At 36.9% G+C, this 288,358-nt stretch overlaps 1 protein-coding gene across 1 annotated transcript; it reads right to left on the bottom strand.

The window, feature by feature from the left end:
- Window positions 1-118,467: 118,467 nt before the first annotated feature.
- On the bottom strand, window positions 118,468-225,142 carry LOC131044029 (guanosine deaminase). Its single transcript, XM_057977297.2, has 6 exons — window positions 224,692-225,142; window positions 224,495-224,555; window positions 202,158-202,217; window positions 201,619-201,809; window positions 119,032-119,136; window positions 118,468-118,895 (listed from the first exon to the last, which is right to left on the bottom strand). Exons 2-6 carry the CDS (start codon window positions 224,508-224,510, stop codon window positions 118,707-118,709), a joined length of 561 nt encoding a protein of 186 aa, XP_057833280.1. The 5' UTR covers window positions 224,511-224,555; window positions 224,692-225,142; the 3' UTR covers window positions 118,468-118,706.
- Window positions 225,143-288,358: the final 63,216 nt, after the last annotated feature.

Genomic DNA, 288,358 nt, shown 5'->3' with positions numbered 1-288,358 from the left:
CTAAATCATTCAAAGAGGCACATAAGGATGAAGACTGGATCAAGGCAATGGAAGAGAAACTTGACCAGATAGAGAAAAATGGTACATGGTCTTTGGTACCCAGACCAGAACACAAAAATGTCATTGGTACTAAATGGGTTTTCTGAAATAAGTTGAATGAGGATGGCATAGTGATTAGGAACAAAGCCAGATTATTGTGCAAAGGATATGCTCAAGAAGAAGGAGAAGACTATGGAGAAACCTTTATTCCTGTAGCTAGATTGGAAGGAGTCTGTATGCTTCTTGCATATGCATCTTTTAAAGTTTTCAAAGTATATCAAATGGATGTAAAATCTGTATTCCTAAATGGTGTACTTGAAGAGGAGGTGTATATTCAGCAACCAGATGAGTTTGTCCTATCTAAAGATAGTGACATGGTATGTAGGCTACATAAAGCCTTATATGGACTAAAGAAGGCACCTAGAGCATGGTATGAACGTCTGTATTCCCATCTTGTGAAGATTGGATTTGAGAGAACAAGTGAAGATAGTAATATCTACTTGAAGTCTGAAGGAGATCAGATCCTGATCTGTGAGGTATTTGTTGATGACATTATCTTTGGTGGAGATGACAAGATGAGTCATGAGTTTGCAAATGAGATCAAGAAAGAGTTTGAAATTTCACTCATAGGGGAGATTAAATTCTTCATTAGACTGCAGATCTACCAGATGAAGGATGGAATCTTTATCACTCAGTCCAAGTATGTCAAAGAGGTGTTGAAGACCTTTGGCATGGAAGATAGCAAACCGGTTGGTACTCCGATGGTGACCGGTTGTAAACTATCTAAAGAAGATGACTTAGAATTGGTTGATGAGAAGGAATACCGATCAATGATTGGTAAGTTGCATTATGTAGTGCATAGCAGACCAGATATTGCACATGCAATTGGCATTACTACAAGATTCCGGAAAAGCCCAAGAGAATCTCACTTGGTTGCAGTCAAGCGGATTCTTAGGTATCTGAAGGGAACTGTTGACTATGGATTGTGGTCTCCTTATAGCAAGGATTTCAACTTGAAAGTATACATAGATGCTGATTGGGCAGGCAATATAGATGACCGAAAAAGCACAACCGGTGGTGCATTCTTTCTTGTTGGTAGACTGGTCTCATTGATGAGTAAGAAGCAAAGTTGTATCTCTCAGTCTATAGCGGAAGCAGAGTATGTTGCAACTTTCATGAACTGCACTCAGACAATTTGGATGAAGCATGTATTAAATGGCTTCAAAGTTCTTGTATCTGAACCGGTAAGTATATTTTATGACAATACTAGTGCAATTAATATCTCCAAGAATCCGGTTTTACATTCTAGAACCAAGACTTTGAGCTTAAGTATCATTTCTTGAGGGAAAAGGTTTAGAACAAAGAGATTGCATTGGAACATGTTTCTAGTTAGGAGCAATTAGCAGGCATATTCACCAAGCCTCTCCCAAAGGCTACATTTATGTACTTAAGAGGTGAATTAGGGGTGTTGCCCCTTCAGGAGGTAAACTAAAGGTATATGCTCCACATCAGTCAGGTATTGCAAAGTCAATTTTTTCTTCAAGATTGATGTGTTGAAGGATGCTACTCCTCAGGGGGAGCAACATAATGGAACAGGGAAGCTTGTGCCTCCACTTTGGCATTGTTGTCAAAGGAGGAGAAGATGTGAAGCGGAGAAGATATCTACAGAAATTGGGGGAGAAGATGTGAAGCGGAGAGATATCTTTGTATATTGCCATCAATGCCAAAGGGGGAGATTGTTGGCATTATGTGAACTGGTATGAGGACATAATGACATTGTATGTTGTCATTGATGTTAATATGCTAAAGAAGTGAGAACCGACATATGAGAGAACCGGTAGAACAATGTGAACCGGTATTTTTGTCAAAGTGAAGCGGTGTGTTTGTCCATGATGAACTGGCATATAGTTATGGGAACTGCCACATGGAAGTATTGTATGACTACCGATTGGTAGTCTCAACTTCAAGGTTTCTGGTTTAAGTGTGTCAAGCCTGTGTGGCTCAATCGGTGACTTTGTGTGATGAGTTGGCATGGTAACAAAGAATAGATCATGTCACCACATAAGCCTTGTGCTCGTGAAGGATCTTGCATGAAGGAGATTGTTCCTATCTACCTCGGGAATGTGAGAAGTCTGTAAAATGGTGATAACGTGTGATGGGTTATCAACCACCATAAAATCGATGGAAATGGATGATGAATGTCTTGAGATTGGATCAAGAACTGCTGCATTTAATGCAGTGTGCTCAATGGTCAGGATTGAACCATTTGAATTCCTTAACCTAACAGGTTTAGGGTTTAGGGTTTATGCTACCGACCTATCTATTTTCCTATAAGGTTGATATTGTGTCTCTTTCTGAGGTTGTTGGCAAAAGTTGTGTGTGTGTATCCAAGAGAAGGGATACATGATTCTTGCCAGACCAAAAGGAGAGAAGTGATACCTACAGAGTGTAAGTGCAAAAGGTGAAGAGGAGCTTGAGCGGATCTGCATTGGCACTGAGTGTTGTTACCAGATCATTGTAATACCTGTTGATCTCTAACCACCTCAACAGTTGGAAAATCCCTTAATAGGGTAGCCTTAACCGGCTTGCTGTAAATCCTTTAATAGGGTAATTCAAAGCTATTGAGTTCAAAATCCTTTAGCTATTGAGTTCTTGAAATCCTCTAACAAGGTAACCTTTAACAGGGTTTAACCCTTAATCGGGTATTCTAGCCATCCCTTAACTGGGTGATCCCTAACAAGATTGGTTCCTAGCAGAACCTATTGTAATGTCTCTAACAGGACAAGGCTCCTAACAGAGTGGACTTCTAAAGAGTTCAAAAATAGCTTGTGGGTATTCATCCCCATCGTGGTTTTTCCTAGTTGAGTTTCCACGTGAAAAATATGTGTGTCATGTGTGTTTCTTTTATCTTGTGATGCTTTGCTATTGTCTGTCAAGTATATAATGGTTATGTGTTTTATGCCTGTCAATAAAACATGTTAAACTAGCTGTTATTATGATCTGATGATAGATTACCTGTTTATGCATAAGGGTGAAATGGTAGTGTAGTCTTGAGTTGAGTGAAAAGCTAAGTGATTAACCAGTTAATGCTTGTCTCAGTCATTCTTAGCTTTAGTGGTTGCACTCTGTTTCAAACCGGTGTCACTGTTTGCCAGTCATTTGAAGTGTCTGCTGTCAAACTAGTTTAGAACTATATTTTTGTCTGCACTGATTCACCCCCCCTCTCAGTACCGGGTTAGTACTATCCATTCATCATTGAGTTATTAGTGTTGCATTGCATTGCAGAGATTGTTTGACATGTTTGGAAAATGTGGAAGTATAGATAAAGGGCATGAACTGTTTGGTCAAATGCCTCAAAGAAATGTGGTCTAATGAAATGCTATGATTGTAGGATATGCACAAACAATGTTTGTTGAAATGGATTTACAAAATTCCAACGAAGTCTGATCGATGGGTATAAAGTTGGACCCTACAACAGCTAGCAACCTTTACCCTCTACAACCTTTGCCAGCATTCTTCCAGTCTGTGCAAAAATGAGAGCTTGACAGCATTCTTTCACTTTCAGCTAGCTAAATTTTTCAAGAATTTTATCTCTAGATTTAATATTTCTTTTCTTGCATGTATCTATTAATTTTGAGATAACACATCTTGCCTTCATGAATTGATCCTAGTTTATCCCTTTAACCCTGATTAATTTATTTAGAGTGTTTAGTTCCATTTTAATCCTTTCTTTTACAATTAAATATTATTAAAAATTTGTATTATTGTTCCAAATTTTGTGGATATTTAGGACTACAAAATTTTTACTAGAGCACGCATCTTGGTACTTCTTACTTTTAGAATCTCACTCCTCTAATGTTTGATAAGATAGATATGAATGATTGACCTTAAACTACATGTTTTTAAAGATGAAGGTGCATTCGAGGTTTAGATGATCTTCCATGACAAATATTATCCACAACATATCGAAAAGACAAATACCACACTTACTGTGTCATCAACCAAAAATAATTTACTTTTCAAAGAGTTCAATAATGGAGAAACATCCATACGATGCTCTACACATGTCCTCGAAGGTTCAAGAAATATTTATCCTCTATTGGTCCAAACTTTAAATCACTTTCCATGCATGAAAATAATTGCAACCATACACAATTTCCCACCCAATAGATTCTCTCAAACTAGTTTACTATCTTAACATAGGGTCAAGGAAAAGTGGGCCAAAATAGGAATCCAAGTGTCTTAAAAGCCTTCAAGACTATAGTGGTGAGGATTGAATTTATTTCTTTAGTGGTATCTTTCTCTAGATTAATTAGTTGGGGATTATATTAGGACCTTTTCCTAATTAAAAAATAATAATATAAAGATTATATCCCTAAATATTGCATTCATAATAGAATAAATTTCTGCAATATTGAGACTAAATTCATAATAGATTTATAGTGATGAATAAAGAAATATTTAAGATTCTCAAAAATTTGATGTTTTCTTTCTCCCAACCGTCATTGAATATTGGGTGATCTTTGAGGCATTATGTCAAACAGTTCATGTGCTTTATCTAAGCTTACACATTTTGCATGCAAGTGTACCTGGGCAGTTGCACTACAACATCTATACTCACTAATCACATTTGGTTGGAAGTTTCTAAATCCATTTCAAACACATTTTGTGCATCTCCTGCAATCATAGCATTCCATTAGATCATGTTTCTTTGATGCATCTCACCAAATAGTTCATGTGCTTTCATGTCTATACTTCCACATTTTCCAAACATGTCAAACAGAGCATTTCCAACTGTAAGCATCTGATATTAATTGCCCTTACCTTCTGCTTTGATGGAAGCCCATGACAGCTGTGAGGTAGATGAGAGTTTCTTATGCCATTTGCTTTGTTCTATGCAGTCAAATGCAAGAACACTATTTGAATTCAAATGCTAATGGTGATTGTCTTTTTAATGGAAACGGACGGGAAGGGACGTCAAGGGAAGGAATGGGCCCACAACACACCTAAGCAGTCAAAGCTTAGTGTGTGTTGTTTAAGGATGCCCCCTTAAGACATCATAATTTATTGGCTCTTCACTCCTAAGACCTTCAAAAGTATTTAATGGCTTCATTGAGTCTTTTGGTCTTCCAAATGCACCTGCACCAACTTGAATTCTCCTTCAATGCTTGATTTCCTATTCACTTGAAATTGAATTGTTTTTATAATTAAGAGATCACTTGAATTGTAGGTAGACCCCTTCAAATGACAGGGTAGGCTTCCTTTTATACCTAATATATGTCTTGAAAGCATTTTATCCTGATGGCTTTAAATTAAAGTACTTTCTCTTCTATTTGGTATTGGTGGAGCAGAGGTTGCATTGCATCATCCTAAGATACATATTTCCATAGATACAACACAAGTTAAATGTATCCCAGGTCGATGCAAAGCAACCTCTGCTCCAAAGATCACTAGAAAATAGAGAAAGAACTTTAATTTAATGCCATCAGGATAAAAGTCTTTAATCAAGATAGATAAATGGTATGCAACTAGATCTATTTGGAATGCATTACCCAAACACCGCAATCGATCAATCACCTTTGAAAAGAAAGTGGTATGATGAAATATTTAGGCATAAAATAGATGAAATGCACTCCATACTACTGTTGCACAATATTTTGGTCGATGATATTTTTAAAATAGTAAAGGAAAGTGTATGGAACAACCAAATTCTTATCATTATAAACAATGAATATTTTAAGATCCTTTTATGATGTGTAAGTTGAGAATATTTTATGAAAGGTCCCTAAATGAATACACTTTAAACTGATTTTAGCAATGACTATCGGATGTAGACAAAATGAATGCTTTTTGGATTAGGATGGTACACATAATCTACTATCAAAAGGTTTCTTTGGAAAGTATATGATTCAAAACTAAGGAAATGCAATTATTTACAAGTTTTAACCTTCTTAGATGCAAAATCCCTTATTAAATTGAAGTACTTTTTCTTCTATCTGGTATTGGTGGAGCAGAGGTTGCATTGCATCGACCTATGATACATATTTCCGTAGATACAACACAAGTTAAATGTATCGCAGGCTGATGCAAAGCAACCTCTGCTCCAAAGATCACCAGAAAATAGAGAAAGAACTTTAATTTAATGTTGTCGGGATAAAAGTCTTTCAAGACAGATAAAATTTGAGTTTGATTGTCATCATTTACTTTGCCAAATTCTTCACACGTAACTCCTGAATCAATTTCCTACTCACAAGAATTTTATTAAGTCTCAAATATAGGGAAACGAGAGGCTTCAAATAGAAAACTTGTACATGCAACTAAATCCATTTGACTAATCAGAAGAACAAAATTAAGAAACGGTTTGATCATCTGAGAGATGTTGTAGACTTGCAACTCACCAGCTACTTAGTTTTTGCGGGTAAGAATTTTTTTTGTTTTGGTTATGGTTGTGGTGTTTGTAGGGAGACATTTACAAATTTATATCTATTTTCACTATTTAATGGTTTATGGGTTTGTAATGGTAATTTAATGTTCTTTCATATTTTTGTATATATTCTTTATAATAGCCTATTATATTGATTTGTTCTATTATGGATAATGGTGTGGGTCAGGCGGCTTTGTTGTCGGTGCATGAAAGCATTGAACAAGTTCTACTTTTAAAAATTACATGAAACATTTTTCATTTATTTGATTCAGTGTTATTTGCAAAAAATGATTATCAATGATGTTTCCTTTCTCCAAGAATTGTCTAGGATCTTTCTATCAGATAATATGTAACATCGAATGACTAAATCTTTTCATTACAAATGCTTTTTTTATTTAATTATTATCTAAGCATGAATTAAAATGTATATCTGTACGGAAGTAGAACATACAAGCTGAAGAGTCATGTGCAAGAAAATTTTGTAAAAGAAAGCAAGCAGGCATTATCTTGAATGCCATGGAAACAAGCTCATCAGCTACTTAGAAGAGAGAAATTGGAGAAAAGTAGAGGAAAGTGTTAAAGGGTGATAAATAGATAGAGAGTATGCAATACAAACAAACAATGTCTAGAGTGTGTGATGTGACGTCTCTAATTTATGTCCGGAGGGACTAACTGGTTTTGGAGTTCCTGCAAAACCTATTGGGCCACGCTTGGAGGAAATCAATGTGTTCGTGCAAGGAGAACCTTTTTTCTATTATGAGAATGATGCTTTTGCACCGAATGATATTTGGAAGTCAATATCCAAAAATTTCTATAGTGTGGAACCAGAGTTAGTGGACTCGAAGTAATTTTCAGCTTTTAGAAGACCAAGAGTTTATGTACACAATCTCCCAATAGAAGGGTGATTTCAAGCATTACCTCTCCCCCCCATGATTATTTAGGAAACACTTCCTCAGACAAAGGACTATTGGCCTCCATGGGATCAAATAAAAAATTGAAGCATAGACTCTAGATGATGTGGTGGTGTCCTTTGTGAAAAACTCTACACTATAATTGAAAATTCATGAGGGAAACAGCAAGATAGTGAAGAGAAATACAATCTTGAAAAGTGGGAAGAATGGATCTTGGTTTGGGTGGGGCCAAGTCAGGTGGCTCCTCTAGAGGTTGACGAGATAGAAATCATATTAGGATTTGAAAAAGATCACACTTGTGGAACTTCGTGTGCGAGTGATCGATTACGGTGTTTGGGTAATGCATTCCAAATAGATACAGTTGCATTTCAAATGGGTAATATCTTCATTAAAGACTTTTATCCTGATGGCATGAAACTATATCTATTTGGAATGCATTACCCAAACACCACAATCGATCACTCGCACACAAAGTTCCACGAGTGTGATCTTTTTCAAATCCTAATATGATTTCTATCTTGTCAACCTCTAGAGGAGCCACCTGACTTGGCCCCACCCAAACCAAGATCCATTCTTCCCACTTTTCAAGATTGTATTTCTCTTTACTATCTTGCAGTTTCCCTCATGAATTTTCAATTATAGTGCAGAGTTCTTCACGAAGGACACCACCACATCGTCTAGAGTCTATGCTTCAATTTTTTTCTTTGATCCCATGGAGGCCAATAGTCCTTTGTTTGAGGAAGTGCTTCCTGAATAGTCATGGGGGGGAGAGGTAATTCTTGAAATCTCCCTTCTATTGGGAGATTGTGTACATAACCTCTTGGTCTTCTGAAAGCTGAAAATTACTTCGAGTCCGCCAACTCTGGTTCCACACTATAGAATTTTTTGGATATTGACTTCCAAATATCCTTCGGTGCAAAAGAATCATTCTCATAATAGAAAAAAGGTGCTCCTTACATGAACACATTGATTTCCTCCAAAGCATGGCCCAATAGGTTTCGCAGGAACTCCAAATTTAATTAGTCCCTCCGAACATAAATTAGAGACGTCACATCAGACACTCCAAACATTGTTTGTGTGTATTGCATACTCTCTATCTATTTATTACCCTTTAACACTTTCCTCTACTTTTCTCCAATTGCTCTCTTCTAGGCAGCTGATGAGCTTGTTTCCATGTCATTCAAGATAATGTCTGCTTGCTTTCTTTTACAAAATTTGCTTGCACATGACTCTTCAGCTTGTATGTTCTTCTTCCATACAGATATAAATTTTAACTCATGCTCAGATAATAATTAAATAAAATAAGCATTTGTAAAGAAAATATTTAGTCATTTGATGTTACTTATTGTCTGATGGAAAGATCCTAGACAATTCTTGGAGAAAGGAAACATCATTGATAATCATTTTTTGCAAATAATACTGAATCAAATAAATAATAAATGTTTAATGCAATTTTTAAAAATAGAACTCGTTCAATGCTTTCATTCACCGATGGCAAAGCCATTTGACCCACATCATCTCTCGCCATCGGAATTCTGACAACAACTAATGAAACGTCCGACAAGGATGTTGTATATTTTACGTCACTTCCATGTCGGATGGTCATCGAGGAGCAATCAAAACATCTGTGGGAAATCTATCGATATTTGTGGTGAGGGGTGCAAATATAGCCACCGTCGGAGGAGTTCACAACATCGTCAGACTACCGACGCCAATGGCATCGTCAGGAAGCTCGACAATGATTTTTTGACGGTAAAGTTGGTTGGAAGTCCGACGTTTGGTCATTGAAAATCTAACAATTAGCCATCAGAAATTAGGCCCAAATGTACTAGTGTAAGATGGGGGGTGAATCGGTAGATAGAAAATTAACTAAACTTTTACCAAACTTATTTCCAACTCAAAAACAACTCACAAAGTTTACCAGTTTAGACACTTTAAAAAATCTACAGCAACACTGCTAAAACCTACCGGTTGACCAAATACTTCAGTGATACAATGCAACAGATCTGAAACTTCAATATCCTTTGACCAAAACCTTAAACCACTTCACTAATACCAATAATAATATTTTTTTTCAGATCATTTTCAATCATGTAAATATATCTATGCAGATTTACCAATCATTCATATCAACCATACCTGAAACACATCCACAAAATCATTCACCACTTGACACAATTATTTTTCACATGGAAACCCAAATGGGAAAAACCACAGTGGGGATGAATACCCACAAGTATTTTGAACTCTTTTGAAGTTCGCCTTGTTAGGAGCCAAGCCCAATAAGAAGCTTATACAATAATTTCATGTTAGGAACAGATCCGGTTAAGGACCACCCAGTTAAGGGATTGACTATAAATACCCTATTAAAGGTAATACTCTGTTAAAGGTAACCTTAGTGGTGGATTTCAAATCCAAGCTAACGGATCACTTGGTTAGAGGATTTCAAAAACAAGCCTGTTAAAGCTTACCCGGTTAAGGGATTGTACTATTGTAATGGTTAGAGAACAACAAGTTCTTTGACTGATCTAGAAATAGCACTTCCTTATGGAATCAAATCCTTTACTGCTCTTATCTTCCTTCACATCATTCTGTAGACACACCTCTTGGTTTGGCAACAATAACTTTCACGCTTAACCAAATTTGACAGCACATTTTCAAACAATCCATCGACCTTAAAAACAAATACATTAGGTCGGTAACACAACACAAACCCTAAAAATCTCATAGAGTACAAAAGCATTGGTTTAATCTTGACCATTAGATTACATGCAATCAACTCTACATTCTTCTAGGCATCTACAACCACTCCTGGATCACTGCAATTTGAATCTTGTAACACATCACTCATTTTTCACTTCATACTATGCATTTGATCATTCCCAAGATAAAGGGTGATCTTTACATGCCAAAACCTTTTAAAAACTCATCACGTGCAACATGCTTACATGGCATCTTCATCATCAATCATCATTCGGTCATAGATCATCACAACTAGCCTCCAAGCTTCATCAGTCAAGGTTCTGCTTCTCAATTGGTTAGGGTTACTGGTTGCTTTATTGATTCATTGCCGATTGCATTACTGCTTCATTGCCGGTTGCAATTTACATCAATGACAACACTATACTTCTTCAATGCAATATTCATGCAATTCCAATAAACATCTATCAAAAAATATCTTAGCTCTCATTCCTCAATAGACACCCACACCACGTTCCATTATCCTCATTTTGGCTTAGGTGGGGAGAATATTGGCGAACATTGTGGAATTTTTCTTTACACCTTTCGATTGCATTTTTTACAAAGTTTATGAGGATTTTCAACAAATCCACCTTGCACATATTGCATTAAGCTTTGATGCATATCCATGTCACATTCCAAGGCTCCCATTATATCACAGATATATCGGATGCTAGGAAATAATTTAGCTTTATGCCTATAGACTGCATTTTCCATGGGTTTATCCATTTTGTACATTTCCTGCAATCATGTTACTCCATGACACTACAGCCTCGTGCCTTATCTGTTCTTTTGTATTCCATATACAAATTTAACAAGGAACCTTCATTTATCTATAAACCCTAATAACTTCCTTCACCAAGGATACCCTTATTATCGGTGTGAAAATTTTGTTCTCTTGTCCATAACTTATGTCACACATTGATGAGACATTTCTTATCAGTGAAATAACTTTCTAGTCTTATCGATCATTATTGAATAATTCCTCCATTTCTAGTTTGTTACTATTTACTAAGTTGTCATTAGTTTTATGTCCAAAATCATCTTATATACTCTAGTCGATTAATACTACTGAAATACTCAGTCGGTAACCACTAAAGCAGTCGGTTATAGAAGAAAGAAGTCACAGAGTTCAGTATACATCGAGCTGTCTATTGAGTAACGCTCTATGTCTACCAAGCAGCAAAGATGGTATACAGAGTTAATATGAACCGAGTGAAACGTTTTACTAGATTCATTGAACTTGGACACATATGTGGAAATGTGTTACAAGATCGAGGAACAGGGAACCGTTATCACATAGGAAATTGCACCTTAAGATTTTGTATGATTTTGACGACATCTATCCAATGAAATAATTTGTATGGTTATTCATTCGATGAATCATGTTTGTAAGATCGAAGCATGAACAGATCACCATCATATGAGATCTATTTATACAGCATGAAATGAGGATCAAAATGTATGAAGCAAGACATATGTGATAGATAAGCTGAAAGGAAAAATCATGAGAAAGCACAATGTGTTGTGATTGTTACGACTGACAGAGATATTCAGAGGTCACTGAGAAAGATTTTAGAGAACAGTTAAGGAACAAAGTTGATTTATCAATTACCAAGGTATGCTATGAGCAAGGTAATTTCATATTGAGCACATAGAATCTGCTATAACATTTTAGATGTGAAGTTGCAGATATTTTGTAAAGATTTTGATTGTATTATTTTGAATTGTAAGAGAAACCTTTAACAGGGTAAAAGACTAACAAATTCTATAAATTGTAAAGTCTTTAACCAGGTACAACATTTAGTATAAGTGTTGTAAAATCCTTTAGCAAGGTAGATCTAAAGATCTTGATACTCCTAAAAGGGTAAGCTATCAGAAATAGCTAAACATGTAGCTCTAACCGAGCAACCTTTATTATTGCAGTAGTGAAGTTGTGGGTGTCATCCCCACCGCAATTTTTCTCTCTAACAAAGAGTTTCTGCTTAACCAAAATATATGTTTTATGGAGTGAAACATGTATGAATGTTATTTATATGTTTTAGCTTTATATTATGTTTCAGCAATATTCAATTTATGCTTAACAGTAAAGTTTCTGTTGAAGAAAAAGTTTTGAAGTACTGATTCACCTCTCCCCTCTCAGTACATTAGCTTTCCATATTGGACCTAACAATTGGTATCAGAGCTTCAATCTTGGAAAAGGGTTTAACTGCCTAAAGAGAAAGATCTTATCAATGGAAGGCTACAAACAATCTCGGAGAATTATGAAACTTCAAAATGAATTGGATCATGCTAATCAAGTGATTGCAAACATGCAAAAACAAATGCAAAGATCACTGAAAGTTAGAAGAAGATTGTCTGATGATTTGCAGGACTCACAAGAGCTGGTGCAACAAATTGAGACACCATCTGAGAACAATATATTTGAAGAGACTGAAGAAATGATTGGAGAACTGAAAGAAAAGAACAAAACACTGAATGAACAACTAAAAGCAATGAAAAGAGATCATAAGTACTTCAGCACACAGATGACTGAAAATCTTGATGCATTGAGAATAGCTGAGGATAACATAAGAGATATGGAAAGGGAAAAACAACAGCTAGAAGCATTGGTGTCTGAAAAAAATGATGAAATCACAAGGATGACTGGAATTCTATGAGGCCCTACCTCGACTCATCTTAGCATTTCAGTATTTTTCATGTCGAGACTATTATGGATGCCTTATTTTTATGCATTATGGACTTAGAACTTATATAATTTCATGATTTGGATAACATTGATATATATTGATGCTTCATTTCTATGCATTATAGATATAGAGCTCTATATGATTCTAGAATAGGATTACTTTGTGATGATGTATGTCATTATTGGAATTGTAAGACTTTACTATGATGATAGAAATAGGATGCATGTTTTATGTATGGATCAAAATTATGAGTATTATGATAATTTCTTATGTGGATTTATTTTGATACAAGATATATTGATTTTGTTTAATATCAATTGTATGCAGAGTGTTTGACGTGTATTCTTCTTCATGTGTTTAAATATTATATGAGGTTATTTGGAAGTACTAATGTGTAGCTGAGATGCATAGGAAAATTATCCATGTGACCATGGAAATATTATGGAGAACCAAACCTAGACCTACGTACGTTCGTAAAACCAGGGGTTGTCTATTTGGAGAGACAACACCTTGTATGAATCATATTTTATTTGTGAAAGTAAATGATGCATGTGTGTTAAATTGAAATTATTAATTTGTGTAAATACAACAAGAGACAAATTTCATGTGTAATTTTGTAATGTATTTTATTGTGTCACTTGACACATGTGTTGATTTATGTCTTGATTTTTGACTTGTCTCTTGGAGAGAGTTGTTTCAACCATATCTTTTTCAAACATTTGAATGTGGTTCTAAAATTTCCTTGGGTAGAGAGTCTTTGGAGTGGTCAACTCAGGTTTCACCCGAAAGTTAACTTCAAATGGGTTTATAAGGGGTCAAATGAACTCCTAGGGGTAGTTTAAAGGTCTTTCCTAAAGTCCATAAGGTATACCTATGGGTTAGGAGTATTTTTAGGCATGTGTCTACTCCCATGTGACTGTTTAGTCACCTCAAAAAGTGAGTTTTCTAAGATGTGCGAAAATTCAAAATTAGAAGGTGCCATCTAGGTTAGATAACCTTCCCTTTTGATAAGAGATCTTTTTTGATCTTTTCTTACTTTTTCCTTTTTCAATTTTACAAACCAGTGAGAACTCTCATTGAGGTCTTCTTAAGCAAGAATGAGAGATTTTGTGGGTAATCACCCACTCTCCATTTTTGGAGACTATGCATTTTGAAAAGTTGTTTTTTTTTCTGGATTCGAAATTTGGCTAAGTGTGGAAAGGGAGGATTGTGGATTTGGCATGCTCATCCTCAAACTAGTTCTAGCATACCTTTGGGCAAATTGAAGGTTGGTTCATCTCTTTGTTTTTATGTTGCATGTTTATGTTGAAAAGATTGCTTGTATGTAGAGGTTGGTTTCTTGTATTTTCCTTTGTGAAATTTATTTTGTATTCTATCTTTTATTTCTTGTATGCATTTTTCTGTGTCTTGGGAGTAACTAAGGCCTTCTACTCTTGGGAGAGTAGGATGGTCTTGCGGGTGGTAGAAGTTTGATAGCCCTCAAGTGAGATACTCTCTTTACGAGAGCGAACTCAAGGGGTGTATTTGTGACCCTTGTTGCATGGCCTGGTTTGTGCATTTGGGGGTCATAAGGGGAGAAAGTGTGGCATAGATGCCTTGGGGGGCATAAGGAATATGGGGTTAATGATCTTATGAAATAAATTTGTTTTCCATGAAGTGGCATTGTGTTCTACCATTCTTGCAGTCTCCTCAAGGTATTTGGTCCACTAACACCCATGTAAAAATCATCACATTTTGTGATGGAGTGTAGCCTTGGTTGGGGAAAGTGTTTGCTATATGTTTTTCCCTTCCTGGTTGTGTTTGCATGTCTGTAACTTGTCTAGGGCCTGGTTCTCCAAGCTCGGGGGTGGCTTCTAGTAAGCCTAGGCTAGGAGGTGAGCACTCCATGGTCATAGCCTATGATTTATTTGCAGGTTGTTTTGAAGAAAAGAAAAGGACAAGTAGAAGTTGCTGGATTTATTTGTTTGCAGAAAAAGATTTGGGAATGGAATATTTTATATTTTAAGTTGCAGCAATGTAAAGGGAAACTAAATGTTGTATCTATTTTATTTAAAGTCCTCATTTAATAGAAATGAGGGACTAGTTTGGGTTTCTCGCCCTCTTGTAATGTTGACTATATTGTACTTTAAAAATGCCTTAAATAAATGCATTATTTCGGTTAAATTATTATTGCATAAATGAAATATTTATGTTGGGCTTTAGCTATGAAATGTTCTTAAAATATTAATGGTTGTATGCATGTTACTTTAGAAAGCAAGAAGTTCATTTTACCCCCTTAAGCATTTGAATTATTGGAAAAGAATGAAATAGGAAAGCTTGCATGTTAGTGAAAGAAAAAAAAATTAAGCATCTAGTCCTAACCATTTATTCTCCAGTACAAATCATGGTTTAAAGAATTTACATCCATGTCTCTAAGGTTAAATTCAAATGATTCTAGATTAATATAGCTACTGTTTAAGTTTATTTAATTCTATCATTTACTTATTTGCAGAAATTAAAATATAAAGTTAAATAGTCTATCTAATTTAAATAAAAACATATTTATATAGTTGTTGTATAAATTTATTGAATTCTGTCAATTATTTATTTGCAGGAAATAAATCTAAGGTTATATAGTTTATCTCAGATTTTAGCAACATGGAATTTAAAATAAAATAAAAATACACTAGTTTAAAACAGAATATTTTAATTAATCTGTCAAAAATTTCAAAACAAATAATATATACTGCATAGCAAAGTTAGCTCTAGTTTTCATATGCATCAAAATATATATATATATATTTATATTTATATTTAAAATACATTTATATATATAATATATTTATATATATATTATAGTGTTTTTAAATAAAATTAAAAAAATAAAGAAATTTTTTTTTTTTTTTTAAATGAATTTGGGTTTCGGGGAGCTCAGCCCCCCCCACACAGTGGGCGGCGACCCCCAACCGCGGCTGCAGCCGCCACTGTGGGCCGCAACCCACAATTGGGGAGGCTTCGGCCTCCCTCTGTGGGTGGCACCCCACAGTGGTGGCGTTGTCGGGCTGCGGGCCGCATCCCACAGCGGCGACCAAGGCCGCCTCTATGGGCTATTACCCGTAGGCTCGGCAGTGGTCGTCCCTACGGGGAGCCCTCCCCCATGAAACTCCCAAACCCTTCATCGCTTCTCCTCCATGGCCGCCGCTCCCCCTACGTGAAAACCTCCTCCCTGCAATCAAAAGAAAATTCATGGAACCCTAGCCCAATTGGGGTTAGGGTGAATTTAATAATATAAAAGGAATAAAAGAGGGCTTAAGGTAAAATCATTTATTTATAGGTTTTTTTAAATTTTAGGGTTCCTAATTAGGTTTAATGTTTATGAAACTCTAAAATAAAATATGCTATATATATATTAATATGTGTGTGTGTGTGTGCATATATATATATATATATATATATGAGCATGTACAATAATGTTGTATTTATTGTTTTACGTTCATATTATATATGTTTATAAAACATATAGGCATATGGATATAGGAATATGAGTTTTAAAATTATATTTCTTCGGAGATAAATTCTTATTTTTAAATTCTAAAAAATGACTTTTGGTAAAGTTATTTCTTTTACTATAAGGGAATTATATAGTCCACCTAAATTTAGGCTATTCCCGATTAAATTTTATACGTCAATTTACATTAGGGATTTAATTGACCCTTTTAGTCGAATTAGATTAAACCCATTTTAATTATTGTTGAAATAAAATATAGGCATTAATAATCTAAGTGCTAGGACTAATTTATTTACTTCTTAAAAGAAATTAATGATTATTGGAGATAATTATCATCCTTGTCAATTAATTTAGAGATTTTTTGATTTAATTTAATCTATTGATTTAAATTGATGAGGTAATAAATAATTATTTTAGTATTTTATATTTAATTTAAATATTATTTTGCTTACTTGAGTTAGTGGTTACAGTTAACCCAAACATAGTTAAAAGAAACTTGTTAGTGTGTTTCGTATTAGCAAATTTAATGTTATTAGGTTGTTATTTAAAAAAAAAAATTATCCCATTCATGCCCAAAAGTTTGGGCATGACATTTTGGTATCAGAGCACGGTTTCCAACACTAGGAACCTTTCTCCATTACGTTTCGCTTTAACTATTTAATTTATTATATTAAATTAAATTTCTATGATATTTAATTTTAACTAATTAAATATTTCTACGAAAAACTATTTATTTATTTTATTTTATTTTTCATTAGGATGCCTCCAACTACACGACAAGCTCGCAAATGTGGTAGAGGTCCTAGGCGTGAAAGCATGGCACGTGAAGAGGTCGATAGGGAGGAATCAGTTCCAGAAAGGAACCCAGAGGCCCCTCCCGAACGGTCGGTTGACCCAAACCGAGACATTTTAGAAGCACTCCAGAACCTAATAGGGATAGTCCAGGAAAGGCTTCCACCAAAGGTTCATCGTGTTGAAAATTGGAACTCAGGGAGCCATAGATTGGCAGATAGGGAACGGAGTAGGATTCCACCTCTGAATCCCATAGAGAGTCAGGATGGGCATGAGCCCGAGTCTGTTCACCTACCAGGACCACCTCTAGTGGCAGAGCCAGTGTATTTTGAGAGATCACATTGAGATCTAGAGGATCTAATCAGAGAGGTTATGCACCTCCAGCCACAATATTTTGGGGGATCTACTGACGGGGTAGAAGCTGAGGCTTGGCTTTTGAGCCTAGATAGGTGCTTTGCATTGCGCTCTTATGAGAGCAATCTAAAGGCACATGTAGCAGTCCACCTATTGAGAGCAACAGCCTCCACATGGTGGAGACAGGAGGAATAAAAATGTGGTTTAGTTGCTGATACTCTCACATGGGAGATTTTTATAGAGAGGTTCAGGGAGAGGTACTTGTCAGAACATTACAGATAGTGTAGGATAGACGATTTCCATGACCACTAGTAGAAGGGTCTCTCAGTGACCCAGTATGAGAGCAAGTTCTTCGAGCTCTTTCCCTACGTGGACTACCTAAAAGATGAGAAGCTTCTCGTCAACTGATTCATCAGAGGGCCAAATGTCGGCATAGTAGGACCAGTGAGGATGTCCACTCCAGAGAGCCTTCGGGTTGTCATGGAGAAGGTTTTGATAGCAGAGGAGATTCAGGTTAGGCCATATGATACAAGGGATTGGTTCCAGAACCAAAACCCTATACCCCAGACATAAGGGTTTCAGAAACCCCATTGGAAAGGTAATAATAGACACACACCGGGGTTTTCCAAACCCCCTCCTCCGCAACAGTCACAGCAGAGCTAGAGGCAGAGGCCTCCACAGAGTCAGCAGGGCATAAAGCCCAAGTAGTGGCAGTCTTAGGGTCAGAGGCGAGATCAGTGATCTTAGGTTCCTTACACACCTCTGGCGAGGACTCAGCAGTCCTCCAGGGGTGGGTACAGTGGTTCTAGCAGGACAGGGGGACAGTCTTTCTCTAGGCCTTGGGGCATTCACTTTTAGGCACGTGATGCTTGTTTCACATGTGGAGCCATGGGGCACATAGTGAGAGAGTGTCCTTAGGGTCAGATGGTAGGGAATTAGAGGATGGTAGCACCAGAGCCTATAGTTGGAGATATGGGCAGGTCCCATAGAGTCTTCGCAGTGGTTGACAACCGTCAGGCAGAGCACCAGACCACGATCATTGAGGTTGCAGGTATGATCAAAGGTAACAGTGTATCTATATTATTTGATTCAGGAGCTACTGACTCCTTTATATCTCCTTTGGTTGTGGAGAATTGCGGGCTAGTGGCAACTAGACAAGGTGTCAGTTAGGAAGTGGAGTTAGCTTCAGGGGCTAGAGTGTCAATGGAATCAGAGGTTAGGGCATGTCAGCTTCAAATTAGAAATACCACCACCTTAGTAGACCTTAGAGTTACACCACTTGGATCATATGGCATCATACTTGGCATGGATTGGCTTTATGCCCATAGAGCCAAGATGGATTGCCACCAGAAAGAGATCAAGTGTGAGGATGATCAGGGTTCGCCCATAGTAATCACCGAGATTCAGAGGCTCGTGTCTCTTCGTATGATTTCCACAATGCAGCTTAAGCAGAGCATGCGAAAGGGATGTCAATTGTTTGCCATAACCATCAGTGATAGAGAAGAAGAGGATGAAAAGGAAACATCGATTGATGACCATCCTATCCTTAAGGGATATTCAGATGCGTTTCCTTCAGAGCTACCTAGAATACCGCCCCGTAGAGAGATTGAATTTCATATAGACCTTGTACCAGGAGCTGAGCCAGTTTCAAAAGCACCTTATAGGATGACCACAAATGAGCTTAATAAGCTCAAGATGCAGCTTGAGGAACTCCTAGAGAAGGGTCACATACATCCTAGCGTATCCCCATGGGATGCACCAGTCATCTTCGTGAAGAAGAAGGACAGATCTCTTCAGTTATGCATGGATTATTGTCAGTTGAACAAAGTAACCATCAAGAACCGATATCCCTTACCCAGGATCGATGATTTATTCAACCAACTTCAAGGTGCCAAAGTATTTTCCAAAATTGATCTGAAGTCAGGATACCATCAGTTGAGAATAGTGGAAAGTGATATCCATAAGACCGCATTTTGTACTAGATATGGCCACTATGAGTTCGTCGTGGTTCCATTCGGTCTTATGAATGCTTCAGTTGTTTTCATGAGCCTCATGAATGGGGTATTCCGCACATTTCTTGACCATTTTGTGATTGTGTTCCTCGATGACATATTGATATATTCTTAGAATGAGAAGGAGCATGAGGAGCATATGAGACAGGTTTTGCAGTGTTTGAGGGACAATCAGTTATATGGCAGTTTGTCGAAGTGTGCTTTCTTTCATTCAGAGGTCAAGTACCTTGGGAATGTTATTTCCGGTGATGGGATCTTTGTTGACCCATCAAAGATTAGAACTATTATGGATTGGCCAGCGCCAACCAGTGTGACAAAGGTCAAGAGCTTCATGGGCTTAGCAAGTTATTACCGACACTTTGTTGAGGGATTCTCTAGAGTCGCGCATCACATTACTTCTCTTTAGCGTAAAGGGAAGAAATTTAAGTGGACAGAGAAGTGCGAGAGGGCCTTTCAAGAACTCAAAAAGGCACTTACTAGCGCACCAATCCTTGTAGTGCCAGATCCCTCAGCTGACTTCATGGTTTGCATAGATGCTTCCCTAGAGGGTTTAGAAGTAGTCCTTATGCAGGATGGTAGGGCTATTGCTTTTGAGTATAGGAAACTTAAGACTCATGAGCTTAACTACCCTACTCATGACCTTGAGCTTGCAATAGTAGTGCATGCACTTGTGAGGTGGAGACACTTCCTTTTGGGTCATCATTTTGAGCTTCATTCAGACCATCAGAGTCTTCAGTACATATTCACTCAGCCAAACCTTAATGAACGTCAGAGGAGATGGATGGAGTTCTTGTGCAAGTATGATTTTTACGTTCACTACATCAAAGGGAAAGAAAATGTAGTTGCAGATGCTTTGAGTAGGAGACGTCACGAGGTATACACCATATCTATGGGCACAGATCTAAGAGATCATATATTGCAGTAGTTGCCAGAGGATGGATGGTATTTAGAGGTTTTTCAGGTAATACGATCATAGGAAACTCTAGAAGGGAAATATGTGGATTATTCTTTAGAGTCTGATGGGCTATTACACCATAGAGGGTGCATCTATGTACCTTCTTCTGGGGTTTGTGAGAGTTCATTGTCACGGAGGCTCATAGAGCTCCTTATGCAGCACATCCTAGAGTTAAGAAGATGCATGCTGACTTGAGATAGTTATATCATTGGCCAGGAATGCGGCAGCTCATTGCTGAGTTAGTAGCCTGATGCCTTGAGTGTCAGAGAGTCAAGGTGGAGCACCGCCATCCAGGTGGGTTGCTCCATTCTCATGCTATACCAGAGTGGAAGTGGGATACTATATCCATGGATTTCATCATTGGTCTCCCTATGTCATCTCATCGCCATGATGCCATCTTGGTGACAGTTGACAAGTTGACCAAAGTGGCCCACTTTTCACCAATTTGGACAACCTTCACAGCACCAGCAGTAGCACAGGTGTTCTTGCGAGACATTGTTAGACTTCATGGCGTTCCATGCAAGATTATTTCTGACAGGGATTCCCTCTTCACTTCTTCCTTTTGGAAGGCATTACAGGCAGCTATGGGCACTAAGCTCAACTTCAGTACAGCCTATCATCCGAAAATGGATGGTCAGACAAAGAGGGTTAACCAGGTGTTAGAGGATATGCTTCACATGTACATCATGGATCATCAGACCAGATGGGAAGATTACCTTCCCTTAGTGGAGTTTGCCTATAATAATGGGCATCACACTTCGTTGGGAATGCCACCCTATCAGGCATTATATGGTAGGCCTTGTACCATTGAGTTGGGACCGCATAGAGGACAGAGTTGCTATTGGTCCTGAGATAGTTCAGGATATGGAACAGCAGGTGGATTTGATTAGGCAGCGTCTTAGAGAGGCACAGGATAGACAGAAGAATTATGTTGATGTGAAGAGGATAGATCGTAGCTACTTGGTTGGAGACAGAGTCTTTTTTAGAGTGTGACTGCATAAGAGTCCAATCCATTATGGAAAGGGTTCTAAGCTCGCACCTCGCTTTGTAGGACCATTTGAGATCCTTGAGAGCATAGGACTAGTTGCCTACCGTATAGCATTGCCACCTAGCCTGTCACGCATCCACGATGTGTTTCATGTATCAGTTTTGAGGAAGTATATATATGATGAGTCTTATATTTTAGATTAGGATGCCTTGCATGTGGAGTCAGACAGGGAGCTAGCTTTGGATCCAATTCATTTTGGCACACCGAACGCTAGCCCTTCAAGTTCGAGAGCTGGACCAGGTTAGGGTCCAGTGGGATTGCTATGATGAGGTTACGACTTCATGGGATGATGCAACATGTATGAGATCACAGTACACCCATCCTTTTGATGAACTCTAGGAGGAAGTTCATGCCTAGAGGAGAAGGGTGTGAGGCCCTACCCCAACTCATCCTAGCATTTTAGTATTTTTCATGTTGAGACTATTATGGATACCTTATTTTTATGCATTATGGACTTAGAACTTATATGATTTCATGATTTGGATAACATTGAAATATATTGATGCTTCATTTCTATGCATTATAGATATAGAACTCTATATGATTCTAGAATAGGATTACTTTGTGATGATGTATGTCATTATTGGAAATGCAAGACTTTACTATGATGATAGAAATAGGATGCATGTTTTATGTATGGATCAAAATTATGAGGATTATGATAATTGCTTACGTGGATTTATTTTGATACAAGATATATTGATTTTGTTTAATATCAATTGTATGCAGAGTGTTTGACGTGTATTCTTATTCATATGTTTAAATATTATATGAGGTTATTTGGAAGTACTAATGTGTAGTTGAGATGAGAAGGAAAATTATCCATGTGACCATGGAAATATTATGGAGAACCAAACCTAGACCTATGTACGTTCGTAAAACCAGGGGTTGTCTATTTGGAGAGACAACACCCCGTATGTATGGTATTTTATTTGTGAAAGTAAATGATGCATGTGTGTTAAATTGAAATTATTAATTTGTGTAAATCCAACAAGAGACAAATTTCATGTGTAATTTTGTAATGTATTTTATTGTGTCACTTGACACATGTGTTGATTTATGTCTTGATTTTTGACTTGTCTCTTGGAGGGAGTTGTTTCCCCATTAGCTTTTTCAAACATTTAAATGTGGTTCTAAAATTTCTTTGGGTAGAGAGTCTTTGGAGTGGTCAACTCAGGTTTGACCCGAAAGTTAAATTCAAATGGGTTTATAAGGGGTCAAATGGACTCCTAGGGGTAGTTTAAAGGTGTTTCCTAAAGTCCGTAAGGTATAACTATAGGTTAGGAGTATTTTTAGGCATGTGTCTACTCCCATGTGACTGTTTAGTCACCTCAAAAAGTGAGTTTTCTAAGATGTGCGAAAATTCAAAATTAGAAGGTGCCATCTAGGTTAGATAACCTTCCCTTTTGATGAGAGATCCTTTTTGATCTTTTCTTACTTTTTCCTTTTTCAATTTTAGAAACCTATGAGAACTCTCACTAAGGTCTTCTTAGGCAAGAATGAGAGATTTTGTGGGTAATCACCCACTCTCCATTTTTGGAGACTATGCATTTTGAAAAGTTTTTTTTTTTTTTGATTCAAAATTTGGCTAAGTGTGGAAAGGGAGGATTGTGGATTTGGGCTGCTCATCCTCAAACTAGTTCTAGCATACCTTTGGGCAAATTGAAGGTTGGTTCATCTCTTTGTTTTTACGTTGCATGTTTATGTTGAAAAGATTGCTTGTATGTAGAGGTTGGTTTCTTGTATTTTCCTTTGTGAAAATTATTTTTTGTTCTATCTTTTATTTCTTGTATGCATTTTTTTGTGTCTTGGGAGTAACCAAGGCCTTCTACTCTTGGGAGAGTAGGATGGTCTTGTGAGTGGTAGAAGTTTGACAGCCCTAGAGTGAGAGACTCTCTTTATGAAAGCGAACTCAAGTGGTGTATTTGTGACCCTTGTTGCATGGCCTGGTTTGTGCATTTGGCGGTCATAAGGGGAGAAAGTGTGGCATAGATGCCTTGGGGGGCATAAGGAATGTGGGGTTAATGATCTTATGAAATAACTTTGTTTGCCATGAGGTGGCATTGTGTTCTACCATTCTTGCAGTCTCCTCAGGGTATTTGGTCCACTACCACCCATGTAAAAATCATCACATATTGTGATGGAGTGTAGCCTTGGTTGGGGACAGTGTTTGCTATATGTTTTTCCCTTGCTTGTTGTGTTTGCATGTCTGTAACCTATCTAGGGCCTGGTTCTCCAAGCTCGGGGGTGGCTTCTAGTAAGCCTAGGCTAGGAGGTGAGCACTCCATGGTCATAGCCTATGATTTATTTGCAGGTTGTTTTGAAGAAAAGAAAAGGACAAGTAGAAGTTGTTGGATTTATTTGTTTGTAGAAAAAGATTTGGGAATGGAATATTTTATATTTTAAGTTGCAACAATGTAAAGGGAAACTAAATGTTGTATCTATTTTATTTAAAGTCCTCATTTAATAGAAATGAGGGACTAGTTTGGGTTTCTCACCCTCTTGTAATGTTGACTATATTGTACTTTAAAAATGCCTTAAATAAATGCATTATTTTGGTTAAATTATTATTGCATAAATGAAATATTTATGTTGGGCTTTAGCTATGAAATGTTCTTAAAATATTAATGGTTGTATGCATGTTACTTTAGAAAGCAAGAAGTTCATTTTACCCCCTTAAGCATTTTGATTATTGGAAAAGAATGAAATAGGAAAGCTTGCATGTTAGTGAAAGAAAAAAAAATTAAGCATCTAGTCCTAACCATTTATTCTCCAGTACAAATCATGGTTTAAAGAATTTACATGCATATCTCTAAGGTTAAATTCAAATGATTCTAGATTAGTATAGTTGTTGTTTAAGTTTATTTAATTCTGTCATTTATTTATTTGCAGAAATTAAAATATAAAGTTAAATAGTCTATCTAATTTAAATAAAAACATATTTATATAGTTGTTGTATAAATTTATTGAATTCTGTCAATTATTTATTTGCAGGAAATAAATCTAAGGTTATATAGTTTATCTCAGATTTTAGCAACATGGAATTTAAAATAAAATAAAAATACACTGGTTTAAAACAGAATATTTTAATTAATCTGTCAAAAAGTTCAAAAAAAATAATATTTACTGCATAGTAAAGTTAGCTCCAGTTTTCATATGCATCAAAATATATATATATATATATATATATATATATATATATATATATATATATATATATATTTATATATTTATATTTATATTTATATTTAAAATACAATTATATATATAATATATATATATATATATATATTATAGTGTTTTTAAATAAAATTGAAAAAATAAAGAAATTAATTTGTTTTTTTTTAAAACGAATTTGGGTTTCGGGGAGCTCAGCCCCCCCCCACAAAGTGGGCGGCGACCCCCAGTGGCGGCTGCAGCCGCCACTATGGGCCGCAACCCACAATTGGGGAGGCTTCAGCCTCCCTCTGTGGGTAGTACCCCACAGCGGTGGCGTTGTCGGCCTGCGGGCCGCATCCCACAGCAGCGACCAAGGCCGCCTCTGTGGGTCGTTACCTGCAGGCTCGACAGTGGTCGTCCCTACAGAGAGCCCTCCCCCATGAAACTCCCAAACCCTTCATCGCTTCTCCTCCATGGCCGCCGCTCCCCCTACGTGAAAACCTCCTCTCTGCAATCAAAAGAAAATTCATGGAACCCTAGCCCAATTGGGGTTAGGGTGAATTTAATAATATAAAAGGAATAAAAGAGGGCTTAAGGTAAAATCATTTATTTATAGGTTTTTTTAAATTTTAGGGTTCCTAATTAGGTTTAATGTTTATGAAACTCTAAAATAAAATATGCTATATATATATTAATGTGTGTGTGTGTGTGTGTGTGTGTGTGTGTGTGTGTGTGTGTGTTAGTTTTATATATATATATATGAACGTGTACAATAATGTTGTATTTATTATTGTATGTTCATATTATATATGTTTATAAAACATATAGGCATATGGATATAGGATTATGAGTTTTAAAATTATATTTCTTTGGAGATAAATTCTTATTTTTAAATTCTAAAAAATGACTTTTGGTAAAGTTATTTCTTTTACTATAAGGGAATTATATAGTCCGCCTAAATTTAGGCTATTCCTGATTAAATTTTATAGGTCAATTTACATTAGGGATTTAATTGACCCTTTTAGTCGAATTAGATTAAACCCATTTTAATTATTGTTGAAATAAAATATTGGCATTAATAATCTAAGTGCTAGGACTAATTTATTTACTTCTTAAAAGAAATTAATGATTATTGGAGATAATTATCATCCTTGTCAATTAATTTAGAGATTTTTTTATTTAATTTAATCTATTGATTTAAATTGATGAGGTAATAAATAGTTAATTTAGTATTCCGCATTTAATTTAAATATTATTTTGCTTACTTGAGTTAGTGGTTAGAGTTAACCCAAACATAGTTAAGACAAACTTGTTAGTGCGTTTTGTATTAGCAAATTTAATGTTATTAGGTTGTTATTTAAAAAAAAAAAAATTATCCCATTCGTGCCCAAAAGTTTGGGCATGACAAATTCAAAGTAATTTGTCTGATCAATTGGGTTATGCACATCATGAAGCAAATCTAAAGGAAAATGAGAATCAAGCATTGAAACTTGAACTATCAAGATTGACCGATGAACTTGAAGCAAAAAAGAAGTCAAAAGAAACACTAAAGAAAAGTTATGAAGCATCAAGGATGTTGGATGAGCAACTAACTACAAGAAGACCCAACAAAGATGCAGGGCTTGGTTACAAAGGAAAAGACTCTACCGAGAAAGGAATCCATATCACTGAGAGAGGAGAATCATCAAAACAAGCTGGAAACAAGAAGAACATCAAAGGAAAGAAGCCTATTTGCAACTACTATGGAAAACAAGGACATACTGCCAACATGTGCCAAATCAGAAAAGGTAAGCAACTAGGTCTAATGGTTATTGTTACAATTGCAATAAGTATGGTCACACATCTAATCGATGTAGGACAAAGTCTGTTAACAATTATCAGAAGGCAAAATTCAAGGGGTTTTGTAAAACCTGCAATAGATATGGACATAGTACCAAGAAGTGTTGGTTTAAGTAGAAGAACTATATGTGGTCTACACACCGAGCAAATACTAGAAGCTATCGAACTTACACAAATCCTAACTGACAGTATATTGTAGTACCATGGGATTACAATACAAGGATATGGTGTGAATGTTGTGGAAGATATGGACATATAAATGTCAGCTGCTTTATAAGGTTTGGAATGAACAACCGAAGATCATGGAGAAATCCTGGTATGGCATGTTTTCATTGTCACAAAGTTGGACACTTGGCCAGAGATTGCAGAGATCAACCTAGAGGAGATACTAGAGAAATAAGAAGCAAATTACAGATGATTTGGAAAAAGAAGGAAAATGTGTCAACTAATGAAGAAAGCACCTTACCTACCAAGTTAGGTGCATCTATTTCAAATTAATCGGTAAAGGTATGAAGGGATTGCATTCTCTCAAGGTTATATCTTAACAGTTCCTATTTTATCATGTACTTAATTCCAAAATCTTCATAGCTAAGATGCAATAGCAAGTTTGAAATTTTATCTAGTCTTTTGGAGTACCAAAGAAGTCGGTAAATGCAGGAAGCTTGTCTAGTCAGTAAAAGAATAAAAAGGAAGGTAATCAGTTTAAAGGAACCAAGTGCATTTAATGTTTTCTAACCTAACTACATTGAGCCCGATAAGGTAAAATGTGTACTGAAAGCCTTTTGCACGGTCATTTTACACTTACCAAGTTTTCAAAAAGCAGAGCTAAGCGATTCAAAGGCAATCAAACTCCTCCCGAGAAAATTTTAAGGTATTTATTCATCAATCTCAACGCATTTTTCAAGTAAGTCAACCGATCATATTAGTTGAGAATGCCTACTTTATATTTACTAAGTGGAAAGTGTTTGTTGGTTAAGTTTCAAACCCTAAGCTTTTTTCGTTAGCAATTATCCAAAGTTTGAAATGGCTCCAAAGATTTAGAAACCTATTGTTGTTGTTGAAACCATTGAGAAGCCCTCACTGAAATATTCCTTACCTCCCAAAGCAGCATCCGAACCCGACGATAAAACAACATTTTCTCTCATTCCAGATAGGGTTCTATTGGTTGAGGATGTCAGATTCTACACTAAGTGTCGTGTTGAGGAACTAGGTCATATTGAGATCAAGGACACGTATGATGAATTATGCACCGATGGAAGTCTGGAAAGAAAATATGAGCATATCAAAGTCAAGGGATTGACCGAAGCCCTAACCTACCCGCGAGTCTTCAAACCCCAATGGGTTAAATTTGTTTTGAGTAGAGTTCATGATGAAATCATCCACTTAATCATCGGATACCCTATATTCGACCATGCCCGAGCTCAAAAAATGATTTCATAGAAAGAATTGATCACTTTAACCGGAGTTGAATCTGATTGTAGAGGTCTGAAATTGAATAATGTTACAGATGCAGAGCTAAAGTTTGCAATTAGAGTCATAGGTTATTATTTCTTTCAGTCGGCAAGGGAAAACAGTGTACCATGTGCAGCTGTTGATTTAGCATACAAAATTGTGAAAAAGGGTATGAAGATTGACCTATGCAAAGTGTTGTTGAAAAATCTTTTTGAAAATCTCAACACCATAAGGAAGCCAAAGAAGAACAACTCGGAAAACACACTAAAGTTTGGGTCACTCTTAGTATGCATGTTTTTCTATTTTCAGAAATTCTTTCCATCAGTCGGTAACGTAGTTTGGGAGCTACACCGACCAATCACCCATCAAATAAATGACTTCATCAATCAGCTAGGTGATAACTTTAATAAGATAATGGATGATTACTTTAGCAAATTTTAGGAAAAGATGCATAACAGGCACAGAATACCACCCTAGTTAGTGGAGAAATACAAGGATAATATATGTTTTGAAGTGGACACCGACTACTATTATGTCAATGCAGTAGAACCAAGAACTCAATCCTTGTCACCTATAGGTTATGAGATTGATTCTGATATTACGCAGCAGTAGATAGATGCCTTTCTTGCACTTCCAAGGCATGCTACCGAGATCAGGTACGGTACCAATGAAGAGGTCAAAGAAAAAGTTAAGATGAGCATTGTAGTTCCTAAGGCTACAAGGAAAGCAACCAAAATGATCAAAGTATTAATAGAGAAATCTGGAGAAGGGTCTTCCTCCACTCCTATCAAAAGTGATCAAGTCATCACTGAGAAGGAATCAGAAGCCCAAGAAGCAGCAATTACATTGAGCACCGAGTTGCCAAAAGGCAAAATTTTGGAAAGGAAGAAACAGGATACATCATAGGTATCACCTACTCCTCCAGTGAAGTGCCCCAATACTAGATCATCTGCAGTGTCATCGAGTTAGAAGCAGAAAAATGTTACAATGCCTAAGGTAACAAAAACTTATAAGAAGTCTACTCGGAGACTCATTTTGAATAAAGAGTCAAGTGACACCGAATCTGAAGACATAAGTAAATTTCATATTGTTAAGAGCACAAATAAATATGTACATAGTGTTGATAATTTTTGTGCAAATCTGAAACAATATGGTGGATTTGGACCATTCAGATATGTTAAATATGAATCCAGAACTGATGCAGAAAAGAGGCAAATTGAAGAAGCTATAATTTGCACACTTCTTAAATTCTGATTAGTCCCATTTGAAGTAACTAATTCTCTTCCAAAAGCATTGTACTTACACATTGATAACAGGTGGAAATATGTTATGGACTCAGAAAAGTAGATGAGAGAAAGAAGTTTGGTACATCTCTTTCCAGACATGTCAGTAGATGAGATAAGTGAACATTTGAAAAACTACCAAACAAACTTCCTAGTCAAGCAAAGAGCCTTGAAACTGATGAATGGCCTTTATCTTGAAGTAGAGAAAGAGACAAAAGAAAAATGGCAAGAAATTTTTCAAATCAAGACTGCTGATGAGAAAGGTGAAGTTGAAATAGTTGATATCACCGAGCAAGATCCTGCTAGTACTATACAACTTGATGAGGATATCATGGACACTGAGGTACAGGAATAGGAGATGATAGAAGGGAATGCCTATGCCAAACTAGTATCAAGTGAATCAGTTTTGGAACAAGTCAAGTCCTATCCTCTGGTAACTCAGTATGTTTCAACCGAGACACCTCTGGACACTAAACAAGGCAAAGAGGGTCAATAGTCTACCAAAGGAGAAGCTACTTCTTAGACCACTGGGGAACAGACTTCTCAAGCCCCAACAAGCACTGAAACTATTGCCACCGAGACCCCAAGCAAGGAATCACCAAAGGCTACATCTGAGGCTAAAGAAACCAACAAAAGTGTTGCCTCTACCGAGCAACCTACTAAGGGTGAACAAGCCTCCCAAGCCATTGTACTGGTTCAACCGATGAAAGCCTCATCATCTAAAGAGAAGAAAATGAAGAAGCATAGTTTCAAGCTACATCTGTCAAAGCCGATTGTGTTGCCAAATGTTGACATTTCAAAACTGAAAGGGTAAGCACTCATTGAATTTGGGGAACTATGCAAATCCAAAGCAGAACAAGAGAGACAAATGGCTATACAGAAGAAAAATAGAGTACTTCAGAAGGTTAAAGCATTATTAACAAAGATGCTACTTGAAGCTACCATGACAAAAGATACAACCATCCATATTCAACTGGATGAACTCCTCACTAAAATAGAAGCATCTGGAGTAGACGCATCTGAATACCTGAGCAAATTGAAGGACAAAGAGCTCACTTCCAAAATGATTGAAGAGGTACAGAAAGCCATTGCTATCGGTAAAGTTAAGCTAGCTGGACTCATTGTTGAGTTGTCCCCTCAACTCAAACATATTCTTTATTTATTTCAAAAGCTTTGTACATTTTCTTTATTCATTAAAGATATCAAGCATAAAACCGAAGTTGTTGAAAAAGATATCACCGATCTCTCAAATAAATTGACCACCGAGCCCAATTCTATTCAGAATTTCTATACCAAGTTACAATCTCTCATTGCTCAACAGTTGGAACTTCAGAATGAAGAGCACAAAATAATAATGGATGTCATGACTCTTCAAACCTTATTCATTCCACACTTGTCCTCCGTCCAAGAGAAGATTAACCGAGCTACCTATTTATCCACTCAACAAGAGGGAAGCACTTTAGATGGTATGATTTCACTGTTAGCTGATATTACAGCTCAGAATTCCCTAATGGACAGTGTCAAGAGTGCCCTTACCAATGCTCTCACTGATGCTCGAACTAAGTACAAATCTATTTTTGATCAGTTGCCTCCACCGAATGGTAACTAGTTTTGATGTTTGTCAAAAAGGGGGAGTATAGTGTATACAAGAGGAAGTATGCCAAGCAGATCAGAGTATCTGAATGTACAGGTAATTTTGATAGGGGGAGCAATGAACACCGAGCAGTGAATATAGAATAGTAAAGTTGCATGCAAAATCAGAGTTATGTACAGTATATTGACAAGGGGAGTATATCTGAGTATACTATTTATTAACAATTGTATATACTCTCAGTTTAGTCAAATTTTGTAAGTATATAGATTTTTGAGTTATGACTTTGAAAAGAGTTTTGTCAAACATACCAAACTAATATCAAAAAGGGAGATTGTTACTATTTACTAAGTTGTCATTAATTTTATGTCCAAAGTCATCCTATATACTCTAGTCGATTAATACTACCGAAATACTCAGTCGGTAAGCACTAAAGCAGTTGGTTATAGAAGAAAGAAGTCACAGAGTTTAGTATACACCGAGCTGTCTACTGAGTAATGCTCTATGTCTACCAAGCAGCAAAGATGGTATACCGAGTTAATATGAACCGAGTGAAACATGTTACCAGATTCATTGAACCTGGACACATATGTGGAAACGTGTTACAAGATCAAGGAACAGGGAACCATTATCACATAGGAAATTGCACCTTAAGATTTTGTATGATTTTGAGGACATCTATCCAATGAAATAATTTGTATGGTTATTCATTTGATGAATCATGTTTGTAAGATCAAAGCATGAACAGATCACCGTCATAAGAGATCTATTTATACAGCATGAAATGAGGATCAAAATGTATGAAGCAAGACATGTGTGATAGATAATCTGAAAGGCAAAATCATGAGAAAGCACAATGTGTTGTGACTGTTATGACTGACAAAGATATTCAGAGGTCACCGAGAAATATTTCAAAGAACAATTAAGGAATAGAGTAAACAAAGGGTTTATCGAGTTGATTTATCAATTACCAATGTATGCTATGAGCAAGGTAATTTCATATTGAGCACATAGAATCTGCTATAACATTTGAGATGCGAAGTTGTAGATATTTTGTAAAGATTTTGATTATATTATTTTGATGTAAGAGAAACCTTTAACAGGGTAAAAGACTCTAACAAAGTCTATAAATTGTAAATCCTTTAACCAGGTACAACATTTAGTATAAGTATTGTAAAATCCTTTAGCAAGGTAGATCTAAAGATCTTGATACTCCTAACAGGGTAAGCTATCAGAAATAGCTAAATATGTAGCTCTAACCGAGTAACCTTTATTATTGCAATAGTGAAGTTGTGGGTGCCATCCCCATCGCAGTTTTTCTCTCTAACAAAGAGTTTCTACATAGCCAAAATATATGTGTTATGGAGTGAAACATGTATGAAAGTTATTTATATGTTTTATCTTTATATTATGTTCTAGCAATATTCAGTTTATGCTTAACAGTAAAGTTTTTGTTGAAGAAAAGGTTTTGATGTACTGATTCACCCCTCCCCTCTGAGTACATTAGCTTTCTATATTGGACCTAACACAGTCAACGGAAGAAAGAGCGGGAAGGGACCATCATTGAGCATGTTTTTTGTATTTTAAAATCCACCTTCAAATAAAGATGATTTAGATTTCATCGATGAGACACTGTCATGACGGGTGGATTTTTCAATTATCTTGCCAAATATTTTTGTCATATTGAATCTAATTCGGGACCCACAATTTTGATCTTCTCTAAACTATTTTGGAACAATGCTTTAATTTAATTATTTCCTCACCTAAAGGGTCCTATCATAATATAAGCTTTCCTTCAGATTGCTAATATATTTTTTAAATCATTTAAGAATGATTAAAAGTATTTTTTTTATTTTCGCCCCTTAACATTAAAATAATATTGGGTCTCCTTGTGGGTTCAGCCTAAAAAAAAATTGTTTGGAAACAATTGAATCTGAAATATTTTTGCATTTAAATCACATCTATTCTGAATAAATATATAACTAAAATAATGAAGTGGGTCATCATAAAAAACTGATTTTTGGTGTTTTGCACAATGCTTAAAATAGCCCTAATAGCCTCTATAATTGCCTCCAAAAACTAACCAAAATGTACCATAAGATGACATGAACTCATAGAATTTTGTTGGCAATATGTTGGATTTGATTAAATGTTGTCATTGATATCAACACTGTATCCCGGTTGGAGACTATCCCGATTGGACCTATCCCGGTCAGTCTTAGTGATCATCTTGGTTTTGGCTATGATTCTGATCTGAAATGATTAGATCTCTAGAATCGATTTTGGATTCTTACTTTGGATGGTTATTTGTTTTCCATATTCTGTTGGTTCATGTTTTGGTGCTCCAATAACTATCTCTTATGTTCCCGATTGGTATTTCTTGGTATCGGTTAGCTTTATCGATATGTGATATTTGGTGTTTTGGACAGACAATTTTGGTCCGGCTTATGATATCAGTTTCTATCATGTTTAAGATGCTTCTTGATCATATTTAGATTATTTGGTGACTTTTCATTGGCTAGCATGTTGTTATGGTGGTCCTATTTGGATCCGGTTAGACTTTATGTGTTTCTTCACTAAGGGTTTCTACCGATTGGTGAAGCGTGTTGGATTTTGGTCTTAGCAGAATTTACGATGGATGGAATTGTTTGGTTACTTGATTTAGGTCCACGCTATGTGATGTAAATCATAATATTGGTCTAGTCATACCGTGGAATGTAATTTTTGTTAGTATGGGTTTATGGGTTTAGGGTTTAGCCGACCTTGTCAATAAGGTTGATGATCTGTATTTATAGGTGACTTATTCATGTAATTTTTATATCAATACATGGATGGGATCAATGGTTATGTATGCATTATCAGAGGAAGTTTTATGTGCAAACAAATGATATATCATTCGGTGAAGGTTTTTATATTGTAGGGTAGATATCTATGCTTAACCAAAACTGTATCAAGCATTAGGAGATGCTACTTTCACAGTTCATTCTTTCTAGATTGTAGTCCAATGTTTTATAAGTTAGTGAGCTCTAGGTGGTTGGCTTGATTGCAAGTACAATCCCCATTGTAATTTCATAGACTATTACAGAAGTATTATCTGATTGTGGGTAGGGTTTCCCATCGTGGTTTTTCCCTTTACCAGGTTTTCCACGTCAAAATATTGGTGTTGTGTGTATTGTGCTTTCATGTTCTATCCTACATTGTGTTGGTTTCTTTATGCTCTGGTTTAATGGTTTTTATATGCATTAGTTCTGATTTCTGATGGTAAACGGATTCACCCCCTCCCCCTCTCAGTTTACTCTCGGTATTAGATATGTCTAACACTTGGTATCAAAGAAAGGTCCTCTTTGTAGAAGCTTAACCACTTGAGGAGATCCGATGGCAACTGCATCTAGTTCTACATTCAATCCCTATCGAAAGGAGAGTCCCATATTTGATGGTACAAATTACAAAATATGGAAGGAGTGAATGAAGATTCATCTCAGATGTCTTGGAGCTGAAGTTTGGAAGATAGTGGAGAAAGGGTATATACCTCATGATCCTAATTTTGGAACACCGACACCTACTGATATAACAGAAGAAGGCTGAAAATGATGTCAGAGCTAAAGAAGCATTGTTAAGCGCCCTATCTGATGAAAAGCTATTAAATTTCATAAAGTTGGAGAATGCAAAGTTGATCTCGACAAAGCTTGAAACTCTTTAAGAAGGCAACCAAGCTATGAAAATTATAAAACTTGAAGGTTTTCGGGTAAGGTATGAAACTTTGAAGATGGAAGAAGATGAGAAGATAAGTTCTTTCAAGGATAGAGTAAATGAGATTGTTACGAGAATCAAATGTTGTGGCGGATCGGTTAGTGAGGATGAGATAGTGTCTAAGGTTCTGAGAGTTATACCTCTAGCTTATAAGATGAAGGCTACTGCAATCAATGAACTCCAGACAATGTCAAGTACCCCGGTAATTGGAGATACACTGCTAGGGAAATTGACTACTTTTGAGCTTGAGGAACTTGGAGATCAAAGTGTTACTAAAACTAAGACTACATTTAAAGCATCTGCCTTTGGTAAGAAAAAGATAGATTGGAAGGAGATGTATGCTAAAGATATGGAGGATATTTAAAGAGAAGAAAGAGAACCTAGAGAGATGGAAGCCCTGATTGCTAGAAGAATTCCTAAAGGACCAACTGGAAGTAAGTATGAAGGAATAGTCCCTTTTAAATGTTTTTCATGCAATAAGATTGGTCATTTTTCTTCTAGATGCCCTGAAAGAGTTGTTAGGAATCATGAAATATTTGTGAAGAGTTATAAGCCTAATCTGGAATATCATAATAGACCTAGATTCAGAAGGAATAAGGATAAATCATGCTATTATAGTGGTGATGATGATTTTTGTATTACTGATGATGATGATGATGATGATGATGATGATGATGATGAAACTGTGAGTGGAATCGGTAATGGAGCTTCCTTCAGTAAGGAATGGGTTTTTATTGCTAGCAAGGATGATTCTTTGGAACCTGTCATTGAATCAACTCATACTGAGGAAAAGGCTTTAGCTGCTAAAATTGTAGAAAAGGATGAATGGTTATAGATAGTGGATGCTCATATCACATGATTGGTGACAAGAGAAATTTCTATCACTACAAGAATTTTATGGCGAATTAGTCAGATTTGAAGACAAAAAGGCATGTAGGATCAAAGGCAAGTGAACAATATCATTGGATGGTAAGACTAACACTGATAATGTTTATTATGTTGAAGGCTTAAAGCATAATCTTTTAAGTGTAGGTTAGATGGTGGATAAAGGATTTAATTTAGAATTAAAGGATGGAAAATGTAAGATCATCAATAGATCTGGATTGGAAATTGCTTCCAGAACTCAGACCAATGGAAACATCTTTCATTTGAACTTTGGTGAGAAAGATTGCTTGATTTCTCAAATTGATGAAAGTTGGTTATGGCATAAGAGGATGTGTCATGTAAATTTTGATTGCATAGTGAAGATCAATTCAAATCAAGTTGTATGTGATTTGCCCAAAATTGTCAAATCTCATAATCCGATATGTAAAGAATGTCAAATGGGTAGGCAAGTTAGAACTTCTTTTAGAAGCATACATGATAAATCTAATTAAATTCTTGATCTTATTCATACTGATATGTGTGGATCGGCTAGGACTAAAAGTTTTCAAGGTGATAGATACTTTATGTTACTTATTGATGATTATTATAAAATGATGTGGGTAGTATTTTTGAAAGAAAAATTAGAAGCTTTTGAGAAATTCAAAATCTTTAAATCTATGGTTGAGACTGAGACAACATTGAAGATAAAGTGTTTGAGATCAAATCAAGGCGGTGAGTTTACATCCAGTGAATTCAACAACTTTTGTCAAAAGATTGGAATCAGAAGACAACTTTCTGCACCTAGGACTCCACAGTAGAATAGATTAGTGGAAAGGAAGAACATAACCATATTGGATGTGGCAAGGACTATGATGATAGAATCTAAATTGTCTGATATTTACTAGAGGGAAGTTGTCAATACAATTGTATACACTTTCAATAGAGTACACATAAAAGGTGATACCAGTAAGACTCCTTATGAATTACGGTTTGGTCATACTCCTATTGTCAGATATTTCAAAAAATTTGGAAGTAAATGTTACATTAGAAGAGATGATGCATTGGGAAAATTTGATACTAGAAGTGATGAAGGAATATTTTTGGGTTATTCTACTAAGAGAAAAGCATATAGATGTTATAACAAAATATTGAATAGGATAATAGAGAGAATAAATGTCAAGGTGGATGAACATGGCAGTAATTAGATCATATCATATGACTGTGGACCAGAAGAAGAATTTTTCAGACCTGAGCCAGTAATGCATGAAGCTACTTAGAACAGTGAACCTATCACTCTGATAACATTAGAAAACTCAATAGTGATAGAGGAATAGCAGAAAGAGTCTATAAATCAAGAAAATTCCAACACTCCTAGGTATGTGAAACTAAATCATTCTTAAGATCAGATCATTGGGGATTGTTGCAAGGTGTGCACCCTTGGTTTCCTTGTGTTGTGCATCGTAGTGCTCAGGTTTGTATCATGGCTTAACCACCTCCTATGGATTATGTTGGTTTCATGGCTTAGCAAGATACAATCATGTACTTCATTATCTACTGCTGAAGTGAAATATGTAGTTGTTGCTACCAACTGTACTCAGATTTTATGGATAAAACAAATGTTAAAAGATATAAGGGTAAGTTATGATGAGCCTATTGTTATTCACTGTGATAATATGGTTGCTATTTATATGTCAAAGAATCTAGTATTTCATTCCAAATCAAAACATATTTCTATAAGGTACAATTTCTTGAAGGAAAAGGTTGAGGCAAAGGAAGTCAGACTAGTTTATGTGCCTACTAAGGAGCATGTTGCAGATATTCTCACTAAACCATTGCCTAAAGATACTTTTGAATATCTCAGAGATCAGTTGGGGGTTACCAACCCTCCAAAAGAGACTTGGAGATGCAGGAATGCATCAATCCGGTAAGCTTATTAGATGTTTTCTTTGATTCAGGTTGATGAGATGATGCTACTATGCAGGGGGAGTAGTCAACTATTTGGTTCAAAATTTATCTTGGTATCCATCCTTTGTCATTGATGGCAAAGGGGGAGAGGTGGTATTCATGTGAAAATCAGTCATATCTTTGAGGGAGATTGTTGGCATTCCTTGGCATTTGGATGTTTTTCACATTCAGTGTTGCCATCAATGCCAAAGGGGGAGATTGTTGACAATATGTTGCATTTGGCTAAGTGTTGTCATTGATGTAAACATTGTATCCCAATTGGACCTATCTCGGTTAGTCTCGGTGATCATCTTGGTTTTGCCTATGATTCTAATCCGGTATGATCAGATCTCTGGAATGGATTTTAGATGCTTACTCTGGATGGTTATTTGTTTTCCATATTTTGTTGGTTCATATTTGGGTGCTCCAGTAACTATCGCTTATGTTCCTAGTTGGTATTTCTCGATACCAGTTATCTTTACTGATGTGATATTTGGTGTTTTAGTCAGACAATTTTGGTCTAGCTTAGGAAATCGATTTATATCATGCTGAAGGTGCTTCTTGATCATATTCTGAGTGTTTGGTGACTTTTTATTGGTTGGCATGTGTTGGACACAAGATGTCACTAAGAGGGGGGGTTAATCAGTGGTTTCCACTTTCTACCCTTTTAACTCTAAGAATGATTATCAGTTAATAATTTAAAGCTGAGTTAACCTACCGGTAGGATAAAGAGAGATTACAAAATAAAACCACACAAAAGGGGCACATCACATAACACTGGTTATACGAGGAAAACCCAAGATGGGAAAAACCTCGGTGAGAAACGTTGTTGGAGTCTACTGCTCCAATCCAGCCTCACAATGAAAATCTGATTACAATGTTTAGGGCACCAACCCTTACACTGAGCACCAACTTAGTGATCTACAATGAACATTATCAAATACAATAGTAGTAGTCTGGTTACAAGTGATTCTTGCAACCACTAAAAATAATCTCTCTATCGATTTTCTCTTCTCTACCGATTACCCTCTACTCTGCTTTATGTCAATTTTCAATCCTCTCCTCTCTTCTTCTCACTTTCTCTCTCTCTAATTTCCTTCACCTTCTCCTACTTACACACTAGTTCTAACTCTACTTTTTGGATCAGCTGTCAGACCAAACTCTTTTTGCCAGTTCCTCTTCTTGTCAGTTTATCTTTGCTCTATTTCCTGCCTATCAGATCTCTTCAAACATTCACTCTTCACCACTTCACTCTCAATTGCCTCCTTGTCGGTTCTACCACTACCAGTTGTCTTCACTGATGCACTCTTTCAGTTTACCATTTGCTCTAGCCTTATCGGTTAAACCTCTACTAAACCATTTCACTGGTTTCCTCACTCTCACCGATTGAACTCTTCAATGTGATTCTCTCTCTCGCACACTCAGTCTCTCTTCTCTGATCAATGTTGAGCACTTGACTAAATGATTCTCTTCACTTATTCACTCTCTCATGCAGCAGTAGTCCCTTTTATCAATTTTGACTTGCATATTTATAAACAAGTCTTCCCACCAAAAAACAATTCAAACTTCAGACGGTTAGGCTTTCTTCATTGACCTCAAGGAAAACCAAAATCCAATCAGATCTCATCAGATCTTATCTCCTTGATTGATGATTTGTAACTTATCAATCAGCATCACCATTGTCATTCCTTCTATAACACACATTCTATATTTAGCAATATGCATTTAATCTATTGGTTAACCTCTTGGTCAATCACCAAGATTGGTGGTTTCCTTCACCTACCTTGATCTTCTCAATCAGTCTATCTTGGATCTCTATTGTCTATTTGACCTTGAGCCTCAAACCTCTACTACACATCCCATGACTCACGTAGTCGACATTAATGTTGACCTGCCACCATCTACCTTGCCAACAGACACTTTATCGACACACCATGCCGACCTTTGCATGCATGCTTGCCACTTCAACTCCACATGGCATCTTTGTTGGCATCCACCTTTGCTAGGTCATCCATGTCAGTCTGGATAGGATCACCAACCAACCCCATAACCTTTTTGTTGGAAACCAATAACACTGAGAGGGGGGGTGAATCAGTGTTATACCAGAATAGTAAATTTTAGCCTTATTAAAACATGCATACACCAACCGGTATACCAGTACATGCAGAATTGAAAGAAGTAAAGAAACTAATAAGACAATCACATAAATGAGAAACATAACACACAAATTTATACGTGGAAAACCTCAAAGAGGAAAAACCACGGTGGGATTTGTGACCCACAATATCAATCCACTGGCCATATGAAGATATATTACAAAATATGAGGGGCATGCACTTGCAAGAAGGCTTACAACCTAGAGCACACTTCTCAATCACAATAGGAGCCTCACTAACTACATAAAATTCTAGACTAAAATCCGGAGAAGTGAGAACTACTAAGATAGCATCTTCTATGCTAGAATATAGTTCCAGTTTAAGCTCTATCTGTTCTGGTCTGAATCCCTAAACCCTTTATCGGAATAACCCTTACAATAATTTCCTCACATACATGATCTCTCTGATATATTCTGTATCATATTACATTCACATATCCATAATCTCCTATCATATGTCTCTTGTATATCTATATCAAAATGATCTATCAAACTGTCTTATATACACTATACAAATTTTACATGTCTTATGTCGGCTTACAAAGATATATTACAATATCAAATTACATGTCAGCTAGATAACATAAATGCATAAACATTAAAATCAATTTCCGATGTTGGATCCAAGATATGTCGGCCTTCAATACATATAACCTTTACTAAATCATGTCAGTCTGCATTGTCGATGATCAAAGAAATCCTTTTGTCTTGTTGGTACTGGTGTCGGTGTAGTATCTGTGAAGTGCCTGCTAGTACACCATAGAATCAAAACATGAAGCTGAAACACAATTCCATGTTGCAGTCAATGACAACATAGTGAAACTAACCAATTGAGTGTCAATTGCCAACAATCTCCCCCTTTGGCATTGATGGCAACACTCATGTGAAAAATGGTCAAGGTTTCATCTATCGTTTTCATCCTACCTTGCTCCTCCTGAGCTAAATATGCAAAATAATCCATATCTCTAAAGCTCCAAGACTCCATAACTCCCCCTAATGTATGAAACTCTTTTTATTCTTTTCCACATCTATACTACTCCCCCTTTGACATCAATACCATAAAAGGAATATCCCCAAAAATGTCTTACCAAAGTTTGACCAACTTCAAAATTCTGGATAAGCCTTCTCCAGTAACTCCACATAAGTATCCTAGCCGGTTTTGAATGCGTCGAAAATAGATACAAGTCCACTCAATAAATGTGCAAAAGACTCTTTTGCATTTGTCTTTGTCGGTGTAGGTTTTCCCACCATATACATACATTCTTTCTTGTGTACACAAAGTGAATCCAATTGTGGACTCACCAAACCTCTCAGACTTCTAGCTCTTCTAATTATTTTGTCTCTTTCCTTCTCAAGAACAAAAATTTAGCTCTCTAAAATCAAAACTTGACCATCAATTGATGTAGTCAATGAAATCAATCCGTCAAAAGACTTAGCTATACTTGCAATTTTCTCTTGAATCTCCTTTATCTTTTTATCCACATTAGTTGTAAGTATTTCAATGTTACAGCACACCCTATATATATTTGTACATTGTTTCAAAGAGTTTTCTATTAGAATCAGCTTCTCCTTAATCTTTTTCTTCTCAGTTTCAATTACTTGGTCAAATGCAGCTCTCTTAGCCTGAGTAAATCTTTCTAGTGCTTGTCAGATGGGCTCGGTTCATTTTCAATCTTACACTCTGGGACCTGCCTGTGTAGAACAGTGATTGATTGATCTATAATCCCTTTATCTATGGATCCCTCCTTCATTATTTTTTCTATTGCAATCATCATCAGTTCAATGTGACGCATCTTTGTGATGTTTTTCTTTTCTACTTGAGAAGTGTCAATTGACAATAATGATGGACCAACAACTGCTTCCCTGTCAGATTCCCCTGTTTTCTCTTCTGAAGTTTTATCCTTTATAACCCCCTCACTTGCACCGGTGGCTTTGCCACTTGGTGCAGTCTGTGTTACTGTCGGTTCCTCTGTAGGAATAGTAATCTCAACTTGTACATTTGTATCTGGGGGACAATTGTCCTCAATATAAGCATCCTATACAATATTAGTTGGTTCACTCTCTATATTAACCGATATCTCAGTATTTGTCTATACATCAGTATTTACTAGGGGCTCAATTTATACTATCTTAATAGTTTTCAAAACTGAGAGTGAAGTACCCATAATCCCCTTGCCTTTTCCTTCAATCGGGGTATCTACAGTGTTTGTCTTGGTTTCCAGTGAAGTAAAGAATCCTCTATTTTCTCCAAGAAATTTAACCCATGCTATTTGAGTCTCCTTTATTATTTCATTTACTCTTCCTAGCATTAGACTACTTATCTTATGTTTGCTATTGAATTTTTTTTTGGCTGCCACCTCAAGTGTCTTTTCCATTTCATCTGGAGCTATAGTAACAAATAGATAATAGTTCTTGAATTTTAATGTGTTTATCTTCTTGCATAGCTGACAATCTTCTAGCATCTAACATGTTATACAAATCAGCCGGTATTTGATTTTCTATCTCTATTAAGGCTTTCTTATAAATATCCAAGTATAATAGGAAATCTTCCTCTACCTCTCTTTGTTCATCATCCTCTAAGTTTTCATAATAAAATTGAACATTCTTTAGCATACCATCTTTAGTGATTTCATCTACTAATTTTGTACAAGTTTTAGGTGGAACCTTACCAGAATCAGTGCCATCCTTCCTCTTCCTCTTTACAGTACCAGATGCAGTTGCAGTTGTAGCTTCAGGTGCTTGCTTCTATGTCAGCGTTTTGATTGTAACCTTCCCAACCAATTGCTTCTTAGCTTCTGCCTTTGTCTCCTCTAGTTTCTTCCTAACAACCCTCTTAAATTCTAATGGTGTGTCATCCTCTCATTCTAATTCTGCAGTAACAGACTCAATATGAACTTCAGGATCCTTCCTTTTTCTACCTTTCTCCGGGACAGCATCAATTAGTGCTTTCATGTTCTTTGAGACCTTTTGCACAATTTTTCTTGCTTTTCCTTCCTATTTCTCTATTTTCTTCCGATTGAACTCTATTTCAACCTCTTGAGTTTTCTATTGTGCAGTACCACAAGGATTCTCTGCCTCATCAATTAGTGCATCAATCAGCATTTTTGTATAGGCATAAAAAATCTGTCCATCCACCTCATAGCCCATTTCCTCAATCCAGATCTTCTGGGGCTTAACTGCTTCCATGAGTGTCTCATCCTTCTTTACCATAAAACATATGTCGGTAGAATATTTTTCTACAATATGCTCAGGTAACCTTACCCTAGACCTCATATATTTTTGGAATGCCTTAAAATACCCCCAAACCTTATCATCTCTTTGACTTCCTAAAGCAGCAATTGATTGTTTCAATTGTCTCCCTATCGGGATGTCAAAAGCACATTGCCTCTTACCAGAATTGGGTGTATCATTCATGAAATACAACATCAGGAAAACTAACAAGTTGCCATACCGGAATGTACCCTTCTTTTCACCCTTAATATTCCCTAAGTTTATCAACAACTCATCAAGCATCCAACCACATAGATATAATTTCACATTCTCTCTCATCATTTTGTATGCAGCCAAAATGCATGAACTGGAAACAAAATTCATTCAATTTCATTGAGTTGCCTTATACCCGATGATCATGTTACCAAATTTGATGTCTGTGTCGACGATAGTGCTCACTTTCATGGCTTTTGTCAGATGTAGGCTAGTGATCTTCCTCATGAAATCATTTCAAACCTTCTTGTTTGGATGTTGCCCAACCGATGGCAAACCAGTGATTGCTCAAATGGCTTCCTTGGTGATTTTGTAAGGTTAGTTCAGCCATATAAATTCCCCATGTACTCTACCCAAGACATATCTGATTATCTCATCCTCAAACTCTGAAATATCCAAAATGTCTGTAAACCCTAGTTCTTCAATATGTTTGTATGTCGGTATGATCTTTCCAGATTCTCCCATCAGCTGACTCAAATACATTCCCTTAATTTCTGAAGTTCCCAAGTCCTCGATATGATAGTGAATATATGCCCTAACATCCTCTACATAGACGACTCCCTCCAGAATGCAATAAAATGATCCAATTGAATCTTCCAAGGTAGCCACTGATGAATACTAAGAGGGGGGGTGAATTAGTATGCCAAAAATCTATGTACTTAAACACTTTGCTAGACTAACAGTAAACTGGTAAAATAGTTTAGCAGACAAACCGGTTAGCACACATGCAAACCAAATAGCAAATAATGCATTCACCCACAAAAGCACAAACACTATAACACAAGATATTTTGATATGGAAACCCAAATGGGAAAAACCATGGTGAGATGGAACTCACAAGTAACTATCTGCAAAATAGGAACCAGATCGGTTAAGGTCATACAATGTTCTTTACCAGAACAAATCCTGTTAGGAATCTCAATCTCTGTTAGGAGATAAGTCTGGTTAAAGACTACCTTGCTAGAGGATTTTAGATCCATAGATGTGAACCACCTTGTTAGAGGATTTACAAAAGGCTTTTGGGCCTACCTGGTTAAGGGCTTCAGACTTGTCAAAGATGTGAGTAATCAACAAGTGAGTGATCTAGCTAATAGCACAGATTGCTTGGTTAGATCCTTGATAGCTCGTTACTAATGCATTCCAGCATTACTTCAGTCTTCTACACATTCATACTCTCTCTAACTCATCAACCACCTTAAACCCTAGCAACAACCTAAAACCCTAGACATGATGTCCTTTTAAAGGAATTTGATTTCATGTCGGTCCAATAGGATTACAATACAATTTCCTAGGTTCAATGCATCTAGACATATTCTGTAACATGACACAAAAAGCACCGTTGAAGTGTCAACACCGTCAAACAATCGGTGGATGGTAACTCATCACAAAATGTCCATTGGTAACTCATCATAGAGTATTACCAGTTCATACAAAATACCAGTTGCTGGTTTGACAAAAATGAAGATTGGGAAATATGTGTTCTACCACTTTGATTCTTCGTACCACTTGGGATCCTCAAACCACTTGGGGTCAACATACCACTTCAGATCGGTAAACACTTTCTGCAAAACACCAATAGTCTAAGGACTATAATGCATCATACCGGTTGGAACAAATACCGGTTGAGCTTTAACTTATTCATATAAAAGTGATCTCAATGCAAGTGTGTGTCCATCAATGATAATCACAACATAATCATCAAAAATTCCAACAATCTCCCCCTTTGGCATTGATGGCAACACTTAGGAAAATTTGACATCTAAGTGTTTTACAACAAAAAATATGCCATAATCAAAATTACTCCCCCTAAGCATATACACTATCCCTTTTACAGAAAATACAATGTATACTACTTCTTAACATAAATAACATGAAAGTATACATCAAAACATTCAAAATCTATACTTCTCCCCCTTTGCCAACAATGACAACAAAATATTACAGACCAACACTTGTGTCATTAGTATTAAAAGAATAACAGTTTATGACAATAAAGAATAAAACTTGTCAAAAATTGATTTGAAGTCCTGCAAAAATTGATTCATAGATAAGGACCAGGACTCAAGTAGGGAGGTAGCTACTTCTTTCTCTATCTGCATCTGGGAGACCTGCTCTTCCATGGCGTCAATTATGCTCATCTCATGAGTCACTATTAAGGCATCCAGATTGAGATAACATTTCTAAAGTATCTACAGGCGTGGGAGTAGAACCAGTTGGAGTTCCTGCAAATCTCGAGTCTGGTTGCTGATTTCCAACTCTATTTTAGCAGACTGGATATGAAACTGGTGAATAGTTTGCCCATAAGCAGTAAAAGAGTCATACGGCAGCTTGAAGGTGCTCATATATAATTGCAAGTCAGTTTGTAGCTTTTGCTTCTGTACAAGCACATCATCACAAAAGAGATGGGGTTGGCAAATCTTACTCAGTAGTAGGTTCCCCTCATCCAGAGCATTCCTTATGTCTTTTTGAGCTTTTTGCAAATCGGACCGGAGCTCATTTAGCTTCTTCACCAGGGCAATGTTGAGAGATTTTTTATGCTCTTTCTTGGCATTTTCCTCTACTACCTCTTCTAGGCTCTGCACCTGATCATCCACTATGGTGCATAGGAGCTTCAATTGTGCCAATGATGAATCGATATCAGGTAGGTTTGTGTCGGGTAACAAACCGGTAAGAGTGTCTACCGCAGCTTGGATCACATCTTGCTCCTTCTTCCTCGTTAACACTTCAAGGTGTTCTTGAGCAACCTTAATGCTCTATAGCAGCTCCATTTCATTTGCAGACTAGAGGTCAATAGGAGTGGTGAGGTTAGCCGGTTTGGCTTGACTACCGGTTGTCTTTGGAGTCTCCATCTAAGTGTTTTTTGTCGCTTCTTCTTTCTCTGTAGCTCTTAACTTTTCCTTTTCTATCTTTTTATTTTCCTCTTCTTTTGTTTTCCTTTTCTCTTCTTTCCTCTGCTTCTCTTCTTCTTCATTCTTTTTCTTTTGCTCCTCTTCCTGATGCTTCTTCTCCTCTTCCTTTTTCTTTTCTTCATCTTTATCCTTCTTCTTCTTCTCCTCTTCCTTTTTCTTCTTCTCCTCTTCATCCTTCTTCTTCTTCTCCTCTTCCTTTTTCTTCTTCTCCTCTTCATTTTTCTTCTTCTTCTCCTCTTCCTTTTTCTTCTTCTCCTCTTCATTTTTCCTCTTCTCCTCTTCATCCTTCTTTTTCTCCTTCTCCACTTCCTTTCTCTTCTCCTCTTCTTTATCCTCCTCTTCTTTCTTCTTTTCCGCTTCCTTCTTTGCTTCCTCCTTTTTGTCCTCTGCTTCCTTTTGCTTTTCTACCTGTTCTGCCTACTTCTCCTATTCTATTGCTTCTGATGGTGTATCCTAAGTAACATCCTCTACATCCAGAGCATCGACATCAATAGTGTCTATGGGTTCAATAACCGAGTTTCCTTCATTATCAAACACTTCGTCCAGTTTTGTTATTGCCGGTTCTTACTTAGCCTTCTTGTTGGCTTTAGCCACTTGATGCATCTTAAGAGCTTCTAGAGCAAGAGTATGTGTATTCTTAATCACTTCTGGACCCTTTCCTTCCAGTAATAGGAGTCTTCTTCTTCTCATGAAGAAGAAGCCTTTGTATTTATTCATAACTTCAAAAAGTTCTAAATTTGATGAATCAGGAAAATGTTGAGCAAAAATTTTCTCTCTCATTTCCTGTTCCTTTTCTATGGCAATGCGCCATTTATTATCTAAAGAATTATACAAAGAATTTGGTGTCTTAGATCTAATTTCTGAAGGCGACCGGTCATCAACACATAAATACTTAATGATTTCTTGTTCAATTGCTTCCTTTTCATCATCATTGAAATCATCAAAACAATCAATCAAATCATTCAACACTTTTCTCCTAATATTTTTGATAGTTCCTTGACAATGTGTCAAAGGTTTGTAGGAAGAAATGTCAATATTAACCGGTGTTGATGATGCTAGTTCATTCTTTGTCTTTTTCTTTGCTTGTCTTGTCTTCTTGGGTTTTTCCTCAGACACAGTTTCTTCTGAGTCCGGTGAGTTATTCCTTGTCTTCCTCTTCCTCTCGAAGACTTTGGCAGGTGCCGCTTCTAGTTTCTTCTTTGCAGGTGACCGCTTGGTCACTTTGGGACTGGCTGCAGTAACTGGTGCCGATGTCAAAGGCACTGCCTTTCGTTTCTTTTCAGGAGGTTCTACAACCAGTGCAACCCTTTCCAGATAGGTGTCGGTTCTCTTTACCTTGGGATCAAGGGGTGAGACGATTATGGTAGAAGCATACCCGTCCAGCATATCATACATCACCTCATAGCCCATAGGCTCTACTTCTTCCTATCTAGGCTCAACAGCCTCCATTATGCATTCATCCACTTTGATGATAAAGCAGATATCCTCTTCATATTTCTTGACAATGTCACTGGATATCCTCATCCTTAGGCTCATCTTTCTTCTGAACTCATTAAAGTACTTGTTCAGAACATCAAGGTAACCAGTTCCAACTGCTTGCAGGCTCTCTTCGATCTGCTTGGTAACTGATTGGTCGGCAGACCATTGAATATCTCCAACTCCTGAGAAATAACCTTGGAAGTAGAAGAATAACCCTACCAGTAGTTGTCCAAACTTGAATCTTAGTGCATTATCCTATTTGATTGACTTAAGATTCAACATGGGTTATCTTTGCATACAGGTGCACAGATCAAACGATGCATCTTCTTTGATCATCCAATAAGTGGCATTTACTGTTGCAGCAAATATAGAGTTAATTCTGCTAGCAGAGAACGTCCGGTAGCCTATCACCATGCAATCATACTTGACCAGATCATCCTTGATTGAGTTGATGGTCATGCCACGTGAGTCACTCACTGAACCGATGATCTTGGACATTTCAGTCTTGCTGACATTCCTTGGGGTTGGCACTTCCCTTGTATTGCAGAAACTAGTGATGGCCTGAATAGCTTACGGTGTGATATCATGAGTTCTCTCATGATACAACTTGTCACCATGAACTCTGCTCAGAATGATCTGAATGTGGTCATCTGTGAAATCCTCTAGGAAGTAAACCACATTGTGAATCTTTTTCTTCTCCAAAATGCTATACTCAAGTTTGATCTTTTTATCCTTCCCACAGAATAGACCTAGCTAAGAATGGATCACAAGAGACCCTAGTTCTTTGATCTTGCAGTCTATGTAATCAGAAATCCCTTCTTCTACTATAACACCAGTCGATACTTGAGACAAGGCATTATATTTTGATTTTCTTTGAATGAAATCCATAGAATCGATAGTTGCACTAGAACTATCATGAGATGCGGAAGCCATGACAAAACAAAAAACTTGAGAAATACCTTTCAGAAATCGAGAATTTAGGGCTTGCAAATTCCACTTCGCCTTCCACTTCATCGGTTGCTAAATCACCGCTTTGAGTTGTTCTTTTGACCGTTTGAAATTTGCTTCTGAATCTTCTTCAGGGTTTCGAGATTTCTTTGAATCGCAACACAAATCACTTTTTCTTCACTTTGCACTTGAAAAACTTCTTCTCTCAAAAAATGATAGTGAGAAATGATTTGAAAATTCCTTTTAAACATATTCCTCACCTACCGTAATAAATGCTCCACCATTAGGGCGTAAACCCTAATTTGCCTGTTACCATTTCTGGTCTTCTGCCAAATGACAGGTATCACATACTGGTTAAGGTCTTTTACTAGTGTAAACCGGGGGTTCGTAGTGCTTCACCGTTTTCTCCCCCTAAGCTTTTCTGATGCTTAGTTTACCAGTTCTGATATTTCCACACTAGGTGCAAAAATTGGTTCTTCTTGCAATACTATTGGTTTCTTCTTCCAGGTTTTGTTCATATCCACTTGAATAGTGTCAATGTCAATCTTTCCTTCCGGAGTGACCGACATGTCATCCGATATGTTTTTTCTTGATCTGCAAAATTTGGCAATGTGACCCGATTTGTTGCAATGATAGCAGACCATTCCAGGAGCTCTCCAAGGCCCATTATTCATGTTACCATTCTTCCTCCTGCATGTTGCAGTAGTGTGACCATGATCATGACAGATCAAATAGTTTTCTCTCCATCCATTTGCCGCTTGATAGCCACCACTTCTTGACTGATGATTGAAGGCATTAAACCGGCTGTGATTTCAGTTCACAAAAGGTTCAGGACCAACTCCTTGAGTCCTCTGAGGATATCTTCCAGTGTTGTTCATAACATACCTACATTCAGATGCTCTATGCCCAAACTTGTTTCATGCATAACAGTTACCATTGAATCTATAGGATCTAGGCTTATCATTTAGAAAATAAGGAAAATTATTGTAATCCTTACTCCTACACACATTGGCAGTGTGTCCTTCTTTAAGACAATTAAAGAAAACAAGTTTAAACTTTTGCTTACCTTTATCCTTTGATTCTGGTTGTTTCTTTGATGCTCAAACATTTGTACCAGAGGTCTCACCTTCCTCATGATCAAAATAACCAAGTCCATCAGTATTCTTGACAGGTTTGGCAGATTCAAGCTTTTGCTCTAGCTTAACAGTACTCTTGTTGAACTTAGCAAGTATTTCCTTTGACTCAGAGAGTTCTTTGGAAATAGAAGCATTTGTTTCCATTAGGTTTTCATTCTTAGAGATGGTAATGTTCAGTTTTCCTTGCATGTCTTCCTTTTCCACTTTGCTCGCATAGAGTTGAGTAGTTAGGGCATTGATCTCTTGCTTCAGCTTGGATTTTACATGATTTTTATCTTTGACTAGATCTTCAGCTTTCCTCCAGTTCTCAAGCTCTTGACACATTCGAATAGTCAGTTGGAATTGGATTCATTCAGCTTTTCTACTTCTTGAATCAAGGCTTCCATGTCCGCTTCATCAAAGGAACTATTTTCAGATAGCTCCATTAGTTTTTCAGCATGTTCTCTCCTTTTTGCATGAGATGCCTTATATTTGACCATAAGATCATCATAGGCTTGCTCAAACTGAGTGAGTCGATGAGTAAATTCCCTCAATGTGTATTCCCCCATATCTCTTTCCAAGTGGTTAAACTTATAGAAAGGTTGGCTCTAATACCAATTGATGAATACTAAGAGGGGGGAGTGAATTAGTATGCCAAAAATATATGTACTTAAACACTTTGCTAGACTAACAGTAAACCGGTAAAATAGTTTAGCAGACAAACCGGTTAGCACACATGCAAACCAAATAGCAAATAATGCATTCACCCACAAAAGCACAAACACTATAACATAAGAGATTTTGATGTGGAAACCCAAATGGGAAAAACCACGGTGAGATGGAACTCACAAGTAACTATCTGCAGAATAGGAACCAGACTGGTTAAGGTCAGATCGGTTAAGGTCATACAATGTTCTTTACTAGAACAAATCCTGTTAGGAATCTCAATCTCTGTTAGGAGATAAGTCTGATTAAAGACTACCTTGCTAGAGGATTTTAGATCCGCAAATGTGAACCACCTTGTTAGAGGATTTACAAAAGGCTTTTGGGCCTACCCGGTTAAGGGCTTCAGACTTGTCGAAGATGTGAGTAATCAACAAGTGAGTGAACTAGCTAATAGCACAGATTGCTTGGTTAGATCCTTGATAGCTCATTCCTAATGCATTCCAGCATTACTTTAGTCTTCTACACATTCATACTCTCTCTAACTCATCAACCACCTTAAACCCTAGCAACAGCCTAAAACCCTAGATATGATGTCCTTTTAAAGGAATCTGATTTCATGTCGGTCCAATAGGATTACAATACAATTTCCTAGGTTCAATGCATCTAGACATATTCTGTAACATGACACAAAAAGCACCTTTGAAGTGTCAGCACCGTCAAACAATCGGTGGATGGTAACTCATCACAAAATTTCGATTGGTAACTCATCACAGAGTATTACCAGTTCATATAAAATATCGGTTGCTAGTTTGACAAAAATGAAGACTGAGAAATATGTGTTCTGCCACTTTGATCCTTCATACCACTTGAGATCCTTGAACCTCTTGGGGTCAACATACCGCTTCAGATTGGTAAAGACTTTTTGCAAAACACCAATAGTCTAAGGACTACAATGCATCATACCAGTTGGAACAAATACCGGTTGAGCTTTAACTTATTCATACAAAAGTGATCTCAATGCAAGTGTGTGTCCATCAATGACAATCACAATCATCAAAAATGCCAACAACCACATGTGGATATCATTTGAAAATTGGCCTGGGGTGGTCCTTGACCTCTACTACAATTGGGTTTGCAACAAAAATAGGAATAGATGATGATCCCACTTCCATGTTTAAAATAAGTACCTTTTGATCATTCTCGGTGAAAACCTCCAACAATTTCTTCTAGATGTCGGTGAAATCGCTCAATAAGAAATTTGATTGCTCTGAATTTCCTTTGATCACACTTAGTCGCTCTGAATCACTTCTGAAATTACTCTGAATGCAAGGTGATTAACAATGAAGTGTGTTCGACCTTTTAACCTTTGAGAAAAACCCTAATCTTCCATTGACATAAATGACTGTCGGTGAAAGATACCGGATCTCTCTTAGAACATATCCATGCCTGATAATCTTCTCCAATATTTGGAACATTTTCTACAGCCTCTTCCCGGGGCATATGCAACATCTTCATGAATTTTGCCTACCCCTAAGGCATCTGCCTTATTTTTTGGATGAGCTCCTTGCCGATGCAGGAGCAGCCTCTTCTGCTGGATAAGTAACCAGGACATTCCCATCTAATGATTGTTCTTCAACCTTCCTAACCCATCTCTGAGTATGATCTTGATAGATTTTATTAACCTTCTCTTTTCCTTTCTCATTTGATCCTCCATTACTAACCGATGGAAATCTTCTTTTATAGAACTTAGTAATATGTCCAACCTCATTACATGCATAACATGTAACATTGTTCCTTTGAATTACTTGACCTACACTGATTAGCCATATGTCCAAATTTTCCAAAGCAGAGCATTTAACATTCATTCTACAATCTTTTGTCTTATCACTAAACTTATTGCATTTAGAACATTTACTGAGAGCAGAATCAGGGTTTTGATTTTCTCTATTTCAACATTGCCTAGCCATGTGACCAAATCTATTACAAACAAAACATATACCATTAAATTTATAAGCATTAAAATGTCTTGCTGATGCCTTATGGTTTTGATCTTCATTAGCAATACGGGAACTCTATCCTTGCTCAAATCCAAGTCCACTGGAATCTCCAATCTGCCTTTGTCTTTTCAATAACTCGTCAAGTTGTGTTGAGTTGATCTTGAATTTTTCTTTATACTCACTTGAAGTGGTTAAATCTTCTCTCAGTATGATCATTTGTCTCTCAAGCTCTTGTTCATTACTCTGGGATTGTACCAAATCAGTTCTCAACATATCATTTTCATGAACCAACCTGCCACATTCTTCAAATTTGTTCTTCAGGGATACAGCAAGGTTTTCTTCCTTCTTCTTTCTATCATCAATCTCCTTAGACATCCTCATAGTTATAACTTGCATTTCATTCTTCATAACCAAGTTCTCTTGACTCAATTTTTGACATTGTTCCTTAAGTGCATCTTTCTCTTCATCATCCTGATTTTGCAAAATTTCCTTCCTCCTAGCTTGAACAGATGATAGCATCTCTTGTAGGACAAGAATGAAATCCTTAGAAGAATTAAATTCATCTTGTAGCTTTAATTTCTTCAACCTTTCAGCATCATAACCTTCAAGTTCCATCTCAAGTTGCTTCTCCAAAGCCATATTCATGGATTCCAGTTTCAGGATCTTCCTCAAGCTGTTAAGCTTCCTCCGAGGTACAAGGCTCTGATACCAATTGTTGGAAACCAATAACACTGAGAGGGGGGTGAATTAGTGTTATACCAGAATAGTAAATTTTAGCCTTATTAAAACATGCATACACCAACCGGTATAATGGTACATACATAATTGAAATAAGTAAAGAAACTAATAAGAAAATCACATAAATGAGAAACATAACACACAGATTTATACGTAGAAAACCTCAAAGAGGAAAAACCACAGTGGGATTTGTGGCCCACAATATCAATCCACTGGCCATATGAAGAGATGTTACAAAATATGAGGGGCCTGCACTTGGAGGAAGGCTTATAGCCTAGAGCACACTTCTCAATCACAATAGGAGCCTCACTGACTACATAAAATTATAGACTACGATTCAGAGAAGTGAGAACTGCTAAGATAGCATCTTCTATGCTAGAATACAGTTTTGGTTTAAGCTCTGTTTGTTCCAGTCTGAATCCCTAAACCCTTTATCAGAATAACCCTTGCAATAATTTCCTCACATACATGATCTCTCTGATATATTTCACATCATATTACATTCACATATCCATAATCTCCTATCATATGTCTCTTGTATATATATATATATAAATGATCTATCAAACTGTCATATATACCCTATACAAATTTTACATACCTTATGTCGGCTTACAAAGATATATACAATATCAAATTACATGTCGGCCAGATAACATAAATGCATAAACATTAAAATAAATTATCGATTTCGGATCCAAGATATGTCAGCCTTCAATATCGATAAGCTTTACTAAACCATGTCGGCCTGCATTATCGGTGACCAAAGAAATCCTTATGTCCTCTCGATGCCGGTGTAGTATTTGTGAAGTGTATGTCGGTACACCATAGAATCAAAACATGAAGTCGGAACACAATGCCATGTTTCCATCAATGAAAACATAGTGAAACCAGCCAATTGAGTGTCAATCTCCAACACGGATTCATCTACCGGTTCACAAACCATGTCGGTTATACCCTAACCGGTCAACCTTCAAGTCTACACTTTGTTGCTCTATGAGTGGAACATCTTAACTGATCACCAGACACACCAATCCACATCATGCTCATCTTCATCAGACAAGAGCTCTTCACTTGTCACTTCGTCAGCTTTACCATTGAACATACTTATCAGTAACCACCTTGATTACACCATGTCATCAACCTTCAACTATTTCCATCTGAGGCATCTACATATCGGTTGCACTCTCTATCTTTAGTTTCTCAACCTTGCCTTATTCTTCATTAGACCAGACACCATCTCAATCGGTTTGTCAAGGTGACAAATATATCCTTCGATCTCTATACTGGTAACTCATCATGTCTGCCCCTGCAGATCCGGTACACATCCCTGATATCATGCACCTAGGACAACTTAGTGTTTCACTAGTTAAATCGGTGTGAGCCTTCAATCACATGCCTTCTACTCTTATGTCCTATCTTAGAGAAATATGATGCATCTCATGCATAATAGGAGATAAGCTCCACTTACCAGTGGGAGAGGATCCTTGTCATCTTCTTCTGACATTGCATCAATATGGATTCCCTGTTTAAGAAGCATATCTTCAAATAGGCACATGTGATCTGGTTTGGGCACACTTACTATCAGTCTTCTCTTCATCTGGTGGGACACCTACAGATTGGCATCCAATAGAATATCGATAAACTGCACATACTTCTCCTTCGATGTTGATGTGATTCTTGATAACATTCCCCCTCTTCATCACAATCAAAAGCCCAACATCTTGCCCACTTACAGATGTCATCATTTACCGGTTGCTATATCATATCGGTCTCTTGTCCATATATTTAACACAATTCAAACACTAACCTATGTACCGGTGACTCCAATGGTCATTATGCTAGGTGGCATTCTCTCCTTTACCAGTGACCTGCTAAGCTAGGTGGCATCAAAGACATTACATCCGGTATGCATCAATGACAATACTGCACATACATCTCCCATACAAGTTGCCATCCTATACCAGTTGACATCAATGCCAACAGTGTGATGTTATGGTGGTCCTCTTTGGATCCGGTTAGACTTTATGTGTTTCTTCAGTAAGGGTTTCTACTAGTTGGTGAAGCGTGTTGCATTTTGGTCTTAGCGGAATTTACGATGGATGGAATTGTTTGGTTACTTGATTTAGGTCCACGCTATGTAATGTAAATCATAATATTGGTCTGGTGATACCGTGTAATGTAATTTTTGTTATTATGGGTTTATGGGTTTAGGGTTTACTCAACCTTGTCAATAAGGTTGATGGTCTATATTTATAGGTGACTTATTCATGTAATTTGTATATCGATACATGGATGCGATCAATGGTTATGTCTGCATTATCAGAGGAAGTTTTATGTGCAAACAAGTGATATATCATTCGGTGAAGTTTTTTGTATTGTAGGGCAAATATTTGTGCTTAACTGAAACTATGTCAAGCATTAGGAGATGCTACTTTCATAGTTCATTCTTTCCAGATTGTAGTCCAATGTTTTTAAAGTCAGTGAGACTTCTTTTTGTGATGATCAGTCAGCTCCAAGTAGTTGACCTGATTGCAAGTGCAATCCCCATTGTAATTTCATATACTGTTGTAGAAGTATTATCTGATTGTGGGTAGGCTTTCCCACCGTGGTTTTTCCCTTTACCAGGTTTTCCATGTCAAAATATTGGTGTTGTGTGTACTGTGCTTTCATGTTCTATCCTTCATTATGTTGCTTTCTTTATGCTCCGGTTTAATGGTTTTGATATGTATTAGTTCTGATTTCTAATGGTAAATTGATTCACCTCCCCCCCTCTCAGTTTACTCCCAATATCAGATGTGTCTAACAGAGTTATGACCCAAGAATCCATAGCAGTAAACGGTCCTAAAAATTTCATCTTAAGATGCGAGATATTCATTACCAAAGTAGGCTTCCTGATGTTTTATGAAAATGCAATGCGAAAACCCTTTCAAACTATTTATGGTTTCAGTTCTAAAAAAGTATCAAAGTGGATCATGAAGTTATGCAATCTTCCATAGGGGTAAATGGACATATAGAGAATTGCAAGGATCAATATATTTGATTTAAAAGTCATCCAATTGTGAATTTAATTTCCAAAGTGGGCCATCTGACTAATTTTAACATTGGACAGAGGACAAACTTGAATAAATTATGTTTGGTTTGGACTTTGGAAAAATATTAACGAGGTGATAGGGTCCTAAAAAAATTCACAAAAGTTCCTTGTAGTATAGAAAATTGCAGGAACCAACTGGTTTGACAGGAAATATTTTAGGCACTGAGATATTAACCTTCAAATGTGGCCACTTATGGATATCAGTTAGTGTGTAAAGCAATAATTCTTCTTAGGGCATAGAAATTGACTGTCTTAAATACTGATCATAGGAGTCTGCAACTTGGAACATATATTCTTTTATGACACATAAATGTTCCTACCAAGCCACTTGTCATGATGATCACCTGATTTTAAAATATAATCTTCCAAAATTGGTCACCGTACATGGGTATTGTGTGTGTTATAATCATCCATTTTTATTAATGGAACTTTAAATTTTGCAAAAATTTGAAGCTCCAACAGTGCCTCTTTTTGGGGATGTATACCCCTTGTGGGAATAGTAAGATTATAAATCTCTATGAAAGAAAACTATGTGCCTACTTCATTGAACTCCCAAAACACAGCTTGTTCTTCTCTAATAATCAAATCATAACTTTGTCTGGTGGCCCTGGGCTACCAAAAAGGAAAACCAACTCTTTCCTCTATCATATATCCAATTTTTATCATGTAATAATATCACACATCTAAAAACATCATTGGCAAGTGTCTAACAGCTCATATTACTGCTACCACTTTTCACCATTGTCCTAATCTTATCGTTGTCAACATGTTTGTCAATCCACATTTCATAAGCAAGTACAAGCTTACTATTTGATTGCAAACCTAATTCATCTCTCCAATAATTTCCCACATTCATATAAAAAAATTTGAAAAGGAACTTAAACCAATCCAAGAACATCCTATTCTTGTAGTAGTCCTCTTGATCATGACCACCATTGTTTTGAGCTTCACTATTGTTCTTAATGTCATCATTAAAATCTGAACTTACTGCACTTTTAAATTCATCATGGTAATCATTACAAAATTGAAATGGCTTCATATCCTCAAAAGCACTATCACTCACCCTTATGCATCATCATGCCTTGTGTCAACCATAGGATAATGATCATCATAATTATTGTTTTTCCCTAAATATACTACACCAATATGTGTGTCTTCCATTTCTATCATATCCATTTTTCCTGAGGTAGCCTAGTCAACTTCAATTGATGGTGATGTCGTAAAATTCTTACATGATGCATGTGACTCCATCTCAATATCATATAGTGGATTTCAAAATATATAAAAATCATTTCCAGGTACACTTTGGCAAGGGGTTGTGTGATTTTCTTCTGTGGTTGTATTATACATAGGATTTGAAAAAAAATTAAATTATTTTCAAATATACATACTTCCTCCATCCGCTTCTTACAATGGATACCATCATTAGATGCAACGTCCTCCTACAAAATACTCGTTTCTTTTGTTTTCATTGTGTTGTTGTTTCTCCTATCTTCATTGTTGAAATCAATGTGTGTAGGACATGTGAATTATGAATTTTTCCCATAAGCATACGTCTACCATTATATGGCTAGTAAATCTGAAATCAATTCACTACTGAGTGAACATACTTCCATTGTAGTGCCCACTCTTGAGAAAACTCTTGTTTCATTTTGGATTGACTTGATCGGACCTTTATTTTGTGCGATGGATATGATTTGATTTATGTGATGCATGGATATTGATTATGACTATTTACGTTCTCATATGATTATTTTGATGATAGACATTACATGACCTGATACTATTGATGTTATTGACTACGCTCATGACTAGTTATGATTCCTAGATGGTTAGTAATGGCATTTTTGTTATCATGTGCTTTGATAGATTTTATGCATGCTTCATTTCGAATGGACATACTAACCCTAGTTTGATTTACTTATGATGCGATGTTTCATGAGTTATATGTTCACTATATGGATACTGTTTGACTATTTTTGTGGGGGGATCAACGTCACATCACTAATTGCGAGTGAGATGTGTCATTGTGATATCCCTCCACCTTCCTGTCTTGTATATATATACATATATATGTATATATGCATATATGTATATATATACATATATGCATATATGCATATATGTATATGTATGTATGTATGTATGTATGTATATATGTATGTATGTATGTATGTATGTATATATGTATGTATGTATGTATATATGTATGTATGTATATGTGCACATTTATCTTTGTTGTGGTTGTAAGGTTGCAGGTACTAATACATTCATTCCTCCCGGGCAACCGAGTGCAAGCTCCCCTGAATTTACAAGTACAAGCGTGTATCTTCCTGATGGCAAATATGTGGTTCAGAGGTGTCACTGGTTCCCTACCCACACTCTAGGTCTTGGTTGTCGTTCAGTACTTGTCGTCAGTCTTGGCAAATTTTGCCATGTCATGTTGGTCGTCATGATTTGTGATTATGTGCCATGGTGAGTTTGATTATTTAGTTATTTAATTTATTAAAAAAATGGTTTATTGACTATAGTGATAGATTAATTATTTAATCTATTTAAGTGTGATTTATTATTTTAGTGAAGGATTGATTATGTAATTTATTTAATTGCCGATAAAAGATTTATTTCGATTGAGTAATTATTTAATAATAATGTATGATTTTATTAGTGGTAGTGTTATTTTAATTTATTACGATTTAACGAATTTTGATTATTTAATTATTCTCGCGATTGAATTTAAATTAATATTTAATTAAGATTATATTTAATAATTAATGTCTTTAGTGATTTGATTTATTGAATTATTTTATTATTTTGCTTTATTGATTTTATTTATTTTTTGGTGATTTTAACCTTTATTTAATTATTTATTTGTTTGACCCGTTCATGGGTTTCCTATGGTTAATCCTGTTATTGACTATTTGGATAGAGAGACGGTAAAGTGGTCAAAACCAGAGAAGGGGTGGGTGAAAATAATTTTTGATGGAGCTTCAAAAGGCAATCCAGGGATCTCAAGAGCAGGATGTGTGTCTTGTGATGATGAAGGAAAGATCTTGTGTAAGGGGGCTAGAAAGCTTCAAGATGGCACTAATAATGAGGCGGAAGTTTAGGCGACTTTACTTGTAGTTGCTTTAGCATCAAATATGAAGGTGACAAAGTTACATCTAAGAGTGATTCCCAAATTTTTGTCCAGGCTTTGGTTAAAGGACATACTCTATGTTGGAAATTGAACAAATATGTAAATATTATAAGTGAAAAACTGAAAGTGTTCAATAATTATTGCATCTCACATGTGAAAAGAGAGGGAAATACTATTGCAGATGGGCTGTCAAATGGAGCATGTGGTCTCGAGCCAAGGGAGTTGAGGTGGCAAAATGACAGAAATGAAATCATTAAATGGAACTAAGATGCTTTGCCAAGTTGGTATGACATTTATTTTAAATTCCTTGTCAGAAGCTGGCTTTTTTCCTACGCAAGTGTGAGTTAATGAGCAGTTATTGTGACATGCTCTGAATTGGTGGCGATGGTGGAGATCCATGCATTAAATGCCAATTTCGTAATGCCCGCACTGGTAATGAATAGACCTGGAAAGTTGGTGAAATCAAATTCAAATCTGGCTTTATCGAAAAACTCTGCAACTCTTCAGAAATCTCAGAAATGGAAGCCAATTTTACTTTGGAATCTTCCAAACTGATATCAGCCTTTCGAGGTCCTGTTCTTCCAAAGAAGCTCGAGAAGATGTTTCTTGCTAAAGACCCTCTACTCTTGAAAGCAATTCAGTTGGTTTTAGGAGAAGAGGTGGTTGTCATTGGTCACCGTTATAGGTGCAGAGTAGACATCTACTCACTCCTCATGGCATGGGGTCTAGAGCTGGGACACAAGGTTGAAGAGGTGAGGAAAGTATTGCAGAGACTAATTCCAAGAGAATACCTTTTAAATTTGGAATCCCTTCTGGAGTGGGCGGTGTCGGGATGGGGCTTTAATCTTGCAGAAGGTATCATGTATGAAAATGAGGAGATGAGGGTGCGTCACTCGCGCATTCAGTTTCTTTGACGTCGTGAAGAAGTTAAAATGCGCTTCAAGGATGATGCGAAGAGAGGCTGACAAGGGCTGCTAATTTTTGTCTAGATCATGGACATTGAAGATGTGATTAGGCAGGAGGGTGGAGGGAGAGTGGTGGAGAATTTGAGCCCTAGGAGGTCAATTACGAGGAGATTATCTGTAGAATTGGAAAAACATGCGGGGGATGATGCAGAGGGTGGTTGTGGTGGCGAGGCGGTTTATCCAGGCTCACGAGGGGCAGCAGGTAAGGATACAAAAGGAATAAGGGGACGTCCACATGCTGGAAGAGGAGGCTCTCACCATTGTAGGATGGCTGGTGAATCGAGTGCCTCAGCTGCAAGAAGCGTGAAGGAAGAGTTATGAATAGGTCATAACAGGCATGGTACCCATAGGTGCCATCTTTCTCTACTTTTCTGTTTCAATTAATTTTTCAGATGAAACCTTAAACTTTCTGGACTCTGTTTAGTTCATTTCAAGTTGAAATGCCTGATTTTTTACTGGCAAGATGTAATATATTTTTTTGTACTCATAGTATGGGGGTGTGGCTTGTGTGGGCATTGTTTACTGGTTTTGAATTCTAGTTTTTTGGGAGGGTGGTTTGGACCATTTTGTGGATGTTCTTTTGGAAACTTCTTGATAGTTCATTATCTTGTTGAAGTTGTAATGTTTAAATTTTAAATAAATAAAATACAAATATTACCGATAAAAAAAAAATTATTTATTTGTTTATTTATGTTGAAATTTAATTTTTATTTAATTATCATGGGTTGATTATTAGATAATTTTATTAATAGCGATCTTTGAGCAATTAAAAATAATAATAATAATAATAATGATAAGGGTAAATAATAAATAATTACCCTACTTATTATCTCATAATGTTTTAATAATGCTTTGATTATTTTGATATATATATAAGTTTATTATATTGCTTAGTGAAGAGGGAAATATATTTTAAATGAAATATTCCTATTGGCTAATGGGAAGGCTATGGTTTCATTATTTCTCTTTGGCTTTTATATGCTTGTCATGAAACATGTTGCCTTCTTCTGCACTCATCATTTTGGCTAGCATTTTTGGCAATTTGGGGGCTTTGTCTGCAAACTTGGTTTTGGATTTGGTGGAGGTTACTGCTGGAAGGAGTGAGCAGGATTCTTCCATCAAAGGTTCTCTTCCATCACTCAAGGAAGAGGTTGGTTTTTATTTTTCCCCTTCTTCCCTTATGTTTCAGATTTAAAACTTGTCTGCATTCTTTGTGTTGGCTCTATTTTGAAGGGAATGTAAAATTTAATTCCTGTAATGTGATTTGAAATTTAATAGGGGTTTGGGGGAATTTTGTTTTAGCTGTGTGTTTCTTGTTATTTCAATGCAAGTAGAGTGGGAAAAATGTTTTGTGAATTTGTGAATTGTTCGTTGTAATTATGTTATTTCTCTATATATTTGGGGGCATTTTGTATGCAACACCCATTCTTTGGTTGGGGTTGTTGGCTGGTGTTGTCGCCCCCATACCTTATTTCTTTTTTTTAGTATTCATGTATTATACTGTCGCCCCCCCCCCCGTCTCCCCCTCCCCCCTAATCTTTTTGTTTGTTGTTGTAATTTCTTTTTTTACCCACATTGTGGGCTTGGTGCATAGCACGACCCATGACATGGTGGATGTTGTTGCACCACCCATGTCATGGTGGTTGCATAGCTCCCCCCCACAGCATGGAGGGTGTAACAGCACCACCCATGTCATGGAGGTGCCTAGCACCACCCACGACATGGTGGGTACCGCAACACCTCCCATGTCGTGGGGGGTGAAAAGCACCACCCACGGCATGGTGGGTGCAGCCGCACCACCATGACGTGGTGGGTGCAGTACCACCACCACAACGTCCTAGGAGCTCAGCACCACGTTATATATGTTGTAGCCTGCAACATTTAACACCCACATTGTTGGGATGACCTTGCCCTCAGCGTGGGGTATCATTGGTAAAATCCCATTCGATGGGCCTGCTCACGTCCCTGAACCAAAAAACCCATTTTGATGGGTCTATAACTAATCTATACATTTTAGTCGATGTTGTAAATATAGTGTTTTTATCTGGTATTAGTATGAGTTTTCATATTTGCCTTAATGTGAGTCCCTGTCACTAGGCGATAGGAAAGTTATGTATATGCAAAGTTGTAGCTCATTGGTAAATTTCATTTTATTGTGTGAGTCTATGTATCGTGTTGTGCATGCGTTTTAGATGTTTCAATGTAAGTCCAGTTGTGGTTTTTGAATGAATCTCGCGCGTTATAGCGCGGGCCAATCGTAATGTAAATGCTGCCCCAACTTAATTTATTGTCTTCCTTTGTGGATGTCATTGTATGTTGTGTTTTGGTACCAGAGGTTGTCTTGCGTGTGTTGTGTTTCAGATTTATTTTAATTTCAGTTTTGACATCATTGCTTGGATGCAAGACTTGTATTGTTCTTTGGATATGTCTCATGATGTTTTTCCATGGGAGTTAGTTTACTTATGCTACTAATTTTAAGGACAGCAAGTGTGAAGACCTTGTTGGGTTTATATTTATTTGGTTGTAGTTGTATTATGATTTGATTTACGTATTTCATTGGTTAAGAGGCTCATTTCTCTTGTATACTGATGTTCAACTTTCATGAGTATGTGTCTATGCATGATTTGGCATTGTATGATGTTTTATTTAAGATTTACTTATTTAGCATAGAGCCTCTTGTAATATTGATTTTGGGTCCATGTAAGGGAGTGGGCTCCTTTGCGACATTTGGGGTCACGAGAGATGAACTATCATGAGGTTCCTTGTAAGGATGCACAAATTTCAGACCTCTTGGGCATAAGGAAGTTTACCTTGTTCTAATGAAGTGATAATTAATAAATGAATGGGAATGGGTAGTTAGTCAATTAAAAATATAATAATAGATAATGCCTCATGACTCAGTCCTAGGGAGGATGTTTTAGGCTGAGTATGAGAAGACTGTGGAGACGGTAAGCCAATCATCCTTGTTCTCTCAAAGGTTGAGATGGCTCCACATGCCCTTAGGCTAGAGCCTTGTTTAGGTATGACATGTGATGACACTCCCTTGTACGTGTGATTCCCTTGTGTTGTACATTTGCACTTATGTTTTGATATTTAGTCAGCCTCTGGGAGTTATCTTGGTTGTTGATTTCATTGGTGTTTGGTTCATGTGTGTGGAAGTCTCTCTTGGAGTTAGTCTTTGGGTTTAAGCGTCAACCTAGGTGTAGTGTGTGTGTGTGTGTGTTGGGACCTAGCGACATCTCCTAGCTCAACAGGTGGTTCCTTGTAGGTTCCACATTGGTCGAGTGGTTGGAGATTTTTTCCATTGGAGATTTTCCCTTCTTGATTTTGTTCTTCTTGTACGTGGACTTGGATCTTCCTTCGTGATGGCTATGGATTCTATAGAGCAGATTCATGTACTAAAACTTCATGTCATATGAGATGTACTTGTTATGTAATAATGTAGGAACCATTTGAAGATTGAGCAATCTTAGAATCATATGGATTTAGTAGCATGTAGTATATCCATGATTATACACTAGACTTAGGCATTCAATGGAGTTCATCTTTTGGTTTGTGATATAATGGTTCATGTGTACCATTGATTTAGGAATTGTTATGCCACTTTTTGGGCAGAATTGTAATTATCTAAAAGAGTATAGACTCTTGGTTGTTTCACCTTTTGAACAACATTGTAAACATGTGTAAAGACTTAAACACTTGTGTTGTAATTGCCATATGTTGTAATGTACTTAGCAAGTTGTATCTTATGTGTTCATTATGGAAATAGCCTTGGAGCAGCAAAATAACATTTATGTGGAATTATCATGACATGTAATGGATATATACATATAGTTAGATCCATGTTGTAATATAGAAAAGATGTAATTGTTTACTTTCATCATACTATGCTCAAAACTAAGAAATGAACCTTTGTATAGGAACGAGGCATTTTCATGTAAATGTGGATGAAATACAAGTAGACCTTAGGTGTTGTTTATAAGCCCCTTAGACTTATATAGTGACTATTATCAAAGACCTTGTCAAACCATAAATGTTAGAGCAATGAAACATGGCATACACAATAGTATCATTAGCTAGCATCATCTTTGAAACTAAATCAGCCATGAGGTTGTAATCTATAATAAAACTTAGAAGCCGGAAAATGTTTAGACATAATTGATTATGAACTCATTAGTAACATGGCTGGAAATAAACATTTTATGCATGGATGATGCAATAATCAGTAAAGAGCATAAGTGGTTATTTATGCATTAGTAAGGTAGAATAAATTAAGCAAACGATATGTTAACAATCCCAATGTTCAGTAAGAAGTATAAATAAGTAGTGTGTGTGCATTATAGGGCAGCACAAGCTAGAATGGCTTATAGGTAATGCATTATGTGTATGGGCAGCAATAGCATAGTTGTCATCATGGTAGCACTAGGTTGTATGTCATTTAATTGATGCATTTTGCTTGAAGGCAACGATAGGAATATTATGATAATGGTAGTAGGAGCTCTTCCTTAGCATGTTAAGGTACAAGTATCTTGTAGCATACATGTTCTGGGACGAGGGTGTATGGTTATGCATTACATTGTGTGATAGATCATCTAGTTGGATGCATTATAATAATGTAGGCATAAGATGTGTAATCATAAGTTTTGTGCATATGATAGAATCTTCTCATTTGAAGTCATGCACTTGAAAGAGTATGAAGTACCAAGGCATTAGGTAGGCTAAAGCATGTATATTTTTAGGATTGAATGGTTTGGTCTCCTAAAAGGAGCTAGTGTATAGAGAGGTTATTTCACATTTAGTTATGTAGTTGCTAAGCATTATGGATAGTAGGATGCATTAGAGATTATAGGGTAGCCTATATAGTATACCTTTGTGTGGAGACATTATTATAGCTAGATCATTAAGTGCATGTGTGCATTGTCTTGTAAGTTGCAAATTTAATGCGTGGATTGAGAATCATAAAGTTGGTAGGTAATTTATGTAGTAACGTCAATTTGCCCTAGGGAGCTATATGAGACTATGTAATCATGTTTCCGCTTATGTCAAGAACATAATTAGACAATCAATGTTTAAGATTCATCACTAAGATAAGATTAAGTGAACTAATTTCTTAATCACATAGCCTAGATAATGTTAAATGGAAACTCAATTAGTAAACAAAAAAAAATTACTCCATTTTTAGGTATTTAGTGTAAGTTCCTTGGGGTTTGTTGGTGGGTGCTACATCCATTTTTTCCACTACTTCATTTCGATCTCCATAGGCACTACAAGAACCAACATCCTCGGTATTGTTAATATCATTATTGAAACTTGAGGATTCTATAGATTCATGATAGCATACACTGGTCATATTATGCGAACCTGAATCTCCAACAACATCCATTATCTGATCTTGTGAAGAACTTTGAATCATATGTTGAAGTGCTATTTGTCCTTCATTTTTATTTACTCCATTTGCAGGCTTATCACCATTTGGACCATATTGAACAATGATGCTATCATTATGAAACTTCACGTTGAATGTATTTTCATACTTATTCACTTAAATAAAATCAACCAACTCAACTAATCCACTTAGGCCAGCTAGCTTCGGATTTTCATACCAAGAATTTGGGCTTGATCTACAAGCATTCATGAACACATCAATCTAAAGAGACTCATGCAATTTGAAGCCGTTTACAATGTCTCTATAAGAAGCTATAATTCTTGTCAACAATGTATAGCATGATTCACCTTCATCTTTTCTAACATCAAACAAGGTTGAATAAAAATTGTGGGATCGACATTGATTGCAACTAGCTAACAATGAATTGATGGTTGATCATAGTGTGCAAGGTATTAAGATGCATAAACTGGGACAACGAAGATATTTGTACTTTTGAAATCATTGCCAACCTCTAATGTGTATTGCTCATTTGCATATTTTGCATTATTTGTTGGAGTATATGTTGGAATCAAGGAATACTGAGAAGGGGGGGTGAATCAGTGTTCTACAATCTTTAATATTATTAATTTGATTCTTCAATCATCTAATCCAAATGAACAAAAGAAAGATGCAAACACATAAAGCAAATATCCACAACACCATAACACCAGATTTATACGTGGAAAACTCGGTTAAGGGAAAAACCATGGTAGGATTGAGACCTACAATATTAGTATACTATTAGAAGTATAGAAATATTACATAAGGGAAATTCATATACATTCAAGCACACTGCCTAGAGCTCACTGCTCAATTTACAATAAGGGCTACAACCTTGGAAGGCTCACTGCCTTACAAAATGATTACAAAAGATTACAAGAAGGTTTGAACTATTGAATAGCATCAACAAATGCTTAAGTATAGTTTCGGTTAAGTACAAAACACATAAACTTAATCTTCTCTTCTACACTACTTTGTTCTGTTGTTCTAGAATTATATCGGAGCACAAATCCTTTACATGCGCACATCAAACTGTGCTTAATTGCTCACAACCACTTTTCACACAACCACTAATATCAAAAATAATCATATCAATCGCTCTTATATATCCGCAACATCAAATTGGATCTTTTACATGTCAGCACAAAAACGCATAACACCCAAATGAAATGTGTATACCAAGTCGGCACAATCCAAACTCAAATGTATATACGGACCAAAACAAATTGTCCACACGCTTCCCACATGTTGGCTAAACATCCTCAAACACACAAATGATCACCAAAATCGATCCACAAGATCCGCACAATGAATATCCACATGTTACTACTGATGAATGCTATTCTAAACAAAAACCTATACACCGGACCTTCCAACTTACTCAAGAATCACCACCGGAGCCCACAAACCTGGAATAAGATAGATTACACATCCATAATTTTTTCCAAAGATCCGCAACACCAAATATCCAACCAAAATGAAATGCCAAGCAAAATATTGTACACTATCGGATACATTGTTCTATCTCACTAGACCTTACCAAAACTAAATCACACTTCCGATATGAACAAATTATGAACTGATTATGAACTGTGGATGGAATATTTGACATCAATGACAACATCTGATCATTTATGAAGTGTCTCTTTCCAACAGTATACAGAGACTTAACATCTTGTCCATAATCTTTACCCATGGCATCAAACTGCCTCGATCAGAATCCACTTGGAATCTCATAAGGATATGTATACAGATACATTTTTGTTACCTTAGATTGTTACAACTACTTCTTATCTTGTTCATTAAGTTCTTTTTACAGATTCACCACCTCTTTCAAAGAGGTAAGAATAATATTCTAATTTGGGTCTCATCCAACAGCAGAGTCACTTTTACAACTTTCAAATAAGCTGCAATATTCAAACTGCAAAACTCTTCGACTCGTCCCAATAGTGTTCTTCTATTTTTCTCCCCACTAGAGTCGTCAAGTTGTTGGTTCCCAAAACCCCATTTTTTATCAAACTCTAAGAGTATGTCGGGTTCTATTATCAGGCTTAACAATTGATTTTGGCCAACGAATGGAATGAACCAATATGATTGCAATTCTTTGCTCTTTAAGCTCTACTTTGCCTAGGTAGGTGTACTCTTTTGATAACTAGGCAGATTATAATGCCTTTTGAAGTTTTCAATTAAATCATATGTTTACATCAAATTCAATTCGGTGTGAAAATAATAACTACAATGCATACCTTTCCAATATTTACTTCATGCCTCAAATTAAGTTACAAAAGATCTTGATGCACCATAGTGATATTCTTCTTTTTTAAAACGAAATTCACCTCTAGGTGAAAAAAAGATGACTGCATCTACATAATTCTTGAGAGAGTAATATTTTTCCCTAAGCATGTCCAACTATAATATTTGAGAAAAAATTCCCCCATCATCATATTTAGATGGATGTTTATAACCTGTTGAAAGCTTCAATTTTGCGCGGATGAGGAAGACGGTAACATTATTGTAGAGTTTGAGCCTCAGAAATTGCAATTTCAATACATTTCATGTATATCCAGTAAACAAGGAAGGCAAGCTTTTGTTTGAGAAGTAATGATTTTTCCCTTCCTTCCACGATAGTAAATAAATGTCTACTCTACCTTGGTAATTTGTGAACATGATTTCTGTAACATTCCATAGATCTCCTACACAATAAAATATTCAATCCAATTACATCCATCTATCTTTTAATTCCTCTCTGCACACCTACTCACTGCTGCATCCAAAATGTAGCTTAAGATGACAGGAACTTACAGGCAACAAACGGTTCTAAAAATTTCATCCCTTGCAACGACCAATTGGTTTGACAGGAGCACTGAGATATTCACCTTCAAATGTGCAACGCAATAATTCTTCTTAGGGTACAAAAACTCTCCACAACTTGGCACATATATTCTTTTATGACACATAAATGTTCCTACCAACCCACTTGTCATCATGATCACGTGATTTTTAAATATACTCCTCCAAAATTGATCGCCTAACATAGGTACTATGCGTGTTATAATCATCCATTTTTATCAATGGAATTTCAAATTTCACATTTGAAAAAATGATATAATTTGATTAGCTAGTTAATGAATTCTTTAAATGTGAAACCATTTATTAATTTTGAATTCATGGATTTCAAATTATTATAGACTAAAAATAGCCTATTAGTGGGCAAAGTGGATAGGTAGTTGTGCCAATACTCTCACATACACATTACAAAAGGCCACTTATTTAACCAAAATCTTCGCATTCCTAAAGGAGATATTTTTGCATGGAGGAGGAGGCATTGTGAAATGGCTCATGCTCATGCATGACATCACCTCTTGTTTTGCATCTTTAAAATCGAGAAGGAGGTTTTGCATGTAGGGTGGAGTAGTGCCTGAAAATAGAAGAAGAGAAAGGAACTTTTATGGTGGTCTATATGGCTTAATAGATGATAGCATGAAGGCACATAAGAGAGGAGATGATCATTGCAGAATAAGATCAACTTCAACAACCATCTTGCACATTTTTGTTTGATAAGATGATCTGAGATTGTGGAATCTCAATCATTCTAATAAAATTTGGCACAATGCTTTTACTACAGTTTGGGCCAGTAGTGTTATGTCCGAGAAGAAATGTTTCAAATGGCAACTACTCATGTAGAGGCTTCATATTAAGAAAAGTGAACCAGGCCCAGATGTCTACAACATTGTAGGGTCTTTGATTCAATTGCTCACATCTTTTTTGCTTGTATTGTGGCTAAAGAGGTTTGAAAATTGTTTGGTATCAATCTCTTTAATAATATGTATATTCATGACATTGTTTATGGTTATTTAAAAGGGCTTAAGAAAGATTGTAATCTATTTTGGTTCATTTTATCTTGTGAGATCTTATGGAAAATATGGAATCTTAGAAATGAGGATAAATATCAAGGTAAAGGTAGGTTGATTTCTATGTCTTTACGAAGACTCGTACTTTTTAATGTTGAATCACAACTGATCATTGTCAAGAGGCTAGCCAAGAAAAAGTTTGAAAGATTTGTGCAAGATTAATGTACACCCTGAAGTACATGGTCTCGATATAAGGAAGAGAGGACTCCATTCATTAAAACACTTGAAACCTTCATGTAAGAATGGTGCAAGAGCACCTTGTCAACTTGATGCATCTTCAAGGTTTTCATGATTTTTTGTGTTTTTGTGTCTTTGATGATCTAATAAGGTCCTAAGGACCATTTTTAAACATTTCAAACTAATTTGTAAGCCAATGGATTTCATTTAAATCATATAGACCTATAAGGTCTTGGTTGGGTCACTATAAGGTCTCAGTTGGGTCAAAGGTAGTCAAACCACTCAAAATGTGTTCAAAGTGAGTGGAAATGTTGTAATTAATCTAATATGGCCTATATTTGTCATGTATTGTGGGTGGAAACCAAGATTTGAATCAGTTGGGTTATTAAAGCAAAAGATGTAAGAGTTGCAAATTTTGCATTGACAACTTTTGTAACCCTCTAATGCAAAATTTAAATCCCAAAGGTCACACATTCAAAAAATAAGTTGGGAACCATTGGGAGAGGTCTAAATTATGTTAAATATAATCATTTTGGGTTGAGGTGGGTCGTTGATGGTGGACGTACCGAAGAAAGAAGAAATCAATAAAATCTGGAGCTTGTTCTTTGCAATTTCCTATGATAGTGTTGCAAAACCGATCAATACTTTCTTGTATGGCTGAATGAGAACTTGAAACTAATTTCGTTTTGTAACCCTATGAATTACCTTTCCATTGATACCAAGTTTGTGCAATTCCATTGGGTTTTGAGTATTTTGTGAGCACTTTTCTAAAAATTGTTCTGAAACCTCAGTTTCAAGGGTTTCTGCAAAGAAATGTATAAATCATGTCATTCCATTGAGATCATAACACCAAATTTACTCAAATGGTAGAATTAAATGTCCTCCAAATGGGTTTTCTATCATTTTTGCAGGGCTCAAGTTCTGAGCCACATGTGAAGAATTGAATGCCTAACATCTTCATGTGTTAAGTCAAGGAAGCACAAGTAAGGTGAAGGGTTTGGAGTATGGTGTCCTAATGAAGCAAAGTGGTGCTAAAAATTGTGAAATATATCTATTTGTGACATTCCCTTTCCAGTGGAAGTGGAATTTTTTAAGTGGAGGTTCTTTTTAAGCCACTTGTTGTGTAAAGTGGCCTAATTGGAGGTCTAAAACATGTGACAGTCATAAGTTTGATCCAAATAGTCTGAAGTAACCCATAGAAGTTCTTACATATGTTGTGTATAATTGAAAAGGGTGTCAAAAAATTCCTTTTGTTTATGCCCATGGTTAGGAGTTGAGGAGTTAAGGACCAAAACCCGTCTGGATTCTCCTAATAGGCCTAGTAGCCCTAGGTGAATGAAGTATCCTTGATGGTGACCCAAAGTCAATGCCTAGTGCTTGGAGGGTTTTTTTTAATTTTTCCAATGATCATAATGATCTGAGAACAATGAGTTCTATAAGTGGAATGTTACATACTACATTAGGCCTTGAAGCCTACTTGGGATGTTCTCATGTTGCCTTGTGGTTTGACCATGAAAGACCATTTCACTTATGAACCATTGATCCACATTGAATTGTGTTCTCTCTAATTGTGCATCCATTCTAAGGTCCTCTGCATCATAGTGGTATCAAAGCCACGTTGTGATTTCTAAGGGAAAGAGATTGGTGTGTGAAGAAGAGTAGTTGACCTTGTGAAGAACAAAATGCCTCCAAAAGGTGGGGCAGTGATGGCCAGGAGATTGAAGGCCCTAGAATATGAGACTACAGCAATGAAAGCCAGAGAGAGAAGAAGAGAAAGGGGTGAAGAAGTTGATAGTGACACCAAAGAAGAAGAAGAAGAAGAAGAGGGGTGAAGAGGGAGACCCTCAAGAGAATCCTCAAGGAGAGGAGATGGTCCTTGAGGAAAGAAGGCTTATCAATGCTTTGAAGTCGGTAAGAGGAGACATCTTTGATGTAAAAATGGACCTTCCCATGCATGGAGGAAAGATGGATGTTGAAGAATTGATAGAGTGGGTGGATGCTCTAAACAACTACTTTGAGTACAAAGAGATATCAGAGGAAAAGAAGGTCAAGTTTGCCAAGACCAAGGTGAAGAGATCTGCCTTGACATGGTGGAATTACACCCAAGGAGAAAGGGTAAAGCAAAATAAGTCCATGACAAGTTCATGGGAGAGGATGGTGATGTTGGACATTGGTTGATGTGTTGTCATTGATGTCTATTCTTCTGTGTATTCCAGTGTTGTAGTTTGGTTGGATGAGTTGGTCTTGCAGATGAGCTAATGCAATTTAATGGGTTTTGAGATATGTATGTCTAGTTGATTCATTAGAAGTTTCACAGGTCCGCATATTAATGTGATCGAGTTATGAGATCTAGTATTAAGTATGTTATTCAGTTGTTTGTGTTATTTGGTATTCTGGTTTGTGCTTTGTATTACTCTAGAATTGTAATATCCTTAGTTATGGATGTGTGGAATGTATTATGGGCATTGATGTGTGTTCTCAGTTCGATTGGTTTATGATTTGGAAATAGACAAGAGAATCTTTCAGGTTGATAGTCAGTTATGATGGTGTTCTTGAGCTCCGGTACAAAGATGATGATGATGATGATCCGAGTTCTTGCAGTTGTTGTGGTGCAATTCACATTGCTTGTGAATATCTCTGGATCATGTTCTATGCATATTGGTGGTCCGCATTGATTATTGTGTGTGTTATTGAATATTTTATTTGTCTGGTGATGCTCTTCATATTATGCAACATTCTTGGTGGCTGTAACATGTTATGGATGATCGAGGCATAATTGTTGGAGGTGTTGCGTGTTTGCGGTATTGATTTGGGTCCAAACTATGTCTTAGCCAATATTGTTTTGGTTTGCATGCATTGCTCTAGCGTGTGAGGTTATTATTTTGTAATTTGTATTAAGGGTTTGGTCGACCTTGAAATACAGGTTGATGACTTGTATAAATGAAAGTAATAATCATCGAAAGATATGATGCTATTTGTGAATATTGTATCAATCATTCAGTGGCAAGGAAGTGCAAAGTGTGCAAAGAAGTGTGTTGCAGAGAAGATTTGACAGTGAGCTTAATTGAAACTTTACTCAGGCATATGGAAATGTTATTTTCATAGTTCATGTAAATCTGGATTGTTGTCTAAATGCTTTTGTAAGTCAGTGAGAATTTTTGTAAGGTAGTGAGCCTTCCCTAAAGGTTGTAGACTTTCTGGGTTTCTTATTTGAGTAATGAGTTCTAGGCAATGTTCCTGAATGCATGTGTATTCCCCATTGTAATATTTCATTTACTCCTAACAGGGTATTATCTCATTGTGGGTAGGTTCCCGCCATGGTTTTTCTCTTAACTCGTAATTCCACGTAAAAATTCTTGGTGTTATGTGTGATATTGATGTGGTGTTGTTTCATACTTTAACTATTAATTTTCAGATCTGGTTTGTGGTTTAAGTTGCAGTAAGTTTTTGTGCAAATTGATTCACTCCCCCCCCCCCTCTCAGTTTTTTGCATTGTTACCAACAATTGGTATCAGAGCCAAATCCTCCAAAAGAAGCTTGACCGCTTGAGGAGATCTGAGATGGCAACTTTTTCTTTCAAGAAGGATAGTCTGAGATTTGATGGAAAGAACTACAATCTCTAGAAAAGTCGAATGCAATGTCATTTGAGATGCATTGGAGAAGAGTACTGGAAGGTTACTAAAAATGTATATAATGTTCCTTAGAATGCACCCACTACTCTAAATGAGATAAAGGAAGAAAAATTCAATATTAGAGCTAAGGAAGCATTGTTGAGTGCCTTGTTAGATTCTGAAATGACTAATGTTATGGACTTAGAGACTACTCATGAGATCTAGATAAAATTGGAGACCTTGCATGAAGGTGGTATTCATGTCAAGATTTCTAAGTTGAAAAGCTTGAAGGGTAAATATGAGAACTTGAAGATGAGTGAAGATGAGAACATTACTTCTTTTATGTAGAAAGTGAATGAGCTTGTCTGTGGAATCATATGTGTCTGTGGAGTACTAGAAGAACCTAATATTGTAGTTAAAGTATTGAGATCCTTTCCTCCATCTTACAAACATAAAGTCGTTGTTGTTGATGAGATTTGGACTGTGACAAGAGACATGTTAATTGGTAAACTTGTTGCTTTTGAGCTGAGTGAGTTTGGAGACTCTCTTCCTAAGACTGAATCTGCATTCAAAGCTAGTGTTTCCGAGAAGCAGAGATATGATCTGGGAGAAAGTTCTACAAGAGTATCCAGATATGAAAAAGAGATGGAAGATGAAGAAAGAGAGATTGAGGATCTTGAAGCACTTATTGCCAGAATATTGCGTAAAGGTGTCGGTAGGTATGAAGGAAAGTTACCTCTTAAATGCTTTATATGTAATAAGATAGGACATTTTGCATCAAGGTGTCCGGAAAGAGAGAGAAATCCTAAAAAAACCATTTAAGCCATATAAGCCTAAATATGAGAAGAAGTGTTATTATGCTACTAATGAAGGTGTGACAAATGATGGGTCGGATAAGGGGAATTTAGGGGATGAATTTGTGTTCATTGCTATCAAGGAAGATGATCCTGTAACTAGAGATTCTACAAGCTGCATAAATGAGGAGAAAGCTTTGGTAGCTAAAATTGAGGAGAGAGATGAATGGGTAATTGATAGTGGTTGCTCTCATCATATGATAGGTGATAAGAGTAAATTTGTAAATCTGAAAAAGTATGATGGTGGTATAGTAAGATTTGGTGATGACAAATCTTGTGTAATTTGTGGTAGAGGTTCTATTTCTCTTGATGGTAAGCACAATATTGATGATGTGTTGTATGTTGAAGGTTTAAAGCATAATATTTTGAGTGTTGGTCAGATGGTTGATAAGGGATATAGCTTGAAATTCAAGAATGGAAAATGTGAGATCTTGAGTAGCTCCAGAATTGAGATTGGATCAAGTACAAAGACTAAAGGTAATATCTTTCACTTGAATGTTGGTGGTAATAGTTTTTTGATTGCTCAGATTGATGAAAGTTGGTTATAGCATAAAAGAATGTGTCATGTAAATTTTGATTGCATGGTTAAGTTAAGTTCCACTCAAGCAGTCAGAGATCTATCAAAGTTAATAAAGCCTTCTAATCCAATATGTAACGATTGTCAATTAGTGAAGCAGACACAAGCAACTTATAAGAGCAAACAGTATAATTCTAAAGGATTGTTGGATCTTGTGCATACTGATCTATGAGGTCCTTCTAGAGTAATAAGATTGCAAGGTGATAGGTATTTCATGTTGTTTATTGATGATTATTCAAGAATGATGTGGGTTACCTTCTTAAGGGAGAAGTCTAAAGCATTGGAGAAGTTCAAAATTTTCAAAGCTAAAGTTGCAACTGAGACTAGATTGAAGTGGAAGTGTCTGAGATCTGACAGAGGTGGAGAATTCACTTCTGATGAGTTTAATGCATATTGTGAAGAGCGTGGAGTTAAGAGACAGTTATCTGCTCCTAGGACACCATGATAGAATGGTGTTGTAGAGAGAAAGAATAGAACAGTTCAAGAAGCTTCTTGAACCATGATGATTGAACAAAATGTTCCGCATGTGTATTGGAGATAAGCTACGCGTACTGCAATATACACTCTTAACTAAGTAAATATAAAAGGTGATACTAGTAAGACTCCTTATGAGTTATGGTTTAGTCATGCTCCCACTGTTATATATTTCAGAATTTTTGGAAGTAAATGCTATATCAAAAGAGATGAAGATCTTGGAAAGTTTGATTCTAGATGTGATGAAGGAATCTTTCTTGGTTATTCTACTAGAAGTAAGGCCTACTGGTGTTATAATAAAAGATTGAGGAAGATTGTTGAAGGTGCTAATGTGAAGGTTGATGAAGGTAATGTAAAACATATTAGATCTTGTGGATATGATTCTGATGATCAGGATGCCAGTTCAAATAAAGGAAAGCAAGTGCAGATCCAAAGTCATGTTCAGATTGCTCTGGAAAAGCTTGAGAATAAAGGTGTAGATGCTTGTGTAGAAGAAGGAGTTCAAGAGCCTAAAATTCAAGAAAAATCATAAAACTCCCAAGTATGTAAGGTTGAATCATTCAAAAAATCAGATTATTGGTGACAAGAATAAAGGTGTGATGACTAGGAGAAGACTTGCTGAAGAAATTTGTTTGATTTCTAAGATTGAGCCTAAAAATGTTGATGAAGCATGCAAAGATGAAAATTGGATTAAAGTTATGGAAGAAGAATTGAATCAGATTGAGAAAAATGATACATGGATTCTTGTTCCTAGACCTAAGAATAAAAATGTAATTGGAACTAAATGGGTATTTCAGAATAAGTTGGTGAACAGGGTGAAGTTGTTCGAAATAAAGCTAGACTTGTTTGTAAAGGATATTCACAGATGGAAGGAATTAATTATGATGAGAATTTTTCTCTGGTAGCTAGAATTGAAGTTGTTAGATTATATCTAGCCTATGGTGCTAACAAAGATTTCTAGGTTTATCAGATGGATGTCAAATTAACCTTTCCTAATGGTGAGTTGGAAGAAGAAGTCTACAATGATCAACCAGATGGATTTCAGCTAACAGGTGAAAAGGACATGGTTTGTCGATTCAAGAAAGCATTGTATGGATTGAAGCAAACCCCTAGAGCCTAGTATACCAGATTGGATAAGTATTTGATGAAGCTTGGATTCAATAAAGGTACTGCTGACAGTGATTTTTATTTCAATATTGATCAAAATAACATTTTCATTGTTGAAGTTTTTGTTGATGACATTATCTTTGGAGGAAATATTTGCCTATGTAAGAAATTTGCTGAAGAGATGCAGATTGAGTTTGAGATGTCTATGATTGGGAAAATAATTTATTATGGGATTGCAAATTACTCCAATTGGATAAAGGTATTTTCATATCTCGGTCCAAGAATGTGAAGGAATTGTTGAAGAAATTTGGTTTTGAGGACTCTAAACTAATTTGTAAACCTATGGTGACCAGATGTAAGCTAACAAAGGATGATAATTCTCCACAAGCTAATCAGACCAGATATAGATAGGTATGATTGGTGGATTTCACTCAGACTAGACCTGATATAATGAATTCTATGTGTCATGTTGATAGATTTCAAGTTGATCCTAAAATATCTCATGTTACTATTATAAAAAGGATATTAAGATATTTGAAGGGGATAGATGATTTTTTTTGTGGTATCCTAAGAATGATGACTTTACCTTGATTTCTTTTATAAATGATGATTGGGCAGGTGATGTTAATGACCCGAAGAGTACTACAGGTGGTGCATTCTTTTTGAGTAAGAAGTTGGTCCCTTGGACAAGTAAGAAGTAGATTGGTATTTCTTTATCTATTGCAGAAGTTGGATACATTGTTGCTACTAGCAATTGTACTTAGGTAATTTGGATGAAGCAAATGTTAAAGGATATAGGAGTTATTTATGATGAGCCTATTGCTCTATACAGTGATAATTCAAGTTATATCAATATTTCAAAGAATCTAGTGTTTCATTGCAAAACAAAGCATATATCAATCAAGTTTCATTTCTTGAGAGAGAAGGTGAATGAGAAAGAAGTCACATTGGAGTATGTACCTACAAAGGAACAGATTGCAGATATATTTATTAGGCCTTTGCCTAAAGATACTTTTGAATATCTCAGAGAGAAGTTAGGGCTACTTGCACATCCGAATGAGAACTAAGATGCATGGATTTGCATCAATCTGGTGAACTTCAGAGAGATATTTTGTGATCCGGATTGATGAGTGAGGCTACTACTCAGGAGGAGTAGTCAGTATTGGGTTAGATGTACAGATTTGTGGGGAGATAATCTTGATTCTTGAGCCTTTGTAATTGATGTCAAAGGGGGAGATAAGCATGTGAAAAACTCTATGGGAGAGAAGAGCATTTTGAGATTTGAGTTGTTTGTCTAAGGGGAAGTTGGTACTTGTGATTTTGAGGGAGATTGTTGTGAGTTGATTTCTTTATTTGCATTGATTTTTTTTCACATTTATATGTGCCATGAATTCCAACGGGGGAGATTGTTGGACATTGGTTGATGTGTTGTCATTGATGTCAACATATTCTTCTATGTATTCCAGTGTTGCAGTTTGGTATGAGGAGTTGGCTTTGCAGATGAGCTGGTGTAGTTTAATGGGTTTTGAGATATGTATGTCCAGTTTATTCATCAAAAAATTTAGAGGTCTGCATATTGATGTGATCGAGTTATTAGATCCGGTATTAAGGATGTTATTTAGTTGTTCGTGTTATTCGGTATTCTAGTTTGTGCTTTGTATTGCTCTGGAATTGTAATATCCTTAGTTGTGGATGTGTGGAATGTATTTTGGATATTTATGTGTGTCCTCAGTTTTTTTTGTTCATGATTTGGAAATCCATAAGCGAATCTTTCAGGTTGACAGTTATTTATGATGGTGTTCTTGAGCTCCGTTACAAAGATGATGATGATTTGAGCTATTGTGGTTGTTGTGGTACAATTCACATTACTCGTGAATATCTCTAGATCGTGTTCTATGTGTATTAGTGGTCCGCATTGATTATTGTGCATATTATAAAAGATTTTTTTTGTCTGGTGATGTTCTTCGTGTTATGCGACACTCTTGGTGGTTGTAGTGTGTTGCAGATGATCAAGGCATAAAATTTGGAGGTGTTGCATGTTTGTGGTATTGAAACTATGTCTTAGTCGACATTGTTTTGGTCTGCATGCATTTTTGTAGCGTGTGAGGTTATTATTTTGTAATTTGTATTAAGGGTTTGGCCGACCTTGAAATACAAGTTGATGACTTTTATAAATGAATGTAATAATCATTGAAAGATATGTTGCTATGTGCAAATATGGTATCAATCATTCAGTAGCAAGGAATTTGTGTGAAGTGTGTGAAGATGTGTGTTGTGGAGAAGATTTGATAGTGAGCTTAACCAGAAATGTACTCAGGCATATGGAGATGTTATTTTCATAGCTCATGTAATCCAAATTGTTGTCTAAATGCATAAGTTAGTGAACCTTCTCTAAAGGTTGTAGCCTTTCTAGGTTTCTTATTTGAGCAGTGAGCTCTAGGCCTTGTACCTGAATGCATGTGCATTCCCCATTGTAATATTTCATTTACTCCTAACAGGGTATTATCTTATTGTGGGTAGATTCCCACCATGGTTTTTCCCTAAACCGGGTTTTCCACGTCAAAAATATTGGTGTTATGTGTGATATTGATGTGATGTTGTTTCATGCTTTAACTATTAATTTTTAGATCTGATTGTGGTTTAAGTTGTAGTAAGTTTTTGTGCAAACTGATTCCACCCCCCCCCCCCTCTATGTTTGTTGCATTGTTGCCAACAGGTGAGAAAGTTGAAGGCACAATTCCTATCAATAGATTATGAAGTGAAAGTGTTAAAAAGGTTGCAAAATTTAAAGCAAAGAGACATGGATATGGAAACCTATACCAAGGAGTTCCATAAGCTCAATATTAGGTTTGGTCATGTGGAGAATGAGAAGGAGAAAGTGGCCAGGTATTTGAATGGCCTAAGGTTCAATATTCAAGATGAGTTGATCCTAGTTACCCCTAAGACAGTGGAGGAATGCTTCCAAGTGGCAAGTAGGGCAAAGGAGAAGTTGAAAAGAAAACAAGAACAAGGTAGAGGAAGAGGAAGAAAATTAAGAGGTAGGAGCATTTTTGGTGCAAGGGGACAATCTCAAAAGCAACAAGGTGAATCTAGTGGACACAATGAGAAAGGTGGAGAGACAAGAAATAGAGGAGGCTTTAGAGGTAGGAGGCCCAATGGTAGAGGAAGGTTTAATGGACTAAGAAGAAGTTCTAACACCTTCTTTGGTGAAGTTACAATTGTAACCAGTTTGGGACCCCAACCTTCAAGTGCCTAGAGAAATAAACCTCAAGCTCCCATGGTGGGGAAACAAGAAGCAATTGGTACAAGAAGAAGATGGCCAAAGTTTGAACTACCCTTCTAGGCCTGCTGACCCTGAGTTTGGAAAAATTTTGATGATGAGAAGGACACTTCTCAAGGTACCAAACACTAAGGAGCCACCGCAAAGGAAATCTTTGTTCTGCAACTCATGCAAATCACATGGGAAGGTATGCAAAGTAATTGTAGATTTAGGTTCCACTAATAACTTAGTGTCCTTAGAGATGGTTGAGAAACTAAATCTGAAAAGAACCCCTTATCCCACACCATATAGGGTACCATGGTTAAACAAAGGTCAACAGGTTATTGTCAATGAACAATCTTGGGTAGAGTTTCATATTGGGGGCTATAAGGATAAAATCCTTTGTGATGTTATTCTCATGGATGCTTGCCACCTACTTCTAGGCCGACCTTGGAAATATGACAAAAAAGAACATCATGATGGTTAGAAAAACACTTATACCATAGACAAAGATGGAGTATCATTCACCTTGAACCCCTTACCGGATGAAGGATCAGATAGACAACTTGGGTCAAGTGTCATTGTAGTAGGGGAGAAGGATTTTTTTAGGACCTTGAAGGAAGAGGGAGGTCAAGGGTTTTCTCTAATTATTAAGCCAAAGTATGGATCATTTTTGTCTACAAACAAGGGAGAAACCATTCCTAGTGAAGTCCAAACCTTCTTGGAGAAGTATAAGGGTATTGTGGTGGATGAGTTGCCTAATTCCTTGCCTCCAATCAGATATTTTAGTAATCATATAGACATGATTCCAAGAGCCACATTTCCTTATAAGGCCGCTTACAAGATGACCCCTACCTAAAATGAAGAAATAGCAAGACAAGTTCAAGAGCTATTGGATAAGGGCCTAGTGAGGGAGAGTCTAAGCCCTTGTGCAGCACCTACTATCTTGGATCCCAAGAAGTTTGGTAAATGGAGGCTATGCACTAATTCATGAGCCATAAATAGGATAACCATCAGATATAGGTTTCCTGTCCCAATAATGGAGGATCTTATGGATTGTCTAGAAGGGGCCAACTATTTTACAAAGATTGACGTGAAGAGTGGGTACCATCAAATTAGAATCAGAGAGGGGGATGAATTGGAGATAACTTTCAAGACTAATGAAGGCCTCTATGAGTCGCTGGTGATGCCCTTTGGGCTCTCCACTGCACCTAGTACATTCATGAGACTAATGAATGAAGTATTGAAACCATTTATAGGAAAATTTATTGTATATTTGGATGATATTATTGTGTTTAGCATGTCCAAGGAGGAGCATTTGAAGCACCTTGACATGGTTCTAAGGAGGCTACATGAAGAGCAATTGATGGTCAATCTTCAAAAATGTGAGTTCATGAAAGAAGAGTTGGTGTATCTTGGCTTTGTCATCTCAAAGGGCAGTTTGAAAATGGATCCATCAAAGGTTGATGCTATTCTCCATTGGCTAACCCCTAAATCAGTGGGGGATGTTAGGAGTTTTCATGGCCTTGCAAGCTTCTACCAAAAATTCATAAGGAACGCCACAGTTTTGCACCAATCATACATACAATCAAAGGAGACAAAAAGGGTAAGTTCATATGGACCAATGAATCCAATGAAGGGTTTGAATGTTAGAAAAGAAGGGTATCTGAGCAACCTATCCTTAATCTTCCTAATTTTAATAAAGTGTTTACTATAGAATGTGATGCTAGTGGTCAAGCAATACATGCAGTTCTAAGCCAAGAAGGGAGGCCAGTTGCATTTTTTAAAGAAAAACTAAATGAGGCTAAGAGGAAATATTTTTCATATGATATAGAACTTTATGCTATGGTCCAAGCCCTCAACAAGTGGACGCATTACTTGTTACCAAAGGAGTTTATTGTGTTTATTAACAACCATACACTTAGTTTCTTGAATGGATAGGATAAATTGAATCACAGGCACATGAAGTGGGTTGAATACTTGCAAGCATACACCTTCTCCATAAAGCACAAGAAAGGACAAGCAAATAAATTTTTTGATGCTCTTAGTAGAAGAGTCATGTTGGTATAGGAAATACAATTGCAAAGTGTGGGTATAGAAGCCCTTGAAGGTATGTATAAGGAAGATGAGGACTTCAAGGATGCCTTTGATACTTGTTCCCAATTTTCAGATGCTTTTGATAGTGAGTATGTTGATTATGTTTTCAAAGATGATTTATTGTTTAAAGGGGCTCAATTGTGCATACCTAAATGCTCTATGAGATAGAATTTGATAAGAGGGAAGCATTGTGGGACTCTTGGAGGTCATTTTGGGATGACAAAACACTAGAGCAGGTAAGGAGATTTTATTTTTGGCCTAGGATGCATGTGGATGTCAGGAAATTTATGGAGACTTGTACTATTTGTTAAAGGGCCAAGGGTTCTTCATCTAATGTAGGCTTGTATCAACCCCTGCCTATTCCAAATAGGCCTTGGGAGAGTTTGAGCATGGATTTTATACTTGGTCTTCCAAGAAAACAAAGAGGATATAGCAGTGTGTTTGTGGTGGTAGATAGGTTTAGAAAGATGGGTCACTTTATACCTTTCAAATGCACAAATGATGCCTCTCACATTGCAGGTCTTTTCTTCAAAGAGGTGGTATGGATTCATGGTCTTCCTCTAAGCATAGTATCTGATAGAGATGCTAAGTTTATAAGTCACTTCTGGAGAACCTTGTGGAAGAATTTGGGCACAAATATGTCCTATAGTTCTACATACCATCCTCAAACGGATGGACAAACAGAGGTTGTAAATAGGTCATTGGGAAACTTGCTGAGGTGCCTCACTAAGGAACATGATTAGTCATGGGATCTCATATTGCCTCAAGCATAATATGCCTATAATGACTCTATCAACTGAAGTACAAGAAGAAGTCCTTTTGAAGTTTCATATGGCATCAACCCCAAGGGGTGTTTATAAGTTGAGGAATCTACAAGGGATGGAAAAGAGGAGTGCACAAGGAGAGGATTTTACAGTTGCAATGAGAGACATCCATCAACAAGTAAAGGAGATTCTTCAAAAGAATGTGGAAAAGTATAAGGAGAAGGAAAATTTGAGGAATAAGGATGTTCAATTCAAACTTGGTGACTTGGTGCTTTCCTACCTCAGAAAAAAGAAAGGTTGCCTAAGGGAAAATACACAAAGTTGATAATGAAAAAGATTGGACCTTGTAAGGTGGTCCATAAATTTGGGCACAATGCATATGAAATAGAGTTACCCCTCAGGGTAGCCATATCACCTATTTTTAATGTATGTGATCTTTATACTTTTAAAGGTATTATGGATGCAGGTAAAGACACAAGTACGACAGGAATTGCAGTTGAAGAATGGATCAGAGACTTACCCCCAAGTCATCCCGTGAAACTAGAGGGCATCTTGGACACAAAGGAGGTAAAGAGGACAAGAAATAATGTCTACAACAAGTATTTGGTCAAATGGCATGGTCTACCTGATGACGATGCCACATGGATGTTAGATGATGACATAAAACAACATGGGACCACAATTCAGGACCTCATCTCAAAAGGGACTTGATATCTCTTTTCCCTCGAGTGTATAATGTAGGAGCACATCGTCAACTTGATGCATCTTCAATTCTTTCATGGTGTTTTGTGTTTAGTCCTTTTTTGTGTATCTTTGATTATCTAATAAGGTCCTAAGGACAATTTGTAAACATTTCAAACTAATTTGTAAGGCAATCAATGCCATTTAAATCGTATAGACCTATAAGGTCTTGGTTGGGTCACTATAATGTCTCAGTTGGGTCAAAAGTAGTCAAACCACTCAAAATGTGTCCAAAGTGAGTGAAAATGTTGTAATTAGTCTAATATGGCCTATTTTTTTATGTATTGTGGGTGGACACCAATATTTTAATCGTCCGGGTTAGTAGAGTAAAAGATGTAAAAGTTGCAAAAAATGCATTGACAACTTTTGTAACCCTCTAATGCAAAATTTGAAACCCAATGGTCACCCATTCAAAAAATAAGTTGGAGACCATTGGGAGAGGTTTGAATGATGTTAAATAGCATCATTTTGAGTTGAGCTGAGTTGTTGATGGTGGATGTACTGAAGAAAGAAGAAATCAATAAAAATATGGAATGTGTTCTCTGCAATTTCTTGTGACAGTGTTGCAAAACTGATCAGTACTTACTTATATGGTCAAATAAGGACTTGAAACCAATTTATTTTTGTAACCTTATGAATCATCTTTCCATTGATATAAAGTTTGTGGAATTCCATTTGGGTTTGATTATTTTGTGAGCACTTTTCTTAAAATTGGTATGAAACCCTAGTTTCAAGGATTTTTGCAAAGAAATGTAGAAATCCCACCATTCCATTGAGATCATAAAACCAAATTTCCTAGAATGGTAGAATTAAATGTCCTCCAAATGGGTTTTCTTTCATTTTTGAAGGGATCAAGTTCTGAGGCACATTTGAAGAATTGAATGCCTAACATCTTCATGTGTTAAGTCGAGGAAGCACAAGTAAGGTGAAGGGTTTGGAGTATGGTGTCCTAATGAAGCAGACTAGTGCTAAAACTTGTGAAATCTCTTTGTTTGTGACATTTCCCTACTAGTGGAAGTAGAATTTTGAATGTGGGAGTTCTTCTTAAGCCACTTGCTGTGTAAAGTGGCCTAATTGGAGGTCTAAAACCTTTGACAGTCATAAATCTGATCCAAATAGTCTGAAGTAACCCATATAAGCTCTTACATATGTTGTTTATCATTAAAAAGGGTGTCAAAAATACCCTTTTTTATGCCCATGGTCAAAGGTTGAGGAGTTAAGGACCAAAACCCATCTGGATTACCCTAATAGGCCTAGTAACCCTTGGTGAATGAAGTATCCTTGATGGTGACCCAAATTCAATGCCTAGTGCTTGGAGGGTTTTTTGATGTTTTTCAATGATCATAATTCCCTGAGAATAGTGAGTTCTATGAGTGGAATTTTAGATACTACATTAGGCCTTGAAGCCTAGTTGAGATGTTCTCATGTTGCCTAGTGTTTTGACCATGAAAGACCATTGCACTTATGAACCATTGATCCACATTGAACTATGTTCTCTTTGATTGTGCATCCATTCTAAGGTCCTTTGCATCAAAGAAGACCCCAACCAGTACCTAATCCAAATATATGGAACACATCCATTATATGGATGGAAGGACCATTGGGATGGACTACCTAGGTCAAGAACCTACCAAACTGTGACTAGGATAGTTTTAGTTATGATTTTTTTGTAATCTATATATGATGTAGCTTGTTGATATAGTCTCTTATCTACACAATTTTTTTGTTACTGTCCAAAGCAACCTACATTCCTTGTAATTTTTTGTAACTTTCTGAAGAACTACCTTGCTAAGGCCTAAAGGTGTGATGTAAATCAATTTACCATTATACTTAATATATAAAAAATAGAGACAAAGAAATGTACGATGACCTCGCATTCCATAAAGTAAATAATTTTGAAATCATTGAACCAAACATTCTAAACACAAAGTTGTTGTAGTCTGTTGGATTTGGTTGTTGGACTTGGATATGTTGTTGTCATTGATGTCAACATATTCCTATGAGTTCTTCTGGTGAGGTTATGAATATTTTCTGATCCGGTTTGTTGTTCTTTGGTTACCGCTTCCTAGTGTTTCCAGTTGGTGTTCCTGTCGATTTTCCCTCCGGTATATTCTGGTATGATCAGATATTGTGCTGACACTTTTGTATATTGCTTGGGATGATCTTGTGTATATTCATTTCGGATGGTTCATGATTTGGTGACCCGCAAGTTATCTTTCTTCATGACAGTTGTTGTTTGGTTGTGTTCTTGAGCTTTGAGACGTTGATCGATGAAGATTTGATTTGAGGTGTTGGTGAAACTATTCTGGATGATTCTAACATGTTTTCTAATGTCTCCTAATCATTTCCTATTTGTCTTGGCGATCCACATTGATCGTTGTGCAAGTTTTGGTGATTTCTATCAATCGGTGATGATTTGAGTATTTCTGGTGGTGTAACTTGTTGCGTTTGATCTTGGCATGATTTTTGGTGGATGTGATCATTTGCGAATTTGAATTAGGTCCATGCTATGTAATGTAAATCATAATATTGGTCCAGTATTTAGTCTTTGTATCGTGTAATACGTAATTTTTGTATTTATGAGCTGAGGGTTGAGGGTTTAACCGACCTTTCTATCAAGGTTGATGATTTGTATATATAGGTGATATACTTATGTAATTTAGGAGTTGTTGTCATGTCTGCATTATCAGAGAGATTTGTATATTCAAAAAAGAGATATATCATTCGATGAAGTATTGTGGTGAGATCCATGTTGCAGGGCAAACAACTATGCTTAACTGGAACTGTTATCAAGCATATATAGATGCTACTATTGTAGTTCACTTCTTCCAGATTTTTGTCTGATTTATTTTGTAAGTCACTTCCTTGAGGGTTGGAGTCTTCTGGGCATAAATATTTTTGGCAGTGTGCCTGAATGCATGTGCATTCCCCATTGTAATGTTTTCACATACTACTACAGAGTATCATCTTATTGTGGGTAGGTTCCCACCGTAGTTTTTCCCTTGATCAAGTTTTCCACGTCAAAAATCTTGGTGTTGTATGTTGTGTTGTTCATTTTCTAATCTTTGGCTGCTACATTTTATCAGTTTATGCTTTGGTGTTTGATTATCTGATTTACAGTGAAGACCGATTCACCCCCTCCCCCTCTTTGTCTTCCTTCTTGATTTCTGCTAACAATTGGTATCAAAGCTAGATCCTCTAGTAAAATCTTATCGCTTGAGGAGATCCGAGATGACAGCTCAAGGTATTCTTCTCAAGAAGGACAGACTGAGGTTTGATGGAAGCAACTATATTGTGTGGAAGAATTGGATGGAGGTGCACTTGAAATGTCTTGGAGAAGATTACTGGAAGATTACTAAGAATGCCTATGTTGTTCCTCACAATGAATTATCCACTCTTGATGAAGTTAAGGAAGTTGAATATAATATCAGAGCGAAGGAATCATTACTCAGTGCCCTGACTAATTCTGAAATGACAAATATAATGGAACTTCAAACCGCACATGAGATCTGGGTGAAGATTGAGATCCTATATAAAGGTGATAGTCAAGTGAAAGTTGCTAAGTTGCAAAGCTTGAAAGGAAAGTATGAGACATTGAATATGGGAGATGATGAGAACATACATTCATGCATGTCTAAGGTGAATGAACTTGTGCTTGGTATCAGGAATGTCAGTGGGAAGATTGAGGAAGGAGATTATTGCTAAGGTGTTGAGATATCTACCTCCTGCTTACAAACATAAGGTTGTTGCTATAGATGAGATCCGGAGTCTAACTACAGTAACAAGAGATGCGTTGGTTGGAAAACTTGTTGCATTTGAACTGAGTGAATTTGGAGAATCACGTGGAAAATCTGAGACAACATTTAAAGCATATGTCTTCGGTAAGAAGAAGTGTGATCCCGATGAGTGCAGAATATCTAAGTATGAAAGAGAAAGAAGAGAGATTGTAGAGAAAGAGAGAGAGAGAGCTTGATGAGCTTGAAGCATTGATTGCCCGGAGATTGCCTAAAAGTGTCAGTAAGTATGATGGAAAGTTGCCTTTGAAATGTTTTACTTGCAATAAGATAGGACATTTTTCTTCTAGATGTCCAGAGATAATGGCTAAGTATGATAGACATGATAAGTATGATAGGAATGTTAGATATGAGAAGGATGAGAAGTATGATAAGCCTTATAAGTCTAACCAGAAGTTTAGGAACCAAAAGAACTATTATTATGGTGTAGATGAAGGTGTTAAATATGAAGAATCAAAAGGAGATGAAGTTGTGTTTATTGTCAATAAGGAAGATGGACCTATTCCTATTGATTCCACTAGTTGTTCTATTGAAAAAAAAGCTTTGGCTGCTAAAGTTGAAGAAAAGAGTGTATGGGTGATTGACAGCGGTTGTTCACATCATATGACCGGCAATAAAAGCAAAATTGTAAGTATGGAAAAGTATGATGGTGGAATAGTCAGATTTGGAGATGACAAAGCATGTGTAATCCGTGGGAGAGGTTCTATTTCTTTTGATGGTAAGCATAACACTCATGATGTTTGTTATGTTGAAGGTTTGAAGCATAATCTTTTGAGTGTTGGACAGATGGTTGACAAGGGTTATGATCTGCAATTCAAGGATGGTAAATGCAAAATCTTGAATGCCTCTGGTATAGAGATTGCATTTGGGACTAAGACTGAAGGTAACATTTTTTATTTGAATGAAAGTGATAAAAGTTGTTTGATTGCTAAGATAGATGAGAGTTGGTTATGGCATAGAAGGAAATCTCATGTAAACTTTGATTCACTGATCAAGATTAGTTCTACACGTGTTGTTAGAAATTTGCCTAAGATTGTTAAACCTGTTAATCTGATATCTAAAGAATGTCAGTGGGGTAAGCAAACGATAATTTATTTCAAGAACAAACGATATACATCAAATGAATTACTGGATCTTGTGCATACTGACCTATGTGGACCTACAAATGTTCGAAGTGTGCAGGGTGATAGTTACTTTATCCTGCTAACTAATTATTATTCCAGGATGATGTGGGTTGTCTTTTTGAAGGAGAAATCAGAAGCATTTGAGAAATTCAAGATATTCAAAGGTAAAGTTGAAATAGAGTCCTGATTGAAGCTGAAGTGTCTAAGATCTGATAGAGGTGGAGAATTTTGTTCTTGTGAGTTCAATTCTTTCTGTGAGATGCATGGAATCAGAAGACGGATTTTTGCTCCTAGAACCCCATAGCAGAATGGAGTTGTTGAAAGGAAGAACTGTACTATTTTGGATGCTGCAAGGACTATGTTGATTGAAGAAAATGTTTCGAAGATCTATTGGAGAGAAGCCATTAGCACTGCAGTCTACATATTTAACAGAGTTCATATCAAAGGTGATACCGGTAAGACCCCTTATGAGCTTTGGTTTGGTCATGTTCCCACTGTGAAATATTTCAAAGTTTTTGGTAGAAAATGTTATATCAAGAGAGATGGGGATATTGGAAAGTTTGATGCTAGAAATGATGAAGGTATCTTTTTGGATTATTCCACAAAGAGTAAAGCCTATCGGTGCTATAACAAGAGATTGAGAAAGATTGTTGAGAGTGCATGTGTGAAGGTGGATGAGAACCTTGGAAAAAAGATCAGAGTTTATGATGAAGGTCAACATGTTGGTTTAGCTCCTATTCAGCCTGAAGGACCTAAGAAAAATAATCTGGTAGAGACAGAGACTGTTAATCCGGATGTTGTTGTTGTTGATGATGTGCAAGAATCTAAGAATCAGAAGACTCTGAGGTATATTAGATTAAATCACTCTGAGAATCAGATCATTGGTGATAAGAATAAAGGTGTGATGACTAGAAGAAGGTTAGTTGCAAAAGATGTATGTTTGATATCCAAAGTTGAACCTAAAGATGTTGGTGAAGCTTGTAAAGATGATAATTGGATAATGGCCATGGAAGAAGAATTAGATCAGATTGAGAAGAATAATACATGGGAACTTGTGCCTAGACCTAAGGATAAAAAATGTTATTGCTACTAAGTGGGTTTTTAGAAACAAACTGAATGAAGTTGGTGAAGTAGTTAGAAATAAAGCTAGACTGGTCTGCAAAGGGTATTCACAGTAAGAAGGAATTGATTATGAAGAAACTTTTGCTCTGATTGCCAAAATTGAAGCTGTTAGGTTGTTACTTTCTTATGCTGCTTATAAAGATTTCAAGGTATATCAGATGGATGTCAAATCTATATTTTTGAATGGTGATCTAGAAGAAGAAGTCTACATTGAACACCCTAATGGATTTTCACTATCGGATGATTGTGATATTGTATGCAAGTTGAAGAAAGTACTTTATGGATTAAAACAAGCTCCTAGAGCTTGGTATGCTAGATTGGATAAATACTTGTTGAAATTAGGATTCACTAAAGGTGTTGTTGATAGTAATTTGTACTTTAAAATTGAAAATTATAACATTTTGATTGTTGAAGTCTTTGTTGATGACATTATTTTTTGTGGTGATGATGATATGAGTATGAAGTTTGTCGGTGATATGCAAAAGGAATTTGAAATGTCTATGATTGGTGAGATGAAATTTTTCATAGGTTTGCAAATTGCACAGACAGAGAAAGGTATCTTTATATCTCAAACTAAGTATGTGAAGGAATTGTTGAAGAAGTTTGGACTAGATGATTCCAAACTGGTTGGAACTCCTATGGTGACTGGTTGTAAATTGTCTAAAAATGATGAATCTCCTAAAGCTAATCAGAGTTTGTACAAATCTATGGTTGGTGGAATATTATATCTTACTCAGACTAGGCCTGATATTATGCATGTTGTATGTATGGCTACTAGATATCAAGATGATTTGAAGGAGAGTCATGTTATTGTTGTTAAACGAATATACACATATCTAAAGAGAACAGTGGATTATGGTGTATGGTATTCTAAGAAAGATGATTTCATGTTATATGCTTACACTAATGCAAATTGGGCATGTGATGTAGATGACCGGAAGAGTACTATCGGTGGAGAAAAAAGTTGGTTTCATGGGCTAGCAAGAAACAAGACTCAGTATCTCTATCTACTACTGAAGCTGAATACATTGTTGCTGCTAGTAATTGCACTCAAATAGTTTGGATGAAACAAATGTTGAAAGATATTAGAATTATTTATGATGAGACTACTGTCATATACTGTGATAATTCCAGTGCTATAAACATGTCAAAGAATCTGGTACAACATTCAAAGACTAAGCGTATATCAATTAAATACAATTACTTGAAGGAGCAGGTCAGTGAACAGAAGGTGAAGCTAGAATATGTATCTACAAAGGAACAATTTGCTGATATTTTTACTAAGCCTTTTCCTGCATATACATTTTTCTATTTGAGAGATAAGCTAGGGGTAACCACCCCTCCTGATGAGAACTAGATGCATTGAGTTGCATCGATCTAGTGGATTTCAAAGCCTTATTCTTCTTATCTAGATTGATGTGTTATTACTGCTCCTTTGCTGGAGTAGTTTGTTGATTTGGTTGTGAGAGATTCATGTTTCTGTGGTAGGAGATATGTGTTTGATTTTCTGTTTTTGGAAGTTTTGGCATTGTTATCAAAGGGGGAGAGATCATGTGAAAAAATGCATTATCTATCCTGATCTTAGGGGGAGTTTGTTGGTGATATCTTCTTTCTTTGCATTGATCGTTTTTCACATTCATATGTTGTCATCAATGCCAAAGGGGGAGATTGTTGTAGTCTGTTGGATTTGGTTGTTGGACTTGGATATGTTGTTGTCATTGATGTCAACATATTCCTGTGAGTTTCCCTGGTGAGCTTGTGAAGATTTTCTGATCCAGTTTGTTGTTCTTTGGTTACCAGTTCCTAGTGTTTCTTGTTGGTGTTCCTATCGGTATTCCCTCTAGTATATTCCGGTATGATCAGATATTGTGATAAGACTTTGGGATGTTTCTTGGGATGATCTTGTGTATCTTCATTTCAGATGGTTCGTAATTTTTTGACCTGCAAGTTATTTTTCTTCATGACAGTTGTTGTTTGGTTGTGGTTTTGATCTTTGAGACATTGACCGATAAAGATTTGATTTGAGGTGTTTGTGCAATTGTTATAGATGATTCTAACATGTTTTCTGGTGTCTCCTAATCATGTCCTATTTGTCTTGGCGATCCGTATTGATCATTATGCGAGTTTTGGTGATTTCTATCAACCGGTGATGATTTGAGTATTTTTGGTGGTGTAACATGTTGCAATTGATCTTGGCATGATTTCCGGTGGATGTGATTGTTTGGGAATTTGAATTAGGTCCATGCTATGTAATGTAAATCATAATATTGGTCTGGTGGTCGATCTTTGTATCGTGTAATGTAATTTTTTTATTTATGAGCTGAGGGTTGAGGGTTTAGCCGACCTTGCTATCAAGTTTGATGATTTGTATATATAGGTGATATACATATGTAATTTAGGAGTTGTTGTGATGTCTGCATTATCAAAGAGATTTGTAGATGCGAAAAAGAGATATTATTCGGTGAAGTATTGTGATGAGATCTGTGTTGCAGGGAAGACAACTATACTTAACCGGAACTGTTATCGAGCATATCTAGATGCTACTATTGTAGTTCTATTCTTCCGGATTGTAATCCGATTCATTTTGTAAGTCAGTGAGACTTCCCTGAGGGTTGGAGCCTTCCAGGCATAAATCTTTTTGGCAGTGAGCCTAGGTAGTGTGCCTGAATGCATGTGCATTCCCCATTGTAATATTTTCACATACTACTGCAGAGTATCATCTTATTGTGGGTAGGTTCCCACTATGGTTTTTCCCTTGATCGGGTTTTCCACGTCAAAAAACTTGGTGTTGTGTGTTGTGTTGTTCATTTGCTTATCTTTGGTTGCTGCAGTTTATCAGTTTATGCTTTGGTGTTTGATTATCTGATTTTTGGTGAAGACTGATTCACCTCCCCCCCCCCCCACTCTCATTCTTCCTTCTTGATTGCTGCTAACAAAAGTGTCTTTGGAGATTATGATAATCACAAAGACCCAAAATAAACTAGACCTATAGTAAATGAATCTAGAGAAACAAAGACAAAGCAATGTATGACAACCTCACCTTCCATTTATAGTCATACAAAGGACTAAAGTGAAGAAGTATTTTATTTCAAAACTAAGATTGAATGACACAAAACATAAATTAAAGATAGATCATCGCCTTAGTGAGCTGTAATAATCTCACCTTCAAATGCAATCTCATTTCCTTCATCTTGACACCTAGAAACCCATTGAAAGCCATTGTGGAAAGAAATCAAAAGTGAACATTTTTTTTTGCAAAACCAAATTGTTTCACAAAAAAAGAGGGTCAATAGTGAAGTTGTAATCGAATATTAATGTTGTAGTACGCAACATTGAAGACTCCATGGTATCAAATCCTTACACAATCCAAAAAATCAAAACAAACTAAGCCTAAAATAGTTGAATAACAAAAACATTGAATCCAAAACAACATAGATGAAGTAACGTATGATATCTTGCCTTCAATTTACAACCATACAAAAGGATGAAGTGATAAAATGCCTTAAACATTAAATTGAATATTCTATGAACAGATAGGATGTGTTTGAAAATTATAATAATCACAAAGAATGATAGTTGAATAAATAAAAGACACAAGTCAAAAAATAGAAGTGAAGCAGTGAATGATGACCTCATCCTCCATTTACAACCAAACAAAGGACTAAAGATGAATAACAAATATATGTAACCTAAAAAACAAAGACAAAGTGATGTTTTACATCCTTGCCTTAGAGGATTAAAGTGAACAAATGCCTTTTCGAAAACAAAAAGCAAGCATACAAAATCTGAAAAAAGAGTTGATCGATTGCCTTATGAGGTTTAATTAACTCACCTCCAAACGTAGATGCATTCCCTTCACTCCTACGTTCAGAAATCCCTTGGAAGCTATGGCCAAAGGTGAGTGCAAGTGAATAGAGCCTTGATCAACCCACAGTGACGTGTTCCATTTTTTTGGCTTAAATTCGATTTTGAAATCAATATTTTTAATTAGATTTCCACTTTCTATCGCTCATAACAACTAAACCATTTAAAATTTAAAGATAATGTGAACAAGAGTTTTTGGAAATTTTCTATTTAAATTGTAAATATATTTTTTTATTATTAAAAGATGATTTGTGAGATGTTTGCCTAAACTCTAATAACTTAATTTTTGTAGTTAACATTATTTTTTTAAAGTGACATTTATTCAATATCACATAATGTTTTTACGATAAAGTACAAAATAATAAGTTCTTAAACATAAATTGGTAACATAAATTCCTAGTGTACAGACATATTTTCATAATTTTTTGTCGAATATATTTTTAATTTTTTTAAAGTGAATTTTTTTTATTTTTTTTTAAAACAAGGTGGCAGTGCCACTTAATATATTTTATTATATAAAGTTGATTCAAAGAGCTTCCGGAGAAAAGAACCAGTAAGAAAAACTCTGATCCTTGCTCTACAATACATAGAAAGGTTGTAAGATGTAAATCTCAAATATACCAAAGAATACAATATCTTATAGTGTCCAGAATATCGAGTGTCATAAAACATCCCCCGGTATTGAATGTTTTCTGGAATGTATTGAACAAGATGCAGTCTAAACCAAAATATCACGAGGGCTGTGCATATTTACATAGCAGTCCACAATCTGTCTCACTTATGAATTTATCCAACTTACCATCCAGCGTACTTCTCAAATCGATATCCCTTCACAATATACAGACACATACCAATTTATATCATTATGAAAAAGACCACTCTATAGCTATATGTAATATTATCCTATACCCATATCCTCCAAAAATTTTGCCTTAAGAATTGGATAAGAATCAAAATCACAATTCGGACCCATCATATTAAATTCCTCCTTGGAACTTCCCATATTTGCCAAATGATCTGCAACCCGGTTCCCTTCTCTATACACATGTGAAATGGTGAAGTTTGTAAATGTATCAATTAGTGTCCATGCTTGTTCAAGTAAATATCTTATCTGCCAATTATCCATATTTCTCTTTATGCAAGCGTTGTAATAATAGTTGAATCGCCTTCAATGTGTATATATGAGATGTTTAGTTTTTTTACTAGTAGAATACCTTCAAGTAAAGCATATGCCTCTGCAAAGTTGTTAGTACCTGGCAGAATAAAAGTAGCTTTCAAAGCTAAAACACATCCTGTGTGATCCCTCATGTATGCTCCTATCCCTACATCACCTGGGTTCCCTTTGGAGGAGCCATCAAATTTTAGTTTGAAATGCATTGAGTCCAGAGGACACCATTTCACTTTATTTCTATCAATTTTACTAGTTCTCACTCTCGAAAGACAAGGTGATACAGGAATAGAGATGCCCTTCCAGCGGTTAATAACTTGACTATCCCAAGAAGTAAATTCCCTATTTGAATTGAACTGATTTGAAACTTGAGCATTAACAAGTTCTGATACTGATTTTTCAATATAATTGAAAACTTTAGAAAGAGGAGATGTTTGCTTTCTAAAAATACGCTTATTTCTTTCCCACCAAAGTGACCATACTACTATGGATGGGATCACTTTCCAAATACATGCAAAAAGAGAGGATGAGTATAAGACTGGCCATGACTGGAACAAATCCCATATATTATCTGGAAGAGGGGTGCTAAAGGAAAGCTTATCAAGCACGAACATCCAACAATAGTGAGCAAAATCACATTGGAGGAGGAGATGATCTAACGTTTCACTGTGCTCACCACAAAGTACACAAGCAAATGGACGTGCAATATTCAATTTAACAAGTCTCTCACTGGTGAGTATTCTCTTATGTAGAGCAAGCCAAGCAAACATCCCTGCCTTGGGAAGAACACTATTATTCCAACAAAAATTGTAGGCTCTTTGTGAATAGGATTGAACAGACATTTGATGAATTGCCTTATACCCTTCCTTGATAGAGTATTTTCCATTCTTCGCAGGGCACCATATCAATTTGTCCAAACCATTAGAGATAAAGATATTTTACCTTTTGACCCAGGGAGATTGGGAGTAGAACTGGCTTTTTCCAAATGACACGATTTGAAGGCTTCTCAAGATCATCTATGTAATCATAAAGGTGTGAACCCCAATGAGCAATAAATATGGGGATCACATCTACTAGGGAGTCCTCCAGATTAAGAGGGGGGAGACCACTCCATGAATCATGCCAAAAGTTGACTTCTTTGCCATTATGTACTTGCCACGATAGGTATCTAGTAATCACATTCCTAGAGTCCATCATGAAGTTCCAAACTGCAGATCCTGATGGAGGATCAAGGATAGTAAATATACGTGAAGGGGTAGAAGTATCTAAATACTTTTCTTGCATAATTTGACACCACAAAGCATGTGGTTTTTCATACATATTCCAAACTAGCTTTCCCCCAAAGGCCTTATTCCTTTTTGAAAGATCGTGTAGACCCACCCCGCCCGTAGATTTGCTTGGAGTCATTTTGTTGAGAGACACAAGCGGGATCTTCTTCTCTTCTGAAAGATTACCTTTCCAAATAAAATTCCGAATAATTTTCTTGATATGAGAGACAATAGATTTCGAGGCTTGAAGGACTGAAATGTAGTAGTTTGGAATTGTAGCCAAAAACAGTTTTGACAAGAAGGATTCTGCCTAACAGAGATAACCATCTAGCTTTCCACACATAAATTTTTCTTTTTAATATATCAATCACAGAATTCCAAAAAGAAGGTTTCCCTACTCCCATAAAGAAAGGGATACCCAAGTACGATGATGGAAGAGAATCCACTAGAAAGCCCAATGTCTGGATAATATTGTTAGACACCATTTCAGAAGTATTGAATATGAATAGTTTAGATTTTTGCGCACTGATTTTCTATCCAGATCCAGAAGTATATATGTCCAATATTTTCTTAATATGCCTTGCTTCTTGTATATTGGAACAGCCAAATAAAAGTGTATCATCTGCAAATAAGGTGTGGGTGATAGAAATTGAGGTATTAGGGATACATACCCCCTTCCAGAAACCCAGACTCAACTGCTTATTGACCAATCTACTAAAAGCTTCTGCCATGATAATGAATAGAAAAGGTGATAGCGGGTCACCTTGTCTAACCCCTTGGGTGGCTCCAAAAAAACCAAAAGGATTACCATTAACAATAAATGAAAAATGTGCCCCAGAGAGGCAATTTTTGATCCATTTGCACCACTTATCCGAAAAGCCAAACTTTTTAAGCACTCTCAAAAGAAAGGACCAACATACTTTATCATATGCTTTCAACATGTCTAATTTAGCTATAAAAGCAAGGGACTGTGAAGAGTTAATTGAGTGCAGAACTTCATGGGCCACAAGCGCACCTTTTGATGTTTCCCTATTAGGAACAAAACCTCCTTGTTGAAGAGATATTACTTTAGTTATCAAGGATTTTAACCGAAGATAGATAGCTTTTGTGAAAATCTTGTACACTAAATTACATAAGGAGATAGGCCTAAAATCTGCAAAAGATTGAGGGTTATTGGGTTTGGGGATAAGTGCAAAATGGGTTAAACTGAAGTTCTTGAGAATAAAAGCTTTTTGTCTTGACTCCTCCAAAGCCATTAAAAGATCAAAGCCTAAAACGTCCCAGCACTTTTGAAAGAATAGCATGGTGAAACCATCAGGGCCTGGAGACTTGTCCGGAGCCATCAAAAATACCACCTCTTGTAATTCAGGAAGAGAGAAAGGTAGCATCAAATAATCATTATCACGTTGTGAAATTGGACAAGGAATGGAGTCTAACAATATGTCGACACTGGACTCCTCAGAAACAAAAGGAGGGGAGGGAGCAAGAAGATTTTTATAGAAGAGTTCACCCTCTTCCCTAATTTCTTGTTCTTTAGTTAATTTTTCCCCCAAAGAAGAGGCATTTCTAGAAAAGATAGTAGATGTAGGTTGCTTAATCTTTGCAGAAGCCTGGAAGAATTTAGTATTTTTATCTCCTTCTTTTAGCCATAATTCCCTTGATTTTTGTCTCCAGTATTCCTCCTCTCTAGAGCACAATTCTTCCCAATAGCTTTGTAAATGCTTCTGCTTTAAGAAAATTTCTGGATTAATCCCAGTAGAAAAGATAAGTTCATTGACGTCCTTTAATTCCTTCTCTACCTTTGTTTTTTCTGCAAATATATTTTTGAATACTTTCCTATTCCAGACTTTGATATTTGCTTTTACAAACTGCATTTTCATATAAAGTTGAAACATTTTGTTCCCCCTACATAAGGGGGCACTCACCCACCATTGACGAAGTAGAGCATGAAAATGTGGGTGTCGAAACCACATTCTTTCAAACTTAAAAGAAGATCTATGATGAGAAACTTCATGTTTATCTAGACATAATTCAATAGGAAAATGGTCAGACCCGGAGAACGATAGAATTTTAGAGCTGAAAGTATATTTCTGAAGGTTCCATTCATATGAAGTGAAAAACCTGTCCAATCTACTTGCAATTTGAAGGGAAGTTCTTCGGTTTGTCCATGTAAATTGAACATTAGAAGGTGAAATGTTAGAAAGGGCGTTATCAGACACGAAAGATCTTAAGTCTTCAATCACCTTAGGTGTTGTAGGATTGCCTCCCTGTTTCTCATCCTGAGACAAGATGGCATTGAAATCACCTCCTAAGGTGGTTTTTTGAACTCCCTGCTGTTGGATCTAACAAGTTATAGTATTCCAAAGAGCATGTTTCTCTTGAGGAGCTATTGGGCCATATATATTGAAGAGAACAAAGGATAAATCAAAATTTTCAATAAGAATAAGATGCCAATTTGTCCCTTGACTCAAAATTTTTGCTTTGGTTGTCCTGGTATTCCACAAGGTCAAAATACCACCGGAAGCCCCTACTGCAGGAATATGTATGAAATCCCATAAAGTCCATTTTTTAAAAATCTTTTGAGAGGCTTCATCTGAAAGCTTTGTTTCTTGTAGTAAAATGATGTTTGCTTGGGAGGAATCCAATTGCTTCTTGATCCGCCCCCTCTTGTCAGAGGCATTCAAACCTCTGACATTCCAAGATAAGATCCTCATTGCATCCGAGAAGAACAACATGTTCTTCTTGGTCTTGTGTGGGGTGAAAACTTATCTACAATAGTGGTCTGGATACCTGTTGCAATCTCTTCTTAGGTTTTAATAATCTTTGGCTTCCGACCTCTTTTTTTTGGTGTTTTATATAACAGAGGAGATGAAGAAACTGTTTGAACAAGAGAGAGATGTTGAGCAAAATCAAAGTCAAGTTGTGTGGAAGACTAAAAGGGCTGATATGAATTATCTTCAACCACAAGGTGTTCATCATGACTAGATTCTAACAAGGATGAGGGAATGGGTGGTGAAGCATTGAGAGCAAGAGGCATAGCATCAACAATAGGGACACCCTAAATTTCTAGAAATTCCTCAAGAGCAATTTCATCTATCAAGTTCGATGCAACAGAGATAAGGATATCATGTGCCATTAATTGAATATTTGGATAATCCGATGAGGATCCAACAATGGGAGGACTGTGTTGAATCACATGGAAAGGTTGGGAATTAAACATCAAGTTGTGAATTAGGTTGACCTTTGCATTCTGTGATATATAGAGTTCCTGGAGTTGAGTATTTGAGTTTCCCATAGAAGTTAAACTCAAAAAAGAAGAAGTGGACTGCCTAAAGAAAGATGAAGCAAATATTTTCTTGTACAACCAATCAACCAAGATTGAAGAGCAATGGATCTTAAAAGATACTTTCTTGTATCTCCCCCCAAATTTTTGCAGAGAACTTAAACTAGAAATAGCAACCTGATAGTGATGAGATTTCTTCAAATTGGAGGGCTTTGTTCTTTTTTCTGCTGGAAGTAAAGTGTCTGTCATAGAGCCCAAAAAGGATTAAGAGGGAATCAGAGAGAGAGGAGAAACATCTTGTAACAACTGAGCACCTTGGAAAGGACTTGCAATATTATCAACATTGTTTAGAGGTACGAAGCTCTCTGTTGAATTAATTACACTTGTTGTCCCATTTGATGTAGAAGGAGGAGATGGAGCAAATTGATAAAAGGAGCATTTATGGTAATCAGTCACAAAGTCCTTGTAGACCCTAACAACATCAATGCCTAAACCTTGACACTGCGAATTAAAATGACCCAATTTATCTATACGGTCATCAATATCTCTAGTACCCTATAAGCAATTGTCTTGATTCCATTTCCCTATGGAAGAAGTCATTATGATGGACTTGGGAAGTGGTTTTGTGAGGTTTAGCAGCAAGCATACCCTGACACTTAAATGGGCCAGTTCATATGGGATAAGATCATGCTTGATAAAAATACCCATTTGGTTAGCCACAATTTCCATAATATTTGGATCACGATATTCAAGCGGGAGCCCCGAGAGAGTAATCCAAAAAGGCATGAAAAGGGGGGGAACTGACTCCATGCTAAAATTTGGAACCCACGCCAAAGTGATAATACCAATACCCTTACAGAACCATCCCTTATATTTATGAACACAATTTCTATATTCTTTAGAATAAAAAATGGCAATAAAAAAGAGAGACTGCTTATCCATCAAAAAAATATCCTTCAAGCCCAACCAATTCTGTTTAGCCCAAAATGAAAGTTGCATAAAGGAAATAGTAGAATGAAGTTTACCAATGAGGGTTGTGGCACATAGAAGATCTATTTGAGGCTGAATAAGGTGGTCCGGTAAACCAATCTTATACACACCTTCAGATTTGCCTGATTTTCCAGTGTTAGCAGTAATCTTGTTCTTTGGTGAGACTGGAGCCCAGCTACCCTCTTTAGCTGTTTCATTTAGACATTGCCCATTACCTTCTACATCCGAGTTAAGTGCTTGTGTATCGGGAAGTAATGTGGAAGAGGTTTTCTTTCTCTAGCTCTATGTAATATGTTTTGGTTTGAAGGGTGCTCCTTGACACAAGTTATTTATTGGGAGATTGTTTGGGGTTGAAAGAAAATTGGGGTTTATGGACTGGGTATTGTTTGGCCAAGTCACATATGATGGAACATTAGCAGGATTAGCCTGTGATTTAGATAGAGAACGATGTGATAATGGTGGTATCCCCTCACAAATGTCAAACAAGGGTTGTGGTGTTCAATCTAGTCGGCATGCAAACCGATGTCGCAGGAATCTTCTTTCTCTCCCCTTATCCTGATGCCTGCCTGGAAACCGTTAGAATCCATCAAAAGATTGTCTATTCTTTGATATATCATCATGTAGCTATCACGTAACCCACCTACCTCCCACAGGTCCAAGTCCTAGTAACCCTGGTTGCATGTTTTGTTGCATCACTCTGAGTTACTCAATGCTCAACTTCCTCTCACCATGCACGATCATGAAGAAGAATGCATGGTAATACTTCCAACAACAATACTAGGCATGAAGCACTTGATGACTGTCGCCTCACATCCTCCTGTGATGGCCACCTACAGCCCCACCGTCGATCCTCGCAGCCTCTCGGCTTAGGGTTTGAGAGGATTGTGTTTGCAGAGGATCACGTTCACAGAACAAAGAAACCCGTAATAAATGTTGATTTCCTATTTCTTCCCCAATTTATTCAGCTAAATGTCACCAAAAAAATCTTTATGAACTGTTGTCGCATGATGCTTCCATGTTGCAACGACACCCCCTAATCACTACCATTGTGGATATCCTAGTCCAGTTAATCCCTGCAAATTCGAGCACGCAGTCACAATGTAAGCCCAAGGTCACAGATAGGGGCGAGCTTCATTGTCCCAATAATGGCGGTGGCTAGGGTTTGTAGAGAGGAAAAAATCCTCCCTCAATGATGGAGACCATGACTCGACCAGCACAGGTGGCAGATAGGGTTCACAGAGCTGGTTCGCGCAGTCCTGCAATAAGCAGTCCTCCCTCAATGGTGGTGGCTAGAGGTCGCAGAGACCACGATCCGGCCAGCACAGGCGGCGGCTAGGGTTCACAGAGCCGACAACATGTTCACAGAGCTTTCATACACAGGTGGTGGCTAGTCTCTCAACCAGAAAGATACCATAAGGAATGTTGATTGATGAAGATATTAGTTTTGAATCCATTCCCATTCTAAATGAGACACAGTTTGATAGCTTCCTAGGTAGGCTAGATGCACTTCATGACAAAGGCGCCTTGAAATATGTTATCTCCCTCAATGGCAGTGGCTAGAGGTCGCAGAGACCACGACCCGGCTAGCATAGGCAGCAGCTAGGGTTCGCAGAGCCGACAGCATGTTCACAGAGCTTAGATGCCCACTTTTTTCCATTTTAAAGTGAAATTTATTAAAAATTGTACATATGATTATTTCCAAATTAAATTTGTATATATCCAAATTAATTTTTTTCTTTGTTAAGATAAGTATATCTGTTGGTGTAAATAATTATTCATCATGGATATTATTACACCTTACTTAAGTTTACTTAGGAAATGCATTTCATAGTAGTTTGGGTATGAGACACTTGGGTGTTTGTGCCACATTGGGATAGTGTGTGTAGGAGAATTTCCACCTTTTATGGTGTGATCTTGTTGTTACACTCCACATTCAGTGGGTGATCCACCTCATGTGGAATATTATATTGTTTCTCCTACCTACCCACACCTATTTCCTACCTACCCTTGTTTCTTATTGAGCCACATGTCATGTTTGTGTGCTCACATATCCATATAGCCTTGCCTATATAAGCAGGCTCATATTCATTGTATGTATCAATTGATGATCCAATTGATCAGTATTTTCATCTTGATAGAATACAGTTTATTTCTATCATCTATTTTGTTCTCTCTTATTTGTGCTTTCCATTGCCTCTTGATCTTAGCAAAATCTCACATGGTATCAGAGCTGGTCCATGTCTCACATGGTATCAGAGCCATCAGAGTGTCATTGGTTTGCTAATTGAGAGAAATTTGATGCTATTTGGGGTTGTGTATTTTGGAGTTTTCTATTGCAAGTTATTATTGAAGCTTGATGGGTTAAATCTGAGGTTACCATTAGATTGAGGAGGTCCAAGAAAGTTAGTTTTGCCTTTTGTTTCATCAAAATCGGACTTCAGAGGCCAAATCTAGAGGCATTTGAAGTTTGACGCTGTGGCGGAAATTTTCCAGAAATTATAATTTTGCAGGCAATTTTCAAATAGCGATATCTCACTCATCCGGACTCATTTTTTCGAGCAATTTTTTTTTGTTTTGGGGGTAGAATTTTGTGATCTATACAGTGGTGCAAGATTTTTCTAATTTTTGGATACAGGTTTTTCGGAAATCGTGAAATCTCGATTTTTACAACTTTGGGGGCTTCGTTTGGGCTCATATGGACTCCTTTTCAGGTGCCATTTTTTTTTTAAGTGCATATTTTTTCATCTACTTTCATAATCTGCCATCTGTTTGCAGTGATTTTAAGTAGAAATTGTACTTTCAGTATTTGGCCATTTTTGGTATATTTGGTACTTGCTTTTTGCTTGGATCTCAGTTTAGATCACTAGCAGTATTTGTTGAAGTCTCTTAGATCTCATTTTGAGAAGTTGTAAATTGAAATCACAAGTCCACTTTGCCTTGTTTTGAAAGTGGCCCATTATATACGCACTAAGTATAAAGTGCCAAAATCACCATTTTAGGGGGATTTCTTGATTGAGTATTTTGGGGGGGTGTCTTGTGTGATTGTGCCTCTCTCTATCTTGTGTTTTTTCATTTTGGTGCTATGGGTTCTCCTAAATTTCCACTTTTAACTCCTCATAATTATGCATCATGGAAAATTAAGGCATGGAGTAAACTAATGGAAAAAGGACTCATTCATTATGTAAATGAAACTATTACAGCACCACCTAATCCTAAGGCTGATCCTAATGCTCAAATTGAATGGCTTACTAAGAATGCTATGGCACTTGGAACACTTAGAAAGTATGTATCAGATGACCTTATTTTTCACATTGATAAGTGTACAACAATTAAAGAGGCTTGGGATATTTTTAAGAAATTGTATGGTCAAGTTGATGAGATTAAGGGCTACAAGCTTGATAGTGAACTCACAACTTTGGATCCCAAGGATTTTGATACAATCCAAGATTATGTCACAAAAGCAACTGAGTTAAGAGAAAAGCTAAAGGATTGTGGAATTGACAAAAAGGATGCTCAATTGGTTTATAACTTGTTGGACAAGCTTCCTTCAGAGTATGCAGCCTTTGTATCTAGCTTTCACACCCATAGGTTAGCTCAAGATTCCTCATACACTTCTCCCTCATTTGATTCATTCACGGAGATGTTAATACTTGAGCAATCTAAGTTGACCATGTTACTACTTATCAAATTGCCATTAGTTTTATATACAAAGTCATTCTATATACTCTAGTCGGTTACCACTACCGAAATATTTAGTCGGTATGAACAGTCTAGTCGGTTACAGAAGGAAAACAGTCACAGAGCCCAGTATACACCGAGTTGTCTACCGAGTGTTATTTCATGTCTACCGAGCAGTAAAGATAATACACCGAGTTGATATACACCGAGTGAAACGTGTTACTAGATTCATTGAACTTGGACACACATATGAAAACGTGTTACAAGATCGAGGCACATAGAACCGTTATCACATTGGAAATTGCACATATAGATTTTGTATAATTTTGAGGTCATCCAACCAATGAAATATTTTGCATGGTTATTTATTCGAGAAATCATGTTTGTAAGATCGAAGCAATGACTCAGATCACCGACATAAGAAATCTATTTATACAGCATGAATTTAGGGTTAGATATATGTGAATGAGAGAAATGTGTGTGCATATGTGTATGAAGCAAGACTTATGTGAGACATGAGTAATCACAGAGTATTATGACTGTTACAGAGACACAAAGGTCACCGAGAAGGTTATCAGAGAACAGTCAAAGAACAGAGTAAACAGAAGGGTTTACCGAGTTACTTTATGAGTTACCGAGGTATGCTATAGGCAAGGTAATCTTATTTTGAGCACATAGAATCTGCTACAGCATTTTAGATGTAAAGTTGCAGATATTTGTAAAATCTTATTGTAATATTTTGAAGTTGTAAGAGAAACCTTTAACAGGGTAAAAGACTCTAATCAAGTCTATAAATTGTAAATCCTCTAACTAGGTGCAACATTTATATAAAGTGTTGTAAAATCCTTTGGCAAGGTAGATCTAACAGATCTTGTTACTCCTAATAGGGTATGCTATCAGAAATAGCTAAATATGTAGCTCTAACCGAGCACTCTTTATTATTGCAGTAGTGAAGTTGTGGGTGTCATCCCCATGGCAGTTTTTCTCTCTAACCAAGAGTTTCTGCGTAACCAAAATATATGTGTTATGGAGTGAATCATGTATGATTGTTACTCATTTGTTTTAGCTTTATGTTATGTTACAACAGTTTTTGGTTTATGCATAACAGTAAAGATATTGTTGATAAAAGGATTTGAAGTACTGATTCACCCCTCCCCTCTCAGTATATTAGCTTTCCATATTGGGCCTAACAGACCACGATGGGGATTCTCAAATCTTCAAAGTTACAAGCTTTGGTGGCTAACAAAGGGAATCAAAGTAATCAAAGAAAAGGCAAGAATCAAAAGCAACCTAAGTCTAAACCACAACAAGATGGAGCACAATCTTCCTCTCCACAACAAGGTGATTCACCATTCTCACCTAAGAGGAAATCATATAAGGACAATTTGTTTTGTGGATATTGCAAGAAGTCGGGAGATGATGAACATCATTGTTATAAGAAGGATATTGATGAGTTGAAGAATCTTCTTGAGAAGAACAGAATCAACCTACCTTCTAGAATGTCTACATCGGCTTCTTCTTCCAAGGATAAAGGAAAGGATCACTCTTTTGGGACAGATAAAGGAAAGAAATAAGCTCTTTGTGCTACTACAAGTCATGATTTAGGGAGATGGCTTCTAGATTCAGGGGATTCTCATCATATGGCATCTTCACAGTCTATGTTTTCTACATTTGAGCCTTGCCACATGCCGCAGATTCTGATGGGCAATCATACATACATGGATGTGATTGGGAAAGGATCTATTGCCATTGGGGATAACTCCTTCAATGATGTGTTGTGTGTACCCCACTTGACAAATAATCTTCTTTCCATCTATCAAATCACACATGGGGCAACTAGGAAAACTGTGGAGTTCACACCTTATTCAGTTATCATTAGAGACTGGAGAGTGGAGCTATCATTGCGACTGGGGTGGTTGATCATGCATCTCGATTGTACTCTTTTTCAGATTTTGGTCCTATTGATAAGGTTGGTTCTTCCTATGTTGATGATTTAGATTTTGAGGAGAACTTTGGGGATTTGAATTTGGGGATTCTCACATGTGAACCCGTTCTTGAGCCTTGCATTTCATCTCCTTCTATTGATATCACACCACCTATTGCACCTGATGATACAGCTAGTGCGACAGTTTTGCCTTCTTATGATTTAGTGCAGTAGGATATTTCATGTCTTCCAGTTTCGGTTGATTGGGATGCCTACTTGACAGACATTGCAGATTTGGGAGACACCATTGATGACATTCATCTTCTCTTTGATGAAGATGATCCTTCTTTTATTGTTGTGAGGGATCACTCTGACCCTCTTGTGCATTCTCTACATGATCAATCTTTAGAGGTTGACATGATTGTGGATACTTTTGTACAACACTTGGAGGAGGTCTCTTTATCTTTTGAGGAGACATATGAGTCTTTGGATATTGTTCTACATTCATGTCCACTAGATCTTAGAGTGCTTTTTTCAGCAGTGTGGCACAGTTTACCACCTTTGGAGAGGGTACCTTTCAGCATCGACATGGGGACACTTGAGCAGTTTTCAGAGATTCCTTTCATCATTAGTATTTTTGCTTCATCTTCCCTTCATGGTTGGGGAGACTTCATGTATACACCTTTGGTTTTGTTTCTTCCTAAGTGGAGGAATGTGGTTTGACGTTCATGGAGCAGTTTCTTCATTCATCTTCGAGCTTCTATCATTGGTGCAGATTCCACATTGAGGGGGGGCTTCCTAGTCTCTCTCTTCTTCTTCTTCTTCTTCTTCTTCTTCTTCTTCTTTTTCTTCTTCTTCTCTCATATGGGGGGGACTTTTTCCTCGCATGGGGTTTTGTCCTTCACATACTTCTATGAGAGTTCTTTGTATCTAGTTTTCATCTCTCTTTTGGGGGAGGGTTTTTTCCCATTGGGTTTTTCTCTCTTTCCCCGCTTTGTGAGAGATTTCCTTGCATTGGTTTTCATGCATTTGCATTTGTACATGGGTACCTAACATGGCCTCGTAGTCGGGACCCATCTTGCATTTCTTAGTTGCATTGTAGACTTTAGTGCATTCCCCTAAGTTGCACTTAAAGGGGGGTGTTGGTGTAAATAATTATTCATCATGGATATTATTACACCTTACTTAAGTTTACTTAGGAAATGCATTTCATAGTAGTTTGGGTATGAGACACTTGGGTGTTTGTGCCACATTGGGATAGTGTGTGTAGGAGAATTTCCACCTTTTATGGTGTGATCTTGTTATTACACTCCACATTCAGTGGGTGATCCACCTCATGTGGAATATTATATTGTTTCTCCTACCTACCCACACCTATTTCCTACCTACCCTTGTTTCTTATTGAGCCACATGTCATGTTTGTGTGCTTACATATCCATATAGCCTTGCCTATATAAGCAGGCTCATATTCATTGTATGTATCGATTGATGATCCAGTTGATCAGTATTTTCATCTTGATAGAATACAGTTTATTTCTATCATCTATTTTGTTCTCTCTTATTTGTTCTTTCCATTGCCTCTTGATCTTGGCAAAATCTCACAATATCATTATCTAGTGTACAAATTTTGTTTTAATTTGTTTTCTCTATTTCCCTATTTTTCTATGTGAAACAAAGATCTTGATGTTCAATGATAAACCTACATTAACAGGAAATAAAAAATGCATATAATAATGAAATAAAAGGTATTAAAAATATACGTTTTAAAAATTATAATAAAGACTACATACTTACAAAATATAATTTATAAAAAGTAGTTTTATTTGTCAACATTTTGATATGTAGAGAAGAGACTTCGTTGTGAATATGATTTAAGACTAAAAAGGTTATATCCAGTAGGGTTTGATTTAAAAGATGTATAATCTAATCCTCTTCATTTAAAACCCTTTAGATGGAACTTTCAAGACTTACCCCATGTTCCCATGTGGTTGCTTAACTCTATTTTCTGCTTAAATTTAAGCAGTTAAGTGTTCCCATGCAACTTTAAAATTGTGAAAAAAGGGATAATTTAGAATCTTTCCCTATTTTGGTGGAGCAGCTATTGTTTAGGAATTAAAAATAAGTTACGGAAGAAAAGGGGGGGCTGGAAATTGTAATACCCTAAAAATGGTCATCTAAACCATGGGTCCCTAATCTTGTTGAGTGTAAGTCATATGATGTTTTAAAAGATAAGGCCAAAACCATATTCAAGACACTTGTCCCGCTCTCCCACTCTGCAAGTTCAAAATTCAAACCTTTGTCGTTCATGGTGGTGTCTGTTGGTGGGGATCTCCCCCCACCACCTACAGACCCTGTTTTGGACTCTGCGATGCTGACACTGTCTGTCACATCCTCCCCTGGTCCCATGGCGGTTCCTCCCTCTGGTTCGGTGGTGCCTCAGATTGACAGTTCTTCTTCGAAGTGCTCTCTGGCCACGCCCATGGTTTCTGATTCTGATCCTATTCCTGATGTGTCGGTTGTTCTAATCACTGAGCCTCCAGTTGTTAACACGAATCTCAAAGGTTGGAAAAATGTGTTGGTTGGAAATACTGAGACTGTGGACCCCAACATCGTCCCCATCTACTCACAAACTAAGGAGGGAACGTCTTTAGAGCTTCTTGACCTTGTTTTGGACCGTATTTTACAGAACATGGCCAATACTCTGGTGGGAAAGTTCTTCTTCCTGCGCCCCACGGTGGAGATGGTCAGAAAAAGGGTCAAGGACAAATAGAAACTGAAAGGGAGTGTTTTTGTTAGTGTCATGCCTGGCGCTCTTTTCCTCTTCAAATTCACTGTTGAGGAGGATGTCGCCCTTGTCCTCTCTGGATGTTGGTCCTATGGTCGAAACAACCTTTCTCTCTATCGTTGGAAGGCTGGTTTCGACCCTACGGCTGACTTGCAGAAAACTACTATGGTATGGGTTCGGCTCCTGGAGCTTCCCCTTGAATACTGGGATGAGTTCATCTTTAAATGGATTGGGAACTCCTTTGGTCATTTTGTTGGTGTTGATGATATCACCAAAACCAAATTGCGTCTGGTCTATGCTTGTTTTTGTATTCAAGCTACTGTGAGCATGAATCTCCCCAACTTCATAACCCTCAAATCCAGGCTTGGTAGCTAGACTCAATCCCTAGTTTATGAAAATGCCACCCTCTTCAGCCAAAAATGTCACAAATCTGGGCATGTTATTTCCTAATGCAAGGCTTTGGCCCCCCTACCTCTCAAGCTTAAGGGCCCGGCCCTGGTGGAAGATCATGTGCCAATTGCTCCTATTATTTATCAAGACGTGGTTGTGGGGCTTGTTGTGACTCCTACTCCTGGCCCGAACATGCCTCCCTCAACAGTCGAGGACCTGGTTATGGAAGAATACCCCTTTTCTTAGAGTATTAACAACCTTCTCAAATCTCCTGCAAAGAATGTGGAGGAAGCCTCTAATTCGGCCCAGAAGGAACAGTGCATCTCCCGGACGGTCAGCTGAGTTTCACTGGTTGATCAACTAGAAGATGGTGTGATTGTGAGGGGCCCCTCTCTCACCCTAGAGATAGCTCACTCCCCGTTGATGTTTCCCACCCCGAACCAGGGTATCCTCTCACTTGGTGCTCCTAGTGTGTTATCTAGTGGTTGCATGACTCTTTTTGATGAGGGATGGATTACTCAAAGACGCAAGACCAGGAATGCAAAGCCCAATGTGGAGACGAACCTCAAAGCAGGTCGGCCATCGCAGAGACTATCAAGACAAAAGGAAGTAGCAAGGGATATTGCCAATGACAGGAAGTGGACCTTGGAGATGTCCATTAAAGGTAATAAATGAAGGTCCTCTCCTGGAACATGAGGGGCCTTAACAACCCCCAAAAGCAATATGCTCTTAAGAAGTGTATTTTTGAAAAAAAAATTATGGTCCTTCTTTTCTAATAAGTTAAGATGTCTATGTCTTCCTTTTCCCTTGTTGTTGGGAAAATTTGGCCTGGTGCTAAGCTTGTTATTAGTGATTCTATTGGAGCCTCTGGTGGCTTGGTCACCATGTAGGACCCCTCCCATTTTTCTGGCAGTCTTCTCTCCTCCTCGGCCAACCTTTTGGTCTCTGAACTCTCTTCCCCGATGGACTCTTGCATTCTTGTTAATGTTTATGCCCCCAATGTTAGATCAGGTAGACTAAATCTCTAGAATGACATAACTACTCTAATACAAAATAATGTCAATGCTCACTGGTTGATTACGAGTGATTTCAACTCTCCTTTGATACCCTCTGAGAAGTTGGGAGGACTTCCAGAGTACTCTGACACCATGACTGATCTTGCCAACTTCATTGGTAGGAACGAGTTGATGGATGTGGATTTACTGGAGCAAAAATTCACTTGGTCCAATCTTAGGAAGGGAAAGGATCTTATTCAGGTCAGACTTGATAGATTTCTCATCTAGGTCAATTGGAGAATTGGTCCCTCCTTGAAGCTCACTTCCCTACCCAGAACGTTCTCTGACCACAACCTCATGCTCCTTTGGAATACCACAAATGGGGAAATGAAGAATCATCCTTTTCGATATGATATTATGTGGAACTCTCATCTGGAGTTCAAGGATTGCATTAAAAGATGGTGGAGCACCAACATACCTAGTACTCCTATGTTTAGGATTGCCTAGAAGCTTGACTTGGTCAAAAGAAATGTCTAGGGCTGGAACAAATACACCTTCGGGGATATCTTCAAGCAAAAAAAAGAGCTCAATAGTAAACTGACTGTTATCCAAGAGCGTATTGATCAAGGTGACTCCCTTGAAGCCACACATATGGAGGAGGTTGGCCTCCATAGAAAATGAAAGGAAAACTCCCACAAAGAGGAACTCAAAGAGGAACTCTAGTGGAAACAGAAATCCAGGGTTCAATGGCTCAAAGAGGGTGATAAGAATACAACTTTCTTCCACATATATGCTATTATCCACAAGCGTAGAAACCACATATCCTCCCTCATTGACGACAACAATCAGGTGGTCTATGATGTTGATAGTTTTAGCAGACTAACTACCAACTATTTTGCCACTTTATTTAGGGATGATGGTGACCTGGGGGCCCCTGTTGGGGAGGATCTTCTCAACTGCCTCCCACCACCCCTCTCGGTGGAAGATAACAACCTTATTTTGGCCCCTATTTCTGAGGAGGAAGTCAAGTCTGTTGATTTTTCTATGGGCCCCTTCAAAGTCCCGGGTCCTGATGGTTCCCCCCCAGCTTTTTTTCAAGATTTTTGGGATGTGGTGGGCCCTGATGTTGTTCTAGTTACTAGAGATTTTTTCGAATCGGGAAGGCTCCTTAACAAACTCAATCACACCTTCATTGCTCATAATTCAAATATTGGGAATATCCCTTTGATCCCTTCTGATGTGGTGGTGACTCGTTCGGCCAGGTTGGCGATGACGCACGTGTTGTTGTGTTAGAAATTCCTTGGGCTTGCAAAGTCATGATGAGGTACGATTGGATTGGAAACGTGTTGGTTGCCACCGGTATTTGTTGGCTCTTAATGGCTCGTAACCAGGAAATCATTTCTAAAAGTGACTTCATTTTTTCCCATGCGCCCAATTTCATTTCTCATTTATTGATGTCGGGCTTGCACACTTCCCTTTATCTCTTCTTGGCTTGCTTCTCGAAGGGTCTCTACAACTTTCTCTATGCTAATTTTTTCATGACTAAAGAAGCTCTGTTGGCGGAGGATATGGGGGGCGACAGAGTTAGATATAAACCAGATAATCTGAATGATTTTAAAAATGACCCCCAATTCTGGAATTTTTGTGTTGAAGGTGGGGTTGCCAATTTTCTGGATTGCCTGAAGAGCCATAATGAGTAGCTCTCGGCTGCTTTTGCCTCCTCCTGGTCTAAGAGGCGGGTCTTGGTTGGCAACATTTCCTTTGATGTCTCTAAGGAGACTATTTCCCAAGCTACGAAGCTGACCCTTGATGGCCACCGCTGGAAGCATACTAGCCATGTTGCAAACAGTGAAGGTTTGAAATGGTTATTCCGTAACCGCGAAGAACCCGTCAAGTTGCAAGGTGGATTTGCTTGGGAGGAGCTCAAGCACCCATGGAACATGAACTGCCTCATGATCATGAAGTACTTCACTCTCGAAGGCAGGCATAAGGTATTCTACTACTATCATTTGCCCCTCCTCAATCACTTCCGCAACAACGATTTGCTTTGTCTGTCATTTTATCTACTGCACTCTATAGAGATTTCTGTTAAAGACACCATGGACCCCAAGCATGGGGATAATCCACCCTACCTCCTCCACTAGGGGCTCATTTACAAGTTATATAAATTCCATGAGGCCCTCTGCCCCCCCCCCAAAAAAATCTTTCACTCTTTTAGCCCTCCATGCCAACTCCTCAGTAGCTTGTGGCCCTATCTATGGCTTTCCCTAGATTCTTCCAATATCCCCATGAGGGCTTTACTACGGCCACCATGTCTTTGCATGCTTACGCTTCAGTTGTTTCCTTATCGGCTGTCTCCCCTAGTTTAACTCTATCTGCCTCTCCCAATGCTTCTCGCTCCCTGTCCAAGGGCAAAGGCAAAACCCTTGCTAAACACAAACACATTGTCTTTGATGACGATTCTTCCTCTGAGGATGTTGAGAATGACAATCCTTCCCCTGATTCCGAGGTTAAAAGGAGATCCTCCATACTTGCTTCCAAAAGCCGCAAAAAGAAGACCCTGGTGATTGCGAATTTGGACTCTGAGGAGGACCCCATTGGGGACAAGGAGGAAGAGGGCCCTAATACCACTATGGGGGGCCCTGATGGGGATGCTATGGATATGGATGTGACTGGGGATCCCCATGGTTACGACCACTATTGGTGCCGCTAACATGAGTATCTCTGAAATGCAAACTCAGGACCCCATTGATGTTAAGGATATGACCCCTATGAACACGGGCACTGAGGGTCTTATGGGCATGAAAATCTCTGATAGCAAATCCCTAGAATCTGGTAATTTGGACCCAGAATTAAAAATGGTTGAACAGGTGATGCATTCTATCCCTCTGATGGGCCTGGTTAATGATAGTGATAACTCCCTTGTTGGTGGTGTGCCTAAAGAGACCGAAGAGACTACAAATGGCATGGTTGCTGAGAACCCCCAGGATGTCCCTACTCTCCAACAAATGGAAAAGCTGAGCACGGATGTGTTGGACATCACACAGAGAATTGAAAACCTTGGCCCTATGCTTGATCTGCAGACTATCAAGGAGGATGTCAATCGGCTCAAGAACAAGATGGAGGCTTGGGAAGCCCAAATGGTGGGTCTTAACAAATTTCATGTGCAGGTTTAACATAGCTCCGCGCTCACCCTCTCTCTGTTGAGGGAATGTTCTGCGGACACTGAGGAGGACAAGCAGGAGGCTAGGGACCTCTACAAGTTCATGTCCAATGAATGGAACTGTGCTATGGATGCCACTTGGGTGTGCAAGGCAACCCTATAGTTTGTTTTTTGTTTTCTGTTGTTGTTTTTTATTTCTAAAGACTTGGTTATTTTTTGCTGATAGTTGTTAATTTTTGTTATAGTGTTGTTTTTGCACTATATTTTTAATAGTTTTGTTATGTAAAGGGTCATTCCTCTTGTTCTCACTACTTTATTAATCAAAAACATCACCAAGGTCCTAACCAAAGGCATTAAATCAACCTTGAGCACCTGATTAATTAATTGTTCAATCATTAATGTTACATGGCAAATTAATCACTCTATATTAATTAAATATTTATTAATCATTTCAAGTAAATCATTTTTGATCAATTATCCTATTTATTTAAATAAATATCCTAGCATATTTAATTAATAAATAAATTTGCCATTTAATCATTAAAAAAAGGAATTAATTTACAAGCAGAGATTTATCACAAAAAGAGGAATTAATCTGCAAAAGAAAGAGTTAAATTGAAAAACAAAATAAAAGAATTAAATTGAAAGAAGAAATCAAACTTAAGATATATTTTTTTCTAAAATTGAGACAACTTGAGAAATAATAAAAGCAATTAAATTGAATTAATCATTTTCTCTAAAAATAAAACTTAAAGCTTTTCTTGAGGAAAGAGGTTCAGTTATATTGAAAAACCTTTTTCTAAATAAAAATCTTGAGAAAATTAAAGAAAAGTGCATGGAATCACCTAATTTTATCTCAAGTGCATGGAATCAACTAAATTTATCTCTAATGCAAACTTAGACTTATAATCTGAATGCATTCAATCAAGCTATAATTGGAATCTATCTCAAGATTAACTTAATTTGATATCTCAATTATTTTAATTAACCAAGATTGTGCTATTTTTTTAGGAATCTCAACCGCTCATTGCTAATCGATCTTGACCGTTGGTCTCTCTTTTGAGTCTCTATAAATTCAACCTTCATCTCTCATTCAAAACACCGTGGAGATTTATTGTTATTGTGCAATTTTTGCTTTAGAAGCATTGAAAATATTGTACTTTGAGATTATTGCATCTTAGTTTAGCTTTTTGCATATTTAGTTTAATCATGATTGTTTGAATTCATCTAGCTTATTATTCATTCATTTAGCTTAATATTCATTCATCTAGCTTAATCTTGCATCCATTTAGCTTATTCTTGTGCTCATATAGATTAAATCCTTCGTCTTGATGTAGTCTAGTCACTGGTATTTCTTAGACAAATCTGAGAGCAAGTCTATACTCACATCTTTTAGAAGGCAATAGGTCAATTTGTTATGGTTTTTTATATTCATGATTATATTTATCTAACCATGCATGCAATGACTTAATTGAAGTGTTGTGTCTTACAGCTCGCAGACTTTACTCACTTTTCACACACACGGAAATAAACAGCGAGTGCTTATTAACAAAAATGTCATGTGATTCCACAATTTGTTTTCCTTCTTTTTTCAAGATTTTTTTTTTTTTTTTCAAATTTTAAGTTGCACAAATTAGTATTAATACTATTAATACAATGTTAAGATGTTTTATTTTAAAATAAATGACAAATATCAATATTAATGGGATCAGCTGCTCCACAAACAATTCCTAAAAATATTGAGCAACAGCTGCTAGCCAAAATAAGCTAAGCAACCGCATGGGAACATGCACTTAACCATTTTTTTTTTAAAAGAAGTGATTTCAAACGAAATCAAGATATCTTAAAGTGGGACAAACTATTGTGGCAAGACCAAACCAAATGTACTTTGACGAAGCAGGTCAATGTTGAAGTGATAATGGAAGTTCAATGTTGTAGTATACAACATTGAAAGCTCTATTGTATAGAGACCTAGCACTAGTCGAAACACCAAAATCCAAACAAGTATGAACTTAATATGAGCTAGCAATGGAGTGTGAGATAAATGTTAACACATAGGAATGATTGATCTGATTTTAGAAGTTTACAAAATAATTGCACTTAACTCCTAATTATAGACTATTTTCCCTGATCCAACATAATTATGTGGTTATGTATTTTAATCATTGAAATTATGGAAAATAGAATTCAGTTGTTCTTTATCCAAATTAATGAAACATAAACTAATTACTTATATTTTGAAATTAGAAAACTCAAAGAATCTGATACTAAAAGAGAATTATAAGACAAAAGAGAAGAATAGAGATCACGAGCTTGATAACGGAGTGCGCTCAATTTGAGTTGCGTCTCTGGGTTCGCTTCTCAATGAGGAACCGCTTTATTAATGATGCCAAGCAATTACGGCTTCTATACATCACCCAAACTTTAGTCTTGCACCAAAATCTCTCACATTGTCTATTTTGCACCTAAAGTCACCTTCTTACTCTCATGGCTAGGTTAGGCTTTAATTCTGCCTCATAACCCAATTACAAAAGAAAATATTACAAAATGACAATGTCTTTGTGGTTCGAAAAATCCTCCCAATTGACTAATTCTCTTTAAGAGAATTTCTTGTCAAAAATCACTTTAATGAAAAATCAAACACCTTCACCCCCTTTTATACATAAAAATATGCCTTAATAAGGCCTAACCATCAAAACAACAATATAACCCCCTTACAACCAATTTCCCTTATTTTACAAATAAAACAATAGCAATCCCCATTAAAAACCATTTTAATTTGTTTTTTAAGCCCTTATCATTTTCCATTCACGGGCTATATTGGTTTTGGGAGTGTTTTTTTATTCATTAGATTTTTGTCTTTTATTTAATAACCATTCAAAAGTTATTTTAGTTATAAATTGTTTTAAATGGGTTGATTATTGTTTCGTTAATTTTTAGGAGATTTGCCTTTAAATACCATAAAATCTTGGGATCCCACAAAATCCGCTTAGAATCCAAAAAAAAAATGAATTTTGTGAAATAAAATAAACCACCACTACTTTATTTCTCAAAAATAAAGCATGGTGTAGTGGTACATGAATTTAGGGGGATTCACATTTTTGCCACATCACCTACACTTGCCACATCAACATCCAGTCAACTGCCAAGTGTCAAGCTACGTCATCATTTTGATTAAGTTTGACCAAAACTTTGACCGGTCATAACTTCCACATACGGACTCGGATTTGATCCGTTCAAACTGTGTCGGACAACTCTTGTCGAGCTCTACATGATGGAACTGGTAGAGAAATGTTCTATGATGATCAATTTTCCGTTTGACCATCTTTGACCACGTGTTGACCAAATTTTGACCGAGCATAACTCTTGCATACGACCTCCTTTTGATGTGGTTCAAGTTGCACCACGGTCATGTCAGCGAGCTCTTTCCAACGATGCAGGTTCCATTGGATTTTGAGACTGATTTTTTTTAGGTTTTTTGGATCCTCCTGAATCAATGATACATTTCCATCCATACACGTGTGAGGTATATTGGGAATCACCTTTGAGGATCTATGTGCTCCCCCTTGGATCAACATTTGAATGGTAAGAAATTCTATTATCGTCATCTTCCACGTGACAGCTAACTTGGACACCCCTGAGAAAGAATTTTTTTAAGGTGGCCACCTCACTGCATGCATGGCCTATAATTTTTTTAAGGTGGCCACCTCACTGCATGCATGGCCTATAAAATAGTTTTGGTCTACCTTTCTTAAAAACTCATCCTCACCAATCTGTAAGTGATTTATGATTTTGAAATATTTACGAGTCTGTGGATGTGGATATCATAATTATTTTGCATGATGCTATTTGGTATTCTATTGTTATTTCAATATTGCAGAAAATAACAAAAATATCAAGATTAAATTATAGAAAAATAAAGCAGGTTATTTCAATTCACAGTAATGGCTCACAAGTTTCTTAAATGTTTAGTTCCACTTTAACATGTAAAGAGTACATAGGTTTTGTATATGAGAATAATTCTCTCATCTTTGGTCTAATTAAATCTATACCAAATGCATCCAAGATTATATATAACCAAAGTATACTAATGGAAATAACATCACCTCACCATATACGTAGTGCAAACAATTCAAACATACTAGTCATAAGCAATTACAAAACATTCATCCATTCCTATATAGTAACATTTATCTCATATAGAACATGTCCATCTATTGTATGATCATCTTGAGGTTCCAATCACTTGATTGTCAATAGGCCATATAGATCTCATCTTGGTTGGCATTCTTTATCTCTTCTTAGAAAGATATGGAGTATTTTTCCAAAACCCATACACAATCAACTAGCTTTAGTGTACTATCTAGAGTAAATGCCACACCATACATGTCATATAGAGGATGTGAGAACAAAATATGAGTATATGCCTACCAAACAAAGAGTTGGCCATCTTTCTAATCAAATCGGAGAGGCAAAATATCACTATATAATTAGTACGACTCTACACTGAACCAAAAATGATGCCTTGCGGAACCATTCTTTTGGCACGGAAATGTTTGGATACCAGTAGGTTTTCATAATAATTGAATTTCTTGCTTGGTTAAAAGCCACAAACATTGTGGAAAACAATAGATGAACATAGAAATTGTAAAATGATATTAAATTATAGTGACAGTAATCTACTATATGTCAAAAGTAGGTAAAGGCCTGTAAATCCATAATGTTCAAAGCACAATATTTCTATAATAAAATGATATTAAATTATAGTGAGAGTAATCTACTACATGTCAAAAGTAGGGCAAGACCTGTAAATCCATAATGTTCAAAGCACAATATTTCTATATATAGATATTTCAAGCCTAATGACGAAAATTATGGTATATATCTAGAACGAATGTAGTGGGGAATGGAATGGTACTGCGCACATTACGATGAGATTTTAAAAAATTGCTTTTCTGGTTACAGAACAAACTTTAACCAATTTGGCACAAAACCTCTAACAGGGCATTTATGTCCTCGTAATGATAAACAGAATTAAGCTTATTGTGTTAAACTCAATATTTGGTACTCTCGAGTATGGACTCAAAACTAAAGGGCTCAGGTGAGAAAGATGAAAAAGTAAGCAAGGGATGGACTCCCCATTGCTTGTAGAATTATTTGTTTCAGCCCATCCTCTAGGGTTCTGGACAATATTGTCTTATTAATTACAACATAAATGGGTTTGTAATATGTTACTGGTTTCCAAAAGGCTTTGCTCATTATCTGCTACATTAGCAGGCTTTTCTTATTCTAAGTTGTTAAAACCCTATAGGTGGAACCACTCCAAATTGTGTGAACGTCATCAAAAATCATTGGAAAGTAAAACCCAACTCGCTGGGATGTGTATTGTGTGTATTTTTTATGAAATTGCATTTCTAAAGAACTGGATAGTTGCAAAAAAGTCTAGTTTAGCTAGCATTTTTGCTTTTCCTACATTTGAAATTTTGAGGATTCCAAGGTCATTCTAAACATAACGTGTTACACTTATTGTAAATGAGAGGACAGAAGGTCCCTTGCATAACATTCTTTTCATTTATAACATAAATCTGTCCAAGAGTGTTCTTGTGAATTGCCGTTGGCTTTGACAAACAACATGTGCTGTTGATTCAAAAATAAAATAATTACAATACAGTTGTAAGAGCTTCTTTCTTTAGATGAGATTGCTATCAGAATACAATCATTTCTAAGAATCGGTTTTTCCAGCTCAACATAAAGAAGAATAACTTACAAAAAGGTGAAAGCTCAAACAATAATTTGAATTGGTTAGATACGTGCAAAACATGATAAGTACCACTAGTGCCTGCAGCTTGCTTATACTTTTTAAATTGTAAAATATTTCAAACTATGCCAGTGATTCTTGAATTGCAAAGACAGATTCTGCTTTCAATAATATATTCATGCAAAAGAAAATCACAATTCCTTTCAACTGATGGATTAAGGATATACGGAGCAAAGATTATTCCACATTCAAATGACATTTGAAACCTTTCCTTTAAATTTTGGAAATTTTATTCAAATGAATTTCATTAAAATTCTAAAACCATGACAAAATAATTAAAATTAATTGACTTTTGTCAAGGCGGATCAATGTGTGCAGCAGGTCAATACATTTTGAACTTTTCCTTTGTATTTTGGAAAACTTGTTCAGCAACTGCAGCAACACTCCCATCAGCTTGTTTTATCTCCATATTAGCTTTTTGGTAAAAAGCCGTACCCCTTAGTGCATCTGCAATGAAATCGTCAAATCCAATTGCAATTGCTGCTTCTGCTTTTGCTCCATAGACCAACCGCTGGACACGAACCATACAAAATTATGAAAGGACACACCAAATCAAATGCAAGAATCCAAAACTTATATCAATGCAATGTTCATGCAATTTGTTGTCAATAATGAAAAGAAACAAACAAATCTGCATCACAATATACCTTGATTCTTGACAGGTGAATGGCTCCAAAACACATTGGGCAAGGTTCACACGAGGCAAATATTTCACAATCTGAAAGCTCAATGCGACCAAGTTTATTGCATGCCTGAACCACGTGGTAATCAACTTGTTAGTAAAAGCCCTATATGTCTGGTTCTCTTCATCTGATATCAAGCAACACAGAATATAAATGGATACATGCTGTGTGGTATTAAACATGTGGCATATGAGATTGATAACAAGAAAAAAGTTATGTGAAATTTCTATGATGGGAATGGCAGTAAATAAGGGGATGCATTACCGAGATGATAGGAGATGGGCGACCTTTTCTAAGGGTACAGCAGGAGGTGACAACTAAAAATTAGGGAAAATTTTAAAGATATAGAAAATTTCAATTATTTACATATATGGCATCATCGTGTACAATATAGAGACATAACATGAAACATTAGATCTGAATTGAGAATTCATATCAGTGGACAATCAATATACAAATTAGCAAGCTTTTAATGTCTAAATCATTTCACCTTGAGTTTCCATTACCAATGGGCATGCACATAATACATCAAAATGAAAAGGCATAGCAGACTGTGTAAAGTATAAGAGCATAGCAAACCCTTAGATCTTGTTTCAGCCTCCATAAACTATCTATTAACCTCTGCCTTCTTAGCCATGCTTATGTCTGGACAAATCTTAACCCTTTGTCTTCTAATGCCCAAGTAGTGATTATATACATTGGTGTAGCTCCCTCTAAGATCTATCTTGTAAATACAACAAAACCAAACTCTACTGCCCCCCCAAATTTGGCTTTCCCGGGGCTGAAGATCTTATTTGTTCCATGCCAACTATTTCATGTTCACTTTCAGTACTAATGCTAATGTTGTTTAGTGATTAAAAAAATGAAGTTCAAACTGAAAATGCCAAAGAAAGGAAAATAAGATAATTTAACCTTCAAGTCAGATTTTTTTAAAATCAGAAATAAACATGCACACGCTGTAATAACCCTTGCTGCAATTTTATATCAGATTGAAACATAAACTTTGAACCAACTCATATTTGCAAATTACAAATACCAGTGAAATTGGGTATACCGAAAAATTGCACCAAAAGTATCACTTAACATTCTGAATCTCAATGGAAACACAAATAGATGATTTTAATACAATTTTGGCAATATATTCCTCACAAATTACTGCTGATAACAGTCCACAGATCTGCCACAAAAAACATTACAAATAGACTCCACATCCGGAGCTCAATTACACCAAATACTCACTGAAATCCTCACACAAACTCTCCGAATCACAAACATGTTCACAACAGAAATACATATGAAATATAGCTTGTCACAACAGCAAACACATTATGATATATGCTGCTGACAACAGAAAACAATCTGGAACTAAACTGAATACAAAACCACACTGAAACTCATACAAACACCTAAAACAACACAGAATAATGAAGCTCTTGAAGCACAACTGTGACCCCTAGTTGAGATTGCAATTGGAGACCTTTAGACACCCTGACTGCAAGCCACAAATCTCCCTGGTTTATCAGCCTGGAAGATCACACCTTCATTGATTTATCAACCTCAAAAGGAAAACAGCAGAACCCTGTTAAAATAACAAAATAGAATTGTTGACTTATTTTAGTATTAAGACCAAAATAGTCACACAAATGTCTTTCAAGTGTTTGATAGTTCATGTTTTCTCTTGAAAGATTAGTCATCAAAATAAATTTTATCTTCGAATGCCCACATGCACCAAAAGGAAAGGGAAGTTGTCAAAATTTGAAAAAGGTCTTAGTGTCAAAATCCTATGTAGGTTTAGGGTTCTTCTGGCATAAGGCAGATTTTATTGTTTGAGCTAACTTTGGCAGGTGTCCCAGTTCATGGAGGATGCATGCATAACAGGTGTCTCTGTCTTGCCAAGACATGGGAATGATAAAAGATTTTGATCCCAGGTCATTTCCAAAACAAGGAAGCCAAGAAAGTGTATGAACATCATTTATGGTTTAAAGAGTGAAGTGAAGTCCAGGTATGAATAATGCCATGGCGTAGTATTAATGAAAGCTTGCTGTTTGTCCAGAAATTCCATATGCAAATTCAAACAGGGATCTTTTAATCGATGCTTGAATATTTCACATCGATAGCACAAGCATTGGGATTTCAGGTTTCTGTAAAAAGTTTTACTTGATATGTTCGGTACTCTTGAGGAATCTCATATAGTAGGGTCGACAAGGGCAGAGTAAGGAATGCAAACTCTACTTAAAAGTTGTGTTGGAGATTTCCAGAACTTAAAAAGAAATTCTTGAAAAAATGAAAGAGTTTTGTCACAAAGAAGATGTTTGGAGATGGCATAAGGGTGCAGATATTGGAAGACTGTCCGGGTAGAAATAGTAAAGAAATTTGTCTATTTTTTTACCAAATTGAGAGTGTGCGACTTCTTTACCAAGTATTGGACAGCGCTCTTGGTTATCAGTTTTAAAGCAGCACAACATTTAGTTCATTAGAGGTATACTCAAAGTACTGATTGTTGGCTGGTATTTTCATTGTGGTAATGGAACACAAAATATGTTTAGGACTGATCCACAGGTTGTGTACTTTTTTGTTCATAAGTTTGATTCAGGAACTTTCTATCTGGGTGGAGGTGATGGCAATTATAAAAGCATTCAAAGAGAACATGGAATGGGTTACAATATTAATGTTTCCTTGAAAACAACGCAAATGATGTGGAACAAGAGAGCACATGAAGTGTTTGACAGAATTTCACAAACAAGATTTGGTTATATAGAATCTAATGATAGCTGGATATGTTCAAAACATGCATGGTAGAGGCCAAAAGAGGTTGGAAATTGCACAGCCATATATGAGCAAAATGAGGACGACTTTCTTATTTCCAGAGGCATGGGCATCCACCAAAACACGTGTTGTTGAGTAGTTGCAAGAATACTATTGCAGTTCGCCACAAGAGAAGCACCTACAATAATAGAGGCAGGCTTGTATGCAGATTGTGGAGCCAAAGAAAAAACAAAGAATGTAAAATGTTTGACAAAATGGCCCACCAAGATTTGGTTTTGTGGAGTGCAATGACAGCTGGATATTTTCAAAATGGGCATAGCAAATGAAAACATGCTCCATTTTATTACAAGTGATCATCTAGTTTTCAATTATGAGACACAGAACATCTGCTTTTATTGATCAGAGAAATACTTCAAGACTCTAGTTTTCACTCAAGAGCGCATCCTCACAAGATAATGACACAGGTTCTCAAAGGACTTCAAGAGCCAGATGTATGGAAGAAAGTTTTGGTGGCATTCCTTGATAAAAATACATAAAAATTGTAACCACAATAGACTGAGGAAGATCAGATACCTCTCAAAAGGGAGTTCACAGGAGATCAAGGAGCAGTGATGCTATATATTATAGTTAGAAATTGTGCAGCCAACATGAATGTGAAATGTGGAATCATATACAAGGCACGACAACTGTTTCACAAAATGACCGAAAGAAATATTTTCTAAAAGCAGAGGGGCTTTGGAATTTGTAAGAAAATGTATTTGGGAAAGCATCAAGCCAGCTATGTGCCTGAAACTGCAGTTCGAAGAAGAAACGAAGGACAGCGACTTTGATATTGCAGCAAAAACTCACCAGTGCATTTGTGATAGTAAAGCATGTCTGCATGAGAATATACATTCGCAAACATTGCTTCTCTTGGTTTCAGTTTTTGTTTACAGTATTGATCTTCTGTGTTGCTTTATTTTTTATTCTAACATAAACACTGGAAGAAAACCTTGTAACATCTCCATGAGACACTATGATACATGATTATTGACACCATTGGCATATGTATTACGTGGGGTCTAAAGTTTGATCGGCCTTAACAGTTTTTCTTTTAAAGAGGTCAAATAATGTGAAAATTGGACGCAGCAAGGATTGCAATGCACGAGCTTGTGAGGGTTATTTTTTCTCATCTACTAGAGCTTGATCATGCAGTGGCTGCTAAAAAACCCAATGAAGGTAGATGAGCTTGTAAAAGAATGCAGAGTTGATGACAGTGTTGGTGTACATTTTATCATTCACTGAACATTAGAATAAAATATCCAAGGATACTCTATCCTCTCTTGAACAAAATCACTACTTGTGCCAAGATTGCGAGAAAGACCACAAGGCGACTCCAAGGTCTATATGTGCGAACGGGCGACTTTGTGTTGGATAGCTACCTTGGTTATGTATGCTGAAACACAAGGAGGACTTACACTTGGCTCGTTCAATTCACAATGGAGATTTATCGTTTGAGTTTCGGATCATGGATTTCAAGAAACTGAAAAGGAGATAAGGGTTTAGAAATTCTAATCTATTCTTAAGAATTCAAGAGACGGTAAAGACTGGGTGAAACTATTAACAACACTTTGTTTAGGAACACTTAGGACAACTACGCAAAGCATGTGCAACCTGTTGTGACCATTTCACACATCGCCCCATCAAAATGGAGACCCCCTCTCTTTTTTGGGTCTTGCTTTCTCTTTGCTTGGCTTTTCTCTGCTTGTTGGGTGTTTTGAGTGAGTTAGTGGTGGCCTAGGTTTGGTAAGTTAGGGTTTCCATCGTAGAAGCTTGCCTAGGGTTTCTTTTAGGGCCAAATTTGACCTAAGCTTGGGGAAGTCATTTTTGTTTTTCTGCTTAGAACCCTGGTGTAATTTTAGCAAGATCTTGCCTTAGAAAGATGGAGAATGTATATTTTGCAAAAAGGTTTTTAAGAGTTTGAGTTAGGATCAGTCAAGGCTGTGAGTTGATAGGCCAGAGTCTTGTCTTCTATTGAGTCAGAGTCAATTAGATGAAGCAAGTGATCGAAGTGTGTAGGCACGAAGGACGAATGCTAGCATGAGCAAGCTTGGAAGGCTGTAATTATAAGGAATTGGCTTGAAAATTTGAGAAAAGGTTAAGGGTATGAGCTCAAAGATGAATTTTGTTCCTAAGAGTCCAAGGCGAATTCTCCTAAGAACCTCCCTTGGTCCTAACTTGGGCTATATTTTGGCTCCCAGGCTTTGATTGGATGAAGAAGGATTGATCTATGTCATTGGAATGAGTTGCAACCATATTGGAGAAGGAAATTGAGTCTAAACATCAAATTCACTCCTGACCCTTCCAAAGGGTCCAGAGCGAAATCCTTGGAAAGACCTAATTTGTCATCAAAAGCATTGAATTGACATCACCTTGTAGGCAAATGGACTTCATTAAGATGAAGGACCTAAAAAAACCAATTCTGAGAGCAAAGTTGAGGGGAAAATGAGAAAATTGAGCCTAAAACCTCAATTTCACTATGGAGCCTTCCAAAGGGTCCAGAGCGAATTTCCTAATATCTCTCTTCCTGGTCCTAATTTGCATAGAAAACCTTGTCCTTAGGGCAGTATGAAGAGAGCATTGATGTTTGCAACAATGAAAAGTGATGAAAAGTGAGGAATTTGAACATAATTGCAAATTTCGCTCTTGACCCTTCCAAAGGGTCCAGAGCAAAAAATTTCCAAGCTCCTGACCCTTCCAAAGGGTCCAGAGCGAAATCCTCCTAATAGCTTATTTCTTCACTAGGAACATTGAATAATGGTTATGCATGGTAGGGAAAAGGATCAAGGATCAAATCTAAAGCAAAGATGAGTGAAAAAGGATGAGAATTGAGCCAAAAAGACCAATTTCGCTCCTGACCCTTCCAAAGGGTCTAGAGCGAATTTCTCCATGAAGTACTATCCCTTGCTCCAACCTTTGAATTAATCCATTCCTAAGCATTCTTGAAGGCAAATCACTTGTTTTGATGAGGAAAAGTTGAAAATGAAGTCAATGATGGAAAATTGAGCCTAAACATCAATTTCGCTCCTGACCCTTCCAAAGGGTCCAGAGCGAAATTCTTGGGAAACCTTATTTCCCCACTAAAACCTTGAAATGAACACCACTTTGAGAGCCAGTTGACTTGATGGTGATAGAAGGAGGTTTGACAAGTCAAATTCAAGGCAAAGAAAGGAGAAAAGAAGTGTGAAATAAGCTTAAAGACAAATTTTGCTCCTGACCCTTCCAAAGGGTCCAGAGCAAAATTTCTTATAAACACTATTTTCCTCCTTGTTCAAACCAAGAACCTTATCCCTATGGTGTAGTAGAGGAATGATTGATGCATATTTGCCTTACAAGGAGAATTGAAGCAAAGGAAATGATGGAATTAAGACTAAATTGCAAATTTCACTCCTGACCCTTCCAAAGGGTCCAGAGCGAAATTTTTTCAAGCTCCTGACCCTTCCAAAGGGTCCAAAGCGAAATTTCCTATAACCCCTATTTGCTCCTTGTTGAGACCAAGATCTTGATTTCTAAGGCATGGTTGGGAAAGAATTGATATGTACTTGCCTTTGAAAGGTGATTTAAGGCAATGAAGTGATGAAAATTGACCTAAAATGCAAATTTCACTCCTGACCCTTCCAAAGGGTCCAGAGCAAAATCCTTAACTAGACTCTCTATTTTTGCCTAATGCACTAAAAGGTCATTGTTTTGAGCTAAATAGATGGCGAATTGACTTGATTATGGTAAGAAGAGATTGGACAAGTCAAGTTTGAGGTAAGTTGAGAGGAAAAGAAGTGTGAATTGAGCCCAAGGAAGAATTTCGCCCCTAACCCTTCCAAAGGGTCCAGAGCGAAATTCCTAAAAACTCTATTTTGCTCATGTTTGAGATCAAGATCTTGATTCCTAAGGCATTGTTGGGAGAGAATTGTTAAGTTTTGCCTTGAGAAGTGATTTGGAGCGAAGAAAATGAAAGAATTGAGGCTAAATCACAAATTTCGCTCCTGACCTTCCAAAGGGTCTAGAGCGAAATCCTAAGATAGCCTAATTTCTTGCCAAAACACTTTGAATTAGACATCACTTTGAGGGTAGATGAGCTAGATTGAGATGGGGAGAGGACCTAAAAGCCAAGCTTAAAAGTAAAGTTGAAGGAAATGGTGAAGCTTTGAGTGCAAATAACTTTTTCGCTCCTGACCCTCCCAAAGGGTCTAGAGCAAAATTCCCAATAGGTCCTGTCCTTCCAAGGGTACACAAGCGAGTTTGCTCATAGTTGCCTTTGAACATCAAGATTTGTGCAAGGAGATCTCCAAGATGTCTTCCTAGCAAGCCTCAAGGGTGAAACAACATGGATGAAGGTGATATAGAGTGTTTTAATGCTTGCCCAAGCCTAATACCCCTAGTTCGCTCTTGTCCCTTTCAAAGAAACAAGAGCGAATTTCTTCAAAATAACTTATTCCTCACCTAAATCGCTCATCAAAACGTATTTTGAGTAACTAGGGAAAATTCGCCTAATTCAAGCACTTGTTAAATTCAAAACTTCATAAAATTCACCCTTTGGCGCCAAAACAATTTTTTTATTTTATTTAAGCAAAGTCGGCCAGCTCAAGAAGGAATTAACAAATTTTTTATTAAAGTCGGCCTTTTAGAGGAGGGGTGAAAGCGCTTATAAAGGAAGGTAAATCTTAAAATCATTAGTCATTCGATCAAACATTCTTCCTTGGAGCGAATTTGAAGAGCAGGCTTGGGGAAGCGAATTCCAGCAGATAGAGGGCGAATTTCAGGTTTGAGAAGACGAAAGACATATCATATAAAGGCAGATCAAGGCAGATTTAACCTTCTTAATCTCAGACCTGATCCTCTCAAGGACAATTTAGAAGATCAGCAATCCTTTGAAGGTGAATTTAAGGTGCAGACCTGAAGCTTTAGCAGAACAAACTTCTTTGAACAGCATTTAAGGAGGTAAATTCAATATCAAGGCATTATTTATCCCTCTTTTCAGGTTCATTCCTTTCAAAGCTCAAAAATAAAGATTGAGGTATGTTCAATGTCTAAATTTGAATGAGGATCTGATTTAGTTCAATAAAGATTATTTTGTAAAGTTAGGTCTTAATGATTTAGCTTAATTCATATGTGATATCAATTTGAAAATTCATAATTTTAAAGGGTTCATCATTTTCATTTTCAAATTGAAGTTCAATTGTTTTTTTTAAGGTCTTCAATTGCCTATCTTTGTGACCATACCTAAAACCTAACTTAACCCCTTTTTATAGGTAACAAATGGTGGCCCCCAAGGCAAGTGGATCCTCTACCCGATAAGCCCTCATTAAAGAAGATCAAAAGAATGACGACTTGGAGACGAGGATCATATCCAAATGGAGCAATATTGGAGACACCAACTTAGGAAACTTCAATGTGAAGAAGTTTCGAGAAGCACCCTACATCGGCAAGCTAGCACCCATAGCCAAGAAGATAATTGAGAGTGGGATCGTCAAAGCCACAAGATTCCCTCCCGCAGTCAGATGTCATGAGCTAATGATTGAATGCGCCAGGCACTATGATTCGCATTCAAGGACAATTGTAGCCAAAGATGGGACTATCCTCGCATCTCTCAGAACGAGCTATAAGTGAAGCTTTTCATCTTCAAGAACATAGAGATATGATCTACAAGAGCCTAAAAGGAGCCAAGTCTATCTATGAAGATGATCCTGATACCTGTCTAAATTTCATCAATAAGAATTGGTTACTCAAGAGTAGGCATCACCTAAATAAGATACCCAATACACCTCACAGAATTGATTTCCAAGAAGAATTCAGAGACTTGATAACCATGCTTAATCGAATTGTAGGTGCCTCTCAAGCCTTTTTTTTCGACAGATAGATGTTCTTCTTTATACAAGTGATCGTTCAAGGGAAAGGAATGTTCAACTGGGCCAGGATTATCAATAACAACCTAGATGTGCAGTTGAGGAGGCTAGTCCCTACTAAGTCATTCCACATGAGTTCATATGTTATATATTCTTTAGCCAGATGCTTTGAATATGCAGGACTACCACACAGAGGAGTTGTTGATAGAGGACCCAGAGAGATAAGAGTATGTGATTCTTATGCTCAATTGCATCATCCGCCTAAGAATTACTACAAGCTAGTCAACGATACTTTCACAATGCATATCACCAAGACACTACAAGGAGGAATTCACCAAAGATTGTCTCTAGAAGCACAAGAGCTCGTGAAGAAACATGGTGCGTGGTTCATTCAATTTCCTAAATTCACCTACATCAAGATACATGGATATCCTTCACCTCCTTATATGTTGCCAAGGTATCCAACGGATAGGATAGTACTACTTGAGGTGACTAGACAGTTGGCAGCTTGTGCTAAGGCATCAAGACATAAGCATGGGAATGGTATCCCTATACCTATTTCACTTGGAAATTCAATTGAAGTATGTCCTAATTCTCAAGCAGCTGAAGATGCAGAAAATGAGCTATCTCTCTACTCATTCACATCTTTTGCCTCAAGAGAAAATTTTGATCCTAATGGGCATATGGAAGAAACAGTTGGGAAGAAGTACAAGCATGTATTTCAAGTAGAGGACTTCTGGATGAATGTTCAGGATGATGTAGAGGTAAAAAGAAAGATGCACTCTCGATTGCCCTTAGATCTTATCAGGAAATGCAAAGTTTATAGAGTAGCTAATCAAGCACAAGACGATGGCAAATATCTTCAATCTTCCTATGAGAAAGAAGACAAAGAAATGAAGATTGATTGGGATGAGCAAGAGGTCGCAAACTTAAGAGCATTGATGGAACCAGTCTTGAGTTGTACTCGCAGATGGGTGGATGTCCAACATCAAAAGTTGAAGGAATAAAACATAGCTATGGCATTCAGCTTAGAAACAAGAACAGAAGGAGAGGCGAGTGCAAGTGAGAACACTTCTCATTCTAAGGGGTCGAAGAGAAAGGAGGGATCTGAAAAGAGAGAATCATCCAAGAAGAGACAAAAGGTGAATCCTGATCATCCCTCAAGTGCTTCTTCTAGACATGAAAAGGAGATAAGTCAAGAAGAGGATCGAAGAGAGGTGTATGAGATAGATGAGTCTATGGAATCCACAGTACAAAATGACAAACAAGACAAAGGAAGGACACCTCAGCACTCATCAAGTCAGTCTCCTCCTCTCCAAGTTGATCTTAATGAGCAACAAAGAGAAAGAAATGATGATGAGGCAACATCTCCTTTTAGAAGCGAAAAGCCATTGCCTGAGGAAGTGCAAGTAAGAGAAGGAAAGTCTTCCATTCCAGATTGGCTTAGAGAAAGACTGACGAAGGTAGTTGTGGTTGAAGATGAGGAGCAAGTATTTGATTTGGAAAGCCTTCTAGGCAATTCTCAAGAGGAGATTGAGAAGAAGAAAGCTACAAAGATGTCAAAGGTAATCAGAGATGATACAGGATCCAGAAAGATACAGATAGCTACACCAACAGTGGACAAGTACGATGATGAGATCATGGCAGAAGAATATGATTTAGAGACATTTGATCTTGGCCCACTTACCTCCGAGCAAGCCATGGAAGATGCGACTAATTCAATGAGGGCAGTTAATGATAAACTAAAAGAAGAAATAGAAAAGAATAAAAGGTTGGAAAAGGAGATTAATGCTTGGAGGAATTATTTTAGCCACCTTAATCAGCCATTAAGGCAACAGGATCCAGTAGTCTCACCCATGCAGGCACTCCCTCTTGAGTCAATAAATCAAGCAAAAAAGATAAAAAACTTAGCCCAACTCATGGATACATAGATTGATAGATCCTACATGGTAGCTAAGGAATTTGTCGAAGAATGATGAAAACAGTCCACAGGGCCATCCAAGTCCTTGAGATCATTCATAATCTAGTGGTAATTGTCAATGCATTCACTCACACTAGAGACATTGTCATCCCAATATTGCAAGTGGTAAGAAGGACATCAAGACAGGTTTTAGCACAAGAAAGGATAATTGATGGAGGAACTCATAATCTCCTACAATGGTCAACTTTGCTCCAAATGAAGGAGGTTCTATTCAAGGACATAAGTAGTAGGTGTAGCCAAGTTGAGGACACTATCCATCCTATTCAAGATAAGGTGTTTGATGTATTGTGTACAATCCTTGATAGAAGGATAGAGATTGAAACAGATGTGGACGTCCAAGAATTGGAGGATGGGATCAAGGTCATCTTTTGTAGAGAGGAAGACATGATCACAAAAAAGCAGCGAGATCAGATGTTTACTACTATGTTCCTGATTGAGAAAACAAAAGAGTTGGAGTACAGATGGGAGATGACTCTTCTTGCGGCCTTTGATGAGGTCCTTCACTTGGAAGAGCAAATGAAGAACAAGAAGGTTGAAGGTATTATGTCCAGATTTATTGAATATGCCAGAAAAGAACAAGGAAAAGGGAACAAAATTATAGATGAGAAGTGGTTATGAAATGATGTGGCGATTCAATCCCTAATGGACGATGCTTCCTCGTTATTTGTGCCAATTTCTATTGGCTATGTTATGATAATGTTTATCTAATTAGGGTTATTTTTGTAACAAACCCTAATTAGGGTTTAGGTGTCAAGATCTCAGCGCTCGATCTTCTTTAAATCTGGGCCATTCATTGTATTTGAGAATGCTATATACGCTCTCACTCATTTCATTTGTGAGGTTAAGGTTAAGAGGAATAAGTTTATTAGCAGTAGAGAAGAGGAGTAGTTATACAAATTTGGTGAAGAGAGAAAGTTGAACAATTGTTGTTATATTTTGCTATGAGATCAATAAAATATTGAAGTTATGGTGTTTTATTGCAATCTTTGTGGCCTTTTACATGGTTGTTCATCTTCTTGAAATCACTCTTATTGAAGATAGTATTTAGATGTTAGAGTTAGATTGAGTGATAAATGTTGTGTTTGATCTTTTAGTGAAGCTCATAGTCCAAACCACTAGCCTCTTACTGATTGTAAGTGTGCCTTGTGTGGTCAACTGGAGATATTGAAATTGTTAGGGTTCAATCATTATTTGAATACTGATATGTATCCTATTGATAGCATCTATGTTCATTAATGATTCGAAAATCTTTGAATTCCCTTAGAAGATCGCACCAATTCCAGTAGAGTTGTTCTATGGCAATACTGAGATTGATAGAGTTTCACTAAGATCGCCCTCCATTTAGTCATTCTTAGGCTTAGTTTAGCATAGGCCTCTCAAATCCCTTATCTTTTGCCTTTTTTGAAACATCGGTTAATATTAGGAAAATCCAGTTCCTCATTGGTAAAGTAGTCGCAAGAACCAGCTTTCATAGAAAGTACGTAAGGCCCCTTGATGAAACAACAAACACAACAAACATTGGTACTTATCCACAAGTAGAGAACCTACATATTAGAACCTTGGAGTTGCCTCGATTGATCCTTAGGCGAAATCTTCAGCATTCAAGGAAGCTTTGTTCAAGAGAGGATAAGGTACCTTTGGGTATTTTATTCTGTGTTTGATCGTGTATAAAAGACACATCAACACAACCTTCTAAGGTTGTGCTCAAGATTTACACACTTAAGAATAATACCAACAATTGAACAATATTACTCAAAGTAGAAGTTAAGCATCCACATCAAAGCTCAGGCTAACTTTACACATTGAATGAAAATCATCCATCCAAAGAAAGTATGAGCAAAGTTTCACCAATCTAAACTATCAAATCCCTCATTCATCTAACAACTTGAAATATAATCTAAACTATGATGAAGGATAAGAACCATGCAAACTCCAAAATAAGGGAAGTAATCACCATCAATTCAAACAATGTATTACTTATTACTTTGGCAATCATAAGCAACAATTACTTATCTCAACATGTTTTGCAACATGCTCCCATGATTTCCAAATGAGGGGCGAGCTCAATTTATAGGCTCCCCAATTACAATTCAATGGCTAGGATTGATTTTCAATCAACGGTTGAGATTACAAAATAAAACCCTAATTAGGGTTTGTTACAACTAACTACCCTTTGACCAATGAGAAAATTGTATTTGAGGCCACTTGTCCTTCTTGCTAAATATAAACCAATAATAAAATAGAAGGTTGTTACATTGTGAAGTGTTCTTTCTAGAAGCTTCTGAATAAGTCAGGTTCATTGAACCTAAACATGTTGACTTGGAACAATCTGATTGTTGAATGTCCTTGAATTCTCCAATTTGTGCCGAAAAATTGCGTAAGTATGGAAATTTGTTTGGAATAGTCTTCTTGCCACTATCTAATCTTGATTGGGAGCTTGTCTTTGACTCTTCAGAAGATGAAATCCTTCAAGAGAAATTGCCCTAATTGCTTCAATAGGTCTGGGATTGTAAATAAAATCCTCCAAGAAGTCTAGAATTTCTTTCTATATTTTTTTGCCAAGTCTGAAAACTTTTCTTTCTTGATGCCTAGAAACTCTTTCAAGTACCTAGGATTTTGGAGAAGAATTCCCCTATGCGTTCGCTACAATGAAGGAAAGTGGAACTTTTTCTGTGAAGTATTTCCCATACTTAGCCAAATTTTGGCTAGTCAAATTTTATTTGGTGACACCTTCATGTGGATCCTCCAACACCTAGCCAAGATTTTGACCATTTCTATGCTCGAACACACTTTGCATGTGGATTTGCCTTCAATTCTAGATCTGGCTTGTGGTGAGTAGAACAAACTTCGCCCTTGGACAAGGATTTTATTCATCTTCTCCTTACTTTTCCTCTTTATTCTTCTTCTTTCTTCTTGTTTATTCTCCAAAACTTTGTCAAAATCTGATTTTTTTTTTGTTGTGGAAAATTCCAAACTAGCAATTTTTCATGTGTCAAACTTTATTTTCCAACCCATTCGTTTGGTTGACCCTTGATTTCATGTGCTTATTTTGTCAAATTTGTTTTTCCTCTAGCCATTTTCTTCCTTTGCCATGGCACGTTGATCATCTTCATGTCTTATCCTTGAGCCATAGGCGAATTTTTTTATGTCTTGCTTAGGCATCTTCACATATTCCATTTATGCCTAAGCAAACTTAGAATGTCTGTGTCTATCCATCTTGGCAAACTTTGTGTAATATGTCTTGCCAACTTGTGTTTGATCAATTTACCTTGGGAAATTTCATCTTTTCTTTGGACTTTGGATAGACACATGTTTGGACGTGTAATGCCCACTCTTGAGCAGACTCTTGTTTCATTTTGGATTGACTTGATCAGACTTTTATTTTGTACGATGGATATGATTTGACTTAATAGGCATTGATTATAACTACTTACGTTTTCAGTTGATGATTTTGATGATAGACATTACATGACCTTATACTATCGATATTATTGATTGTGTTCATGACTAGTTATGATTTCTAGATGGTTGGTACTCGTATCTTGGTTATCATGTGCTTTGATAGATTTCTTAGATCATGCCTCATTTTGAAATGGATATACTAATCGTATTTTGATTTACTTATGATGCGATGTTTCATGATTTGTATGTTCATTGCATGGATACTGTTTGACTGTCTTTGTGGGGGATCAATGCCACATCACTCATTGCGAGTGGGATGTGTCATTGCGATATCCTTCCACTTGCCTGTTTTGTATGTGTATATATATATACATATCTTCGTAGTGGTTGCAGGGTTGTCGGTACCTAGACATTCATTCTTCCCGGGCAACCGAGTGCGAGCTCTCCTGGCTTTATAGGTGCGAGTGTGTCTTTCCTGATGGCAAATATGTGGTTCGGAGATGTTGTTGGTTCCCTACCCACACTCTAGGTCCAGGTTGTCGTAAGTCCTTGTCGTCAGTCTTGGCAAAGTTCGCCATGTCGAATCGGTTGTCGTAAGTTGTGAGTATGTGGCATGGTGAGTTTGATGGTTTAGTTTATTTAATTTATTTAAATTTGTGATTTATTGACTATAGTAATAGATTAATTATTTAATCTATTTAATCGCAATTTTATTTAGTGATGGATTGATTATTTAATTTATTTAAATATTGACGATAAATGATTTACCGCAATTCAATGATTATTTAATAATAAATTATGACTTTTTCTAGTGGCAGTATTATCTTAATTTATTATAATTTAGTGATTTTTGTTTATTTAATTATTTTCACTATTGAATTTAAATTAATGTTTTATTGAGATCTTATTTATGACTTTTTCTAGTGGCAGTATTATCTTAATTTATTATAATTTAGCGATTTTTGTTTATTTAAATATTTTCGCTATTGATTTAAATTGATGTTTTATTGAGATCTTATTTAATATTTAATGTTTTCAGTTGATTTAAATTATTACATTTATTTATTTATTTATTTCTCTTTAATTACTTTATTTATTTAAATATTGATTTTTTTTTTTGATTTATCTATTATGAGTTGATTATTTAATGTTTAAGTAATATTTTGATTTGAATAAGATGGATTTTTTAAATGGATTTTTGAAATCCCATAAAAAGAAATGGTAAGTATAGTTATTATATTATATAGTTGAAAGAGGGAAGAATATTTCAAAATGAAATATTTCTATTGTTCGAATAGAAGGCTAGGGTTTTCAATTTCTCTTTTGGATTTTTATATGTTGTCATGAATTTCATTTTGGGGGTTTTCCTCTTCTCTTCTTCTTCTTCTGGTTCTTCTGGTTTTTTCTTCTTCTTTCTCCTCTTCTGCAATTTTCTTGCTGAGAGCATTTTTGGAGGATTTGGATTTTGAGGATTGAAGGGTTTGTGCTGTAGCTGGGAGCAGTGGTCAAGATTCTTCATCAGAGGCTCTCTTCCATAACACGGGAGAGAGGTTGGCCTCTTGTTTGCTTTTTTTTTCCTTTGTATTGTTTTCTGATCTTGTGTTGAGTGTCTTCATTGTAATTGAAATTTTGTATTATTATTGTGAAATCTGAAAGATTAGAAAAAATGCTTGATGTTTGATATCCATGTTTTATTTATCATTCTTTCTTTGTTAAAACCCTCTTTATGTATTATGAGTTTACAATGGGATGTATTGCTTGCTGTTATCACAGTATTCTCTTTTATTTTGGGGCAAAATTATTTACAGCACCCTTATTTAGATGGGTTGTTGGCTATGTGCTACCCCGTGTTTTATTTGTTTCTTCCTGCAGCCGCTTGCCCTGTCGCCCCCTTTCTTTTCATTTGTTGGGTTGTTGTTGTTTTGGTTTAACCCACCCGTGGGTTTGGTGCTTAGCACCACCCACGACGTGGTGGTGTGTTGTTGTACCACCACCATGTCGTGGTAGGTGCTTTGCACCCCCTCATGGCATGGAAGGTGCAGCAGCACCAACCATGTCGTGGTGGTGCTTAGCACCACTCACGGCAGGGTGAGTGTTCTGTTACCTCCCATGTCGTGGAGGGTGCAAGCACCACTCCACGACATGGTGAGTGCAGCTGCACCACCATGTCGTGGTGGGTGCAACAGCACCACCATGTCGTGGTGGGTGCTCTGCACCATATATTGTGTGTTGTGTTGCCGTGGTATGCTTGCTGCTGGGTGAAATGCATGCCCAGACAGCAATGAGCTTTATTTATTTTATTTTATTGCTGTTCTATTTTATTTGTATTCACTAGTCAAAGGGAAACCATGAAAGATGGGTTTACCCATTCGACATGCTGATTATTAAACTGTTGTTTATTTTATTTCCATTTGATTTCAGAATTGTTGAACCGAATATCAATTTGATGGGTCTGGAAATGACTTTGCACATTCAGTTTATGCTATCAATTCAGCGTTTTATTGTGTTATAGTATATTTTCAGATTTGTCTTGGGCAATAGAAGGTGTTGTGATTTGAGTTCTGTAGTTATTTGGTGGTTTATTTTACTGTGTGAATTTATGGATTTTGTTGTTCATTTGTTGTTCATGAGTTCTTGATGATCAATATTAAGTCCAGTTGTGATTTCGTTGAACCCTGTGAGTTATAGTGCGGGCTAAGTGTATTGCAAACGCTGCCCCGTTTTATGTATTGTTTCCTTTGTGAGGGCCATATTGTGTAATGTGTCACGTTGTATTTTAAATACCAGAGGTTGTCTTGCATATGTGGTTATTTAGATTGATTTTTATATTCAGATTTTGATGTCATTGTTTGGATGTAAGATTTGATTGAGTATTTGAATCTGTATCATGATGTTTTGCCATGGGAGTTATTTTGTGATGCTGCTGATTTTAAGGACAGCAGGTGTGAAGACCTTGCTAGATTTTTGTTGATTTGGTTGCAGCGATTTTATGACTTGGTTTATGTATCTTTTGGTCAAGAGGCTCAACTCTTTTGTATATTGATGTCCATTTTCATGAGTAAGTGTTTATACATGATTTGGCGCTTTTTGATGTTGCATTTCAGATTTAATTGTGTATCTTAGAGCCTCTTGTGGTGTTGATTGTGGGTCCATGTAAAGGAGTGGGCTCCTTTGCGACACCCGGGGTCATGAGAGATGGACTATCATGAGGTTCCTTGTAAGGATGCATGAAGTCCAAACCTCTTGGGCGTAAAGGAGTTTACCTTGACTAATTAAGTGGCAACTAATTAATGAATGGGCTTGGGTAGTTAGATAATTAAAAATAATAATAAATGATGGTGCCTCATGACTCAGTCCTAGGGAGGATGTTTTAGGTTGAGCGTGAGAAGACTATGGAGACGGTAAGCTAATCTCCCTTAGTCTCTCATAGGTTGAGATGGCTCTGCATGCCCTTAGGCTAGAGCCTTGTTTTTGGTACGGCATGTGATGACACTCCCTTGTACATGAGTTCCCTTGTGTTTTTACATTTGCACTTATGCCTTGATGTTTGGTCGGCCTCTGGGAATTTTCTTGTTGTTATAGCGTTGGTGTTGGTCCATGTGTTTGGAAGTCTTTCTTGGTGTTGATCCCTTTGGTAGAAGCATCAACCTAGGCTAGTGTGTGTGTTGGGACCTAGCGACATCTCCTAGCTCAAGGGGTGGTTCCTTATAGGTTTCACATTGGTTGGGAGGTTGGAACTTTTTGCCATTGGGGTTTTTCCCTTCTCATTGCTATTCTTCTTGTGCGTGGATTTGGATCTTCTTTGTGATGGCTATGGATTCCTTGGAGCAGATTTATGTCCTAAATTTCTTGTCATATGGGCTGTAATAATTTGTAATAGTGTAGGAATCATTTGTAAGGCTAAGTAAGCCTCATGTATATATATGATTATGTAATAGTAGCATGTAGGTTCATATTTATCATTAGCTGGAAATTGTAATGCCATCTTTTGGGCAGCATTGTAACTATGTGAAAGAGTATAGAATTTTGGATGTTTCATTATTAGATCACCATATTAAGTATGTATAAAGAATCAACACTTATGCTGTAAATTGCCATGTGTTGTATTGTATTCAGCAAGTTGTATATATGAATTCATTATGGAAATAGATTTGGGCAGCAAGTTAAATATTTATGTGGTATAACACTTGTATATGTAGCTAGATCTATGTTGTAATGTAGAAAGATGTAATGGTGTACTTTCATGTATATGTGAATGCAATGTAGTTAGTTGTAGAATTCTGAAAAGTATAGACCACACTTAATTAAGAGCTCATTAGTATCATGGCTGTAACAAACAATTGATGCATGGTTGGTACTATAATCATTAAAGAGTATAAGTGGATTTATTATGCATTATGTGTTTGGGCAGCAATAGAAACATTATATTTGTGGTAGTATTAGTTCATCTCTAGCATGTAAGAGCAGGTTTCCTGCAGCATGTAAGCATGTAGATTGTAGGATTGTTCATTGTGAATCTAATGTATAGATTAAGGTTCGTGAAGTTAGTAAGTGGTGGCGTCAATATACCCTAGGGAACTATTTGAGACTTTGTAAGCATGTTTCCGCTTGTGTCAGAACATAGTTAGACCTTAAATGTAAGATTTAACTAAGATGATTTAAGTGTATTAACTTGTGCTCTCATTGCTTAGATAAGGTTAATGGAAACTTATTAAACAAAAAAAAAATCTACTCCATTTCTAGATTGTTAGTGTGAGTTTCCTGGGGTTGGTGGCGGGCGCATCACAGGACGTACATCTTAACTTCTTTCCATGTGTATTGCTTTTCTTCTTTGCAACCTTGTCTTCATGGCGGACTTGGAGTCTTTTTTGCCAAGTCGGACTTGGCCAATGTTTTGCCAACTTCAATTTCTCCTAGGCGAACTCTTGACTTCCTTGGATGTGCTTTACCTCTTGTCTTCATGGCGGACCTTGATATGGACAAGACATGGCGGACTTGGAGAGTCTCATGCCATCTTCCATCTAGCATGGTGGATTTTATGGATATTAAGACAATTCCCTTCTTGTCATCCTTTTATGCCTTGTCTTGGACAATTTTAATTATGCTTTTGTCTTTGCCAATGTCCTCTTGCTTTTGGCGGACTTCATCTTGCATATGCCTTGCACTTGGGTGTGCTTTATCATTTATCTCTTTCAAGGCAGACTTTGCTTGGTCTTAGCCTTATCTCATCTTGCTAGGGCGGAGTTTGAAGGTGTCTTAACATGTCAAGAAGAGGGCGGAGTTTGTAGAAGTTTGGACATGCTTTATATGTCATGTCTTAGGCGGACTTGGAAGAAGCTTGGGCATGCTTTATATGTCATGTCTTAGGCGGACTTGGAAGAAGCTTGGACATGCTTCCAAGTTGATCAAACCATCTTTGTTTAGGAAGGAGGAGTTTGAGCTTGATGTGCCATGTTGCTTTATGCCATGCTTTCTAAGTGCCTTGGCGGACTTGGAAGACTATTGGACAAGTCTCTTATGCATGCTTGTCTTGCTTTTCCAAGGGCGGGACTTGGACAGCCTTGTGCCAACTTTGTCTACTTGAATATTATTTTGTTTCTTCCTTAACCATGAGTAAGGGTTAGCTTAGAGTTTGATGTTTGCTTGCAAATTTTATTTGTGCATGGGCGGAGTTTGGAGAAGTTTGGCAAACCATCCACACCTTGGGCGGACTTTGTCAATGTCCTACCATATTCTCCTTTGCTTGAGCGGACTTGAGGATGTTTTGACATGACCGGACTTGGATGTATCCTTGCCAAGGCGGACTTGGCATATGCTTGGCCATGTTTCTCTTTGCTTGATTGAACCTCTTACTCCATGTCTTCCAATTTGAACCAATTTTTCATCTGGACAGCCATGTGCCTACTTCCTTTATATTTGATCAGCCATGTCCATGCCATGTTTATTTGGAACAAAACCCTAATTAGGGTTTTCACCTTGCTTTTTGTACTTGAAGACATAATTTTTCAATTTTGAAGACATGGGCACTGATCATATGGCTTGAGAAATGATCTTTTGGAACAAAACCCTAATTCTACTTTCAAAAAAGCAGAAAAAACGCAAAAAGCAAGCCAAAAAAAGTTGTTTCCCGGAATGTGCCCAAAGTGCCAAAAACAAAACTTTCTAAATTTAGAAAAAAGCAAAAAAGCAAAAACCATTCTAAGAATAGAAAGCTGTCAAAAATGACCCAAACCAATTGCAATCCTTGTCCTTCAGACCTTCTAAATGTTGTTTATTTTAACTTCGGTAAAAAAAATAATAAGTTAATCGGATTCCAATTTCCTTAAAGGCAACATTGGAATCCGATAACAAGGTTGGGCCCTTCTCTCCCCTTACACGCCAAGCACAAAAGAAACGTATGCTTCCATTATAGGGCCGACCCTATATTGTAATGTGTGAAGTTAAGCCCTATGTGGGCGGCATTGTACACTCCAAATGTGTGGACCTATCCACAACATTGTAATATGCAAAAATCAATATGTAGCATGCAAAATGGTTTTGGCACCCAAGGTTAAATGGGCCGACTTAGAGATAAGTCCAAAAGATGAACCCCATATATATACAAGCCACTTCCAAGGCTTAAACATACAATTATATCATGCGAATTAGTCTGATTTGAGAAGTGTGAAATATCTCTGCTCCTTATAGTGTGAATTCTTCCTCCAAAGGTCAGCAAGGTCTCCTTCATATCAGCAAAGACAAATAATGATGATCAGCGAATACCTCTGCTCTGCAAAGTGCAATTCTGATTGTTGAATTGCAAGGAAGGTGTGTGAATTCATTCTAAAGTGTTCAAGTTCTCATTGATGTGTGAAATCACTGTTGTGGACAGCGAACATACATTGTTGGGTTAGTGAATCATATTGATTGTACTGTGAATCCATTGAGGTCCTCTTGCTCACAAAGTTCTGAGATAAGTATGACATTCACTATGATGATTTCTGCCTTAGCTGGCTAACTTTGTAACTGTAAAACTGCCCTAATATAATCAGAACTTGAGTTCCTTTGTTGCTGGGTTTTTCCTCCAAAAGGGAGGTTTTCCCAAGGTAAATAGTGTTGTGTGCTTCTTCATTTTGTGCATTTAATTTCCTTCTACTGTGCCTGCTAATTTTGTTCAATTATATCAAATCTGACCACTGAACTAAGTCAGTATAATTTTGTTAAGCATTCAATTTATGTTTTCTGTCCTATACTGCTAATCTGAGCACTAAAATCAACACTAAACACTTTGACAACGTTCAAACATTGATCAGACCATGAATTCTCTATTTGGGTTGGGATGATTTCTCAAAAACTCTAACTCCTCATTGTAAAAAGACTGGTGATTAGCAGTTGCGACGCCAAAGCAAAACCCTAAAAAGCAAAAAAAAAACAGGGGAGGCCCATTTGCAATGGGGCAATGTGTGAAAAAGGTCACAACAGGCAGGCAGTTTGGCAATGGAAATGTGGACTATGATTCTACTGACATGTTAATATCTGGTGTATTGGTATCACATAGTCCTTTTATAATCAATTCTTCCATACCCATGATATGTAGCATTGTTCTTAATTTATATCATCACCTACGTACAAAATTGAAATTGCAACCGGAAGCATTCTTCTCCTGTGTTATAATCAGGCTTGCACAAAGCAAGTATGGTGCTTCTTATCAACAGCAAGAAGTTGCATTGGAAGCATTGGTAGATTTTTGCACACAGCCAACATTTATGTCAGAGATGTATGTGAAATTGGATTGTGACATTACTTGTGGTAACATATTTGAGGATCTTGGAAACCTACTGTCAAAGAGGCATTTCCATTAAATTGTCCTTTGTCTGCCATGCACATTTTGGCATTGGATGGGCTTCTTGCTGTCATTCACAGTATGGTAGATAGGATGACTGCTGCATCACCACTCCCTGAGCCTGTACCAGTGGAAGATGATGTGAAGAGATGAGCAGGATGAAAGGGTTGAAGCAAGCCCTCTTGAGAATTTTGGTAATGATGACAGTCACATGCAAAATTGGCCTTCTTTAGCAGAGGACACAGTTATTTATGATGAAGTCTAGAATTAACAAATTGCAGAAGATGACAGTGAGCAGATTTATGGGTCCAAGATACATAAGGATTGAAGGTCTTGAAATAGCATAGTGAGAGGACATGACAGTGGTAAGTTTAAGTAGAACAGAGAATCAGGACTGTGTAGCTTTGAAACCTACAAATTCTACAAGGATCATATATATAAGCAGGCATTAAAATCAAAAGCCATAGATGAAATTTCAAGTGCAATAAAGAATATTTTCCCGCACATCCTGATAGTCAGGGCAGTTTAGCAAAGATAGGAGAAACATGTTCTATAGATATGCAAGAGCAATTCAAACAGGAATCATTGCTAGGGAAGGCAGTTACAACAGCTGGCTACCATCATTGATTCATGCATAATGGGAAAGCAATGTGGAGTCCGGGGAACATATTCAGTTTATCTCAAGTTGAAGGATAAAATAGCCAGCACTCCTATGCCTAGTTGGAAAGTTTGTAGAAAGATTTGAAAGAGAGAATGAAGGAAAATGTTTCCCTGGCAATGAAAAAAGAGTTCGACCTGGCCACAAGTCATGGAAAGCATTAATTTCCCACTCAGCCACGGTTTTTTAGGGAGCTCTCTTGTTGTAATTAGGGAGGAATTTCATGAGGAAATGGGGGGTTATTTCTTTTCAAAAAACTATGCATTGTAATTGGAGAAGTCAATTCTTTCTGGTTTTGGAACAGCATTGTAACTCAGAAATTTATGAAATAGACTTGTATGCAGGTGTAGAAAAATATCTTATAATCAATAAACAAGCTTATTAGATTTCTCAGATTCTTCATGTTGTGTAAACTTTTGAGAATGATAGATGCATACTGTGATATTGGAGGTGTCCTTTATTTAATGTCTCATTTTCCGTTTACCTTCGTGTAGAAATACATATGAGTGTAGGTCATTGTTTATGTTGTCAGCTATGAATCTTTTAGTTGCAAAGAATATCTGATTTTCCTTCTAAAATCTTCAGAAACTTCAACTTTACTATGAAACACTTATCCACAAATATGTTAAAGTTGAGTTGTGCTTAGTCTAGTTTGTTCATTGAGCATATTGTATATGTCAAGCAATGCTACATGTCACACAAAGTTGCCGTATCACCCATTAGATTTTAGCTTTCGTTTTAAGTCTTTTCTCTCCCTTTTCTTGGTGAAGGTAGTAGTTTAGGTGAGGTACCCAAATAGATGACCAGCTCTATATCTGGAGGTATGGTCTCAACCATTGGAGCCCACACTCCATGGGGCCATTCCAATGTTTCACTGAATGGTTGAACCAGGTTCAACAAGGGTGCACATTTTAGTGATAACAAGAATACCTCCAAAGTAAGCCAAAAATCCCAATAAAAGGAAAAACATTCAAACTTCATTTTGGGCGCCCAAATCCATGCCGAGGGAAAGAATCTTGTAGTTCAAGATAGAAACATCTACTTGCCCTTTGCCAACCAACTCCAAACACTCTATTCCTGAACTGCTGATTTTCTCTCCTTATAATAACTTCTATTTCCACTTCACAAGCCACAGTTGCTAATTCAAAACTCACACCCTCTTTGGGAATTAGCTATTTTTCAAATAATATTTAATAGTTGGCCATTAATTTTGACTTAATTAATTCATCTTGGTAATTAGACTTTCCAGGTTAATCTGCAGGTCCTGAATTACTATTTATAGATAACCGTACTTACTATAAATAGTAAGTGATAAAAATAGAAAGGGGACATGACACACGCAGCACTTACCTTCTCCTCAATGCTGCCTTCACCCTGCTGTTGTGTCGGTTAAAAAGATTCAACTAATGGACTGTTTTAGAATTGGATAGTTGCTGCTGTATGGTCCTTTTTTCTTTCTCTTACTTGTTAGGATGATAAGGACGATGCCATAGGCCAATGAAATGAATAATTGAGGTGTTTAGGGTTGACATTACAATGTGTGGTCCACCTAAACTAAACAGATTTAATATTATTTGAACTGGCAACTCCCTCCTTTGTACCTCACTCTCTATGTATATTGCTCTGCATTTGTAAAATTGGATTGTGCTCTCCATTCCTCCCCTCTAATTTTCCCTCTGTGTCTTCCCATAGGTGCTGGAAGTCCCTAATAGTGTATTGAAAGGTCTTCTTCCCAGAATTGAAGGGACAAAGTTGATTTGGTCATTGCATCTTCTAATACACTGAATCAGGGCAAAACCACCCTTATCATCAAACCAGCAATTTCATAACCGCCATGGAGGTTTTGAGTTATACCTTACAATGCTTACATAACCAGTGGTTTCAAAACCATCCCACAAGGAAACTACCTATCTTCCTTACTGTTGGTTTGCATACTGCTAGTTCCTCTGGGATATTTTATCTTCTGAAAGCTACAACTCTTCAATATGGGATTGAAATGAGTTGTCTTTTTGTTGAAAGTGAATAGGTTTTTGAGCAGAACCTGACTATGTAAAATATTCAACTTTCGATGCAACCAAAGTGCTGTTTTTGACACTGCAAGACAGCTGTATTTATGAGGTCAAATCCATGTCCATTCACTAAAAAACAGTCACTGAACTTGGACGACTAAGCTTGCTGATGAATCACACACTCCAATTTGAAGGCTTCTGGTCCCACAAAAGCTTACTATTGTAATATAGAATTATTTCTTCCTCCATATCTATAAGTTTTGTGTCCTTATGTCTACAACAAGACTCCTTCACATCTCCCTGTCCAATCTCCAAGGTGATGCTCAGCACTAAAGTGCCTCAATATAGAAGGTAGTGGTGCTCTATCACTGTGAAACCTTCAACTATAAAAGGATTTGACATTTCCTTGAGTCCTTCCCATGATCATCCTAATGGTGGTCACTGCCTCTAGAAGTTTATACCATCAGCTAACACTCCTCATGCTCTAAAGTGCGTGATGCACAAGACATAATACAATGGTTGCCGTGGATTAGAGACTGCACCTCAACAATTGATACGATGGCATCTCTACAACTTGCCAGTTCATAAAACTTTCTACCATGGATGGTTTTGTTTTCTACTAAAACATATATTGCAATAAAGGTTCATACATTATTATAATGTTTACAATCAAGTTTGAAAGTACTAATAATAATGCTACAGCAACTAACATCATATGGATACTACAACCATACACGTGCTACAGTTGTGATGACATTTTGTGCAAAATATAATAATGGTAACTGTGATGCTCTTTTTCCTTTGCTACAAGTGGATTCCCAACATCATGCTATCTGAAGCTTGGAGTGCTCAGCTTCTTCCCCCTTACTTTATACACACAATTGTGAAGCATTCTATTGCTCCTACTTGCATTCTCAAGCAGATGAATTCAGTTCCCATACTCATCCCCGATAGCAGTCTCTCCCTTACTTGCCCATACAAGCAGTGTTAATTTCCCTTCCTTTCTATACCATACAATAAATGCAATAAATAACATCCCTCTTTGAGGGAGATGTCCTAGGGATGTCCCTTGTCTATTAGCAGTGATGGCAACACAAAAAGGGACACTTCCACCAAATTCTCATGTCCCAAGGACATACCTGTCCCTAAAATGGAAGAATTTGGGGTGGGGAACATCTCCATGCAATACTGGGTAATTCCCAGGTGCTCCATGTTGGTGCAGTAATTACCTTTCACACACATCTTACACAATCAAAGATGCTAATCATAGTCCACCTATCAACCCCCTATTAAATGACTTTAAAATGTTAATAGACTAATGATACATGGCAGAGACTGCCAGCTTTGGAATCCAAGTGTGGTGCCGTTTTCGATGTGGATACATCATTTATGATATTACAAAATAATAAGATATTGCAACTAGACCTAGGACTTGCAAGGTGTACAACAACCGGCCCTAACAATGTTAAGGCTGAAATTGATGTATTACATCACACATTTTTCTTTTGTTTTGTCACATTTTATCCTCCAAGTGTATGTGCTCTTTATACTCACTCATGGGGACTGAATAATCCCCTGTTTACTCATGAAATTAACATATTAAACATAACTAGATTCATAAAAAATTATTGGAGTGCTAGTCATATGTCAATACAAATTAAAGCAAATTGCCCTATTTTCCTTTGTAAATCAACTGAATGCTCTATCCAACTATCAAATGGCAACCCCTTAAAATGGAAATGACACTTTATGTGAGAATTGTTCTCTCCTTGACCCTAGCATTTTGGTAAGCTTTCCCTCCCCTTTCCTAGTGGCTGCTCATTCTTTCCTTTGCCATGTTTTGGGGAAAGCTCTAGATGGAATCTCCTACGCTTGTAATCTCAATGCCCTTCAATCTTGCAATAAGAGAAATAGTTATGAAATTTGCAAATACACAAATAAATCAGCTCTTTAATCTTTTGAATGTGGCCTAATCTCCTTCACTTGTATAAAGTGGCTTCTTCTTGTTTGATCCTTGCTATTAGACATAAGTTCCTTAGCAATGTTTGTCTTGCACATTATCTTCCTATGGTTGCTTGTCCTACAACTAGTGCACAGAATAAGATACCTACAATCTTGTGCAACATGTCCTTGCAATTGAAACAAAAGATGCATTATTTACCTTTGGCATACCTTCTTGATTACGCACATGCGGGCTTGCCTCCTTCTAAGCTGGCTAGTGGAGAGTAGATGAATTATAATCTCTCTATTTCTTCTTTGCATTTTGTATGAGCTACTTTTCTAGTCAATGGCTTGGCCTTCTTATCTTGGCAATCTTCTCTTACACATTTTGTTTTGGAGGATTCTCCAACCACTTGTACACCACCAAAATATCCCAAACCAACATATTGAGGTCTTCCCTTAACCTCTATGTCATTGGCCATGTGGATTCAAAAGTACCAAAAGATTCTTAATAAGAAAAAAGGAGAATATGGTGGAGCAACCAGTTGTGACCATTTCACAACATAACCCCATCAAAATGGGGACCCCCTCTTTTCTTCAAGTCCTAGTGTCTTTTAGCATAATATCCCTCTTGCAAGTTTGAGTGAGTGGGGTAAGAGTTGTCATCAACCAGATTGATCAGAGCCTATGGTGGTAAGACGTTGAATAGGAAATGTCAAGTTGAGCATAGATAGAAGGAAGTTTGATGGAGGAGTCTCTTAGATCAAGCCTAGTTAACTATGCAAGGTCTCCTTCATCATCCAGATGATCTGATCATACTTTAGTGAGAGGTAAGTTACAGGAGCAAAATTTGACTAAGTGTGCAAAAAATTCCTTTGCTCCCCTTTAGGAGCGAAATCCTCTTCCTTTGCTCCATTCTTGGAGCGAATTTTGCTTCCTCTGCTCCCTCTCAAGAGTGAAAATCCTCTCCAAGCCTTCTAAGACATGCGAAATTCCCTCTAGTTATGATATGATATCTTAGCTTGAGTAATGAATGCAATCCTCAATCAACAATCTTGAATTTGTCTAAGTATAGGGGTCATTTCCTTTGCTCCCCTTTAGGAGCGAAATCTACTTCCTTTGCTCCCTCTCAGGAGCAAAATCTTCTTCCTTCGCCCTCATCTTGGAGCGATTTGGACTTCCTTTGCATATTTGAGGGTGATGAGAAAGTTTAGTGCCTTTAACATCATTTTGATCATTGAAAGAGGTAAATGCATCATGGTTTTGACAAAAGAAAGGAAGGAAGATGAAGAAATGAATTGAATTCCTTTGCTCCCTTTTAGGAGCAAAAATTACTTCCATTGCTCCGCATCTGGAGCAAATTTCCCTTCCTTTGCTCTTGGTTAGGAGCGAAGTTGCTTCTAAGGCCTTCCTTGAGGTTAATTTGACACATTCACATGCATGGATGGTAAAACACCTAGAAATGAGTTGATCAAACCAAGCTAGAGGGTGAATTTGAGGTCACTTCCATTGCCTGAGTCTTGGAGCGAAAAAACAGTTCCTTTGCTCCTTAGGAGCAAAATCACCTTCCTTTGCTCTTTCATGAGAGCGAAATTCCTTCCTAGGCAATTTTGATGATCACTTGAAGCATCTCACATAAGAAAGGTGATAAACTTAAGTCATAAGAGGGTAAAATTGAGGAAATCTAGCTAAGTGAGTCGAGTTTAAAGTCACTTCCATTGCTCATGAGTTGAAGCGAACCTTACTTCCATTGCCCTTATCTTGGAGCGAAATTGACTTCCATTGCCCTTATCTTGGAGCAAATTCCTATTCCATTGCTCCCTTCTAGGAGCGAAAATCAGTTCCTTTGCTCCCCTTTAGGAGCGAATTGCTCAAATACAACGCCTAGCAATGCAACACAAACACATTTTGGCGCCAATGTATAAATTTGAATGAAAATGTTTAAAATCAGTCAGGTCGGCCTGTGAACAATAATGATTTTTGTGCAAATAACTAACCTAGCCGGCCTAATAGCTAAGAGACACATTTCTTCCCTAAGCGCCTATAAAGAGGCATTCATTTAGTCATTTTGATCATCAAATCAAAGCGAATTTCTTCTCTACACAAGCAGAGCAGCGATTTTCATCAGCATAGCAGTGAATTTGATCATAAGGGAAGGCGAATTTGCCAGTAAGAACATTGAATTCAATCATAGTTGCAGTGCACTGGAAATTTTGTTCATCCATCTTCAGCACCAGCAAGCTTCTTCAGCATAATTAGTCATATCTCTTGATTAGAGGCATCAATTCAAAGTTAAAATCATTAAAAATCAGAGGAATGTATAAAATGTATTAGGTACAGGTCTGATTTATGTTAAATTTAGATCATTTTGATGAGATAGACCTCTTCCATGCTGCAAATTCATTATAAAGTTTAGATGAGCATACTGAAAATAGGTAATTAGTGATGTTCAATCTTTCATTTTCAGATTTGCTTAGATCTTAGAGGCATTAATCATTATTTATAGGCTTGAAATCAATAGTTTAAAGATTAAACCTAAGTCACTAGGTTCGGCCGAATTTCAACCTTGAAGTTCGAAATTCGCTGAACTTGAAACATTTTATAAAAACCCTAAAAAATTCGATTAAATTAAATTTAGGGATGACGTGTTTGCCGAAAAGCGTTTTTTCCCTTGTGCATTTTAGGGTTTCGTCGAGTTTTGTTAATAAATACAGGCCACGGACGGCGGCAAACAAGCAAAGTTTATGTTGAGTTGCAGTCACGCACTAGTTCCAGTCACCCCTTCGACTACAAACCGACGTTGCCGACCACCAAAGCTTGGTTGTTGCTACCCGACGTCGCCCACGGCCATTGCTACCCGACGTCGCCCACCAAACCGCCACCATTGCAAACGGACGCCGCTTGCCTCTCCCGAGTCTCGACCTACACAACCTCTCCCGAGTCCCGACCTGCACAAGTAGGCTTCGGCTTCTCCTGTTATTTTTTTTTTTTAAATTAGGTTTAATAATTAAATAATATTAAACAACATTATAATTAATTTTTTTTAGGTTTATTATTATTATATTATATAATATTACATAATACACATTTATTTATTTATAATATTTATTTATAATGTTTATAATGTTGTTGAATATTATTATTACATAATTTATAATTTTATATTAATAGTTTTTAATTTTATATTATATATTTTTATATTTTTTTAGGTTTAATAATATATTAATATTATTATTATATTATACAATATAATATTACAAAATACACATAATACACATTTATTTATAATGTTTATAAATTTATAATGTTTAATAGTTTATACTTTATAATGTTTATTTATAAATTTATAATGTTTATATTTTATAATGTTGTTTAATATTATTATTATATAATTTATAATTTTATATTAATAGTTTTTTATTATATTGTTTAATATTAATATTATATATTTTTAAGAGGTCATTTGTGAAATTGTTAAAACTTAAAAGTATTTCTATTTTGAAAGGTTGAAATAAATGTAGTGTTTATTTTGTTTTTTAATTTTTCTTTCCAAACATGCAGATTTTCATTTAATAGCTCCTCCTAAATCAACTTCTGAGGCATGGAAGCATGTGACCCAAAATGGAACTCACATCAAATGTAACCTATGTGAGGGAACTATAATCGGAACTTTAACAAGGCTTAGGGACCACTTCCTTGCTAATACAGGGGGTCCAGGTGGAGGTGTTCAAGCATGTATAGGTGCAACTCCAGAACTTAAAGCTATTCTAGAGAAAGAGTTGGTTGCTTCAACGGTAGGCAAAATGAAGAAGGCACAAAAGAAACAGAGAATTGAAGGAGATATATCTAGATTCACATCTATCATGTCTTCCTCTTCTGTGCAATCCAAACCAGTGAGTGTATCAAAACAGAGTGGAACACTGAACAACTTTTGGAAACCAGTAGAGAAACAACAGGTGGATGATGCAGTTGCTGATTTGTTTTACACAAGTGCTATTCCATTCAATGTTGCGAGAAATCCACATTTCCATAATGCAGTTCAGAAAATTGCAGAGTTTGGCAAAGGGTACACACCCCCAGGTTCAGAGGCTATCAGGACAACTCTTTTGCAGAGGTCAAAAGATAGAGTGACTGAAAAATTAGCTGATGTCAAAGCCACTTGGAAAGAAACAGGTTGCACTAAATTGAGTGATGGATGGTCAGATATGTGTCAAAGGCCATTAATTAATGTTTTGGTGTCTTGTCCTAAAGGTGTTGTGTTTTTGAAAGTCATTGACACCATGAACCACAAGAAAACTTCAGAGTATATTTTTCAAATATTAGAGGAAGCCATTATTGAAGTAGGGGTGGAAAATGTGGTTCAAGTGGTAACTGATAGTGCAGCAAATTGTGTGGGAGCTGGGAGGCTGATTGTAGAGAAGTACCCACAGATATATTGGAGCCCACGTGCCAGTGCAACCCATTGTCTCAATTTGTTGCTTCATGACTTGGCTAAATTCCCATGGGTAAATGAAGCTATTCATAGAGGGAGAGCAATTGCAAATTTCATATGGAATCATCGTCTCACATTGAGTATTTATAGGCAACATGCATCAAAGGAATTGTTGAGGCCTTGTGAAACAAGATTTGCTTCATATTATCACTTTGAAAAGAGTGGTTGAAAAAAAAGCAGCTTTGAGATCTGTTATTTGTTCCAATCAGTGGGAAAGTTTAGTGCTTTCTAAAGGCCCTAAGGGGAAGAACATAGAGCAAATCATCCTAAACAGCAATTTCTGGGAAAGTGCAGCAAAAGTTTTGCTTGTATGTGAACCAATTGTTGATGTGCTTCGTATGGTTGATGGTGACACTCCTTGCTTTGGCATGCTTTATGAAAGCATGGACCGGTGTAAGGAATCTATTCAAAAAGCACTAAATAATGAAGAAGCAGAATATATGACAGTTGATTGCAAATGGAAAATGATGCACACACCTTTACATGCGGCAGCTTGCTTTTTGGAGCCTAAGTTGTTTTCTATTGATAGAAGGGGTGATAATGAAATCATGGCAGGGCTTTACCAAGCCATTAGCAGGTATGCACCATATCCAGAAATTGCAGCACTAATCAAAGATCAAAGTTGGCAATACAAGAGAGGAGAAGGGATGTTTGGAGGGGCAGAAGCCAAATATGACTCGCCACGTATGCCTAGATATAGATGGTGGATCGCTTATGGATCATCAGCTCCTGAACTGCAAGAGTTTGCTATTCGAATTTTGAGTCAGGGAGCAAGTTCATCAGCTTGTGAGAGGAACTGGAGTTGCTTTGACCACATCCATTCCAAAAAGAGGAACAAATTGTTGACTGGAAAGTTGGGAGATCTTGTCTATGTTCACAGCAATTTGAAATTGCTGATGAACAAATCAGCAAAGACTACTTTAGAACAAACTCTTGAAGGCACAGCAATGCAAGATGCATATGAGCCTGACTTTGCAGATGATGAACTGAGTAGTGATATCGATAATGATGATTTGGCATCCCAGCCAAGTGCTCTTGATGACTAGAGTTATTTTAAAGTTCTGAAGTCTTTGATTGTTATAGTAAAGCATATGTTTCCTATGGTTTAATGTGTCATCTTTTTGTAATGATTTCAAATCTATTTATCAATGTTAAACTATTTAGGTAATTTTATAGATATATTACATATATTTATTAAAAATTTAAAAAAATTACATATGGCGAATTTAATTCGAATTTTATACATTTCGAATTTTTTCCTCATCGAACTTCATTCGAATTTCAAAGCTGTCGAACTTCCAATTCGAATTCGAACCTGGTGACTTAGCCCACAGCGCACCCGAACGCGAACTCGAGGCGAATGCATAGAGAAACCTGCATAGTCACTTAAAAAAGTGACTTTTTTAGTAAAAAACATTTTTTACCTCTTTTTGCATGCTAAACCCTAATCTGACCCCTAAAGCACCATTTCACTCTCTCTTTTTCTCATTTTGGCATTTTGAAGGGCAGCTAGTTATTTTCAAAGGGAATCAATCATGGAGTGCCTAAGGACAATAGCTTGCACAAAGGAGATTCAATCATCTAAGGTAAGCATTTAACCCTTTTCTCGTCTTTTAACAAAAAAAATTGAGATTTCAATGAATTTTTTCTTCTTTTTTTAACTTTTAGTTTAGAAAAAGAGAAACAAGTTCTACTATTTGTTATAATGTTTTTTTATCTTCGTTTTAGTCTTTCATTAGCTTGTAAATAGTGTAAGCTTGCATTTATTTATTTATTTCTAATTTAAAATTGTGTAATTTCTTATAATAGTGAAATTAGATTGCAAGAATGGCAACTAGTTCAAGTTCAATGGGTCAGGGTCCTTTTGTGACCTAATTCACATATCGCCACGTCGCAGATGGGGACCCCCTGTTTTCGTTTTTTTTATAGTTTTGTCTTGAGCTCTGCATTTTCATAAATCTTCATTTTGAGAGAGTTTAAGAATTAGAGTTTTGTGGTCATCCCGAGTCAAATTGAGAAATCTTGCTCAGAATTGCATTTTAGTGTTGCCAAAGTGCTCAGAAGGTCTGAAGGACGAGGATCACAATTGCTTTGGGTCATTCCTGACAACTTGCTATTTTTAGAAATTTCTGCTTTTTTTGTTTTTTATACTTTTTCTGCCTTTTTGAAAGTGGCATATGGTTTTTGTTCCTCAAGTGATTTTATTACTACCCATTTTGTCAGAATTCGAAAATCTTGTCTCTAAATATAAAAAGCAAGGCTTTGAAATTTTAGTCCTGCCCATGTCTTTAAATCTGAGAAATTTTGCCTCTAAAAATAAAAAGCGAGGGTTTGAATTTTTTGCTTCTTTTTGGAATCAAGGTTTTGATCCCCATGTCAAATTATTACTACCCATGTTCTTAGATTTTGAAAATTATGTCTTTAAGGGCAAAAAGCAAAATGCAAACCCTAATTAGGGTTTTGTTCCAAAAGATCGGCCATAATATCAGTACCCATGTTCTCAGATTTCGAAAATGAGATCTCCAAGTGCAAAAAGCAAAATGGAAATCTAGATTAGGGTTTCGTTCTAGATAAACCAGCAAGATATGAACATGGCATGAATACTGTTGATCAAATATAAAGGAAGGGATGGGAAATGGCAAACTGAAAATTTTGCCTAAGTTGAAGAAGTAAAAATGGCAGATGCTTAGACAAGTTCAACAAGGCTCAAGGTTGGGCAAGTGGAATGGTAGATGATCACTCAAATTCGTCTAAGGATGTCAAGCATGGAGGACGTTTAAGTAGGATCGGTGTCTGCCAAGGCATAGGAGAGTTATCCAAGTAAAATTGTCCGACAAATGTTAAACTCCTGCCAAGGGTCAACTAACTCATAGCGAAAGTTAAGCAAACTCCTACATGTGGTCAAGCTCAAGCTAGAAAGACATGCCTAATACTCTACCAAGTCTGCCTGAAAGTGTGCATATGTCAAAGAACCTCCAAGTCCACCTTCATAAAGCATGGCACAAGGAATATAAAGTTTGCCTAGAAGACATGTCAAGGAATTTAAAGTCCGCCTTCATCAAGTTGGCATCAAGCATTCTTTAAAGTACGCCTAGTCCTAAGGTTGACAAAGTCTGCCAAGAGAGAATGTCTAAGGCGATGTAGGGCCCACTTAGGCAAAATTGAAGATGGCATAAAATAAAGATGATATGAATTGCCAAGTTGGCAATAAAATGGCGACATGGCACTCCAAAGAGAGAAAGATAGCAAGTATGATGACTTGGCATTTGAAAACAATTAAGTCAATAAAACATGTGACATGTCAAGAACCTTCCTCAAGTTCACATTTTAGAAGGAGAATAAAGCAAATAAAACTTTCTAACTTTGCAAATATGAAAGAGAATCTTCCAAACTCCCTTCTAGAAGAAAGCAAAGGAGTTTGAACTACTTAAAGGAAGAATAAAGCAATAAAACTTTCCTAAAATTACTTTCTTATGTGCCAAGCAAGAGGTTCGCACTTCTAGAAGATAGAATAAAGTTTCTAGAAGCCGTCTAAGAAGCTGCAAAAGAAGGTTTTATATCATTGACACTTCTTTCTTCCAAGCAAAGTTCGAATTCTTCCTAAAATTCGCCAAAGAACCAGCTCCAAAGTCTGACCAGATTATCAAACTTTCAGAAGAATTCGCCAAAGAGATAAAAGATAAAGTGAGTCCAAGGGTTTGAAAGAAGTAATCAAGAAGTTCAACATATTCTCCAAGTTCGCCATTGACAGCAAATTGAAGGTTTGCTGATTAAACAATGGAGTATCTTATCATATTCTGAATTCACCATTGATCATCTTTAAATCCGCCTTGGGAGAGAGAGATTATTCAAATCTGCACATAGTCTCCTTAGTGATCTTTCAAATCTACACTTCACTTGTGATGAACCCTTGCTGGTTCAACTCTTCAACCTGCTGTAATTTGTAGATCTTCTTTGTAATTTTTGATTATTAAGATGGTCTTTCAGAAATAGACAGAAGTTGCAGACGAGGGTTTCTTTAATTTGCAACACATATTGAAATAATACGTGAATTTAATCAACTGAAACAATGAATTGGAGAATTTAGAAGCATACCCGTAAGTCCTTAGCCAATTTATTGAAAAGAAAGAATAAATCAGCAACTTACAAAGTTCTGATTTTTATTCTGAAACAATTCAAATCTGCTCTTATTTAATACTAAGACACCCAAACAGTGGAAGATGGCACCAATAAATGAGCAAGCTGTGTGTTTGGGAAAAGAAGCCTCCAAACCACAAAAGAATTAACAACAAAACTAAATAGGGAAACCTACAACAAATCTGCCTTGTAAGAAGCCAAATCTGCCCCAATTCAATTCAATTCGACTTCTGAATGAAGCCAACCAAACTACAACAATTCGATTGATCTTTCACAATCTCAAAGCTACTGAATCCAAAGAATGCACGCTCTCCAAAACAGGTCCAAACCCTAGCAGCCATAGCCAAGCACTCAAAAGAAAATGTCAAATGCTCAATATCAATGAATGAGGTTTAATTTCCATCTTGGCTACCTAAATACCCAAAAGGTGCGATTTTTGGCAATTAGGGATTTAAAAATTATAACTTGCTTTTAGGGTTTCCAACTTAACCCTAAAAGCAACGCCTAGCTTAGGAGATAATAAATTTTCACTTAAATAAATTTAAGTGATGCACTTTATGATTTTATATTAATATTTCATTAAAATATTCATTGCATGTGGGAACCACTTAAAAATTCATCTCTCTCATTATTGCTCAGAAACTGAATCTGTCAAAAGCTAGGGCCACAGTTCGCCATGCCAATGAAAATAGAACCATGTCTATTTTTAGAAATTTTTCCCTAAAAAATAGGAAATCCTCAAAGTGTCAGAAACTAATGAAACGAAGACCAAAACTGAACTCAACACTGAACTAGAACAAATAGACAGACCACTTCTCAAAATACTGCATTACAGACCCCTTCATCCATACCCTGTTAGCCTACAAGGGTCCAAAAATAGGCTAACTCCTCAAACCAAGTCCCTGACTAGGATGGGGACATTACATCACCCTGTCCAAAAGGCTATCAAGTCCACCCTTGATGAGAAAGCATGATAAATTTGGAAGAAGATACATGTCCAAGACTCAGTCTAGGTTGAAGAAGGAGAATTAAAGCCAAGCTTTCCAAGGAAAATACAAAGCATACAACCTTCAATCATGCACGAACTCAGTTAGGAAGTGTAGAAGACATCACTTGTACATTCCAAAAAATTAAAGGAAGCACCCAATAAATTCGACATGTCCAAGACTCATCCAAGATCATCATAGACAGCAAATTAAGATATATCAGATTGGAAGATTGAAAAGCATAAAGAAACATGTCATAAACATATTCCAATTTTGCCTTCTAAGTTCACCTTGAAAAGAAGAGACTAATTAAGTCTGTCATAAAAAAGAATGTTCCAAGCCTAAGGAAAACATGAAATTTGCCAAGATGACATGACAAAGAGCAAACATAAATCGATATGAAGCATGCCAAGGCATCAAGACAAACAAATTTGTTCTAAAATTCAAACCCTAAGGCATGAAGAAATTGTCCAAACCCTTGCCAGATTGATCAAACCCTTGACACAAATTGATTGTTCAGGGCATAAATGGAATATGTGAAGATGCCTAATCAGCCACCTAAATGCGATCCATTAAGCGGAAAGACAATCAAGCTAGCACGCCATAAGGAAAGACAAAATTTATTCACATGGAATCAAGCACACAAGTTGGAAAATAAATATCACATGAAAAATTAAAATTATTTTCCAAAATAAAGTTATTTTCATGAAATTATTTTCAACACTTAGAGAATTTTCAAAATCCAAGATTTCTAGAAAGTTCTAGAAGATTCTTTCCAAAATCCAAGATTTCTAGAAAGTTCTAGAAGATTCTTTGATGAGAGAAATTTTGAGAGAAATAAACTTTCCATTTTTTGGAAAAACTTAAAACAAAAAAACAAAAAAACAAAAATAAAAACTTCTAAAATTAAGAGCCCTAGACTATATATTTTCAACCAATTCTCTTTCACAACTCATTAATCAGGTTGAGAATTTTGGAGAGCATTGAAGAGAAGTTTTCTCTCAAGTTCTGTGAATTTTGGATTTTGCAGAAGAATTGTCCAAAAGAAGATTCTTCTAAGTGTTAAAGGTCTAGAAATTAAGCACTTTTCTCTGATTTTAAGACAGATTTTCAAAATCAGAGGTAAATTTCAATCATAAAGAGGATCCAAAAACTCAATTTGACTGAATTTCCTCACCTTTTTGTCTTAATTTTTATCAATTTCTTGACCAAACCCTTCACTTCAATCCGCTTTTTCACAAAATTTTAATCTTTTGACAAATTTAAAGTGACATTTTCAGAAAAGAGAATTAAAAATCAGAATTAAATTCTGAAAATAACGCTAAGTTTTCATATATTTTCGCACATAGCAATGAAGTTCGCCAGCAAGGGAGCGTAGCTAAAGTCCAAAATCAAATCCAAATGGAAGAACATCACTAACACAAACCTCGAGCATGTTGATTTAGAGAAATTCAAGAAAAGAATGTATGGACATGGTGGACACATTCCCACACCAATTGCTTGCAAGATGATGCAGAATGGAATTGTCCACGCGACCGGGTTTCCACCAGCCAAGGAGTGTACTGAGCTAATAGTCGAATGTGCTTTGCATTATAAAGCGCAGTCGAGAGAAATTATTGCGCCAAATGGAAGAGTCCTGGCTAATCTTTCAAAATTGTCCATGCAGGAGACATTTGGTATACCAAAGCACAGTAAAACCACCTATAAGACTAAGGAGCAGGCCCAGAGAGTCTATGACAATCAGTCGGAACTTTGTGTTGCGAATGTAAACAAGTCTTGGTTAGAGAAGAAAAGACCTCAAGGAAAAGTGTCTAAGTATTTGTTGCGTCCATACTTCAAGGAAGAGTATGGTGATATCATCCTACTGCTGAATCGAATAATGGGCACCCTTGACATGGATGTATTGTTTTATAGATGAGATCACCTCAGAAACCAAGTTGTTCAACTGGTCCCGCATAATCAGCAACAACTTTCATGAGTAGTTGATGAACTTGGAGAGGACAAAGACATTCCACATGAGTTCTTACATAATCTATCTACTGGTTGCAACCTATAGATATTCAAGACTGATTTGTAAGGGCATGGTAGGAGGTGGCGAGAATGAGTTCCAGTCATATGATTGTTATCCTCAGCTGCAGCTTAAGGAGAAGAGTTACCGGGGCCATGACACGATGTACGTCACAAGAACATTGCAAGGAGGTACTGTTGTGACCTTTTTCACACATCGCCCCATTGCAAATGGGGACCCTCCCTTTTTTCTTGCTTTCTAGGGTTTTCGTTAGTGTCCCGTGGCCTTCCACTTCAGTTCTACTCAGTTTTGTCAAGTTTTGAACGGTTTGAGTCCTAAAGATTGAAAGTCAATTTGTGCAAGCCAAGTGATAACAGAGTCCAAACACCGTCAAAGTGCCTATAAAGGCCGAAGGACGAAGAACGCAGTTGATTTGAATGAATTTGGACAACTTTCTTTTTTTATAAAGTTTGCTTTTTTGCTTTTTCCTATTTTTTAGGAGGTTTTGTTTTGGCATTTTTGGCCCAATCCCTGGTATGGCTATTTTTAGAAAGTTTTTCCTATTTTTTAGGGATGTCTACTTTTTGCTTTTTCGAAGTGGGGACCTAGGGTTTGCACTAGTACCATCGACCTGCATCGATCGCAATCAAAGATTTCCAAGTTTTGACCCAAAAAGCTAAGTTCCTACATTTTAGGGGTCATGGCACCTCGGATGGGTTACATGAGTATGGATTTCAAATATCATGTTAATCCGGTTAAAATTGAAGGAGTTATCAAATTTTGAAGCTTTCAAGTATTTCTCTAAGTTTGGCTAATCAATGTTTGTTGGTGAATGAATGTCAGGAACTTCAGAGGTCCGCCCTCATGGAAAGGAAGCATGATCACAAGCTTCCAAAACTCCACCCAAGGTGAAGGTGCATAAGCTTCCAAAAGTCCGCCCAAGTGGAGACTCTAAAAAGTCCGCCCTATGGAGAGTAAGAGAAAAAGTCCGCCCTACTCTTGATTGCCTTGGAGATGAACAAGTAAAAAGTCCACCTGGGTTGTAAGTGAATAGTGCTCAAGAAGGAAAAGGTCCGCCCAAGCAAAGTGGTGTGCATGAAAAAGTCTGCCCAAAGTGATGGAGAGGGAGTCCAAAGAAGTTCGCCTTGTCAAAGTAAGGAAGCAAAAGTCTGCCCTCCTAAGATCATAGCCAACTCAAAGTCCGCCTTGCAATGAGTGATCAAGTCATCCAAAGTCCGCCCAAGGAGAGGTGTAAGTGGTGTCTAAGACTCAAAGTCTGCCCAAGCAAATGTTATGGTCTCCAAAAAGTCCACCCAAGGAGATGGTGAATGGTAAGTGGTCATGAGAAAGTTTGCCCTCCCACTTGAAAAGGTGAACTCCAAAAGTTCGCCCTCCAAAGGATCAAGCTCTATAAACTCCGCCCTATGGATGATGGAGAAGGTCATGAACATGAAAAAGTCCGCCATGGAGGAGAGAAAAGTCCAAGGTGAAGAAGCACAAGTCTCACAAAAGTCTGCCCTAGATGGAAAGGTTTTGAGGTGCATGCAATTAACAAAGTCCGCCTTGGAGGTATTAAGAAGAAAGGTCCAATGCAAGGTAAAGTCCGCCATAGTCATGAAGAGAGCAATGTTCGCCCCATGCTGCAGATGAAAAGTTCCAAGGTTTTGGGTGATGGTTGAACGTGATGAATGTCTGAACAGCGGAACTTTCGATCATATCAATTCATATTTGTGAGGAATTGCCCAAAGCTTTTAACCCTCCTCCCACACGCAACATAAATTGGCAGCTGAAGGCAGGATCATCGCAAAAAACACAAATGGAGTTTCAAGCCAAATTCAGACAAATCTACAAGCAACGTTCGTCCAAGCATAAAGATGGCCAAAATTTGGCAAAGTATGGGAAGAGCTCTTATGACACTTGAAAGAATCTCAAGGCATCAAGAAAGAAAAGTTCTCAGACTTGGTGAAGGTATGGAAAAGTTAAATAAATTTCCAACTTCTTGAAGGATTTCATCTCCTGAAAGATTAAAGACAATCTCCCAATCAGAATTAGATGGTGACAAGAAGAAACAAATTTCCATACTTAGACGATTTCTTCACACAAATTGGAGAATTCGGGAGGATATCCAACACGCTGAGGTGGCGCCTCATCATTTTCCAACCAATCAGATTGTTCCAAGTCAGCATGTCCAGGTTCAATGAACCTGGCTTATCCAGAAGCTTCTAGAACACAACACTTCACAATGCAACAACCTTCTATTTTCATTGTTGGTTCATATGTAGTAAGAAGGACAAGTGTCCCCAAATGTAATTTTCTCATTGGTCGAGGGGTAGTTAGTTTTGGAAAACCCTAATTAGGGTTTTATCTTTCAATCTGGGCCCTTGATCATTGTTTGATCTCGACCATTCATTATTTTCTGAGAAACTATATAAGGCTACGTCCTCTCATTAGGAGAGTGTGTGAGGTTTTTGACATATTGTTGTGTGAAGGTCATTTTTTCAAATAATACATTGCATGTGCGCTTTCTCTTAAGGCTTTGTAATCTCTGTTATTTGAGTGATTAGCATGGTTTCAATTTTCTCAACACATTAATTAGAAGTTAATTTAGATTTGCTTTCATGTTGCTAGAATTGAATGAAGGATTTGATAAGTATTAATTAACAGTGTATCTCTACTCATACTTTTGGTGAATGGATGATTTCCATTTCACTGTGCAAAGTTAGTCTGAGCCTATCCCCTGTGTATGCCAACGTTTCGATCATAAGCACAACCCGTTGAGAATTGCACCCGCTTTGTGTAGTTGTGCTCAATGTGGCGAAGCAAAATGTAGTTTCCCGAGAACACCTGGTTAATACCGTCTTCACAATTCATAGGTTTAGATCAGCTTTCTTAACCCTATCTCCCTTTTTCCCCTTTTTGAAAGTCTAAATCCCAGAAAATCCAAAAAAAGAGAGAGAGCCTGAAATTGATAAATTCATCTAAGTCCAGAAGCTTGAAAGACATTTGTAAACGTAAGTCCCCCTTGAGATTTTCAGCATACACTACCCAAGTAGCTATCCCACTAAAGTCGCTTGTTCGCACATATAGACCTTGGAATCAGTAGTGATTTTTCAGGAGAGGATAGAATACCTTTAGGTATCTTATTTAATGTTTGGCATGATAAAACAGACACCAACAGGTACCCACAACAGACTTTCTCAAGAATCAAAAATTCTAATCAGCAAGTACGGATCCTAATTTATCCATCCAGTTTCCAAAGTTTACATATATCAGAATCCAAGGTTTCACTAGTCGTCCTTACCGATTGCCAATCTACCCAACCAATAGGTTTTTCCTATTGGAAGTTCTCAAACTGTTAGAAACATATTAGAGCTTCAAAAAAACAAGGCAGAAGGCGGTTGTATCATTTCCATTCTTTATTGGAAATATGGAGGAATCTTGTTCAACAGCACAAATAGATGAAAGTGCCAAGCTAGAAATGCAGTGGTACCCTTTCACGTTCTACCAATCCAGAACCAATTATGATCCTCACAACATCAGATCAACGAAAAAGGAAAGATTAAGGCATATAGTGGATATAGAAGAATATTGGGCAAATGCTACTGATAGCTTTGACATAAAGAAAAGATTGTATTCCCATCTGCCAGTTAGTTTCATCAGGATGACTAAACCTTTCCTCGTACCTAATCAGTTGGAAGACAATGCAGAGTATACCCAGCCTAACTTTGATGAGCATGCACCTCTTCCTCCTATCAAATAGTCAGATCTAGAGCATGCAGACTTGACCGCTTTGATGCGGCCAGTCATGACATATATGTCAAGACATGGACCAGCTAGGACTCGAACCTAGGACCTTCCATACACTGCTGGAGTGCTCTACCACTGAGCTACTGGCCCCTCTTGGACCAGTCCATCGTCGGTCCGGGTGTGGCTTATTTCCAACACCAACACCTCCCCTTAAGCCACACCTCTCGTGTGCTTGGGGCTCCTAGCCTGGACCTGGCTCTAATACCATGTTGAGACATGGACCAGCTAGGACTCGAACCTAGGACCTTCCATACGCTGCTGGAGTGCTCCACCACTGAGCTACTGGCCCCTCTTGGACCAGTCCATCGTCGGTCCGGGTGTGGCTTATTTCCAACACCAACAATATACCAGGTGGTGGGTTGAACAACAATACCTTAGACTAAAACAGAGAAATACAAACTTCACCTATGGTCTGAAGGGAGAAGCAAAAGGATATTCCTCAAATGAAGAAGCAACTCAAAGTGTTAGTGCTAAAAGAAAGGGGAAAGCAGTTGGAAATGAAGAGCCTACTCAAAAGAAGCAAAGGGTAGAACGCTCTCGCTTTGCCACATCAAGGAATGAAAAATATATATTAACTGTTGATGAGTCATTGGCTGAAATAAAAATTCCTTTTCCAGTTCATGAGGAGAATGCTGAATCAGTCCACCAAGAATATGAACAACCACCATCTCCTACTGGCACAGGAATCCTAGAATCCGAGAATGATACAGATATTGAAGAAGAAGAAGAAGGAGAGTTTCAAGAAGGAATGATTTCCACTCTCCGGAGAATTGCACATGACCATGAAACAAATTGAGCAGCCCACTGTTCCTGATTGGTTGAGGGAGAGATTGAAAATGAACACACAAGAAGTAGAAGAGCTAGAGGAGGACGACATGGCTGATTTCTCAGCCAGCTTAGAACAAACTGCTGTGAAGAAGTCGGTCAAAAGATTTTCTACCATCCAGAGCGATGAGGCAGGCAACCGTACAGTACAGATAGCCGTGCCAAAGGTAAACAAGGCAAAGGGAGACATTGCTCCTCATAAGTATGAGATCACTACCTTTGACTTGGGACCAAGCACAAAGGCCCAAGTAAAAGAGGACTTAGACAATTCAATTGTTTCCATGAAGGCAAAGCTAAATGAGGAGACAGAAAAGAAGAATGAGCATAGGAGAGAAGTAGAACGCTTAAAAGAATATATTCGACATTTGACTACTAAACCACTTGATCAAGCAAATCCAGAGGTTCTCCCACTTTTGGATTCACAGCAGGAAGTCAAAAGTTTTGAGGAAGATACAGTAACAGCCAAAGAAACTAGAGATTGGATAGAAAGTATAAGAGAAGAAGCAGCCAAGTTTATAGAAGGAATCTCATTAGCATATGATCAAACTTCTTCTTTGCTTTCCAGGATTGAGAACATGGCAGAATTGTGGGCTGACTTCCAGGATGTCCAGGATAGAATCATTACATGCCTTAGAGAGCTGAAAGGAATCTAGCCCCAAGAGTTGGTTGATCAGAAGATAATTGAAGCTGGGGCTGCCTATGATTTCAACAGTTGGCACTGGACACTAGTTGCACAAAATGAAGTCTTGGAAAAACTGAAAGTTGATGCCGATAGAATAGAAGGATAGATAAGGGCAATTCAGGACAAGATTTTCCTTGTAATTACAGAGATGCTTGGGAAGGAGACTATCCGGGAAAGTGAAATGCAATTGGAGAATTTGAAGGTCAAAATTGAGGACATCTTCTTTGCCATCACAAGACCAGTCTTGAAGAATAATTTAGCTAAGGCGTCAAACCTCATGTCCATCAGAGATGCCTTTCAGAAGTAGGAATTAGACTAGGAGATCACCTTTGCTCTGTGTGCAGATGACTTGGAAGGATTAGAGTTCAGGATCAACATGCTGCAACATGTCACAATGGAGGAGGTTGACCAGATTGTGTCCAGGTTCATCGAATATCAGAAGAAGGGGGTGCAATCCTAAAAAATAGCATCTTGTGACACTTGGCTCATTTGCAGTTGATCTTGTATCTTGTTTTAGGAAACTTTATCTAGGGTTAGGTTGTCTTAATCTTGACCGTTGATCTTAGATCGATCTCGGCCTTTCATTCTATTTCAAAACTCTATATAAACCCACTCTCTCATTTCATTATTTGTGGAAAGATTTATAAAATTGTTGCGTAGACCTATTTGAGTAATAAAAAGTTCATTATCAGTATTGTTTTGAAGTCTTTTTTATTGCTATATGGTTGCATGGTTGCATATTCCCTTCAACGCTTAGATTAAATTTGCTTTCAGTAATTTGCTTTGAAGTTGTTAGATGAATAAAGAATTGATAGTTTAGATTGGTGAAATTTCGCTCATACTTTTGTTGGATGGATGATTTTCATTCAATGTGTAAAGTTAGCCTGAGCTTTTAAATGTGGATGCTTAACTTCTGCTTTGAGTAATATTGTTCAATTGTTGGTATTATTCACGAGTGTGAAAATCTTAAGCACAACCCTAGAAGATTGCACCAGCTTTGCGTAGTTGTTCGAGTGTGACGAAACAAAGCGTCGTTACCAGTTTCACCCAGTCTTTGCCGTCTCTTAAGTTCATAGGAATAGCTTAGAAGTAGTATAGAATTCCTAAACCCTCATCCTTTTATCTTTTTTTTTAAGTCCTAAACCAGAAAATCCAAAAACATAGAGCATAAATTGTTAAATCTACCTAAGTTCAACTTGAATGATATCAGTTGATAAGCATAAGTCCCCCTTGAGATTTTTCGCATACACTACCCAAGAAGCTATCCCACTAAAGTCGCTTGTTCGCACATATAGACCTTGGAGTCGCCTTGTGGTCTTTCTCGCAATCTTGGCACAAGTAGTGATTTTGTTCAAGAGAGGATAGAGTATCCTTGTGGTATTTTATTCTAGTGTTCGGTAGATGATAAAACATACACCAACACATCCAAACCAAAAATTTAAAATTGATAAAGGATCTCCTTTATGGAGACATACTACAATGCTTGAGCAACTTTCAGGAGGTGGGAAATACATTTGGAATTATAATTATTGTAAAACCAATTATAGGAGCTCGTATTATCAAGTGAAACTTCACTTTTGTGGCCCTCCTGGAAAAGGGATTAAAATGTGTGAAGGGACAGATAAGAAGGGGTTGCCTGCCACACAAATAGCGACACTCATTAGAGAACAAGAAGCAGTTGATGATATGCCAGAAAGAGAAAAACTAAGATCTCATCTTTCCGCAAAGAAAAAAAACAATGAACTTACCCATAGATTGTCAACCAATAATGACCTCCCAACATCCTTTTTTGCAAATACCCTCTGTTGTGAGGTATTCACACATCGCCCCATTGCAAATGGGGACCCCCACTTTTTGCTTTTTATGTTGTCTTAGGGTCTTTGTTGTTAATCTTTGCATTGAAGGGATAGAGTTTCTCAAGTATCTAGAGGGTCACCATGTCAGGTTGGTCTCCTGAGTGGAGTGAAAAAAGTCATCAAATGTTGCAAGAATGATTTATGGGTGAAAGCCTTGAGGATTGAACAAATTGAGCAAAGTCGGGTGAAAGGACTAAGTCAACTGTCTTTCCTAAGGATGCGTACCTTGCTCCCTCCCTAGAGAAAAAATTTGCCTAAGTACCTTGACCCCGTACCTTGCTAAGGACATAGACTCCCGTACCTTCCGAAGGATCCAAAGTGAAATTGCCATGTACCTTCCAAAGGTCCTAGAACGAATTTTGCTTCAAGTCATGTACCTTGCTAAGTTCCTAGGGCGAATGTCCTTGTCAAGGACCAAAGGCGAATTTTGAGTCATGTCCTTGTTAAGGACCTAGAGTGAACTTGTTCCTTGTCCTTGCTAAGGACAGAGGGCGAACTTTCTCACCTTGCCCTTGTCCTTGGAAAGGACATGGAGCGAATTTCTCCAAATCATGTACCTTGCCTCAAACTTGGAGCGAATTTTCATCTTAAGACAATGTACCTTGGCCACCACATAAAGCGAATTATATTTTAGGTCTTATCCTTGCCAAGGTCAGAGAGCGAAATTCTTTCACCAAGGTCATGTAACTCCCTAAGGAACAAGAGAAAAAAATTTCATCATGAGCATACCTTGCCAAGGTACAAGGGCGAAATTTTGACCAAGGTGATGTACCTTGCAAAGGTACAAGAGCGAACTTCATCATTTGAGTGTACCTTAGAAAGGTCTTAGAGCGAAATTTTGATCAAGGTAATGTACCTCACCAAGGTCCTAGAGCGAACTTGTTCCCTGTCCTTCCAAAGGACATAGAGCGAAATTCTTTGGAAAGGTCCTAAGGCAAAGTTGAATTGATGTCCTTGGAGAGGACATAGAGCGAAAATCTTTACCAAGGTCTCGTCCTCCCAAAGGACATGGAGCGAAATCTTTACCAAGGTCCTATCCTCCCAAAGGACATGGAGCGAAATTTTTACTTAGGTCCTATCCTCCCAAAGGACATGAAATGAAATTCTCATTTAGACCCTATCCTTGGAAAGGATATGGACCGAATCTTGTCATGAAGGCATGTCCGTCCAAAGGACATAGAGTGAATGTCCTCCCAAAGGTCCCAGAGCGATTTTCTTGTCCTTGCTAAGGATAGAGAACAAATTTTATTTTAGGTCTTGTCCTTGCCAAGGTCAGAGAGCGAAATTTCTTATCAAGAGCCTTGTCCTTCCAAAGAACCTAGAGCGAACTTGACCTTGTCCTTGCTAAGGACATAGAGAGAACTTTTCATCTTGACCCTGTCCTTCCAAAGGTCCTAGAGCGAAAATTTTCTAAGTCACGTCCTTCCAAAACGCCTAGACTGAATTTATCAAAAACAAGAAGGAGAACTCTAATGTGTTAAGTCGGCCAGCATGAGGAAGATAATTTGTTGTTTTAATTTTGCTAGATTAAGTCGGCCTTACACTCCAAAAGACACCTCTTTTATCCTAAGCACCTATAAAAGAAGGATCAAGATATTCATTTTAACCATCAATTCAAGCATTTTCTTCTTTTCAAGTGCAAATTTGAGAGCAGGTTGAGTGAACTTCTCCAGCAAGGAAGCAAATTTTATCTATTCATGAGCAAATTTCATCAGAATATAGATGAGTTACTGCAGCACAAAGGGCGAAATTAGACATTGAAGGTCCGGACCTGATGATCAAGGAAGACAAATTCGAGCATTGAAGATGTGGATCTGATGTTTAGGGGGACGAATTCATCATAGAGCATCAGAATTAAACAAAGGAGGAGCAAATTTGTCAAAAGGGAAGCAAATTTCACTATCGAACAGTCCAAATTCATCTTAAGAGCAGCAAATTCATCTTCCACAAGGCGAAATCCCTTCAGCTACAACGAGTTCCTTGATTATTATCAATCCTCTTTTGATCAGATTTAGAGAACATCACATAAAATCAGAATGAGGGATTAAGTCAAAATGGTAGTATGTAAAGGTTATATATCATGTATGTTTGATGCCCAATTGTTTATTTTGCAGGAGGTAAGAAAAGAGATCAAATGGGCCAGGTTGAAGGAAGATCAGAACAAGGATCTCAAGGAGAAAATTTCAGCATCAAGAACAAGATACAAGGAAGATGCCTTCAAGAAGCTTCATCAGCAAATACAAGAACATCAAGGAGGAGAAGATCTCAAGATATTCAAAGATTCTCACCACACCTTGGAGACATGAGGAGATCAAAGGAGTGTTAAGGAGAAGTCATACAATCACTCCAAGGCAAGCAAGCAAGGATGGAAGAAGGACTCAGCTACATCAATAATTCCCATCACCACTACTTTGAGCAAGCTAAATAATGTTGAGTATCAAGAGATAGATATCTCTTCATGATGATAAATCAAATCAAGTCTACAAAGTGCAAAATTGAGGTGGCATCCCAATCGCTACTCCACCAATCAGAAGTTCCACATCAGCTCGTTTTGATTCAATGTACCAAGCTCACCCATGGATGCACAAATTCCGATGTACCTACCCTTGATATTTATTGGTCCACACTCATTGTTGTAATTATTTCATTGGCCGAATTAAGTTTGTTATAACAAACCCTAATTAGGGTTTGTTTGTAGAATCTTGGCCATTGATGAAGAATCAATCCTGGCCGTTCATTGTAAATGAGCTCTCTATATATCAGCTCAAACTCTTCATTTGTAAAGGTTAATAGTGAATAGAGAAATAGCGAGTAGTTAGCTAATAGTGATTAGAATAGAATAACAATTCGAATAGAAGTTAGATTAAGAGAAGGCAAAGATTGTTGCCAAACCTTGTTGTAAAGAACAATTGATTTCATTAAAGTTATGGTGAATTTGATTCGTTATTTCAACAACTCACATGGTCTTTGCTTCTCGATTCACTTTCATGTTTATTAGATTGAGTGGAGGAATATGTTGAATGTATTCAGGTGGAATCCATTTTATCCATACCACTAGCCTCTTGTTGATTGTAAGCATGCCCTATGTGGTCAACTGGAATGATATGAGCTTAACTTCGAATCATTCTACACTCATTGCTTATGCATTAACTTGAATGGTGATCAATGTTTGATGGTATTGATTTGAATATCTTTGAAATATCCTTAGAAGATTGCATTGAGCTTGTGTCAAATTGTTCAAGTTGATGGTGAGACCTCGCTTGGTAGGATTCCATATAGTTATTCATCCATGTTCTTACATTCTTAGGATTAGAATAGACTCTCTCAAACTCCAGCTAGTTTAGGATCAAAAGCATCACCATATTGTAACATCAAATGATCTAAGTTCCAGCAAATCAAGCATTCAAGCATTCGAATGTAAGTCCCCTTGTGATTCCAGCATAATCACATCAAACCAATGAGCTTATCCACACGTAGTGACCCTACATTCATGAACCTTGGAGTCTTCTCGAGTGATCCTTAAGCTAATCTTCAGCATCCGAGAGATTTTGTTCAAGAGAGGATAAGATACTTATGGCATTTTATTATGTGTTCGCATGTGCCTAAAAAACACATCAACACCCTCTATGCAAGCTGAAGTAGAAAATCCCAAACTTTCCCGCAAAAGAGGCCCATTGGACAAGGCACTTAAAATGGAAGCAAGAGATGTTGCAGAGCAAAAACAATGCACATTGCATCTATGGCAATGATCTTCCTTTCAACTTGGTGAGATCACCATATTGGCAGGAAATGGTAGCGGCAATCAATAGTGCACCTCCTAGTTTCACAAGTCATGGGTATGAAAAGGTGTGCACCCCCTTATTGGGAAGAGAGAAGAATTTTGTAGAGACTAAAGAGCACACAGCAAATACTGAGGGCGAGGGGGGCATGAATCAGTATTTGAAGAAATTAAAAATTTTAAAATCAATATATAGTCAAAATGAATTCAGAGAGCAACCACTAGAAGCACAACACGAGTTTCTCGTGGAAAACCCTTTCGGGTAAAAAACCACGGCATCAAAGAATTATATTCACTTAAAAATAATGGGCTACAACCCAGATTACATAAGTGAGCCACAACTCACTGAAATCACTCACTTTCCAAGAGCACCAACTCTTCACAGGAGAGGCACCAACCTCTGTAAGAGCACCAACTCTGAATTAAAAAGACAACAACCTCTATAAGAGGACCAACTCTCATATACTGAGAATTATATGTATTTTTCAGATTACACACAGCACTCAAAACAGATAAAAAGCACCCCTTCAAACTATATCAAATCACTGTCCAACAAAGCTTTTAAAAAAATGTCATATCCACCCTTCAAGTACAGCAAAAGTAAAAACCAAGCCACAACTACATGCCCCATCTCACTCCATAAATGTTCAACATATCTATCAAGACTTTTTCAACTTACAAAATGCCCCAATAAAAGTTCTTCACCACCACTCTCAAGTCAACACTGCCAAAACAAAAAAGGACAACTTGCACAGTCAAACCATTCACGGCACCCAAACAATCAATTCCTTCGATTTTTCTTCCTTACAACGCCACACTAAAATACTTGTTTTGAAAGATTTAGCACCTCCAAAAAATTTACAGTAGCTCTTTCTAAAAGATTGAACACAGCTTGCACCATTTTAAAAAATAACATCGCACACCCTTTCTTCAAAAATACATTCCCACTTTCTCAAAACTAATAGTGACCGGCAAGGAAAAAAAAAACTTACGCATCCAAATTACATCCAAAAACATATTTTTTAACTTCAATTTAGAAAAAGAGTGAAATTCACAACAGAACCGAGAAGAAAGAAAAAACATTTATGCTCCTGTCAGCTCTTCAAAACGCCTTCCACCCACAATATTTGTCATCTCATAATTACCATTCCATGCACTCCTATATTAATCACACCAGACGTATCAAGAGAAAAAAAACACAACCATCATTCACAACGTCTTCTAGATTATACGCACTCAACCAAATAAAAAGGCACAACTTCAACCTATCAATAGCCGACAAAAATTTAAACCTCTACAGGTGGAGAGTAATTTGCCGACCAATTAAACATACACCGCTCTGAAAATCTTTCTCGTAATATTTGCGACTACAGATGCTAAGGATGCCGCCCCACTCAGATTCAACGAAAGCGAATAAAGTAGTCACCCGAAAGAATAGTCATTTCGGCCATAAAGAGATAACGCTCAACTTGCTATCGTTTATCAAAAACACAAAAAAAAAAATCGTACCACTACACTATTCAATAATTGTGGCTGCAATAATAAATTCCAGCCATAACTCTTCCACAAATTGTGTTTATTAAAAAGAACGACCTCTGCACCATTACATAACTCACGACAACACTAGCACGACTTCATCCTGAAAACGCACGGCAAAAAAATAATATTCTTCACTACAAGAAAAACACAAATCTGACACAAGCCATCAACCAAAAATAGTGAAAGAACCTTTTTTAAAATAAACTTCAAAGGTTAATTCGAAGTCAACCTCCTTTTCGGAATCCAATCATGACATAGCAAATAAGCTGACAAGGCTATTGACATGAGATAAGGAGGCACATTGGATGCTGATGCAAACACACACACTGCTCAAACAAGCAACTAGGCAGCTCCAGCAGGCATACAAGCACCTCAAGTAGGCAAGCAAGTAGCTCAAGCTACTCAACCAAGCACACAAGCAGCTCAACCAAAAAGCAACCAACTCAAATTGACTATGATGCATAATCAGCATCTTTACAAGCTCAGACAAACCTATGACATCAATGACAAAAATTCCAACAAACTCCCCCTTTGTCATTGATGGCAACTCCATCTCCTTTTGCAATCTCTAAAGCCAAGAAAATAACACTTCTCCCCCTGAAAACTTGCTCCCCCTTTGACATCAATGACTGATGCAAAGCCGCAATTAACCAGAAACTGATACAAATCTAGAATCAAACTGGCAAACATTAAGAAGGGGCATAAAATAATGCAATAGATACTCCCCCTGAGCAATACAATTCTTGAATGATGGAGACTCCTAACTTTTGTCTCAGCTTTTCAAAAGCATCTCTTGGCAAGGGCTTAGTAAACACGTCTGCAATCTGATCTTTAGTAGAGATATATTCAAGTTTAACCTGTTGATTACTAACTTGGTCATGCAAGAAGTGATACATGATAGGAATATGCTTGTTCTCGAGTGCAAAACAGGAATTTTAGAGATGCTAATGGCACTCGTATTATCACAAAAAATAGAACTAGGATGACTAAAATACACCTTAATGTGTTTCAATGTCTACTTCATCCAAAGAACCTGTGTGCAACAAGACACTGCTGCAATGTATTCCTCTTCAGTTGTTGAGAGAGAAACAAACGCTTGTTTTTTACTATGCCATGAAACCAAACACTTACCAAGGAAGAAAGCACCTCCACTTGTGCTCTTCCTATCATCAACTGAGCCACCCCAATCTACATCTGTCTAGGTTGTGAGTAGTCGTTTCCACTAGGCTACCAAAGCCCATACTCCATAGTACCTTTGAGGTATTTGAAAATTCTTTTAAGTACATGAACATGTGTTTCCTTAGGGGCAGCCTGGAATCTAACAACATATCGTACAGCCTGCATAATATCAGGTCTAGTGGTTGTAACATACAACAAACTTCCTATCATAGACTTGTAAAGAGTTTGATTAGCATCTGAAGACTCATCATCTTTACTAAGTTTGCAACCAGTCACCATAGGAGTACTTACAAGAGTACAATCTTCCATTTTAAATCTCTTCAACATCTCTCTAATGTATTTAGTTTGGGAAGTAAAGATACCTTACTTAGATTGATGAATTTGCAGCCCTAGGAAGAAAGATAACTCTCCCAACATTAACATTTCAAACTCCATCTTCATGTTGGTAGCAAAAACTTCACACATTTGTTCACAATCACTGCCGAAAATTAGATCATCAACATAAACAATTATGATCAGCATATGTTTACCTTCTTCTTTAACATACAAGTTGTTGTCCGCTATGCCTCTTTTGAATCCCTTCTGCTGCAAATACCAATCCAGCCTGTCATACCAAGCACGTGGTGCTTGTTTGAGGCCATAAAGAGCCTTCTTTAGCTTGCATACATAATCTTGATTTGTTGATAACACAAATCCCTCAGGCTGTTCTACATTAACTTATTCATTCAAATTTCCATTCAAAAAGGCAGATTTAACATTTAAAAAACTTTAAAACCTTTAAAGGAGGCAAAAGCTAAAAACATTCTAATTGCCTCTAAGCGAGCAATAGGTGCAAAGGTTTCATCGAAATCAATACCTTCAACCTAGGCATATCCCTTACACACTAACCTTGCCTTGTTTCTCACCACTTAGCCATCCTCATTCAACTTGTTCCTGAAGACTCACTTTGTGCCAATCACATTCTTGTCCTTAGGCCTTGGGACAAGTTCCCAAGTTTCATTATTTTGGATCTGATTTAACTCTTTTTTCATAGCTGCTACCCAAGATTTGTCTTCAACTGCTTCCTCAAAAGTTTTAGGATCACTCATGGAAAGCAAAAAAATATCATCATCTTCATAATAGTTTACTTTTCTTCTTGTTGCTCTAGGTTTGTCCTCTTGTAAGATTTGATTGATAGGATATGATAGGATGGTTCTTTTCAACAAATCTTGATTAAGTCTTAAGAGAAGTTCTGGTTGTAGATCTATTTCCATCATGTGGAGGTATAGGGCCAACTGATGCATTTGTTGTACTAAACTGATTGTCTGTTGTTCCACCCTCAAAATGTGTACCAGCACCTTCATTTTGATTGTTTTCAAGGGTATTTCCAGCATTGTTACTTGCCGTCCCAACTTGCACACTAGTAGAAGTTGATTGATCAGCACTTTCAGCCTCTCCATTCTGTAAATCATCATCACAATCTATTGAATTTTCACATTAGTAATTTCAACTATCTTATGCAATCACTTGTTAAAACATTTATAGGCTTTGCTTTTTGAAGAATATCCTAGAAAAATACCCTCATCAGCTCTAGGATCAAATTTGCTTAAGTTGTCCTCATCTCTCTTAATATAACCAAGGCTACCAAAAACTTTAAAATGCTTAACAAATGTTGTCTTACCATTCCATAGTTCATATGGTGACTTCTTGTGCTTAGCTCTAATCAAGCCTCTATTTTGAATGTAAACCGTTGTATGGACTGTCTCCTTCCAAAAACAATCACTCGCCTTTGATTCATTCATCATGCTTCTTGCTATCTCTTGAACTGATATGTTCTTTCTCTCAACCACCCCATTTTTTAGAGGTGTCCTAGCAACTAAATATTGTCTCTTGATACTGTTGTGAGGTATTCACACATCGCCCCATCCCAAATGGGGGCCCCCATTTTTTCGCTTTCTAGGTTAGTTGTCTTAGTTTAGTTGTTAGTTGTTGTCGAGTCTTTGCTATTAACCTTTTGTTTGTTGTTGCTCGGGAGCTGATCAAGTCCCCCCTTTTAAGAATGAAGTGAGGTTCAACACTCCCTTTGCCCAGGCAAGGCATAATCCCTTCCACTTCTCCCAGTCTTGTCAGTGGGTGCCCAAACTCGATCACTCCCATTTCCATTTCTCATCATCGCCATCACCATTTCATCATTCCATTTCCATCTCCCCTACCACACTTCACTTCCATTTACCATATCCTCTACCCACCTTCCTTTCTATCCTCTATCTACCCTTTCTTCATCCATTCCCATATCCTAACCTACTTCACCAGCATGACCTACCTTACATTTCCTCCCTTCCATCCCACATCCTTAACCTACCCCTACCACTACCTTTACCTTTACCTCCATCACCCCTTCCATCTCATTCACCTCCCACCTTCTAACCTATACCTTTACCTAACTAACCCTCTTCCCATCCTAGCATACTCATCCCCTACCCTTCACCTACATATACCTTCATTTTTACCTACACCTTCCTTCCCCTAGCCTAAACCCCATCCCATTATAACCTCACCCCCTTACCCTTTTTATAACCCCTTATACCTCCCATTACATTTTACTCCCCAACCTCCCCTAACTCCATCCACTACCCCTTATACCTCCTAACCCCACGTATCTCCTACTTCCATCATTTATATCCCTTATGTCCCCCTTTCCTCCAACATCCCATTCCCCCTCTTTCTCCACGTAGCAGCTACCCTTAACATTTCCTACCACTCCCCACTCTTATTTCTCTCCACCGGATCACATTATATGCTGGGCCCCACACACTCCAAAATGGAGAATTAAATAGATTTGTCTTAAGGACTCTTGCTGGGACCCACTAACCACTGGCTAAGAATGAAAAATGTTTTTTTTTTTGTCTTTGATATTGCATGGCCCCACCAAAAATTTTGAATGAAAGAAAATATTTTTTTAGGAATTTTAAAAAATAAAATATCCACCTCATCAGTCCTTGCAAGGTGTGGCAACAAAAAAATAAGGAGCTGGCCTCTGAATGAAGATGTGTCACTTTAATGAAGATAGAGTAAAACAGACCCTTTAACATCCACCGTCTATATAAGAAGACATCCATCCTCATTCCAAGGCATTAATCAGAGCAATTGATATAATCTGCTCTGCAATCTAAAGACAGCGAATTGCAATAGACAGAGAGGCAGAGCTACAAATTTGAGGATCAAAATTCAGATCAGAACTGATTTCAAGGACTAATTCCATCAGTAGATTGTTATTTCCCAGATTTGAATTGATCTTTGAAAGCAATTAATGATGCATTAGGGGTGTGAAGGATTGTTTTATTTGCATGATTCTTGATTCATTGTGCATCTTTCAGGTTTTGATAAGAGGACCGAAAGCTGATAAAGAGATGATTTCATTAGGAAGTTCAAATATCACCCCAAAGGCAATCTGATTCACTCACTGATATATAATCAAGGAGATTTTGTTTTGAACTCAGCTGAGCTTTAAGGACCACGATATTGAGTTTTGATACTTCAACAGTGATTGAAAGGGCAGTGAATTTGTCACTCTTCAGCATGTTTGACCTCCAAGGTGGCAATATAAAGTTCAGATCTGAGATTTGAATCGTTTCAGTGGTTATCCAAGTCTAATCAAGGTGGCTTCATTGGAAATGATTTTGTGCCTTTGAAAGTGTGACATACCAGGCCAGCTAGTTGACAAAGCTTTGAAGGTTTTCAATTTCACCGATCATGTTTTGGTTTGCAAAGGTCCCCTAATCTGGCCTATCATGTTTGCAAAGCTGCCTGAGTTAGCCGATCAAATGGGGAGATGCAAAGACATTCAAATTAGCTGATCAAAGTGTCAAGTTGCAACGGAGGGCATTAAAGTTGCTCATATCATCAACTACAAAGCAACATCAAATGGCCGCTCAAGTCAGAGAATGCAAAGAGACTTCAAAGACCACCAAGCATCCCTGAAATGCAAACGAAGTTTAAAAATTTGCCTAATGTAATCAAAAAATCTGACTAAGTGTTTGAAGGGCAAACAAGAAGTTTACTTCATGTTCAGGCCTATGAGAGTGCACTTCACGAACTGAAACAGAAGAGCGCACTTCACAAATTAGAGGATATGAGCACACTTCAGCACTTCATGACTTGCCACATTGGAGTGAATTTCCTACTTTATGAGTCAACAATTTAGAGCGAGCTTCATGTTTAGGAAGTTTGGAGCGAACTTCACAAGTCAAGAAAATGGAGCGAGCTTCATACTTCATGAATCAAGCAAATGAAGCGAGGTTCATACTTCATGAATCAACAAATTGGAGCGAATTTCATGTAAAGGTGAACTTCACGAGTTTAAAAATTGAAGTGACTTCATGAGTTGATGATCAAGAGCGACTTCATGAGTTGATGATCAGGAGCGAATTTCAAGTGTAAAGACTATGAAATGAACTCTAATTCATGTGCTCCTAATCGAGAGCAAATTTCCAAGATTGATTACATGATTACTACCTTGAGTCAATTTGATGTTTGGAAGGAGTGATTTTGAAGATGAAAGGTGAAATTTGAAAGTGACTTCATGACTTAGAAATTTGGAGCGACTTCACGAGTTGGAGATTTGGAGCGACTTCATGACTTGCATACTTGAAGCAAACTTCATGAGTTCAGCATTTGGAGCGAAATCTCTTACTTCATGACTTTGCATTTTGGAGCAAAATTTCATACTAAATGAGTTGCGCAATTGGAGCGAATTTCATACTTCATGAGTTGCAAGTTTGGAGCGAACTTCATGACTTTGCATTTTGGAGCAAACTTCATGACTTTGCATTTTGGAGCGAATTTCATACTTCATGAGTTGCAAGTTTGGAGCGAACTTCATGACTTTGCATTTTGAAGAGAATTTCATATTTCATGGGTTGCAAGTTTGGAGCGAACTTCATGACTTTGCATTTTGGAGCGAATTTCCTACTTCATGACTTAGCATCTTGGAGCGAACTTCACAACTTCACCTTTTGGAGCGAACTTTACAAAATGAACTTCATGAATCAATGAAATGGAGCGAATTCCCTACAAAGGTGAGCTTCATGAATTGTGAATTTGGAGCGAGCTTCATGAGTTGTGAGTTTGGAGCGAAATTCATGATTAAAAGGAGATGAGCGAATGCAACCAAGACAAGATACAAGGCAGCTAAATAGATGCATTTTCCTTAAAGCTAATTTGATGCCTAAGAGGGGATGATTTTGATTGAGTAGGGCAAATAGAGCGAACTTCATAAATCCACATAGATGAGCGAATTTCATGAATTCACCTAGGGCAGCGAATTCAAGATTCATGATACAACAGCGAACTTCAAACTTCACCTTCGAACCTTCATGAGCAAAATGGAACTAAAGGAATGAAGGAAATTCGAAAGCACTTACTTCATGTTCAAACACTCAAGATAAGCGACTTCATGACTTAAGGATTTGGAGCAACTTCATGTTTTAGAGATTTGGAGTGAACTTCATGAGTTGAGCTTTTGCAGAGAACTTCATGAGTTCAACATTTGGAGCGACTTTTAACTTCATGAGTTGAGAAATTGGAGCGAATTTCATGAATAAGCCCACATGAGCGAATATCAACTTCATGAATCAAGCTACATGAGCGAATATCAACTTCATGAATCAAGCTACATGAGCGAATTTTAACTTCATGTTTGAGATAAGTGAACTTCATGTAGGAGGCTTCAAGGGCAAATTCCAACTTTACAAACCAAGGGATACGAATGAACTTCAAGAATTAAGACATTAGCGAACTTCACAATTTGAAGGATATGAGCGAATTCCACAAATTAAGCTTCAAGAACGAATTTCAAATGAGTGAACTCTACTCCATGTATTCTTAATAGAAGGAGAAGTTGCAAGATTTGGAAGAGCCATTTTGAGTTGAGGGAAAATGAAGGAGAACAAGTTCAAAAGACAAGGGCAACTCAAAAAACAAGGGCAACTTAATGAACATCAAGAGTGGAGTAAACTTCAAGACCCCCTTTTACGAGCGAAAAACAACTTCAAGTGTTGCTTCATGAGGGCGAATTCCCTTTTTATGCTCTTATTAAACCTATATATCAAGTGTATTTGATACTTGTTTGTTCGTTTTGCAGAAGATGAAGCAAGATACAAGGAGAACCTCTTCAAGAAGCTTCGTCAGTAAACACAAGAACATCAAGGAAGAGATGATCTCAAAGTGTTTAAAGACTCTCACCACCTCAATTGCATAGCTGCAAGCAATAGAGCGGGATATCTTCAAGGTTCTCATTCTATCACATTGATATGGAAAGATCAGGAGTGCAAAGGAGAAATCATCCAACTACCTCAAGGCACTAGAGCATCAAGGAAGGATAACCTACATGATGGAAGGATGTTTTACAATCTTGAGTTCCCTTCGGGAATCCAAGAATCGAAGTCAGTACGATGAAGAGCTACATTCAACCAGTTGCATCATTCATCAAGTATGTCGAACACAAAGGAAGATCAACCAAAGTCATCGCAAGACCTAAATTGAGCATGTCGAGGGAGCAGACAGTTTCAAAAGAGTAAATCAAAGTTTGCTTCTCATCATGATCATCATCACTTTAAGCAAACTGGATAATGTTGAATATCAAGAGATATCTCTCAACATCCCTTCATGATGATGAATCAAATCAAGTCTATAAAGTGCAAGTTGGAAGTCGCGTCCCAATCATCGTCCCAGTCACTATCTTTGCCAATCAAGGAAAGTCTACCTCAGCATGCTTGATTCAATGTACCTAACTCACCAATGATGGCACAAACTACGAGGCACCTACCCTTGTTATCTATTGGTCATCCTAAAGTGTTATAATCATTTCATTAGCCAAATTGAGATTGTTGTAACAAACCCTAATTAGGGTTTCATTGTAAAATCTTGGCCATTGATACAGATTCAATCCTAGCCGTTCATTGTAAATGAGCTCTCTATATAAAGCTCAAGCTCTTCATTTTTAAAGGTTAATAGCAATAGTGAATAGTTAGCTAATAGTTAATAGCAATAGAAGAATAGAAAAACAATTAGAGTAGAGTAGGAGAAGGCAAAAATTGTTGCCTAAATTGTAAATGAACTCCATTTGCATTGAAGTTATGGTGAAGTGTGTTGTTTCTTTACAATGTGCATGGTTTCTTGTGGGATCTTCATGTTTGATGATAAATAAATTAGATTGAATGGAGGAATTTGTTGAATGTATTCATGCAAAATCCGCCTAGTCCATACCACTAGCCTCTTACTGATTGTAAGTGTGCCTTGTGTGGTCAACTGGAATACTATGCACTTAATTTCAAATCGCTATACATCCATTGTTTATGCATTAACTTGAATGGTGAGCAGTGTTCGATGGTAATGATTTGAACATCTTTGAAATGTCCTTAGAAGATTGCACTGAGCTTGTGTCAAATTGTTCAAGTTGATGGTGAGACCTCGCCTAGTAGGATTCTCGCTAATCATTCAACTATCTTCTTACATTCTAGACCTTAATATACACTCTCTCAATCCTTTACCTTTTGTCATTTTTTCAAACTCAGGTTAGTTTAGGAAACAAAGGATCACCATATTGAAATATCAGATGATCAAGTTCCAGCAAATCAAGCATTCAGGCATTCAAATGTAAGTCCCCTTGTGATTCTAGCATAATCACATCAACCAACAAAGCTTATCCACACGTAGTGACCCTACATTTATGAACCTTGGAGTCTTCTCAAGTGATCCTTAAGCTAATCTTCAGTATTTGAGAGATTTTGTTCAAGAAAGAATAAGATACTTTTGGGTATTTTATTTTGTGTTTGATAGTTGTTGTGACGTTTTCACACATCGCCCCATTGCAAATGGGGACCCATGTTTTTTGCTCGTTTTCGCTTTGCTTTTTAGGGTTTTGATTTGAATCCAGTCGGTTTTGGGAGCTTTTTGAATTTCCTTTTCTAGAATGCAAATTTTGAATGAAATGAATTCGCCAGAATGGTCTATTTTCAATTGGAATTTTGAATGCAGAGCTTAAATTTGTCTAAGTGTTGAAGATGAAATGTGATTTTTTGTCCAATTGAATATTTTTGACCAAATTTTGACTTTTTTGAATTTTGATCCTAGGCATTTCAAATGATTTGTTTTCGCCTTGTGAAGTGATAAAATGTGTAAAATCATGATATTTTGGCTTGTAGGAGCAAAATCGCTCCTGTCCCTCAGTGAAGGACGGGAGCTCGTTTTCAAATATCTTACTATTCCTGCAGGGTCAAGATGAATTACGAATTGGAAGTGATGGAGAAAGGCGAGATCTTTCCATTGAATATAAATTGAAGATTTTCATGAGCACAGAAATGCCTCCAGGAGCAAAATCGCTCCTGTCCCTCAGTGAAGGACCGGAGCTTAAAATCAAATATTGCTTTGTCCTTGCAGGATTTTAACGTCTTGACGATGTGAAAAGGTCCAAAGAGGTACATTTTATCAAATGAATATAACTTGAAGTGTTGTCGGGGAGATCACATGGATAACCAAGTCCGGCTTGAGTGAGGTCCTGATCCTGAAATTTGGCTAAGTCTGGAATGTCCTGACCCTGAAATTTGACTAAGTCTGGAAACTGAAAAAACCTCCAAAAACTAGATTTTGCAATATAACTCCTGGAGGTCTGAAACCACTCTCAAACATCCTGAAAGTATATATGGAATATAACTTAAAGTATAAGTGACATTTCCTTCTATGTTTCTTCTTTCTTATAACTTAAAGTATATATGGAATATAACTTAAAGTATAAGAAAGAAGAAACATAGAAGGAAATGTCACTTATACTTAAATGTTATATTCCATTAAAATTGTCCTGATCGAGAGTGCGAAAAGTCAAATTTCGCTCGTGTCCTTCTCCAAGGGTCCAGAGCGAAATGCGCTCCTGTCCCTCTCCAAGGGACCAAGGCGAATCGCTCGTGTCCCTCACCGAAGGACCAGAGCGATATCTACAGAATGGCATAAATTTCAAAGGACAAACAAGTTTCGAGCAACCAAGAGGGTCGAAAGGACATCATTTCACGTAATGAAGATGATTGCAAGTTGGTAAAAACAAGAACAAGCACATAATGATGAACTTCGCTCCTATCCCTCAGGAAGGGACCAGAGCGATATTAGGTATATTGATCAACTCATGCAAGAATCACGTAAGGTCAAGATTTTGCAAGGTCTTAGAGGGTCCATGGAGTCTTTTGAAGGTGATACACGAAGATTTCAAACGTAAAATGATCATCAAGTTGAACATAGAGACCATATCGCTCCTGTCCCTCTCCAAGGGACAAGGGCGATGATCCCTTTAAACGTCCAAACACCTCATACAAACAAATGGAACAAGCGCAAAAGGAACGAACAAGGATGTTACTCACTTTACAATGAAAGAATGAGGTCGAAGATGCATAGTGAACGTGAAAATATGAAGATCGCTCCTGTCCTTTGGACAAGGACCAGGGCGATGAACACTCAAAGGCACTTAAGCACACATGCAAAGCAATCAAATTCGAAGAGCCTAACAAAATGATCAATTTTTGAACGTGGAGATGAAGGAGTGGAACGTTGAAGTTGCAAGAATTATGACAAAATCATGGATCGCTCCTGTCCCTCTCCAAGGGACCAGGGCGATGAGGTACGTCCACTTCATTTTCATATTTTTGGTGCCAAATAAACATTTCAAATTTTCCTTAAATGCCAAAATCGATAAATTTTGAAAATCCTATTAAATTAGCATTTAATATAGCATTGATCATTTATTAATTATTTTGCCTTTATTAAAAATCGAAATTTTACAAATTAAAAAACATTGGCAAATAATTAATTAAGTTTTTTAATAAAAATTGAGTGGAGCGCTTGATATTTATTTGTTTATTTTACCAAAAGTCGGCCTTTTACTTTATTTTAAATTCGCTTTTAATTACAAAGTCGGCCTAGTAGTAATTAAGGTGTGAGCGCTATAAAGGGAGGGTGAAAGATTTCATTTTTACATCACCTTTTTATCATTCAAATGCGATCAAAGGGAGAAGTGCGAAGTTGTATTCAAAGGGGCGAATTTTATTTCAAAGCAAGGTGGTGCGAACTTGAAGTTTCCATTTGAGTGAAGTTGCCTAGGACGTCAAAGACATATCAAAGATGGCGAAATTGCTAACTTGAAGAGGAGATCACGTCCAAGACTTGAAGGGTGGCGAAGTTGATAAGAGGAACGTTCTTTTGAAGATCACATCAAGACCATCTTATTTCAAATTTTGCCTAGGCAATTTTATTTATTTTGCATTCTAGAGTTAGCTCTCTTATGAGGTATGGCGATTTGATTTTATTGTTTTATTAGTTGATCGTCATAGCTTAGATTTTGAATTTTGAATTTTGAATTCCTAGCTCAAGAGTCGTTTTTAGGAAATGATTAATTCAAGGACTAATCATGAAGTTTCCTAAAATTAATTTAATCTATGCAAAATCATGGTACTAATTTTGAAATGTCTTGTAGGCATCAAATGGAGATCTCATCAAAGAAAAAATCAAGCCGGATCAAGGACGGTCTTCGCCGGGACAATCAAGCCAGGACATGGGCGACCTCTTTCAATCCAGCGTTCCAAGGCGAGGTACATCATCTTCCTGCACATCAAGGACGCAAGGAGTTAGAACAAGGGCTTGTTGAAGAAGCAAAATAGATCCAGAGGAATTAATTAAAGCAAGTTTCTCAACAACATCAAGATGAATATCTACCAAGTTACAAGTGTTAGATGAGGTGGCGTCCTAGTCATCATTTCTCCAGTCAGTGTGTTCCACCTCAGCATGACCAGATTCAATGTACTTAACTCATGGAAGGTGGCACAAACTCCGATGTACCTACCCTGGCTATCCATTGGTCAATTTTTCTAAAAGGGACATGTGTCCAAGCAATACAATTTTATCATTGGTCAAACATTAAATGTTATGTAATGGTTGTAACAAACCCTAATTAGGGTTTTTCATTGTTGAATCTTGGCCATTGATCTTGAATTGATCTAAGCCATCAAATTGTATTGTGGGCACTATATAAGCCCAAACATTTCATTTGTAAAAGATAATTTAGAATTAGAGAGAGATAGTATAGAAATAGTTGAAAGTAGTTAGTAGATAGAGAGTAGAATAGGAGGACAAGGCAAGAAATTGTTGCCATTGATTGTAAACAAACTCCATTTTCATTGAAGTAATGGTGAAATATGTCGTTTTCTTGCAATTTGCATGGTTTCTTGTTGAGTCTTCAATCTTAGATGGTAGATAATTAGATGAATGGAGGAAATGTGCTTGATTGATGGTGAAATTCGTATATCCATACTACTAGCAGTTTGTTGATTGCAGACTTGCCTTGCGTAGTCAACTGGAATCGTTCAGCCTAAGCTCAATTTCGATTTGTCGCCTCTTCATTGATATGCATCAACTTGGATGGTATCTATGTCTGCGGTGATGATTTGAACATCATAAAGCTTCCCATAGAAGATCGCACTAGTCTTGTGTAGATGTTCCATTGATGTCAAAACAAGACCTAGTTAGAGTTTCATCAAAAATCAATCATTGCTCCTACATTCTTAGTATTAGGATTAGATCCTCTCTTCGCCCTTATCCTTTTTCCATTTTTTTAATCTAAGTTAGTAAGAGCCTGTGTCCAGCAAAGCAGATCGGAAGTTCAATGTAAGTCCCCTTGTGATTCCAGCAAATCACATCATACCACTGGAGCTTGTCCACACGTAGAGACCCTACATCAAAGAACCTTGGAGTCTACCTAACTGATCCTTTACGCGAATCTTCAGCAGTTAGAGACTATTTTCTCAAGAGAGGATAAGATGCCTATTGGTATTTTATTCTGTGTATGATTGTGTACAAAATACACGTCAACAATAGTGCATAAAAAACACATCAACAGATACCAAACTTTTCACAAAACCTCAAAAAATCATTTGAAGAAAATTCACCTCCATTGTCTAATCGTAGGCACTTAATTTTCAAATCCTTCTCATTTTCAACCAAAGCTTTAAAATATTTGAACTTCTCTAATGCTTCTGATTTTTCCTTCAAAAAGGTCACCCAAGTCATATGTGAGTAGTCAACAATTAAAAGCATAAAGTATCTCTCACCTTGCATACTTGTTGTTCTTGTAGGACCACATAAATCAGTGCATATCAGCTCTAAAGGCATCGTGCTTGAGTACTCCTTTGATTTAAAACTCCTATGAGTTTGTTTGCCCAATTGACAATCCTTGCATACAGTGTCAAATGGTTTAGTAAGTATAGGCAAATCTCTAACAACTCCCTTCTTGCTGATCTGAATAAGATTATCAAAATTTATATGTCCAAATCTTTTGTGCCACAACCAAGATTCATCAAGTAAGCTCAAACAACAAGTTTCACTCTTAACATCATCTAGAATATATATATTGTTTGTTGCCCTACTTGCATCAGCAATATGAACACCATCTTTACTAATTTTGCAACAATCAAAACTGAAAGTTAAGCTATGTCCACGATCACACAACTAACAAACACTGAGCAAATTGTGTTTTAAGCCTTCTCAAAATAGCACATTCTCAACTTTAGTCTTTCCATCATTCAACATAAGAGTACCTTTTCCAGCCACCCTTGCAGATGAATTTCCACCAAACCTTATCTTTCCACCATTTGATTTTTTGAGAGTCAAGAACTTGCTCTCATCTTTGGTCATGTGTCTGGAGCAGCTACCATCCACATACCAAATATCTCTCATTCTGTGCAAGAAGAGTTGTTTGCACAATTAGAGACTTTGTTTCAACCTCTTTCTCTTTCTTCCTCCATACTTTGGTTTCCTTAGCATTGTTCCTAACATCTTTCTTTAAGAAATCTGCCCTCCCATTCTTACAAAACCTTGCACTGTGCCCAATATTATTGCATTTGTAACAAATATAACTATAACTCCTCAAAGGAGCAAAGGAGTTTTGATTCATAAATTTGAAATCATTTTTAAAAGATATTTTACAATTCATTGTGTCCAAAGTAGTTACAAGCATAACAATAACCATGAAAGAAAGAATGATTAAACCTAGTTAAAAGTGCTTGTCTAGTACTAGTGGGCTGCTTGAAACCATTACTTATGGTTTTTGTAGAAGAAATCTTTGAGCTATCACCATTAAGAGTCTATTGTTCTTCTTTTGAAGACTTGGAGCTTCGACCTTCTTCAAGGCCAACTCCACATTTATCCAAAGACTGTTTTTGAGAGGCTATAAGATCATCCAAAGATAGTGAACTTTTTTGACTTATCTTTTCTTGGTTCAACAATGTTGATTTGTCTAATTTCCAAAGAGAGACAATTTCAGCCTCCAATCTATCACAGTTTTCTTCCTTCTACTTAATCTGATTTTTCAGATCTCCTTGCACCCTCTTAGCTTCTTCAATCAATATTTTCAGGCATCTATGAGCTTGTTAGGATCATCAAGGGCCTGTGATTTCCTGATTTTTTCTTCACTTTCTTCTTTGAGCAGCAGCTTCAAATTTAGATTTTTCTTCTTAAGACTTTTAATCTCACTGAGAGCACTCAACTATTCTTGTTCAAGATCCACTTCTCCATCTTCTTGATTTTTAGCATGAGTTTCTTCAAGAGCCATAAACGAAATCTCATCACTCTGAGATTCTTCATCACTTCCTTCAGCCGAATCACTTTCATCTTTCGAATATAGACTCTTTTTGGATTTCCATGTCTTCTTATCCTTCCCTCTGAATTTTGTTTTGTCAAACTTAGGCTTCTTTTCATAACTGTTGTCTTCATTATTCTCATATGGACATTTGGCTGCAAAATGTCCAGCCTTTCCACAGTTAAAACATTTATTAGGCATCTTCTTCTTTTGTTTGCTGAATTCCTTCTTCAACTTTTTCATAAACAAAGCTTCTTTTGAGTCTGAATCATCATCCAAACTGTCACTTGAAACTTGTTCCTTTTGTTTCCCTTTCTTTGAAGCTTTGAAAGCGGTCTCCCTTTTTGAACACTCTGTGTTTGTCCTCATCTCATATGCAGTCAATATACCATGGAGCTTGTCAATGGACAATTTATCAAGGTCAACCATCTCCTCTATGGCTAAGATCTTTGCATCAAATCTTAAAGGTGAAGACCTTAATATTTTTTAAATAACTAAACTATCATCAACCTTCTCACCAAGACCCTTAAGAGAATTCACTACTTCATCTACTCTTAGAAAATAGGCTGCAACATTCTCATTTTCTTTCATTTTTAGATTTTCAAATTGCATCCAGTGAGTCTGAAGCTTGGCTTTCTTCACCTTTTCATCTCCTTCATACGCATTCTTAAGTTTATCCCACATGGCTTAAGCAATCACAGTGCATCACTTTAACAAATTCAGATTCTAACAATCCACATAGTATTGCATTCATAGCCTTAGCATTGCTTTCAAAAGCTTTCTTTTCATCAGCAATGGATGGAGGATTTTGAGGAACTATATAGCTTGTCACCATGCAATTCCAGACATCAAATCCAAGAGACATCAAGTATGCTCGCATTCTGACACACCAAAAGGTGTAGTTAGAGCCATCAAACAAAGAATCCCTATTCATTGCAAGACCTTCGAAAGCATTCATCTTAGTGTGCTAACAGGATCAACCCTCAAGCTTTTAAGCTTTAACAGAAAGCACCTTCTCTGATACCAATTGAAGAGCACACAACAAATACAGAGAAAGTGGGGGGATGAATCAGTATTTGAAGAAATTAAAAACTTTAAATCAATATGTAGTCAAAACGAATTCAAAGAACAACCAGTAGAAGGACAACACAAGAGTTTCTCGTGAAAAACACTTTCAGGTAAAAAACCACGGCATCAAAGAATTCTATTCACTTCAAAATAATGGGCTACAACCCAAATTACGTAAGTGAGCCACAACTCACTAAGATCACTCACTTTCCAAGAGCACCAACTCTTCACAGTAGAGGCACCAACCTCTATAAGAGCACCAACTCTAAATTAAAAAGACACCAACCTCTACAAGAGCAACAACTCTCATATACTGAGAATTATATGTATTTTTCAGATTACACACAACACTCAGAACAGATAAAAAGCACCCCTTCAAACTATATCAAATCACTGTCGAACAAAGCTTTTAAAAAAATGTCGTATCCACCCTTCAGGCACAGCAAAACTAAAAACCAAGCCACAACTACATGCCCCGTCTCACTCCATAAATGCTCCCAATATCTATCAAGACTTTTTCAACTTACAAAATGGCCCAATAAAAGTTCTTCACCACCACTCTCAGGTCAGCATTGCCAAAACAGAAAAACGATAGCTTGCATAGTCAAACCATTCAGGGCACCCACACAATTAGTTCCTTCGATTTTTCTTCCTTACAACACCACACTAATACTTGTTTTGAAAGATTCAGCACCTCCAAAAAATTTATGGCAGCTCTTTTTAAAAGATTGAACACAGCTCGCACCATGATCATTAAAAAAATAACATCGCATACCCTTTCTTCAAAATTACATTCCAACTTTCTCAAAACTGACAGCGACAAGCAAGGAAATAAAAAAACTTACACATCCAACTTACATCCAAAAACATATTTTTAAATTTAGAAAAACAATGAAATTCACAATAGAACCGAGAAGAAAGAAAAAAAAATTAATGCTCCTGCCAACTCTTCAAAACACCTTCCACCAACGATATTTGTCATCTCATAATTACCGTTCCACACACTCCTATATTAATCACACCAAAAGTATCGATAGAAAAAAAAACGCAACCATCATTCATGTCTTCTAAATAATACGCACTCAACCAAATAAAAAGGCACGACTTCAACCCATCCATAGCCGACAAAAATTCAAATCTCTGTAGTTGGAGAGTAATTTGCCAACCAATTAAACATACACCATTCTGAAAATCATTCCCGTAATATTTGTGACTACAATTGCTAAGGATGCCGCCCCACTCAAATTCAATGGAGGCGAATAAAGTAGTCACCCGAAAGAATAGAGTCATTTCGGCCATTAAGAGATAATGCCTAGCTTGATGTTGTTTATTAAAAAACACAAAAAAAATTCGAACCACTACACTATTCAATAATCGTGGCTGCGATAATAAATTCCAGTCATAACTCTTCCACAAACTGTGTTTATTAAAAAGAACGACCTCTGCACCATTATAAAACTCACAATGGCACTAGCACGATTTCATGCTGAAAATGCACAACAAAAAAATAAGATTCTTCGCTTCTAGAAAAACACGATTCTGACACAAGCCATCAACCAAAAATAGAGTGAAAGAACCTTTTTTTAAATAAACTTCAAAGGTTAATTCGAAGTCAACCTCCTTTTCAGAATCCAAGTGATAACATGGCAAATAAACTGACTAGGTTGCTGACATGTGACAAGGAGGCACATAGGATGTTAATGCAGACACACACACAGCTCAACCAAGCAACTAGGCAGCTCCAGCAAGCATACAAGCACCTCAAGAAGGCAAGCAAGCAGCTCAAGCTACTAAACCAGGCACACAAGCAGCTCAACCAAAAAGCAACCAGCTCAAATTGACTATGATGCATAATCAGCATCTTTACAAGCTCAGACAAACCTATGACATCAATGACAAAAATTCCAACAGAGACATCACTCAAACCAATTAGAGATTCTTGGGTTGAATCGGGACTTTCTATTGTTTATGATGGATGGAAAGATTGCAAAAACCATCCATTAATAAATGCTATTGCAGTGTCCCCCAAAGGGACAATGTTTTCGAGGGCGGTTGATTGTGAGGGTGTAATGTCCCCATTTCCAGTGAAGTAGTTTTTGCCCTAAAATCACAATCCCAAGTAAGGAATGAAATAGAGATATCATTTACCAATTAGATCTTGATTGAGACCCCTCAATCATGTTAGATGTAAAATCGATCTTTCCTACTAGGATTAGGAACATTATCTTAGTCATCATTGTAAATTACATAATGTGGATGTAGATTCCCTTAAGGCATTTCCCAACAACCCATCCGCATTATGAAGCACCATGGGAGATAATACAAGGCACTTCGAGTCGTTCCATCAAGCCCAAGAGAACAAAATGACACCCACCATTCTACCTTCTAGCCCCAATCAGGGTTACTCAACTCAAATGGACCCTTATGCTACTTGCATTCCTTGTATGTAAATTCTCCCCTCCATAATGGGGCAGCGGATTGGCTATCAGCTTTAAAGGAATCTTCATCATCATTATGTGTGTGTGCGCGTGTGTGCGTGAGCGTGTGCGAGTGCGCGTGCACACGCATGTGTGTGAGTGATAGAAGTAATAGATTGTCTGCATACATTCCTACTTCCTATCCATTGGAAGACAAATAGCAAATCTGCCAAATCGTATTGCACTACATTATACTTCACACCACGATATTTGATATGTATATAAACTGCTATTTAATAGAAGTAATAGATTATGTGCATACATTCCTACTTCCTATCCAGTGGAAGACAAATAGCAAATCTGCCAAATCATATTGCAATACATTATACTTCACGCCACAATATTTGATAAGTATATAAACTGCTATTTAATATATTGATTTTGAGTTTGCAAACTCTTCTTTTATCAGATGCTGATTTTTTTTCTACCATCATGGTCCTTTACCTTTCTATCTTTGTGTCTCTTGAAGAGAGATAACTCTTGGTGGTTGTTGCCCCAACAAGAGGGTCGCACCCTTTAATAAAAACCCTTCATAACTTGGACTAATCACTGCTTTAGTGCCTTTAATTGTTAATCATCGATCACTATTAATCAATGCTACTTCCTAAAAGGGAATCGCTATCATTATACAATTTCTTCTATCAATCACTATGTTGATCTAAGGAGTGACTTCTGCTCATTCGTGTGTGTGGAGATATTAACCATTTGCTACCTTGAGAAGTTCTTTCTTTATTCACAACTGATCGCTGCCTTTCTAATCATAAACAGATCGGTGTTGTGTATAGAGGAGCAGTTTGGAGACACTTTAGTTACATGAGAGACCAAAATAGGTGCTTGGGAGGCAAGAGATCCACTTAAGTGACATCAATGGCCAAAACAATCACCTACCTAGTGTTCAAGTGACATTTGGAGCCTAAAAGCTGTAGGAGAAGAATATAATTTTTTTGTAATGCCTCCCATGTTTGCATTCTACTAGCATTATTTTGATCCTCTATCAATACTGCATATGGTGTTATTGGATTGTGCGTAATATTATTCTTTTGTATTGGCAATCCACGTGGTGCATCCTTGGTACAATTATATTCTTTTGATCGTGTGGATATTGCATGCTTATCATTGCAGTGACTTATACATGTAGATTCAGGGATGAATACAAATATGATGTTATGGCATGATGTTTATATGATGGTATTTCAATTACATCGATGATGTTGTGTTCACATTGTGATCTATTGATTTTATATGATGATTCGATGAGGTATTATGTTACTAACCATGATATTATGTGACCCTGATTGGGGAATGATTATATATATGCTTCTGCTCTAATATACATGTACATGTATATTGTGGTGTTTGTTGAATGATGCAAGTGTCGGGTATCGACTCCACTTGGCTCCACAAGTCTGAGCACACCCTCCCCAACAACGGTTAACAAGAGATGTCACATTAGCCAACATTCCACCTTACCTTACCTATCATACTCAATATGAGTATGACTCCCCAATGTGTTCCTCGTAATAAACCCTAAATACCACACTTGATAATATGTTGAAAACCCATCCCTTATGTGAAAGACCAGTAAAGAGTGTCTAGATGTCCATGGTTAAATATTATATTGTTGTAAAATTTATATGTGAAATTGATTTCATGATTTTATAATGTGAATGAATGTTTTAAATTAAAATTGTGATTTTGAAGGTATTATCAATTAAATGTTTACAAAATTTAAAAAGTGATATATGTGCTTTAGAAATTAAAGGAAATTATTTTAATTGCATTATTTTCAAAAAAAGTATAAAGGGGTTTAGGTAAATAGGAGAAAAGAGTTCATTTTGGCATTATGTTATTTTGGGAGAGCAAAATGGAGAAGAGGAGAGACCCTAAAGCTGCAATTTTATTTTGTTGATTGTGGGAGCTAGGGTGAGGGGGTTTTCATGAGATTTGTTGCATTAGTTTAGGAATTCGAAGGTGCTTTGACTGCTGCAACCAATTGTCTCATTGTGTGTGATAAAAGAACTTGGCATTTGAAAATTCAGCTGACATAGGGTAAAAACGTCGCATACACTTCCAAATTCGTGTGTTTATTGTTGCTACATTTTTTAAGAATGTTAAGGGGGTTAAGGCAAACATATTTCATGAATCAAACCTTGCATTAAGTAGTTTATATATTTAGTTAAATAAATTTGATGATTGTTTGCCAAAAAATGGCCTCATGCTGCCCAATCCGCCCTACGATTTGAGATGCATATTTTATGTTTAAAGAGAGATGTTGGGTGCATTTAGATCAAAAGGGTATTCTTAGAATTTTGTTTTCTTGACTTTAAATTAGAGAAACGGAAATCACCCAAAATCGCCGAGTTTGGGCGATTCTCCAGTCGAGTTGCCCTCCCCAAGTTTGCCAGGCTCGAACTCGGACTCAGATGAATCCAGAGGGTCAAACTCGCCAAAATCGCCCAAAACCGCGAGTCCCGACGGCTGGACTCGGCCAGCATTGGGCATAATGAAAGTAAGAAAAAACACAATTTAAAAGGTTTTTTTATGATGTTTTTTTTGGTTTATTATGCTATGCCCCTAAAAGTGAACTTCATTTCATTCATTTGGCAAAATAGGAGAAAAGTGAGTTGTGAAGAGAAACAAGGGTTCATTGAAGAAAAACAAGCAAGGAGGAAGCTCAGGATTTCATCCATTCATCACATTGGGGCTGCATTGTACTTTGAGTTGGTCGACCAGGCAGATGCAGAGGCTGAGGCTGTAGCCATGGCAGAGGAGGAGCAGAGAGCGCGAGCAAAGAGAGGCACAGCAGAGCCAGAGGCAGACAGTGACACAGATATTCCTAATGTTGGTGAGGGTGGCATGGTGTCACGAGGAGAAGCTATGGTTGTCAAGTCATCCAAGACCTACCTTAGACACCTTCGTAGGGGGTCAGGGCTTGGGGATGCAGGCTCCTCTGAGCCATAGGCTTGTAGTTGTTTTTACTTTTGGTATTTGTATGGAACATTTTGATTTGATCATATGATGACATGGATTTTTTATTCCATGAGTTTTGTAATATTGTATACATTTGACAATATTTATATATCTATGTTTGTTATTTCTTTCAGCTACAATTTGCATTTATGCTTATGTGATTGATGTATACTTGTGTATGCAATCAAATTAGCTTCTATTTGATGATGTTATTGTGTCTTTAAAGTGTATTTAATAAAGGGTGCATGAAACAAGCTTTAAATCCTTAAAAATCTCTAAATTTCTTGAGTTTTTCACTTTGTCGAGTCTAGTCGAGTCTATGCCGAGTTTCGACTCCGAGTCCCAAGCCCCGAGACGAGTAGGCCTCGCCGAGTCGGGTCTGAGTCCCGAGTCTCGTTTCTTTGCTTTAAATTTGATAAATTCTGGAACCATTTTAATGGTAGAGCCGAAAATGACTAGTTTTTATGAGAATTGTGGAATGTTAAAAATTTGTATAATTGTTGCATTTTATGCTTATTTATTATGTGGAGGTATGTATATACCTTGTAAAAAGAATGAGTAGATTTGTTTGGATCATGTGCCATGATGTGGGTCAAATTGAGGAATTTGAATGTATGAGAAAAGTGAAATCAGCACTGTGTGCATTTTATTCCACATCCATATGGGTACGTGATGAGCCTCAAATTTAGGTACTACAAAGGGTTATGAGAGTAGTTTCCAATGTGACCCCAACCCAAAGTGGTTGTGCATGGTTATCGCATGTAGAGGTTGCTTAATCAAGCAATAACTAATAAAACACATCGGTCATTAACTAGTCAAGATAATGGCTGCCCTGCACCTGCCTTGAGTGCTAGTAAAGGCTAAGAATGTGATTGGGAATACAAGTCCGCTCTAAGAGCTGTGATACTTGTATGATCGAACGTCCTCGTCCGTATGAGAGGTTCTTTGATTCCACATGGTAGCTAAGATTGTGCTCCATGATGACCCTCCCTAACTAGCTCTCTACCATCTAGCATTGGAGTAGTGAGTAGAACCCAACAAATGTATCTTATGTTGTGATGTTATTCTTTGCTTTATTTAGGTGGTGTGTATTCTCCATGTTTGGTGTGAGTCTAAGCCTTCTCCCCCATGTGCTTATGATTGTGAGTGTATGGGCCATGTCACTATTTCCTAGCACGGTGGGGTGGACCTACAGGTTCCACATGGTCTAGTGGCGTGCAACCACCGTTGGGACAAGAGGCTATGGACAAGATGCTGCACCAAATACCAGCTTCTACCATTGCCTCATGTAATCTTTTAGTTCCATTCTCGAGAACATGTAATTTAGGAGATTTGAGTCCTATGCCATGTAATTGTAATTATGACCATTGGACCTCTCATGAAGAGGAATATGTAATATGATGTAATTGGTATTAGCTTGGTCTCAGTTACATGCCTTGGTGTTGGTACTAAGCACAAAGAATCATATGTAATTTCCTTCGTTATGCATGCTTCTGTTGGGATAAAATGAACATAAGAATCTTTAATTTGGTTTAAAAAGAACAATCTAATGTTAGATCAGTCTTTACTTTCTGCTATCTCTCAATCAAAAAGTCAATAAATGACTGTGTTTTGGGCATCATAGTTTGGGCTTGTGCCTCACAAAATTACTGTGTGCGAAAAAGCATGTTGATGTGTTTTTTATGCACTTCATATACAAAATAAAATACCAAGGTATCTTATCCTCTCTTGAACAAAATCCTTTCTAGTGCTGAACTAAGTGATCACTTGAGGTGACTCCAAGGTTCCAAATGTCAAGTTTTGACGTGTGCATAAGCTCAATGGCTTGATATGATATTGTTGGAATCACAAGGGGACTTACGTTGATACTTGAACTCTTGCTTGAATGTTGGAACATGGAAATTCACTTGATTTGAAAAAGATAAAAAGCATGAGGGTTTAGAAAGCTAATCTAATCCTAAGAATGTAAGAGACTATGAATGATTTAGTGAAACTCTACTAGACTTTGCTTTGCCATGTAAAGAACAACTCCACAAAGCTAGTGCGATCTTCTAAGGTAATCTTATGATGTTCAAATTACCACCAACAACATAGACACCATAAATGTTATGCATATCAATGGGTGAGTAGCAATCGAAGTTAAGCTTGAATAAAGAGTTCAATTGACCACGCAAAGTATTTAGCAATCAACAAAATACTAGTATGAACATGTGAGTTTCACCATCAATCATCCACAATAACTTCCATCTATCTAATCAACATGAAAATAAATGAGAAGTAGAGACCATGCAAATGTTGAATCAACACATGAAATTCACCATATCTTCAATGAAAATAATATGCTTCTTGCAACAAAGTCTTGGCAACAATTTCCTTTTCTCCTACTCTACTCTACCTGCTATCTAACTATTGTCTGCTATTGAACTATTAACCTTTACAAATCAAATGAGGAAGTGGAGCCTTATATAGTGCTATCAATATAATTGAATGGCCAGGATCAAATCCACATCAATGGCCAAGATTGAAAGATAGAAACCTCGATTAGGGTTTGTTACACCCATTACATAACATTTAATGTTTGACCAATGATTGAATTACATTACATAGGACACGTCCATCCTTGAATTTCGACCAATGAATGATGAGGTTAGGTACATCGAAGTTTGTGCCTCCACATGTGGTAGTTACCCATCTCATTGGATGAGTTAAGTGCATTGAATCTGGATAGCTTGACTTGGAATGATGTGATTGGGTTGGAGATGACCAAGCGCCACCTCAACTTCTTACCCCTTGTAACTCATCACAAGTGTTTGTGATTTGGGCAATATCTCTTGATACTCAACATTTCCAAGCATTTGATGTGATGATGGTGGGAGATATTCCCAAATTGTATCATCCTTGGAGATCAAGCCTTCTAACTTTGATTAACTCTTCTGGAACTATCTCCTTGATCATTCTCTTTCTCTTGCGTGGAAACTTTCCTTATGATGTCTTGAACTTGTCCTTGCATTGTTCTCCATCTTGAATCTCCTCCTTGGATTGCCTCCTTATCCTAACAAGTTTTCTAGATTTCCGAAGGAAATTCGAGATAGTCATATGTTCCTTCCTTGATGTTGATATCTACACTTGCCTTGTTGGAGCGTTCCTTGTCTCTTCTCATGTCATGAAGTTCCTTAATTGAATGTTGTTGACGAATCATCCATAATGCTGATTCTTCCCTCAAGTGATGAAGCTTTCCTCTTTTGTTGCAATGTTTTTTGAGATGCTTGCAGCCTACTCACTTACCTTCTTCCTTAGTTGCCTGCAAAACAAACAAGGGAAGCATCAAACACCTATGACCATAGACAGATTTCACACATTTTTCAAACTTTTTGATCTGATATGCATTCCTAATGGGGTGAAATGATGTTCTGATTTCTGATCTCATGTCTGATTTTTATGTTTCAGATCTAATTTTAGGATCCTACAATCCTGATTTCTGAGTTCGTAGGTTCTTTGCAAGTGAAGGACAAGTGTCAAGACTATCGTGGGCTTAAGCATGCAAAGGATGTAGAACACAAGATATCACTGAGAAGGGGGTGAATCAGTGATTATAAACAATTTAACAATGTGTGCTACCGGTAGGATAATGAAAACACTAACAAGCAACCACATACAAGAGCACATCACATAGCACCGGATATAAGAGGAAAACCCAATGTGGGAAAAACCTCGGTGAGAAATGTTGCTGGAGATCTACTACTCCAATCCAGCCTCACAATGAAATAACAGGTTTACAAAGTTTAGGGCACCAACCCCTAGCAATTTATGGGCACCTACCCAAAGGAGCACCAACCCCTATTCTATTCTAAGCACCAACTCAAGGAGCACCAACCCCTGCACCAAGCACCCACTCAATGAAATACAATGAGATATAAAACAATACAATGATAAACACTTGTTACAAATGAGTTTTGTAACCCCTGCAAACAATTCTCTTGCCGATTAAACTCTTTTCTTTCACTCTGCTTCTCTTCTCTACCGGTTCTCTCTTCACTCTCTCTGAATCTTTTTAACTTAGTTTCTACTTTGCCGGATCTCCTCTCACACTCTGTCTGCTCTCCTTCACTCTCTGCTGCTATATTACCGGTTCAGACACTGTCGGTTAGATGAACCGTTACACTCTGTAACTGTCTACCAGTTACCTTAAACCTTGCTGGTTAAACCCTTCTTACCGGTTCTTCGACTAACACTCAGTCACTTCAATATTTTGCTATCAACACTCAAACTGATCAACTCTCACCTAGCAGAATCACACTTTCTCATCAATCATCCAACATCCTCTCTTTCTCACAGAGCTTAAGTCTTAGACCTGCATATTTATATACATGCTTTCCCGCCAAAACAAAAACTCAAACTTTACGCGCCTAGGGTTTTCTTCACCGACCACGATCCATATCAAATCGGATCTCATCTTCTTGAATCAACAACCTGCAACAGTTCAACAAAAAGCTCTATCCTTTTTTATTCTTCCTATAAACGTTTACTATATTTAGCAAACTGGACTCTGTTCATCAGTCTTGACTTTGTCGATCACAATAAATGATCTGACTGTTTCTTTATCCAGATCAACAGGACGATCAGATACCCTGCTTCGATCATAATGTCAAAGAATAAAATCTTTGCCCTTCGATCTGATTTGAGCCACAATCCTCTGCAATTGATCTGTGATTTTCCTAGTCTTCATTTAATACCAACCTAGTCGGCAACTACCTCGTCGATGCACCATTCACCTACCATTGCATGTTCGCCACCTGGAGTCCACGTGACATCTCTGTCAGCATCCAGCTCACTTGATTGTGTCGGTTCAAACTCAGACACCGACCGAACATGCTACCGGTATACACTAACCGATTAACCTTCATATCGTGCACTTTTCTATTTTGTTGGTTAGGTCATGTTATCTCGGACCGCACTTACCAGGTTTGCTTGCTTACCGGTTGACAAACTTATTGGTTGACATCAACATGCCAACAATCTGCATACCGGTAACGTCAATTTGCATACCAGTTGACATCCCATACCGGTTGACATCCCATATCGGTTGACATTCTTACCAATTGACATCAATGACAATACAATGCCAACAAAGGAGAGATCATCCTTTGGCTAGGGTTTTGGGCATGCAAGGGAAGAAATGTCATCATGGCCAAGGTTTTGGAGTGGTGAGGGAATTTCCTCTCCTTGGTCGAGCTTTTTGTGGGGGGTAAGGAAAGATGTAGAGAATGGCCAAGCTTTTGGAGGTGCAAGGACATAAGATGAAAAATGGCTAAGGTTTTTGGAGGGTGCAGACATGATGTGGTCGGGGATTTGGATGGGTGAGGAATGAGATGAAACATGGTTGGGTTTTTTGGAGGGTGTGGACATGATGTGGTTGGGGATTTGGATGGGTGAGGAATGTAGCTAGCCGGGGTTTTTTGAGGTGCAAGGAAAGAATGTGGCCGGGGCTTTTAGGAGGTGAGGATAGAATGCTAAGGATGGCCAGACTTTTTATGGTGTGAGGACAAAATGTGTAAGTCATATTCTTTACCTTTAGCATCAAAATTTCTTAACTTACTTTCAAAACGTTTTCATCCTCATTCACCAAGGCAATCTCAAAATTCTTCAGGCACTTGATCTCCATAAGGCATGGATCCTAGCAATTCAAGGAGGAAAATCGTCATCCACCTTCCTAGTCGTGGATTGGAGGTAGTGAGGGAAGTATTCCTCTCTTCAAGTACTTAACCGTTCACTTTACCCTTTTCCTTGATTGTTCCTAGCTTCTAAGTTCTAATCTAAGGGCATGCACTTGCCTGACATACTAACCTGACCTGAAGGCTACACCCTATGAGGCATCACTTAATGACTATTTTCGATTTCCATTCATCACTTGGTTTGCACCTATCACTTGAGCACCTAGAGCTGAGAAGACCTTAAACTAGTCTAGAGAAAAACTTGACTGCTGCTAGACTACCTGACTTGATCACTTCTTGGCAATTGAAGGCACTACATTCCTTCACAAGCAAGAGGTTAATAACCAAAGAAACTATTGCCAAGCTAGATGACTAAGCTAAGACAACTATGCCGCCAAGCAAAAAGTGGGGGTCCCAATTTGCAATGGGGCGATGTGTGAAAACATCACAACAAAGCCTAGTGCAACCCCAACCACCCAACCCCCGAAAATCTTCTTCCTAAGCCAAAATTTGTCTAAGTATTTATCGAGGTTTCGAGATTTGGGGATGAGCCTCAAGAAGTCTAGTTTTGATCATAGTGTATCCTCGACCCCCAAAAACCTTGTCTTTGCCTTTGAGTCTTCTTGATCTATTGTGTTTCAAGGATTGGGCTTTTGCACTTCAAAGTTCTTGTGCGGAAAACTTATCAGGGAAACCTCGACCCTCGATCCCTAGAAGGGTAAATTTTCGAACTTGCAACCCCAAGAGTTTTCAAGCTTACAACTCCGATAGTTTTCAAATATCGAGCATCGGGCTTCCAAGGTTTGAGTTTCGAACTTGGTAGGTCAGAACCCCAACCCTTGATCCTTGATGAGAGCTTTTGGATGTTAAACATTAAAGGTCCCAAGTTTTCAGACTTTGAGCATTGTGCCTCCAGGGTTCCCAATTGGACTTCGATATGTTGAACCCCAAACCCTCGAAAATCCTTAGTGTCAGGCTTCGGGATTTCAAGGATGGAGTTCCCTTGACTGTCAACAAGGTAAGGTGTATCCCCGACCCCCAAACCCCAAACCCCAACATAAAGGTTTATGTTATCTAATCGGGTACTGAATTTTACCCTATATTTGGAAGGTCATATCTCTTAGCCAGGTGATCGAAAATTGATCTTCCATACATCGTTGGAAAGAGATCGAAGAGTCAGTCTCTTTGAACCTTGACTTCGACAACAGTTCTAAGAGACTGATGAAAGTTTGGACCTCAAATTCCACTCCAGAGACCTCCAAAAATGCATTTTTTGTGGTATAGAAAATACCTAGAAAATTATACCCTAGTATTCTACATCTCAATGTTAAGGAACTCTGCTTGAGATGACCCCAAGAGTTCTAGGGTGCTCAATATGCCCTCTCGTGCTCCCTTAAGGTTGAGCTGGTTCCAATAAAGAAATAGTCTTCTGCTGATGCCACCTTCTATATGCAACAATGAGGCATGCTAGTGAACCTAATCATGATTGGTGCTATATCTTGGTGTATATATTTGTGTGACTTTTCCTTGCAATTAAATTATTGCCCTTTTATCTTCTATGAGATGTTATGTTAATGTAAATTTTCAAAAAACATTTGTTAGACTGGTTTTTTCGCCTCGGTCCTTCAGATGGGGCATTACATTCTTTCAATGGCAAGAGTAGGTAAAAGGGCGCCCGAGCCACTTAGGAGGTTGAAAAGTAACAAATACATGGGTAAAACACACCAAACATGCATATCAACAGTTTCAAGTGACATAGGAAACAAAACAAGTGCCTACATGATGTATAAGAGGTAGGAAACCAGGAAAAGAGAACCTGCGATAATCAAGGACAGACTTAAATGTACTATGCTGCCCTGCCTGCTATTAAATTTTTATTTTTTTTTGCACTTTTACCTTAGAAATAATTTTGTCAAACAGTTTGCATACAGTTATTGACAAAGTACATTAACTTGTTGATTCATGAAATCTATTTTGTTTCATTCATTCATAGCAGATACATGTCTTTAGAAAAGCAACATTAACATCATCTAAAACTGAAATGCATGAACCATACAAACTGCTATTCACAAAATCAAGATGTTTTGACATTCAACTTGGATATTACAATCAAATCTGCACTTAGCAAATAGACTAAGCATGAGTACCTTCAAGAATATGTCTCCTCTTGCTGCTAAAGGTCTCTGCCATGATATATATTCAGTCATATCACAATCCACAAACCAACAAACCAAGCCTTTAATACTCAAAAAATGTATCTGAAAGTCCGCTCCAGCAAGTAAATGCAAGGAAAGCACAAAGGCAATTCACATAACAAATTCTAGTCACCTCTTTTACCCTCCAAACTGATCCAAATCTGTTAGGAACCGTTAGATGCCTCCAAAAGATGATTTTGCAGCCTTCAAACACATAAAAGTACCTCATAAATTCTCACATGCCAATACCCAAGTTGGGCACTACCTACAAGGGGTGACTTGAGCTAGAAAAATAAATGCCAAACCAAAGCCCACATATTATTTATGCATCCTCATCACCTAGCCATAAGAAAACCTTTGAGACAATACTGAGAATAATATAAATCTTATTTTTGGAGATATGAGAAAAATGCGAATCTCAGGGTAGTTGGAATGGTACGGTCAGCATTGGAAAATGTCTCTGAAAACTCTTGAAACTCTAACAACACTCAAAAAACCAAACTAGAAATGCATTGTGAAACACCTGTAAGATATCTCCAACAAATACCAGCCAATGAAGATCTTTCATTACCGTAGCTAGTCTTCTTCAAAAGGACTTTTGTCCTCGGGAAGGATGAGATGGACCAAGTCCAAATCTCCAGAGCCACGCAAGGTTTACTCAAAAGTAAAATATCGAAAATAATAAATTCCACATACCAAATGAGCTCTCAAATCCCCTTTTTATAAGACTTTTAAAGAACTTTCTAGAAAATCCCTTTTAAAATCACTTTATTAATTATTAAGTCTTTTAACTCCAAAAAGTGATTTAATTTATTTTTAAAATATTTCTAGCACTTAAACTCAATTTTAAGCATACAATCGTTTAAAAGTTCACTCTTTCCAATGAGCTATAACACTAAGGTGCCTGATAAATATATTTAATTCAAAAGGCAACCTTAGTGAAAATAATTAGCAAGTTTTAGTGGAAGATGATGGACAGTTTCAGTACAAAATCTCCTCTTTTTTGCAAAGTACTCTGCTAGGATTTAGTTAGTGTAAAGATTCATGTTCTAAGACTAAAACAAACTCTTAGTGTGTTATGTGGATTGCTGATTTGTGGTCTGTGTCAATGATTTGGAGCAAGTTTCAGCTATTGTCAGAAGAAAATAGCATGTGTTGTGGGATTCGTTCTTTATTGCAGCATTTTATGGCAGCTTCCACATCTTTGTAGACAGTTTTCATCATGTTGCAAATTCAAAGGTTTGTGAGATCTTCATTCTAGGGTTTCAACTTCAAGTTCTTAGTCTTTCCAGTTTGCTGATCAGAACATATAGTTTGGGTTTTAATGTTTTTAAAACCCTAGAAGTATCAAATTTGAGTCAACTAATTGGATTGGTGAAGTTATCAGCAGATTGATGGTTAGAGTTTCATTATCCATCAGAGGATCCATAAAGTTACTTCAGAATCACAAGGGATGTTCATGCATCAAATTGTTAATTTTAGCAATAGCTATTTCTGGTAATTGTTGTTTTCGTAGGTTCTATTTCTGATCATAGAGAGGAAGGCCTGTTTTAGGTTGCTTTAGTTAATTGTTATTTTATTTCTTTAGATTAATTTTGCTTTAGAGTATCTTTCTTTCCTGCTTTTCAGAAGCTTTAAGCATTTGCTCTTTAAAACTTTGATTTTTTGGGATAAAAAAGTAATTATCTTAAATCCCAAAATTTGGGTATCTTGTAATCTTACAAATAAGCTTTGAGAACATAACTCTTAAGGGTAGTCGATGTTATGTTTATACTGTTGAAATTGTTATTCAAGCTGGTTAATTATGTTTGTGATTTCATTGATTAAACTGAAACTAAACAATATAACAGACCTTGTACTAAAATTATTTATTTGCCTAAGTGGTAGCTTTGTATATTACTTAGCTGTATGGTTTATAGAATCACGTGCCATCTTGTGCTGAAGTAGTTGTTATTCCTTTAAAATCTCGTTTGCAAGTAATTGTCAATATGTATTTGAGCCCATATGAAGTCGCTAAATTTGTGCATTTAGAAAAGTTGCTTTCATTCCTAATATCTGATTTTTTTTATTATGAGACGAGTTATTACTTGTCTTGTACTCATAACCCAAGGCAAAAAGACAATCAGATAGTTAATTGTTTCATTTATGCCAAAAAAAAAAAAAACCAAAGAGAATATTGTATAGTGTTTGCTTATAATTCCATATTTTATCTTTATCTTAGTGAATAGGTTGGTTTTACAACTCAGAGAGCTTCCCCTTATAATTTGACAAGAGCCTTTGCCTCATATACTATTCCAGTTTGAATTGTCTTGAAAGATACAAATTAAAACGCTATCATAGTCAAACATAAATCACAACATTATTGAATAGGTCACTCATGATATCCATGATTGTCCCATCATTGCAATACAATTTAAACCTTGACTATAAAGGCCGCATCAAATTAGATTGTGATGCAGACAAAAACAATTTGTGAATTCAAATAAAAGACTAAAACTGATATAATCCTAGCAGGAGAAGGACAAAAATGACGAAAAAACTTAATTGCAAACTAAAAAATGTATTTGAGAAAGGCCAGAGCAAATATTAAATGAAATCAATTTTTTTCAACATGTATACATACAAGCAACAAGAACAAGCATTTGGTTGGGGCCACATTCAGTGCATACAAACAAAGCTTGTTTGAAGAGAAGCCGCAATTTAATTGGCATATGCCAATTCATGCCACTGACCTCTCTTACAGCTGTAACCTCAGCATGTGCAGTTGGATCCATATACTTCAAAACCATGTTATGACAGCTTGCAACAACTTCATCATCACAAACCACAACAGCACCAAAAGGCCCACCATGGCCACAATTAACTCCATTATATGCTTCTTCAACAGCCTTAGACAAAAATTTCAGGTCTCTGTCTTGAACAGCTGAACAAGATAACAATGGAAAACACAAAATTATAGAAAAATACAAATAAATTTCAAATAAATGTATAATATCTGACAAATATCGCATGTTAGGTACGGAAACAAGCAGAAAACCATTCCAAGATCTACAACAGAACGCGACCCTATAATACTTTTCCATCCAAAATTGTGGAGCCTTTATTACCTTAGTACGCTGAGATAAAATTTGTTAAAATATTTGTAAAACCTTTAACTCAAATAATTGTATGAACTATTAATTGCACCTACCTAGCCAATATAGAAAATAAATAGAAAGAAAGTGAAAACCATTGTCCTAAAATTTTAAACACAAAAACATGATGACCTCACCTTCTTGATGCCCTGGAAATGCAGATGCGACAGCAATTGTTCCATCATTGGACTCCACAACTGTGTCGATGAAAATATGGCACAAATTGTCAAAACAATTCATAACACATGTCAATGGATTTTAGAGAGAAAATATATATATATAATACCTCAACCTTGTCTATATAAGCCAAGCCCCATATCTACATTATGTAATCAATTGTAATTAATTGTATCATCATAATCATGTTGTGTGTGTATATATATATATAATCATTTTGTGTGTGTGTATATATATATATATATCAAAATTGTGCTAAGAGAAATATAATATAACATATTCTTCAGGAATAAATCTATACATGTGATATCCATTCACCAAAGGAGATAGAAACCATGCTCATGTAAACAACGGCAAATAAAATCAAGCATCAAAGTATATAATGATTAAACTATCAATCATCATAGTCTATTATGCAGTGTTGGGAATGTGAAGTCCAACGGTCACGTGTGTTGCAAATTTTGTCATTGATGTCAATTGTTGAGCCTCAAGAAAATGTTTCGGATTGTAGTCTCAGTTGAGCTACCTGGTTGAGTGCTTGAGCTCCCTACTTGTCTGTTTGAGCTGGTTGTCTACTTGCTTGAGCTGCCTGCTTAAAAGGTTAAGGTGATTGGTTGGTTGGTTCAGCCGCTTGCTTGGTTGCTTGAGCTGTGTGGATGTCTACTTGAGCTGCTTGTCTGTATGCTTCAGCTACCTGGCTGTATGCTTAAGCTGCTAGTCTGTTTACTTCTTGCCATGTCATCTGTTTGTTGAGTTGTTTAGCTTAAACTGTTCGTCACATCATCTCTTGACTTTTTATAAGTATGTGGCACTCAACTACCAGCCTGTTACTTTGAAAGGTCTTCATGCTATGTTGCTACGTTGATATTCTTTCTGAAAGTTTTGGACACTAAAACATGACAAGTGTCGCATTTCTGAAAGGATGTTTGCAGAGGTTTTACGATAGAAGCCATTTCTTATTCCTTTCTAACCGGAACTTTTTGAGTGTCGTGGCAAAGTTTTTGTTACCCGTGGTGAAGAGGATATCGAGCATAATAAAAAATGATTCTCTCCATGGAAAATGCTTGTATGGTGAAGTGGTTGGTATGTTCGGCAAAAGGCACAGGTCGTGGTTGTTAAAAACGTTTAAAGTGTGCCCATGTTGTAATGTGTTCGAAGAATTAAGAAGTGTTGGGTTGGAATATTTTTTGGCGATAATTGCAGGGAAACCGTCTTCTTCAACTACGTCTGAAGCTGTTTTAGATGGATATGTAGAGAGGGATATGATTCTGGGAAAGCTGTTCTTAAAAGAACTCACAGCGATTATCATTGGTGTTTTGGCGTTCCATGTTTCAATCAGCAAAGATAGATTAAAACAGGTTAAGTGCCCAAGGTTTGAAGTGTGACGAGTGGCGTGATGAATGTGAGAATATCGTGTTTTGAGAGTTGATATGCTGTGTGATTCTCTGTTAAAAAACAACGAGTTCCTAAGTTAAAAATTCCCGTGTTGAGTGTTTTTGTTTTCAGGATGATCTAGAGGAATGGTTGATTGTTGTGGTGTGCAGTAGGTTTTTTTATAAAAAAATACATCTGAACCGTTTCAACAAAGGGGGAAGTAATTAAGCTGTGTCGTGATTATCTTCTTTTAGAAGAGTGGTCTATTGATGAGGATATAGCTCTTGTAAGTTGATGGTATAACTGTATCGAATATCATGAAGGTAAATAGGTTCCTGAAAAGAAGAGATGTGCAGAACGATGTGTTGGGGCGACAAGTATGAGATTATTGAAGTGGTGTAGGTGCTGTGAAGAAAGTATATTTTGAACAAGAGTTTGCATTTACTGTCATGCCCTCCTAATTCTGTTGAGCATGGGAGAAGGATGAAAAAGTCCTTAAAATTACTCCCTCAACACGAATTGATAGAATCTGGATATCAGTTGTTCAGGCGTTCATTGCGATCATGCCCTCCTTCTAGCGCCAATTCTAGATGTTGTGAGGTATTCACACATCGCAAATGGGGACCCCCACTTTTTTCTTGCTTCCTAGGTTGTGTTTGAGTCTTTTGCTATTAGCCTTTGCATTAGAGAAGCATAGGCGCTTAAAAAGGCCAGGAGTCAGGTGAATAGCCTTGTGTGAAATGTGAAGTGAGTAAAGTTATAGGGTTTGCATGTCATGCCGGTTAATCAGGAGTCTAGCTAAAGAGTTGAATAAAATTGCTAATAGCGTCAATCCAAGAGTTCAAGGTTGAAGGTAAGCTCCAATTGTTTTAATTTTCCCTTGAGTCTTTTGCTTAAGAATTGGTGTAAGTATGAGTTTGAGCAATTGAATGAATTATTCCAAGGATTGAAATCTTGTGCAATAAAGTGATTTATAAGCTCATTTGTAATCCGCCTCATCTCTAAGTCTTCTCTAGATTTTAACTTCATGACTCACACTTTTGGAGCGAACTTCATGTTTGAAGGATATGGAGCGAATTTCATGCTTGAGAGGATTAGAGCGAGCTTCTTCATGTTGGAAGTGGAAGAATGAAGGAAATTGCCTACTTCATGATCAAACACTCAAGAGCAAGCTTCATGAGTTCACCATTTGAATCAAAATTCCTACTTCATGACTTGCCTCCTTGGAGCGAAATCCTTACTTCAGGACTTCATGTAGAGGAGCAAGTTCATATTTCATGACTTCATGTAGAGGAGCGAAATTCATACTTCATGACTTGAGCAAGTGGAGCGAAATTCACACTTCATGACTTCACCTTTTGGAGCGAATTCCTAACTTCATGAGTAGATAATCTCAAGCGAACTTCATGAGTTGGGGTATTGGAGCGAATTTTACCTTCAAGGCTTCATAAACGAGATGGAAGATAAGGAGATGAAGGAAATTTAGAATCACTCACTTCATGTTCAAGCATTCACAAGCAAACTTCATGAGTTAGCATCTTGGAGCGAACTTCATGACTTGCCTTCTTGGAGCAAACTTCATGACTTGCCTCCTTGGAGCAAATTTCATCAATAAGCATGCACAAGCAAGCCTACATGACCGAAGTTGAATGAGAAAAGAATGATCGCCTTGAATGAATTCAATGCCAAGCGAGCTTCATGTTTTGGAGCGAACTTCATGATTTCACCCCCTAGAGCAAACTTGAACTTCATGAGTTGGACTTTAGGAGCGAAATTTATGAATAAGGAGGTTGGAGCTAGTTACATCTTCAAGTTTTCATGAGTAAAGTTGGGAATAAAAGGAATGAAGCAAATTTAAGAACATCAACTTCATGGATCCAACTTTTGGCGCGAATTTCACAACTTCATGAGTTGCAAGAGTGGAGCGAAATTCACAACTTCATGAGTCGCAAAAGTGGAGCAAAATCCTTACTTCATGAGTTGCTAAGTTGGAGTGAAATTCGTACTTCATGATCTCATAGTTTGAAGCGAACTTCAGGTTTGAGACTTTTGGAGCGGATTTCATGTTTGAAGCAACTTCATGAGTTGGAGTGATGGAGTGAACTTCAGGTTGGAGAGTTTTGGAGCGGATTTCATGTTTGAAGCAACTTCATGAGTTGAAGTGATGGAGCAAACTTCAGGTTTGAGAGTTTTGGAGCGGATTTCATGTTTGGAAGAAACAAGCAAGCAAGCAATATGATTGAAATAATACATCATGTGCACACCCCTTGGGATGAAATTTACAACTTCATGAGTTGCCTTCCTAGAGCGAATTTTGCAACTTCATGAGTTGCCATTTTGGAGCGAATTTTGCAACTTCATGAGTTGCCTTCTTGGAGCGAATTTCATGTTTGGGACATTTGGAGCAAAGTTTATACAAGTCTACTTCATGAATTAGCAAGTATGAGCGAATTTCATATTGAACTTCACAAACTCAACATGCAAGAGTGAACTTCATGAATGGACAGAGGGAAGCGAACTTCATGTTCTGAGCTGCAAAAGTGAATTTCAAGAAAGTAAATTCAAAGACAAGACGAGGGAGACTTAATGAACATCAAGGATGAAATAAACTTCAAGAACTCCTCTCCATGAGCAAAAAGCAACTTCAAGTGTTGCTTCATGATGACGAATCCTCTTTATATGCTTTAATTAAACCTATATATCAAGTGTATTTAATACTTGCTTGTTTGTTTTGCAGGAAATAAAGAAAGAAATAAGGAAATCACACAAGAAACGTTCCACGACATGGAGTCACAAGAGAAGGAATTTCGAAGGAGAAAGACAATGGTGACATCAGAAGTACATAATTCAAAACTAAGGTCTACACCTTGCACATCTATGATTGAAGCCTTCAAAAGAAGATAGTTTCAAAAGAGTTAATCAAAGTTAAAAGATCATCGTCATCATCACTAAAGCTAGATAATGTTGAGTATCAAGAGATATTCCTTCATGATGAATCAAAACAAGTCTACGAAGTGCAAGTTGGAAGTCACGTCCCAGTCATCATCCCAGTCACTATCTCTACCAATCAAGGAACGTCTACCTCAGCATGTCTTGATTCAGTGAACCAAGCTCACCCAATGATGGCACAAACTCAGAGGCACCTACCCTTGTTATCTATTGGTCATGCCAAAATATTGTAATCATTTCATTGGCCAGAACTGAGTTTGTTGTAACAAACCCTAATTAGGGTTTCATTGTAAAATCCTGGCCATTTATGGAGATTCAATCTGGGTCGTTCATTGTAAATGAGCTTTCTATACAAAGCTCAAACTCTTCATTTGTAAAGGTTAATAGCGAGTAGAATGGCTAATAATTAATAGATAGTTAGTGAATAGAATAGCATAGAATAGAAATTAGATTAGGAGAAGGCAAAGATTATAGCCAAACCTTGTTGTAGAGAACAGTTGATTTCATTGAAGTTATGGTGAATTTGATTTGTTATTTCAACTACTCGCATGGTCTTTGCTTCTCAATTTGCTTTCATGTTGATTAAATTGAGTGGAGGAATTTATTGAATGTATTTGTGTGGAATCCACCTCGCCCATACCACTACCCTCTTACTGATCGTAAGCGTGCCTTGTGTGGTCAACTGGATTGATATGAGCTTAACTTCAAATCGTTCAACACTCACTGCTTATGCATTAACTTGAATGGTGATCGATGTTTGATGGTATTGATTCGAACATCCTTGAAATGTCTTTAGAAGATTGCACTGAGCTTGCGTCAAATTGTTCCGTTTGATGGTGAGACCTCGCTCAGTAGGATTCCATCTAATCATTCACTCATCTTCCTACATTCTTAGGATTAGAATAGACTCTCTCAACCCCTCATCTTTTGCCATTTTTTTTAAAACTCTAGTTAGTTTAGGATCAATAGCATCACCATATTGTAACATCAGATAATCTAAGTTCCAGCAAATCAAGCATTCAGGCATTCAAATGTAAGTCCCCTTGTGATTCCAGCATAATCACATCAACCAACGGAGCTTATCCACACGTAGTGACCCTACATTCATGAACCTTGGAGTCTTCTCAAGTGATCCTTATGCTAATCTTCAGCATCCGAGAGATTTTGTTCAAGAGAGGATAAGATACTTTAGGTATTTTATTCTGTGTTCGCATGTGCGTAAAAAACACATCAACAAGTGGGTCCACCATGGCTACTCCCATGGATTGAAAACAAATAAACACAAATGCCCATCATGGAATCGTGAAGTCGTCATCTCAACATGACGTTCACCATAGCTACTCCCAGAGGGTGAATAAACCAAGTGCTAGGTCATGGAATTTCTCCCGTGACATCCACCATGGCTACTCCCAAAGGGTGGATCCACCATACCTACTCGCAGAGGGTGGAACAAGGGCTTTCACCTCAAACTTCTCTCGCAGAGAAGAATGCATTAAAATACATCTCAAGAAATCACTGATGCTAAGGCTCTCTCTCAGCTAGAGCTTCACTCTCCACAACTCCAAGGCTGTCTCGAAAGTACACAAACTTTACTTGGGCAAGAGGCTTACTGAGAATATCGGCCGTCTGATCATTAGTGCTGATGTACCTCAACTGAATCGCATTTTGTTGCACCATATCTCTAATATAGTGATATTTGATTTCCACATGCTTTGATCTGTCATGAAACGCAGGATTGACAGAAAGCTTCACACAGCTCTGGTTATCACTATGAATAACTATAGGCTCCAATGATTGTCCAAACAATCCTGCAAGGAGCTTCCGAAGCCACACTGTTTCACGAGCTGCCACACATGCTGCAATATATTTTGCCTCTGCGGTGCTCAGTGCTACCGAAGACTGTTTCCTATTACACCAAGAAATCATAGCGGATCCCAAACTGAAGCAAACTTCAGAGGTGCTCTTTCGAATAGTAACACTCCTTGCCCAATCGGGGTCAAAAGAACCTTGCAAGTTCAGGTCTACACTAGAAGAATACTTCAAGCCATATCCAACTGTGCCACGCAAGTATCTCAAGATATGCTTGGCTGCAACTAGATGAATCTGTCTAGGCTCACACATGAACTGACTGAGAGCACTCACTGCATCGCAAATATCAGGTCTAGTGTTAACTAGATACATCAAGGACCCAATCAACTACCTATACATAGTAGGATCCACAAGATCTGAACTAGCTGCAGATTCACTTAACTTCTTCAAGTTAGTTTCCATTGGTGTAGACATAGATTTGCAATCCAACATTCCAAACCTCTTCAAGATATCAATGGTGTACTTTCCTTGACTCAAAATAATCTCATTATAATCTCATTAGGCCTTTGCCATACTTCTAAGCCTAGAAAGAAATGCATGAGCCCTAGATCTTTCATTTCAAATTCTGAAGTCAACTCTTTCTTGCATCTAAGGATGAGATGATCTTCCCCAGTAAGAAATAAATCATCAACATATAAAACCAAGATCAAAATTTAACCATTGAATACCTTGAAGTAAAGATTTGAATCAGCATCATTCTTACAGAAACCCAAGCTCATCAAGTAGCTGTCAATTCTTTCATACCATGCACAAGGAGCCTACTTTAGACCGTACAATGCTTTCTTCAATTTGCACACATGAGACTCCTTCCCATGAATCACAAAACCTTCAGGTTGCTCAATGTAGACCTCTTCTTCAATTACACCATTGAGGCTGCCACAATGGCAATGATGGTCCCGATGGAAGTGTATCGAGCAACAGGAGCAAAGGTTTCCTCATAGTCTATTCCTTCTTTCTGAGAGAAGCCACGAGCCACAAATATAGCCTTGTATTTCTCAATGCTTCCATCAGCTACATGCATAATCTTGAATAGCCACTTCGAAGATACAACTGACTTTCCCTTGGGTCTAGGCACAATGTCCCAAACATCATTCTTGATAATGGATTGATATTCTTCATTCATAGCATCTTTCCATACTTGTTGATTCGTGGCTTCCTCAACACTGGAAGGTTCAGACTCAATAATGTTACACATCAATGCAACATAGTTAGAGAACTTTTGTGGTCTTCTGCTTTCTCTAAATGTGCCTCTAGGTGCTACGAACTTTTCTACCTCCTACACAGTGTTCCTTACTGTTGTGACTATTTCACACATCGCCCCATTAGAATGGGGACCCCCTCTTTTTTGCTTTTGTTTTGCTTGTTCTTCTCTCTGCTTTTAGGATTTTGAGTGAGTGAGTGGTTTGTCTGGGCTAGGGCTAAGCCTTAAGGGGTTTCTTCTGATGTTAGTCAAGCAGAGTCCAGTCAAATTTTGAAAGTTATTAAGTGTCCTCCCGAAGAGTTGAGATTGTTGAAATAAGGTAAGTCTTCCAGGGGAGTTAAATAGGTCTCAGGTTAGGTCTAATCAGGGTTTTTGGAGGTAAAAATCCAAATTTTGTCTAAGTGTTAGCGTTTTGAAGGTGAGATTGTGTGTTCTTGCTTAGGTAAGTTTTGATCAAATTTTGGAGATAAGATGGTGACTGAAACACAAAATTCGCTCCTGACCCTCTCTCAGGGTCCAGGGCGAAATTCATCCTAAGTGCAATTTCTTGTTTTTGATAGACTTGCTAACTAGTTCCTGGCCTTGAGAATAACCTAACTCTGCCTTGTGAAGTGATTGGAGACTTAAAATTTTGGATGGATTAGCCAGAAAGGATAAGTTCGCTCCTGTCCCTTGCTGAGGGTCCAGGGCGAAAATGTTATTGAAGGCATATTTGTCACTGACTTTTCTAATTTGTTTTGTGCAGGGTCTCCAGGAGGGATGATTGGACGTGGTTTGATGCTTTTGAAGACTTGAGGGCATGAAGAATGATCAATTTTGAAGGGGAAGGGAAAAATCGCTCCTGTCCCTTGCTGAAGGCCTAGGGCGAAATTTTGATTTCCCTCATCTTGCAGTGAAGAAGGACCAAGTGGTGAACATGAATAGAAAACGAATGACTTTCTCCACTTGCCCGAAGGAGTTTTAACTCGAAATGATGGAGGATCTTGTTGGTATCATCAAATTCGCTTCTGACCCTCTCTGAAGGACCAAAGCGATTTCCTTTATATGCACCATCTTGTGACCTTTCTTGGACATGAGAATTTATTCATAGCATGAAGCAAGATAACATCTTCCTTAGCAAAGAAATTTCGAGATGAAAAATGAAGCAGTTTGATCAAGGTAGCAAAAATCGCTCCTGACCCTCACTGAAGGTCCGGAGCTAGATTTTCAAATTCGCATTATTCTTGCAAGATCAAAGTGATTTTATGGTTGGAAGGGATCAAGGAAAGCGTGTTCTACCCATTGAATATAATTTGGATGATCATCAAAAGAGGAAACCAACCCAGAAAATAGGAGCCGCTTCTGACCCTCACTAAAGGTCCAAGGCGTTTTTTCAAGATTCTCCTCTTTGTTTGAAATTTTGAGGCAAAACCTGACTTGGATAGGAGGAAGAGAAGATGTTTCGTACCTTAGATGCAATTGGGAGTCTAAAGAACAAGGAAATATACCAAGAAGCAAAAAGGGCGCTCCTGACCCTCACTGAAGGTCCAGAGCGATTTTCTTAAAAGCACATTATTTTATCACTTGTTGGACATGAAGGTATATTCATAGCATGAAACAAGGAAAGTTCTTCCCTATCAAGGTGAGTTCAAAAGGAAAGGTGAGAGAAAATTGTTCAAATTTGCAAAAGCGCTCCTGACCTTCACTGAAGGTCCGAAGCTAGATTCTAAAAGTGCAATTTTCTTGCAAGGACAAAACAAGCTTTGTGATTGAAATGAATGGAAGAAGGTGTGTTTTGCCCGTTGAAGATAATTTGGAGGGCTAATGAAAGATGGATAAACTTGAAATTGCAAAATCGCTCCTGACCCTCTCTGAGGGACCAGGGCGAAAAACCTAAGATCCAATCTTTTTCTTCAAAATTGGGCGAAGCTAAGCCTAGGCACAAGTTCGAAGCGATGTTTGAAATGCCTTGAAGTGGAATTGAGATGCAAGGAATGCAAATTTTGATGACAATTGGGAAAATCGCTCCTGACCCTCTCTCAGGGTCCAGGGCAAAATTTCCAAGTATGCCCATTTTCCTTGCATTTCAAGATGATATTTTGGTTTCCAACACTCAAAAGGGAGTGAAGTATGATGTTCTACGCCTTGAGGGTACTTTGAGATTGAAGTGATTAGGAGTTTGTGCAAAAAGACAAAACGCGCTCCTGACCCTCTCTCAGGGTCCAGGGCGAAACTTACAAAATCAACAACTTCCCTCCAAGATCACGCTAAGGCAAGGTTGTGCAAAGATGGAAAAGGTCTTCTAAAGCGTGGAGAACAAGGATTTGACTTCAAAACTTGATAATCCTAGGCTAAAATACAAAAGTCGCTCCTGACCCTCACTGGAGGCCCAAGGCGAAAATCTTTGAAGTCCTTATTTTGCATTGCAAAAACAAATTAAACATGTATGGAGCAAGTGAAAGAGATCATTGCTTACCCCACAGCGAGAATTGACAAATGAAAGATGAAGGATTAAGAGCAAAATTGAAGAAATCGCTCCTGACCCTCTCTAAGGGTCCAGGGCGAAAAAGTCCTAAAGGCACTTTCCTCCTAGAGATCAAATGAAATCAAACTCACAACTCCAGTTAAAATTGCCATTTAAACGCCTAGATGAAGTTTTGGACAAGAAAAATGAGGAATGCAAGGCCTAAATTGAAAGTTCGCTCCTGACCCTTGCCAAGGGTCCAGGGCGAAGTTAGTAGCATCCTTTATTTTTACCATATTTGAGCGTTAATATCCTCCAAATTGCATTAGATGTCAAAATTGCTAATTTTGAAATATTTGAAAAAATTAAATTAAATTAGCATTTAATAAAAGACATATTGGCATTTAATATATTAATTTTGAGCCTTGGAAAATCGAATTTTTATTGTAAAGGCATTTAAAATTAATTTTTTATTAAATTAAAATTGAAAATGGAGTGCTTGAGATATTATTTTTATTTATTTTGCCAAGTCGGCCTCTCCTTTTTGCAATTTTATTTATTTTTTTAGCCTATTTTGCCAAGTCGGCCTATGGGGAAGTAAAGTGGTGAGCGCCCTATATAATAGGGGTGCTTTGATCAAGTTTAATCAATCATTTACTCATTACTTCAAGTGCGAATTGGGAAAACAAGAAGGAAGTGCGAAATCTGCGAATTTATTTCAAGTGGTGGAGGCTAGAAGGAGGTGGAATTGATTCTTGTGAGGGCTAAAGGAGGCGCATTCTATTCAAGGAAGAGCTTTGATCTACATTTTGCTTAGCGAATTTCACCTATTTTTGCATCATTTCTTAGAGTTAGTACTCAAGAGGAGGTATGGCGAGATCATCCTATTCCATTGTTGAAGCTTTGAATTTTGAACTTTGTTTTGAAAATTCCAAGTTCGATGTAGTTAATTAGGAAATGATAACTCAAGACTTATCATGAAGTTTCCTAAATTAATATCTTTTATCTTCCTTTTGGAGTCTTAATTTCTATGCTTCAAGATATATTACTCATTGTGAAATGTTGTGTAGGTGTCAAGATGGCGACTCCAAAGGCGGGAGCATCTACTAGTCGTCCAGCTCTCATGAAGGAAGATCAGAAGAATGAAGAATTGGAGACTAGGATCGTGTCCAAATGGAGCAATATCGGAGATACCAACTTGGGAAACTTCAGTGTGAAGAAGTTTCGAGAGGTCCCCTACATTGGCAAGCCATCACCTATCGCGAAGAGAATAATTGAAAGTGGCATCATCAAGGCGGCCGGTTTCCCTCCAGCAGTCCAATGTCATGCGCTGATGATCGAGTGTGCCCCCCATTACGACTCACAATCGAGATCGATCGTATCCAAGGAAGGGAACACTTTGGCTTACCTTTCAGAGGAGGCTATAAGTGAAGCTCTCCATCTTCCAGAGCATAAAGATATGATTTATAAAAGTCTAGAAGGAGCCAAGTCAATGTATGAGGATGATCCTGACACTTGCCTGAATCTCATCAATAAGAATTGGTTGCTCAAAAGTCGTCCTCGCCTGAGCAAGATTCCCAATACACCACATAGGATCGACTTCCAGGAGGAGTACAGAGATTTGATAACTTCGCTAAATCGAGTTACGGGGGCTCCTCAAGCCTTCTATTTCAAGAAATGGATGTTCTACTTCATTCAAGTGATTGTCCAAGGGAAAGGAACGATTCATTGGGCTAGAATTATTAGCCATTGCCTGGATGTGCAGTTGAGGAGACTAAAGCCTACCAAGTCGTTCCACATGAGCTCATATGTCATATATGCCTTGATCAGGAGTTTCGAATATGCAGGGCTACCTCATAGAGGAGTGATCGGAAGAGGACCCGGAGAAGTGAGAGTTTGTGATTCTTATGTTCATTTGCATCATCCTCCTAGAGGCGACTACAAGTTAGTCAATGACACCTTCACAATGAACATTGCCAGGATATTGCAAGGTGGGATTCACAATCGACTATCTCTGGATGCACAGGAGCTTGTGAAAAGGTATGGTGCTTGGTTTATCCAGTTTCAAAAGTTTACATATATCAGAGTTCATGGGTGTCCTTCACCTCCCTACATGTTGCCGAGGTATCCGACAGACAGGATAGTACTACTTGAGGTAACCAGACAGTTGGCAGCTTATGCCAAGACATTCAAACACAAGCATGGAAATGGAGTTCCCGTGCCCATCATATTGGGGAATTCAATTGAGGTATGTCCTAATACTCAGGCCTCGGAGGATGCAGAGAGGGAGTTGGCCTTATATTCATTCACGTTCTTTGCCTCGAGGGAGAATTTCGATCCTCATGGTTATATGGAGGAGACAGTTGGCAGGAAATACAAACATGAGTTTCAGGTAGAGGACTTTTGGATGAATCTCTCAAGTGATTTAAAAGTGAAAAGAAAGATGCATTCCAGATTGCCTTTAGATTTCATCAGGAAATGCAAAGTCTACAGAGTAGCTGATCAAGCTCAGGACAGTGGCAGACATCTCCAGTCATCCTATGACAAGGAAGATAAGAGAGTGAAGATAGATTGGAGCGAGCCTGAGATTTCGGACTTGAGAGCTTTGATGGCTCCAATTTTGTCATGTACTCGCAGATGGGTGGATGTACAGCATCAAAAGTTAAGAGAACAGAACATACCAATGACTTTTACTTTGGAGGAAAGACCATAAGAAGGAGGAGCGAGCGCAAGTGAAGGCAATTCTCATCCTAGAGGCGCAAAGAGGAAAGAAACACCTGAGAAAAGAGAACCCTCCAAGAAGAAGCAAGAAGCCAATCGAGATCGCTCATCAGGCACATCTTCTCGACGTGAAAGAAAGACAAGTCAAGTTGAAGGACAAGAGAAGATGGTGCCTGAGGTTGATGAATCTATGGAGTCGATGGTACAGAATGATAAACCTGAAAAGGGGCAGGCACCTCAGCATTCATCAAGTCAATCTCCCCAAGTTGATGAGCTACATGAAGAGAAGAATGATGATGAAGTGACATCCCCTCTCCGAGAAGACGAACCATTGCTTAAGGAAATACAAGTTAAAGAGACAAGATCCGCCATTCCAGATTGGTTAAAAGAGAGATTGACAAAGGTGATAGTCATTGAGGATGAAGAGGATGTGATTGACTTAGAGAGTCTTATAGGAAATTCTCAAGAAGTAACGGAGAAGAAGGCCACCAAGATGTCCAAGATGATCACAGATGAGTTAGGATCCAGGAAATTGCAGATAGCTACACCAATAGTGGACAAGTATGAAGGTGAAATCCTTGCAGATGAGTATGATGTAGAAACATTTGAGCTTGGTCCCCTCACTACTGAACAGGCACTGGATGAGGCAACCGATTCATTTGAAGCACTTAAAGACAAGCTTAAGGAAGAAATGGAAAAGAATAGAAAGCTTGAGAGAGAAGTCGGTGCTTGGAGAGGCTACTTTAGTCATCTCAATCAGCCCTTGGGACGTCAGGATCCAGCAGTGTCTCCTGTGCAAGCACTTCCCCTCGAATCAGTTGGCGAGGCGGAAAGAGTCAAGAGCTTGGTTCAGCTTATGAGCTCTTGGATTGACAAATCCCACACGGTAGCTGTTGAATTTTCAACAAGAATGATGAAGACAATCCATCGAGCTATCCAGGTCCTTGAGATCGTCCACAATCTAATGATAACTGTAGCCGCTTTCGCCCACACTAGAGATGTTGTCATTCCTGTTCTGCAAGTAATCAAGCAAACACCAAGAAAGATCCTAGCACAAGAAAAGATAATGGATGGAGGAGCTCATAATTTACTTCAGTGGTCAACTCTACTCCAGATGAAAGAAGTTCTTTTCGAGGATATCAGCACCAAATGTAATCAAGTTGAAGGTGTCATCCATCCAATTCAGGATAAGGTGTTTGAAGTGTTATGTGCCATTCTTGGCAGGAGGATCGAAGTTGAGACGGATGTAGACCTTCAAGAGCTGGAAGAGAGAGTCAAGGTCATCTTTTGCAAAGATGAGAATGTCATCACAGATGAGCAACGAGATCTAATGTTCACTACTATGCTCCTGATTGAGAAGATCAAAGAACTCGAACCTGGATGGGAAGCTGCTCTTCTCACTGCCTTTGATCAGGTTATCTACTTGGAGGAGCGAATGAGGAATCTTCCCGAGATTCCTATTGCTGAGATTGAAGGAATTGTGTCTCGATTCGTTGCATATGCTAAGAAAGAACATTGGAAGGGGAATAAGGTTCTAGAAGAAAGGTTGTTATAGAGTGATGTGGCATCTTAATTATCATTTGTCTATGTTTCCTCGACTTTTGTGCCAATTAAATATTTGGCTATGCATTTAATAATGTTCAACTAAAAAGGGAACTTTTTGTAACAAACCCTAATTAGGGTTTAGGTGTCAGAATCTCAGCTGTTGATCTTCTTTTGATCTGGGCCGTTCATTGTAATTGAGGATGCTATATATACCCTCACTCATTTTCATTTTGTCATTAGATGATTAGAGATTAGATATCAAGGAGATAGATAGTTAGAGCTTTGGAGAGAAGAAAGTTATTTTGTAGCAAGATTGAGTAGTGAAGAAAGAATTTCAAACAATTGTTGTCTATTTTGGCTTTGAGATCAATAAAATATTGAAGTTATGGTGTTTTATTGCAATTCTTGTGGCTATCTTCATGGTTGTTTACTTTCTTGAATCATTCTCAGTCGAAGTAGTATTTAAGTTTGAAGGACTAAGTGTTGTGCTTGATCTTTGGTGAGATTCACGTTCCAAACCACTAGCTTCTTACTGATTGTGAGGACGCCTTGCGTGGTCAACTGGAGATATTTAGATTGCTTGAAACCTTCGGTCATTATTGAACTATTGATATGTATCTTTATGGTAGTATCTATAATTCTTGATGATTTGAAAATCATTAATCACCTTAGAAGATCGCATCAATTCCAGTAGAGTTGTAATTCCTTGGCAATACTGAAATTGGTAGAATCTACCAAGTCTAGCCTACATTGAGTCATTCTTAGGATTAGATTAGAATTTATCTCTTGAAAACCCTATCTTTTGATCTTTTTTGAGAACCTGTTAGCTTTAGGAAAATCTTGTTCCTGCAGATCGAAAACGTAAGGCCCCTTGAAGAAACAGCATTTACAACGACCACTGGTGCTTATCCACACGTAGAGATCCTACATCGAAGAACCTTGAAATCACCTTGATTGATCCTTTTTTGCGATATCTTCAGCATTCAGAGGCTTTACTCAAGAGAGGATAAGGTACCCTTGTATTTTATTCTGTGTTTGATAGTGTACAAAATACACGTCAACACTTACCCAAAGCGGTCTCTTTTTGCTCACAGTAATATCTCTAGGCCCATCAGTAGGATCCATAGGCTCACTGGATCATCATGCACTTCAGGTTCTGTAGACTCCCTCTGAATCTCAAGACCATGATCAATGTCCATATCTTGGGGGTCCTCATGAACTTCATCATCAATCTCCATGCATGAACCTGTGGATTTTCTGAATGCAACATCTTCCTCAAATGTAACATCTCTGCTAACCTCTATATACCTCTAACCTGGAATGTAGATTATGTAGGCTTTGGAAGTTCCGTTCTAGCCCACAAATATATTAGAATAATATCTTTCTCTTTGTGTTATTAATGGTTATTTAAGTTGTTTCTAATTTCGCCTCTAGTTAACAATTGTTTCTTTTAGAAACATCGTCTTTGTAACTCTATTTTAAGGAGCTTTGTCTCCTTGATTAATTGAACAACATCGATTCTTTGAAATCCATATGCTTTTGCATCTGTATTATGGTATCAGAGCAAAGATAACTTTTGAGATTTTTAGCTATTCTTAAAAAAAATCGAAAGGATTTTTTTAGGAAAAATTTCAAAAGTTTTTCGAAGTGGTTTGCTTCCAGTTCGTGGATTTTTTGCTGCAAATTGCGTCGCTTGTCTTTGCCCTCGATCCGCGTCTATCTACATGTATTTTTGCTCGATCTAGATCATTCATGGTCGCCTAGGTTTCTGCAATTTTCGACTAGGGTTTTGACCCTTCAATTCAAGTCGAAATTTTATTTTGGTTGCAGATTCTTGGTGGGTTTTTTGAGACCTCAATTGGGTTGTTGTCAAATTTTTCTGGGGGCATCGTTTTCCATGACTTGGTTTTTGAGCCGTCAGATCTGCATTTTGATTTCATATTCTTGGTGGGTTTTTCGAGAGCTTTTTGGGGTTGGTCTCAGATTTTTCTAGGTGTCTCATTCTTTGTGCCTCGAAATTTGTGTCAGCGAAGTTGCGTTGGAATTTGTGCCTGTACTATTCTCAATGCATTGATCTTCGTACCTTGGGTTTTGTGCATTCAACATCTTCTCAGTATGTCGTTTTTCGTTCCTCGAAAAGTGTGAAGATGGCTTATGGGCATCGATGTTTGTTTCAGTTTTTAATATTTTTTTACCTAAAAAAATTCTAGTGGGTTTAATATTTTTTTGCCTTAAAAAAATATGTGGGTTTTAAAAATTGTCCTCATAAATTATCTATAGGTTTTTAAATATTTTATCCCTAAAAAAAAGGGAGGGTTTATGATTTTTTCCTCAAAAATTGTACTTTGTTGCAGTTTGTTTTTAGTCGCACCTGGAGTTGTTGTGCGAACATCTACACTAGTATCTTGTTTGCAGTCTATTTTCGGGCATCTTGCTCATTTGCAATAGTTTAGAGGGTTTGCCGATTTTTTCCTCAAAATCATGACAGTTGTTCTTGGTGTGTCTCTAGTTACAGGGAGGAACAGTTCTCCAACATCAGGTTGGACGATTGGTCACAATTGTCCTAGAGGCTTCTGCCCATAGAAAAGTCAGAAGGTCTTGATCATGGATCATGGCTTTTGCAGCTTCAACAATAGATCTGTTCTTTCTTTCTGCAACCCCATTTTGCTGAGGGTTGTAGGGAACACAAAACTCCCTCTTGATCGCTCCCTGCCTCAATACAAAAATCATGAAAGCTACCCGAGGTGTATTCACCTCCATTGTCAGACCTTAACAATTTATTCTTTTTCCAAATAAGTTTTCTACTAAAGCCTTGAACTCTTTGAATCTACCTAGGACTTCATCAAATTCTTTAGATCTTAAGAAATAAATCCAAGTCTTCCTAGAGTAGTCATCTATGAAAGTTACATAATACAAAAATCCACTTGGAGATGCAGTAGACATAGGTCCACATAAATCAGAATGTACAAGAGCTAATATTTCCTTTGACCTACTTTCACTACTATGAAATGGATTCTTAGTGTTTTTACCCATAGCACAACCTTTACATGTATCATCATGAACATGACTAAGTTTAGGCATACCTTTAACCATCTTCTCCAAGGTTGGAAGAGCCCGGAAGTGAAGATGTCCAAGTCTTTTATGCCATAGCTCGCTTGAACTGGAGGATTCATGTAGAAGAGCTTGAACCGGACGAATGGAAAGCTTGTACAAACTTTCATATCAATTCCCAATCACATGAGCAAATTTGAAGATGGATTTCTTTGGCCATGCAAGAACTCTTCCTTCTGAAAATGCTACTTGATAACCTTTATCCTCTAAAGCTGAAATGGAGATAAGATTCCTCCTGATTCCCGGCACAAACAAGACATCACTGAGATGAAGAGAGATTCCAGAATCAAGGTTGAGAGAAGTAGCACCGAACCCTCTCACAGAATAGCGTGCATCATCTCCAATGATCACTTAAAGATTAGACTCCCTCTCCACCAAATCTGAAAGATGCTCCCGCTAACCGGTGATGTGTCTAGAAGCTCCACTATCAATCAACTAGGTATCGCTATTTGTGGGAACATTGCTTGACAGGGCTAAAATGAAGAGGAATTCATTAAGGTTTTCTTCTGCTTCCTTCTGATTTGAAACTTCATTAATATTCACCCCTTGTTGCTTCAGCCTTGACAAACAATCTCTTGCGAATTGACCAAACATGTCACATCTAAAGCACCGAATGTGGGAGAGGTCTTTCTTCTTCTTCTTTGCATCAGGAGCAAATTCTGATGTCTGATCTCTATGCCTTTTGAAGTTGCCTTTCTTCCAATTTCCTCCTTTCTTCTTGGTGGACTGAGTGGCAAGAACATGAGTGTCTTCGCCATGAGAGCTTTTGATGATTCCTCTTGCAGCCAATCTTGATTCCTCTTGGCTGCAATCAACACACAGACGATCAAACTTGGGAAATTTGGATCTCCCACTTATGCCTTGAATAAATGGCTCCCAAGAGTGAGGAAGGCCATTCAATGCTAGCATGACAAGGTCCTTGTCCACAACTTCATCTCCAATGGCACTTAGCTGATCTCTCAATTCTGAAATCTTCATGAAGAAGGATATGACTGATTCACCCTTTGCCATCTTGACTTGATGAAGTTGTTGTCTCAAAGCAAGTGCTCTACTTGTGTTGTTGATCTCATACATGCCTTCCAATGCCTTGAACATATCTCTGGCTAAAGACATCTTGGAGATGATAGGAACAAGATGATCTTTCACGGAGTCAATCAGAATCTTCTTGGCTTTGACTGCATTCTTCTTGAACTGAAGTTTCTCTTCTTGATCTTCAGGTTCAGACTGTTCTTTTCCTTGCACGAACTCAAGAAGATCATTTTCTTCGAGGGTAACAAGAATTCTGAATTTCCATGAAGTGAAATTCGAAGCTCCTTCAAGTCTGTCTTCAACTTTCAGACCATACACCATCTTGAATGCTGGAAATTGCGTTTAGAAGGTGAAGTAGGAGTGCTGCTATCACACAATCGAGTCAAACCCACTCTGATACCATGTTAATTTTTAAATCAGATTGATAGCAACAAACAGAAAATAATGCAATAAACACACAAAACACAGCAATACCCTAGGAAAACCTCCCTCTTAGAGGTGAAAAACCCAGCAATTAAGATCTCTGATTATATTAATCAAATCTGAGAATCACTTTACAATTTCGCTTCACTCTTTGAAGCCATAGAAGCAAGTTAGATCATCATATATGTTGTATACACAATCCGAATTCTACGAGGGCATCAGACTGCCAAAGGATGACACAATGCTGTCCAAATTGACTTACAAGTGCAGATGGAAATGCTGGAGAGGAATCTGATCTGCAATCTGATGGTTCGCTTGGCAGAGAAAGGAATTCGCTTGCCAAGAAGTATATTCGTTGATGAGATCGCTGACCAAGGAGTGATGATCGCTGACTAAGAATTGAACTTGCTGACCAAGGAGTGATGATCGCTGACTATGAATTGAACTCGCTGACCAAGGAATGATGATCGCTGACTAAGAATTGAACTCGCTGACCAAGAAAATGAGTTCGCTGATCTGTATATGCTCTGCTGAAGAAGGTATTCACTGATGCTTGAGTAAATGAATGGATGTGTTTGATGCTTGTTTGAACCTTGAATATATATGAGCCTTTGCCTCCTAATACATCCTAGGTCGGCTCACAAGGAGAACAACTAATAATAATATGCTCTTAAATTGGCACCCATTATAGGGTCAGCCCTATTTGCAATTACAAGTTACATTTGCATATCACAAGCTACATCGCCCATTTAGGGCCAGCTTAATTCACAAGTTACATTGCCCATTTAGGGCCAGCTCATATCACAAGTTACATATTGATTTTGCACATTAATGTGACTAAGGCCGATAGGCCAATTAGTCACCCATAGGCTAAGTCTGCCCTAGAAGGAATCCAACCTAGCTACAAACATCAACACAAAAAAGGGGGGACATTACAATTCGCCCCACCCAAGATTGCTTGTCCTCAAGCAATGAACATGGAGTGTTCAAAATGACTTCTAATATGAAATGGCTTTGAAAACACACATGTAATAAACATGTTGGAAACATATCATGCATGAACCAAACAGGAGCATACACATGGATATATGCAAACATGGAGCATACATGTATTGTTAGATTCCTTCTTATTGACTAGAATGGTTCATTGATTTATGTTTACCCTGGAGGATGTCAGGATCAAAGCTCTGATACCCTTTGTAATGTCCCCTACTAGGAGGCTGCCAATTTCCCAATCTTCAACACCCATTACTTAATATTATCGTGCCTTAAATTAATTTATTAAACTATATGACCATATTTATTCTTAATACAATTGATAGTGGCTATATTCAAGCCTCAATTCTTACTTCCTTTCTAATCCTCAACCCCAGATGGGGATTTACTTGTCTAGAGTGCGATGACACCACCTCCATAATTGGGCCCACGTTTCAGGAACATTCGTCCAGACCACCCTTGGGGCTCACCTAATTTGGGATGGTTTACTCCACCTCTCCCTAACAATACCACGCCTCTCCTTATGAGGGGGCAATAGAAATGATTAAGTAATTGGGCTATAAGTACACTAACTTCTAATACATTATGAATAAATATGTAAACAAATGAAATTAAGTATGACTGTCATACATATTGCAGTCTATATTAATATTACTATTAAATTCTGCATAAGAGCATTATCAAGCTTCATATATTAAGCACATCACCATGCATACCACCAAGAACAAGGATGTTATTGCCTGTAACTTAATAACAGTTCTGATTTGATCTGATCGATGGTGATGTCACTGGATGCTTTTGATTCCTTTCCTTACATCTCTCAAAATGAGGGAGGGGTCACACCTCTTCATCATGTATGCCCTTTGCCAAGAGACACACCCTTTCACCATTAGCACCCTTTGAAAGAGTGCAACTCTTCATTATTTCTACCCTTTGAAAGGTCTGATCAATGGTGATTTCACTCAATGGTGATTTCACTGAATGCTTTTGATTCCTTTCCTTACATCTCTCAATATGAGGGAGGGGTCACACCTCTTCATCATGTATGCCCTTTGGCAAGAGACACACCCTTTCACCATTAGCACCCTTTGAAAGAGTGCAACTCTTCATTATTTCTGCCCTTTGAAAGGTACACAACCTTTCACAATCAGATCTGCACTTCTGATTCCCAAATTATCCCCCCTCAAATGAGGTCTCTTCTCCCTTTTATATCTCATGTTTGAGGGAGACAACTTTTCATTTCATGTCTGTTGACCATTCATTAACTTGAATAAATTTTAATTATATTCTTTTATATTTTAATATTTTAATTTCATTATTATTATTTATTATTGAATTCTATTTCAAAGTGGGGACATTACACTTGGTGGTATTTCTGAAACTTTCAGCATATGAGACCTCATGCAATCGACACTATGACATAGATGCAGTTGTATTGGCAGATGCTGAGATTTTAGAGAATACTAAAAAGGATTGTTTGCAGGAAAATGATGGAATAGGCTGTTTCGGTTTTGGAATTTAGGAACACATTGATTTGGGGATCATATATGATCCATCAACTGGTATTTATGTCATGGACTTCTATATGGACCTAGAGTGTCCTGGTTACAGTTTGAGTAAGGAGAAAATTGTTTTACGATTTGAAGTGGAAGATGCTCAGCTGTTAAGTTTTATTAATTCTGACTTGGCGTGGAGAAGATTAATTCGCAGTGTCCTTGAACAGTCTTTGGTGAAGTTAAAATCTTCTCAAGGCTTGGTTGCAGTGTGACATTAGAAGTGGAAATGCAGGGATGTCACTGTTCATAGCTGTACTGGTTCAATTTCAAGTGGGAGATTGATGGGAATGTGAAGTCCAACAGCCACATGACCTTATGTCTTCTCCCAACTCTTCATTTTGATAGTTGTATATTTTTGTATAAATGGATGTGTACAAGTCATGTATGGTGTATTGGTGAAACGGTTAATATAAGATATTTCCCTAGTTTCCCATGGATGTAGGCTTTAATGATGAACCACATAATTCTGCTGTGTTATGTGTTGTTGTGTGTTTGTCTCTAATTTTCTTTCTGCCTTTTTGTGTTATTGATACGCTTTCTCTGCTCGTTTTAATTTAACATGCAGTATCATTGGTTGAAAATATCTGTTGATAGGAAAAAAAATGCGAGATATTACCAAGAGATGAAATATATAAAAACGAGTCTCCAAGGTAGAGAAGGGAAAGTGAAAGGTGGAAGAAAAGTGCTCAACTTGGTATTAATTCATGACTATTGGGAGACAAATGGTATGGTAAATAAGGGAAAGGACCAGGTTTAAGCAGTAAACTTGCCAAGTCACTATGAAAAGTCAAAAGTTATTGTGCACCTAATAAGCATAGTGATCTTCACAAGGTCATAACTTTTAATGAGCTTCTACATTAGATGATTTTAATTCAAAGGTAGAGACTTCAGTAGATACCAAAAGCCGTATGAACTTTTCAAATTATGAAAATGAAATGAAACGAGTACATTAAATCCTCTGTGCCCAAAAACGAATATTGCAGGGCGATACTAAAACTGTGTTTTGATGCAAGATTTCAGTAGAACAAGAATTAATAGCGGGAAGCAACAATAGCAAAACTTAGAATGGAAATAGCTTACCACTTGCCTCTTCCATGTCAACGATTACAATTTGGGAGTCTCTGTTTCAGTTTCTCAAAATCTGCACAGCCAAACAAAAACCACAAGACTTGAATTACTGCATTCACAGCATTGTCTGCCTTCCCACATGCCAAATAATGTGTCGCATTTACCATAAATCCAAAACGTATGCCACTGGTTACAAGAAATATGTTTACCTTAAGCAATCTAAAGAGCACAGAATACAGAATAAAAAGTGGCAATGGCTGTGGCAATAAATGTAGCAAATAATATAAGGCCAGGAAAGAAGGGAAGGAAAAGCGAAGACGGCTAAAAGGAATCGGTTCCGTCCCCCCTCTGTATGCTAAGAAATGTGGCGTGCAAGAATCGGTTGTGTCCCCCCTCTGTTTGCTAAGAAATGTGGCGTGCAAGAATCGGTTCCGTTATACCGGATCTCAAAATATAGTTCAATCTGATTGAATGGAGAGCTGTGAGAGGCGTGCAACATGTGTGGTAGAGAGGGGACGGTGGATTCCTTTACGGCTTCCCCTGAATTATTCGAGGCCTGGATTTTGATTCAGCTCCCCCCAGCTATAGTACTCCCATCGCCAATGTAAACGCTGCATACATATAATAAACATCAACGTCAATTGCCAACTGCTCTAAGCAATGCAATTGACGCTAAAGGAACCTGCCATTCACTGATGATGTAGGTTATTTACCCCACCCCCATTTCCAAAACAACGTTACTAATAATACTAATTGTAATTTGGTTTTACATTAGATTATTTTTTCTTGTTATAATGTATCTAATTAAAAGAAATTCATCATGGTGTTTCATCATTTGAATGAGGTTTGTTTGCATTCTTCTAAATAGAGAGGATATATATTATATATATCAAATTGTGTTATAGCAATTTGTTCTTATTAAAGTTTTTTTATTATAATATTTTAATATATTTTTTTTATCATGATGTCTTTATCATCATTTGATGAAGTTTGTTTGAGTTCTTTATATGAAAAAAGATAAATATAAAATTAATTTAATGATTATTTATTTTTAATTCATTTAAATTTGAAAATAGTTTTGTCTATTTTAAACAAATTCATGGCATATCAATTCTAGAGAATTGAGAAAATTTAAATCAATTAAAAATAAGTAATCATTAAAAGAGAAGGAAATCTTCAAATGAGTAGATGGGAAAATTGGACCAACAAGAAAATTATTTGATGGAGTTAATTATGGTCATCTCGGGACTTTTGGTGTTGTTGTGGTTTGTAATGATGTAGTTGTATTGTGGTTTGTAATGATAATGTTTGTTGTAGTTTGTAATGATGAAGACTAGAAGAAATAATTGTTTTTCTATTTTCATTGTAATTATGGGTGCTACCTTAACAAATTATAGGTGCTACCCTGACAAATTATGGGTAAGGGAAAACCTAATGGAACATCATGTGTTCCAATTCAACCACCCATGGTCCAGTGACACTTTTTTTTCTTTTTATTATTTGTCTTATTATTAGATGTATATGTGAACTTCGAAATCCACTTACTAATTATTATAGGATCATACACCATGGTATTCATCAATAAAACAAGTTCAAACGAATTTAGGAATGTTTCATTTGAATATAATGTTTGGGTAAACATTTTGTGATCCACACTTAATATTAAAATTTTAGATGTAATCTCACTCTAGTTTTTAACCAAAACCACTTAGCACTTGAATTGCATCCTTCCAATACTACAAGCTAAGTTTGTTTTATAAGTTTCTTATTTTCCACAAGTTGTGATTCTAAGACAAGTACCAAGTATATACATACATCATAAACAATAATAAAGTTTTGTACTTAGTCTAAATGAAATTGAATGATGACCTGCAACTTCATTAAATTCACACTATCAATGTCATTGATAAATGAAATATTAAATGGAAAAAAAAAATATTATCGATATTTATCAATTCTCAACCATTGATCTAAACCAATCTAATAACTCATTATTCCTTTTAGAGGTTTATGTACCCAATATGTAGCTTCCAAAGTTTAATTATTAGAATTGAATTGTAGTCACCCATCGTCATTCATCGAATGGTAAAAACTATATATATAACATACATACATATATGTATGTATGTATGTATTTATGTGTGTGTGTGTGTGTGTGTGTGTGTAATGATAAGAAATAGTTAATAAAATTGAATAGGTTCTTCCCATGGAGTGTTGGTGTTTTTGTTGGGTCCACCAAGGTTTGAAGCCTTGTTCGGCCATTGTGATCATAGGCTTGTGTCTTCATTGATCCAACATGCTCGTGGGTTTGAACCTCAACTTTCTTTTTTATAAATAAAGAAACAAACTAGGGTGTTGTCCCTTTATACAAACCAACTCGAATGCAGCATCAATCCATCAACAGCAATAGGTAGTCCAAACAAAACTTATCAAAAATAGATATAGACCTTATAATAAAATGAGTTTTTGATAGTAGCCAAGTAAAAAAAACTTAAACAAAAACTAACTAACAGAGCAACAACAAGGAGATAAGGCAAAGAGTTTTCCCCAATCTTTAGTAAGGAACTTGAAGAAATCGTTGTAATTTTCTTCATTATCAACATCTTTTCCTAGGACCTTCTTCTACAGCAAGCACAAAGTAGTAGTTGAGCTATGCATGACTTTAGAGCTAAACCTTGAGACATGCACTGACTTCTTTTCTAAGTCTGCCACCTTCACCTTCAAAGTCTCCAAGTCCACAGCAATGACAAATCACTTTTTGCAGGTGTGGGCCTTCTTGGCAGGGTGTGTCTTCTCAACAGGGAGCTCATCCTCCAATAGGTGGACATCTTCGATCAGGTCCAGGGGCTCTGAGGTACTCTCAGAATGGGCACTAGTAGTATTCTGAGAATCGTTGACATCCTCCTCATCCTCTATCTCCTCCATTTCCTCTGGGTCATCCTCATTGATGTATGTGGCTTCCTTCACTTTTTTCTTACTCGCTAGCCTATTAGACTTGTGGGGGTTAATGTTTCTTGCACCTTTTTTATCCCCCTCACTGTCAATCTTCTTAATGCAAGGGCGAGCCTAGAGTTTGGGTTTTTTGGTCAAGGGGTAAGTTTGTCCTTCTTAGTAGCACTCAAGGGGGTGGCAAAGTGTTTGATTTCACATTGACTGGCAGTAGCAAGGCCAAAGGTAGTTTTAGACACCTTACGGGTAGCCTATCTGGAACTTGTTAGAGTAGAGTAGGAAGTTTTGGTAGCAGTTGCACCAGCCTCGGGGATTCTAAGGCATTTCTTTTGTCTTGTCCCGAGAGTATAGAATGGTGGCAGGTGGTAGGGAATCAAAATGTAAAGGGACATTTGTGACCATAATAGGTTTAGGGGGACATAAGGCAAGGTGGAACTAGTAAAGCCTAAATACGAGGCCTTGATAGAGTGATGCGGGATTCTTATCATATTTTTTAGCAACATCTAGAGCATCCCTTATGGAGGTCTCAAAGGATTTAAGTAGGAAGAAGGAGAAACAAATCAAAGCATTATGGTAGAAATGATTAATCAAGCAAAAATAGTAAAAAAAAGTAGACCTTAAACCTATCGTCTAGAGTGAAAAATTTAATGATCATTAGGCTTACCTAGCACCAAGGAGAAGGGATCTATTCATGGTCGAAACCACCATGTAATTTCACTTACTTTTCACCATCCTTGAAGAACAAGGCAAGGTTGTCATTGTCAATAACACAACTCTTCTTCTTCCAGTTTCTCCCTTTAGTGGGAAGACTAGTAGCCATAGCTATGACATCCTCATTGACCTCAAAGGAAATGGCCCCCATTCTAACTTTACAATTATCCCAGGACATGACGAAATAAATGGATATTTTCATCAAAGACATTCATACTTTCCATAAATTGGGCAACCCCACTCTCAGTGCAAATATGTGAAACAATCTCATTATCCTTGAATTCAAAGTGAAAATTGGGTTCAATTATAACCCTACCACCGCCCATTATCTCAGTAGTTTGCAAAGAGAATTAGTCAAAGAACTCTGTTGAAAAATTCAAAGAGTCATTAGCAGAATAAGGAAAAATTTGGTGAACGTGTAGTAAATATGATACAAGTCGTAGTAATAGAAATTATTACAAGGCACCCTTTGTTTGGGATGCCAAAAGTACCAAAAACAAAGCCAAAAAGGAAATCATGAAAATTGATGATGGCCAGTCTCACCTCAAGGATATAATAGATATGAGAAGGAAATAACTTTTGGATCCACATTAAGATCATAAAAGTACATCTACAATAAATATTAGGAAAGGCCTGCGAAAAGACAAGGCCCTAAGTGGTAACCACCTTGGCAGACACATTGATAGGAATCCAGGTTGACATACAGGGTGAACATGGCCAAAGCTCGATATGAGTAAGGCACCACTAGAAACAAGGGGCCCCGCCTCCAACACCACAATCAAGGTCCATGGGCTAGCTCATCATGGGTAGCATGTTATCATCCATGTCCACCACATATTCCACCCATAATTTAAATTTAATTTTTTTTGTCAATAGCAAACCCAATCATTCTCAATAGTTTTCAAGGCCCGAAGAATAAACCTATAGAAAGGGTATCTCACCATATTAGTCTAGATCACCAAGTCAGAGAGTATATCCAAATTAATGTTATGCCACTAAGCAACCACTAACATCACATAATTATTCCAGCTAAGGCCAAATAAAATTCAAAACCAACCCCAATAGCAATAAATGAAAACAAGATTATTGATATTCCTTATTAATACAGTTGTTAATTGCCCATTCCTTTGAGAGGAGGTTTTGAACCCTAGTAGGGACACATCTGAAGCTCTGTCAGTATCGTAGAGGGCTCGTTAGAAGGCCCAAGGTAGCAAGAGCATCCATGACATTGTTCCCCTCCTTATAAATATGTTGTAACACAAAAATATCCAGATCTAACAAGAGTTGCTTGATGTCAGTGATAATAGTTTCAACAGTCTAGCCAAGATTAGAAGATCCTTCAATTACATCAATAACAAGCTTGGAGTCCCCCTCAATTATTAGGTGTTTGATACCATCTGAAAGAGAAAATTCTAATCCCCACAAAACTGTCATACCCTCATCATGGTTATTGGTAGCAAAACTTATACCACCCACATAACAAGCCACCATCGCACTGAGAAGAGGCTTTAATAAACCCCCCCCCTCCCACCACCAGCAAACCCATGATTACCCATAGCTGCCCCATCAAAATTGAGATTACATCGACCGTTTTGAGGGGGAGACCATTTGGTTATGAGCTTGTCCAACATCTTAGACTTATCAAACTTTTAAAAGGAACCAGGAATGCCCCAATTCATGCCCAAAGTAGTTTCAAACTTGGTTGGAGCCCGAGAGGGACATTTCCAATGGGAGACAAAAATGTTTTCAATTAGAAGCTTATGAAAGACCACAAACAACTCTTCAGGAGATCTTTCCACACTAGGAAAGGTTCAATTATTCCTTTCTTTTTTAATGCACCAACCAAGGTGGAGAGGGACTTGCTTCCAAAGATATCGGAGGAGAGGATAGTGGGAAGGCCAACACTAGCCTTCAACAAGAGAAGAGAAGGTGCAATTCAATAATCTCCAAGTTTGGAATATTTGGAAAATAAAACCCCACAAGATGTGAGTAAAGTTACAATGGAATAGAATATGGGGAGTGGTTTTCTTGCTCTACTTACAAAGGACACATCTATTAGGGAGATAAAATCCCCTTTTTGATGAGGTTTTCCTAAGTGAGGATTTCATTATGCATGATCATCCATTAAAAAAATTATTTTAGGAAGAAGGTGGGGGTTCCAGACTTTTTGCCAGAAACCACAATTACTTGTTGAACGTTATTGGATGCTGAGAGGGGGGGTGAATCAACATCAACTAAAATATTAACAATTTAAGATGCTTGAAACACATTATTCATTCATATCAATATGTTGGAAAGTAAATAGCAAAAACAGTAAATGTATCCACACAAGAACACCAAATTTTTACATGGAAAACCCAAACTAGGAAAAACCACAGTGAGAATCTAACTCACATTATGTATATCAACTGTTTACAATAATTATGGCCACCAACCAAAGAGATTACTACTCTAGACTTGCTAACTAAGGCGCACAACCTTAGGCAAGATACAAAAAGGGACTTTCTCAATTGAAGATCACTTCTTTAGAGAAAGATACATAATAATTGTCCAAATACAATATAAAATATAATTTGAACTATAATGGAAAGGGCATCTAACAAATGTTGATAATAGTTCATGGTTTAAGCACTCATCTAACTCCTCTTATATAGCCCCAGATCTCTAATTAGCTTCAAGTTCACACCACTTTCACACTATATGTCTTCTTATCACAACACCATTGTACACACCTATTAAAAAGAAATTCTAACCTATTTATACCATCTGGACTAATTGTATACATCATGAAGTCAGCTAAGAAAAGATATAACATGTGAATTACTACCATCAAACCAAAAACAATTGATTCCACCAATACAGAACACACATAATCATTTATACTATCGGTTTCATTAACTGCAAAAGATCTATCCATTTTGCATGCTATCGAATATCTACAAACACCTTTAAGGGATAGGTCGCTATACTCTAACCCTTAATTTAAACCAATATATGATCACTGTTGGAATCAATGAACACTGAGAGGGGGGTGAATCGGTGTTCTGGTATTTACAAATTTGTTAAACTGATTCTTTAACCACCAAATACTAATAACAGAAACTATGATGCAGAAACACAAAGCAAATAAGCCCATAACCATAACACCAATATTTTTACATGGAAACTCAGAAAGGGAAAAACCACGATGGGATTTGAACCCACAATATTATTATACTATGTCTAGTAGTAAAACAATATTACATGAGGGGAATGCACATGCATTTAGGCACACTGCCTAGAGCTCACTGCTCAATTACAAAGGGGCTACAACCCAGTGGAAGGATCATTGCCTTATAGGCTAATAAAAAATTATTACAATGACTAATGAACTAAATAAAAGCATCTAACTATGCCAAGTAATAGTTCCAATTAGGCACAAAGTGATTTGTTCTGTTGTTATGATAAACTGCTATGTTATGCCCTGCTACTGATTACCAGATCAATAAAACTTAAGGTGTGCATGTGAAACTACGCCCAATCTCTCCCAAAATCATCTCACATATAATATACACATGCAAAACCATTAACCAAGTCAATCTTATATATCTGCACTAACAAAAAACATCTCCCACAAGTCGGCTTCTCAAAATATCAGAATATGAAACGTGTAGCTTCAAGTCAGCTCAAATCTTCACAAAGCCATATTTCGGATCCAAAACATATGATCACACACTTTCCGTAATTTGGTCCAACTACCTCAAACTTACCAACAACCACCATAATCACCTCAAAGAATCTGGTCTACATGTTACACCATCAATAATGAAGATAACCCTATTTTACTACTCTACCGGATATTGAACCTTTTATCATGCTAAAGAATCAACACTAGAGGGTGGTATTGCATGATAATCTGCTTCTCATACTCAATCAATTTAAATCAGATTATCAAAACATCCCTAGGACATCCGGATATCAAAAAATCCATATCAGATAAGATCAGTAAGCCAAGTTGCCATCAATGACAACTCCTAAGAAATATCATGCACTAGACATCACCAATCTTCACCGGAGCATCACCGGAATAGTGTCTTATGTCAACAATCTCCCCCTTTGGCATTGATGGCAACACTATGAAAAATGCTCCAAAAAATGCAACCAATCCGAAAATCTGAAATCTGTACACTCAACTAACTCCCCCTTTGACATCAATGGAAAAGGGTAGGTATCCGCCAAAACTTATGTACAAATGAATGCAATAATTTACATGAAGTTAAAAATATTTGCATAGGTGACCTTCAAGGATTTCAGGTAATCATTCCATCCTCTCAGGAAACAATCTAAAATATTAATTAGAGCACTAAACATGTATGCATGAACTTCAACACCTTTGAGATCAGATGGCGCTTGTTTACCTAAAGAACTGACTGCATCCTATTGAGCTCCAAGTAAGGTGTCCATCCGGGGCGTGATCAGACTTCTCAGTTTTCCCACTCTGCTCAACACTTGCTCTTTTTCTTTATTCAATCTCTTTATTTTTTCAGTAAGATCCATTATTTGAGCTTCAAGGGAACTTGGAAAAACTGAATGAGGGGCAAATGAATAACCAATACATGCAAGCTTCCCTTCAAAATCTCTTATTTGCTTATCAATATCTATAGTAAACTTGAGCAATTTATAGACATGATTTAAATATTTTTTTGCCTTCATCTAATGCATCCTCTACACTCTTTACCACAGTCTTCAAAACTTCCCTATCAGCTTCAATTGTCTTCAAATAGGTTTGAAGCCTCATTTCATTGAACTTATTCAAACCTTTATATCTGCAGCTTTCTCTAATGATACAAAATTGGATTCTACTTTATTTAACATATCCTTAAGCTTACCAGAGGGTGAGTCATTTGAAATATGCTTAAGGTTAGGCAAAACTTTTTCCAAAACTACAATTGCCAAAGATATCACCTCTTTCTCTTCAAAAGCAGAGTAGAGTAAGTCCTCACTAGCCTTGATTTGCGCAGGGGTGGCCAATTTGAGTGCTTGAAGATGGGACAAGGTGCTTAAGTCTACCAAACCATGAGAAAGATCATCCTCAACTGCAATCTACTTTCCTTTATTAGGGATAGTAACTTTTTTTATGGTTGTCAGAGCTTTATCAGTTTGCCCTTCACCCTTCTCCTTCGTCAGTTCTATATTTACATCCTCTTCACCTTTCTCACCACCTCTATCACCCTTTCATGCTTCACCTAACTCCTCTACTATCATTTATGCAATTATCTCTATCTTAGGAGGATCCTGAGTAGCATCACCGGAGTTATCCACTGCTTGATCATCAAAGGCATCAACTGGAGCTTCTTGTTCAACTAGATTCATCTGTATAGTTGGTTGATCATGTGGAACTTCTGTCTATACATGGATCTCCAGAGGAGAAGTGTCTTTGCTTGAATGTTCTTCCAGCTGGGGGTCATCCTTCTCTAGAATAACATGATAGTTATTTTCTTTCAAAAAAATACTCAAAATACCTTATGTGTCTTTTACCACTTCATCTACTTTCCTAAACATTATCTTATTCACTTTGTGCTTGCTTCAAAAATTTTCCTTTGCATGTCCCAAAATTCTTGGTATATCTTCTCTAGTTATTTCCGAACACAACTTTACTAATGCAAATTCTTTCAACCTTTCATTTGCAACACTAGTTGTGTGTCGTCGGGCATCCAAGATATCATACAACTCTTTCAGATTAGGAGATGATAATTCAATCAAAGCTTTACTGAAAGAATTCATATAATGTACAATTGCCTCTTCAATGGCTCTCTACACTTTCTCAGAAGAATGCTCATAATATACATAAATGTTTGACAAATTTCTTTCGTTTACTATTGTATCTACAATCTTTTGTAATGAGGGCACAATAGTAAAGGAACCTTCAATCTTACCGAACTTGAGGGCTTCATCTATCTCTGATTTCTCCTTCTTGCCTTCCCTATCCTTTTCGGATGGCTCTGCTTGAGACTTAGATTTCTTGGTAGGAGGAGCATCATCGGATGTAGGCTTCCAGACTACCCTTGCATAGGTGGTAGTCTTCTTTACTCGCCTCACCTCTTCATCCAACTTTGTTTCCTCTTCTGTTGCAACATACTGCCTTGAATATTTCTCCTTCTTCCTTTTCTCTGCTCCACCGGTAGATGCTGCTAGTTTAGGCTTAGGTGGAGGTATCAGTTTCTGCACACCAGAGGTAGGTGCATATTTTCTAGGCTTGGTCTTGGGCTGCTTGAGAGGAGCTAGTTTAGCTTGTGGCTTCACCACATCTTCCTCCTTCAGAATATTTTTCTCCCTTGCTTTCTACACTGCTTCTCAGGTTATACCCATTTGTTCAGCAAATTCCTCGACCTCTTTTCTAACTTTCCTCTTCCTTCTGGCTTCAGTGAACATCTTATGCAAGTCTAAATCTTTCTCCCTAAATGTGTCAAATCTTTGCTCCTTTTGATCTACCAATTTTCTCAATAGGTGTTGAGCATATGCATCAAGTATGATAGCATCAACCTTATACCCCATGGTCATGATCCAGACTATTCTCGGCTCAACTACCTCCATATGGCACTAATCCTTATCAACCATAAAACAAATTGTCTTCTCATACTTCTCTACTATCTCTTTGAAAATTATTTCTCTAGTTTTCATAAAGGCTTGGAAGTTCTTGAAATAGCCCCATAAAGTAGATATTCTCATTGTATTGTCGCCTATACCCAACAACCCTTCCTTGATTTGCATCGCCACCAGTTTTTCATAAGCCCATTGGACTTTACCGATTCTGAGGATCTCATTCATGAAGTAGAGGGCTAAGCACACAATTAAAGATCCAGACTTGAAGGTGTGTTTCTTGTCCTATTTTATTTTCTCCAAGTTTCTTAACAATTCACTCAGGAGTACTGAACACAAATCATACCTTTTATCCTCCTTGAGCATCTAATATGCAGAGAATATAGCAGTATCAGAGACTTAGTTCTTCCTACTAGATTCATACACTTTGTATCCCACCACCATTGAGGCAATTCTCACATCATGCTCAACAATGTCATTGATTATCATCGACCAATTGTCATATTGGGAAGCGATAACAATTGCCATAGTGGTATTCTACACTTTCCTCAGGCTCGGAATCTCACTGGTTGCACTCAAGCATGTGACTGTCTGAATGGCCTGCTTTGTAATCTTATGTGGTGATAGTCCAAAAAATGACTATGCAAAAATCTTCGTGCCTTAGTCAAAATATTGGTCATTTTGATTTTATCTTGCTCTTTGTCTTGTGTTTCAGGCTCAGGGTTTAGGGTTTATGCATTTTGATTAAGTATTTTATAAAAAACCTAAACCTATTATAATTTGGCGTTACCTTTTCTCCACTTAAAGCCAAGGGTCTTCTTACCGTTGGCGGGGCCATGTATTTCCTAGGCATTAAATTGTTTTTATGTCTAGCTCCTATTAATATTTTCCTATGTTTGCACTTTATTCTTCATCCTAGGCGAGTCCCCTTTTTAAATTTTTTAGTGGGCGCCTTATTGATTTTCCTAAGTCTTCCTTAATATTTCAGCTGATGTCTTTATGTTAACAATTGAGCTACTTTCAACAATGGAAGGCGGGCGGTTCCAGAATTCAAATTTGAGCGGGAATTCTGGATCGGCATTGGGACAACATGCGACTGATGATTCAGAGATTCCTGTTGAAGGAGGAGGCTCAGATGGTAAGGACCTTAATGATCCCGTGAATTTGGGGGACCCAGGGGGAGGACCTACATCACGTGAAGAGCAGTTAGCAGTTGAGAGCGGGAAAGGGCAGGTTCAAACTTCAAAAATAGAAGGTAACAACTCGGAAGGAACCCAAGGACAGCAAACGACTTGTGTTTCAGAGAACACGGTGGAAGGTAAAGATCATCCGGAAAAGGTTCTTTCATCAACGGACCCTAAAGGGGGACCCAATGGATAGACACGTAAGTGGTCCTCATTGTTTGGGGTTAAGCCTAAAGGTAAGTCCTCATTGCCTCCTATTAAAAACTCCTCGAATGTGTCTCAGGGCAAGTTTGCTATCATTGTTCTGACCAAATCATTGATCAAAACATCGCTAGAATGGAAAATACTTTGATTGGTTATTTCTTTGGATCTAGACCTAATATAGAAATAGTTCATGGATTTGTCAAAAGAAAGTGGAACCTGAAAGGTCAGGTTGATGTGGTAGCAATGAACAAAGGTTGTCTATCCTTCTCTTTTTCTTGTGATGAGGATAGAAGAAACATTCTATGTAGTGGGTCTTGGGCAATAGGCAAATACATCATGTACATCCAGAAGTGGTACCCTAATGTAGTGAAAGGAAATAATTTTTTGGTCCAAGTTCCGGTGTGGGTCAAGCTCCCTGGGCTCCCAATGGAATTCTAGGAGGAAGATGTTTTTGCAGGAATTGCCAATACCTTTGGGGAGCTTATCACTATTGACCAGATCATGACTTCTAGAAGAAGGCTGATCTATGCTAGGATCTGTGTTGGAGTTGGACTTGATACGAACATGCCAGAGGAAATAGAGATATAATCAAAACTAGGGAAGTGGAAGCAGAATATTGTTTATGAAACAATTCCCTTCGCCTGTTTTCATTGTAAAAAAGTCAGACACTAGGCTAAAAAATGTCCAACTATAGAGGATAAACCCTATATCCAAACTAAGGTTTGGAAAAAAGTGGACAAGCCACTAAAATCTCGGGAATCCAATGATCCTAATCAGGAGAACTAGTCTCAGATAGGACGGGTGGAGGAAGAAATCACTAGTGAAGTGGGTAATGAACTAAAGATTCAGATGTTGGAACAGAGTGTTAAGGACTCAATACACAAAGAAAAAGACAACACTCAACAAGAGGATTAGAAAGAGGACAAGATAGAGGTAGAGAAAGCAGATAAAAATCCCACAGATAATAAAGAGGAAGGAGATAACTTCAACCTTGTCTCAAAATCTCAAGATCAAGATAAAGAAATAGACTGGTTCCAGGAGGCCCAACCTGATACCATTTTGGGCCAAGGGCTATCAGAAATCTCATTAACCACCCCAGCAAAGGGAAAGTTGGCCTCTTCGGAGGAACAAGATCCAAAATGGGGAGATGAAGAGGACATAAAAAAGGCATTGGGGAAGAATGAAACAAAGTAGGAGGATGAAGAAGTAGCAGAGGATAAAAGAAGGAACAAGAACAAAAAAAAGAATAACAATAACCCAGTTAATAGTACGCTGACTAGAAACACCAGAAGCAGGCTTGGTGATGTGGGAGTGCAACACACTTCTCCAGGAAGACACTCAAATGCCAAAAAAAGATCATTGGAAACAAGCAGGAATTTAGCAGATGGTACCCAAAGAACCATCTTTGATGCAGGTATTTCTAAAAATCCATGAAAATCATCTCCTAGAATATTAAGGGACTTAATAGTCCTCACAAGCATAATTTAGTTAAAAATATGATTAGAGACAAAAACCCTGACATTTATTTGAGTCAAGAAACTAAGATGGTTAAAGAGAAAGTTGAAAGTTTGAATATTTTCAAAAACAGAGGAGTCAGCGGAGGTAGTTCAGAAGGTGCTTCAGGAGGAATTGTTACATTCTGGAACAAAAACAATGTAGAAGGAGAGGTGTTAATTCAGGACAATAATCTGGCTTGCATAAGATTTAAGCACATTAAGAATTGCACTACATGGGTCCTAACTAATGTTTATGCTCCTAACACTAAGACTGGTAGAAGTGAGATGTGGAGATATCTTACTGGGCTGAGAAGAAGGTTTGCTAAGGACAACTGGATAATTATGGGAGATTTCAACACTCCCTTGAAGGAAAATGAGAAAAAGGGAGGGTGTCATGCTAATCTAGATAGGACCTAATGGACTTTATAAACAATAATGCCATTCATGATCTGGAGTTGCAAGGAGTCAAATACACTTGGACTAATAGAAGAAGTGGTGAGAATTTGATTCAAGTTAGACTTGATAGAGCTCTTCTTTCCTTAGATTGGTTTAATCTTCATGAATGTTCTTTATCTTCTCACACAAGGGCAGGATCAGATCATTACCCTATAACCTTCACGACTGAAGTAAAGAATAGAAGGAGACATTTCCCTTATAGATTTGAAAAAATGTGGACTAGACACCTAGATCTGGAAAGTAGGATTGAGTGGTGGCAGGTCAATATTGAAGGCAATGCCATGTATAAAGTGGTAAAAAAGCTGAAGAATGTTAAAGATAATGTTAAGAAGTGGAATAAGGATTGCTTTGGGAACATCTTTACCTCAAAAGCGACAACCTTCTTAGAACTCAAGGAAATCCAGGATGAGATACAAAACAATGGTTACACCTATATGTCTAGAAACACTGAAGATGCTATTCTTATGAGATATCATGAAATAATAGCTAAAGAGGAAACCTACTAGAAACAAAGATCGAGAAATGTTTGGTTAAAGGAGGGGGATAGGAACACTAAATACTTCCATATGTCCACCCTAAGACATAAGGCCATAAATAGAATTGTACAGATTAAAGTGAATGGCAGATGTGTTGAAGATGATGATTCCATGAGCAAGGCTGCTATGGATTTTTTCTCTAATTTACTTGCTAAGGATCAGAATTTGAATATACAGGCCCAAAGGGAACTTCTGGACAGTATACCTACCATTTTGGGGAAGATCAGAATGATCATTTAACGACCATTCCTTCCCATGATGAAATTCTGATAGCTATTAATTCCTTTGAGGGCAACAAGGCCCCAGGTTCGGATGACTTTCCCATGTTCTTCTTCCAAATGTACTGGCATATTATTGGAGATGATGTTACTAGAGCTATGAAAGAGTTTTTTGGTGCTAGAAAACTTTTGAAATAAGTTAATGGTACTTTTATAGCTCTTATGCCCAAAAAGATGGGGGCAGATTCAATCGATCTTTTTAGACCTATAAGTTTATGCAACTCTCTCTATAAGATTATCTCTAAGGTCCTTACCTCTAGAATTCTAAAATTGCTTCCTTCCATTATTTCACCTTAGCAAAGTGGTTTTGTCCCGGGAAGGCAAATTTTGGATTCTATCATCTCTGTTCATGAAAATATCCATTCTCTTGCCTTTTCTAAAAAATAAGGTTTTTTTCTGAAGCTTGACCTCTCTAAAGCCTATGATAGAGTGGATTGGGATTTTATGATGGATGTTCTTTCTGCTTTTGGTTTTAATCCTAGGAGTGTTAGCCTTATCAGGCAACTTGTTTCTTCAGCTTCTTTCTCTGTGTTAATGAATGGTTCCCCCTCTCCTTTCTTTAAAGCTTCGAGAGGTCTTAGGCAGGGGGACCCTCTATCTCCAGTGATCTTTATCATCATGGCGGAATGTTTGGGGAGATGTATTGGAAAGCTGGTTGAGAAAAGGGAGTTTTGTGGTTTGAATCCTTCTTTGGCAGATCAAATATGTTCTCATCAGTAGTTTGTTGATGATTCTATAATAATGGGAAAAGCCACTGTGAAGGACGCTAGAAGACTAAAAAAGGCTTTGGATAACTATGGAGAGGCTACTAGTCAGCTTATAAACTGGTCTAAAAGCTTTGTTTATTTTATCAATACCCTGGAGAGAAGGAGGATTAAAATTAGTAACATTCTGGGTGGCCAAATTGGTAGCTTGCCTGCTTCCTATTTGGGGCTCCCCTTAGGCCAAGATCCTTCGGATACCTTTTGGGGAGCCTTGGTGGATAAATTCCATAAAAAGCTATCTGGATGGAAGGGAGCTCTTCTTAGTCAAGCAGGTAAGGTTCAATTGCTAAAAACCACTCTTCAAAGTATCCCTCTCTATGCCATCAGTCTATTTAGGATTCCTACTAAGTATGCTGATGCCATTGAAAAAATTCAGAGATCCTTTTTATGGACAGGGGTTGAGGAGAAGAAGAGAATGAACTTAATTGCTTGGGAGAAGGTCTGTAAGCCTATGAATAAAGGCGGTCTAGGCCTTAGAAGAATAAGAGACATAAATGATTACCTTATGGCCAAGCAGATTTGGAGAGGCTATAGAAATCAAGGAGAGTGGAAAAAAATATGGGACAACAAATATAAAAGTCAATGTCCGAATCTTCAAAGTTTCCTCAAAGCGGAGATTATCCCAATTGGATCCAATATTTGGAAAAATGTCTCTAGGACTAGAGACTTAATTATCAAAGGCACAAAATGGAAGTTGGGGAAAGGGAATCTTATTCAGTTCTGGGAGGACCCTTGGCTTCTGGAGCCCCCTTTAAATGAAAACCCTGAGTGGAACAAATATCAAAACCAATGCAAGGAAAGATTTGGAACCAAGGTGGAGGATTATTGGAAAGACAGACAGTGGAAAGACTTATCTCAAGTGGACCAGTCTTTAGGTAGTTTGAACAAAGTCATGAACTCAATGGTGAGGATTGAAGAAGAAGACCAGTTAATTTGGAAACTCATAGCTAGTGGTACTTTTACAGTGGCCTCTCTTTATCATCAACATTACAATAACATGGAAAGTCCTTGCTGGGCTAAAGCTTGGGTGAAAGGTCTTACCCCCAAGATCAACATTTTCTTTTGGATAGCCCTTCAAGACAAAATTCTTACTACTGAGAATATTAGAAAAAGAGGTATCAGCATGCCAAGTTTCTGTACTCTTTGTAAGCAGAATGAGGAGACAATAAATCATATGCTCTTTCATTTCCCCTTCTCAGCTGATGTTTGGGGAAGTTGTCTGGATCAATTCAATATCAGTTGGAGCTTCCCCAACTCGATTCAGGAGATTTTCAAGTCATGGCATCATCCTTAAAAAACAGAACCACTACCTTATTATGGAGAATTGCTTTACCTCATATGTGTTGGGGTTTATGGAAAGAGAGAAATGATAGAATTTTCAGAGAAAAGAATACTAAGGCTAACATTGTGTTTGAAAAAATAAGAAGTATAGTGGAAAATATGAATATTATAGGTGGTATTGATAATCCTAACACTAAGGAGGATCAATTTATCTATAAAAAATGGAGATTAAAAGCTCAAGAGAGCATCCAGAGTAATCCTAGAGACGGAGTGATATGGATCAGCCCGCTTAGGGGATGGATGAAAATCAATTTTGATGGGCCCTCTAAGGGAAACTCGGGGGTTGCAGGAGGTGGAGTGGTCCTAAGGGATGAATGGGGAATATGTAAAATCATAAAATGTATTCCTATAGGAAATCAGACCAATCATGTTGCCGAAGCCATGGCGGCTTATCATGGGATTATCCTTGCCAAGGAAGCCAATTGCACTAAAGTTTGGTGTGAAGGAGACTCCTTAAACATTATCAATTGTTTAAATATGAAATTCTCATCGTCTTGGTCAATTAGTAATGCTATTAAAGCTACTAAGAAAATCAGCGAAGAGTTTGAAATGTGTGTTTTTACACATGTTTACAGGGAGGCCAACTCTTGTGTTGATTGGGCAGCCAACCTGGCTTGCCAATCAGGAGACATCGTTACTAGTTATGGTGAAATGGAGATTGCAAGTGAAATTAAATCCTTTCTTAATCAGGAGTGAAGCTATACAAGGCAACATGGTACTTTTAATCATAATTTCTAATGACCTTTCCACCTTTTTCGATGCAGGACTTGCTTGAAGATAATGAGCTATTAAATAGGTGTCATATCATTATTATTTGGCACGGATTATGGGTGCTCTTACAGAATAACCACATAAACTAGAGGAAAAGTTATCAAAATGAGAGAAGGCATTGCAAGGAAGGTGCTGGAAAAATGGGAGGTAACAAGAAAAGATTTGAACCTGCATCCTGCTCTGAATGGAGAAAGAACGAAGAAGTCTGGGGTATCCTTCAGCAGGGGGGTCTCAATGTTTTCATGGAATGACTAAATGGGAAGGACCCCACAATCACCAGTTATTTCATCAAGAACTGGAAAAATGGAAAAATTTTGATTGGATCACATATGATGAATGTAGACAAAGACAACAGACAAGTTTCCTATTACGGATGGTGAGAGAAGAAAGATGATCAAAATTGACAACTCCTACCACTCCCTGAAGAGAATTTGTAGGCCATGGAGGTTTATCTTATTTGCTTCTATTGAATACATTACCTTAGATGGTAGGTTTACCAGGTCATATGGGCATCACTTCGTCCTTCTCAACCATTTCCATCATGGAGAAAGGGTTAGCCTTCCCTATTACCTTGCATGTTCAATGGATCATACTACAAAGGAGATCCAGAAGGACCCTAAAGGTGATCATGCCCTCCACCAGGGGCTTATGGTCCTGGTTTATAAAATGCTAAAGGGGAAGTGCATTGAAAAGCCTATTAAAGGCAAAAATGCCAGAGATGAGACCACAGAAAGTAAGGATAGTGGTTTCAACTTTGATTCAGAGACTGAGGGAGAGTCGGAAGAAACTAGCAAAAAAGGGAGGATTAGGGCCAAGAAGAGGAGGATTATTGTGGAATCTGAAATGTCAGATTCTGAAACTGAATCCCTTGAGGAAAAACCTATTAAAAAGAGGAAAGGGAAAGCCACTAGAAAGAAGGCTCAGAAAAAGAACACTAAAAAGGGTAGCAATTCTAATTTAAACTATGTTATGGTTGAATCTGAGGAGGAGGATGAAGAAAATAAGAGGATCGATAGTCAGGACAAAGAAGGGGAGGGTAACCCGGTTAAGGACAATTTGGAGACCGTGAATACCACTAGTCTGCATAAGGAGGAAAAAGGGGGTCAAAGTGACAGTGGTGATAAAGATACTATTAAGGCCTTCTATGAGACCATTGCTACTATGGTGAAGGATATTAACAGTTTGAAAACTGATACACAGGCCATGGCAAGAATTACAGTTGGTGACAAGCCCTTCACGGAGCATGTTAAAGAGTTAGTGGTCGTTCTGCATAATGCGAAAGCTATTGAATGTATGGTTGGAAAAATCTTAGAAATGGAAAAAAAGGTCAATGAGATGGGAGATAGAAAGGAAATGGAAAACAAAATGAAAGATTTTGGCAGCAGAGTTGACAGGTTGGAGCACAACGTCAAGCAGATTGCTGATCAAAATTTCCAAATCCTCAAATCTTCGGTGGACAACATGAACATCTTTATCAACAGGTTCGAGAATAATGCAGAGAAGGATGGTGATAAAGAGCAGGTGAACAAGAAGGGTCATGAAAGGAGGACCAGAGCTAACACAAAGAATAAGGACGACATCAAAGGTCGTGAGCTAGAGGATATGAAGACCTCAGCGAACAACATGAAACAAATGGTTGTTCACGCTGAGGAAATTCTAAATAGTATTTAGTTCTAGTTGTTGTCCTTGGTTCTGTCTCTTTGTTGTCTTTGTGCTTTCCTTTTGCTGTCTGTTCTAAGTTTTTAATGTAATGATGTATTAAGTTGTTCCCTTCTGGTGGGTTCATTTTGTCTTTTTGAAGTGATCAGGCACTTTTTTTAGCATTTCTGTTTTCCTGGCTTGTAAAAGGTTCGGGTACCTTTCAAATACCTGCTTTTACTTAATTAAAACAGTTGAGCTACTTAAAGTTCCTACATTTTGCAAATGGTTTAACAGATGAAGATATTTTAATTTCTGTAAAAAGGTGCTTGATGTTTAACTGGCTGAAGACTAGCAGTTATCGTGGCTGGGAGGTAAAGATCAAGAAGATCTGACGGCTCTCATAACCCCGTGATGAAAGATGCTTGAAGGTTATGGCTCGCGACATCACAAGATGATGCCACATGTCCTAGGCATGCCAAGGTAAGTCAACGGTGGGGTTGCGGATGATGGTGAGGTGGAGGGTGAATTGGAGGTGTCGCGTCATAACTTTGACGAGCCTGCTTGTCACATGTGATGGTCAATGTCAGATTGACAAGTATGGATCATGCGACGTGCCAACATGGAGGAAGATCGACAGATAAGATTCAAAATTCATTTCAAAATGAATTGGCGTCGTTTCTTTGCACACATGAGCATGTAATGGTGGATGGGGTCGGGTCTGCTAAGAGAAGAATAATGAAAGAGATAAATCTTCTTATTTCAAATTACCAAAGGCATTTCGAGCATGAGCAGAGAAATTTTAAGAACCAAAGAAGATTGGAACGAGCTCTCGCAGTGCAAAGTTAGGGTTTTCTGGAGTGTTTAAAGTATTTTGGCATCTTGCAGTGGTTATTTCTTCAAGAAATGAACCCAGTATGTCATGAGCCCATATCAGATCTTCATCAGGAAACAGTAAAAGGCATAAAGAATATCAAAGAGGTAGATGGGATATTTTGTAGCAGAGGTATATTTTGTAGCTGAATCATGTATGACCGGTCATTTTTGTATGATAGGTGTCTCCTCTGTCCCGTAGCTTATTTTCTCCCTTGTTTCTATAAGGGAATTCAGGGCCATGAGACAAACGTTGAGAAATTTGGTCCACAAGTTTGAATCCAAACCCTTGGTCATGTATAGTAAATCTAGGTGGAATGAGTAGGTTGTAATAGGAATTTGCAGAGAAAATAAAATGGGTCTGTGTCTTATTTTGTTTCAGGTTCTTGAAGGAGTTATATGTAATAATTTGTAATAGAAAATAACTTATTAAATGAATGCAAGCATAGTTCAAATTCATTTTATCCAGTGTGTAACTCTGTTATGTTTTGATGAGTAAGATCAAGGGTTTTTCTCGTTCGTTGCATTGTTGTGATGTATGCATTTTCTATCTTATGCTTTGATCTAAGGGGTCAGTTAAATTGCTAGGATAGGATCTACAGACTAATGGGGCTTATACATGGATTTTGATAAGTATTTTGGGTTGGGACAGATAGATGAGATGCATTGTAAGGCAGTGTTATCTTAAGATCTATAACTATTAGATTAATATTATGTTATGTTATATTTCATCTTATGTTTTACAATTTCAGTTGCCCAATGGATAAGACACTGGTTGTAGCTTTAGTTATTTCCAGTAACAATTCTTTACTCATAGCTCATAGACAACTTGTTGTAAATCGATAATATCAAAATATCTTTTCATTTCTGTATATGTCACTGCTTGTCAAACATTGTCTCACACTCCAAAGTAGGTCGAGGATCACAAAGAGCTAGCCACTCTATAGCATTCTCCCTCTTTTTTGAGCCCCTTTTAGGAGTGAGACCTTCTGCTTTATTTTAATGTCATCTGTAAGTGTGGTGTGAAGATTGCAGGAGCATTAAGGGATCCCCCTCCCCGGTTTTGTAGAGCCCAAAGTGAAGAAGGGTTAGTATAACCCTTGTCATATGTTGGTCCAAGTCCCTGAGTATCTCTAAAATAGTCTAGAGTTGGCCTCTCCACACATGATTCAAGAGACCGACTTGGTTCCTGCCCCTGCAACAGTGTAAAACCCCCACCATGTGCAATCTGGGGAACCAACATGTGGTATGTCCAGCTAGACAAACTCATCATGACCTCTACTGAGAATGTACCAAACTCATTCTACTTCATCAAATACCAAAAACTAGATGAACTGCATGAAAACCTTGTCGTGAAGAACCTTGTATTCCAGCTTCAAGTTTCCAAGACTGTTTGTCATATGCTTGTTATAGAGTGTAAAAATGTCTGCATTTCCAAGTTCTTCAATGTCATAGTGAATGTATGCCCTTATATCTTCATTGTGAAGAATGTCGTACGAAACTAAAGAAAACTCCTTCCGGATCATCTTCAATCGATTTGAAAGAATGCCTTTTGAAAATGGGCCTTGCCTTCTCAAAAATCTCAACTAGTAGTTGAGTAGCAATACTGAATGCAGATGCCATGATGAATTTAGGGTTTTAAAAGATAGCTCATGAATGGATAAATACCTCTAGATTCTTAACTGGGCATAGGAAATCGTTGAATGATCACTTCAAGCTCGATTTCGCTATCAAATCTATTTCACTCTTCAACTCTAATATTTTCTCTGGATCAAATTGTGAGGAATAATCCTTTGAAATTCCCTTTTAACCTAATTTTGAGTTGTAATAAATGCTCAACCTTAAAGCTTCCAGTTACCTTACTTTTCATCATTTCATTCATCGGATTACCAAACTGCTACAAATCTTCCAAATATCATCTACATGCTTGATCTAGATCTTCTGCAACCTTCTAGAATCGGTTACAAATCACTGAAGAGGGGGTTCTATTAATCTGCATGAAAAACTCCCCCTGAGGCCAAAAAGCCCTAGTTACCGGATGAGGTTCCATCATTGGATTCAAGTGTGGAGCCAATCTGCATATTCTGATATTCTTGCTTTACCCACATTTTCTTATGTTGATCTCTAATTTCATCTACCTTTTCTTTACCTTTCTTGTTAGATTTGCTCTTGTTCATCGGTGCATTTCTACTTCTGCAATATCTTGCAATAAGTCCATGTTTGTTGCATGCATGGAAGATAACATTTCTCTGCATTGGTCTAAAATTCATCTAATTTTGTCTCATCCTGAATTGGTTAGATATATGTCCAAACATCCCACATGCAAAACATCTCTTATTCTGGAAATTGATCATCATTCTGCACATATTTGACTTATGTCCAAAATTATTGCATTTGAGACATTGACCGGTAAAGGTAGGACCATTGTTCACATTATTCATCATTCCATTATTCATCCTACTTCTATTGATTTTCCATATGGCCGAATCTATTGCAGGTAGAACACCTACCATTGAATTTATAGGCATTAAGCTATCTTACTAGAGGTTTCTTGTTCTTTTGTTGATGATTGCTTTGACCAAAACCAGAGGATTCTCAAATCCAAGTCCTTGCATGTCTTTTCCATGTCTCTGACTTTCCAGCATCTCATCCAACTGGGTTGAACTAGCTTTGAACTTCTCTTTATACCCATTAGCAATAGTTAGCTCATCTCTCAGAATTACGATCTATCTTTCAAGTTCTTGTCCATCATTCTTTGTTTGCACCAATTCGAGTTTTATTCAATCATTCTCATATGTCAATCTACAACATTCATCAGATCCATCTTTAAAGGATTGAGTTAATCTTTCTTCATTCTTCTTTCAGTCTTCAATCTCCTTAGTTAGCTTCATGACAATATATTGCATTTCATATCTCAAAATTGCATTCTCCCTGGCAAACTTCTCACATTCATCAGTCTTGTCTTGGTTTTCAATGCTTTTCTCTTATTTCTCCTTTAGCTTGTCCATTAGCTCCTTTCTCTTTTCCCAAGAGGTGTTCAATTGATCTTTTAGGGTTGCAATGAAGTCTTCAGCTGCATTCATATTTCTTTTTAGATTGCTCTTTTCCTTCATTGTTGCATCAAGATCTTCAAGTGCCACACTAAGTTGCATCTGCAAATCGGAGTCCATTGATTAAATCTTCTGGATCTTCCTCAAGCTATTAGGATTCTTCTGAGTCACAAAGCTCTGATACCAATTGATGGAATCCATGAACATTGAGAGGGAGGGGTGAATCATATTCCAGTATTCACAAATTTATTAATCTAATTCTTTAACCACCGAATGCTAATAACATAAACTATGATGCAGAAACACAAAGAAAATAAGCACATAACCATAAAACCAATATTTTTATGTGGAAACCCAGAAAGGGAAAAACCACGATGGGATTTGAACCCACAATATTATCATACTATGGCTAGTAGTAAAACAATATTGCATGAGGGGAATGCACATGCATTCAAGCACACTACCTAGAGCTCACTACTTAATTACAAAGGGGCTACAACTCGATGGAAGGTTTATTGCCTTACAGGCTAATACAAAATAATTACAATGAGTAATGATCTGAATAAAAGCATCTAACTATGTCAAGTAACACTTCCAGTTATGCACAAAGTGATTTGTTGTGATGTTATGATAAACTGCTCTATTTTACCCTGCTATTGATTATCGAATCAACAAAACTTAAGGTGTGCATGTGAAACTACACTCAATCTCTCCCAAAATCATCTCACATGTCATATACACATGCAAAAGCATTAACCAAGTCAATCTTATATATCCGCACTAACAAAAAAGATCTCCTACAAGTCGGCTTCTCAAAATATCAAAATATGAAATGTGTAGCTTCAAGTCGGCTCAAATCTTCACAAAGCCATATTTTGGATCCAAAACATATGATCACACACTTTCCATAATTCAGTCCAACTACCTCAAACATACCAACAACCACCATAATCACCTCAAAGAATCTGGTCCACACGTTACACCATCATTAATAAAGATAACCCTGTTTTACTGCTCTACCGGGTACTGAACCTTCTATCATGCTAAAGAATCAACACCAGAGGGTGGTATTGTATGATAATATGCTTCTCATACTCAATCAACTTAACTCAAATTATCAAAACATCCTCAGGACATCCGTATATCAAAAACTCCATACTTGATAAGATTAGTAAGTCGAGTTGCCATCAATCACAACTCCTAAGAAATATCATGCACCAAACATCACCAATCTTCACCGGAGCATCACCGAAATAATGTCTTATGCCAACAATCACCATATATTATGAAAACACATTATGATAATCATACTTGACCTTATGAACTACATTAGATAGAGCATGATCATTTAGATAATATCTAACCCATATATACACAAATTATACATAATTGAACCGAGCTAAGAGATACCAGATTACTTCTGGACCTGAGAGTTGACATGAATGACAAGTTGAGGGAATATTGCAATAATTTCCACCTTTTTCATTGATGGCAACACTATTCCAACAAAAAATCCAAAAATATCTCCCAAAATTTTCAAAATCTCTTACCAAAATCTCTCTCCCTTTGACAACAATGACAAAGTGTGCACTATTCATTGAACTAATTCCCCCTAAGAACAATATCTCATCAATATAAATATTTAAGAAAATATGTATAAAGCAAATAAAGCAAGAATTGAACCATTGATGTTCACAGATTTTGCAGGGCAGGAGGAATGATAGCTCTATTGACAGATTTTAGTAATCGCCAAGCAATAGTCTACTCAACTTCAACAGATACCAAGATCTTGATTTGACTTTCTATTTCAAGAATGAACTGCTCTGCAATATCATAGTCTACCAAAACAAAAATGGATGCACTTAGCTTCTACGAGTCTATCAGAATTTTCACCATACTGGTGAGATGCATATCCACAATATCTCGTAATCTATAAAAGTCCTTCACAAGTTCCCTCTAGCTGACCAAATCCTTCAACTGCTTGTATAGTTCTTCAATCTCCAATCTTCCATTAGAGTCTTCATTATTCTTTAGATCAATAGATTTAGATGACTCTAATATTTTAGCTTCAAGAGATTCAATTTCTTTCTAGATATGGCTAGTGGACTCAGGCCATGTATGACAAAATATGTAAGCTTGGATTACGCTTTCCACACTCTGCTCAATTTTTTTTGATGTAGTCCTTTAGATGATTATGTGTCTCAACACACTTATTCCTTAACCATTCTAGATAATTATATGATAGTTTCCTTTCCAAAGCCTTCAAAATTTCAATGCCAAGGCTTGAATCTTGTCCTTTCAAACATTCAAATGACAATCTCAGTTGGTCTTCATCAGAGAAGGAATCATCAATTTGCATATCCAAAAGTTTCTCATGGAGAAACTTTAGCATATTTTCTACCAAACTTCTAGATACATAGTTCTATTTCATTACTTCCAAATGCAAAACACTACTTATCTCAAGCATTTGTTAGGGAGATAATTTCCCCAAATCCAACCTTCCTTGAGAAACAAGTACCTACAATACCTCAGATGAAATTTCTAGTTCAAAGACCATCTTCAGTTTTGTTGTTGCAGGCCTAGTGTGAGGTTCCTTTGCAAATGCTCCTTTTGTCTCCTTTTCCAATTGAATATCTTCTAGACCTTTCTCATTTTTATTCTTCTCTTTGCCTATAACAAACCTATCTAGTTCATTTGGCATCATGCCTATTTCAATATCTTCTTCCATATTTACATCTTTGTAAGTATCTGCCAATGTTTCCAATACTTTATTTATGACTTAATCAAAGGGATCATCAAGAACATTCTTTGGAATAGTGGTATTATATTGTTCTACCTAGCTCATTGATTCTTCAAATATAGTAAACACTTTTCAAACTGAACTTCACTATCTGAAACTGTTGCAGGTTGATCTTTGTCAATGGTATATTTTCATTCTTCCTCCAAGACAAGAAAATTTCCACTAGTTTCACCAATACACAAATTTTTATTTACAGTTTTCGGAGGAGCTGATAAGGACTTTACAATGTCGAGAGGAACTTCAATCACAATATCATCAATTTGTCTAATAACTCATTTGATATCAATCAGATCTCTACCCATTATCAAATTTACTCTTTCCTTTTTGTGGAATCTTGCATTGAGAGCAAGTTGAATCTTTCTTCTAGTGTCTTCAAATAAAGGGCTACAAACTTTAACAATGGTAGCAATCTGAATATCATTTTACTTTTGTATTGCCTTACTTTTCTTTGGCAATGCCTTGTATAAACCAATTGGGATACAACCTTGAATATCACATAAATTTTGATTGCAAATAATCAAATATCTTACCTTTACATTCTCAATTACTTCTTTATCTACAAGTTGGGCTTCATTATAGACATCTACAACATATTTTATAGACCCATTTTTAAACATAGAATTAAAACAAGGCTATCCACATTAAGAGATGGTTCTACCTTTTGTTCCTTTTTCTTTCCATCTTTCTTTTGACTTGACTTCTTCTAAGCAGATTGGCTTCTTGTCTTCTTGGCAAGGGGGGAACACCCTTTCCTTCAATGTCCTCCATTTTAGTCCTTTTGGTCCTTGGGCTAATGGCGATTTTTTTTGTTTTTTGCTTCGTCATCACTGCTAGTATTAACCTCCTTGATTTCCTGAACATTGAGCTTTCTCTGAGCTTTATCTTTCTTTCTTTGAGTTATTTTCTCACTAGATACAAATAGAATAAGAGTTCTGGAGGAACTTTGAATCACCTGAGGAGATGCAGAGGCTGATCTAGTCGATCTCTGCCCATAGACATCTACAACCCTAGGCAATCCTATGTCACAATATATTTTCTTCATTCTTTTATCTAATCCCTTCTTGGACCTCTCCTCTCTCAAATTAGCTTCTATCTCTTCAACAATCCCAAAACAGGGTTCATTGGGATCCTTATCTAGATTGATAATCTCAAAAAAAAATTAATCAGCCGACTCTACTAAAACTTCATAAGGCAACTTTGGAATCCATGCGATCCTTGGTTCAACAACCATAATGTAACAATTATCAATGTTGTCTAAGAAAGCAAATGTCTCTTTGTATTTCAAAACTAAAGTTAGAGGAAATCTATATCTTTCTTGCATCTTTACTTTAAAATCCACAAACCATCTACCAATTGTCCTTCTGTAGGACTGACTATCAAAACTTTTGATGTACAACTTATCTGTTCTTTGATAGGTGTGGATTTTCCCCAAACATAATTGTCCCTTCCTGGAAGCTCATTCAAATACATGAATGCAAGACAGATAATCAATGAACTGAACTTGATCAGGTACTTACTTTTTCTCATTTTCTCTAAATTCTCCATTAACTATTCAAGTAGGAGTTCACATAGGTCAAATTGTTCTCCGCACACAACTGACCAAAAAGCAGTGTGAACAAAAATCATAGTTGTGGTGCCTTCACAATTTTGGAAATAAATTTTGTATGCAAGAACCTTGGCTACATATTTGATTTTAGGGTCAGTAATATCTTCAACTATCATGGCTCTCCCATCCCACTTAGCACCTATCAACTTAGTTACCGTATCATTTTTCACATATCTTTTTGGAATGATGCCCTTCTCCCATAAACCAGTTAATGCCCTAATGTTGTTCTCTGTAATCTTGTATAGTTTATCTAGGTACATTATGTCTCTATGAATTCTTCTTAGGATAACCCTTATCTATTCATAATCATAAGGAAAATCAGGGAAAACCCTCCAAATACCTAACCCTAACTCGGTGATGTTTTTGTACTCACTTTTGAGTGAGATTTCATCGCTTTCCAATATTTTCTCCCAAAGGTCATTAAAGCTTGCATGACTCACCTCTCCATTTTCTACATGAATTCAAGCTCAAACATCTTCTATATAAACAATGGATTGGCACACTTGAAAACACACCTTCCTTATCCTCTACAGTTGCAACAAATGAGTATGACTTCAACACTAGTAAAGGGTTGAGATTAGCATTGACAACAACCAAAATCAACATCATATCTGCAACTAGGGTTTGATTCTTCTAACATAGGGTGCACACTAACACTTCTTCACATGAGAGCTCTCCAAATTATCAAGTTGAAAGTGATGAAAATTAACCCCCAAAACCAATATATTCATTTTGTCGATGTATAGTTGGTCATAAATGCACCAAACCTAAAAAAATGATAAATACTTTGTTCCAACAAGATATTCAAAAATCACCAAAAATTCCTCTTCGAGCATTGTAATGCTAAAAACATTCCTCAACATCAAAATACATGGGGGGTTCAGATGATATTTCTTCAAATCTCCTCCTCAGACCTTGTTGTCTAATTAGCTTCGGGAAGAGGGATCAACACCTTCAGCAAGTGTAGATTCACCTTAAGTCTTTTCTTCAGTCTTGTCATCTAATTTCTTCACCCAAGTCATCTTCATTTTTACTCTTTCTTGATTGATATCAATTTTCTTTGTCATACCATTAGACTTTTGTGCTTTGCTTCTACAATGTTTCGACCCATCTTGTTACAATTATAGCATATCAGACCTCTCTGAGACTTTCCACTATTCATTTTGTTATTTCTAAACCTTTTGTTTTCCCTGCATTCAACAACTTTATGTCCATATGTATTACAATCATAACACAATCAATTGAAGGATTGAGAATGATTTAAATTTATGTGTCCATTCCTCATCATCCTACTTCTGCATTCAACAACCCTATGCCCAACCTTATTGCAAGAGTAGCAACTTATGCTAATTGATTGATTTCTAATTTGATTATTGCACTCACTAGCTCTATATCCAAATCTATTGCATGAAAAGAAATTGTCATTAAAAGAATACATGAATCCAACCCAAGAGAATATTTTGTCATTCTTCCTATTGTTCTTCTAGACTAGAATGAAGTTAATATCCTCAACCTTCTCTTTTCCTTTGGAATTTTTGCCTTTCTCATAACCAAGTCCATCCTTGCCATTATTCTCCTTGTAAGCACTAAGCATGGCATCAAGTAATTTGCTTTCTCCTTTCAACTTTAGACCTTTGTCAATTTGTTCCATTGCCTCCTTTAATTTCTTCCTAAGTTTATGCACTTCCTTTTCAAGTCTGGAACATTCCTTTGTTTTGTTGTTTAGTTTTGTATCAAGATCATCCATCACTTTTCTTCCTTCATCAAGTACCTTTCCTAGATAGGCAATATTTTCTTCAACCTTTTTGCACATGAATCTTCTCTCATCCAGATTGGTCAAAGTGGATCTCAATTATCCTTCCCTATCGATAACACCTTTAGTCTCCCAGTTATGATGGTTTTTGGTATCCATATCAACAAGTGTTCAAATCCTAGATCTACCTTAGGGGTTAAGTTGTTTCTTCAAAAACCAATACTCTAATACCAATTGTTGAACACTACAAGATGTTGAGAGGGGGATGAATCAACATGAACTAAAATATTGCTAATTTAAGATGCTTGAAACACATTATTCATTCATATGAAAATGTTGGAAAGTAAATAGTAGAAATAGTAAATGCATCCACACAAGAATACCAAATTTTTATGTGGAAAAACCAAACTAGGAAAAACTACTGCGATATTCTAATCACAATAAGTATATCAATTGTTTACAATAATTATAGTCACTAGCCAAAGAGCTTACTACTTTGGACTTGCTAACTAAGGTGAACAACCTTAGGCAAGATACAAAATGGGACTTGCTCAACTGAAGATCACTTCTTCAAGGCAGGATACACAATAATTATCCAGATACAATATGAAATATAATTTGAACTGTAATGTAAAGAGCATCTAACAAATGATAATAATAGTTCATGATTTAAATACTCATTTGACTCCTCTGATATATCTCCAGATCTCTAATTAGATTTAGGTTCACAACACCATTCTACACACCTATTATAAAGCAATGCTAACCTATTTATATCATTCAGACCAATTGTATAGATCACATGAAGTCGGCTAAGAAAAGATGTAACATGTGAATTGCCACCAGACCAAAAATAGTCGATTCCACCAATGTGGAATGCACAAAATCACTTATATTGTCGGTTTCATCAACTACAAGAGATCTATCCATTCTTCACACTATCAAAAATTTGCAAACACCTTTAAGGGACAGGTCCCTATACACTAACCCTTAATCTTGACCAAAATATGATCATTATATATTTTGGAAATACATTATGATAATGTTACTCAACCTTATGAACCACATTAGATAGAGCATGATCATCTAGGTAATATCTAACCCATGTATACATAAATTGTACATAACCAAACCAAGCTAAGAGATACCAGACTACTTCTAGACTTGAGAGTTGACATCAACGACAAGCTAAGAGCATATTGCAACATTATTGTCATCCTTCAGTAGCATACTATAAGTCTCTTTAACAAAGAAGCTCCCATTAGAATTCATAGCCTTGACAATTTTATCATTTCTAGGAAAGAGGGGGAAGCCTGGTGTGTTGGAGATCATCTTGGAGTAAAGAGGTAGCATGGGTTAGGTGGGCCCGATTTTCACAACATCTTGACCCATCTAGCTAATTATTACCCAAGGAGAGGTAGTCAACAACATAGGGGCCAAATAAATTTATATCTTGCCTTTGAAGATTTTTGTAGGTATGATGTTTCCATTAGGGGCTGGTTGGTCAACCATTTATCCTCCCAAAATTGGATCAGCCACCCATTCCTCACCTTTCGAGTGAGTCCCAAAAAGATTAGCTTGCAAGACCTCAACTTTGTTTAATGGGGATGAGGTCCCCTGTTTGTGACCTCACCAGTTCATAGCTCTAGGTCAAAAGTGTTTCACGTATTACTAGAGGGCATGTTGTACCAACATCATCAGTCATGTTAAAAAGTTTATTTGACACTTTTGAAAAATAATTAAAAATTATTAAAATTGAATAATGTGAAGGCAATCAATATCATTAAAATAAATCTCAAGTTATCAACTATTGATCTAAACTAATCTAGTGGCTCTCAATTGATTCCCCTAATAGCTAGCTTTCTAGATTTTCCTTTTAGAACAAATTATGGTTGTCCATCAACATACATTGAATGGTGGAAAGGTTATAGACATCCACCAATTTTTTACACTTGACATACATAAGAGTTTCTAATTTAGAATAGGAAAAGTCTTGTTTTTTTATAGCATCATTTTTATAATTATTTAATGATTACAAATTTATATTTTAAAGTTTATTTTAATATTTGAATACATTAAATTATTTACAAGGTAATCATATGTTATTTTTATATAAAAAATAATATTTTATTATAATTTTATTAAGTATAACTACCAATAAAGGAATTTTTATAGTAAATATAATTATTTTGTATGACAATTTTTTATTTTTTTTGGCAAAAGTGGCAAGCCACTAATATATATTAATATAGATATAAGAAATTAAAAAAACCAGTTCAAAGAGCATACCGACAAGAAAGAACCAACAAGAACACCTTCGATTATAGCTCAAAATATAGCAAAATTCTTTCATACCGAATATAAGAATTTCTATGGAATTTATAATATTGATCCTAAATACAAACTAAGTATTTCCTTTGTACAGTATCCATCTTAGCTCATTTGACCATGGCCATGCAAAAATTTAAAAGGTATTACATATTAAAATGCTTATGCCCTGCGAATACTTAGGCCCTAGTATCGTTGGCCTAATATCTGCAAGTTAGCTGACCTAGAGAATCTAACGGAGACAAAGTCGGGGAGAAAAAACTAGATTATCTTTACCATAGTACCAAAATTTATGAAATATGCCCAAAAAAGATTTCATTACAACTATTTCAAAAATCACCGTCGTTTTCCCCTTCCTTCTCCTTACGGTTTGAGGGCACTATAACCAACTCATGTTCTGCTACTACAGGTGGTTGTGTTGGATGCACATGTTGGGGTGGCATGTGTGATGCACTTTGTGAGAAATGTTTATCACACCTTGAATCCTTTGTGTTATTGGGTCATCGCTCCTCATTGGAAGTGTTACCACTAAGTCTTTTTTGTCGACAAGCTTCATTCTACCAGATCCCTCGATCTTCGACAATAGTCCCCATGCTTGCTTTTGAGGAAAGTTTATCACACCTTGCATCCTTTGTGTTATCGGGTCATCACTCCTCATTGGAAGTGTTATCACTGTCTTTTTTGTCACCAAGCTTCATTCTACCTGATACCCCGATCACTCACAATGGTCCCCATGCTTGCTTTTGTGGCAAGTGTTTATCACACCCTACATCCTTTGTGTTATCAGGTCATCACTCCTTGTTGGAAGTGTTACCACTAAGTCTTTTTTGTCAACAAGCTTCATTCTTTCCGATCCCTCGATCTTCAACAGTTGTCCCCATGCTTGCTTTTGTGGCAAGTGTTTATCACACCCTACATCCTTTGTGTTATCGAGTCATCACTCCTTATTGGAAGTGTTACCACTAAATCTTTTTGTCAACAAGCTTTGTTCTGCCCGATCCCCTAATCTGATAGTGGTCCCCACGCTTGCTTCTTTGACTTGAAGTTTGTCGGCCCCTTTGTATTATTGCTTGACCATATTTGACTGGAAATGTTGTTGATAGCCTTTGTATTCCATCAAGCTTGAGTTCCAATTACTCTCCAATCCTCAATAGTCCTCTATCAGCAAGCCCCGCCATCAAGCTACCTAAGTGTTGAGGCTCCTTTATATTATCATGCTATTGTGCTTTGTTGGAAGTTTAGCCACAAGACTCTTTGGAGTTCTTGTCTTCTGAATATCCTTGATCTCCTGACTCTTTGATGGAAGACTATTGTGTGCTGGTGATTAATGCATTCACCGACCCAAAGATTCTTGTTGTAATAAATTGGTGATAATATTAAAGCTTTTGATTGAGGGATCATCATTAAATACTTCTAGTTCTGTTTTATCACAACCCAAGTTTGCTAAATCATCAGCTATGTGATTGCCTTCCCTGAAGATATGGGACAATTGAAATGATTCACAATTTTCTAATAATGCTGCAAAATATACTTGATATGCTAGTTAAGACATTTTTGGTTACTGAAGGCATTGATAATGAGAAGCGAATCACCCTCAATGTGAATTTGTTTTATACCTATTCACTTAGCCAAAATCAGACCATGAAAAAGGGCTAAAGATTCTGCCATATTATTTGTGTCGGGAGGAAGAGAGATAGATTTCAAAGCTATATGTTTTCCTTCATGGTTTCTAATACAAATTCCTTCTCCAGAGACACTTGGATTACCTCGTGATGCTCCATCAAAATTTAGTTTATGGAAACCAAAGGGAGGAGGCAACTAGACAACTTCTCCTCTATTCTGTCTTTTAACAACAGTATGCTGAACATTACCTGTAAAAGGAACTATTAAACCTTCCCAAGCTTTCAGAATACTATTATCCCATAGTGTGAATAAAGAAGAACAATTATTATTTTTCTAAACATAAGAATTAACTATTTCTACAATTGAACTTTCAATGATTTTAATGACTTGTTGTGTGTTATTTGTGTTTTTCCTAAAAAATCTTTTATTGCGTTCCAACCAAATTGACCAAAGTACTAAAGATGGAATAACACACCAGATACTTACAAAGAAAGATATTTTATATAAAATCGGATCCTAGCTATTATTGGGCAGAGGAGCAAAATAATCTATTTTGGACATCAAATGTTGCCAACAATCTTGAGAAAAAACACATTGAATGAATAAATGGCTAGATGTCTCAACTTCCCTCTCACAAAGAACACATTTGAAAGGTTGTGAAATTTGTAATTTTGCCAATCTGTCACTTGTAAGGACTCTATTGTGGAGGACTAACCAAGGAAAGCTTCCTACTTTTGGAAGAACATAACTAGACCAACAAAAGGAATAAGCTCTTTGTGAGTGATTTTGAGCTTCTCTATTCTATAATGCTTTGTAGCCTTGTTTGACTGAATATAATCCATCTTTGGATGCAACCCAGATCACTGAGTCCTACTTGTTAGAGAGGTAGACTACTCTCTAGCCCAAGATTTAATGGAATCAATATTTTTGATCCTGTTAAATTGGAATAATGGAACAATCTTTCCATGTAGCTTTACCTGAAGAAATATCAACTGAATCAATGTACTCATCTAGTTTGTCACCCCAAAGTTGAGAAAGGATTGGAATAATGGTTGAAGTTGTTCATTATCCTTTAGAGGTGGGTAACCATTCCAGAGTCATTCCAAAATAAAATATCGTCTCCCTTATTGACAAGCCAGGAAGTATATGAGGAAACCACATGTCAGCAAGACTTCAAAAAATTCCACATCGCTGAGCCATCTAGAGGATTGGAAATGGTAAGAATTCTCAATGCTTCAGTAGAATCTTGGTACTTTGGTTGCATAATTTTACACCATTTGGACTCAGGTTGTGTATACATTTTCCAAATCAATTTGCACCCAAAGGCTACATTTTATTTTGATAAGTCATGCAGTCCAGCTCCTCTTGGTAGTTTACTTGTAGTCATGTTTTGCAGGGAAATTAGGGGGACTTTTTTTTCCATTATTCATATTTCCCTTCCATAAAAATCCCTTTATAATCTTTTGAATTTAAAGAACCACTGCTTTTGGCACTTTAAGGACTGAAAAAAAATAATTTGGAAGTGCCACCAAAACTGATTTACTAAGGAGAATAAAGTTGGATAGCGTTAACCATCTTGCTTTCCAGGATACAATTTTGGATCTGATTCTATCTATTACTTTAGACCAATGAGAGATTTTATTTGGGCCCATAAAGAATGGAATCCCTAGATAAGAGGAGGGCAGTTCATCTTCCTGAAAGTCTAACATCTAAATAATTTTTCTTTTGATTGTTGGTTTCAAATTGAAGACAAAGACTTTAGATTTTTGTGGATTAACTTTTTGACCTGATACAAAAGTATAAATATCTAACACTTCCTTCATCTATTTGGCCTCAACAATTTGTGATCTTTCATAAAAAGTGTATCATCAACAAATAGAGTGTGTGCAATTGAAATATGTGTAGGTGGGATACCGATTCCTTGCCATAAACCTATTTCATGCTTCTATTTTATTAGCCTGCTGAGTGAATCTGTCATGATTATGAAAAGAAAAGGAGATAAGGGATCCCCTTGTCTTACCCCTTGTGTAGATTGGAAGAAGCCAGATGGAGATCCATTGATTAGTATTGAGAAAGTTGCCCCTGATAAACATGAAAGGATCAATTTGCACCACTTTTCTCCAAATCTAAATTTTGACAAGACCTTCCCCAAAAAATTTCAATTCACTCGATCATATGCTTTTAAAATATCAAGTTTGGCGATAAATGTTGGTAAGTGGTTTGTGTCAACTAAATGAAGAACCTCATGTGCTATTAAAGCACCTTCTATTGTCTCTCGGCTAAGCACAAAGCCACCCTATTTTGGAGAAATAATCTTGGGGATAATTTTTTGTAGTCTAAGGTAGATCACTTTAGTGAAATTTTTTTAGACTGTATCATACAATAAAATAGGCCTAAATTCTACAAAAGTTTTTGGATCTTTTGACTTTGGACTGAAAGCAATGTTTGTTGTACTGAATTTTTTTAGCATTACTCTCTTTTTCCTTGATTCCTCTAATGCTAATAGTAAGCCAAAACCCAAAATATCCCAACATTTTTGGAAGAATAGTGTTGTAAAACCATCCAGGCCCGAGGCTTTATCAGGACGTAGAGAGAAAACAACTGCTCTAACTTCTTCAATTGAAAAAGGTTTTATCAGGCTTTTATTCTCATCTGGTGAAACAATAGAAGGAATCTTGTCTAACAGTTCTTGTTCTTTTTTAGTAGATTGCAATTAAGTGGTACTGGGTGAAGCTAAGAGTGCTTTGAAAATTTTTAACCCCCTCCTCTTGGATGTCTTTTGGATTTGTAGTGAGAGACCCTGTTTATGCATCTTGAATTGAGAATATAGTTTGAGTTGCTCTTCTTATTTAAGTTGATGCGTGAAAATATTTTGTATTGTGATCACCTTCTTTTAGCCAGAGTTCTCTCGATTTCTGTCTCCAATAAATTTCTTCTCTTTTTCTTAATTATTCCCAAGAATCATGTAAGCTTTTCTACTTTTCATAAGTGGGTAAATCTAGACCATGTTGGATGATATGATCATGTAATTTTTCAAGTTCTTTGGCAACATCTTCGTTTTGGGCAAAAATGTTTTTTAAGACTTGAACATTCCAAATTTTGATCCATCTTTTGACAAATTTGAGCTTATTAAAGAATTGGAACATTTTAGTGCCTCTTTGGAATGGTGCACTAATCCACCACTGATGCAAAAGGGGAAGAAAATGAGGATGTCTAAACCATATTTTTTCAAATTTGAAAGATGGCTTGTGTCAAGGAGGAGATGAGTTTGATGATATGTCTAGTGAAATAACATAGTGATCAGAGCAGAATAGGGGAAATATTTGAGAAGATAAGGTAATGGGAGCCAACAACTAGTGTTGTGAAACCAAGAATCTATCTAACTTCTCAACTATCTGCAAATTTTTTTTCCTCCTATTAGTCAAAGTGAAAAGGCCTTGCCTCACAATGATGTCCTTTAAAACATTATCTGATATGAATGTACTGAAATCTTCCATGACTTTGGAAGGAGGACATATTCCACCCTTTTCTTGTGATGAAACAATTGCATTAAAATATCCCCCTAGAATTTTTTTGTCATTAGCATATCTTAGAATGATGGAAGTGAGGTTATCCCATAATCTTCATTTATCTTATGTTGATGTAGGACCATTAATGTTCAAAAGTTTAGAATTAAGATCAAAGCTCTGCAAATTCAATAACTGCTAGTTTGGACTTGAATTAATTTGTTTAGCTGCAATCAACTTTGGGTTCCATAGCATTACAAGCCCCCCAGAGGCACCCTAAACTGGGGAATGGACTGAATTCCACTTGGGCCATGTGTTTATAGCTGCCTTAAAATATTCTTATGACATTTTGGTCTCTTGTAACATAATGATGTCTGCCCCACAAACATCAACCTCATGCTTGATTTGGGCTCTTTTGTCAAAGGTATTAATACCCCTAACATTCCAAAAAAGGAATTTCATTTTGTTTGAGGAGAGAAACTTTTCCCCCTCAACCTATTCTTAATTGAAAATTTTCCGTCCAAGGTTGTCTATAATCCTGCATCTATTTCCTATCGCAATTTTTCCTATTTAGATTTCTTGCCTCTCTTTTTGGGAGTCTTCCTAATGTCTCTTAAAATTGATGGTGTTTGAGAAATAGATAAAGTTTGTGAAAAATCAAAATCAAAGGGTGAGGAAGGTTTGATTTCCTCCTTAGACTTCTGAGAACTAGGACAAATTGGGAAATCAATTTCTTTGAAAACAATTTTTCTTATTTTGTTTAGTAGATTGAGGAGAACAAAAAGAAGAGTTGTAAGAGTGTGTCAAACCTTCTTTCAGATCAAATTCCTCATCTTGATCTATAGAAAGCATTTCTTGGGCAATTTCATCGAATAGATCATAAGCTACTAATCTCAACATTTTATTAGCCAAGAGTTCTAAACTTCCATCATCCTGACTGACTTTGACACTTCATTATGAGAGCATAACAACAAATTGATTTGAAGAGATATATCAGTCCAAATGCTTCTGGGGATCAAATAAGATCTTGGAATTATTGAATCATGAAAAATACAGTTTGTAAGAAACTCAAAGTTATTCGTTAAGACACAATGATTCCTTAATTTGAAGGAGAGTTTCCCCTCAGATTTAGTCTTAATTATAGAGCCAATTTTTCTACCCAATATCATTGTTTGAGTTAGATCCTTGGAGGGTAAATTATAGTTTGCTATCCTTGACAATTTGTCACTTGATGGAAATGAAATTCTCCTAGGTTGAATGCTAGTATTCTGAATCACCTGAAAGAAATAGAAGAACCATTGAAGAATATTATAACTTGTATTTACCATCATAGATATTTCTTGATGGTGATTTTGGATGGTAGGTCTCTTACAAAGTATTGGATTTGAAGAAAAATCTTCACATATCCAAACTTCATCATGATCCATTTTTAAACATTGATGGGTAAAATGACCCAGAGTGTTGGCATACTTCTAAACCGTCAATGGACAATATTTTTCAATAATTTTTACCCAAGCACCAAATTTTGAGTCAATGAACAACTGTTTAGGAAAGGGTTTGTTTAGATCAATCAAAAGACAAACTCTTACTGTGAGGTATGTTTTCTCAAAGGGTATTAGATAATGTCCTATAAAGATGCCCATCTAAATGGCAAATATTTCTGTTAAGTCAGAATCTCTATATTTTAAGGGTAAAGAAGGAAATGAAACTCAGAAGGGAGCAAAATGAATTGTCGATGTGCAAGAGTTAAAAGTTAGAGTCCATAGCAATATTGAAAAACCTTCACCTTCAAAGAACCAGTCTTTCTTTTTGTGAACTTCATCCCTTGAATCTTTTGAAGAAAAAATAGCAATAAAAAACCTTTTCCCTTTATCTATGTAGAAAATATCATTGAGTCCTGACCATAAATTAAAAGCCTAGTTTTTCAGAATCAAGGTGTCAAAAGTTCTATGAGGGAACTTACCTATCAGGGCTTTGTCTCGAAGAATGGAGATCTGTGCTAGTAAGGCATCCTCTGGTAAATTGATTTTGAAGCTCCCTTTATTATCTTCTCAGCCAATATTTGCAAGAGGGTGCCATTTGGAGTTGAACGGAGCCACTTTATTTAGAACCCATATTTTTTGAGGGGCTAGATGTTGGTCGAGCCTCTGTATTCTTAAATCCAGAACAAGCTTCATTTGGTTTCAAGGGATCTCCTAAAGGATTATTATTGGGATAAGTAAGGAAACTATATGCATCATCTGATAGAGAACCTCCTCCATTGGTTGAAGTCACCCTCTTCTCGAGTGGGATATTATTTGGAAAAGTGAGAGAATCCTCTAAGGGATTTTTAATAAAAAGATGATCTAAAAAAGTTGAGTGCTTCTCAGGATGACACAGAGTAAAACCCTCAGCTTCATAATGTGCATTAGGATCATTTTCACAAATGTCAAAGATAGGTTGTTTAGTTTTGTCCAACCTATTAGTTCTTTAAAAGGGGATCCGGTTTGGTATCGAGAACCTAAAGTGCTTGTTATATATCCCATGGAAATGATGAGCAATGGCCATTTGAAGCATGGATGATTTAAGGAAACTATTTTGTTGATCACCTGACCACCTCCTATCTTTAGTTGTAGCAAATCCTTGTATCACCATTGTTTTCCCTAGGCTGCCTGTGATCTGTAATAATTCTTGTCATATCTTTCATGTTGCCATCATTGTCCTTGCCCTATCTATAATCTGGGCCCTCCTCTGCCACCAATAGATGGTTGGAATTCAAAAAAAATTCCCGCCCAGGGCCATCCCCCGTATGCTGCCATTGTTACTGCTATTGTATGGCAAATTATTATAAAGAGACATTTATATTTATTGTTTTTATAGGTACTTTTTGTTTACTTGGATCTTGACCTATAGGTAACTTACAATTGATTTAGAATAGACATGCAATGGACCTACAACAAATATGTAATAGTTCTATAATTTAGTGTATAATGCATGGAGATAGAAATGCCCTCTCCTTTTCAAATTAATTGTAATAAATAATTATTTATTAATTGTTACAATTGCTTCTATAAATACTAATTGATCTATCTTTATGTGCATTGCATGTTTAGATTTTACTTTTATCTTTGATATATAAAAGGAACCTCTTCATTAAGTCAATTACAGTTGCGAGGGATGGATAAATAGATAGTGTTGATAGCAACAATGAATAGAAAACTGAGAGGGGGGGGGGGTGAATAAATTTTCATTGGATTATTCAAATTAAGCTCAATCTCATATCTACTAAACTGCAACAAGAGTAAAGATAAAGACAATAACAACACACATAACACATAACACTAATATTTTAATGTGGAAAAGTTGGTTAAGGGATAAACCATAGTGGGAACCTACCCACAATAAGATGATACTCTATAGTAGTATGTGTAAATATTACAATGGGGAATGCAAATGCATTCAGGCACACTACCTAGAGCTCACTGCCCAAAATAAGATGACCTAGAAGGCTCCAACCCTCAGGGAAGGTTCATTACCTTACAATAATGATCGAACTACAATCTGGATTACATGAACTGCAAAAATAGCATCTGCTAATGCCTGATGATAGTTCTAGTTACGCACATTTGTCTATCCTTCACCAAACTTTGCTCAATACACCACACTGAAAGATAAATTTACTTATGCACATATACACCACTCTTTGATAATGTAGACACAACGTCATAAACCAAATTACATGACTATACCACCTATTTATACAATTCATCATCCTTGACTACAAGGTTGACCAAACCCTCAACCTTTAATTACAAAATTATATCACATGGTACATATATCAATGACCAATATTATGAAATAGATGAAATAGCATCGACCTAAATCAAATCTCCTAACACGCATCACCACTAGAAATCTCGCCAAGATCAACCGCAACATGTTACACCACCAAAAATACTGCATAACACAAAGAATATCACTAGATCAACAAAATTACCAAGAATGCGCACAAGGATCAATGTGGACCATCAAAACAAATAGGACATAATCAAGAAACACCAATAAGTATGTTAGAACCATCCGTAATAGCTACACCAACACCACTTATTCAAATATTCATCGATCAACACACTAACTCACAAGAACACTTAACAACAACAATTCAGACTAGAAAGATAGCTTGAAGAGCACCAAATCATGAACCATCTAAACTGAAGATAAACATGAACATCCAAAACACTCTCCAAAATCTGCAACTAAAGATATGATCATACCAGAGCACAACGGATCAAATATCAGAATACTGCAACACTGAACATAAAAGAAAAGTCTCCATACTGGAATACACAAATCAAAAAAATCAACATATATCATCATGACATCAATTAAGAATTCTATATCTCTAGTTGATTCAACATACCAAATAGATAAACCAACCAGATCAAATCAATCCAAACACTGGATCACTAGAACAACTCTCTACAACACCAAAACACAGGAATGCATTGAAATCAATGACAACAACATATCCTAGCAGCAGGAATATCCAACAATCTCTCCCTTTGACATTCATGACAACATATGAATGTGAAAAATAATCAATTCAAAGGAAATAGATCAATGCCAACAAACTGCAACAAACTCCCCCTAAGATTATGCCCACAAAGCTCCAAAGATAAAGTAGTTTTTTACATGCTTCTCTCCACCTTTGATAACAATGCCAAGGACACAACACAAATTATGCTTCTCTCCCTCATACAAGATAATCTATCCCCAAAACACATCCTCTAAGAAGAACAATCTCTCCCCCTTAGCATAAACTCACAACTCAATCCACTGATCATCTGAACCACATATTGACTACTCTGGCTGAGTAGTAGCACCAACTCATAAACCCAGATAAGAAGACAAGGCTCTGAAATTCATTAGATCAGTGCAACTCCATGCATCTAGATGTCATCAAGTGGGGTAGAGACCCCTAACTTGTCTCTCAAATAGACAAATATATCTACAGGCAAAGGTTTAATGAAAATAACTACAATCTGATCCTTTGTAGATACATATTCCAATCTGACTTCTTCATCACTGACCTTGTCCCTCAAGAAATGATACTCTATAGACACATGCTTTGTTTTAGAATTCAGCACTAGATTCTTTGAAATATTGATAGAACTTGAATTGTCAAAATATATAATAGTAGGCTCATCATAAGTCACTCTAATAACCTTCAACATCTATTTCATCCAAACTACTTGACTACAATTACTAGTAATAGCAATGTATTTAGCTTCAACAGTAGATAAAGATACAACATCTTGTTTATGAAAGGATCATGAAATCAACTTCTTCCCCAAAAAGAAAGCTCCACCGATAGTGCTCTCCCAGTCATCAACATCTCCTGCCTAATTAGCATAAGTATAGGTACATAGTGGGAAATCATCATTCTTTGGATACCATAAGCCATAGTCAACAATCCCCATCAAGTATATGAAAATCCTCTTCACAACAGTAACATGAGTCTCTTTAGGATTAGCTTGAAATCTAACACAAAGACAAATAACATTCATAATATCTAGTCTAGTCTAAGTTAGGTACAACAAACCACCAATCATAGATCAATACAAAGTTTGATTAACTTTCTAAGATTCATCATTCTTAGACAACTTGCATCTAGTCACCATAAGAGTCCCAACAGGTTTGGAATTAGCTAATCCAAACTTCTTCAATAATTCCTTCACATACTTAGATTGAGAAAAGAAAACACCTTAATCGATCTAAGTAATCTGCAATCCTAAGAAGAATTTCATCTCATGAATCATAGACATCTCAAATTCCTTTTACATATTATCAACAAACTTCATACTTAAATCATCATCTCCTCCATAAATGATATCATCAATAAAGACTTCAACAATCAAAATGTTATCATTCTCAACTTTGAAGTATAAATTATTATCAGTAGTACCTTTACAAAAACCCAACTTCAACAGATACTTATCCAATCTAGCATACTAGGCTCTAGGGGCTTGTTTTAGTCTGTACAGTGCTTTCTTCAATTTGCATACCATATCTCCTTCATCTGATAAAGAAAATCCATTTGGTTGCTCAATGTAGACTTCCTCTTCAAAATCATCATTCAAAAAGGGTGACTTAACATCCATCTGATACACCTTGAAATTCTTGTAAGTAGCGTATGCAAGCAACAATCTAACAACTTCAATTCTAGATACATGAGCAAAAGTCTCCTCATAATCAATACCTTCCATCTGAGAACACTCTTTACATACCAATCTTGCTTTGTTTTTGACAACTTCACTAGCTTTGTTTAGTTTATTCCAGAACACCCATTTAGTTCCAATTACATTTTTGTCTTTAGGTCTCTGAACAAGCTCCCAATTGTTATTCTTTTCAATCTAATTCAACTCTTCTTCCATTGCCTTTATCCAATTTTCATCCTTACATGCTTCTGCAACATCTTTAGGTTTAATCTTTGAAATCAAGCATATCTCTTCAACAACAATTCTTCTCCTAGTCACCACACTTTTATTTTTGTGACCAATAATTTAATTTCCTGAATGATTCAATCTTACATACCTCAGGGTCTTCTGATTGTTCTGATTTTCAAGCTCTTACACTTCTTCACCGACAACAACAATATTCAGATTAATTATCTTTATCAGATCATTCTGCTTAAGGATGTCGATCTGCAAAGGCTTTGAAATAATGTCTTCATCATCAAAATCATATTCACATGCTTTGATCTATTTTCTAAGACATTCATCTACCTTCACATTTTCACTCTCAACTATCTTCTTCAACCTTTTCTTGTAACACTGGTAGGCCTTGTTCTAAGTAGAAAATCCCAAGAATATTCCTTCATCACATCTTGCATCAAACTTTCCTATATCCTCATCTCTCTTGATATAACATTTACTTCCAAAAACTCTGAAATATCTAACTGTAGGAACATGACCAAACCATAACTCATAAGGAGTCTTACCAAAATCACCTTTAATATGCATGCAGTTGAATGTGTAAACAACAGTTCTAATAGCTTCTCTCCAAAAGGTCTGTGTAATATTTCCTTCTATTAGCATAGTCCTTGCAAGATCCAATATATATTTGTTCTTCTTTTCAACAACTCCATTTTGATGAGGGGTTCTAGGAGTAGATAACTGTCTTCTCATTCAATTCCTCTCATAAAATGTATCAAATTCTCTTGATGTAAATTCTACTCTTCTGTCAGATCTCAGGCATTTCAACTTCAATTCTATCTAAGTCTCCTCTCTAGATTTGAATATCTTGAATTTCTCCAACGCGTCTGATTTCTCCCTTAAAAAAGTAACCCACATCATTCTAGAATACTCAATAATCAACAACATGAAATTTAGTCACCCTACATACTTCTCACTCTTGTAGGACCACATAAGTCAGTATGCACTAGATCTAACTATCCACTAGATGAATACAACTTACTCTTAAATGAAGTTCTTGTTCGCTTTCCCATCTGACATTCTTTACATACCAGATTAGCAGGATTCACAATCTTAGGCAAATTTTTAATAGCTTGACTAGAACTTATCCTTATCATGCAATCAAAATTAACATGACACATTCTCCTATGCCATAACCAACTTTCATCAATTTGAGCAATCAAACAACTTTTCTCACTAGCATTCAAGTGAAAGATATTACCTTTAGTCTTAGTTCCAGATGCAATCTCTACACCAGAGGCATTTAGGATCTTACATTTACCATTCTTGAATTGAAAATCATATCCCTTGTCAACCATCCGTCCAACACTCAAGATTATGCTTCAAACCTTCAACATACAAAAACATCATCAATATTATGCTTACCATTGAAAGATATAGAACCTCTACCACGAATCACACAAACTTTGTCATCTCCAAATCTCACTATTCCACGATCATACCTCTCCATACTCATAAATTTGCTTTTATCACCTATCATATGATATGAACAACTACTGTCAATCACCCATTCATCTTTCTCTTCAATCTTAGCAACTACATCTCTCTCCTCAATAATGCAGCTTGTAGAATTCATTGGTACTAGATCATCTTCCTTGATAGCAATAAATACAAATTCGTCTTCTAAATTCCCATTCTCTGACTCTTCATCTATCACACCTTCATCAACAACATAGTAGCATCTATTTTGGTTTCTGAACTTAAAGTAGGGCTTATAGGGCCTATCATTCTTATCATGCTTCTCATATTTATCATACTTATCAGATCTATCATGTCTTTCATGCTTACCATATCTAGACATTCTCTCAGGGCACCTAGAAGCAAAATGTCCTATCTTATTACAAGAGAAACTGTATACACCTAAAAATTGGCTATGAGCAATTAAATAAATATTTTATATTTATTTAATATTTATTCTTCTATTAAATAGTTAATTCAAAAAGATTAATTAATTAAATTCATTTTCATATCTTTCTATTAATTAATATTTTATTAATTAATTCATTATCCTATTCTTCCAAATTAATTAAATATCTAATATTTAATTATCTTATTCCTCTAATTAATTAAATATCTAATATTTAATTATCTTATTCCTCTAATTAATTAAATATCTAATATTTAATTATTCCTCTAACCAAGTTAATTAAATATCTAATATTTAATTATCTTATTCCTCTAATTAATTAAATATCTAATATTTAATTATTCCTCTAACCAAGTTAATTAAATATCTAATATTTAATTATCTTATTCCTCTAATCAAGTTAATTAAATTTCTAATATTTAATTATCTCCTCCAAGCAATTAAATATCTACTATTTAATATTTATTCTCCTATCCTATAGTCTCAAATATTAAATAATTCCTAAATTATTTAATCCCTTTTCCAACTCACCCTCCAGCTCCACTTCATCTTCCCTTTGCCAACTCATCCAACATGTGGCTAAGGAAATTAATATTTCTTAATATTAATTCATGATTTATCTCCAACTTCCAAAATTAATGAAATTGTGTACGTACACTCATTTCATAACCATTTCCTATATTCTCTCCAATACCCCCTACATCTTGGGAAGGACTTGAGTCCACTTGTCCCACCATGCCTAAATTTCCTCCAACCATCCCTAGATTCCCTCAGTTAGCAACCCAGTCAAGGTGAGATGAGTGACACTTGTCTTCTCCTTCCCCCTTTCTCTCAACCTTCACCTTTGCTCACAACCATTCAAATCTGCAGATCTGATCATGACCCTTGATCTGAGCCACATCATCTTATCCTCTCAAAGTCTATAAAACCAAGAGCTTCAGTTGAGAGGAAGTTAGTCTTCAAAAAAATAGTTTTCAAGTCAATCTTATGCATCTGTGAGTTTTTGAAGCAATTAGCAATTAGCAAATATCATTTTAGTAATATATCATTTAGCAGTATCATTTAGCATAATCATGTAGCTTTGCATATCATACTATCAGTTAACTACAAGTTATCAGTCCATTCTTCATATGCCATCTTGGAAGCCAACAGTGCATTGTCTGAGGGCACACCATCTGCAACCAGGAACAGTGGAGTTAGGACACAATGAGACATAAGCCATGAAGGTAAAATAATGATTTATTTTGGTATATATTTCATGTAGTTTCATTGGTGGATTTTGGATTTCCTGTATGCATTTCCATTGTATTTTGTGAAACTAACTTATTACAGGTAACATTCTAAGGATGAAATTCAAGCTCACACAATTTTGGCGCCCACCATGGGGCTGGACCTCGTATATATCTTTAAAAATCTTGCAAAATAAAATTAATATATTTGTAATGCAGATTCACGCATGTGTGAATTTTGATTGCGCTTTTGCATCATAGGTTAGCGCTTTTGCATAATTGGTTAGCGCATATGTCATGTAAGTTAGCGCTTTTGTCTGAAAATTAGCACTTTTGCATAATTGGTTAGCGCATATGTCATGTAGGTTAGCGCTTTGATCTGAAAATCAGTGCTTTTGCATCATAGGTTAGCGCTTTTGCATCATTTGTTAGCGCTTTTGTAACGTAGGTTAGCGCTTTTGTAATGCAGGTTAGCGCTTTTGCATCATAGGTTAGCGCATTTGATAGAAAAGTTTGTAACCATGATTTGAAATTAGGCTTGTAGAAGCCCACCTAAGGTTTTTCACTAACTTTTCACTATTTTGCAGGTTTTTAACAATTTCTTGTAGATTTGGAGGAGTTAAGTTAGGATTTAGTGATTTATTTTCTAGCTTTTTCGAAGTTGGTTAAAAAGAACTCATATTTCCTTTTGGGTAAAAAGAACTTCATTTTTCAAATTTGGTGTTCTAAAAAGTACTTCACTTGTTTTTGGGCTATAAAAATAATCACATTTGCAAGGTAAAAAGAACAACAAATCAAACATTTACTTTCTTGCAAAGTTAGGATTCACATCTCAAATTTTGGGCTCTAAAAAGAACAACAATTTTTTTCTTGCAAAGGTAAAAAGCACAATCAATCTTATATTTTGCAAGTTAAAAAGAACAATCAACTTGTCTGTTCTTACGAAGCAAGTTACTTTTTTGCAACGATTTTCATTTTGTTGACCAGGATTTCCAAATCCTACTTTAGAAAATCATTTGCTATATGAGGCTAAAATAAACACCATGCTTGTTGGAGCAAAATCTCCAAGTAGAGGATAGATCACATTGCTATGGAAAGTTAAAAAGAACACTTGTATTCCGTGTCTCGAAAGTGGTAGGTATATGCTCTCCCCTTAATTGGGTGACCAAAAAGCCAAACCCACTCTTTTACGCTTTCTTTACTTTCAAGCAATTAATCCTTTAGAGGGTCTGCCTTCCCGAGCTGCCTTGAGGGGGTCAGTGAGAGGGGAACAACCTAAAGTGGAAACGGGCTAATACCGAGTCCTTCCAATCCACTATAAATAAATCGTGTTTGTGACGAAAGTCCCAAACAACATGTGCTGATAAGTTCATACCGACAGTATGTTTCCCCATAAACCCTATGGAGCGTAACCTCTATAGGCTGGGAACCTTCTGTATTTATAGAGCTAAAAGTGCCGCATGTATGGCCACATGACCGAAAGCCTTTACTAAAAACCACTTGTACTAGTTGCCAAAAACCTTCTAGTTGTTGGCGCAGGAGGTCGAACCTCTGAAGCGGCTCACACACATACGGTTCCTAGTAGAGATATAAAGTTTTCCATGGGGAGTTTTCATGGAAACTGATGCTTGGCTACCCTGAAGAAGTGAGTGCCGAGGGTGGAGCCAATGGGATCAAGCATCTAAATATCCGCTTTGAATAGCATAGCCTCGGGGGAAACTCCATGTGAGATTCAACAACTATTGTCTCAGCTTGCCATAGGGATTTGTACTTGCTTGTACTGTTCATTTATTAAAAATTGTGTCTTCTATGTCTGTAACATGTTCCAAATGGTCAAAAATTGAAGAAAATTATCATCTACAAGAGATCAAAAATCAACAAATTTCTAAAAAGTGTGATCAAAAGGATAAAACAAAAAGCATTCCAACACTTGAAGCACTAAATCAAAATCAAAGTATCAAAACATCAAAATATCAAAATAATCCTTGAAGTAGGTTTGTCTCTAAACCATCACGTATTTTCAAGATAGCTCAAAACAACTAAGTTGCTAATCCTATAGGTTATTCCCAAAAGGTTCTATAAACATCAACATTCAACAAACTATTGATTCAAACATCTCAAGTGCAAAAATCAACATCCTTGTCAAGTCTCTCATCAGGATAATCAAATCCTCTATCACGAAGCTTGATCAATCTATACTAGGTTCCTAATCTTGGATATATCTTTCCTATTTTGAACTTAGGTTACATCAAAACCAAAATTGCACCAACATTGGAATCAAACTTGTAAACTGTCAAATGCTTATATGACTTTTAAGTATCACCTTAAGAAAAGAAAACCCAGTTACAAAGCTACTCAGAAGAGAATAAGATTCCTGTATATCAATCGCAAGATCTTACTGAAACATAGAACATTCCTACATCATTTTCGTCACTACTTACGTGGCTGCAGTACAGAATTTGACGGTGAAACTCCACAAAGACGTGCTTTTCAACAAAGAGACGCTTTATCCCAATGAACAAACAATAGTGGTAAGATCAATAAAGCATATCTTCCTAAACCAATAATCACCTATTGACCTTGTCCTTGGGAACTTTTGACAACTTTGAAATAATCACATGCTAGTTTGGACTAGAGCCCAATATGAACAGCTTAGAAAACAACAACAAATGGAGGAAGAAGATACCACTTTTGGATTTACCGCTGTTGACGAAGAAGCTGTCAATAGCACCATTAGAGACCTAGAACAAGATTTCAAATTTGATAGGCTAATGGAAAAATTGTTGGCAAAACAAAAAGAAAAATATCTCTTGATGTTGGCAAAATCTAGAGCTAAACTACCACAAGACTTTAAAATAGAAAGCTTTTAAAACAAGACGTGGAGACAAGTAACACCCCAAACATAGATGAGCAAAATAACGAAGATATGAACAATGAAGAAACAAGGAAAGAAAGGGATGATAAAAGAAAAGAGCGTAGTGACAAAAAGACTCATGACGAAACAAGGAGAGACTATGTAGATAATCCCTTATCAAACCTTACTCAACAAATACAAGCTCTACAACAGCAAATACAAGACATGCAAAATGGGACAAGCTCAAAGAAATATTTGTTACAAGATATATGCCCATATCCTTTTGATAAAAATTTGAAAATGATGCCATTTCCGCAACATTGCGAGATCCCTAAATATGACAAATACGATGGAAAATCTAATCCTCAAGATCACGTTAGGGAGTTTTGTACTATGAGCATGGAATTTGCTCACAAGGAAACTTACCTTATGCATCTTTTTCCTAGGAGTTTAAATGGACAATCAATGGAGTGGTTTTCAAGATTACCATATGGAATCAAATCCTTTGAAGAACTTGTGAATAGGTTTATTTCACAATATTCCTACAATATAAGGAATGAAATAACAATGCTAGATCTTTGCAATGTTAAACAAAAGAATGGTGAATCCTTTATGATCTTTTTACAATGATGGAAATGCATGTTTAATAGTTATCCCCGAGATGTACCTGATCAAGAAAAAATGGACATATTCATTGATAATCTTATCAGTGAAATGAGTTATCGACTAAGGATGCAATGTCCTCCCTCTTTCGCCAAAATGATTGAAATGGTCTGAAAATAGAGAATGCAATGGTAAAGAAAGGAGAACTAAAACTTTACAATAATTCATACAACAACAACAACAACAACAACAACAAAAATGACAAACCCAAGTTGTGGTCAAAGAATAGGAATGTCAGCAATGAAGGAAATGATGATAACAATACTGCAAAACAACAACAACCAATTTTCAATCTATCAAGTCAAATCCCAAGCAACAACAATCTGGAAAACAATAAAGTCAAGTCCTTTTTCTCTAATCCTCAGAGAAAATTCACAAATATCGGAGAATATTTAGAATCATCTCTAAAAACTTTGCTTGCTAACAAATTGGTTGTTTTACCAGAAGCAAGAATTTATGAACCACCAGTTAAGCCAAATTGGTGGAATGACAATCACTTTTGCAATTATCATCAGAATAAAGGACACCTAACAAATGATTGTCAAAGATTAAAACACATTATCCAAGATCTAGTTGATAATGGAACCATCACGGTGGATAGCCATAAGACGAATGAATCACACTTGGCTTTTAAAACTCCGCTTCCAAACTATGATAAAGGTGAATCATCTCAATTAGAAAATGACAAAGGGAAAACCAAAGTGAATTACGCTTATAAATATGATGATGTAGTAAATGTGATAATTGTTAACGAAAATCCATCTTCAGAACCAATCAACGTTATCACAAGAAGCAAAGCAAAGGTAACCTTTCCAGGTATAGCAAAAGACCCAACGTCTACATCACAACTATACAATTTAGTAGAGCAATTACAACGAATACCCGCTCAAATATCAATTCTAGAACTTCTCAAAATTTCAACTATGCATAAAGAAATTTTGGAGAAAGCATTAGTGGAAATAATGGTTTCAAAAGATTGGATGTAGATCAGTTCCAAAACATGGTAGGACATCTTATAGCTCCTCATTGCTTATCATTTTCTGAAAATGATGATGCATCCTTACAACATCCTCACAATGCTCCTTTACATGTTGAAGTCTCCATTAATAAAACTCATGTCAAACGTGTACTTATAGATGGAGGAGCTGGTTTAAATATTTGTACATTAAGTTTGATAAAAGCTTTGGGATATTCAGAGAATGCAGTAGACCCGAAAAAGAAAATAACCATCAAGGCTTACGATGAAGCAGAATGTTCTTCTAAAGGAACTGTTATGCTACCAATAAGGATAGGACCTATGGAAAAGGATACATTGTGTCAAGTTTTAGATTTGAATCTCTCCTACAACATTCTTCTAGGAAGACCATGGATTCACAAGATGCAAGCAGTTCCTTCTACATACCATCAATGTGTAAAATTTCCTCATGAAGGAAAATAAATCACTATAATTGCAGATTCCAGTCAATATTGCAATAATTTGAAGCCAACACAAGATACCACAGTTCCACATAACAGAGAATCAGTATATCCTACCAAGGAAATTCAAGCAAAATTATGGGAAACTTTTGAAGAAAAGCTCAAGTTAAATGATGAAGGAATGGGAAAGTATTCTTTGAATAATTTTCCACTTTCCCCTAAGTCATATGGAAAACCTACAGATGGTCAATCAAAATCATCAGGAAAATCAAAACATATGTTTAAAGGGGCATTTGTTAGTGTTGGAACTCTTAAAGAAGAAAATGAAGACAAAAGTATTCTTGATTGGTTATACAAGGATGAAGATAAAACTATAGCAACAACAACAGAAGTCAGTATTCCCATAAAACAATATGACAAAGGATATGAAATCATGCAAAAGATGGGATATGAAGGGAAAGGACCAATTGGTAAGCAACATCAAGGTACTTCAAAACCTATTTGTCTGCATTCACAATCCACAGAAGATAAATCTAGGTTAGGATATCTGAAGTCTAATCAAAAGCAACATAATTATCAACAACAAAAATGGAGAAAGAAATTAGTTTCTAAAGAAGAAAATTGGCAAGAAAAGCTACATCAAGCGGCCGAAACAATAACCAATAAACAACAAGAGCAAGAAGAACACGAAAAAAAAGAAGAGGAGATTATCATCCCAGGGAATGAAAAATCTTCTCAGCAAGTCCTAGAAATACAAACAAAAGAAAAATCTGAACAAAATATTCCAGAAGCAGTAAAAATAGAAATGACAGAAATCAGAGAACTTTTTGCACCATACAACATTCCAGTATGGTATAGTGGAGTAATCTTAGATCAGAATTCAGAAACAGATTCCAATGAGTATGAATGGGGACCAGATGCCTTATCTACTACATTGAGTAAAGAACACAATGAAGATCAAGCAGCTATTACAAAAGAAGACTTGTCTATTACAGAACAAAAGATAAAATTAGAAAGGAGACAAGAGAAACTCATAATTCAGAGAAAAGAGGCATATGCAAAAAGAAAAGAGAATGACAAAAACAGCGACACAATGCCACAAGAAGTGCAAACAAGAATCAGATATGCAAGAACCATAGAAGAAATAAGAGATAGTCAAGTTGGATTAACTATTAGTCTAGAAGAAGCCGAGTTTGAAAGGAGACCAAATATGTTAAAAGAATCCTCTTTAACATGTACACAAGTCTATCAACTCCAAACTACAAATGGAGTCAATCAGGAAGAAATTTGCAATACCAAAGACGTGTGTGTTGATATAATCCATTCATTTAAGGGATAAATGTTAATTGAAGAACCACTTGAGTGTGAACTACAAAATGCTAATATTAATCTTGTTAAGACTAATTCGGAAATTCTTGAGAAAGACAATCCTCAAAAACATTCAATCTATGATAATACCTATTCTATGTTAAATTATGATCATTATGTCATGAACGTTGAAACACCTAATGATGATAGTGATTATGATTTACCCCTTCTTCATCCTGAACTAATTGATTGGGATAATTTAGACAACCCCAAACTATATGTCTTTTCCAATGATCATGACTTAGCTGTGTACCTTAACACTATTGAACCCATCCCACCTAAGATATCTTCTACTACAAAATCGAGTGATGTTTCTCATAGTCAGGAGAATGCCAAACTTTTCAGTCACAAAAGTGAAATAAAACAAGGAAAGAGACCTATTGTTGAAAACCATTTCATGGCAACATTAGATCAATCAAAAGAGAAAATAAAGGGTGTATCTGATGATGAAAACCTCCTTGAGGCATCAAAAGATGGAAAGTTTGACATTTTTCCTGCATATTTTCAAGAAAGATCTGCTATCCTGATAGAACCAACAGAAGCGGTATACATTGATACATCAAAGGATCCTAAAATACTTCATTTTACTACCTCATTATTAGAAAAAGAGAGGAAAGAATACATGGAATTCTTTAAGCAACAACAAATAAATTTTGCTTGGTCTTATGCAGATATGCCAGGGCTTAACCCAGATCTTATCATGCATCATCTTAATGTGGATTTAAAAGCAAAACCTGTTAAGTGAAAGCTAAGAAAGATGCATCCACATATTGCTCTCCTTGTCAAAACTGAGCTCAAGAAATTATTAGAAGTGGGATTCATAAGACCAGTTGCTTATCCAGAATGGGTTTCAAGTATTGTACTAGTATCAAAACCAGATAAGAGCATAAGAATCTACACAAATTTCAGAGATCTGAATAAAGCATGTCCAAAAGATGATTTCCTGCTACCAAACATTGATATCATAGTAGACTTGTTAGCAGGGCATGATATGTTTTCATTAATGGATGGCTTCTCAGGATATAATCAAATAAGAATCGCACCTGAAGATCAAGAGAAGACAACTTTCACCTATGCATGGGGAACATACTACTGGAATGTTATGCCATTTGGGCTTAAGAATGCAGGAGCGACATATCAAAGAGCTATGATGACAATTTTTCATGACATAATGCACATATTCATGGAAGATTATGTTGATGACATACTCGCAAAATCTCACACAAGAAAAGAACATTTGAACATTTTAAGCAAGATTTTTGACAGGCTGGAAAGATATCAATTGAGATTAAATCCAAAGAAATGTGCATTCGGGGTAACCTCTGGAAAGCTCCTTGGGTATATTATATCAGCTCGTGGCATTGAAGTAGATCCTGGAAAAGTTAAAGCTATCATGGAGATGGAGTCACCTAAGAACATAAGTCAATTGCGATCTTTACAAGGAAGGTTGCAATCAATCAGGAGATTTGTGTCCCAATTGGTCGATAGATGTCTTCCCTTTACCCATCTTCTACATAAAAATGTTCCATACAGATGGGATCTAACATGTGAAGAACTTTCTTGCAAAAAAAAGAATATCTTATGAGTCCTCCAATACTGATATCACCAACGAAAGGGAAACCATTGTTACTCTATGTCTCAGCAACAAGTGTATCATTAGGTGCTCTCCTAGCTCAACACGATGATGAAGGAAAAGAAAGAGCAGTTTATTATATCAGCATAACACTTGTTGGATATGAGTTAAATTATTCATCAATTGAAAAGATATGTCTAGCAGTTGTATTTGCAACTCAGAAGCTACGACATTATATGTTGATTCATTCTGTAAAACTAATAGCAAAGATAGATCTTCTCAAATATTTATTGAGCAAGTCAACATTAACGGGGAGACTAGCCAAATGGGTTATGATACTGAGTGAATTTGACATAGAATATGTTGATCAAAAAGCCATCAAAGGACAAGTCATTGCTGATCAATTGGCTGATGCACCTTTACAAAATGACATGCCTTTGCACATCAAATTTCCTAATGCAGACATCTTGACAATAAGTACAAACTTTTGGGAATTGTACTTTGATGGTTCTTCTACTCAATATGGATCAGGTGCAGGAATCTTTTTTATCACACCTCAAGGACATACAATTCTGAAATCGTATAGACTAAGATTTCCATGCACCAATAATACTACAAAGTATGAAGCATTGGCTATAGGGCTCAAAATGACCATTGAATGAAATGTCAAAGAACTACATGTCTATGGTGATTTGCAACTTGTCATTAATCAAATAAATGATGAATATCAAACAAAGGATGATAAGCTTATGCCGTACAAACAGCTAGTGGAAGAATTTAAAGGACATTTTAAAGAAATCACATTCACCCAGATTCCTAGAAATGAAAATAAAGCAGCAGATGCAATGGCTACAATAGCATCTCTCTTGCAAAATAAAGAGAATCAACAACGTTACAAGTTTCTTGTGGAAGATATCTTAACCCCTACCATTCAATCCCAACATACCTATCGAATTTGCCATATATCAGGAACCAGTCAATCCTTATATGGTCAAACCTACCAATATTTGAAAGATCATATCCTTCCTTTGGAATTATCTCATAATCAATGAAGAAACTTTATCCGTCAGTCCTCTCGCTATACCATTCTTGCTGATATCCTATATAGGCGTGGTCTAGATGGTACATTGTTGAGATGTCTTGAAAAAGATGAATTTGAGAGAGTTCTTAATGACATTCATGCGAGTATTTGTGGTATACACTCAAGTGGTTTAACATTGGCTAAGAAACTTATTCGTATGGGTTACTTTTGGCCTACTATGGAAAGAGACTCATTCACCTATGCTAAAAAGTGTAAACAATGTCAAATTCATGGAAATCTAATTCATGCACCAGCATAAGAGTTATATCCTATGACAGGATCATGTCCATTTTCACAGTGGGGCCTAGATTTGGTAGGAAAGATCAATCCCTCATCCTCTAACGGCCATAAATTCATTCTAGTTGCTACTGAATATTTTACTAAGTGGATTGAAGCAGTGCCTTTAACAACACTGACAGGAAAACAAATATCATCATTCATCTTGAATTACATAATCTGTCGCTATGGAGTTCCTATGACCATTATCACTGATAATTGAAGACCATTCAAAAATCAAGATGTAAAAGAGCTATGTGAAAAATTTCATATCCAACATAGGTTCTCTACTCCATATTATCCACAAGGTAAGGGTCAAGCGGAGGCATCAAACAAAACTATCTTGAAAATCTTGAAGAAAACAGTCAATGAAGCTGGAAAAGACTAGCACATTTAGCTAAATCCTGCTCTTTGGGCATACCAAACTAGTGTCTGCACTCCAACAGGGGCAACTCCATATTGTTTGGTCTATGGATCAGAAGCTATATTACCTATAGAAGTAGAGATACCTTCTCTACGAGTATCCTTGCATGGTCTTATACCAAAAGAAGAACAAAGAGCCTCTCGACTCCAGGAACTAGAACTAATTTAGGAACGTCACCAAAATGCAACAGACCATTTGAAAGTATACCAACAAAGAATGGCAAGAAGCTATAACCATAGATTCAAGCCGCACACTTTCTAGATTGGAGACATAGTTCTAAGGGAGAATCTGAGAAATCAGCAAGATCGAGAAAAGAAGGGAAAATTTGAACCAAATTAGCTAGGACCTTTTGTCATAGTAGCAACATATGGATCAGAAGCATACAAGTTATCTACCCCTGAAGGTGATTGGTTTGATGAACCTATCAATTCTGTCCATCTCAAGAAATTCTATGCTTGAGATATAAAGTCCTGGAAAAATCAATAAAAGGCATATAAAGTCCTGAAGAAATTAGTAAAAATCAGAAAAGCAGAAAATCCCTAAAAAGTACAAAACAACAAAAATGCAATAAATTTAGATGGTGAAAACCTAGTAAACAGACACTATCTAAAAAGTGAGTTCCTCCATCCATGAGATCGCTTTGCGCACCTATCCACTCCATCCTCTCGCATTTATCACTTCCATCTATCTTAGCTTATCCATTCCATCTTTCACATCCATTGCTCTGAACCATTTAGCAAGAAATATGTAGCTTACCAACAATTATAACCTTTTGACATACTTGTCGTAGTCACTGTCTTAGATTTTATCAGTATCTATCAATTTGCATTTCTATTTTGTCATGGTTTGGATCTTGATCAATTCATACATCCATAATAAATTTTTGTTTCTATTGGGGGCAAAATCCTAATTCCTTTTGCTAAGGTGATCTTTTGAAAACTTAAAAATCCAAAAACATTCGAAAAACTTACAAAAAAACCAAAAACATCTAGGGTTTTGAATTAGATAACAAGCAAAAAAGCAACAAATCAATCAAGGCATCTCATCAACAACTAAATTGTTAAACTTAGAAAATGAAGAATAAACCCGCAAGCTATAAAGGATTATCAAAGATCATTCATCAAGATGATTATATCAGTTAATGACCATAAGAACATGTGAATGACATACAAGATTCAATGTTTATATCTTGATTTTTACTAATCATGTACTCTATGCAACTCAAGGATGTCCATGACTAGAGGAGCTATGATGGGGCATGATTATTTTCTTTGATTGCTGTCTATAGTTTATCTCTTACTACAGTATGAACTTGTCTCAGGATATGATCGACAAAAGATCAAGGAGGACGTTCCAAGTCATGCATGAAAGGAGATACTCCTTGTCTGTTCTGTAAGCAATACTCAGGTCAACTTGATTCATTATATCAATTTGCTTGTATTAACTTGCTATATCAAAATCCATGTAAGAAATACTCAGGTCATCTTGAATCTTTATGTCAAGTTGCTTGTATTTTCTTACAACATTTTAAAGCTCAATGATGAAATCAAGCACTATTACAAGATAGCATATGAAGAATGGCAATATAAATTTTAGTTAGATCATTTCATTAGCTCATTATTCATTTGCATTATAAGCATTCATTTGTCAGCTGCATTATAAGCATATCATTTCATTAGCAGGTCAATGGTCATAAATAAAGATTGAGTATACTTGGACAAACAAAAACAATTTGCATTTAATCATTGTAGGTGCATTCATTTTAATCATTATTCATTTCATTTTAGCTGCATTTTATCATTGTATTAAGTGCATTTCATTAACCATGTAAAGTATCATTATTATTTACATTATCATTCCATTAAAGATCATTTAGTTGCATCTTTTTTTTTTTTTAGATTCATAATCATTATAAGCATAACATATAAATAAAAAACAAAGCAATCATTCATGTGTAAATCCGTGTATTAATTGCATTCAATTAAGTGCATTTCATTAACCATATAGTGTATCATTATTATTTGCATTATCATTCCATTTATCATTTAGTTGCATGGATAAAAATTTCAAAAGAAACATTTCATATAGATCATTTGTAGGTACATCATCATAAACATTAATCAATCATTCATTTGCATTTTCATATAGATCATTTGCATTTGCATCAGTTAAGTAATAATTTTCATTTGCATCCAAAACCATCAAAATCAAAGCAAAAACATTTATCATTGCATCATGTAAGTTATTATCATCATATCATTATCCATCTACTCATTGCATCCATCTAATCCAAGCATCTAAGCATCCATAAAATCAGATCATATAAGCATAACATCATCAAATAAAGTAACATGCACAATAAAAAGCATCATCATATAGAATCCATGTCTGCATATAGATCATCATAAAATAATAAAAGTCCAAGTATACAATGATATCAAATAAACAAATGCTCCAAATCAAGTCACAGCTGTCCTGTACCACTACCACCTGAATCTGTCCGTCTTTGTGGCTATGGGTGAGAAGATCCTCCAGATGCCTGTCTACCATGCTCACCACTCCTCTGAGGAGGTCCCATGACCCCACCACTGCTAGTGTCCATCAACACGGTGGTCTGATAACTACCTGCTCTCTGGCTCTCTGCAACTGCCTCCTCATATCGTCGTTGCTAGTAGGAAGTCTCCTTCCCAGCCCGAAATAATGCTCTAACAGTGTCTGCTGAGAGAGTACCTAATCCAACCTGCTGGATATGATCTAGAAGACCCTGAGTATCCTGCTATCTCCTAACAATTGTGTCTCTCTTAGTCATAAGAGTCTGTATCTATGATCGAAGCTGATCAATCTGTGCTCTCAGACTGTCAATAGTATCATGCCCTGACATGTCATGCTCTGATATAACTACATCTAGCATATCCTGTACTAGTGCAACCTACTCTGGTAGATCCTGCTGTGGTGCATGAATCCCAATCCGCTCACCACCAACATGTCCAACTACTGGAACCTCAGTCTGAGTAACTCTCCAAACTCATCATCTAATCAGGGGAATATAATCCTTAGGATCCTCATCATCACCACCATGAGCTGCAATAACTCTAGGATCTGGCTGAATCAGTCCAAAATCAATACCTCTCCCGCAACCCCCTCTCAATGGTAATCCTCTAGGTGATCTTATCCCTACCTTGCCAATATCCCTCCCAATCCATCCACCATCTCTCCCACCCATAGGACGAGGTCTATCAATCCTGCCAGTCGGTCCAAATGGTCCTCCACAGACTCTTAATCGACGTCCTCTCCGTCCAGGTCCACCACCACCACCACCTCCATCCCCACCATCATCTCCACCTCTCCCAGCCTCATGTGTAGCTCTAAGCTCTCATCTACGTCTCCGTCTCCTGCTAATAGGATCATCCGAATCATCATCATCATCTCCTGAGCTAGGAGGAGGATCTGTTGGATCCGTAATATGAGGAAATGGATGAGCTAATAAATACTGAGCATACTATGCAGTAACCCCAGGATCAAGAATGTTTAATCTCATATCATAAGCCACTCTCGGAGTAGCAACAAACTCTGCACGAGCAATCTCAAATGACAAAGATGGTCCCCAATCTCACCTATCTCTGTATCGCCGAGCATAAATCGTCACACCAGTAGGCATAGGCTGAATGATACCAAACTGCCTCAAAATTTGACCAATCAACTATCGCTCAATAATGAAGGGTGTACGACCAAGGAGATATCTAATTTGCATGATAAATGGTAATGTATGTGCATCATCCATCCATGGCTCACAATCAACATATGGTCTCCAAATAATACTATCTAAAGAATCAACAACCCAATGCCAATACTCCATCTTACCCAGCTTGGGCTGAGTAACGATACCTGCATAAAAATAAACATATGGTTGCCTCTCTCGATGAACTCTGTGATGGATAGGCCGAGTAACAACAATGTGCTCCCAACACTAGATCTGTAATAAAGTACATCCTGTCGATAAACTAGCACTCTCATCATACACAACCTGGTGTAGATCATGATATAAATGTGCTAGCATACAAACACCCCAAGCATATCATGTACGATGCTGCATCATACTTAGTAGAACCTCACCCCATCCAACCGATAAACCTCGAGATCGCCTATCAGGACATATAAATCCACCAATCAAACCAGCAAGAATAACAGGAAGAGTCTCATAGTACATCACCATGTCTACCCATCGGATCTCTCCTCTATTGATGCTCTCATAAGCAAAAATGACTCTGCAAGCCTCGGTCCCGACACGATCCTCATAATCATACTGCACTAGCTCCTCAGTCACTAGGATATGCAGAATCCTGTAGACATCCTCTAGGGTAACACTAATCTCACTCGTCGGTAGGTGGAAAGTGTTATGCTCACTATGCCATCTCTCAGCTAATGCAGTCAACAAACCTCTGTTATGCGTAATCTCTGGCATAAACAATAAATGACGTAAACCATAGGCATCTATGTGTCTAATCTCATCATGGGACAACTCTGGAACTAAATGACGTACGGTCGGTAATTTCTCCCGACACTGGAGAACATCAAGTTTCTCTTGTTTTTCCAGAGAAACCAATCAATCAAATCAAACTGACTCAATCATCAAATCTACTCAATCAAGCTAATCAAAGCTATCTACCAATCAATCAAATCAAACTGACTCAATCATCAATCAATCAATCAAATCAAGCTATCGACCAATCAAATCAATCAATCAAATCAAATTGAAGGAACTTAAGCTATCAAATCATTTTAAACCTATCAATCATAGTTTATTATCAATCACTAAGTTTGATCAAAAACTCTGCTAAGCTCTTGCATCAGAAACTAAATCAGTTTCTTAGAGCTACTCAATCAAGATAAACAAAGCTATTCAATCATCAAATCTATCAATCAAGCTAAATAAAGCTAATCAATCATCAAATCTATCAATCAAGCTAATCATAGCTACTCAATAATCCAATTTATCACTCAAGCTAATCAGAGCTACTTTATTAATCAAGCTACTCAAAGCTACTCGATCGAGCAATCAAAACTATCTATCAATCATGCAATCACACAATCATCAAGACTCTATTTCATCCACAATGCGTATTACACATGTTAAATCTAATCATCAAAAGTGATTTTAAACCTTCGCACTTATCAAAAATACCAACTTTGAACAAAAGCGCTAAACAACGATGCATATGCGCTATTATAAGAAAAAGCTCTATCTTTTCAAGCATATGTACCATTTACGCAAAAGGGCTACCATTTCATGCATTTGCGCTAACAAATTAAACAAACACGCTAAAACACACAAAAGCACTAACAATCTATGCATTTGCGCTAACATACAAAGCAAAAGCTCTAAATCAAGCATTTGCGCTAACCAAAATTGCATATGCGCTAAACTAAATTGCAAATGCGCTAATCTAAAAATTGAAAAATCAAAATTTTCAAAAATTCAAAAAAGAGCACCTAAAACATGAAATTTTGAACGAAAACTTGAAAAAAAAGCTCGGGATAAGATACATACCGGATACCCATACTTGGCTGGCCGCTGATATCGCCGAACTCGCTCGAATCGATGACATTCCATTGGAATCACCATTTTGGCCACCTCAGCAAGAATATTCTCTCCAAAAGCTGACAAGGATAACAATGAAGTTAAAATTAGCTTTGGTTAATTTTATATTTACTATTTCAAGAGTAATTAATTTCAACAATGGGGCAATTTAATTTATTTTTTACAAATGAATTTAATTGACTAAATTTTCTTATCACATTATCATGAGATTAATCATTCAAACTAAAATTTTCGACAATTTCATGATCAATCCCCTGAGGGGGCACACAATCTGGATTTTCAATTTCTATCAGGCATTATCGAGACTTGATTTAATCTTTGAAACAATGTTGTCTCGACATCATTTCAAAGAGGGGCAAAATGTATACACCTAAAAATTGGCTATGAGCAATTAAATAAATATTTTATATTTATTTAATATTTATTCTTCTATTAAATAGTTAATTCGAAAAGATTAATTAATTTAATTCATTTTCATATCTTTCTATTAATTAATATTTTATTAATTAATTCATTATCCTATTCTTCCGAATTAATTAAATATCTAATATTTAATTATCTTATTCCTCTAATTAATTAAATATCTAATATTTAATTATTCCTCTAACCAAGTTAATTAAATATCTAATATTTAATTATCTTATTCCTCTAATTAATTAAATATCTAATATTTAATTATTCCTCTAACCAAGTTAATTAAATATCTAATATTTAATTATCTTATTCCTCTAATTAATTAAATATCTAATATTTAATTATTCCTTTAATCAAGTTAATTAAATATCTAATATTTAATTATCTTATTCCTCTAATTAATTAAATATCTAATATTTAATTATTCCTTTAATCAAGTTAATTAAATATCTAATATTTAATAGTTATTCTCCTATCCTATAGTCTCAAATATTAAATCATTCCTAAATTATTTAATCCCTTTTCCAACTCACTCTCCATCTCCACTTCATCTTCCCTTTGCCAACTCATCCAACATGTGGCTAAGGAAATTAATATTTCTTAATATTAATTCATGATTTATCTCCAACTTCCAAAATTAATGAAATTTTATACGTACACACATTTCATAACCATTTCCTATATTCTCTCCAACACTCCCTACATCTTGGGAAGGACTTGAGTCCACTTGTCCTACCATGCATAAATTTCCTCCAACCATCCCTAGATTCCCTCAGTCAGCAACCCAGTCAAGGTGAGATGAGTGACACTTGTCTTCTCCTTCTCCCTTTCTCTCAACCTTCACCTTTTCTCACAGCCATTCAAATATGCAGATCTGATCATGACCCTTGATCTGAGCCACATCATCTTATCCTCTCAAAGTCTATAAAAACAAGAGCTTCAGTTGAGAGGAAGTTAGTCTTCAAAACAATAGTTTTCAAGCCAATCTTATGCATCCGTGAGTTTTTGAAGCAATTAGCAATTAGCAAATATCATTTTAGCAATATATCATTTAGCAGTATCATTTAGCAGTATAATGTAGCTTTTCATATCATACTATCAGTTAACTACAAGTTATTAGTCCATTCTTCATATTCCATCTTGGAAGCCAACAGTGCATTGTCTGAGAGCACACCATCTGCAACTAGGAACAATGGAGTTAGGACACAATGAGACATAAGCCATGAAGGTAAAATAATGATTTATTTTGGTATATATTTCATGTAGTTTCATTGGTGGATTTTGGATTTCCTGTATGCATTTCCATTGTATTTTGTGAAACTAACTTATTACAGGTAACATTCTAAGGATGAAATTCAATTTCACACATAAACATTTCAAAGGTAACTTTCCATCATACTTACCATTTCCTTTAGGCAATCTTTGAGCAATAAGGGCTTCAAGCTCATCCAATTCTCTTTCTTGCTCTTCGATCTCTCTCATTTCTCTTTCATATTTGGATACCCGACATGAACTTTCTCCCGGATCATACTTTTGCTTCTTGGATACAGAGGCTTTGAATGCGGTCTTAGATTTTCCATTTGATTCTCCAAATTCTCTTAATTCAAATGCAGCAAGCTTCCCAGCCAATATATCTCTAGTCACAGTAGTCACACTCTGGATCTCATCAATAGCAGGTACTTTATGTTTATAAGCAGGAGGTAATGATCTCAACACCTTAGCAATAATCTCATTTTCTTCAAGGGTTCCACCGACACATCTGATATTCATAACAAGCTCATTCACTTTATCCATAAATGATGTTATATTCTCATCATCTCCCATCTTCATTGTTTCATACTTTACTTTCAAACTCTGCAACTTAGCAACTTTAACTTGCACATCTCCTTCATACAAGGTCTCTAGCTTCTTCCAAATCTCATTTGCAGTTAGGATGCCCATCACATTTGTCATCTTTGAATAAATCAAGGCACTCAACAATGCTTTCTTAGCTCTTATGTTATTTTCCACATCCTTAATCTATGCAGCAGAAACCGGTCCGTTTTGAGGAACATTGTAGACATTCTTTGTGATCTTCCAATACTCATCTCCAAGGCACTTCAAATGAACTTCCATCTGGTCCTTCCAAATAGTATATTTGCTTCCATCAAATCTAGGACTCTCCTTCTTGAACATATAAGTTGCTATCCCAGA

This window comes from Cryptomeria japonica, chromosome 6 (genome assembly GCF_030272615.1).
Source record: "Cryptomeria japonica chromosome 6, Sugi_1.0, whole genome shotgun sequence".
NCBI lineage: Eukaryota > Viridiplantae > Streptophyta > Pinopsida > Cupressales > Cupressaceae > Cryptomeria > Cryptomeria japonica.
Note: the sequence above shows the minus strand (reverse complement) of the source record. Positions and strands in the feature narration are given on the sequence as shown.

Coding starts and splice junctions, on each gene's coding strand:
- LOC131044029 (XM_057977297.2), bottom strand. Junction 201,810..202,157: donor ATTTCCAGGGCATCAAGAAG/GTGAGGTCATCA, acceptor TATCTTGTTCAG/CTGTTCAAGACAGAGACCTG. Junction 119,137..201,618: donor AGGTTACAGCTGTAAGAGAG/GTCAGTGGCATG, acceptor CACGTGGTTCAG/GCATGCAATAAACTTGGTCG.